The sequence below is a fragment of the Oryza brachyantha genome, chromosome 12, assembly GCF_000231095.2.
Source record: "Oryza brachyantha chromosome 12, ObraRS2, whole genome shotgun sequence".
NCBI classification, from domain to species: domain Eukaryota; kingdom Viridiplantae; phylum Streptophyta; class Magnoliopsida; order Poales; family Poaceae; genus Oryza; species Oryza brachyantha.
This window is the reverse complement of record NC_023174.2, coordinates 126,655-375,070: the sequence shown is the minus strand read 5'-3', so window position 1 is coordinate 375,070 and position 248,416 is coordinate 126,655. Positions and strand designations below refer to the sequence as shown.

Sequence of the window (248,416 nt, the reverse complement as noted above, 5' to 3'; positions counted from 1 at the left end):
CGCTCTCCTCGCCCTCGCTTCCGCACCCTCGCGCGCACCGCGTTCGTGCCGCACAACTGCCGCGCGTACTAGCCGCCGTGTCTCACCGCACAACCTTCTCCTCTACCTCGCCTCACCGCCGCACCACTATGGCCGCACGGCTGTCGCATCACCGTGCTGTCACCCCTCGTCGCGCCCCGGTAGCTGAGCTATGCCGCCGCGCCGCTGCCGCGCATGCTTCCCGCCGCTTGAGCCGCCGCTCTGCCACGCCGGCCAAATCTCGCAACCACGTGTTGCCGCCTATGCCGCGCCTCCGCTGTCGCCGTGGCCGCCGCCTCCTCGTGCGCCCACCGCGCCACGTCCAAGCCGTGTAGCCGCCGTGCCTGCTTGCCTTGCCGCCTCCCTCGCGCCACCTGCAACGGCCGCGCGGACCTGCCCGACCGCTTTTCCCATTGCCGCCCGCACTTCCCGTCGGCCGCAATCGCGCGCCGCCACCGTGCCCGCCTCCCTATAAGTTTCCCCCGGTCGCTGCTCACCCCCCTTCGGCCTGCAAGCTGCCGCCGCCCTCATGCGCCTCTCCCGCTCTTGCCCCTTGCACGCCGCGGTTGCCTAGCACCGTCGTGTCATCTCGCTCGGGTAGCCGCCTCGCATCGTCGTCGCTGCCATGAGCAGCCGTCGCCGGTGCTCCCCGTCTAATCTCAGCTCGAGCACCGACGCCACCGCCTCGGGACGTCGTCGATCGCCCTGCCGGCCCTCCTTCCTTGGCCACGCCTCCACCCCACTACCTCCCCTTCCTCTCCACCGCTCCACCGTTGGCCTTTGCTGCCGTCGTCGCCCGTGTGCCGTCGTCACCCCTCCTAGGCCGTTGCCGCCTCGGTGCCGCCTCTCCCTCCCTCGTGTCATCGTCGTCGCGCCGCCTCCCCTTTCCCCACCTCGCCGCATCGTCGCCGCCAGCGCGTCGCCATCGCTCAGTCGCCGCCGCCGTCCTCGGGCAACACTGTTGCCGCTTGTCACCGCCGCGTGCGCTCGTTGCCACCGCCGCTCGCCGCCCTCTGTCAGCTAGCCGTCGCCGGTTACTGCCGCTTCCGCCCACCACCGGCCGAGCTCTGCCTCCCCTCCTCTGCTCAGCCATGCCAAATCCTCCTCTCTCTCTGTTCTCTCTCTAACTGATGGGCCTCGCCAGTCAGCCCTCTCTCTCCTCTGACGGGTGGACCCCACCCGTCACTCTCTCCCTATCTCACCCAAGCGGTGGGTCCGGCTATCCCTCTCTCCCTCCCTTTCTTTCTCCTCGTGGAACCTGCTTGTCGGCTGTATCCCTCCCTCCCCGTGGGCCCTACTCCATTAGTCTCTCTCTAGTGGGCCCCTTGTTAGCCCTTTTCCCCCTCTTGTCTCACTTTCCAGTTGGACCCAGATGTCAGCACCCCCTCTCTCCTCGCTGATGTCATCACCTTTGATTAATTGTGCAATTAATGCAATAAGGTTTTCTGTTTAGTTTAAAAACACAGTTAATCTTCTAAAATTCATAACTAATTCATCTAGTCTCCGTTTTAGTCCATTCAAATTTCATTAAATCTAGAAAAGTGCCAAGAATCCATTAAATAGTTTTTTCTCTGTTTTAGTAGTTTTATAGTCTGTTTTGCTTGTTTTGCCTTGTTTGTCATAGGTTTTGACCCCGTCGCAGCGCCGATCGTTCTCGAAGTCCACGTAGAACTTTCTCGTGGGTCTGAGCAAGGCAAGTGGCACCCTTTTTTATCATATTGACCCGATGTTTATAAAATTCCCTACCTTACATTCAAACATGTATTGTTTTATGCAAATCTATTTATTTTATTTATCTATTGGGCAATTATCTTTATATCCGTTGATTCCCACTTATTATTGTTATCCCAGGTTTAATTTGACTAGAAATAGACTTAGGTAATTCTTAGCCCTGCTTAGTTCAACTAGCTCACCAATTATTACTTAATTACTATTAGACATTGATAGACTTTTAATGGTTGTGATCATGATGAATTCCCGATGTGGATTAAATACAACTAAAATATTGCTTATGGTGAGCTATGGGTGCATGGTTTTGAGAGTCGTGCCCCTGGCAATTAAGGACCGGTTCTCAAGAAACCCTGGAAGTCTTACCTATACTAACCACAAGATAGAGTGGGCAACGGTGAGACTCGAAGTCTAGCTTGTCCCTATTCGACGTACCCAGGCTAGGGTGGACGTGATGGAGTATGGATGAGAATCATGGTGTAACGATAGCCTATGCTTCTTTCGGATTCACCTAGGCACAAGAGGGGGCGAAACCTAAAGTCTGGTGTGATTGTCTAGGGAGGGTTAGGTGAAAGGTTTTATCATGGTTTCGTACTGAGGTATCATGGTGAAACGTTGGAGCATGGTAACGTGCTGTGGAGCCATGTCTTGTGGGTAAAGTTGTACACCTTTGATTAGAGTAAAACTATTCGAATAGCCGTGCCCACGGTTATGGGGCGAACTGACAGATTCGCTGGGATTAGTTGAACCTTTAATAACTTGACGAATCTGGAACTGGTTTGACCCTACGCAACGTGGGGTAACGTTGGCAGCGATTCGGGTCTGTCGCAACGTGGTTTAACGTTAGGCAGAGGGTTGACCCTGTTGCAGTGTGATGTAACGCTGGACAGTGGTTTGGGCCTGTTGCAACGTGGTGTAACGTGGAACAGTGAATGGTTATTTTCAAATATTTTACTTTACTGTTTTATTTCAGTCTACTTTTTTACTGTTTTGCTAAATTACTACAGCTTTGTGCAATTTAGCCTTAGCTTATCTTTGATACCCTATTGTATTAATTTATTTCTTCTCTCTTGGGTGTTACTTGATGAGTACGGTGGTTTGTATTCAACCTTGCTTAATTTTTCCCCGCCAGAGCAAGAGCCAGTGTGTGAGTCAGAAGTCGGAAAAAGGTTGTTCCCAAGGTTGAAGTGAGGTTCAATCCACCGTCGAAAATGCCTGTGGTGTGGAGCCGTCATCGCCAACTGAAGCTGAAGATTAGATGGTTTTAGTCTTGTTTCTTTTCCACTGCATTTCGATAGACAATTGTTTTTATTTGTCATAGTTTGTACTCGGGCTGATTACTGGACCGAGATTTAATACATGCTATTGTTCGGAAATTGGTGTAAATTTCTGGGCATGAAACCTCCGCTGCCTACTCATTCCGCCGCCGGTGCCCTCCCCTCCTCCGCCTGCCGCCCTCCGCCCCGGCCTCCTCTGCTTTGGCCGTCGGCCTGCATGCCGAACGCCGTAGTCCTCCCTATTGCTGTTGGAGCAGTCGTCTCCGACCGGCCCAGCTATCCCGGCCACACCACCTCCTCCCTGCCTCCTCCCCCACTGCCTCTGTGTGAAGGAGAAAGAGAGACAGAGAGGTTGCGAGAAAGAGAGAGAAGGAGAAAAGAAAGAAAAAAAAGAAAAAAAGGAAAGGGAGAGAGGGTGAGCGAGGTGGACCCCACTGGTGGTGAGGTCATCACTTCTTCCGATGCACACAATACGCCTCCGTTGGATATTCAAGGATGAATCACTAGAGCTCGCGACGACAATTAAATTTAGAGGTGAGCTAATTCCTATGTTCTTCTTTGTGTGATTTTGAGAATAGATTGCTACCAAATGATTGTATTATGATTAGGAATCAGGGAGAGGACACGGAGAGATTTAGAGGGAAGCTTGGAGGTATGGAGGAATATGAAGCACGTCCAAGTCAATGTGGAGTCCCAAACCAATTCGACTTCAACCACGGTTCGGAGTCCAGGACTAGTCTGCCCTAAAACAGACGCCCATGTCGCATACGTGCTTGAATTGGGGTGTTATTTATATGGATGGAAAGCTAAGAAGATAACCTTTCCAATGGATCTGGTCCCACGTCCAAATTCATTAGAGTCAATGGGAATCGACCGAACAAGTTGGCATCCAAAATTTATTCCAGTGCCGCATCACCGTTTTGGGGCCTTTTGGGCCATGTATCGAGTCTGAGTCCATTAGGGACGCGTCCGGGGGTCTTGCATGAATATAACCTTTATATATCAGTAGCCGTCGCCTAGGTTAGGGTTGGGTTTTGCTTAGATTAATTTTGTTAAGAACAGTTTCGCCGCTAAATCGGTTTGTAAGACCCCAACTCGTGGGCTTAATCATTCATCTGCAATTTGGTTGTTTTCTTTCTTGTTCTTGTTTGTGTTCTTCGATTCATAAACGGGGATTAGCCTTCTCGACGAGGCCATCTGTGTTTCGGCACGCTGGTAACCAGAGGAGACGTGGTGCTGCGATTGCGGGGCTCAAGAAGCCTGATCAACGTGTGTCGCGACTCCGCCCAAATCAGTTGGTAACCAAAGGTTTATCAGAACCTTTCGGAAGATCGGAACCCTAGTCCACATCAGTTGGTATCAGAGCTCTAGGTTCACCGTCAGGTTCGCTCAGTATCTTTACCCTAGTTTAAGTTTTTTTTGTTTTTTACTTTCTCCTAGACTCTACAAAAATAGCCAAGAAAAAATCGTCGATAGTCTTTCCTTAACCTAGACCGTGTCTAGCCTTTTGGATAATTTGATTTCAGAGTCTGTAGTGTTGAGTTTGTGTCCTAGTCGAGTTTGTGGTCGCAGGTTGTAGTGCCCTAAAATCACCATAAGTTTAAAACATTGTTTAATCCGAATTTCGAGAAATTTTAAAAGATCAAGGGAGCCTCCAACAATTAAAAATGACCAAGACTGAACTCAAATGGGCTTGTGGGTATTTTTAATAAGTTCCCCATGCCTCAAAGTATGTAAGTAATTTTTACTGGAATTTTCAGAGCACTCTAGCTAATTTTAATGCAAGAAAAACCATTAAAATAGTATACTAAAAAGAAAAATCAATTTAAATCTCTCTCCCTCAACTTGGGCTGAAAGTTGGCCCAAGTCCTCCCACCCCTCCCCTCTATGGGCCCTCTCTCCTAGCTGGCGGCCCAGCTCTCCCTTCCCCTTATTCTCTCCCTCTTGGGCCTTTTCCCGGCCCACTCCGCCGAGAAATCGTGACTTAAATCGCCGGTTTTCCTCACTCTTTATCTCGCCGGCGTTTTCATGGACACAGTGAAGAAGCTGCCGGCGTTTCACCTATCCTGCGACCTTCCACCTTCCGGGACCCTATAAAATGGAACCCCCTCGTCCTCCTCCTCTATTTGCTAGCCCTGGCCTGAGCTCTCGAGCTCTCCTCTGCCCTCCCACCATCTTCCTCCCTCCTCTCCCCGACGAACTTCGGCGGGCCTTTGCCGTTGCTCTGGACGGCTTCGGAGGACGCCGTCTGCACCGTTGACTTCGTGTGATCCAGGAGAACACCGACCAACCCTCCGTTCGCTGGAACAACAACTTCCCCCGAGAACCCGTCAAGCCACCAATCGTCGTCTTTTTCGTGGTAAGCCGACGATTTATCACCCATCATGGTTACTGTTGCAGCGACCATCCCTTTCTCTCTTTATCGATTACTTATTATCAAAAATAAAAAGTCTAAATTAACAAATTCGCAAATTGTTCACCCGAACAACATATAAAATGCAAATAGGTTTTCTTGGCTATTTGAACTTCGAATAGGATCTGTTAAAATCAGTAATACCCTCCAACGAATTAAAGAACCCATTTTTGTATTGTTTGGTTCTTAATTTTATTGTTGTCTTAGCCGTTTTTGCTTCCTTTTGTCGTTGGTTGTGTAGATTCCGCTGTTCCGGAAGACTCTCTCTTCGTAGCTGTGGAAGCAGAAGAATTTTGGAGCGACCAAGTCAAGTCAATCATCCCTTGAACATATTGATCCCAATATTGTGAAAATCTATGTTGTTTTAATCCTTATGCATTGCTTTATAAAATTATATAACGTTCACTGCTTTATTTAGTTATTATTCCTATAATCTTTGCTTTATGGCCAGTTTGATATTGTTTATCTATACCTTGTGAACCTTAGTAAAATTGTAAAATAACTAGTTTGACTCGCTATATGATGGACTCACTAGTTGCTTTTAGGTTGGCTTATCCATGCTTAGATTCAACATAGAATCACTCTTTTATATTTGAAATGTGGTAATAACTAAAATGTGGTTTAGATAATAAGATTATGGCTGGTATAGCCAGAACTTGATGGATCCCTATTCAAAATTCTAAAAATTGTTTTTGGGTGGGGCACGAGGTGCATGGTTATGTTAGAAGCACCTCGGCGAATAAAAGGACGGGTCTTCGGGCCTCTGTTGCGAAGCATATCAGTACAACCACATGTCTAATGGGTAAGGCCTGACCGGAATGGTAGATCATCTCAAAACATAGGCCACTGGTACGATGAGTCTGGGGCCAGGGTCGGCTGATTCTGACTCGGCGCAAGAGGGGGCATGTCTCGTCTCGGGGATTCGGCAATGGTTTAATTGTTGGGAACCGGCGGGCTGCGAAACCTCAGCGGGTCCTTTGTTTTGGGATGATATGCTTGAAAGGTCTTGTCACAACTTCTATCCAGGCATCGTGGTGGTGTTTGGCGCGTGGTAACGCATGTTGAATGTTATGTCTTGTGGGTAAAGTTGTACACCTCTGATCAGAGTTAAAAACTATTCGAATAGCCGCGTCCGCGGTCATGGCAAGCCTAGCAATGTACCCAAGTTAGATTTCTCTCTCTAAATAAAATGAATGGATGGAATTCTTGGTGTGGTAAACATGTGGTTTAACCTGGGACAGGTGGTTTAACCTGAGGTTTAAGGCCGGCAATGCGTGGTTTAGTGCAACCGTGGTAAAATTGCTTAGACATAAGTCCGGTTTTATAAATGGCTTTAAAATATTAAAATATTAGAAACTTAGCTTTGTGCAAAAATGTCAACCATACTATGCCTTTCCTTTGTTTCCCAATGCATTTATATCATTTTTCCGATTGACTTGTTGAGTACGGTGGTGTGTACTCACCCTTGCTCCAAAAATCCCTAGAAGTTGGACCAGAAGAAGGTGAAGGCTTTGGTTTCTAGTTCGCTCTGCCGTCAAGTGCCTGTGGCTGCCGTTGTTTAGTCTTTCGCTGTTTTATTTGTTTATCTTTGGTTGTAAGGGCCTAAGGTCGCCCATTTTAAGTACTCTATTTACGCTTCCGCAAAGTTTGGCTTGTAATAATCAACTATGTCTTTGTGTACCTCGCCTTTCCTGGGACGAGGATTAATGCACTAAGCGTTCTGGAAAAGGCGTGACACTGGTTTAGTTTCACGTTTTTTTATTCTAGATCTTTCTGTCGTGTTGCGCGAGTGCCTGCCTTGAGAGATCGAGTTCTACTCGGTTTTGGATTGCTAGCCGCCTGCAGTGTAAAGATAACGCGGACTAGCTCCAGCGGGGCATGGCTCCAGTCCACAGGCAACACTTCGACGACGGTCAGCTTAGTCCTGAGAGTCACCTGCATCGGATTCAACGTTTAGCTCTAAAGGAGAAAATTACGAAAGGCTGAGTACGAACCACCGTACTCAACAAGTAGCATGGAAAAAGAGTAATAAATGATGCAAAGGATCACAAGGAATAGAGTAAGGTTAGTTGCAATAAAGCAGCATTTAAATAAATAACGGAGATTTAATCACAAGGGTAATAATTAAGTAAGTAAATAAGTAAATAAATAACATTTGTAAAGTACCGACATTACTATTGAAAGTTACACCACGTCGCAATAGGCTCAACCACTACTAAATGTTACACCATGTTACAGTAGTCCCAAGTGAAAGCCAGTTTACTCAAGTCATTAAAGGTTGAACTAATCATAGTGAATCTGGCAGCTCGCCCTTAACCGTGGGCACGACTATTCGAATAGGTTTACTCTGATCAGAGGTGTATTACTGTACCCATAGGACATAGTCACACCACACTTGAACGGGCGCCGACATACCACCATCGCATACTGGATAGGAAACTATGATAGGACCCATCGCATAACCCTCCCTATTCAATCGCACAACACTTCAGGTTTCACTCCCCCTTTACACCAAGGCGGGCAGTCCCCTCTTGTGCCTAGGCGAATCCGGAAGCAGCATAGGCCATCGTTACACCAGGACTCCCATCCATACTCCATCATGCTCATCCTAGCCTGGGTACGTCGAATAGTTCGCAATTATACTCTAAATCTCACCGTTGCCCATTCTGGCTTATGGTTAGCACGGAAATAACTTTCAGGGTTTCCTGCGAACCGGTGCTTAATTATCATGGGTGCGACTCTCAAAACCATGCACCCACAACCTACCATTATCAATATTTTAACCCGAACCATGCATTAATTCATCATCAACTATTCAGAACTAATAATGATTAATGTGTGATCCCATCAGCTACTTGTTCTAAGCACGACTAAGCATTAACCTAGACCTAATCTCTACTCAATTTACCCAAAAAGTAAATACCATAAATACTTTAATTGGTAAAATGAATAAAGATAGATAAACAACGGCATAATAATAGGTAACCCGAAAAGTAAATACCATAAATACTTTAATTGAAACAATGCATGTTTGAATAAATAAAGCATGTATTCTGCAATAATAGGTTCAACATGATCAAACATGAATGCCACTTGCCTTGCTCTGCTCCCTGGGGTACTTCGGCGACGATTTCGAAGTAAATCGGCGCATCGACGTGCTCCGAATTTAAGCGACAAAACACAAAAATAAATAAAATAGGCACAAACTCTACTAAAACAGCACAAGAAAGTATTTTAATGGATTCTTGGCAATTTTATGAATTTAATGAAATTTTAATGGACTTAAACGGAAACCGGACGAATTAATTATGAAGTTTAGAAGTTTTCTGGGTTTTTAAAGTTAAACAGAAAGCATAAATCAATTATTGCGCAATAAAGCGAGCCTTGCTGATGTCAGTGGAGAGAGGAGGTGGCGGCTGGCAGGTGAGGGCCACCTGTCGGTGGGTGAGGGAGGGAAGGAGAGGCTGACCGGCGGGCCTCGAAGATAGAGGGGGAAGGAGGGGCGGCCGGCTAACGGGTAGGCCCCGCTTGTCAGCGTCCCAAAAACAGAGTGGAGGGGGTGGCGGCCTCGGCCGAGCATAGGAGGGAGGTGGCGCCGACCAAGCGGGCGGCGGAGGGCAGCGGCCGACGGTGACCGGCAACGAGCGGCACGGACTGGCGGGCGTCGGCGACCCGACGGGCAGCGGTGCGAGGACCGCAGATGGCGCTAGGAGCGGTGGCGCAAAAGGGAGTACGGCGGCGCACTGGCAACGGCAGGATCGCATCGGTGACAGCGAGGCGAGGGTAGCGACTGGCGGAGGGACGACGGCGATAGCAGAAGCGCTGGTATTTCTTCAGTGAGGAGGTCCACCTGTCAGGGAGAGCTGGAGGGATGAGGGATTGACAAGTGGAGACCACGGGAGGGGAGAGAGAGGGTCGATCGGCTGGGCTGACAGGCCAGGCCCACAGGTTAATGAGAGAGGGAGAGAGAGGGGAGGGCTTGACCGGCTGACCTCGAGGGGCCCGCGCGCAAAAAGAGGAAAACAGGGAAGGGAGAGAGGAGGCGTGGCCGGTGGTGTCCGGGGGAGGCCGGCGACAGTGGCGGAGACCGGCGCAACGGCGTCGGCGACGCACGACGGCGGGATCAGTGGCGCAGAGGCGACGGCAGCACCAACGTGACATCACGGAGGTGGTGCGGCACAGGGAGGCGATGGCGGCGCGCGGCGACCGAGACGGCGGCGGGAGACGATGGCGGGCGTCGACGGCGATGACACAACGGCCGCGTGGCAATAGTGAGGAAGGGTAGAGCTGCGGCGGTGGTGGGGGTGGCTCTCGGCGCTCGGTCGACAGTGTGGGTAGCCCAACAACGGTGTCAGAGGGGAGAGAGAGGAAGGGAGATTAGATGCGGGTGCTCGCCGACGGTGTTGAGGGTGGTGGCGACTCGGCGTGGCGGTGGGACACTGGATGATGGCTGATGGCGGACTCGGGTGTGGCGTCGGCTCGGGAAACGGGCGCGGCGGCATGCGACGGCGAAAGCTTTTTAGGGGGAGGTGGCTGGCTAGGGCGAGGCGGTCGTTAGGGACTCCGTGGCGCATGTGGCAACGACCGAGACGGCCCGGCGGAGAGAGGGGAGGAGCGCGCTGGAGGAAGGAGGGGAGACGGGCCGGGGCAGCTGGGCCAACCCAAGGGGAAAGAAGGGAGGGGAAGGAAAAAGAAGAAAGGAAAATGAAAGGGGAGAATTGGGCTGCGGCACAATTCGGAAAAGGAACAAACAAGAGAAAAACAGAGGAAAAAGCCTCACTTTTGCCGACTTTTAATTCACTTCTTAGAGCAAAATTTTAGACTTTGAAATTTGAGTTTAAATCCAGTTAACTCTTTGCTGACTTCGATTTAATTAAATTAATTCCTTTAGATGGGTTTTTCCTGAGTTATTTAAGCCAATTATTGCTTAACAATTTCTTTTACGAATTTAGGCATAGGACGGAAACTCCGGGTGTGACAGTCCCATTGGCCTTATAGACCCTATCGTGCTAATTCCTCCATTGTGATAGAGAAGTGGGGAATGCTCTAAAGGATTGATTCTAGTCCGATGTGTTCAGCTGAGCATTTTTGAAAGGAATACGTTTGGCTTCTAAGCATATCATATCGGTTGGGTATGTATTCCCTACGGGTCCGAGGAAATGAAAAGGGTCGTTGGGACAGGGTACGAAGATATGGAATATCTGGTTCTGGAGGAAAAGAGAGGAACGGGCTATCATAAAGGTATTACAGTAAAGATAGTAAACAAGCCGAGATGAATACTAAAATGGTCGTCTAATTGAATAAAAATAACCAGGAATCGGAAAAGGAACAGTACAACCCTAGGTAATCGAGAAGTAGAAAAAACAGAGTACACGCGAGCGAAAGCCATAATGCGGTGAAAGGGAGGGAAAGGAGAAAAGGATTACCTCATGGATCTCAAAGAGGACGTCATCCGCCGGTGGGGGACGCTTGGTGAAGCCATTGAACGGCAGGTGGTTGACCAGCGATGGAACCCTTGGTGCGAGGCGGAAACAGGCTCCGGCGATCACAGCGATCTGGAGGTGAGGTGGACGCAAGGGTTAATGCACAAGGGGTTGCAAGGGCTTGGAGAAGGAAGGAGAGAGCAAGAGTAAGAATGGCTAAGTCTAGAAAAGTGAAGGCTTATAGAGGAAGCCAACGGGAAGAAGACCGTGAGTGCCGTGCGCAGAAACAGAGGGGCCATTAGGACTATACTGCTGCAACAGGGATGAGCCGATGGTGGAAATCGGGTACAACAAAGTAAATTTCAGAACAATGAATTATTCCGAAATTGGGGAGCATGTGTTAACGCTAGATTTTGGCAAATTACCGTTGTAGATTAAAGACCGAATCGGACAGGGAAAGGCGAATCGGCTGTAGAAAAGAAGTTGAAGACGACACGGATGCAGCTAATAGAGTTTGGATCGGACAAGACTTGGAGTCCAATTGGGTCCGGAAGCTTAGAGATAGATTCGGTATTAATCAAGAGTCTGAGTCCGTGTAAATTATTTAGGTTTTCTATCTTAGAGTTTGTTTAGTATTTTATATCTAATTAAAGTCTGAGTGTAATAGGTTAGTTACTAATCCTGGGATATAAATAGGTGATCCCGCGGCTTTGTAAATCATCAATGAAATCATCTATTAAATTCGGCACATCGCCAACTTTCTCGACTGCGTGAGCTTTCGGCGTGAGGTTCATCGGCTTCGCAACGTAAGTTCATGTTCGTCAAACCCATCAGTCGGCTAGAATAAGACTGTCTCGATTAAGTTCGATCTCCTGCCTAGCTGATCGGCGGTTTGAGTTTTATTATTTCTTTAATCTAATGGTGGTTTAGAGTAGTGATAGTTCTCAATCAAGTCCTCGCGAATTCCTTTATTCGATCTGTCAACATGAATTTGTCCAACTCGATTTTGTCTCAGTTTGGTCTGATCAATCTAGTTGGCTAAGTTTGTATTGTCAGATTGGGTTGAGTGCTCATGAGGGCTTATCGTTGGAGTTCCAGCTAGCATTATCTCAAGCAATCTATTGGTTCATTCATTAAGTTCACAGATCTTCATGTTTTCTATAATTGTATCATGCTTGATTACATGTTGTCTTGGTTAGGTTCGATCTATGTATGTCTGGTTCGATCCGGTTATATAGGCTTATCCGATCGGCTGAGATTAATTAGTGGGTTGATGGATTACGCTGGTTTGATATCCAATTACTCGTATGCTGCAATATTTTATTGATTTTATGCATGTTTACGTTTAGATTTGAATTGTCTTGGTTAAGTCCGATCTTCTAGGTCTAGCGCGAGTATGCATGCGATTAAATATTATTGTTTTGTATTAGTAATTGATATAGCAATTTAGTTTACATTAAATTCCATGTTTAATCTCCTATCGGCTGCTGAATCTACGTGTGATAAGCACCAGATTGGTCCGATCGGCTAATTAATCTTGAGACTGTCTTGGTTAAGTCCGATCTCTTGAGATTAACTGGTCAATTGGGCTATTCGGTGGTTATCCTATCTCTAATCCAGCCGATTGAGCATATTTCTGTTCATCATCATAAAATTCATGTAAAGCCGATCGTCTAGTTCACCGGCTAGGGTCCTAAGACGGTATCGGCTATCTGGCCGATAACGATTTTGGGTTTAACTGTTTTCCATGTTATATCTTGTCAGTTACAGTATCAAATTGATTGGCACGCCTAGCATTCTAAGAATTAGGTTTTGTACTGGAGTGGTCTTAGAGCAACTTCCATGCCTTCGTGTGTGATGCGTTGTTGTTTTCAGCATCAACAAGTAGGCAACGGTGGAATCCATAGCTTAACTTCTATATCCGACGCATCCAAGAAAGGGTAAGCATGATGGAGTATGGATGTGTCATGCAACGACCTTTACCTAGGCACAAGAGGAGATTGTCCGACTTGGTGTAAAGAGGGGGTGAAACTTAAAGTGTGACGTCGCTTGGATAGAGAGGGTTAGGTGAAAGGTTCTATCATGGTTTCCATTCCACTGTATCATGGTGATACGTCGGTGTCGGTGCACAGTCACGTGTGTGAGACCATGTCTTATGGATAAATTTATGCACCTCTAGTCGGAGTAAAACTATTCAAATAGTCGTGCTCACGGTTATGGGGCGAACTACCAGACTCATCGGGATTAGTCTTACCTTTAATAATTTGATTACCGTGAAACTGGTATAGCTCACATGGTGGTTTTATGGGCCTATCTGCAACATGATGTAACGTTGGACAGTGGTGATGTTTTTAAATATTTACTTTATTTTATTTCATTACTCCTTTGCTAAATAAATGTTGTTTTATGCAAAAGTAACATTAGTCTACCATTGTTATCCAAGTACGTTCATATTTTCTCCTTTTCGAAGAGTGTTACTTATTGAGTACGGTGGTTTGTACTCAGTCTTACTTTTACACCGCCTTTCCTCAGAGTCAAAGGTGTCTAACAGACGAAGTCTTGAGGAGTGAGGTTCGTCCGCTGTTACCTGTGGAGTAGAGCCAACGTCCCGAAGCTTTAGTTTACATAGTTTAGTTTGTTCTTTTCTTTTCCACTGCATAATCGTTAGTTAATTGTGTCCTAAAGCTTTAGTTTAGATAGTTTAGTTTGTTCTTTTCGTTTTCGCTCCATAATCGCTAGTCAATTGTTTTTAATTGTATTTAACTTTGTCATAGTACGTATTCGGGGTAATTCATGTACCGAGATCTAATACATATTATTTTTCAGAAATTGGTATAATTTTATAGGCGTGACAAGTTGGCAAAGTCTCAGATTACGACGCAACCGACACCATTAGATCGGAATAATTCTAGAAGTTAAGAATGGGTCTCGAATTTTATTTGGAGGTCAAAGGATCAGAGAACCCGTTTGAACTAGATAATAGATAATTTTGGATTTATTTTGATAAAAAAAGAAAATACCATTTATTTTCTTTCCTTTCTTTTTTTTCTTCTTTTTCCATTGTTTTCTTTCCCTCTCATTTTCTTCAATTCTCTTCTCTTCTCTTAGTTTCTTTTTCCTCTTCTCTTTCCCTTTCTTCTTTCTTCCTTCTGCCTTCCTTCGTTCTCTTCCTGTCCAGCGGCCAGTGGGCGATGCCGGCGGCATGGGAGGCGACGGTACGTGTAGGGGAGGGGAGGCCAACTACGGGACGGGGAGACCGAGGGGGTCCCGTTCCCCTTAGTGGCGGCGGCGGCGGCTCCGGCGAGCTCCGGTGAGGGAGGCGGCCGGAGAAGGTTCAGGGAGGGGCGGCGACCGTCGTGGCGCCGGCGCCTGGGCGTGGCGAGGCGCAAGGCAGCGGGGCGCCGTCGACTGGCAGCGGCCGAGCAAAGCAAGACCAGAGCAGCGTCGCGGGAGACGGCGCCGGCGAAATTCCGGCGATGGTTTCGACGGGAAAGAGAGGAGAAACAAGCGCAAGGATGCCAAGGTCCCATTTTTACCTTCAATTTGGGAGATGGAGCAGCGGGGCGACGAAATTCGCGGAGGCGGTGTCGGCGGCTTGGGCCGGCGGCTTTCCAGCTCGGCGACAATGATTCCGGCGACGACTGAAGCTTCGGCCTTAGGGAAAAGGAAGTGGAAGCTGAGGTATCCCACTTATCTATGGATGACAGCTGCAGATGGGGTGCAGAGAGAGAGTTGGGAGGGAGAGATGGCGGCCGGCGGTGGTGAGCAAAGTGAGAGGAGCTAGCAGTGTTCGACTTTGGCTTGCTTCTGCTATCTTTCGTGCGAGGCGGTGGCAACTGGCAAGATGTCAACGCAGCGAGAGGAAGCTTGGCCGATCGACGCGTGGATATTGGCGTGGCTCAAGCAGCTCCGTGGCCACGGCGCGGTCGCCAACGATGACGGCTTCGGCGCCTATGTGAGAGATAAAACGATCGAGAGAGATCGGAGAGAGAGACGAGAGAACAGCTGGCCTGGGCTGAGCCGGCTTGGACCAGAGAGAAATGGGTCGGATGGGTTTCAGCCCAGAAAAAAAATAGAGATGACTTTAGGAATTTCTGAGATAGATTTAAATAAGCGAATGCAACCGCAATTCACCCAGGATCCGGCGGAATTTTTCTGAACAACCAACTCAGAAATATATATTTGAGATGTGTTTGAGATATTTTAGATTCTTTTGGATAGAAGATGAATAGGAAGATTTCGGAATTTGGGAAGGAGAAGTTTGAGATTCAATATGAAAACTTTAGATAGAAATCAGATGAAACAAAATTAAATAAATGAGACTGGAATTTCCAGATATCGTTATGACTTTGAATAGGAATATTTATGAACACTGGAATTTTGTGGCAAGAACTTACTAAAAGATAATTGCAAAAGAAAGTAAATTGATGACGATCGGATAGATTTAGATAGAGTGCGATGGCTTTAAGGTCTCCAACATGACGAAAACATAGAACGACAACCTAGAATATTTTCAGAAAAATTTTACCCTAAAATATTTCTAGTATGTTATAATATTTAAAGGTGATATGGGGTAAAACACTATATGGCACCAAATAAAATGGGTTGTAGGCGTTGACTTATAACCCACACGGAAAACAAGAAACAACATTACTTTATGATTAATCATGAAGATTGTATTTGATTGATTTTTTTTTATAAAAAAAGTTATAAACAGGGTGTTTGCCAAAAGTAACCATCATGTTCAACATTTTAGAAATTTGTGTGGCTGATGTATCGAAGGCCTCGTGATGTCATGTCTAAGAAAGAGCGTTCCCATGATCCCTTTCTTCATCGCGAAAAATTCCTGATCCCATCAACTTGAACACGAAAAAATCGTAACCCTAAATTAACGTGTGCATATGTTTTCTGTGCAACATCCATGAGATTCACTGCCAAGAACTCTTGGCGGCTTATGCAACGGCGGCTTATGGTTGCATTATGGGCATTGACAAGCAGTCAGATAAATGAGCAAACGAAGATGCTGATTCAACTTTAATTACCCAGATCCATCCATAACATTATTACGAAATGTCCATAAATCATTAATACATACACATCGTCAGACTTTCTAGCCTTACATATCATAAGATTTTCTAGCTTTACATAAATTCATCAATTGATGAATACATATAATTTATATATACGTCTATATTCATTAGCATCCATATAATCTAGACAAGAATAGAAAATCTTACATTATGAAATAAAAAGTCTTATATTATGAAACAGAGGGGTAACAAATTAGCAATTTTCATAAGAGAACCAATTACGTTGTGACATGAATGATGAGGCAAATCACATCAATATGAGGATCAATGCTGCTCTCAAGTTTCTCATACAGAACAAGATTCTCAACAAATTCGTTTATTTATCGTATAGCAGTATAATCATCCTGTAAATCTTTTTCTCTAATTTTGCTAGCAGTTCACATCGATTGACATATGAATCCGAAGTACATCGTCCCCTTAAATCTGCGTGATATTATGATGTGAATTAATCGAAACACGGGATTCAGAATCCACGGTGTTGGGCCAGCATGCACGGCAGCAACTAGCAAGCCCACCAGCCATACCAAATCCATTCATGCAAATTGAAATGATCTAGCAGATACTAATTATTATAACTAATTCAGCAAAAACTTGAAGTACTAATACATAAAAGTTGTGCCCTATAGGAAATTTTAAAACATATATTCGCATAATAATCAACCACTAGATAGATCATACATACCACGATATTCTACTTTCAAAGGCAGGCAAATATTTAGCCTGTTGATCACTTGCCGGATCATTTAGGCCTGGCATGCTAAGAAATAAATAGCGTTCCATTATATCTTATACCTTAAAATAACACTGCAATCAAGGTTTTCACCTAAAAAGTGTTGACATAACAACCATGCAACACATCTCCTAGCAGAACACGATACAGCCATCTCATGTAGGCTCCCAGTATCATTGATCTTTGTTAGACCTGCACAAAAATTAAAGCAACATTTTGGATGTAGGGGTACTATGACCAAAACACATTCTAGAAGCTTATAGAAAAATGTGTCAACAAGCATACCACCAAAGATTCTGTACTCAAGTGCGCTTAAACACCTTCTGGGAAATTGAAGCAGCAGTACAAAGCATCCTTCTGGATTCACTTGATAATGGGGTCCATCCCATTGAACCAACATTTCCTATTGGTTTGTTTGGGGTAGATGGGTGGTATATAGTCTTGCTCCCTTCTTTGTTCGCTTCGGCACTTGGCGAGTCCATCCAGCTTGGCTTAGAGGACAGAATTTTATTCACCTCCAACCGTCGAGACAAAACCGATTTCCAGTATGGGAAGAACATATTTCTCACATCTTTTACGCCCAATCCTTTAGGTGGTTGCTTGCCCAGAATCTGTTTACGTGAGAAAATTAGCATCTGAACGCTTAAACAAAAATTAGAAAGAAACTCATATTTTAGTAGTGAGTATTCCTTCTGTTGTTAGCCACCAAGGCAACAATTGATGGTTATGCATTATGTCATCAAATATTTCCAGATCTTGTTAATCAATTGGGTAGTAGGAATAAATTTGGAGGAACAATATTGTTTTCATGCAAATTTATCAGTATGAATTAGACAACAAATAAATTTAATTACATATCTCATTACCCTTTTACTAACTTCACATTTATCAGAAGACGACTTCTCCGCTTCAATAGTTTCCCCAGAGCCCACTGCAATCAGTAATAAAATTGGTCATGAGTCAACTTGTCAAACGCAAAGCATAGTCCTGAGGCTGGTGTAAAGAGCCAGGTTGCACCCCTTTTGCACTGGATGGAGGTCATAGGCTTTCTGCAATGTTACAAAGTTGTGCATTCACCACAGCAAATGACTTTGTAATGGGTGGAAACATAAGAAAGTTGCACAGCTAATTTTCCTTTCTAGTTTTATTTTAATAAGAAATAGGATCAACCAAAATGAAACATACCTCTTTGTGAATCTGTCTTACCAATTGGCATTCCCCCATGATGTTGGTAGCTTCAAAACACAAAAGATAATTCCACACACCAATTATATGCACAAAAACATGAACTGAATATATTTAAAACCAATAGATGTCAAACCATTCAAGTTTTCCAGTGTCAATGCTTTCCCCAGAATGAGCAAAGCCATTGCTTTGTAGAATTGATAAAACATGTTGAACAATGCCGTCATGTGGCACCTACATTTTCACCGGTAAATATGTTAAAACGAATCATTACAAAGTGTTCAAGGACATTATTTCAAAGTGTATTCAGATATCGACACTTGCAGGTGGTGGGAGTTGCAAGCCACATAACAACCTTCAATAACATCATCTCTCGATACAAACAGTATGACACAGCTGGGAGTCAACTATAGTGTTTTAAGTATTACATTTACACAAATACTAAGCGGCCAAGAGTATCAAGTAAGTCATTGATTTGGCATGCTGCCAACTTACTGTAGTCAACCAACTCTATTCTTACAATCTTGGATTTATTTGCCATCCTTGCTCACCACAAAAAAAGGCAACACCAAATAGCCCATTAGGTCCTTAGGGCATTGTCGATAACATCTCATTGGTCTAGACAACAAACAACCAAGTTACCCAACTTATACTTTCTGTCTGGAACCAATGACACATTACATGACAACACTACAGTATAACAACAGAAGAAAATTAGAACAGATCCTATACAAAATAATAAGTGGTATGGCAGCACTAGCCAGCAAACGTGTAGAAAGCAGAATATTGGCAGTTGAGAGTTATTTTGGGTACCACTGCACCTGCTACAAACCAGATCCCTGTTTTGGAATTGAAAGTAACAGTCTAGGCTATATAGATGTTATGTGATAATAAGTTCTAGATTATTGTGGTGTCACAATGTTATGTTCTACACTGTGGGATATAGTTGCATGAAATTGCGGTTTCATTGAAATGAATCCCAGCAGAGAGTTTCACTTTTCCTACTACTACCTCGTCACTAAATAAGTGCACTCCTAGCTTTAACTTGTCCCAAAATAAGTATATTTCTAGAGTTCAGTTTTCTCTCGAAACCACCATGATTCAAATTTCTTCCCATGTTACACCCAACACCATCCTACCTGCAACTACCATCTCATTTAATTGTGGGCATCTAAGCCATTTATTTCTATATTAACTGTCTCCTTTAATTACTACTCTCTCCGTTTCATAATATAAGATGTTTAACTTTTTTGCTTATAATGTTTGATCATTTGTCTTATTCAAAACGTTATGGAAATATTATTTATTTTGCTTGTGACTTATTTTATTATCAAAAGAACTTTAAGTACGACTTATCATTTTTATGTTTGTACTAAATTTTTGAATAGGACGAATGGTCTAAGTTAAACGTTACAACCAAAAAAGTCAAACATCTTATGTTACAAAACAGAGGCAGTAGAAATGAACTTACTTAGGGATGGAGATAGTACAAATCAAAGTAGTAAAGACAAGAAAAAAAAAGTTGCCTAATGACAAACGAATCTTGAGTAGCACCAAGAACCAAGGCCTTGTCTCTGCTAAGCTTGATGTGAAAAGGTGGAGGCTTAACGCTTAAGCTACTATTCTCCTATGACAAACCAGATGAACATGTATCATCACTGCAAACAAAGTTGTGGCATGATGGTATACCATGATTGCTCAGGTTAATCTTTCTGTCAAGCATCCACTTTTTAATGGCATATATGGGTGCTGTAATATGGCAGGGTCTTCAAAATAAGGGCAAGTAAAGTCGAACAGAAAAGATTAGAACTCACTCTGCATGTGAGTTGAGACATGGAATGAAAAAGGATCACAATCAGCTATATTTTAATTGGCACAGGTTGATTAATTAGCAACGTTTTTTTGACACACCAGCATTCTCACTTATTTTTAACATGCATATAGAATACAAGTAAATACAAAAGAAAATAACAATTCGGCATGTTTTTTATGTTTACATGAACATGCCAGGTGAGGAATAAAAGACATAAGTGAGGAAGAAAAAAACTGGTCAGCACCAACTAAAACTGCCATGATGCAGGTCTTCTGGTTCTGTTATTTGTGTCATTATCAGAAGTGTTCAACTTTTTGAACCATTCATTTTTTAGAGCTTAATTGAATTTAATTAAAATATTGAATTAAGACTCATTAGAGAACAATATGAGTATCCCTAGTCATCATCATGGTTAGAGAAAGACTATATCAACTTCCACTCAGACATATATACTAACTAGAGCAGCATATCCAATATTATGTCTCGACTCCAATGGGGCTACCAACAAACCACATCACCCTTACCACTATCATCTCTACCCTTTTTCAGGTTACCCCGATATGACCTATGCACTATTCCCTTCATTAGCCTCATGATCTCTCAAACAACTAATCAACTATGCAACTTCTTGCTCATCTTACCCTTTATGTTAGCCCCCAACTTAAATAAAAAATAGATCAGGGTTCACATTCCCATCCAAGCCATCCATGCCGCGGGACGCAGACCCACGATTACCGCGTACACCGTCAAAACCACGACAAATTCAAAAATTTGAATTCAAATGGTGTGGTAACCGCTCGGTTTCTGGTCAAAACCGCACGGTTTCAACCAAAAAACCACGGATAGTTCAATCTGTGAGATGTCAAATGAAAAAAAAAACTTTAAACAATTTGAAAAAATAAAGGAAAAATAGGAAAATATTTTGTGACTACATTTGTGACATTTAGGACATGTTATAGGGAAAACAAGAAAATTTTGACATGACCTTCTCTAAATTCTTGACATTGCAACATACATACACCTTCATATCACCATTCATCAAATAATTCACATCAATAACAAGTAACAACAACTTCATTTTGAGTGTTGCGTCACAACTATACCTACTACCCATTATTACAAACAAAACTATTACGTATGTACTAACATGCACATATAATTTTTCTCCATACATGCGTTCTCTATATCCGTTGTTGTATATTTGTATTTTAAAATTATGTATAACATGTGTCTAGTGCAAATTAATAATGACTCAACAACAAGATATTCTTAACCATCTTACGAAATATTATTTGCAATATGCTATTTTTTATTTTTTTCCCCAGAATTCTCGGTTACGATTTTTAATTACGCCGGAAATACACTTTTTTATGAATTTCTTTGACAAAACTATACTATATATCAACCTCTACAACATATACTTTTTTGGTTAAATTCCCTTTTTTTAAAAAAATTCCCCTCAAATTTAAAGTCGAAACCGCGGTCATACCGTTACCGCCCCTCGACAGAGGGCCCGGTTACCGCCGGGGAAACCGCGGTAACTGGAACCCTAGTCATGATTAAAATTGCTGAATATGTATAGTTACAAAACTCGAGCTCAATTTCCAAGCTAAAAAACTTGCTTTGCTAAACTTACATGGGTTCCCACTTTAAATGTAACCCAATCCAAGGGAGGGTGCTATTATATTATTATTCTCAAACCAAACTTAAGAACAATTGGTTTTCTTATAAAATTTATATGTTCCAGATCCCAAAAGATAAATTTGGTACCTTCAAGGGACCCCTATGCTCTTATATATTATATTGTTCATGTAATTATCTATTCATGGTCTTTTAAGGTGTTAAATCACACAAAATTTTAGTCATGGGGCATATAGTGGAGGCATCCTGCGTGCTGCAAACCTTTTCCACTTTGTCAGGCATTGCAGTTGACAGGTACTTGTTATTCCCTCCTCTCTGCGCCGTTTCTTGCGCTATACTCCACTCTGCTACTTTGGAAGGCCCGTCTTCCCTCATCTCTGCTCTGTTTCTTGCGCTTTGCTTTGCCTCTATGGAAAGGATACACCTCCTTTTTGCCCTTCTTGCATTCTGTTGCTGAGAATGAAGAGGGCATCTCACCTCCTCTTTGCTCTTCTTCTTTGGAAAGTGGGAACAAATGGTACAGGGGCTCAAGAATTGGTAAGCACGTGTGTAATACAAAAGCTGGCGACATTGTATAGATTCAGATATAAGGCATCACCTTGACTTGTGCCTTAAACAATAGGCGTATAAAAGGTGGTGGGCCACCTTGCTTCACATTACAAACTGTGTCTACTCCTGTGTTTCCATATATGAGGGCATCTCACCTCCTCTTTGCTCTTCTTTGGAAAGTGGGAACAAGTGGTACAGGGGCTCAAGAATTGGTAAGCATGTGTGTAATACAAAAGTTGGCGACATTGTATAGATTTAGATATAAGGCATCACCTTGACTTGTGCCTTAAACAATAGGCATATAAAAGTGGTGGGCCACCTTGCTTCACATTACAAACTGCGTCTACTCCTGTGTTTCCATATATTTTTGACTCATACATTAGACTTGAAACTAGCAGTATACTATTACTTTGTTGGGCCAACGTTCTGCCTCTTGGGTTTACATGAAAATGAGGACTAAAATATGTCATCAACTGCACGGGTCCAGTTCCTTTTCACTCCTTTTTATGTGGGTATGTGACTAGTAGGTGATACATTGCAGGAGGCGCTAACTTTTTTCATAGCACCAAAAAGGGGAAAAAAATGACACAACCACAGCTTCCTAAAACGCAGGTAATTTGAGCATTCACTAGTAGATCAAAATGATGGAAGCAAGCATCACACAAATTTAAAGAGCATGAAATTGGAAAATCAAAACAATCAGATATCACAAACAATGGGGAAATGTTTCATCAATTACCTGTGAGTGAGTTTGAATGTATCCCTCAAGAGCTATACCAGCTTTGTCAACAATACGAACAAGTGCATGTGCTGTAAGAAGGGCTTCCTTCCTGTCTTTGAGTCTCTTAAGTGCCTTGCCATTCTTTCCCTGCTTAACCATAGTTAACCCCTCAAGATGTATGGTGTCAAGAGCATCATCAATGCAGCTTTTAAGAATATCAAAGCCGTTCAGAGAGGCCTCGCCACTGCTTTTGTTAAGGCGCCCACGGAGCTGCTTTTGAGCAGCCAGCAGCAAAATTGCTGTGTGGACATGCATCTCCTCATGGATGTAACCGCATACCTCTTCAACAATGTTGTCTGTATGTTTGGCAATTAATCTAGTTGTGTCCAAGAACATTTTCTGCATGAGAGTGGCAGCTGAAATTAGTTATATATTGGTCGTAGATAGCTAGTATTTGAAATAAGCTAATTAAATGGTCTGATAATAATATAGTATGAAAGAAAGATAGTAGTAGTAACCATCTCAGGAAGGCAGAGGAGGAGGATGAGGCGGATGATATTGTCTCCATCAGTCCAGTGGTCCTCCAGATACTTGTGCATGGTGGCATTCTCAACAGCAACATGAAGAGGGAGGAGGCCCTCGATGACTCTGCTGCCCTTGGTGCGGATGTTGGCGGAGGCGCCATAGCGGAAGAGGAGCTTGACCATGGCGACATTGAAATTCTCTGCAGCCACGTGTAGGGGCGAGAAGCCATAGCGGTGGAGGATATTGGGGTCAGCGTGGCGGCCACGCAATGGAGGGGTGCCCTCCAGCGCCACCCGGGCACAACGCAGCGCGTTGAAGGAGGCCATGTTGGTGAGGAGATCAGGGTAAAGGAGATTCCTGATGCCCATGAAACGTGAACATAAATTATAGACTTGGTAGAAGTGCTTGACGTTATCCTTGAGCAATACTGGAAGTAGTTTCGGCTGTGCAACGCATACGAACCCCTCTAACTTTTCCTGCAATAGCAATCCATCGATCGACCGGCCGCATATATAATAATTATAATAATAAAAATAAAAATATTTTCATCCATGGATGGAAGAAGAAGAAGCAAATCGATGAATGTGTGTTACGTACCTTGAGCTTTTTCTCGAAATATGCTCTATGTTCAGGATGCTTTGGCAGGACATTATTGATAGGATCGCTGTTAACGATGTCATCAATCCTCTGCTTGAGTGTCCATGACCCGTAATCCTCAGCTTCGGCTTCGGCTTCGGCTTCACCCGGGGTTCCATGCTCCATCGTCATCGTGGAGCTAGAGTACGAGATGCGGATTGCGGAAACCTAAATCGATCCCCTTCCCCAGGAAAGGAAAGGATACGCACGACTCGAGGGCTCGCCGCTCCTGGAGAGGACAGGGTACGGTCGCGCGGGGGCTGATGGAGAAAGGTAGATCGGTATTCGAGGCTAGCAGAGCAGAGGCGGCGGCGGCGGCGGCGGCGGCATTCGTCGGAGGCGGAGGCTAGGGTTGGAAGCAGTGGGAGCCTTGGATGGAGTACGACGGCAAGATTGTTGTAATCGTGGAAATCAATGATTATTAACGGGCTAAATGGGCCTCTACCTTTTCATGTTCCTTCTACTTCTATGCGGAATGAAAAAGTCCTTTCTACCTCCCTCATCTGTAGAGTATACCATGTCTGATTTTTCTTCTCTCCCTGAAAAAAATTGTATGCAGCCTCCCTCTCACCCCGCCACTGGGACAGATATAATAAGGATTAATTAGATCTGTGTCATTATAAATTTGCTAGTTTTAAAATATGACATTACTATTCGACTAATTGGAAGATGTCGTCGTAATTTCATAACTATGCGACGGCGACCCCGACGGGTGACGAGCCGACTTCGGCGGCGATGGACGCGGCTCAGGAGGCGACGGCGACCCCGGCGGACAACGAGCCGACTTTGGCGGCGACGGACGCGGTTCTAGGAGGCGACGGCGTCCCCGGCGGCATCTCGGCGTCTCACTCCTCCCTCTCACCTTTTCTCCCACTTTCTGACCACACTCTGACAAGGCACCGCATGCCCTCTGTAGTCCGCGTGCATTCTCGCGGAGAGACGGTCTATGAATAGCTGTCGTGTGTGCACCGACGTGGTGCACTAGGGCTCCTCGCCACATCGGGGCACTGTGCATGGCCTTATGCACCTTCCTTTGTTTCCGAGGAACAAACTTTTGTTCTATGTTTGCGTGTTTCTGGAGATAAGCATGCTACTAGTTAAACAAACAAATATAGATAGATAGAGCTTAATGTGATAATAAACAAATAGATAGAGCTTAATGTGATAATATCTTATTATCTTGTAAGCCCTTCTTCTCCCCTTTACAAACAGTCTCCCAAGTATCATTCTATCAATTAAGAAGTAGCACTTGTGGAAGCAAGAACAAGGGTAACTTGAAACGCTGGATGGCTGCTCTTCTGAGAGAAATGTTGAATGAAGAACAATGAATGCTGTCTCATTTTGTTTTTTGAGGATTTCATTGATGATCCAACCACAAGACCATGCCTCTGGTACTTGTTGCAAAATAATAAAACATAAGTTGAGGTATGAATAGGAAAAATTCAGATGCATGACTATATAACACAGTCCATGGCACGGCCCAGCAGCTTCGGAATTGGAATTGGGATGGATGATGCCGGCAATGGCATGCGAGAAAACCCAACGCCTCCACGCCACCGCCGACTCCTTTCCTTTTGGGCTTCAGTGAAGGTGTTTGTCTGACTCTTCACTTATGGTGCAGCCCAAGTTCCGCCTTATAGTTCAGGCCGAGAAAGTTAAGATTGATGACCTCATGGCTGCTCCTCTTAGGGTGTGTTTGGTTGGAGGGATTTCAAGGGTTGGGATGGAGCCAATCCGGTTTTATCCTTGTTTGGTTTGGGAGCCTGATGGAGTGGGTTGGACCTAGGAGAAAATATACCACAAAAATTCGGGGTGGGATGATCCGTGAAAATCTGTCGGACCGCGCCAACCCATCCGCAGCCACGGGCGCGCGCACGTGAAGGGAGCCGAGGAAAAATCACCGGCCAGGAAAAATCAACGTTGCACCTCTTCTGTTCGGTGTGCACATCGCCCCTCACCTCTTTTGCCTTGTCGCACAGCACAGGGAGAGAGGCTCCGACGGCGACAGGAAATCCGGCGCCGGCGTGAGCTGCACCTCCCCTCCGCTGCTAGGTTCTCCCCTCCCCTCGTTGCCTCCCTCTCTATCTCCTCCTGCCACCATCTCATTGTCTCCTCCCCTCTTTGCCTCCCTCTCTGTCTCCTCCCATGCCTCCATCTCTTCTCTGTCTCTCTTCCTTAATCTTGCTCCTAATGATGCAGGTGAGGAAGGAAGGGAAGAAGGTCAGCGACTGTAACTTTTATTCTTGATTCCTGCATTGTCAAGGTAAACCCTAGCCATGAATATTTCAGATCTATGCTATTTTTAATTTCTCATGAGGTGAATGGACCTAGATGACATGAAAACTAGTTGAGAATCTATTTGTTCTTTATTTATTAGGCAATGTGTTCACAGATCTAGCAAATTAATTTGTGATGATGCCAACTAATTTTAGATGAGATGTTTGTGCTTGAGATGATGGTAGCAATTGTTTATTTTATTTTGTTGTTGTATTGTAGATGGATAAGAGGATGAAGCTTTTAATTTATACAGCAGCTGCAAATATGTTGTTGTCTATGATGGCCATAATAATTAGGTCTAGAAAAAGAAAGAGAGTGGTAAGGAGAGAAGGTATTAAATATGGCCCGATGGATGAAAGGGATAGGATAAGAATTGAGTACCTAGACACAAGAATTTGGGGAAATAATATATTATGTGTTGACATGCTGAGACTTAGAAGAGATTCTTTCTTTAGGTTTTGTAAGCTTTTTAGAGATCGTGCCTTGCTTGAAGATACCATCCACATGTCTATTGAGGAACAAGTAGCTATGTTTCTACATAGAGTAGGACACAACGTTAGAAATAGGGTAGTTGGTGCTAATTTTGCAAGATCTGGAGAAACAGTTAGTCGGTATTTCAATAAAGTACTTCATGTTGTTGGTGAGCTACGAGGTGAATTAATCAAGGCCCCATCATTGGACACCCCACCTAAAATAGCAGGCAACCACAGATGGGATCCTTATTTTAAGGTGTGAGATTCATCCTATGTCTATGTTTAATTTGTTATTTGTTTAAGCCTATATGATTCCTACTCTTATGCGATATTGAATATAAAATAGGATTGTATTGGAGCTATTGATGGCACACATGTTAGAGCATCTGTATTGAAGAATATGGAGTTGTCTTTTCGTGGTAGAAAAAAACATGCAACACAAAATGTAATGGCAGCCGTAGATTTTGATCTTCGGTTCACATATGTCTTGGCTGGTTGGGAGGGGACAGCACACGATGCTGTAGTTTTAAATGATGCATTGGAACGAGAAAATGGCCTTCGTGTTCCACAAGGTAATAGATTGATTTAGTGCATCAATTTTCTATTAGTCAACTATTGATATTTAGAAATATGACAAACTCTACATCATATGATAGGAAAATTCTACCTAGTTGATGCTGGATATGGAGCTAAACCAGGATCTTTGCCGCCTTTTCGTGGTGTCCGGTACCATTTAAATGAGTGGGGCAATAATCCAGTGCAAAATGAGAAGGAGTTGTTTAACCTTAGGCATTCTTCCCTCCGTGTTACAATTGAGCGTGCATTTGGGTCATTGAAGAGAAGATTCAAAATTGTTGATGATGCCACTCCATTTTTCCCTTACCAAACTCAAGTAGATATTGTTGTAGCTTACTGCATTATTCATAATTGGGTCATAAATGATGGAATAGATGAGTTTGTACTCGGTCCAAATGAAGTGATAAATGAAAATGACGACACATCAAGTGGTGTGCCAAGGGATCATGCAGAGATGGTTCACTTCAGGCAGGGGCTTGCTGATTAGATGTGGGCGGACCGCCAAAACCATGTTGCACATTAATAAAATAACTTTAGTATGTGTTCAATTTTACTTCTATGGACCACCTGTATCTTTAATATTTGTATCTCATCTGTAAGACATTGTAGCATTAGTATTTGTGTCTCATTTGTATGGACAAAAGTTGTATTTCATTTGTATGGTGGACATATGGTGTGGTGAACTCATATTTGTGGACATATGGTGTTGTGAACTCATATTTGTGCTGATTTTAATTTTTAATATACATATGGTGTGCTGAAATTGATTTGTATGGACATGGTGTGTTGATTTCATTATAAGGAGATATGGTGTGCTGATTTCATTATGTTGGAGCTGTGCTGATTTTAATTTTTAATGTACACATGGTGTGCTGCAATTGATTTGTATGGACATGGTATGCTGATTTTTTTTTTATTTTGCTATGCAGGTAGGACATGGAACTAAACAAAGGAAAGGTAGGGACCAATCATGCATCATGGACATCAGCTATGTCCAGTTTCATGCTATCTCATTTAGCCAACATAGTGGCTAGTGGCACAAGGACCTTAGCTGGTTTTAAACAAGTTCATCTCAGAGGATGTGCTAGAGCTCTCAATGAGAAGTTCATGACTGATCTAACGAGTGATCAGATTTCAAATCATTTGAAGACATGGAGAAAAAAGTTCCAAAAAATAAATAAACTAAGGGAAGTAAGTGGTGCCATTTGGGATGAAGATAATTTCATCATATCCCTAGATGACAACCACTACAATGATCATGTGCAGGTATGCTTTGCCAACTTGCTGAAATTATTTGCACCAATTTGTATTCCATCCATTCATAATGTAGTTCTTATATGTCACGGTAGGTTCACAAAGGTGACGCAGAATTTTTTAACAAACCTCTTGTCAACTATGGTGAGATGCTTACCATCTTTGGGAGCACCATAGCTACTGAAAAATATACAAGGGACTCTAGCTCAGTTCTAGGTACAGATGATGTTGCTACTGAAATTCATGATGTGGATGATGGTACTGGAACAATGGATCATGATGAGAGATCTTCTGCAAGTAAGCCAAAGAAAGCCAAGACATGTGTCCATGATGACGAGGGGCTGATTGGAGCATTTGAAAGAGTTGGTGACAAGCTTGCCGCCGCTATAGCTAAGGCCGGTACCCCTGACAATGACATTCCTGCTGATTTGTTTCAAAACTTGAATAGTATTCTAGGTTTTGAGCGAATCCACATCTCTCACTACTATGCTTACTTGGTGGCTAACCCTCACATTGCTAGAGCTTTCAACAATCTTCCATTCGAGAACAAGTTGGACATGGTTACTATGTATGTTACCGAGAAGTTTCCTGGCTCCATGTAAGGTTGTGTATGGGTTAAGAATTATTTTGCTATGGACTAAGGTGTCATTATGTGTAAGGCATAAATTGACAATTACGTGTAACCCATGGATTACTACCTATATGTAGAACATGAATTTGTTATCCTCATAGGTAAGACTTGTATTATCCTTATATTATTTAGAATGTGGATTGATTGGCTTGTCAATGTTTAAAAAATGCTATTCATGTGTGAAGTATTGATGTATTATCTATTTGCAAGAATTTTCATCATCTTGTAATGTTATGATTAATGCATGTGTATAATTGTTCTCAGTTTCTAAACTGAATTTGTAACTTCACATATTTGATGTGAAGAGGTAATCTCACCTTTGCATATGAGGAGGTTACTGGCTCCAACCCTCCAACCAAACAGAAAAATATAATCATTCCAACCCAAAAAACAGGGATGGCTCCAACCCATTCTAACCCATCCCCAAACCAAACACACCCTTAAAGACATTGAAAATTTGAAAAAATAGGGAGCCGATCTGATCAACAGATGCATGCATGAATAAATATTCCTAGCCTTCCCTAAATATAGCAGCTACCTGAAGCGAAAGCTAAAAAAAAAGAAGAAGAAAAGATGCATCTCATCTTTCTTTCCTAGCTTTCCTTAAATCATGCATCATCTCAGCTGTTCTGCAGAAAAACAACACGCCCTACATGCTTAACAAGGAATATAGCAGCTAGCTGAAGCAAAGTAAATGCAGACATTTGCTAGCTTGCTAGGCTAAAAATGGAAGCAACAACATGTCAGTAAAGACAAGAACGAAAATAAATTAATCCATGACTGATAATGCATGGGAGGATTGGTATGTGGTCTGAGAGGAACAAAGATGAGCCAGTTGTTTCTGAATTTAAGCACCTAAATAGAACAAGCACCTTGTTCAACACAGTGACTTAATCATAGTAAGACCAGTTCAAATTACTTAAAAGGTCCAATTTTATACAGGTAAAAACTACTTTGATTTTGAAATTACTCATCTGCTGAAATAAACATCACCGTTGATCACTTACAGGATCATTTAGGCCTGGCATACTAAGAAATAAATGACGTTACATTATATCTTATACCTTAATATGACACTGCAATCAAGGTTTTTTCAACTAAAAAGTGTTCACATATATAACAACCATGCAACACAGCTTCTAGCAGAACACGATACAACCGTCTCATGTAAGCTCTCAGTTTCATTGATCTTTCTTAGACCTGCACAAATATTAAAGCAACATTGAGAATGTAGGGGTACTATGACCAAAAGACATTCTAAAAGCTTATAGAAAAATGTGTCAGCAAGCATACCACCAAAGATTCTGTACTCAAGTGCGCTTAAACACCTTCTGGGACATTGAACCAGCAGTACAAAGCATCCTTCTGGATTCACTTGATAATGGGGTCCGTCCCATTGAACCAAGATGTCCTATTGATTTGTTTGGGGTACATGGGTGGTATATACTCTTGGTCCCTTCAGCACTTTGCATCCAGCTTGGTCGACATGATAAAATCTTCTTCACATCCAACCGACGGGACAAAACCGATTTCCAGTATGGGAAGAACATATTTCTCACATCTTTTATGCCCAATCTCTTAGGTGGTTGCTTGCCCAGGATCTGTTTATGTCAGAAAATTAGCATCTGTTTATGTCAGAAAATTAGCATCTGAACGATTAAACAAAAATTAGAAAGGCATTCATACTGTAGTAGTGAGTATTCATCCTGCTGTTAATCACCAAGGCAACAATTGATGGTTATGCATTATGTTATCAAATATTTCCATATAGAGTAATTTTTACAGTCCTTGAGAAGGTATCTAAAGATACCAAAATTTTAGTACCTCCTTGTATCTTCTCAAGGCATGTAAAATTGATCTTCCATATATAGTTAATAAATTGGGTAGTAAGAATAGAATTGGAGGAACAATGCTGTTTTCATGCTAATTTCATCGGTATGAATTAGACAAAAAATAAATTTAATTACATATCTCATTGCCCTTTTACTAACTTCGCATTTATCAGAAGACGACTTCTCCGCTTCAATAGTTTCCCCATAGCCCACTGCAATCAGTAATGAAATTGGTCATGAGTCAACTTGTGAAGTGCAAAGCATAGTCCTGAGGCTGGTGTAAACAGCCAGGTTGCACCCCTTTTGCACTAGATGCAGGTCATAGGCTTTCTGCAATGTTACAAAGTTGTGCATTCACCACAGCAAACGACAATGTAATGGGTGGAAACATAATAAAGTTGCATAGCTAATTTTCCTTTCTAGTTTTATTTTAATAAGAAATAGGATCAACCAAAATGAAACACGCCTCTCTATGAATCTGTCTTACCAATTGGCATTCCCCCATGATGTTGGTAGATTCAAAACACAAAAGATAAATTAACACATCAACTATATGCCCAAAAGCATGAACTGAATATATATATTTAAAGCCAATAGATGTCAAACCATTCAAGTTTTCCAGTGTCAATGCTTTCCCCATAATGAGCAATGCCATTGCTTTTTAGAATTGATAAAACATGTTCAACAATGTCGTCATGTGGCACCTACATTTCACCGATAAAATTGTTAAAATGAATCATTACAAAATGTTCAAGGACATTATTCCAAAGCGTATTCAGATATCTACACTTGCAGGTGGTGGTAGTTGCAAGCCACATAATAACCTTCAATAACATCATCTGTAGTGTTTTAAGTATTACATTTACACAAATGCTAAGCGGCCAAGAGTATCAAGCCAGTAGTCATTGATTTGGCATGCTGGCAACTTACTTTAGTCAACTAACTCTATTCTTACAATCTTGGATTTATTTCCCATCCTTGCTCACCACAAAAAAGGCAACACCGAAGAGCCCACTAGGTCCTTATGGCATTGTCAATAACATCTCATTGGTCTAGATGAACGAACAACTATGTCCCAACTTATACTTTCTGTTTGGAACCAGTGACACATTAAATGACAATAGTACTATAGTATAACAGCAGAAGAAAATTAGAACAAATCTTATACAATATAATCACTCCTTTTTATGTGGATATGTGACTAGTAGTTGATACATTGCAGCAGGTGCTCCAACTTTTTTCATATCACCAGAAAGAAAAAAAAAAATCTGACACAGCCACAACTTTCTAAAACATGGGAAATTCGAGCATTCACTGGTAGATCAAGATGATGGAAGCAAGCATCACACAAATTTAAAGAGCATGAAATTGGAAAATCAAAACAAGCAGGTATCAGAAAACAATGGGGGAAATATTTCATGAATTACCTGTGAGTGAGTTTGAATGTATCCCTCAAGAGCTATACCAGCAATACGAACAAGTGCATGTGCTGTAAGAAGGGCTTCCTTCCTGTCTTTGAGTCTCTTAAGTGCCTTGCCTTTCTTTCCCTGTTTAACCATAGTTAACCCCTCAAAATGTATGGTGTCAAGAGCATCATCAATGCGGCTTTTAAGAATATCAAAGCCATTCAGAGAGGCCTTGCCACTGGTTTTTTTGAGGCGCCCACGGAGCTGCTTTTAGCAAAATTGCTGTGTGGACATGCATCTCTTCATGGATGTAACCGCATACCTCATCGACAATGTTGTCTGTATGTTTGGCAATTAATCTAATTGTGTCCAAGAACATTTTCTGCATGAGAGTGGCATGCAGCTGAAATTAGTTAATTATATATTGATCCTGGATAGCTAGTATTTAAAATAATAAGCTAATTAAATGGTCTGATAATATAGGAGTACGAAAGAAAGAAGATAGTAGTAACCATCTCAGGAAGGCAGAGCAGGAGGATGAGACGGATGATACTGTCCCCATCAGCCCAGTGGTCCTCCAGATACTTGTGCATGGTCGCATTCTCAACAACAACATGAAGAGGGAGGAGGCCCTCGATGACTCTGCTGCCCTTGGTGCGGATGTTGGCGGAGGTGCCATAGCGGAAGAGGAGCTTGACCATGGCCACATTGAAGTTCTCGGCAGCCATGTGGAGGGGCGAGAAGCCAAAGCGGTGGAGGATGTTGGGGTCAGCGTGGCGGCCACGCAATTGAGAGGTGCCCTCCAATGCCACCCTGGCACAACGCAGCGCGTTGAAGGAGGCCATGTTGGTGAGGAGATCAGGGTAAAGGAGATCCCTGATGCGCATGAAACGTGAACATAAATTATAGACTTGGTAGAAGTGCTTGACGTTATCCTTGAGCAATACTGGAAGTAGTTTCGGCTGTGCAACGCATATGAACCCCTCTAACTTTTCCTGCATATATATATTCTCATTCATGGTCATGGATCAAAGAAGAAGAAGAAGTAAATGGATGAATGTGTTGTGTTACGTACATTGAGCTTTTTCTGGAAATACGCTCTATGTTCAGGATGCTTTGGCAGAATATTATTGATAGGATCGCTGTGAACGATATCATCAATCCTCTGCTTGAGTGTCCATGACTCGTACTCTTCATCTTCGGCTTCCGCTTCACTGGGGGTACTTCCATGTTCCATCATCATTTAGAGGACCGGAAACCCTAGATCGATCCCTTGCCACGGAGGGAAAGGAAAGGGACTTGAGGCTTGCCGCTGCTGACGGAGAAAGGTAGATCGATCGGTATTCGTGGAGGCGTCGGCGACAGGAGGGGTGGGGTTGGAAGCATGCAAGATCGTCATTGTTAATTAATGGGCTAAATGGGCCTTTAGCTTATCATGTTGCTAATGAATGAACAAGTCCTTTGCACCTCCCTCAACTGTATATGTCTGCTTTTCTTCTCTCTACAGAATCATGTACGGAAGCAGTTTTTTAGCACACGGGTGTATATACACCCGTTGCTTGTATGTCATCTAAATAGTCATCAAAAAATATGAAAAAATTTGATAAAATAGTTTAATACGAGTTATATCACTCCACCAACATGCAAGTTTAAATTCAACTTCTACAGACTAAAAGACACCAACACAAGATAAAAGAACCCTTAATTACTTAATTCTATTCGAGAATCTCCATCCGAAGTTGGTAAAAAGGTGCATAATCATCGACTCTAGTTTACGACATGCATCATTTATTAGCTTGATATCATCATCATGCCTTTGCAGTTGGGCCCAATCCCGAAGCCAATATGTTGCCCTGAAAAGTAACTGCAAATAAGATTTTGATGGTGTTTTATCAAAAATCATATCATTTCTGCTAAGCCAAAGAGCCCAACATATGGCAGAAGCCCCTACAAGAATAATTTTCTTAACTTTTTTATTGACACCCACCATCCAATTCCCAAACATATGAGAGATACTTTGTGGTGGGTATAATCCAAATGAGAATTGAATTGATCTACAAAGAAATCTAGTAAAATGATAATCTAGGAAAAGGTGGTAAATTGTTTCTTTTTTCATACAAAAACAACATCTTAAATTACCAATCCAGTTCCTCTTAGCCAAATTGTCTTTTGTTAAAGCAAGTCCTTTAAGAAGATACCACATAAAAATCTTAATCTTAAGGGGCATCTTAAGCTTCCAAATAATCTTATTCCTCTCTATGTACCCATTATTAATTAAGGCTAAATACATTGATCTAACAGAAAAATGACTATTTTGATGAAAGTTCCATCTAAATATGTCATCCTCCTCTGTTAAATTAATATGCAGAATTGAAGCACACAGATTATGCCAGTTGACCAAATTTTGACCAACTAAAGCTCTTCTGAAAGAAACATTAAGTGGAACCGAACTCATAACACTTGCAATTGATGAGTTTTTCCTTCTCACTATAGAATACAATGACGGATATTTGTCCTTTAAAGAAGAATTTCCTAACCACTTATCCTCCTAGAATCTAACTTGCTCACCATTATTAATTAACTAGGAACCCATATTTAGAAAGGAATTCTTAACCTTCATTAGGCGAGACCAAAAATGTGAATCCCCTTGTTTTCTCTCGACCTGGGTTATTGATTTACAACTAAGATATTTCCTCTTCAACATATCTTGCCACATGCCTTGTTCATTTATTAATTTGAACAACCATTTGCTTAATAAACATTGGTTTTGGATTTCTAAATTATGAACACCAAGTCCACCCTGATCTTTTGGTTGACATATAATGTCCCATCTTGTCAGCCTATATTTCTCTTTATGTTCATCACCTTGCCAAAAGAAACGAGATCTATAATAATCAATTTTCTAAAGAACCCCTTTAGGAATCTCAAAAAAAGATATCATAAACATAACCAAGCTTGACAACACAGAATTAATCAAAACCAATCTCCCTCCAAGAGACATGTGTTTACCTTTCCAACTACTAAGTTTTTTTCTCAATTCTTTGCTCAATTGTTAACCAATCTTTATTAGTAAGCTTTCTATAATGCATAGGGATACCCAAGTATCTAACTGGAAATTGTCCTATTTTACATCCAAAAATATTTGAATATTGCTCATAACATTCTTTTGCCTGACCAAAGCAAAATAATTCACTCTTGTGAAAATTTATCTTAAGTCCAGATAATTGTTCAAACGCGGTTAATAACAATTTCATATTCTTTGCTTTATCTAAATCATAGTCAAGAAAAATAATAGTATTATCAGCATATTGTAAAATAGATAAACCATCATCCACCAATTGTGGAATAGCTCCAGAAATCTGACCATCAACTTTTGCTCTCTTAATTAATATAGCTAGCATATCAACAACTATATTAAAAAGAATGGGAGATAACGGGCCCCCTTGCCTTAAACCCTTATAAGTTTGAAAATTTGCCCGCACTTGATCATTTACTTTAATACCGACATGTCCCCCTTGAATGAAAGAGGAAATCCAATCACACCATTTTCACGAAAAACCTTTCATTCTCAAAGTTTGTTGGACAAAAGACCACTTAACTTTATCATAGGCTTTTTCAAAATCGATCTTAAAAATTACTCCATTCATTTTTTTCCGATGTAATTCATGAATTGTTTCATGGAGGATAACAACCCCTTCCATAATATTTCTCCTAGGTATAAAAGCTGTTTGTGTAGGACTGATAACTTTCTGAGCTACTACAGCAATTCTATTTGTAGCAACTTTAGTAAATATTTTAAAACTAACATTAAGTAAGCAGATAGGCCTATATTGTTGAATCTTAGTAGCCTCCTTGCACTTAGGTAATAAAATAATAGTACCAAAGTTGAGCGAATAGAGATTTAGGCTTCCACTGTGAAAATCCTTGAATAAGTCTATCAAATCAGATTTAATAACATTCCAGAACACTTGATAGAACTCAGCAGGAAAGCCATCTGGACCTGGGGCTTTATTGTGTTCCATTTGAAAAATTGCATCTTTAATTTCCTTTTCCGTAAATTCATCTACTACAGCATTATTTTCTAATTAAGACACTTGGGGGATATCACTTATCTGACTTTCATCTAAAGTTAAAGAAGAACCTTCAGGAGGACCAAAAAGACCTTTATAATAAGTGGTAATATGCGCCTTTAAATCCGCATCACCATTTATAACCCGATCGCCATCCTGTAATTGATAAATTCTTGTTTTTCTGTGTTTTCCATTTGCTACCAAACGAAAATATTTGGTATTTGAGTCACCTTCCAAAATATCTTTAGTCTTAGCACGCTGATACCATTTAATTTCCTCTTCTCTTAGCAAGCATGCTAGTCTATTCCTTAGATATTGTCTAGTATCAAGCTCTTCCTGATTCAATAAAATTGTTTCAGCTTTTTTATCAAGTAAATCAAGGTTATCTAGTAGTGCCTTCTTCTCTTTTTTATAAGTACCACTAGTTTGTTTAGCCCATCCTCTTAAATGTTGTCGCAATCTCCGAATCTTTGTTTGCCATCGCTCTAATGGAGTATTTCCTTCATTCACACTAGACCAAATTCCTTTAACCATGTCCACAAAGCCATTACAAAGCAGCCAACCTAACTCAAATTTGAAGTGTTGTTGACTATTACACATCGAGGACGAATTTGTGTTTAAAAGTAAAGAAGTATGATCCGAAATATCTCTATTTAGAGCAAACACCGAGGATAGAGGGAATTTCTGTTCCCACTCCGTCGACATTAGTACTCTATCTAATTTCTCATAAGTTGGAATTGTTAAATTATTTGCCCAAGTATATTTCCTTCCAGACATTGGAAGTTCTCTAAGACTCAGACCATCTATGATTGCATTAAAAAGAAAAGGCCATCTATCATCATAACTGTCATTATTCTTTTCATCAGGACTGCGTAAAATATTAAAGTCTCCACCAATAATAATTGGTAAGGTTTCATGACTGCACATATGAACTAATTCAGCTAGAAATTGTTCCTTAAAATCATTTTGCGCCGGTCCATACACCAATGGTCAGTGATCAGTTTTCTATGTGTGTCCATCTTCATGCATGGTTTCGTATCAGTAGAATTGTCTTGAGGTTTTCTTCTCTAGCATGGATGGTAAGAAACTGGTGAAGAATTTTAAGAGAGTTTTAATTTGCAAAGTTAGTTTTTGAATAAAGTGTCAATTAATACCATTTATGCGAGCCACAAATTTTCCCATACGAAAAGTAAACTTCTCCTGCGTTACTCTTGGTTTCTGCATTAACAAATTTTCCAATGTTATTCAAACTATTATTACCATTATCGTAATGAATCCTCAAAACATTATTTTTCTCCCAGAACTGGCTAACTCTGCCAACTTGCCCGGCATGAGACGTGTAGTTATGTACTTGTGTTAACCATACTCTAATAGAGCGAAATCGATGCACCTTGATGCCATATTCATAATTAGCAGTGCAAAATGACTTGTCGATTCATGAAGGCAAAATAATGGGGTGTTTTTTTTAACAATAATTAGTATGCTCTGTTCGTCCGTGACTCCTGATGCTCCTGTTTTATCACTTGAATTAAGTGTTATAACAGCTCAGGACTGACAGCTTACTAAAAAAGATTTAACATCTGTAGCTTCCTAGCATGTAGTTTATCCATCCTCTTTTGGGCATTTAACAGTTCCTTTTGGTGAGTGTGTGATGCAGATAAAAAAATGTACTTCATTGGCAAAACATATATTGTATTTTGATTGTCAAAAAAAAATATCATCTACATGAAATCCAATGATCGAATCAGTCGTACCTCCCCTTTCTTTCCACGCCAACGCAAAGTAATCGTGCATCTCCTACCCACTCAGACCATTTCCTTCTAGTCTTGCACACACCCAGTGACACTTCTTCGTCTCCCCATCTTCTCGACTCTCCAAGCTTCATTCCACCTCAATCACGACATTGTGCCCCGTCTAGTCATCGTCGCTTGCTTGCCTACGAAACCAGCGCCATGATGGCGGGGAACGGAACCAGAGGTGCACCTAGGAGGGAATAGAGGTGCATCGCTACTAGCATGGTGCCATGTCCCTGCATCCATCATAACACGAGACATTAGTCATATGAAATAACCAGATGTGGGGATCCGGTGTACTCTACGTATCTGTATAGGAATGATGGTTCTGAATTATAAAGAAAGTTGTAAATATAGATATCAGACTATAACCAACTAGGTATATGGCAAGGATTAGGACTCTAATTCCTAGTTTGCATAACTAGTTGAATATGAGTCGGTTTAGGCTTAGTTTTATCAGATTACGTCTCTATCTCTTGTAACCATGTCCTCGATATATAAGAGAAGGCATGGGTCCCTCAAGGTACACAGTCTAACAGATCATTACTAAGTCTGTTCTAGGATGATTTTAGATAATCAATCTACATCCAAGCAATAGTATGGTAATATCTCATCTTGAGAACTCAAACTTGGGTAACCACTTGTCTTCTGCACACCATCATACTTTTGGTCTCATGTGTCATCCCCATATTTATTGCCAATACAAAATATCGACAATTGGTGCACCAGGTAGGGGCAGCGTTGAGATCAATCTTGATGAGCACGATGGCCACATCTCTAGCATTGTTGGCACCTCTTTGTCTTCTATAGAAGGTCATAGGTTCGTCATCAACTTCTTCGTCTCCATGTGGTGATCTCATCAACACCACAACCGCGTCGATCATTGTCGTCGAGTAGTGACCTCATCACCACGCTGGCCACATCTGTCACGCCCTGAGTTTTACCCTAGCCAAAAAATAATTAAATAATGTACTAAAAATAATTTGTTAATTAAAGTTCAGGAGAAACTTGGTGTAATAAATTAATTTAATTAATTGGAAGCTTTTCGGAATGTTCTAAAATGTCCCGAAAGCATTTTAAATCATTAACAGGATTTATATTTGAATTGCAGTCAATAAAATTTGGTCTAATAAACTTAATAAAAATCGGCAAAATTAGGGGCAATTTCTTTTTTTTTTCCTCCTTCCTTTTCCTTTTCTTTTTCCCTTCTCCCTTTTTTCCCTTTTTCCCTTTTCTTTTTCTCTTTTCCTTTTTCTCTCCCTTGGCCGAACTCCTCCTCCTCCCTGGATTGTACGATCATTTCCTCCTCCTCTCCAAGCTATGCAGCCCCATCTCTGTCTCCACCATAAAAATCAATTCCAATTAATTAGGACTCTAAATCTTATCCCCTTGAAACCTTATCTATTCCCTTTTAATAGGAGATGGGTAACAAGATCTATTTCTAGCTTCCCCCTATAAATACCCCCCTACACCCTTGCCTCTTTTCCCCGTCTCCCTCTCCCGTGCTCCTCCAGCCGCCTCCAGCCGCCCCTCTCCTAGCAGCAAGCCACCGGCAGCGCTGCTGTTCCTATTCGCAGCAGCCGTTCGTCGGGTTTTCTCCACCGAATCTCAGGTTCGCATCTATTTTATTCTTGCGAATCAATCTAAATTAATCTACCGTTTAATTGTTTAGGTTTCCTAGCAGAACAGCGAGGAACAGCAGCAATCTGTCGTTGACCTCTCCACCAAATCTCAGGTTCGTATACGTTTTACTCATGCAAATCAATCTATCATTAATCTACTGTGTAATTGCTTAGGTTTTCCAATCTATTTGCTAGCGTGAGATTGATCTACAGTGCAAAGTCTAATTTCGTACACATAGATTGATTTTACGTTAAAGTCGTCTAATTCTAGTTTAGTGAGTCGTTAAATCTCAATTTAACGGGTCGTTAACTTCTGTCGTTGTTCCGCTAACAGTTCACGGTTTCACGTATCGGATCTAATTTGTTGTACGAATCTCTAATTCGTGCATGATTTGGTTCTGTTGTGTGAATGCGTGTACTATCTGCAATTTCCCGAGTCGTGTCCCAACCGGCGCTCAAAGTCCGCATCACCTTCCTCGGCCAACTCCTCATTTTCCCTCTTCTCTCGGCCCAACAGCGTCGGCCCACTTCTCCCTTCCGGCCTGCTCTCCCTCCTCTCCTCCCTTCCCTCCCGCTGGGCCGGCCCATAGGCCGTAGCCCACTAGCGCCCCGAAGTCCAGCTCACCTCCCCGTCTCCTGGCCGCCGACAGGTGGGGCCCACCTGTCGGAGGCGTCTCCCTCCTCTGTCCGCCCGCTCGCACGCGCGACAGCCACGCGCGCGTCGGCCTCGCCACCGCTGTTGCCGTGAGCCGCTGGCCGCTGCCCTTCGTATCCCCCCTGCCTTCCCGCGCGACCGCTTCCCATCGTCGGGCGCCGTCGTTGCCGTGGCCGTTGCCGCTGCGTCGCGCGCCACGCCCTTGCACCCGCGCTTCGGCACCGCACGCGCTCGTCGCTGTCGCGCCGCGTCCGCTCGTCGCCGTTGTCGCGCCGTGACTTGGCCACCGAGCTGTGTGCCACTCACGTGCGCCGAACCGCCTCGCCACCGCGTCAGCGCCATCACGCTGCTGCTCTCCCTCGGCGCGCCTTGCCGTTGCTGCGCCTCGCCGTGCACCGCGCCGTCGCGTCATGGATGCCACTCTGCTCCCTCTCAGTCGTGCCGCACGTCGGTCTCGACGTCGTCACGGCCGTGTGCTGCCGGCCGCCGCCTTCACCGTCCTCCCCGGCTTCCTCGCGTCGCGCCCTTGCCTCCTGCTCACGTCGCCTTGTCGTGCGCCCGAGCTATCGCTCACAGTGCGCGGTGCTGCCGCATACGCGCGCGCGTGCCGCTCGCGTCGCCGCACCCACCTACCGCTTTTCCCGCCAGCGCCGCGCAACCACCGCGCGTGCCACGCCGCCGCTACCAACCACCTCTCCGCCCTACGCGGCGGCCGCCCCTATAAATTCCTTCCCTGGCCGCTCTGCCGCCCCCTTCGCTCCCTCTCGCGCTCGCCTCTCACCGCCACGCTTCACCGCCGTCGGGACCACGCCGCCGATCGCCATGGCCGAACGCCGCCTTCGCCGTGCGCCACCGCCGGCCATCACTACCGCCTCTCACCGTCCCACCACCCCGGTGAGCATCTCCTTCCTCCTCTCTCCCTTCCTATGTTTTCGCCGTGCGTCACCGAGGGCGTGCGTGCGCCGTGCATCCCTGTCGCCATCTGGCCACGCCACCGCCACTCTCGATCTCACCGTCGCCGAGCCCGCGCCATCACCCAAGCCACTCGGCCGATGCCATTGCCTCTTCCTCCTTCCCCGTCCTCTCTTCTTCCAGGCTCGTGCTCGCGCGTCGACGTCGTTGGTCCTCCTCGCCGCCGTGCGCCACCCAGGGCCGTTGCCGTCGCCGGTTGCCACCGGTTGCGCCACGCCCTCACGTGCGCAGCTTCCCCCGCCACGCCGCGCCACCGGCCTCTCCACGTCACACCGTCGGCCGCACCCCTTGCTGCCTCACCTTGCCTCTGCTGGCCGCGCGTGCCAGCCGCCACCATAAAATCCTCCCCCGGCCGTCTTTGCCGCCGAGCGATCTCCGCCGCCGAGCCGGTGCCGCCACCGTGCCCTCGCGCGCTCTGACTGTCGTGTCCATCGGCCGTCACCCTCACCTCGCCATCGCCGACGCTGGAGCACCGTTGCCCTCTCATCGCGTCGTCGTCGTTGTCCTCCCTAAGCCACCGCCGTTCCCCCTTCGGTGCTGCCGCTCTCAGCACCATCACCGCTCTCGCTCACCGCCAGCCGTCACCGCGTGTGCCACCACCTCGCCGACACGCCCCCACCTTCACCTCCACCGGTGAGCAACTCCTCTCCCCTCTCGTCCTCTCTATCCTTTTCGCCGCCGCCGCCGGGCTCCCCATACCGTCGGCAGGCGCCAAGGGCCGCGCGCAGCCGGGTCACCGCCCGACGTCCCCGTCGCCACGCCGTCGTGGTGCCGCTCCTGCCTTCCCGCGCGATCTCCTCTCGTTCTCGCATGCCGCCGCCGTCGCCCTCCTCTCCGCGTCACCCACCGAACGCCACTCTCTGTGCCGCCCCTCGCCGGTCCACGTCACCCGCCAGTCGCCGCTCTCCGTGTTGTCCCCGGACGCCGCCCTCCGCCTTGCTCGCTCGCTAGCCGTCGTGCTATACACCCGCTCGGCCATGCGCGGTCTTGCGCCGCTGGCCTTCGGCCGCGCGCCGCTCGTCGTCGGTCCTTGTCCCCGTCGTCGGCCTTCGCCGCCGTCCGCCACCACAGCATCGCCGCCTCCCCGCCGCCCGAGCCCACGCGCCGCTCGGCTCGGCCAAGCAGTCCCCTCCCTCTCCTCTGCTTTGACTCACTGACCGGTGGGGTCCGCTTGTCAGCAAGCCCCCACCGACAGCTCGGCCCACGTGTCATCCCCTCAATCTCTCCTCTCTCCCACTAACAAATGGGCCCCAGCCGTCAGCCTCCTCTCACTCCTGTGCTGACGTCATCCCTCCAAATAATTGCGTAATAAATCAATAAGGTTTTTCTGTTTAGTTTAAAAACACAGATAATCCTCTAAAATTCATAAGTAATTCATCTAGTCTCCGTTTAGGTCCATTCAAGTTTCATTAAATCCAGAAAAATGCCAAGAATCCACTAAAAATAGTTTCTTTCTCTGTTTCAGTAGTTTTATAGTCTGTTTTTGCTTGTTTTGCCTTGTTTGTCGTAGGTTTTTCCCCCGTTGCAGCGTCGTTCGTTCTCGAAGTCGTCGCAGAAGTTCCTCGTGGGTCTAAGCAAGGCAAGTGGCACCCTTCTTTGATCATATTGATCCCAAGATTATAAAATCCCCCGCTTTACATTCAAACATCCATTGTATTCAAATGTATTTACTTTATTTATCTATTGGGCATTTACCTTTATACTCGTTGATCCCCATTTATTATTATTGTCATCCCAGGGTTAATTTGACTAGAATTAGGATTAGACGATGCTTAGCCATGCTTAGTTCAACTAGCTCACCAATTATTATTTAATTAAATGTTAGACTCTGATAGACCTTTAATGGTTGTGATCATTATTAATCTCCCGATGTGGATTAATGACAACTAAAATATTGCTTATGGTGGGCTGTGGGTGCATGATTTTGAGAGTCGTGCCCATGGCAATTAAGGACCGGTTCTCAGGAAATCCTGAAAGTCTTACACGTACTAACCACAAGCCAGAATGGGCAACGGTGAGACTCGTAATCTAGCTTGTCCCTATTCGACGTACCAAGGCAAGGATGAGCGTGATGGAGTATGGACGGGCAATCGTGGTGTAACGAAAACCTCTGCTGCTTCCGGATTCACCAAGGCACAAGAGGGGACTGCCCGACTTGGTGTAAAGGAGGGGGTGAAACCTGAAGTACGGTGCGATTGTCTAGGGAGGGTTAGGTGAAAGGTCTTATCATGGCTTCCGTACTGAGGTATCGTGGTGATACGTTGGGGCATGGTAACATGCTTGGGAGCCATGTCTTGTGGGTAAAGTTATACACCTCTGTAGAGTAAAACTATTCGAATAGACGTGCCCGCGGTTATTGGGCGAACTGACAGATTCACTGGGATTAGTTGAACCCCTTTTATAATTGGATTAATCTTGGAACTGGTTTGACCCTGCGCAACGTGGTGTAACGTTGGCAGTGGTTTGGGTCTGTCGCAACGTGGTTTAACGTTGGACAGAGGGTTGACCCTGTCGCTACGTGGTGTAACGTTCGACAACGGTTTGGCCCTGTTGCAACGTGGTGTAACGTTGGACAGTGGATGATTATTTTAAATGTTACTTTACTTTTATTTCAGTCTATTTTATTTACTGTTTTGCTAAATTACTGCAGCTTTGTGCAATTTAACCTTAGTCTATCTTTGATACCCTATTGCATTCATTATTCTCCTCTCTTGGGTGTTACTTGTTGAGTACGGTGGTTTGTACTCAGCCTTGCTTAATTTTTCCCCCACCAGAGCAAGTGCCAGAGTTTTGAGTCAGAAGGTTGTTCCCAAGGTTGAAGTGAGGTTCAGTCTGCCGTCGAGAATGCCTGTGGTGTGGAGCCGTCTTCACCAGCTGAAGCTGAAGATTAGATGGTTTAGTTTGTTTCCTTTTCCGCTGCATTTCGATAGATAATTGTTTTTATTTGTTTTTAAGTCATGGAACTGTGTATTAATTTGTCATAGTGTGTACTCGGGCTGATTCCTGGACCGAGATTAATGCATGCTATTGTTCAGAAATTTGGTGTAAATTTCTGGGCGTGGCAACATCCATCACTATCACCGCCAAGATCATTGCCACCGAGTGGTCATCTCACCACGTCGGTCATCTCCATCGACACCCGTCGAGTGGTGATCTCATCACTACGCCGGTCACATTCTCCTTCACCACCAAGATTGTCGTCCTCAAGCGGCGATCCCATCATCATGCCGACCACATCAATCATTGTCGTCGATTGGTGACCTCATCACCACGCTGGCCACATCCATCATCGCCGCTAGGTGGTGATCTCGCCTTCGCCGCCAAGATCATTGTCACCGAGTGTTGATTTACTCACCACGTTGGCCATATCCATCGTCGTCCGTCGGGTGGTGAACTCATCACCATGCCTACCGTATTCTCCAAGATTGTTGTCTGCATCCTCTGTCATCATAGAGGGGTGATCTTGTCACCACGCCAACCACATCCTCTGTCGCCGCCCAATGGTGATCCCATAACCACACCAACCACGTCTACCTTCGTCACTAAGGTTACCATCGTCGAGTGGTGACTCCTTCACCAAGCCGACCACGTCTAGCTTTGTCGTCGAAATTATCATCGTCGGGTGGCGATCTCCTCACCACGGCTAGCTACAACCATCATCGCCACTGGCTTGTGATCTTTTCACTATGTCAGCTGCATCCCTCACCGCTATCAAGTGGTGAACTCGTCCTCACACATAAAAGAATTCACCATTGCTGAGTGGCGACCTCATCATCACATTGACGGCCTTAGCTGCCAACAAGTGATGATTTTGTCCTAGTCACGTCTTTCATCATCGTTGAGTGGGCATGATGTCCCTACGTCAGCCACCTTCACCGTCGCTGAGGGTCTATCTTGTCGCCATGTAAGCCGTATCCATTACTGGACTTCTACTATCATAAAGACAGTTGCCTTCGTTGTTGTCAAGTGGGCTTTCACCGACGCAGTTGGACTTTCACCATCCCACAGTCCTGCTATCGTTCGACATCCATAGTCGCACAGTAAACCGCCTTCACCACCGGCAAACAGAAATCTCATCACCATGTTGGTGACTTCATTACCATGCCAACCGCATTCACCGTCGCCATTAAACTTCATCATCGTCCCACCGGCCACCTTCATCGCCACCGAGCAGTGACTTCATTGCGACGCTGGCCGTACTCTTCATCCCCAGGTGGCAACCTTGTCACCATGATGTATTCGCCGCTGAGTGGTGACCTGCCATGTCAGCCCCATCCATCGTTGTCACCGAGTGTTGGCCTCCCAGACAAGCCAGCTTCCATCACTAAGTGGGAACATCGTCCCCAGCTGGTCACTTTCACTGTCATCGAGTGCTAATCTCGTCCCCATGCCGACCATTGGTGTGATCGCCAGGATGGCCGCTTCCTTATGCTAATTGTTTTGTACTGAAGCATCTTTCACTGTCATCGAGTACTTATCCATGGAGGCTGGTTCATTCGTCCTATTCTGATTTAGGACCAAGAGCATCGGCCATCGACGTCACCATCGCGTGGTGACCTCGTGCGCACATTGGTCGTTGTCGTCGCCGCCAAGTGGTGACTTAGGGAATATCAAAAAGCTAAGTCTTTTTTTTGTTCTTACCCGAGTAATATTTTATTTTTCCTCTGCCTCACTGCCTCAACTGATTCTCCATTAAGTAGTGTGTCGGAGGCTGCACCTGCTATATCATGCTTTTTGCAAATATTTTTGACTTTTTACATTGGTAACTTGTAAACTATCTGAGTGGAACAAACTCCGACTGTGAAACTTAGCTCCACGTGGAGTGTATAAACATAGGATTAACCACTCGAAAAACTACTGGTTAGACACGTGAGAAGTTGAATTTTTCTTATCTTGATTGCTTGCAAATACATCCGAGTAGAAACGGTATCGAGTCATGAAACTCTATTCACTGGCTCAACCTGAGTGCTACGCTATGCTCTGCGTTGGTCCATGGCACTTGGGGGCTTGCTAGGATGAGTGTATAACACAAAGTGCTAAGTACTACTCAGAGGAAATCAAAAGCATAGAGATAAGTTGGTTTTTGCTTTTAATGATTGCAAAAGTACTTGAGTAACATATATTCTAATTCGTGAAACTCAACTCCATGTCAAACGAGTGTTTAAACACAACGAATCTACTATTTGAGGAAATTAAAATCAAAAAGAGGAGAAATACACTTGTATAGCCTACAACATACTAGGATTTTTTTTAAGTCACTAGGATTTTTTTTAAGTCTTTGTCAGTTTGGTTATGAGTTTTTGAGAGGGAATGGTACCAAATTGTGAGGCCCTATTTACCGTATCGAACCGGGCAATACGTTACGCTCTGTGCTGGCTAAATTACTAAGGAGTTGTCAGGATGGATGTATAACACAAGGTGCTAAATAATAATCAAGGCTTAATAGTTGAGCAATGACAAAAGACATAAAATTGCTTAACTAGCTTAATAAGTTATATCACCTAGATTTTTCCCAATCAAATATATTTTGCATTAGATACTATTTATCCTTTGTGTTTAGAACCATTGAGTAACCGGGATTCAACACCATGAGCTTATCTCCTCCATGTAAAGTTGGAAGCAGCCAGTATATTCCACGGAAACTCCATGTGCTTAAAAATGCACCTACTGGTGTGGTCCACTTTGACTAAGTGTAAATGTGTCCCTTTGGGTTCAGCGAGTCGTTGCTTTTGCATGGTGATGGTGCAATTTATACCATGTCTAAGAGAACATTGAGACTTTTATGCTTAGTCTAATGGTGACATAAAGCTCGTGATTTCTCAAAATTGGCATACCAACGGCATGGCCCTCAAAATGTGTCGGTGGCTCCGAAAATGTAGGTGCTAGTTCGACATATCCTAGGCATTTAAAATGTTGTTAAGCATGTTCCCAAAGCAGTGATTCCAGATTACTTTGGATTCGATTATTCATTCTTCTACTAATTGTGCTTTAAAGAAACATTATCTACTCTTGGGCAGAACAGTTTTCATGTGTTCGAGATATTATAGCATTTTCATCTCCAAGCCAATTGGGTTCAAATCGCTCAAGAGAGAGCAACCCAAGCTGGCACCACTTGGGTTTGTACGTGCTTGGGTCTTTTAATAAAGTTTGTTGCTTAAAAGCTTATTTTCATTCTTGAGATGACTGGTCTATGTAGTGCACCAGCTTCAGCGTGTCGACGAGCTCGTGTCCCGCTGAGTCAGTGTCACTGTTGCGCATCAACTCAAGGTAAAAAACCTCGCTGGTCCACTCCTCCTTGACAATTGATGCCACTGACTGAGGAAGGTTCATGTTGTTGGTATAATATCATTAGATAATAATATGTGATACAAATAATCATATAAACTTAATATTTGCAGATAAATAAGGGAGTGACATTTGTTATAAATATGATGATTATACTATATTATAAACATTAAATTACTATTTACAGATAAATAAGGGGATGACATTTGTTATAAATCTAATGATTATAACAAATTATAAATAGTCTTCAAGTGATCTCACATATCTTTAACTTTATAAATATATAGAAAAATATGTCAACATTGTTGGAGAGCTCTAGAAATAGTAAATATTTATGATAACTAATAAAAGCATCATGAAGACAGATTTTATTATGTATTTAATAAAACTAATGTGATATGGTAGATGTTAGTGTTTTTAGTAAATTTTGTTAAACTTAGTAAAGTTTAATTTAGGAAAAATGTAAGTGATTTATAATATAAAATAGAGAGAATAAAATATGTTTTAATTTCAATTTCTATTTATAAGTAAAATAATAGATAAATAAAATATTGAAATAATTTTATTATACTAATAATAACATTATATTTTTTGTTTTATTAAACAACTAATTTTCAAACTCCCAATTATAAAATTCTAGATCACCCATGGATGCTCATATGATTAGATTTGGTCATTGTGTCGGTGTGCTTACAATGTTTACAAAGTGAAATGTGATGCCTCTTATTACCGATAAGATGAGAAACCTAATGCTGAAAAAAACTATAATAAATCATTATTATTAGAATAATATTTTTTAATTATACACGATATTTACACAATATCTATCTCGTCATCTTCTTATTGGTACTTCTCTCTTCCTTCCCCTCACTGCATCTGTCTCATAGATTTAGTTACATGGTCGTCGCCGAGACAGAGAGAAGTGAAGCTGATGGCAGCAACGATTCTAGCGGGAACACGCTGCCAAACACTGAGTTATTTTTTGTCAACAATATTGCATTGAACACTTATTTCTTATATTATTAAACATCGAATGTCATGAAGATATAATAAGCTGTGATGAGTTGTTTCTCAATGTTAAGTGTGTTTCAGATACAACGGTTATTTACATACTGACAGTCATGTTGCTCAGCCAACTGAGACTCAGACGTGCAAACATACTCTCAAGCATTTGTTCGAGATCTCGGTATAGTATAAGTCCTGAGCTGATGCAAGTTGGTGATAATGATAACTACACGTCACTCGGTGTTAATCCAGAACATCTGAACAAGTTACCATCATGGATAAAGAACCGTCCAGTTCATCAAATGCATGATATCATGAAGCAAGTGAAAAATGATTCTGTTGAATTCAAAAAGGTTTCTTCAGAAAGTGTGCTCAAGAAAACATTTGAAGAAGAGATAAATCCTTTTTTTGCTCTCGATTATTATCGTCTAGATGACATACCTGATGGTGAGAAAAAGGACTATGTTAAATCATTATTGTCAGAACAGATAATTTCAAATGTAGACGGTATTGCCACGGTAGCATCAGTGATTTGGAAATATGGATGGCCATTAGAATACCAAATCATCATAGATTTGCCATGCAACAACTCTGAACAAGGCGCTGCACTATTTTGTTCTTATGTTCGAGGGAGAGATCTTGACATTGACAAGCTTAATGTGGTCACCGATAATGAAAAAAACTATAGCATCATGGTTGGGAAAGAAATATTTATTAAAGTAAAAGTTCGGAAACCTGCATGTCATTTCTGTAGCAATTGTAGGTGGGTGCCTAGAGAGATGATCAGTCATGTGAACGACATTGCCAAGCGTGCATTTCTATTTGAATTTGATACAATGGAAGCGGAAATCACCTCACTTTTAGGGCATGCACTTTCTGCGCATCAGCCAGTCCTGAGATAAGACACGACGCTGACTGGGTAATACTTCACATCAATCGGTGCATCTTGGAATTAATTTGAGAAGATTATGTGTTTTTTAGCTTAATGTGTTTCTTGTTAATGTGTACGCCTTTGTCCCATAATATAAGTGATTTTGAATATGCATGTGCATTACCAAAATCACTTTTATTTTGGAACTTCAGCGTCGACATGGTCAAGCTCCTCTTCCGGTACGATGCGTCGGCGAATATCTGCACTATTGAGTTGTATTAAGGGGTTAGACTGGAAAGCATACTTTACGTGATTCCTCCGCTCCCCATTATCCTCTCCTACCTGCCTTTCTCACACCCATCAAAGAGATGCTCGCTTGTCAAGCTACGTGCTTTCTTTCCTTTCAAAACTCTATGTATTCATTTGCTTTTATACTAAGCCTACTCAGGAAAGGATTGTAGATAGATCCTCCGACCATAGGTCTATTGAATAAAAAAACATTATTTTTTATCCCGGAGCTGCTTTTATTTTCTCTACGAAGAGAGTGGCTAGCTAGCTTCTTTGTGAACTTCGAGTGACTGTAAGGTCACCTCCAACAATAGAGATAGCATACTATCTCTGGGTATTCTAAGAGATAACTTTTTCAATAGTCTAGCTTTTAGCAAATAGCTCATAATGCAAATAACCCTACAATTCATTCTCACTTGATATTAAAATATATGCAAGAGACTCTTGATTAAGAGATAGTTTTTATCTCTTTTCTATAAAAAAAATTATATAGTATATTTTATAGAAAACTATTGGAGGTGGTCTAACTACTCTTACCGACCGTTACTTACACAAGAGGCATGAAAACTTTTCACTCAAAATTGATAAGCGATTATTAAACCCTTTGTTGTAACCTTCTATTGCACCCTTAGGTTCTTTTTCCAATAATGCTAAAAACCAGCGGAATTCATCTATTCTTGTTGTTTGGTTAAGGAATCCAGTAAGACAATGTGGTATTTCTATTGATATTCTGATAGAGCGATTCAGTTCTGTTGCAAATAATATTACTTATTTGCCTATACGAGGAAAGAAGGCTGCAAAAACAACATAGACGAATAATGTCTACCACTTGCTAATACTGCTACTACTAAGCTTTCAAATAAATCAAAGAATTCATAAAATGAAACGTAGGAGTATCTCTGTTTCCTCTGTTCTCTAGCTGCTCTGTTTCTAGTGTTCTCAAGCTTTGATTTCTTCTTCGAATTCTGCTCAAGAACCCAGCAGCTGCTTACTACTCATTGCCTACAGCCACATGGCCCGCGCCACCTTCCTCGCTAGGCCCGGCGCCGCCCTCCGCCCCCGGCCTGATCTGCTCGAGCTGCCGGAGCACCTCCCGTGCATCAGGTCTCACCGTCGGTGACTGGTCGACGCAGTGCAGCGCCAGCTTCAGCGTGTCCACGAGCTCGTCTCCCGCTGGGCCGGTGTCGCCGTCGCGCATCAGCTCGAGGTCGAACACCTCGCTGGTCCACTCCTCCTTGACAATGGACGCCACCCACTGAGGCAGGTCCATGCCGTTGGTGGCTTCGGCGGGGGACTTGCCGGTGAGGAGCTCGAGGATGATGACGCCGAGGCTGTACACGTCGGTCTTGGCGCTGGCCTTCTTGAGCTTGGACAGCTCGGGGGCGCGGTAGCCGAGGGCGCCGGCGGCGGCGAGGACGTTGGAGTTGGCGGCAGCCGTCATGAGGCGAGACAGGCCGAAGTCGGCGATCCTGGGATTGGTGTGGTCGTCGAGGAGGACGTTGCTGGCGGTGAGGTTGCCGTGGACGATGGTCATGTCGTCGTGGAGGAAGGCCAGGCCACGGGCTGTGCCCTTGGCGATTGTCATCCTACTCTCCCAGTCGATCGGAGTGTTTGGCGCGCGAGCTGCAACATCATTTATGCCATCACAAAATGTTATTTTGTCACTATCAGGTATGCAGATTTTCAGCTCACGAAGATGTAACCCAAGAATTGCAGTGTGAGTGTTGAGCAAATTTGTTAGTAATGCAGAGCTAGAAAAGCTTGATACTGTTACTACAGAACTGCTGTTGAAAAAGAAGCATGCCATTTAGTGAACTGAACGAAATGTTAGTTTGTTTTAGTTAACTGGCACTCTTTTACTGAACTTTGTCTGACAATGAAGACATGAAATGCTCAATCTCTAAATTGGCAAGGGATGTTCATTCTTATGGTTAAATCAAATGCACAACTGTGCAAAATTTTCAGTATACACCAAATCTACTTGATGAAAGAGCTAAATCAATATTAGAATTGTCAGAATCTGCAAGTGTTCAGGCTAATCCTTCAGTGAAATATTCAGAGCAAGTTTCAGTTGAAAGCAGAATGTTGTAAGCACAATGCCAGGCAGAAGCAAGCTGAAGATGCATTAATTAGTATGATGCAAATTAATAGTGTAAGTAGCAGCTGAGTTACTGACCATGGAGGAACTGGGAGAGGCTGCCATTGGGCATGAAATCGAGCACAAGAAGCTTCTCGCCCTTGGGGCCGAGGTAGTAGGCTCTGAGCGGCAGCAGGTTGGGGTGGCGGATCTTGCCGAGCACCGCCGCCTCGGCCTCGAAGTCCTTGTGGCCCTTGGTGATCTTCTCCCTCAGCCGCTTCACCGCCACCAGGCTCCCGTCCTCCAGCGTCGCCTTGTACACCGTCCCGTACGTGCTCTTTCCCATTATCTCCGCCGTCGCGCACAGCAGGTCGTCCGCCGTGAACGCCATCGGCCCGTCGAAGTGCACCAGCTTCCCTCCCACCTCGCCTCCGGACTCCACCTCCGCCGCCCCCGACCCTGGCTTCTCGCCTCGCCCGCCCGTCGCCGCTCCGGCACCACCTGCTGCCTTGCTCGCCGTCTGCTTCCCGCCGCTCCGTGATCCGGACCCCTTCTTCGTCAAGAAGCAGAGCAGCAGGCAGCAGAGCGCCAGCAAGACAAGGATGCCGACGACGATTCCGGCGATGATCAGCGCGAGCTCCTTGGTGGTGAACTTCCGGTGGCGCCCCGAGGCCTCCACCTGCGTTGGTGATGCCGGTGCGGACGGCGCCGGAGACGGAGACGCCGGGCAGGGCACCGAAGCAGAGTAGCCGCAGAGCTGTATGTTTCCGGCGAAGGCGGAAGGCCCAAACTTTTGCGCGAGCGAGGCCGGCACTTCGCCCGAGAGGTTGTTGTTGGAGACATTGAAGGCTTGGAGAGTGGAGGTGAGGTTGGACAGGCTCGCCGGGATCACGCCAGAGAGGGCGTTGCCGGAGAGGTCGAGAGTCTTGAGGTCGGGCAGTGACCCAACCTTCTCAGGGATGGTGCCGTTGAGCCTGTTGCCGGCGAGGTCGACCACCTGCAGCTTCTGTAGTCCGGCGAGCGACTCCGGTATGGGGCCGTCGAGCGAGTTGTGCGAGAGGTCGAGGACGGTGAGGTGGTAGCTCCCGGTGATGGTTTCCTTAAGCGAGGACGAGGAGGGCGCCCTGGAGCCAGCGAAGGCGTCGGGGATGTGTCCGGACAGCTTGTTGTGGGAGAGTGCGAGGAAGACAAGCGACGGCGAACCCGCGACCTCGGGTGGGATGTCGCCAGAGATGGAGTTGTGGCTGAGGTTGAGGCGCATGAGCTTGGTGGAGTTGGCGAGGGAGGAGGGGATGGCGCCGGTGAGGAGGTTGTTGCTGGCGTCGAAGGCCTGGAGCGCGACGCAGTTGCCTATGGAGGGCGGAACGGCGCCGGAGAAGCGATTGTTGAAGAGGTAGACGCCGCGGAGGTCGGGGAGGAAGCCGAGGGAGGTGGGGATGGGGCCGGCGATGGCGTTGTCGTGGAGGCTGAGTCGCCTTAGCTGGGTGAGCTGGCCGATGCGTTCGGATAGCGTGCCGGCGAGGCCGCGCCAGGGGAGGGTGATGGCGACGACCTTGCCCTGGACGCACTTGATGCCGGCCCATGCGCCGGAGCAGGCGCCGAGGCCGGTGTCGTTCCAGGAGCGGAGGAAGCCGTAGGGGTCGGAGAGGTCGTGCTTGATGGCCTGGAGGCCCTGGTAGTCGGCCTGGCTGATGACGACGCCGTCGCCCGCGGCGTGGACGTGGTGGCGGTGGGGCGCCGCAGCGGCAAGCGAGGGGAGGAGGAGTAGGAAGCAATGCAGGAGGCGGATGAGCATGGCGGCAGGAGGAGGAGGGGGAGCATGTGGTCCTTGCATTCGATTGGAGTAGCGAAGGGAGGAAGCGCGCGCCGGCTGATCGGAGAAGACGGAGGGAAGTCTAGAGGGAGGAAGGGTATCCTTAGCAGAGGCGGCAACGGCTAGTGACACGGGACTGGACTGACCGAGAGAGCGCCATGAAGAAATTATGCGATGGCGTGGGCCCCACCACTATCTCAACGGCTACTTCTTTTTTTTTTTTCCCTCGTGTTTTGTTGTTTTTCAGGAGGGAGGGAGGGAGAGAAGCCAAAGCAACGGGCGGGATGTACTGTCTGGCCTCAATCAGATAGATTATTTAGAGCAGGTCTGCTTGTGTTGGGCCTACTACTCCGACCTTACCTTAGGGCCCACTAAAATAAGCTTCCACAACATAAAACTCATCTGGAATTTCGATTTGCTCCTGTTATGTACGACCGTTTAGACTGACGTGCACAAAATAAAATGGGAGAATCATGTCGAATGTTGATTATTACATGGTCTTATTGCTTGATTCTTCGTTTTATATTATAAGACTTTATCAATTTATCTATATTTATATATTAATGTATATGTTTTTTATACGTGTCTAAATTTATTAGCATATAATTAAATCTGGACAAAAAAAATCTTATAGCGTGAAACATGTGGAATATATTGCTTATGTGATTACCAAGTGACAAATCAACGGATGACAAAGGTGATCAGGATCAACCACATATAAGTTATGCCACATGGTTATTTGATAGTGCAGTGGCAGTGAAATCCAGCATCAAAGACAAGAGTGGCTGCGCTGGAGAAATCCACCAAACTTGGTGAAAAAAGACAACAACATTGCTACAGAGCAGTGTCAGGACCCGAGTGATTCAGTCCGAATGGCAAAAAATTGAACTTTGGCTAATTAGCTACCCAAATGGGACATGAATTGATAAATTGCGGGAAAACAAAGGAACAGTAGAACAAGAAAGTGTGTCACAGGGAAGAGTAAAGTAGATTAGGGTTCAAATGTTCGATACAATTCACACCCAACCTTCAGTTTATATAGAGTTCGCTCATACATCTAAACAAAATAGATGACGAGAATTGAGTGGCTACTATTGTGTGTCTTGGCTGCTTCAGGACCATTGGATCTTCATTACTCTTCCTGGAAGCAATATCATGTAATCTGCACCGTCTGATAATTGTTGTAGCTTCTTTCATCTTCAGATCAATATATTCAGGTTGTGACAGAGGGAGGAATGACCAGCAATTGCGGTTAAGGGAGGCAGACTTGAGCATGGCTGAACGACGCTAGTTCGAGGGGTGATAGGCGGTGGCAGGATAAAGAACACTACCAACAATGATGGGCAATTGGACCGAGGAAGTTTTAAGTCTCCACTACTGGCTCTAGGCTCATGGAGCGCACTCTAAAACAAGAGAGACTATTGTAGGTTTTATGTGAAGAGGGCTTGAAGCTTCATATATAGAAGTTAAAGAAGAGGATTGTTCTACCATGGATCCACTACCAATAAGGGGTTAGCTGTTATGGTGTGAACGGATATTAACTTCACTTGAGCCATCTTAAAAACTGAGACATACTAACAGATTTAGGCGACTTAATGAATTGACAATCATCCCTTGTAATGCATTTATTTCTGCCTAGCTTGTTCGTTTAAGCTTTTAAGCCGATTTTTCGCTTATAAATCAACGGTTTCTAAGTTTCAAGTTTAATGGTGGGTCATATCTCTATTTCAAGTAAATAAAAAATGCTACTCCCTCCATTTCATAATGTAAGATGTTTGACTTTTTTGCTTACAATGTTTAATCATTTGTCTTATTCAAAAAATTATGGAAACATCAGTTATTTTGCTTGTGACTTAATTTATTATCAAAAAGAACTTTAAGCTCGACTTATCATTTTTTTATATTTGTACTAAATTTTTGAATAAGACAAATGATCAAACATTGTAAACCAAAAAAAATCAAACATCTTACATTATGAAACAAAGATAGTACTTAACATAGCTTGTGACTTTAAAAAGGTAAATAAAAAGTTGAACATTTGTTTAAGCTTATGTTTTCTAGCTAATAAGCCTCCAAAAAAGGACCATATGCCTTGGCTTATAAGCCACATGCAAAACAACAAAGAACATTACTTTATGATTAATCAGATTAATCAAGTACGTAGTATTAGCTATTATAAATGTGAAAAATATATCTTTGTATTCATCGTATGAATCACCAACTTGAACATGAAAAATTTGTACTCCTAAATTAATGTGTGTATATGTTTTCTGTGCAGCATCCATGAGATTCACTGCCAGGAGCTCTTGGCAATTTATGGTTGCATTATGGGCATTGACAAGCAGTGAGATAAAATGCTCGAACGAAAATGCTGATTCAACTTTACTTACCCACATCCATCCATAACATCATTACGAAATTTCAATGAATCATCAATACATAACAAATTTGCGATTTCCATAAGAGAACCAATTACGTTGTGACATGAATGATGAGGCAAATCACATCAAAATCAGGATCAATGACGATCTCAAGTTTCTCATACATCAAATGCAAAAGGGAACAACTAGATTCTCAACAAATTCGTTTATGTATAGTATAGCAGTATCAATATCATTCTCCTCTTATAATTGTTTGCTCTAATATTCCTGACAATTCACATTGATCGCCATATGAATATGAATACATGATAGTCCGGTGGAAAAGTAATAATAAAAGAAAGAAAGAAAAATGGTTGTATGACCTTTTAATGCGGATATGATCAGACGTGGCCTCCGGTGGCGTTGGAGATGAAGGAGAGCAGGTTGACGGAGGCGCCGCCGTTGGCCTGGTCGGGCTCGTCGAGGAAGAGGTCCTCGGGCACGCGGAAGGCGCCGTGCGCGCAGACGAGGGCGGCGCCGAGGGTGAGCGCGGAGAAGATGAGGTATCCGACGGAGGTGAGGAAGACGACGAAGGTGGAGGCGACGATGAGGCCTCCGAGGGTCTCCCTGTCGGAGAAGGTGCGGCCGAACGCGGCGAGCGGGGGCGCGTCGGCGGGGCGGAGCAGATAGAGGAAGCACCAGGCGGCGAGGAGGGCGAGGAGCGCGGCGAGGGAGAAGGGGTGGGCGAGGAGGTAGGCGGCGAGGGAGAGGGCGACGATGGCGGCGTAGTTGACGCGGAAGTAGGCGAGGTTCTTGCGGAGGCGGGCGGTGGCGTCGGAGAGGGAGTCCGGGCGGGAGAGGGCGGTGCGGTCGACGAGCTCCGGCCAGGGGCGCGCCCCGGAGAGCGCGCGCTTGACGGAGTCGAGGAGGCGGGAGAGGAAGGCCCGCGTGGCGGCCGGGTTGGCGTCGGCGGAGGAGACGGAGGTGGGTGCTGGGGTTGCCGTGGTTTCGGCGGGGAGGACGGTGGTGGGGAGAAGGGGAGGGGCGGCGGCAGCCATGGCTGGATCCGGAGATCTGGTGGCTCGGCTCCGAGGGCGGGGAGGTGGACGATGATTTCTCAACGAAACAAATCCAAGGTTAGGAGGGACGCCACCCCACCGACGGCCTACGCGACAAGTCAACAATCAGCATCACTTTTACCATTTTGCCCTCTTTTTCTCACTTTTCCTACATTACTGTCTATTGGAGTATTATGTTTGTTTTACGTTATCTATGATATTCCCGGTCATCCCCATGTTCAAAGGGATTCTAATATTTGTCACCGCATTTCATTAATCCTCTCTAAGTATAGCCAAGACAGAGGGAGTACTAAATTATCATGGTCATGCTTACCAAACCCATAGAAAAGCTTTCCATATGGAAGTTTCTTAAAATATTCTTCATAATGCAATTTTCTATGTATTTAACTCATTCATTTGTGCTCCAAAAAAACGTCATAAAATCAAAAAATCTACAATTTACTAGCTACAGTAATGGCTGAATACTAGGCCCTCCTCGTTTTCACTTATGTTTATACTTATAAATCAATATTTGAATTATCAACTTAAATTTAAAATGGATTTTAGGTTTTCATCCTAGTTTGTTTTTTATTCTTTGCTTTTAGATAGACAAGGACACAAAAAAAATTTACCCACGAATTATTTTTTAATCATTATTAAACAGTTTCACTTATTATACTTATTAATAGCAAATTGATGAGGCTACAAAGGTATTGGATTATGTTGAGATTGTTATAGAAAGGTGCAATAAATCATTTTTTTCAATTGTGCATATAGCATGAGCTATGGAAGGATGTGATAGTAAGGCGAAATGCCAATGCATCAAGCAGAATGGAGCAGAGATTGGCTACACTATGTTAAGGAGAGAAGAGGCAAAAGAGAGTTCAAGATTAATTAGGTAGCAAGCCAGGTACTTGGGCCAATACAAGACAAACTGACTAGGCACCAGAAAAGTTTGATGCTTAAGAACCAAACCTAACAGACTATGACCCTTGCTATGCAAGTACCAACCCACACTTTAGCACCAGAAACCACAAAATGAAACCCCTTGTGGTTCCTGCTAACCTAGGACGAAAAATCTGCCGTGAAAAATAAACAACATTGGGCCAACATGCCCTCTAACGCGTTAAACTGCTGTGGTCAAGGATCGCAGCAGGGCCTCTCTTGGATAATTCTGTGAGCTAAAAAACCAACCTTACGTTAGCCCAAATACTTACCACAAACATAATACAGGGACAACCTTAATAGTCAAACACACATTGCTCTAAAGCATGCCAAATTGCATTCACAAGCATATCTCCAGGTTCACATCAGACTTGCAGGCATTAGACTGATACATGTGACAACATTGTCCTCGGATAGGCAATGAACAAAATATTACCAATTTTTAGGCTTCATGCATCTTCAACGCATACGACCTACCTAAAAGGTGGTGCCCTTCCATCCGAAGTCCGAGCACTACAGAAAAAAATTATAAAGGGAAGGGATTTATCAGCACTCAAAATTACCATTGAAGAGTATATGTACTGTGCCAAGGATATTGTCATTTGTCAAATACAGAAAAGACCTAACTGCAAAAGTCAATATAATGTTATTCAACAAAAAACAGATGGCCATTTACACTTATCTATTCTTGATGCAAAGCATGCAAACATTGAGCATGTTCTTGTGCGGGATGGGCCTAACAAACAGCAAAGATGCTATGAGAAAATATGACTATGTTAATCTAGACCCATGAATGAACAGTCAATAAGAAAGGGGTAGCTTACCTTGGAATCGTAGAACTTGAGGTAGAAACGGGACATGGGAATGGACAGCTTTGACTCCAGGATAGAGGCAATGCCAGCACTCAGCTTCTTGTTGACATCAGGGTTCAGCCCTCCAATGGAAACCAGCTCACCATAAGCTGCAGGCTCCTGTGTACCTCCAAATGCCATAGGCACTGAACCCTTAAGAATAACCATCACATACTGTGGGAGGAATAAGCATTAAGAATTCTAATTAGTATCTCAACAACAAGATGCAAAATAGCGTATTGAACTTAATTCTCAATTTTACATAAGACAAGTCTGACAATGTGCAGTCTTACATCATCTTGAACTCTACATAGCAACATGGTGTGACTAAAAGAGCTTTATTGTGGGGTGGGCATTATAATTCATAGATTATAATGAGATAACTCATGTCATGTCCTAAGTAAAAAAATTCTAGTTCACTAACAGCAAATCAGCCATTCTGATATCACATTTGGTTCCAGTAAAAACAAATCTAGCTATGTCTGGTACACTAGCAACAACTAGAGCTATTTCTGATAAATTAAATATCACTCCAACAATAAATCTCTAGTGTCGGTAGCTTCCAGAAGAATACTTATTTAGAAGAAGGACATGAAATCAAACTATTCTTGGAAAAGGTAAAAATCTGAGTAAGTGGTTATAGATACCACTAAAATACAAGAATGTAAATTTGAACTGAATGTACATGACCCTTATTGCAGGAAAGCTAGATTAGTTCGGCTTCAGCTAATTTACTTTTGCCAAGATTGCTCATCCATTTCAATTTGCAACACATGATGACCAAACCAAACAAACCAGGAAAAAAAGACCCCCTTTGATGTTACTATATTAGGATTCTGCACAAAAGATCTTTTTTCTTTGCTGAACCAGATAGAAAAATCCAAAAGGCGACGATTTGATGCGGAAAAAGAATAAGCAATCTAGGAATTGTGGCAGTCTAGGCATAATCGAAATAAAACTGCTAGGTTTTCATGCAATTGATGGTTTCCTACTGACAAGAACAAGAAAGTTTGTGAAGGAATTCCAAGACCCTCTCCCAGTCGCCCACTCGAACTACCTCCTATCAGAGTTGGTTGTATTCCCACAGTCCCATATTCACATGTGAACATCACCAAACTTGATACTAGTTTAGAGTTGAACATTTCCAGATAAAATTCCCCAAATCGTAACAGATACACGGCCAAAGATCGATTGTCAGCTAAACCTAATCCCCCTCGAGCAGAAGCAGGTTGAATCAGCAGACAAGAGAGTGATAATCCCCTGAGGTGCCAGATTAAAAGGTAGAACTAGATGCAAGCCAAGAACGGAGCACGTCTACAAGGACAGAGAAAATCCCTATGGAGAAACAAGCCTAAACCTAGCTAGTAGCTAGGGCGGGTAGAGAAGATGAGGGATAGACAGCGTACAGCCTCAGGCTTGCCGATGATGGTGGCGACGGTCTTGGAGGCGTCGGCGAGGACGGCGGAGGTGTCGACCCCATCCAGGTTCACGTTCGTGGACACGTTGAGGCAAGGCATCTTCTTCCTCCTCCTGGTCCTGCCTCTGCCGCCGCTACGCTCTACGCCTCTCTCTACCTCTCTACTCTGCTTGAGTGGTCCAACACAAGAAAGAGAAGACACGGCATTTTTGCTTGGAGATTATTGGGCCTTCAGCTGCAGTAGCACAGCTGACGGCAGGGGCATCAAAAGCTGCCTGGGCTAAGTGAAGCCTAGCAAAATCCAAAGAATTTTTTTATTTATATTTTTATTAAAAATTAACAAATAGTTTTTATTTAAAATAATTATAAAACTAAACCCTCAACAACGTGGATGATATATATAAAGAGGATTGCTAGCGGACGGTACTAAACCCTCAACAACATGGATGATATATATAAAGAGGATTGCTAGCGGACGGTATTCCGTCTTATCGGAATACATAAACAAAAAAAAAAGACTCGTGTCCGAGAGTCCGTCTTTGTTTACCTCCACGCGTCTACCTACCTCCGCACGTCATCGCGCGGTACACCACCACTTGCACTCTCGCTGCCGCGTAGCTGGTACCAGATGATACCACTAGTATGATACCAATTGGTATCAACTGGTATAATAGCGACGTGCAGCAAGGGCAACTCGAGAGATGCAGAGTAACACATGATACCAGATGTTACCAGGTAGTACCATATGGTCTCCTGACCGTGGTTTCGGTAAGAAGGAGAAGAACGGCAAGGAACCACGGCGATGCGACGACGTGTCAGCGACCGCAAGGCTTGAGGCCGACGATCGTGGTGTGCTGGCATAAGGAAGGTTGGTGGCGACGACGACGTTGTGCGGCGGCACGGACGCGAGGACGGTCAAGGCGCAGGGTGCGAGACGGCTGGTGGTGGTGTGCAATCGACATGGCAGCGACGATAACATTGTGGGACACAGGTAGCTGTCTGATGTAACTAGCCCGCGAGAGAAATATGGAGGAGAGAGAGAAAGAGGGTTGTCTGAGGCATGCGTGGTTTTTTAATGATCCCATCATAACGGAATGTCGTAAGGTAGATTTTCTTTGATATATAAAACACCCTCTAGCGAAGCAATATATCCGACGTGGTAAACATCCATCAATAACCGTCAGACTATGCTTATCCCATTTATGACCAGCCCCCTTAACACCCACCTACTCGATGTTATGAAGACCATCTGCAAAATATTCTCGCTCATGATTGAGGAGAGAGGGGAAGCGACTTTGTAGGCGGCTCACTGAGAGCGAATAAAACACCCACTAGTAGGGTGTTAATTGTTAAGGGGACTGCTTGCAAAATGGGTAGTCCTCTCTCTTTTAAATTGCCATGTTTTGAAATTTTTCAAATAAAAATCTATTTTTGTTAATTTTAATAAAGATATATAAATTAAAGAAATTCAAATCTAGAGGGCGTAACATCATTCCGACAAAAAATCAAAAGGGAGCAAGAATTCCACCAAATGCCTCATTTAAATTGCATGGATGGCTCTGAATGTGTTTGTATGCATCAGCTTTCAGCTTTCTTCTATACAGGGTATCTGTTCTATAAACAGTACTGTACAAGTTGAATCAATTTCCTATAGCAGTCCAAACAAACAGGGGTACAATACTATCTATCTAGAGCCAGAAACAAGTATTATATATGTACATCTAACCAAATCACTACAAGAGTACCCTGTCTGTCACCTCCTAATGAAAAAAAAAATTCTTTCACTGGATTGACCAGCAGTTATCTGTCTTTCTGCTTAATGTTACTGTGGGAGGTTAATCGAATATCTGAGTATACACCATCACTATCCTTTAACTTTATTCAGTTTCAGACCAGATTATTTTCCATGGTCCACCTTTGCTCCCTACCCTGAAAAGCACAAAATCACTCACGTCACCACTTTGGTTTTATAACGAAACTGACCTACTCCCAAAGTAATGATCCATTACTACCTCCAGAACCCAGCAATTGCTCGCAAACTCATAAATAAAGTAAGACCAGCCCAGACGCCACCAAGACCAAACTTAGGAGCGACCACAAGCATTACTGCTGATGAGACAGCCCCCGCCAATAACTGAAACAGCAAATATATTAGTATGGCTTGGGTGTTGCAGCTATAACAGGTAGCAATACGATGGGAATGGGACAGGATAACGCTAGAACTCTGAACTGTAGAGTATGCCGCGAAACTGAAGTCAGAAACACCATAGTAGAGCCCATCAGCCACAAAAGCAACAGCATTTATCGGTTGAGAAATAGTGACAAACTGCAAAAAAATCATCAGTCGTTACTATAAAATCGTTGCATATTACTTGAGAAATTAAGTGCCGACTTCTCGGAATGGTCATTACCCAGACTCCAGTTCGGGCAACGTCTAATACTGCCGGATCATCTGTAAACAGCATGGACAAATATCCAAACCCAAGGAATAAGGCTGTAGCAAGTGTCACGCCAGTTACACCTCCAACCTGCATTAAAAATAGTATGAAGGTCCAAGCAAGCGAAAAGTAGAGGATAAATGTCATGCATTTGATAACATAATATTTCAATTTCGTCTTACCTGCAGAACTCTGTATAGGACAACTCGGGCTTTCTTATAGTTTCCTTTTGCATATTCATTCGCGAGTAGAGCCTGTGTTATGTATAAACACTTTACAGGCAAACATAAACATTAGAGGATAGAAACTAAAGGCCTGGTCCTGTAAATGTACACACCTGACCAGCAAGAGCGAGTGCATCATTGAGCAGAGAAATTGTTAACCACACTTGCAAACATATCTCATAGCCAGCCATTGGAACAGGCCCTTCCCTGGCAGCCAGGGATGTTGACACTGTGAATGTCAGGACTACTGCTATGGTTCTTGCAATTAGCAGTGCACCTAGAGAATCATGCTTATTAAACTGGTTTTTCAATAGAGGTATAGTACAACAAAACGAAACTTGTTTGATAAAGCAAGTATGAAATGGGGCTGGAGCTTGTAGATACTTTTCGTCTGTTCATTTAGAACAACGTTTTCTTACAAGAAAACAAAAACCACCATTTGTAAAGTATTTGTAAATGAATGTGGGGAATATTGGCCAACCAGATTTTAGGTAACGGATGATGTCTCCAGCAATGACATTCCATGAGAACAGAACTATTCTGCTATTTAGCTTCCAGAGGAGGATGAACGCTGTCAAATACCTAAATCCATGCAAGTAATTATGAAAAAAAATGAGAGAAGTGAAGAGACTCTAAATCAAGAAAAAGGTAATATTGTTGTTTAAAAAAATCTCGACATACTCAGAAGTCACTGTTGCCAATGCAGCGCCACTTACGCCTAGACCAAGTGGAAAAATAAATATGGCATCCAGCAATGCATTCACTAGGTTACCAGCAACTGTATGCATCAGAGTAATAGTTTCTTATCATTTGAAGTCAAATAAATTTCTTGTATTAAATAAGAAGCCAAACATAGTAACAATAAATATATGTAACTATACTTGAATAACCACAGAAGATCATATGCATCAGACAAGATTTCAGAACACATGCTCAGAAATTTAAATTATTTTCAACTTAATAGCTAGCACAAAACTTATAAACAACTAAAAGATGCACATCAGAATTAATTTTCAGTCCATCTGCATTATCAATCAAATTGCATCATGAAAATTTATACATGGACTGAAACAACAAGTGCTGAATTCAAACAACAGATTGAAAGTGACTATGCAAGTCCAAATGCAGAATGGAAGAATTGTAAGGCACCCTAATCCCAATTATTTCATCCAGAAGAGTTTTCATACATTGTCTTACCCACAGCAAACAACGGTGTCTTTGTATCCATGAATCCACGAAAAGTACCCTGTACTGCAAGTGCTACTATGACTGGTGGTGCACCATATGCCCTTAAAATAAGAAATTGTTCTGCTGGTATACGCATCGGTGAATCCTGTGTAGGTTGTACAGAGAACTTATGTTGAAGCCAGAGTGTTAAGAACTTAGATGTGTAATAAAGAATTATTTAGAATAATTCCAAGGTTACATAGCCTTAAGCGTGAAATGGATAAACCAACGGACAGCAGATGTTACAGAAAAAACGTGGTCCCCCAAATTTGTTTAGAGGGCTGATGCCTAAAAGCACTATTTTTTAGGGTATTCTTTTTCAAGGGCCTGTTAGGTAAATATTTTGTGATCTGTAATATGCTGGTGTTAATAAATAAGTAATACAAAATAGTCAATCTTAGGATACAACATTATCCAAATATTGGTATAGTCTCATACTCTCATTCTAATTTCTTAAAAATGTAAATTGTAGTTTGGTTTCATATTCACACATTAATCAAAGACCGCTGCCTGATCCCTTAGTATCAGCTGAACCCTTGAATAATAAAGCACATAAAACAGGTGTGAAAACGTTTTTGAAGCATAAGTTATATGCATCAAGATGAATACTCAAGACAGGAAACACAAAATGTGGCACCTGATTCACCTAGCTATCAGTTGTACACAGGATTTAGACTCTAGATATCAACAACCATGATACACCGTAAAGAACACCCACAACTAGCACCATGTTTCAGAGAATAGATGAATCCCAGATATCTGAATGTGGAGATAAATTAGTCTTACGTACAACAGTTATACCGACAATGTCCATTAGTGTCCCAGACCCAAGGATCAGTGTCACCGTTTCCATCAATCCGATGCCAACAGCTAGAGCCAATGATGTAGAGACAGCTGGAAGAAACTTCCTTTGTTCACCTGCCTTTTCTTGTGGGCTCGAAAACTCATCTTCTATGTGAGGACTAAACACTAATCAGTGTTGTGCAAACAAGAGGGAATTATTTTAATTTTTAAAAAGCAAATAAGGTCTACAAATTGTTTACTTTGTATTGAGCTATTATAATTGGCATCCACTGCCTGCTGCTCGGCAACAAAGGATGTGGTGACGTTGAGCAATGGCACATTGAGCAGCTTGGATACCAAATTGAAGATAGAAATGGATGCTCCAACGGCAGCAAGTTCAGCCGAGCCTGTTGAATGAGTTGAAACCCGTCAAGTTTTGTGCTCAACATGTTCTTTAAGTAAGTTGAACAGATCTCAAATTTCAACCATAGTTCTATAGGAAACAAGTTCCTTCACAATACACTATTACAAAGAAACATATACAAGCAATAGTACTTCTCTTCTAAGTTGAGAATTGAAATCATTACAGCATGTAAAGATTGATTTCACAGACAGGATAATTTCATATGTTCCCCTATTTATCAAGAGTTCCAACCCGGTTTGCCTATTTCATTGTGAAGAACTGACACAAGAAACTGAGGTAACTCCAAAATGGAGCATATTCTCTGGTGCCATAAATGTAGATAGAATGGATGAAAAGTAAGGAAGGAAGCAAGGTCCTTACCGACATGACCAACGAAGGCGGTATCGATGAGCGCCGTAATGGGGTCGGCGGCGAGGGCGAGCACAGCAGGCAAGGCGATGGTGAGGATATCCATTCCAATGTCATCAAGCGTGAACCACCCGCGCATCTTCTCTCGTCCATTGTTCCTATCGGCCTTGGCGTCCGGTGAAGTCTCCCTCTGGAGCCGCTCCTCGGGCGGCTTCGTCCGGCGGCACCGCGCGGGAGGAGCAGCAGTGCGGCGGTGAGGGCGGGAGGAGATACCGCTGAGCGCTGGAGAAGGGGTGAGGAAAAGCGACCTGATCGGCGGCGAGGTCGCCACCATGGCGGTGGCGTCGCGAGGCGAGAGCGTGTGGTGTGGACCGGTGCGAGTGCCACAACGAGCAGCGATATTTTCTGGTGTCGGGCCGGGCCGGGCCGGGCCTGTGGTGGGCCGTAACCTCAAACTCCCAACCCATCATCCGTTCCAGCCTCCCAACTCCCATGGGAAAATCCTAGCCCGTTCCCCGCCGCCGCCGGGTCCCTTCCCTTCACCGTCGCCGCCGCCGGCCTGCCACCTCGCCCCGGCATCGTACGGCAAGGCCGCGCCACCCCGCCCCGTCCGTGACCTGCGACGTCCGTGCCTGAGCAAAGCTAGTGTCCCCCTGGCCGAGCCTCACGCCGGGTTGACCCTTCCTCGCCTCACCTCCCTTCGACCTCGCGCCGCCTTCACCGACCTAACGCGGCGTCTCCCCTGGCCGAGCCGAGCCTGCGCCACCTCACGCCGATCGTCCCTTGCCTTCCTCCGACGCCGGCGCCCCTGGCCACGCCAAGCCGGGGCTAGAAGAGAGTGCAGACCGGAAGGTCATAGTCTCGTAGAGCCCATACAGGTGAAAATAAATTCTCAATTCCTCGGCTTCTTCTTCTTCTTATTCATTTCTCGATCATGAAATCATGTGTTGCCATCTCCTTCTGTGAGACGGACACCACGGAGCTTTTATTTTATTTTATTTTTGAAGAATTACTCTAGATTTGAAAGTATTTGGAACCATTGGTTGTTAATTCTTCTAGTACCAACGGCTAATGTCTAGATTATTCTGTTCACTAATTCTTCTAGTAGCAACCGTTAGCGTCTTAGAGTATTTTCTTCAATTAAATGTTATGTCACCACGATGAAATAAGTGAAGAATAAGCAAAGGAATAGCATGGGGAGCAGTATTTGAATGATGACAGAGCTAAACTAAGTCTTTGTGATTTTTGTAAAAATAAAGACGTTCCTAGTATGGACATTCTGTTTTCAATGATGTGATTATAAACATTTGGCCTTCCACTGTTCATATATTATGTGGCCTCCTTGCAGCACAAATAGTTTTACCCAGCAGTGCCTAGTAGATTGGGAAAACAAATTCGTCGCATGTTGTAATATATAAGACCCTATTGGCTTCCCCTCACCCCTGTACTTCTGCACAATCTATATATAAATATAGTTTTGATTTATCGATACTAAAATGTTCAAGCTAGCAGAATAACATCCGTAGTTTTCCTTACAAATTGTGTTAATTCTGGATACCCATCCCAAAAAATGACTGATTCTTCATGGTTCACTCATTTGATTGACTGGCCTTTTTGGATGTGACAGCTTGCAAGAGCAGAAGAGGGTCCGACAGTAAACAAGATCTGTGCATTTGCATTGCATTGCGGCCAGAAGGGAGGATATGAAGTTCCTGGGTTGGTACCTCAAGATCGCAGCCGGCGGCGCGACCATAGGCGCTGCCATGGAGCTCTTCATGATCCACACTGGCTTCTGTGTGTCCCTGCTCCATCCCCTGCTAACAGAAGGATTTTTTTTTTTGTTCCTTGTGTTCATGCTTCATACTAATGTCAATTCGTATTTTCTGTTTGGTTCTGTGCTACAGATGAGAAGGTAACTGTGTTGGAGTCAGAAAAAAGAGCATGGGAAAGCAGCCCAGAGGCTCAAGCTATGAGAGAAGCCTTGAATCCATGGCGGAAGCATGATGAACAAGAGAAAAGACAGTCCTAGACTCATGGGCCATCCTTAGTTCTATAAACTGCATTGCCACCCTTCATTTATAGCCCTTCATGAGGTAATTTGGACGTGGCATTTTCATAGTAGGTTAAACAGTATTATCACCTTTCAAATTGCTGGATGGTGCTTCTACAAATGCTTTCAAAGAGTACCCCCTTATGTCTTGTTTGTTTATATCAACACCCATACATGCAGATGGCTGTCTGATGTCCCATAATAATAATGAAATTATAGTCTTGGGAGGTCGAATAAGGCTATTTTGTTGTGCTACACCGTTACTACCTTTTTAATGTGTTTGCTAAATTGCTTTACTGAAGTATGTTTTTGTGATTAAAGATTGCTGGGTTGCCTTGCCCTGTTACATTTATGCATTTCTTGCTAGATTTGATTCTGTCATTGAACCAGCTAGTTTTCTTGTTTCTGATTTTAGGCACTAACCTAACATGTCAGGCAGAGGCATCCAATTTCACAACTGCATCATACACAAAGTTCTAAATGCTAAGACTAAACCTTGAGAAATGCTCTTGATTATTTGAGTTATGTTAGAAACAATCATTCAAAACTAATTTCATGGCATCTTGGATGTCAACATCAATGCCCTGTAAATGGAACTTCATCCTTCACTTTTGCTTCTCAGAAGATGCTAGTCTGCTTCTTTCTCTCTGATGATTTTTTCTTTACATGTATGTTACCTAGTATCTACTAGCCCAGTTCACCTAGAACTCAATCAAAACCTGTACAAACTAGCCATGATTTCATAGCAGTGAGGAACAGATCAAGGAGTTCTGTCATCTCGAAACCTGGCTAAGGTGTTTACAACTTGCTGACCAGCAGCAGAAGTGTAGGCTGTTCTTGTTCTGAAGAATAGGATTATGCTTGAAACCAACCCCAGCAATGTGATACAGCCCCACACGAAGAATGTGGTTGAATAGCAATTTGCCCCCATGCACACCACCATAGTGTCAATCATTCCATTGCGGTTGTCTATTACTGACATCTTTAGGCCACTTGCATCATATACTAAGGCAGCAATCTGACCGTAGAGAAGTGATCCTAGAGGGATGTTGGTGATGAGGATGTTATGGTTCATGCCAATGCTGTTTGGTCCAAAGAGCTCAGATGTTACTGACACTGCTGCAGCAAAGATGAAACCTGAGCTTAGGCCAATTACTGCTGTTCCTGCTACCAGAGTGTTTATATCGTGCAATTTCCACATTAGGAAGAACGCCATTGGCATGGGAACCAATGCAGCTGCAAGCCACCCTGTCCGAGCAAATGAAACCTTTCTGCATGAAAAATTGCATATATAATTAGTTTATTGGCCAGCTGGTGAGGGTTAGGATACATACAAGTATATAGAACAAGACAGAGGGACCTGTGAAGAAAGTCTGGGAGTGCAGACAGAAGCCGGCCAAAGAAGGAGCAGGAGGAGTAGACAGCAAGAAGCATGCTGAGCTGAGATTGCCTGTGAAATGATTGTGCAATTTGCCCCAGGTTGTTGCTGTACACTAGCCCAACAGTGGCACCACAAAAGTAGGCTGCGTAGTATAACCAGAAGTCAACACATTGGATGAGCTTCTTTGCACTGTGCTCCTCACAAAGAACTAACATGCGTCCCTTCTCCAGTATTACCCCCAAGCAACAATCCTGCATCTGGTGTTCCACTGTCTTCTGCATCATGTCATTGGACTCTGTATGATGATCATTATTGAGCAGAAGTGGTCTTTGTGGATCATCATGGTTGAGTGTAACCGCAGGATCAGGGGTATGTGTGCCCATGTGAAAGCAACTGGAGGATGCAGGGATCATGAGAGGGACAGCGAGGAGGAAGATGGCACCTGTAAGGACTGCCCATGCAGTGGAGTTTTTTGTGGTGAAAGAGCCAAAGATCATTAGATATACACCAGTGATGAACGCAAGGATGTAGAGACCAAGAAAGACATGTTTGTCGTGCTTGGGCACAATGTGGAGGTGGCCGTCATGTGGGTGGCAGAGCAGGATTGCTGGCAGCGCAACAAGAGATGTGACAAGAGGAACGATGGCATTGAGAAGGAGGTACACAGATGGGGAAAAGGGGGATAGGGCATTGGCAAAGAGGGTGTAGAATGCAGCACTTAGCCCATTGAAGCTTATGGAGAGGGAGAGGGCCAATGGGCGATTGCTCGAGGAGAAACGGCGTATACAGAGCACAAAGCATACTGTGTTGAACCAGCAGATACTGCAACCTGCTACCAGGCAGACCAAGAACACCTGCAATGTAATACATGATTTCAAATTAGGCAATCAGTTGGTTACCTCAGTTTACTAAGCCCAAGCATTTAAAAACATTATTCATGCATCGCTGGTATAATACATTGATGGAAGTTAAAGGAAAAGATGCCTACCAGTGAATTCATTATGCACTAATTATCAGTTAATACATCTTGGTTTTATGTATGGAAGATTTATCTTCATATTTGGCAGCAATCCTCTGTTTGCTAGACCTTTTATGCTTCTATGACCCATGTGTCCTAGCCAATTCTGCCATATTAATAGATTGCCCTATCTGTGTACCTGTATGTGGCTGAAGGGATAAGGAAGCTGTTGTATTACCTAAGGTCCCCAGCTGTTATCCACTTGACCATATAGCTTGGAAATCAAAGAAGTCTAAAGCGTTCTGGGAGTTATGAATTATACTAGTATGCAAAGTACTGTACAACAAAGTGATATTCATGATTTGCTGCTTCGAATAGCGTGTGGAAGCATGTGTTATGTACAGTTGCAGAATAACTGTAACATCGATCGTTGGTTTGGTTATAATTCTCTGATCTAATTGGTATTTTTTGTTCATCAGGATGTTATGTTTCCTCATCTATAAAAAGGATCTTTTGCTTCCTACTGCTATTGAAGGATCTGCCCAGGGAACAATATGTGAAGCTGTAGCAGGTTGATGGTGCTGTTTTCAGTGCTGAAAATGCAATGCAATAGGCGTGTGATGTTGCAGTTGTCCTCGCATTTATGGCTGACGCGCGAGCAATGCTTTTGTGTGTTAGGACCTTTGTTCTAGGCTGATGTCGCTTCTGTTTTAGAGGGATTGCCTTCGGTTTGGCGGTTGGGAGGACCATGCTTTCTTAAGGCATGTTTGGTTTCAGAAAAGAAAACGTTGGCCAGTCGGAGAATTTCTACCAGGTGTAAGTCACTGACCTTTGTCTAGGCAGGCTGTTTTAGCTTCAGAAAATAAATGGGCAGGCTATTTTAATTTCACACCATCATCTTTCGCTTATACTTATACTTATAGGCCAATATTTGAATTTTCAATCTTAAATTTGGAGTTGATTTTGGGGTTTTTATCATAGTTTATTTTTCAGCTTTAGCTTTTAGATCACTAAAAACACATGTATAAAAATTTTATTCTTAAATTATTTTTCATTGTAAATATACTGTTTCGCTTGTTTCTCTAGCCAGGGCAGCCCATAAAAGAACCAAGGTAGCTTATGTCTGCGAGCTATGCAGTCTAAGAAGATTTGCTACAACAATTCAAGTATATGGTGGTAATGCAACTTGTGAACTCACTGGTTGATTAGTTATAGGCTTTAAAACCATGAATCCGTTCATACTATTTGGTTACTGTAACAGATAAAAAGGACCTACTGCTTCTTTCTTGGCACCGTTTATCACCTAGCAGCATGTCAGCAAGAAACCAAAAGAAGGGGATATAGTGTATTGATGATCCTTTTGTAGGAAGAGTGGTAGCTGGCTCATCTGCTAGTCAAAGCTGGATTGAAGCTGAAACTATTTTTTTTATAGTTAAATCTGAAACTGATAGTTGGGCAAGAAGGCATTAATGCAAGGTGCCAATAATGCAGCAGTGATGTAATGTACATGACACTGGCATGGCTATTTTGATGGTAAGTTTTTAAATGTAATGAAGGACAGAGCTATCTGGATGTTGTGCTAGAAAGGGAAGCATAGCATGTTAGTTGAAGGAATGAATTTTAGCGTTAGGGAGTCTGGTCAGACTGTGAATGATATTCACTATTCAGTAGGAGTAAGCAAGCACATGCACAGAGAGGAAACACGAAAGTTAGCTATTTATATTTTTGTACCATTTTGAGGTGAGACTTGACAGCCCTTGTTTGTTTGTTCTTTCTTTGATCGTGTGTAACATTTATTTTTGGCTCTTCATATTTTGAAAGTGGAATTTCTGAAAATAAAGGAGGATAGAGGAATTAAATAAGACATCTTTCATTGTTGTCTGCAGGTTGGAATATGTACTGGATACACTATGGTTTAATTAGTTTATCTTTTGAAAAAGAAAGTAATGGAATCTGCTTATTACTTGAGAACCTCGTGGTTGATGCATGTGCCGGTTTTGTTGGTTAGTATAGTTGTTAAATAATACTGAAACGGAATATATCTACAGGTTAATTATTAGCAGATGATAGTGTAGGCTGGTAAGATGGAGAATAACATGTCGCGTGCATATAATAATATTGACTTTCTGTATAGTGTGTGCAATACACATTTTATTGAGAAAATGGTAATGGATTGATTGGAGGTTAGAGCGCACAGACGATTCCAAAGAAGCGTAGGCCAAGTAAAAACGAGAGGCTGCGACGCAACATAGCATCGATTTTGAATGGGACTTAGAATTGTGTCCATGAATGTGATATGTAATTGCAACTTATTTGTGGCCTCTACTCTACTGCAGGTAGTAACGTCATCACTATTACTCTACTTTTACTACCATAAACATATAAACAAATATGATATATCGCTGCTGGCATGGCCAATATACATCCACGTAATCAGTATTTATTAGGTAGCTAGCTTAATTGCTGTAGATCCATGACTAATATGGATTTCTAGTATGCATATATCCGTGTGTATATATATATATATATATACAGAGATATGAAGCCTCTATCCTAATATCAGATGTAGCTACTCTCTTCATGTCTAGGTGCCGAATCTATACTTTCTGTTGGCTGGGAGCAGAAATAGTCATGAAAGTGTAAAATTTTATGGTTCTTGTAAAGATACTATGAGATACCAATATTTCAGTGTAAAATTTTGATATCTCTTATTACCTACTCAGAACTATAAAATTGCTCGATATATATATATATATATATATATATATATATATATATATAAATTAGATCCTACTACCAGGTATAGCTACTCCCTGCACGTCCACGATGAAAAACATTTTCATAACTGTTTCTGCTCTCACCTAACAAAAAGTATGGACACTATTAAATCTCATGTGAATGATATAACTACATATATATAGAGTTTGTATTTTATGTTGGAAGAGAGAAGAAATATGTATAGAGGTGTTTCTGCACCTTAGACGTGAAGAGAGTAGCTACCTGATAGTAGGATAGAGGCTTCCTATATATATATATATATATATATATATATAGCTAGGGGTAATATAATGGAAGAAGAACAAGTGTAATAATTAAGGCAATTAAGCTACTCTAAATCAATATACAGTCGAAAACAAAAGTAAATAGGAAGAGAGAGAGAGAGGGAGACGTACGAGAGGGTAGGGGAGTTGCAGGTGGTCGAGGATGATGGCGTACTGGAGGGCGTAGGCGGCGAGGCCGAGCGTGGCGGAGAGCAGGAGCACACCGGGGAGCGGGAGGTAGACGACGGCGAGGCCGGAGGACCAGCCGAGCGCCTTGCCGAGGTCGGAGGCGGTGGCCAGGTAGTTGAGCGCCTCCTGCGAGATCCCCAGCGACGCCTTGAGCGCCGACGAGTAGGCCGAGAAATCGAAGTTGGTCCCTGTCACCGCCTGTATCCACACCGTCGCCACCAGCACCGCCCACCGCCCGCCGTCTCCTGTTCGACCACCCCTCCTCCTGTTCGAGGCCTCCATGGCTTGCTGCCTTTTCTTGGTTAATTCCCTCTGGCTAGCAAATTAAGCTTCTTGATTGCTTCTCCTCCGCGCGCTCCTATATATATCCACCCATTTATGCAGCAGGCCGATTCGCCGCCTAGCTGTCGTCTCACTATATAGCTTCTCTCTCCATCTCAATATAAACGAGACAAACATGTTTCATTCACTCCATCATCTCCTTAATTAATTTACCACCTACCTAGCTAGCTATACATACATATACCTAAATAAATTAGTAACTCTTCTGTGTATTTTAATATTAATATTATACTATCAATAAAACTAATCTTAGTCAAGGGTTTTTTACTTTATTAATTAATTGATTAGCAGTATTTTATAATTTTATTTTTTGACAATAATTAACACAATAAAAAGGATGATATTAACTCAGTCGTCCGATAAAAATATATCAACGGTGTGAATTAAATTCTACTACTAATAAAATGCACTAGAGTCAGCCGCACATAATTTATATACATACACGCGCAGCGAGATTGAGACTATATCACTCACGAGCATATACTTTCCTTTTAATCACTTTGTGCTTTCTCTGTTCTAAAATATAACCACTACGGATACAGGATACTTATGCTTCCTAGAAGACATCCATTTGTGTCTTTTTACTTTCTATTTAAGTCAATCGACATGCTTTTCTAAAAAAAATTCACTTAGATAATTCAGCCTAACCGATCATCAACACTGATCAAGAATTTTACTACATATTATTCAGTTATTTATTGGTTTTGCACGTACGTTATTTTAACTATTAAATGGTCTATTTTTAAAAAAAATCAACATCTAATAATATTTATAGAGTAGATTTCCAATTTTCTAATGATTAATATAATCATTTATATTATTAAATATCTATAAAAATAGATAATCTTTTATTTTTTATCGGAAAGAACACATATTACCAGACAAGCAATAATAGATTGATTGTAAAATTTATGGTTCTTGGAAAAATACCCTAAGATATTTAGAATTAGTGTAAAATTTTGTTACTTCCAAAACTTAGTATTAAAAGGTAACCAAAGTTTTACTCTAAAAATATGATATGTTCCACTATCTTTTAAAAATGATGGAATTGTCCTAGATTGACTAATTGATTTAATTTGAGGTTCGCGCTAGCTAGGAAACTAGAGATTAGATATATGATTTCATCTTTTATGCACATATAAATTAGATTTTAAGATTATAGTAGCGTCTACTTGAAATTATATCTGTACGTGTTGTCATGTAGTACGTGTACATGAACATGTGAACAAATCAAGAAAACCAGAGTTGAAATTAAAAAAACCTTGTAGTGCATATGGTGGCGGCGGTCTGTTTCAGTGGATCGATCAATCGTATTCGTTTATCAGCTGGATGATCGAATCAGGACCATGCTTTTTTACATTGGCTCCATCGATCGTTTGTTTTGTATCTGCAATATACATGCATGTGTCTGAAGACAGACAAGGGGAATCCGATGGAATGCAATATGTACATCAGCACATGGACTACTCTGGATCGATGCCCTTCATTTTTCTTTCACGTGCAACTCAAACATTAAACCAAAAGCAACCAAATACATATATGTATGTAAGTAAATTAAATAACTCCCAATGGGCACATTATCACCGTCGGACAAACAAATGTTATACTCTCACCGTTCCTAAATGTTTGATGCTGGTATACTTTTTTATACATGTTTTACTATCCGTCTTATTCAATATTTCACAAACATATGTACCTTTTACGTCTTTTCTTTTCTCTAGTTTCTTTTTTGGCCTTTCCCATCGCTCCATGCACAAACATATGTACCCCCATTTACTTCCTTATTAATTTAATATAGACAAACTCTTGTCATGTACTCGATTTTTTTTTTCAATTACATGGGTATATATTTGAAAATACGTTCATTTTTTAATACATATGCCCTATACAACATAGATTCAATATTTCAATATGTGTTATTATGTTTAAATTTGATCTATAAAAGCTTAGAAAGATAAAAAGCACTAAAATATTGCACGTATGTTCGTAGCCATGTGTGTTTTTTCTTTAAATTATATAGGGCGAAGTTAACTTGTATGTACTAGATTCATAATTAATTATTGGCGTATATTGTCATCTTTTTAAGGAAAAAAAGTCTTAACCATTTACATAACATGGAAAAAACAATTGGAAAAAAAACTGCCTCCTGCAACAATAAATAGTTTAATTTGCTACTCAAATACTAACAATGTCTTAATTAATATCCAGCAGATAAAAAATGTTATCGACATCACCCTCCTAATTAATTGTACAACTAGATACATGCGCCTCTTTCCCTCCAGTGTTTCTACCCCAACCCATTCTGTCCCCCTTCTCCCCTTTCCAATCTACACTCGTTGTACTAGCTTCCTTCTGCCGTCTCCCCGAATCCAAACTCTACTACTTAATTTGTCACCGCTGGTGACGCAAATCCCACAACGTCGGACATCGAGCACGCACAGCCATCACCATCACCATCACCATCGCCACTCGCTAGCCTCCTCCTGCCCTCCCAGCTCAAATTTGTGTCATTTACCCTCCTCCACGTATCTTACTCCCTCTAACACCGTCTCTTCCTTTTCTCGGACGAGCTGCTGCTCACCAGATTGACCCTATCGTCGTTGGCCGTCAATCTCAACTCTTTCCCTCTCTCCCCAGTCTACCCTACCCAAACTTCACATGCCACCCTGTTCTGCCTTGTTCGGCCATGCCAACATGCCAATGGATGGGTCGACTGCGGGGCCCAGCTTGAGCAGGCTTTGAGCTCCTCCCTCCCAAGCCAAAGTTTGGTTTAGCACCCTCCCAGTTCGAAAGGCTTTGCTCCAATGAACCCAAGACCACTACTCCAAAGGAAAGTCTACTTTACTTCCTAGGTACAGTAACCCTCAACCCATATTATCTAGTGACACCTTGCCAACAAAGAAGTCTAAATTCCCTCCTTCAGCCAGAGGCCCATAATACAACTATCACTCGTAACACTAAAGTCTAATACGCATCCCTCCCTCACTAGATCCCACAGTCATAAAATTTAAAATTCTTTTCCTGAAATTCTTTTATTCATTCCCAATAATCTAGGAAATAGTTTAATCCTCATAAATTCATAAATTTTTATTCTTAGCTCCAATAATAAATCCCGTTCAAGTCTCCATTTTTCTGTGAATTTGAGATTTACTTAATGACACTTAATTTATAATAATATATTTTGTTTTTAGGATATTTTTTTTTCTGTTTTTCTCTATTTGTGCATAGTCAACGTCAACGAAAATTAGTTTGGACGTGGTTTTCTCGAAGATATGAGGCAAGTCACCCTTGATCAAGGTGTACCCATATTTTAATTAAAATTTATTTTGATTGTGTGCCATGTATGACTAGGAACGTAGTATTCTGCCATGTATGACAAAATAACCATCAAAATCAAGGGTGAAGATTTTTTCCGACTGCACTACTATCACTTCAGTTGCTTTTGGTCGACTGTAGCACCAATTCACAAATATTCTTTTATGCTGCACAACCATAGAAAAGTAAGTGACTTTCAGTAGAGGCAAATAAATTCATCTTCTTCCTCTTCATTTCTGCGATTATGTTCTTCCTTTTCTCTTTACATGTAATTATATAAATGTTAAAAAAATGATGGGGGCCATGCTAGGCACCCACAAGTTAACAGAGAAAATTTTTGGCCAAATTAAGAATACATTATTATACATATATCATTTGTGCATGAGGTATGCGTACAAGAACTCGTTCCAGACATCAGGAACTCCAGGGAGGCACCAATGCATGCAATCCGCGTAGATGCTCGGGTTTTCAATCTGTTGTTTCGTCAGAGGAACGTACTGTCTCCTGAATATCGTGGGATGAGCGTCCTTGCGGTAGTCAGACAGCTGGGTGATGTTCAGTATCTGAACATGTATGCCCTTTGGCTCCAGTGTCCCAAAGATTTCTTTCGCCTTGTCCATCATGCTGTAATCTGTTGTTGCGCCCTTGTATCCTTCTGTCTCAATCGGTTCCGTTTCGTTTAGACACTTGTTGTTGTCATCTCCTCCCCAGTCGCTAGCCCTGAAAAAGGAAATCCATTTTTGTTGCAGCATTTTCTTGTCAGAATGCAATGCACTTATGCACTTGACTGTTATTTTCAGTATCTAAGCATAATCCAGACTGGAACTTGAGAAGAGCTGATGAATTGGTTGGTTTTCAGAATATTTTGTATGCATCACTCTCACCAGGTGTGAGCCGGTGAGGAGCCGGCAAAGAAGATTCTAGTCTTGTTCTTGTTGATGTTCGTCCCCAGCCATTCAGTTAGCTTCTTGAGAGCTATCTCGAAACCATCAGCCATTTCCACCTGATCTAACGTTGCATCTCCATCCTCAAATGACCCATACCTAAATTATTGATTATTGCACAAGGAAGACAACAACTTACTTACCGTCACCCCAAAAATCACAGTTGCATTTTTGGAAGAGAGAAAAGGGAACTTCTTTTTCTGACTGGGAAAGTAAGTAGTAAGAAATAATAGGGTCCGGATCCTCTGCAGTAATGCAGAGGATTACTGTTTATGTGAGAGGCACGGTGAATTAATGTCATGAATAGTGCGTAAATACTGTAGCAACAGTAATTCCAAACACCGTTTGCTGTTGTAGCAATGGCTGTAGAGATAAATCTCGATCATACATTTTGACGATCGAGAGATGTACCAAATGCAAATTACCGTAGCACCTCTGTACTTTGTACTCAAATGCAGAGGATCCCATTCCGAAATAATATACTTACATGATCTTCATCGTCATATCGGCCTTCTGCTTCCTCCACCAAAGGTAAGAGTTGAAGACGATAACGTCAGCATCCCTCCAAACGCTAGCGTGCTTCTCAATCCTGTCTGCCCTTATGATCCGGTACTCCACTCTGTGAATGATGGGGTTGTCGCTGTTGGACTCCAGTAGCAGTGGCGACCAGTAGAAATCTATCGTTGCATTGTACTCCTGAAGAAACGAAAAGGTGTTCAGAGTGTTTCTGATTTCTGAAGGAAGAAGATGAGAGATTTGTGAGGCTTACAAATGCTTTGAAGGAAATGAGGGAGCCATTGTAAACGCGCATCTTGCGGCCATCAGGGATGGATGCCTCCACCAGGCACACCATCGACACCCATTGATTCCTGTTTACCGAATCGCCCACGAACACCATTCTCTTGTTTCTGAGCTTTTCAAGAAGCTTTGTGGCATTGAATCTGTTTCAACAGATAAAGATTGCGACACCATGTCAGAAAAAGAAGAGCTTTCGATAAGCATTGGTTCTCTCATAACTGTATCTTCCGTTGTCTTAAAAAATAACTGATTTTCTCTGTCCACTAGTTTAGTCCTCAAAACTAACTGTTTCCGAAAGAACTCAAAACTAACCAAATTTTCTATGTGCTTTCAAGTTGGCCTCTGGGTTACAAGAGTAATCAGAGAAATACTGCAATCTGAAAATGGAAAAGGTTGTTTTTTCCCCCGCAGGAACAGATCAAGTGAACCTTTTTGCGTGCTGATTTCACAAACTGAAACTTTTGTTACCTTGGGTAGTTCAAGTTAAACAAAATTCCATGAGTAACACTGAAACAATTGGTAGTCGTACTGCAGTTTCAGACTTGCTGCAGTGTCAAATTAAAGAAAACTGAATTGATGTAGAATGGAAATGAGATAGCAGCAGTACCTTGGAAGGTTGCATCCGTGAGGCTGCCATCTCCAGTGCTGGTACTTGGTGTCATTCCGGCCATACTTGTCGCAAGCGACCTCGTCGAAGATGAAGGAGCACTTGAGCCCGGAGTAGAGCGGCCGGGAGGAGTTGTCGTACACCCACCGCCCCAACGACCAGTTGCACTCCTCCTCCTCCTCGCCGTCGCCGGCGTCCCTCGCCTCGTCCAGGAGCTCAGATGTCCATTGCACCTGCGCCTGCTGGCCCTGCCTCCTCAGCGACGCCCGATCTACTGATTTCTGCTCATCCACTGATGCTGCAGGAGCTGGTTTCTTCAGCTGGACTTCTTGGTGCTGGTGCTGCTCGACGGCCAGCTGCACCTGAGCTTCGTCCTGGCCTGATCGGTCGAAGAGGAGGGAGACGGTGCTGGCGACGATGAAGAAGGCGACGAGGGAGGTGAGGATGCTTCTCAGCCCCAGTGGAGACTGCAGCACCGTCATCTTGCTGCCTGCACCTGCCGCCTGCTTGTGGCCGCTGGCCTCAGTTAGTGGCTTCATTATTCTGTCCTCCTTCACCACACTTCTCTTGTGCACCTCCCTGAGATGAGAGAAGAGAGCAGTCCACATGGCTAACTGCTAAAATGGCCCTGGCAGCACCTGCAGCTGTGTGAGTACCTCTCAAGCAACACTGACCCTTGGGCTAACCTTGAAGCCTGAAAGGAACTTAAATGGGTAGTAGAACTGAAATGCTGATCTTGTGTTTGGAATGTGGTGGTGGTGAAACTTATTGATCTGAAACCTTCCTTCCTTCATCATCACCACATGCACCCACTCCCATCATTCCTAGCAAAGCATGAGCAGGTTAGCTTTTTAGTACTGAGACTGAAATGGCTCTCTGTCAATATGATTGTTCTACTAGATGTACTGTGCCCTGTATTTGTGAAATCATCTACAGAGTAGGCTCCCTTAATTTTAGGCTGCTTAATTATTGTGTTAAAACTGTAGCTCGTTTAGTTAACAAAAAACAAATAGAGAAAAAGGTGATGCTCCTAGGAGGTAGAGAGTGCTCCTTTCTGGTGACCGACAGCTCTCTATCAGTCCACCACAGTCACACCAACCATGCATGTATAACTAAAATATTCAGCGTGTGCCAATTGCAAAAATGATGAGATTCAATTCGCATCTTAAGCCATAAAAAGGCGACGGTGAGCATTCAGAAAAGAAATCGCTTTCCTTATCAAACATGCATTAACGATAGCATTAAGTCACTAAGCAAAGAAATTGCACTCATATTTTTATCTGTGCACTGTTAGTGTTAGCTACAGTGGTTTCAGTACGTCTGAGTCAGCTTGCGATGCAGCTATGTTTTTGGTCCCAAGACTCCCAACGTCGACTTGTGTACACAAGTGCATGCAGATGGCCACTAATAATTAGGCCTTGTATAGTTTTCAAAAAAATTTTCTAAAACACCACATCAAATTTTTGGACACCTAAATAAAACATTAAACATAGATGAACAAAAAACTAATTGCACAGTTATGGAAGAAATCTTAAGATAAATCTTTTGAGCCTAATTAGTCCATGATTAACCATAAGTGCTACAGTAACCAACATGTGATAATGATGGATTAATTAGGCTCAAAAGATTCGTCTCGCGGTTTCTAGGCTAGCCGTAAAATTTGTTTTTTCATTCGTGTCTGAAAGTCCCTTCCAATATCCGGTCAAACATTTGACATGACGCTTCTCCCCAAAATTTTCTCAATCTAAACACCACCTTAATCTTTCTTAACAAACTGAGATGGATTGATGTCGGTGTGTGTGAAAACTGCACGCGGTTTCTGAACAATAAAAGTTATGAATTTGATTGCACAAACGCACTAGAAGATCAATGCATGGTTGATATCCATTATCCAAAAGGAAAAAAAAAAGAGTGATATGCTACCTCCGTCTCTAAATGTTTGACGTCATTGACTTTTTATAAATGTTTGACTATTCGTCTTATTCAAATTATTTTTGTTAAATATGTAAAGCTACATATATGCATAAAAGTATATTTAACAATAAATAAAATTACGGCATTGGTGAATTGTCTGATTTTTTTAGCTATTTGAAGGTATCATATCAATTACTGAATTAATCACTGCAGATGAAAATTTTACTTCAAAAAGGTTACACGAGGAACTTCTATAAAAAAAATACAAAACATTTCGTTTAGAAGCTTAGTAAGCTTATCCATGAAAAATCCAAAGTCCTTTTTTTTTGATACCACAAAAACCTTGTTAGATTGGAACGCAGCCTTACTTTCAAACGGACAATAATCAGTTATATGGTCCACCCATGCAGCGTCTTTTATTCACCTTGTAATATTTCTTTTCTAGCGAACGTACGGTCAGATCAATAATGCGCTGGATAGGACACATTGTGATTAGTATTTAATATCATGCATGCAGCTACCTAGCTATCGAGTGGTAATTAATTAAATGGCACATGATAAATCAGCACATTCTTTTGCATCAATTTGGTTTGGTACTGAATATTCAAATGTCCCCCAGTTCACTTCTTTCGGCATAGCATGAAATGAGTGCTGCCAAAGACCAAATAGAAAGTGTTAAGTGAAAAATTCTGTGATGAGTCATGAGATTTGCTTTGCATGTGTTGGTAGCCTGTCCTAACAAGTGGGGTCTAATAGGAATGCTTGGCTGTTGAGAATTTCAGACATGTACAGTACGGCCATGGTTTCAATCAGATAGCAGCCTGTTGCCGTTTTCTGTTCAAAACTCATTCTGACAGATACGTAGTATCATCGTCCGTTTCAAAATATAAGTTTTTCTGATATTTAAAGCTGATCTCAAAATATAAGAGTCATATTTTTCACTTGTGTTTATACTTGTAAACCAAAATTTATTATTTTTTTAAATTTAGAGTTGATTTTGAGATTTTTTTTCATCATAGCTTATTTTCCACCCTTTGTTTTTAAATCACTAAAAACAAAACACGTATATAAAAATTTTATTAACAAAAAGATTTTTCGTTTTTACAAATATATCATTTGACGCTTGTTTTTTTCACCAAAAAACATAAAGATGGACCGTACTATCTACTGTATTACTTGTCCTTATCTCATTCAAAATTCCTCTCATTTTACTGGAAGTACTATCTCCCACTCTATTCATTTTTTATTTTTTTATTCTCAACATTAATATTTACTAAATAACTTAGAAATATTTATATTTTGCTACAGGTGTATTAGTAGCTATGAAAACTGAAAGGCATGAATGATGTACATCGTTTGCATATTTAGCAAAAGCTGAGGAACCTCAATCCACAAGACTGAAAGAATGGTACTAGTACATCAGCTGGTACTACAATAATTACTGCTTGGTAGTACATCAGTTGTTGAGCTAGCTGATCTTAGAAGGTTAGTAAGATCGAGGTGGTCGATGTGCAGTAGCAGCAGTTGGGATCTGGTCGTACCTATGCTGCTCGGCCCCTCATATATGAACGAGATGAAATATGGATGGCTTCCTTTCCTGCTAGCTGAGAAGGCACGCATCATTAGCTAGTTGCAGAGTTTGCATTATTGAATTGATGCTGGCTACTACTCCTACTAACAAATGCATTGAATAATGTCAGCATAAATTAAAAGAGTAATGAAGTTTGATTGATTGATTTTGAACCATTAGCTACCATATGCAAATTGGGGAGTAAAGTAACCAAGTGATCATAATTAAGAAAGATTATATATATGTTCCCAGTTTAATTGCCGACAGAGCGTAGCTAGCTCTGTCTATTTTCTCCGTCCCATGCGCCTGCTTATGTATGCATCCCGGTCCATATATATATGGAGCGATATATGAAGTGAAAGTTACCATGCATATCCAAATAAAATTCACTGTATAGTGATATAAGATCTTCAGGGGCCTCAGGAACACAGGTAATCTAAATCTGCTGCACCCAAGTGGTCCACATATCAGCTTTTAAGATTCAGATTCATCGGAATTAACCTGTGCACAAGACAAATGTTCTAAACACACGACAAAGTAATTTCATCCATTGTGAACATGCCCTCGTCTTTTTGTGTCATTAAAATAATCATTAAAAGTATTAACAGATAAATCAATATATATGAGCATACCCAGGTTAGGATGAAAGAATAATTTAATATGATGGTCGATAGCAAGGGCGGAGTCAAAAAATTCATAAGCTTAGGGCTTAACGATTGAGTATATACTTTTGGATAAATTTTAACTAAAATTAGAGACGAAGCTAGAGCAAAATAAAAGAGGGTGCCAGTCATTTATTTTTTAGTGCTTTAAAGTAGATTTAAACTACTACTGATATCTGAATTTGAATCGAAGGAATACATATATGGTGAAAATTGATAAACTCTAGCTAATTTTTTTTCAAATACATACATGCAGCTCTGCCTGTGACTAGAACTTAATACTATTTTTCAAATAGACGTAGGGCTTAAACCCAAGCTGTCCCACACGTCTAGCTAGTTCCACCCCTGGTCAATAACTGTTTTTTAAGAAATGGGCATATATCTTATTGATATGAAAAAAAACATTACCTATTCACACTAAACACATAGTACTATTGATTTGTATGCTAGCACAAGAAGTCCAAAGAGAGCACAAATGAGAGGGCCTACGCCTGCAGCTGCATCTGCATGCACCTACACCATTGGCTCTAATATATGTACTACTAAGGACTGACGGCGAAGGGGCCCATGCTGTCTGGCTGATTGACCCCATTCATTTCATTTCTAATCCTAGATCGATACCTCAACTAACCCTCCCCTCTTGTCTGTCAATGTTATTAAATTATCTATTAACCCCTTTTGGGTATTTTTAATATTTAAGGACAACACTGGAATAATCCTCCTGGGCTTCCCTGATGGGCCAAATTAGAAGGAAACACATATAGTATTATTTTTATATATCGGTCGTACGTAGATTGCATGCATGCATATGCCTTTTGATTAAAGTCTTCAGTCTCAAGGCACAACTACACTAGTAGTACTGTCGCACGCCATTTAATTTGATTTAGCGGACAGGTTTCACACCTCTTGCACAACCCAACGATTAAAAACATTTGGGCAGTGTTAACACCAAAATTTGGTAAATTTCTGTATAGGATTCGGATAAGCAAAGGTGTTATTGCCGATAGATATTTTATCCGGAAGAGTCCGAATTCAAGAAGGAATCGTGAAGACCAAGACTTGGCGGCGTAAATTTATCTATTAATTAGAGTTAGGATTTTATTTTATCTCTAAGAGATTAGAGTCCGATCGGGACTTGTGTGTGTTTTATCTAGTACGAGTTAGAGATAGAGTCCGCATAGGACTAGTTTGTTATTTCTTTTTATCAATTAGGAGTTGTATGTCGTGTTCAACACGGCCTAGCCTCAACCCCAGGGTATAAATATGAATGTCCGGGGTCGTTGTTTTCCATCTACATCAATCAATAGATCAACTACTCTCGGCGCATCGCCACCCTCCTAACCAAGGTTTCAACTCCGGCGGAACTTGGCACCTGACGTGGGGCTGCATCGTCTCGATCTCCGACGGAGGGGTAATCCTACGTTCCGCCGGGACACGGTAATCGTGCGGCTAGATTAGAACTGTCTCGGTTCGGTCTGATCTTCTAATCTAGCTGCACGATTGCAAGTTATCGTATCAATTTCAACTTAGATCACTTTCGTGTTTTGAGTTGATCTGGTCGACCACTTTGAGCGATCTATGTTGGTTTGATATTCGCTATTTGACATATTCAATCAAGTACTGTCTCGGTTAGGTCCGACCTAGTAGATTACGTTTGTCAGATAGTTTATATCAGATCGATATATTTTGCTCACTGTTTTATCGAAGTACCAGCCGATAAGTTACCAGTCATCGGCTCATTGGCTTGATAGCAATCTAGATTTGTTTAGTATATATCCTGACATTGCTAGGTTTAATCTTGAACTATCTCGGTTGAGTCCGATCTTCTATGATTATTCTTAGTAATCTGGGGTAGGTATTTTATAGATCTTGGTTGTTTGTCCGCCGTCTATAGCCGATGATTTTTGCCGATCTACATGCTTATCATATTTACATTAATAGAGCAGCCGATTGTTTTACTGCATTATTTCTATACCAATCGGCTTGATTTAGTTAGATCGGCAGTTATTTATGTTGCAGCAGCTTATGAGAGTTACATGCAAGTTGGTTTTAGCCGATCGTAACACATGATTCATTGTTTATTCCAACTAATTTATCGGTTTATTTATTAACCTTATCGATCTTCATGTTTGCTATAATCATATTGTGCTCGACTGCATGCATACTGTCTTGGTTAAGTCCAATCTCTGTATGTCTGGTTCGATCTGGTTATAGGGGCTCGTCCGATTGACTGAGAGTTGATAGGTAACTTGGCGGGTTACGTTAGTTTAATATTTATTTCAAGTTTATTTAAATTGGTGTTTCTAGCCGATCCATGCTTTTTACAGCCGATCGTTCATCCTATCGGCTAACCATTGCAGCATCAATATTCGGTCGGCTGGATATTTTGTTACCTATCGGCTCGATAGCCGATCGACTTGTTTTACTGTTTATCTTGTCAGTTGCAGGATCAAACTGACTGGCACGCCCGCTTATCATTCTAAGAATTTAGGTCCTGCACTAGAGCTGTCTAAGACTGACTCTCAGACCTTCGTGTGTGACACGTCAGATCACATTTTTGACATCAACAATCAAGTACGATAGTTTAGATGGCAGTTATCTATTTAACATATTTAGGTCGTGTCCGATACTTGGCTTAGTTATCCGACATGAAAAACGTATTAATAGATTAGTATATTATTAGTTAGTTATTAATTAGGAAAATGTAAACTAGATTATTATATTTTTAAAGCAACTTTCGTATAGAATTTTTTTTGTAAAAAATATACCGTTTAGCAGTTAGTGAAACATGCACGTAAAAAAAGAGAAAAAAAGAGAATCTAAGTTAATAATAGAGGAAAAAGAACGCGACCTTAATATACATAGATAGCTAAATAAACAAACTATATAGTAGATTGTCTATTTCATATTCAATTTGTTATATTTTATGTTCTGTATTTGTTCCATGCACATCCATGTTTGAAATTTTTCTATAAGACATGTACGTTGCAAGTAGCCTTAGAATATGTATCCAAGCGGTCGATAAATAAAAAGACAATGACCAAGCTTTTGTTGTGTGTTAATGATGACACGTAAAATGATTAATCACATGTCCTTAACAGTTCAGCCACGGTCTTTGAAAATAAAGCACGCATGATAATTTGTGGGCAATTAATTAGATATTGTTCCAACAATGACTGGGTTCTCCTATCCATAGAAGCTGCGAGGGAGAACATTTAATCCCCACACGGTAATGAAAACACCATCAAAATTCACAACTTTCCAGAGCGCAGGGCGCTGCATATATATGCATGCTTAATTACCACCTAGAATATATGTGTACTTGTAAGGTGTACTAACGCCAACTTCATGCACATGTGTCCTCCAAAAATTGACGGATGTGATCAATGACAAGTTTAGCTGCAAGATTGGCATGGATATGAATTAACAACGACAAAACAAAGTTATTCCTTAATAAGTATAATTGATTAGGCTCCTTGCAGTGAAACCTGCTCACTAGATCTACTCCGACCTTCCATTCCAATTTCCAAGTACGCCTTAGCCTAGCTTGCATTGGATGCTTGTTTTCCGAGATTTAATTTAAATTAATTAAAGACCTAGCTCGATCGACTTTATCTCTTTAGACATGTACTACGTCCAACTTGTACTCGAAAAGAAATGGAAATTATTAGTCCTGGGAAACCTGCACAGGCAACAGTAAGTAAGAATCCCAATTCTGCCGGGCTGGGCTGGGCTGGGCTGGGCTGAAATTAAGAAGAGTTGGCAACTTCAGGGCTGTATGAATGCTAGGCCCATGTCGATCTGTCGATGCTTTCTTGCATCTCTCTGTAGTTTGCTTCAATGATTTGGGCCAACCAACCAAGACACTATGAATAAAAAGAGGTCATCAGATCAGGGATTGTTCCACGATCACTGATTGACGTTGGTAAAATGACAGAAACTGTCTGGTTATTGTGGTAGCACCATATATAGATATAGCAAACCACACTTAGTGTAATCCAAGATGCTTAGATGTTGCACCCTCCAGTTTGATAGTTATTGTCGTTTTAGATAATAACATGGTCTTCTAAATTGATATTTAACATTCGGATATAAAAAATACATAAATGACTTTTACTAGAATACTTTTTATAAATCATCTATACAGATTTCTCCTAGTATTATCAAACTAAATGTTTTAAAAGTTATTAATAGTCAAAGTTTTAAAAGTTTGATAATCTTTTGTCCAAAATGGTAAGAATTATCCAACTAAAGAGAGTATATGCTAGTAATCTTACATCCTTCTTTTACTTGCAAATTACATGTTCTCTAATATGCACATTTGCACCGATATTATTATGTTGTCTGGGTATTTATAAAAACTATTAAAATATAATTTTTTGAGGGAAAATGTTCCTAAAGTATTTTAGTTTGTAATATGTCCTCTCTTTTAAAAAATGCTATATTTTTTGGATGGAGAGAGTGATATTTTTGCAAGTATTAATACTTTAAAATTTGAAGATTTAACTAGGAAGTTATCTTTTTTGTAAAGGAGGATCCGCTAGTAATATCATTTTCGCATGAACTTGTACATACATGAGATACAGAATTGAGGGGGCTACAAGTGATCCTTTAATTTGTTTGTCCTAGATTGAGACTAGAGCACAAAGCCAATCATGGGCAAGTTTATAAAACAAGATGCATGGTAAAGAGGACTTTTGATCTCCATGTGTCATTAATAACAAAACCATCAAAGAACTGATGGAAACACCCTTTGGTTTTGTCCGCTTTGGTCCCTTGATGACGCGAGGCACCCGGTGCCATTTGTTTTGTAATATCAACCCAACGCATATTCTGATGCCTGTCCTGGGCATTTAACATTAACATTATATATTGTTTGGACAGGACAAATTGGGTATCAGTGAAGTCGATCCAGGTAAGCAACAAATATACACATATTAGATCAGAAAGGACACATGTCCAGTGCAGAGAACTTAGGAATCTAGTAGGTCATGTAAGGCCTCCCCATTGGTTAGATGTATCATTAGCTCTACTGCTACTTAATTGAGTTCGGGGGTGGTTTGAGATGCTTAATTCGTGTACTTATGTGCACGTATTATCTGGAACCTACTGTGTACAGACCACGTGTAGAGCCAAATTAACATGTCCCACTCCCACACCACTGACCCATAATTAGCAAACAACAATATCTCTGAAAGCAAAAAAGGTGTGTCTGAAACTTGTCGTGGAGTGCATGTGAGCTGAATCCTGAATGAATACGGTTCTTCATGAAGTGAACAGGTGCTTCAGAAAGCCTTTTGATCAGAAATGGAGAGATGAGGTAGGCTAATTTCACCAAATTGTTCTTCTTCATTAACTTTCCCATCCTTTCGGAAATTACAGAAGAGAAGACAATACTTATATATATCATAGAAATCTAAGTAGAGAGATTTACTAGCAGTCGTAAACAAGAGTCATATCGTTAGGTCCACATGGACTCTTTCTTGAGGAATGCGTCCTGCAGCATCAGCTGGGGAAGAGCATTTTGCAGGATGCAATGCTCATGTTGATCATGATCTTGCTGCAGCTGGTGCTGCAGCTGCTGCTGCTGCTGAAGCTGCAGTTGCAGCGCGGCGGTGTGGGCGTGGGCGAGGGCGAGCTGCTTCTGGAGGTGGGAGACCTGGTGCTGGAGGAAGGAGATGGCGGCGACGCAGCCGTAGACGGGGTCCCTCATGCGGGCGTTGGCCTCGTAGACGAGGCTGCTGACGGCGTCCGCCCTCTGCGCCGGCGGCACCTCCTGCAGCATCTTGCTCACGTTGCTGGCGCCGAACACCCGGTGCACCATCGCGAACCTCTGCGCCTCCTCCGCTGGGAAGTAGGGCGCGAACACGCACTCCGACGTGCACCGCCGCCGCAGCAGCTTGCACGACGCGCACGGCGTCCCGCTCCCGGCCATGGCGTTAAGTGGAATAGTAGTTGAAGGCGATATGATGCAGAGGATCGAGAAGCTTTCAGAGGGGAGGCTGCACGCTGCCACAGCTTCTTCTTTTATAGCTCAGCAACAGCAACTAGCCTGCTAATCACGACAAACATAATACTAAACTAGTACTAAGCAAAATAGGAGTGTATACAATTCAGTATATATAGTGATTCTTCGATCATACTAACATGCTAATTAACGATGAAGTAATGCCCTGCTGGATGCATGGATTACATGCATCCACCCATATCATTGGTTCTCAGACTTGCTTTTGTCTCTACTTAGCAGCTACTAATCAAGATTAATTAGCAGCTCAACTCATTAAAGTCTGGCCATAAGGTATCGAAAGTCTACATACGCGTTTTCATTCTTTTGTTCAATGTGAATTGCAGACATCGATCACTTCACTTCACAGCAACTCGATTAACAACCAAAACCAATTGTTTTGACTAGGAGCTTTTTTACGATCCTTAAAAAAGTATCTCAAGGTACCGTCATTTTTAGTGTAAAAAGTATGGTATCTTAAGGTATCAAAAATTTATACTAAAATTCTTAATATCTTGAGGGACTTTTTAAGAATGATAAAAAAGCCCTTTGACTAATCTACCAAACCACATGCACCGCTAACATTATTTCCTATGCGATCGGCAGACTAGTTGAAATCTGGCTAGCTAGACAGCTGGTAATCAAGTTAATTCGTACTATAGTAGCGTTAGCCATTATCGTATAGCACACCACTGCACTAGTATATGTTATGTAAATAGTAAAGTACAATTTGTTTGACCTTTGGTATACTTGACAGTTACTGCTAGCTCATACGCACATTCAGGTTCAGAGTTGACCTTGAGATGAAACACTTCCATGTTACCTACATAATTTAATGGGATGGATCAGTATTCAGCATGCAAATCCACGTGAAAAAGTCTTATATAGCACAAATAACTAATATCAGCAGTAAAATAAAATTAACTCCAAGTTTCTTCAAGACTCTAGCGTCTAGCAATTAGACTGGACATAACATAGTAGCTAGATATAAAATTTTCCGTTAATCCAAGTATCATAGAGTAATAGAACATGAGAAAACGACGAACAGTAGTACACCTATTTGTTTATCCCATACACGCATGTTAGCAGTCAACACGAGGAAACCAAATGACACGTATTCACGCTGGAAGAGGCTATCCAACAAGGACGAGATTAGGACTTTGTCGTGCATCGCAATAGACAACATCCATCAAACTGAGGATGTCTTAAGATGAGCATTATTCATGGACAGCATACATTATTAGGTTGTGGGTACAGACAAAGCTACTAGTATCTGTCATTGCTAAATGAGAATGGGTTTCAATCAGGTGGTGACATGTACTGCAGACACCCATGCCCCCCCCCCTATGCTTAATTATGAATTTATGATAGATGCAGGGTCCATTACGCCCCCCTTATATTGTAATTTTGCACAGATTATGTTTCCAGTGTAGATGACAGAACAAATTGGTCTGGAGCAATATATGCTAGGAAACAATAATACTATTGTTGGACCTGTCAACGCAAAGACACAAAATCCTACCTCTGGTGCGTTCATTTTCCCTGGCTTGTGTGAGTTGGTGTAGTAGAGCACGCATTCTGCCTTCGTTTGTTGCAAAATGTTGTTGAAATAGGGTACGTGGATCAGTTTTCTCAGGGCCGATATTGCTATGCGTGCGTCCACATGGCATTGTTGTCAAAAACCCTAAAGGACGGGTTATGGCCCTCAACACTTGAGGCGGTGCCGACAGCCAAATAAGTTGCCGACAATTAATGTGTTCCCAAGTCCGGGAAAGTAAAACCCGTTGCACGCCAACTCTTCAACTTTATTTCAGTCAAAATAAAACCCCTTACATGCATGTGCTTGGTTAGATCGCTAGACTGACCGAGTGATCACCCACATGACAGATTAGCCTTTCGCTTACATCTTGTCCTAAACGCCACTAGAGGATTTTGCATTTAACTCAATTCCTATTTTCTAGGGTACTGCACATGGAACAGACATTTTGTTTCTTCAACACGACGACTTGTTCCCATGAAAGACGCTCACAATCGGATATACTAGCATACTACGATCAAAGATACTACCATCTGGATTCTGGACCACAAATCAATATTAGTTTCATGTTGTGTGAACTATAGTTAAGATCAAGTCACACATTCTCATGTGCTCTGGACCAGGATCCAGTCTGAAAGATTTGGATATATCCATCTACGACACTGTCACATGTCAGGTGCCTTTCAAGTGCATGGTATTCCAACGTACAGATGATTACCTCTCAATACCTACCTTCTAGATTTTCATGTGCTTCCAATAGATGTCGTTGCTATTCCATTATAAAATAAATATAAGTGTATCCCATGTCTTGTGATATCACTTCGTGCTGTGCATAATAAACATTTCTAGGAATGAACATCAAGAAGTTATTCAATAGATCATCTCAAAAGAAAATAAAAATACTTCAAGCAGTCAACACTGGATTTTAATCCCTATGATCCTAATGCAGAGGTGTAAAACATAGCATATTGCTCTGTATATCACAACATTCAGAGTATGAAAACAGCAGCTTACTTTCCCAGGGAAACAGCAGAAGAGGCAACTGACATGCTCATTGTTTCAGGATCCCAAATACCCATCCACGATATCAGCATCGGTATTCCCAGTGCACGAAAATTCTTACCTAATTGAATGAAGAATCAAAGCAAACACATTACATTCAAGCATATTAAGTATTACTGCACATAGTTAGCTGCATTGCATCAGCCCAAATAAGCCGTGGTAAATAAGAACAGCTTATACTTAATATTGGAATCAACAAAATCTTTTACAGTGAATAAGCAACAGGAATTCCTATGCAATAATGTAATGCAACGTAGGCAGATATCACTACCCCGTTTCGATGAGACTGATTAATAAATAAATTTCTGACCAGGAGGAGTTATATTCTACTCAGTGCTTTCAATTTTCGCAAAGCAACGCTCTAGAAGTAAAGATGCTTTGGTTTTATTTTAAAGGAGTAAGAAGTTGCGACTGACTTGGTCAGAGGCATAATATCAATTAAACTACTTGAAAGTGACAAAAAGGTAACTGAAAGGAGTTTTACATGGTACAACACATGTATGATGCTGCTTACCAAAGAAGATGAGAATGAGTTAAGTGCATATGCTACCAAGTATCAACATAACCCTCACATATAGATTCTACATAACCTACATCGCTATCTGCTGATCTTTCAAACAGGAAGTTCAAAGTGATCTTGTTCTGTACTAATCAAAGCACATTCATCATTGAAATCTGATAAGGAGAGATACATGTCAGTATGGCTGTATTTAAGGAATAAAGCAAGTGGATAGAAGGATGGAGATATGTTGAGCTATAGAAGAGTAGCGAGCAAATAACTGTAAGAGATTGGATGAAGTCTGTATCGGATGAAAGTGCTGCAGATGCACAACTAGGTACTAAGTACTAAACTGAGAAGTTCAAAGGTACTATTAGCAAACAAGTAAGTAAATTCAAGGCATGAGATTCACCTTTTATTGCATCATCAGATTGTATGAAAGCTCATGCCACTCTTATCAGTCTATGGAAGACGCCACACCAAGATTGCTTCAGGACTCTTCCAGATTCCTCTTCCGGCTATGATGTAGTTTCTGTATGTTCCTGGTTCTGATACCTAGCCTAAACATCGAACTTCCTGGAACCTTTATTTTTCCCAACTGTAAATTGCTCTTTTCATTAAACTCTGAAGCTTTCTTTTTCATGTATTCAGCTGATTGTGTCTGAACTGTCATAGTACAAGCAGCAGTATTGGAAATAATAAGTTCCAAAGCTTGAAAGATCTAATAGAAGATATAGTTCCCTGACTTGTGCTATGATCAAGGAATGCTTTGTCAATCCAACAGAATGACGGACACAATAAAAATAAACACATAGTCAAGTCTAACACCATCTACTGTCTTATAGACGATGTTTAACAAAAACAGCTAAACTAGCCAGATGTTCCTTAAATTAAAAAGAAAATTAAAACATAGTCATACTCAGCTTACGGTAATCCTTATTCTATAGAGAAATGTCATGATATTCCATTTAGCGACATTTATCCAATCTTGTCATTTACTGTACTAGTTTACTGGCCACATTGGAGTAAGATCACAGTTTCCCAAGATTTGGTTTGCATTTTGATGTCAATTGCATCACTTAACATATGAGGTTATACAGGAGTCTCTAGAGAGACAATAAAGGAGGCAGTTAGAGCACAAAGAGTAGAATCTAAACTTCATTCTAACCAGCCAACACAATAACATGTAATTTACATTATTTAATGGTATTACAAAACGCACCAGAACGCGGTGCAGATAATGACTGGGTGAAGTTTTGTAGCCCACTTATACCATTGATCTTGCCATTGTTCACAATAGAATTGGTTGAGTCCAAGTATCTTGGGTGGCTTGGATCAATATTCACAAGAGCATTTGCAAAAGCCTAAAAAGTGGTATACGGTAGAATAAGGGATCTACACAAAAAAAATTGAGCGGTGCACTCCAACAAAATTAATTATATACAGCTGAGTAGATTCACATTCACCCATTGGCATGGTTATCAGCTAACCTAACTGCTAAGGGAGGAAGAGAAGGAAATGCATTCCCGTATGGGAGTGTCGTTCTAAAGAGAAATCTATATTTATTTGTATTAAGTTTGCACGGAAGATAGTAGCAGTATGAACAGCAGGCAGCCATCAAACACCATCCATCACATTGTTCAGAATCAGAACACGCTCCAAGATGTGAGGCCTTTGAATAAGTGGACAAGTCTAAATTTTGGTACTAAATTATCTTTTGGTGAGTTAATTCTGGTCTTCTAGATGCTGTAGCATGTGACCAAGGCAACGTACTAGGAGGTATCATCTGTTTTGTTTAGATGCTGACTAATAAAAAGAATTAAGTTGAGATACAGTAGAACCGAAATCAAAGTACCTTGGAAGCAATGGTGTAAAAGCCATTATCGAGACAGTCCTTGGCAAAAGTTAGCCATTCTTGATTGGATACTTGCAGATGAAGGTCATGGGAGTATGTGGCTTCTCTCAGAAGCAGAGCCTCATATATCATAGCGAGGCAGCTCTAGTAATCAACATAAGCAGAATTAGTGAGGTAGTGACAGAGAAGAAGTCGCGGCACAGCTAGGTTATTGAATAAGGGCATCATCGTGACTGATGGATGTTATGTGGTAATCTAGTTTGTGCCAAACATGATGTGATTCGCATTGGAAAAAACAGGGTTACATCCAGAAGTGAGCAACACGGTTACAATCTGAATCGAAATCAATACCTAGTAGATTACTCTAGTAGATTGTTGTATTTGCATATGATTAATGGCACATCCTCGTTGGTGGAGAGAGCGATGAGCGCGCACCTCGACATCCCCGGCGAGGGCGAAGGCGCGCGCGAAGAAGTCGGCGATGGAGAGCCTAGTGGTACCCAGGTCGGGAACGGAGAATGCCTGGGAAGCGCTCTCGTTCAGCAGAATGCGGGCGGAGGAGCGAGCGTGGAGCAGCGCGGGGACGTCGGCGCCGGCAGAAAGCGCGGCGTCGAGCAGGCGGAGCTCCTGGTCCCCAAAGCTGCGGCGCGGGGAGAGTGAAGCAGGGCAAGTGAGTGTAGAGGAAGGAGAAGGGAAAGGGTGCGTGCCTGCGGTTGGAGAGGGCGGAGGCGAAGAGGGAGAGGAGGGAGGCGGCGGCGGCCATTGGGTTCGCTTCTCCGGCCGCCTCCGCCTCTGCCTCGGCGAAGGCGAAGACAAATGGAATTTTAGCTGGGCTGGGCTTGTATTTGAAGGAGGGCAGGCCCACCATATGCCTTCAGAGAGAAGAAGGCCCATTTTATTTATGTAATGAGTTGAACAAAAGAAAATCACTTTTCAGATGACCTGACCTACCTTGCTTATTAAGCTATAGCATTTTCTTTTTGGCAAAACTGGTTTTGTAGCACCGGATAATCCTGGTTTTAGCTTTTTATTATTGATTGAAAGCACTGGCTCACTTTACTAGCACCGGAAGATTGCATCCATTAGTGTATATCAGGGTTTGCAATATCACATTTAGGCAGTGATACGTCGATAGTTAACGGTAATAGTGATTATCACCTAAAAGATGCATAAATCTAGATTTTAAATTTTTGAATGAAAATGCTACGGTTATGGAAGGGAGATTGTGCGGTAACCAATAATAATCATGTTATTCCTAGCTATAATCATGGTAGCTTTCACAATATCGATAATCACGATATAATTGTGATGGCACGTTCAATACTTCAATGCGAGCAGTTAAGGGTTGAATGTGAAAACTGTGCGGTGTGTCTCAGTTATTGCGATATATCACCATAATTTTTTAGATTATTTTTACAAGAAAATCGAAATCCTGTGAGATTTTCCAAGTGCGACTTACCAGAAAATAGCGCCTCAATAGTTCACGTAATTATTACAATAGCGTGAAGCCTGGTCTATATAACATTTCGTCGGCTTGCTGTTAATCTACACATGCGTTGGATTGCATCCATCGGTTCTCTATTTGCCTATCGCTGCCCTCGAGCTCCCTCTCCTCACTTAAAAGGCAGTGATTCAATCTTTGCTTATACTTATATTATAAGCCAAAATTTAAAATTTTAACCTTAAATTTAGAGTTGATTTAGTTTTTTCACTAAAATTTATTTTTTTTAATATTACTTTTAGATCGCTAAGAATAAATAAATACATATATATATATATATTATTTATTTACAAATATGTTGTTTAGCTTTTTCTATGAAAAAACCAAACAATAACTTCGATGCTAACAAACTGAGAACCGAAAGCCTCGTATGTTTGCTTTTAATTTGCTTATATGTAAAATTTAAAGTTTAAAACTTACATTTAGAGTTGATTTTAAAATATTTTAATGGTAGTTTTTTTGGTTTTTACTTCTAGATCTCTAAGAACACATATATTAAAGTTTTACATATATATTATTTTTAATTATGAATAAGCCATTTCATTTATGTTTATACAAACTAAAAGATGTGGGGATGGGGATCATTGGATACTACATAATCAATTTCACCTCTTTTTTTAATGAAATACAGTACAAATACTGACAAAATCATTATGAACAGGTAGGCCAATTATAACTAGAAAAATAACTAGCAGTAAATTGCACTAGAATTTATACCATGTGAACAGTTTTGACCATAATGATCTTAACTAGCGGAGGCAGAAATGACAATTGGTTACGCTAGCTCGTTCTAGCAGATGAACAAACGTCTGATCAATGGACCAACTTCCAGATACCACGAATGGAAAAAGATGTATTTTTTGTGAGGAAAAAAAGAAGAGCCAAGCAAACAAGTGGATGGCATTGGCATAGTATGCGTGGAGGAAGAGAAATAGAGATGGACGTTTCTGCAAATGTCCATGCTGAATGAATAGGACAGATGAGGAGAAAATAAAAGATGATAAATAAAAATACATTGCGCAAAATAATTGTGATGGACAATCTGGTCCACGCCGCGCGTGAGGCCTCCACACGCCCCCACCCCCACCCCACATACGTGATACGTGGTATGCATTGTACTCGAACTCGATCTCCACATCGCGCATACATTGGCCTCACTCTTATCTTCTCCCACCAACAACAAAAAAAATAAAAAAACAAAACAAAATCATAATAGCTCCGCCAAAGATAAACTCTAGACAAGATAGTAGATTTAATCCTCAAAAGATTTTATTAGAAACTCCTAAAAACTAACAGCGATATATAATCCCTTCTCACTCGTCTGAACTCTCAACGGAGAGGAGGGAATCGACAAAATTATGGTAGGCAATGGTACAAGAGCACATGGCTTCAAATTTTACGAGACCAAATTAGTGCTATCATATAAGCAATTTTCTAGTCGGTAGGAAATATTGTTTTTATAAGGTAAAATATATGTACTGTATTGATGAAGATGTGTACATCAACAAAAATTTACTTTAGAATATAAAAGCTACCATGATCGTGGAGGATAGTCTGGTTCAAAGTGGACGTGAGGTCTCCACGCTATGCCTGAACAAACTTCCAAATCACTCGGGACTTTTTTATGCGATGTCGCCATCAGAATCTTCACTGGCCATACTGTTCACACCATTCATGTATAGTATTGTCTATCGCCTTCTATGTTGACCAATAGGAGCATGCATGTTATTTGGACGAAAATTTTGTACCATAAATAATCATAATCAATTTGGAAAGAAAACGATACACACAAAAACTTGATACTATAACTAATCACAATCAATTACCGAGACATTATCCCAGATTTAGGAGGACATTAGTAATCCATATAGACGCCACTCATATTATTGAAGACATACGTCGTGAACCTTCTCTCTTTAGGTGAAAACTCAGTGATGGTGACATTTTAAATGTTAAAAACTTCTTTTAAGGCATCATGTTGGATGGATTGGTACCGATATTATCATGATTGGATTCAATGATAATAGTGATGACTAGATTGGACAGATAACTATTCTTTGATATTATCTTATGTTTTAGTTTGAAGCCAGTTGAATTCAAATATCTGGTTTAGTCACCTGAAGAATAAAGGACAGATTGATTACTCCACCACTGCAAAACAGGAGCAGATGAAACAAGAGAAAGAGAGTGCTTAAGGTGTGGGCTGGATCAAGCAGCAGCCCAAAATAAAATATCCTGCCCAGCCACGAGCCCGCCACGCGCTCCCTCGCCCTCTCCCCATCCCCGCCCTCCACGTGTCGCCCATCCGTCGCCTCCACGCGCCTATATCTATACCTTTCTATCTCTTCCCACCTCCACCACCGCACAATCAATCAGTTGGCCGAGCTCTCCGGAAACGCCACACGCCCCCCTCCTCCTCTCCACTTGACTCGCCGTCGTCATGCTTCATCTTCCTAGGGTTGCCGCCTCCTCTCCGCCCGCCGCCGCCGCCGCCGCCGTGCCGCCCACCCAGATCGCCGGCGCGCCCGCTTTTGTCAGCCTTCCTGTGCCGCGTGTTGCTGGAGCTGCGCCGGTGTGCAGGGCGGCGGGGAAGGGGAAGGAGGTGCTCAGCGGCGTGCTGTTCCAGCCGTTCGAGGAGCTCAAGGGGGAGCTCGCCCTCGTCCCGCAGGCCAAGGACCTGTCTCTTGCTAGGCAAAAGTTCGTCGACGAGTGCGAGGCCGCCATCAACGAGCAGATCAAGTCTGTGCCCCTCCTCCTCCTCCTCCTCCTCCTCCTCCTCACTCTGCCTTTGTTTTCCATTTTTTTTATACGTAACAAATTTGTCTCTGTCCCTCGTTCATTTTCTGGTTCTAGCTAGTGGTTTGAATTCGTAAATGGATGGATTTTCATCCCATGATTATGATTTCTCGTTCCCTGCTGCGTCCTTTTCTGCTGAATAGAATAGTGCAGATTTTCCCAAACATTTCCCTTCTATTTAAGGACCAACGGAGTAGAAATTTTTATCCGCCACAAATTATGTAAGTCGGAGAAAATACGCTGTGCCTAGCTAAATTTAGAATTCATTCACCCGTCCAGTTCTAATTAAGAGTATATTCCGAATTGGAATAAAATCCTAAAGGGTTCATCTTTTTGCAGTGTGGAATACAATGCGTCGTACGCGTACCACTCCCTCTTCGCCTACTTCGACCGTGACAACGTTGCTCTCAAGGGCTTCGCCAAGTAAGCCACCACCAGCCTCCTTTACCCATCAGCAACTAAAGCACTGTGTGGGAAAATTATCACTTATGATGTCCTCGAATTTTGCTCCTTCAGATTCTTCAAGGAATCCAGCGATGAGGAGAGGGAGCACGCTGAGAAGCTCATGAAGTACCAGGTAACATACTTATATATTAACTCTTCTGCCCCCACCTCAATCGGCACACCGGCAAACATTTTTGTTCTAGCACTATTATTATATACCCATGAGCCTAATGCTGCGGTGCTCTTTTCTTGTCAGAACATGCGTGGAGGAAGGGTGAGGCTCCAGTCCATTGTCACGCCCTTAACAGAGTTCGACCATCCTGAGAAAGGCGATGCATTGTATGGTGAGTTGCTTTGCTATATGTGTTCTTTCATATCATGATATGTGTTCTGTACTTCTGTTACATGGGTGCCACATCTGCAAAGCTTATTGTCTTTGAGTAGTGTCTGATTATTATGTATGTCAAAATTGTGTGGTGGGATCCTTAAGAAAAAGTGTCTGGGAGGAGCATGCCTTCTTTTTTCTGAAAAGAAGGGAAGTTTCTGTTGAATGAGTGAATTTGCCATCAAGATTCAACTGGAATAATCTCATTTGCCATCAAGATTCAACAGGGATATATTCCTCTTTTCAAAAAGTTTCCCTGTTGAATCCTTATGTCAAACTAGTTGAATGCTCGTGCTTTGCTATGGTAAAAGAAAATGTGTTATGATACTGCCTAAAATAAATAAAAATATATTTTCTATGAAATGTGTTACCCATCCTTTTTCTATGGGAAATCTTTACCTTAATCTGATTTCATATGTGGCTGTCCATATAAATTTGATTCTTTTTAATATTAAGAAGTTCAAGGGCTAATTTGCACACTGCCACCACCACTTGTTTTAAAAAAGAGCAGATAATTCGCAATATTTTTTTTTCATTTTGCAAAAGCTGTCTTTTAAACAATTTGGACTTCACTGAAAAGATTCTCTAAAAGCTCCAAATGGAGGAAACATCCTTGTTTATTTTGTTGATGCTTATGTATCCGGAAAGAAGCATTGGCTGTTTGTTGCTGGTTATACACTCATACCTGTAGCTACTTAGTGTTTCCTATGTTTTAACCTCTGGCTCACCTGTGATCTCAGCTATGGAGTTGGCCTTGGCGCTTGAAAAGCTGGTCAATGAGAAGTTGCACAACCTGCACAGTGTAAGCTGTTCTTCTTTTATGCAGTGATGCTGAATATGGATTTAGAATGTTTTTAGACAAGTATATGTGTTACAATTTTGAACCCTACGTTAAGAAAGAAAATATGGTGAAAGTTCTAAATGTGTTGTTGTAAATCAACAGGTAGCAACAAGGTGCAACGATCCCCAGCTAACTGACTTCGTTGAGAGTGAATTCCTTGAGGAGCAGGTATACCTCAATATTGAATTATCCCTTCAGACCCCAAATTATTCAATTGTTATGCTTCAGTAAATTATATTTCGGTGAAAATATGTCGCTTGCTCTTAAAGGTTGAAGCCATCAAGAAGATATCTGAGTACGTAGCCCAGCTCAGAAGAGTGGGACAGGGGCATGGTTAGTGTTTTTATCAGAAAATACTTGATTTGATGTAGCATCATCCTGTTGATCCGTGGTTTGACTACGTAACTTGTCTTGCAGGGGTGTGGCACTTTGATCAGAAGCTGCTTGAGGAAGAAGCTTGAATTGAGGAGACGGTGAAATTAGTAGGTTTCTTCCATCCATGGGGTCATGCTGCTAAAAGAAAGAAAAGAAGTTGGAAGTCGTCTGAGTATTAAGTTCGCAGTAGCATTGAAGTGAATGAATCGAAAATAGGTCATTCACTTTTCCTTGTGTTAGGTTATTAGTACAGCTTGAGAATCATGTGTGTGTCGCGTCCTACCGAAAAGCAAAATACATGGCTGCAGCGCGATACCTGTGGGTATGATATTGTTGCTATTATGCATGGTGATGGTGTACTGTAGGGGTACATTACTACATTTACATGTTTGTTAGTTGAGAGATTTTGCTGGCAGCCAATAAGACAGAACAGCATAATAATCCCTTCGGTGGATATTTGATGTTTCATCGTGCTTTGTGATGTTATAAGCTATCCTATCTCCAAAATACCTCGTCTTTTCGCAAGTGACCGTGTTAGCGCTTTACTAGTGAGCGTTTTATCCACTGTCAGGGGCCATATGTAGAATCACCCCTTCGGGGATATTTTACGATTGATCCCTGACCTAGTTAAATCGTCCAGTAAATAGACATTTTTCTCGAGCACGTAAGAGATTTGCACGTCAATATATTAGATAAAAAAAAGTTTTGCACGTCAATATATTAGATGAAAAGAAGAGTTTTGATTACATGACGCAACAAGACCAAACCAACCTCATGCAGGAGGCAGCGGGAGAAGAATAAAAACACTACAGAGCAAAAACCACTATATAGGGATGCGCCGGTGCAGGAGAAGGGCAGCGCCACGCTAACCTCCCAAAAAGCCTCCGAAGGTCGCGATTCTAGCAGAGGACCACAACTGGTCCTCCACACGGATGAACTCTAGCCACAAGCGGGTAGAAGAGAGAATTGGTCCTCCACACGGATGAACTCTAGCACCAAGCGGGTAGAAGAGAGAATAGAGTCGAAAACCCTGTGGTTAGGCTCCCTCCAGAGCTACCAGGAGACCAGGAGGATTGAATCGAAACTGGTCTTCAGATGGTTTGGAAGTGAGGCTCTGCACAATGGCCATCAGTCTTGAAGATTACCTCCCCTTTGGGAAGAAAGGGATTCCTAGCCCGCGACCACCAACGTCTGGTACCAAACCTGTCTAGCAAATATTCAGTCTAGAAGAATGTGGTTTGTTGTTTCGGTATCCTAAGCACATAGGGGGCAAGCTGAATGGCTAGCGATACCGCGCCTATGGAACAGGTCGGCCATCCGGCAACACCATTGGAAGGCGAACCAAAGGAGGAATCTGCACTTAGCTGGTCCCTTTGCGTGCCAGAGCAGGTCCACACACGGGAAAGGCCGTTGACCGATGAACAAGGCCTTGTAGGCTGAACGCGCCGAGTAGTCTTGGTCGCTCGTCCAACACCAGCAGAGACGATCTTGCACCCGGGAGAAAGCTAGGCATGCTGCACCGCATCCCAAATAAGGAGGAACTGGCAGATGATCGGCATAGTGAGTGCCCCTAGATATTAGAGATCCATGTGTTATTGTCGAGGCCCGCATCAACTGTACGCTGGTTCCGGATACGGCGGAGCACCGCGAGCAGCAGTAGAGGCGCCATGGAGGCTATCGAGCGATCGTTGATCCACCGGTGCTCAGAGGGGCCTCGAGACCAGCGCAGTATGGGTGTCCCGAGTGTTGGAGCCACAATCATTGCAAGCGTATGGTGAAGCCTGCTGTTCTCAAGTTAGGGATGCCCAACCCCTCGAAACCTTTTGAGCGGCATACATTCGTCTAGGACACCCTACATTGTCCCTTGTGGACCGAGTCTAAGCCCGTCCAGAGGAAGGTGTGTCGCTTTTTGTTGATGGCTTTTACTGCCCAGCCGGGCAAGCCAATCACGACGACCACATGGACCGAGATAGAGGAGAGCACAGACTGAATGAGCACCGCGCGGCCAGCCAAGGAGAGCAGCCAACCCTTCCAAGGAGGCATGCAACGAGAGACCTTGTCAACCAAAGGCTACAAGGCCGCCCTAGGCAGCTTGCGAACAAAGAGAGAGGGGGATGCCTAGATAGGTGTAGGGGAAGTCAAAGATCGAGCATGGAAAGGAGGAGCGGATCAGCTCAAGATCACATGCCGAGTAACGGATCGGCATGATCGAGCACTTGCTAAAGTTGGTGCGAAGCCCGAAAGCTGAACCGAAGATGGAGAGGATGCCTCGGACGAACTCGAGATCCTGGCACACTGAGGAAAGGAACAGGACTAGGTCGTCCGCATAGAGAGAGGTCCAGCGCCGAATAGCTCGAACGTCTAGAGTTGCCACCTACTAGTAGTGCCAATAAATAGACATCAGAGGGTTGCCACCTGCTAGTAATATAACCAATAGGCATTTCTACGTCGCATATATCATCCAACCAGTAGACGATATATATTGTCCAACTGATTATTGGGGTCTAGTTTTTATTTTTTTAAACAAACATCTTTTTTCGTTAATTTTAATACAAGAATATATATAAATAAATTCTAATTTTCTGCCCTGTATTGCGGATATGGGCCTACGAATCATTATTGGACCTAGATGGATGGAATCAGATACCAGATGATGACCGGCACGTCAAGGAAAGCACTCACTCTATGCGGCTGGGCTGGGCCCCACTTACTGCCATCGTCTTCCTCCCTCCCTCCCTTCCTTGCTTGCTCACAAAAGGAGAAGAAAAGAGAAGAGAAGAGAAGGATTAGAAGAAGAAGAATTTACAGTTTAGCCCTCCCCTCCAAGAAAACCCTAGCTAGCTATCGGAAGAGAAGCGAAGAAGAAGATCAGGTAGAGTCTCCGAATCCTCCTCCTCTCCCCACTTCCTTCTTCTCCGTCTCACGCACACACACCTGCACCCGCTCTCTCGCTGTAGAGGTCTCGACCTGGATCTGACGCGCCACCTCTCGCCGCCGGCTGCCTTCAGCCTTCTCCTCCTTCTTGGCCTCCTCGGCGGCGCCCTACACTATATGCTTACCCGCAAGCGGGAGGAGCTCGCCGACGAGGTCGACGACTTGCAGAAGAAGACCCGCGCCGACGCCAAGGACAACCACGACATGACCACCGGGAGAACGCCCGAGATCGATGAGGACCTCCATAGCCGCCAGCTCGCTGTCTATGGCCGCGAGACCATGAAGCGCCTCTTCGCTTCCAACGTCCTCGTCTCTGGCCTCAACGGACTCGGCGCCGAGATCGGTATGCCTGACTCCCCAACCCCACATCTCATTATTTCTTTCTTTCTTTCTTTCCGTAAAAATCCACCTTATTTACTGCTACATTTTCTGTACTGATTTGCAAAATGGCCAACATGTAGTGAATTGCATGATATTTTCTGTCCCCCTAGACTACTCGATCTTATCCACTATAGATAACTATCAATATCACTTCGTAAACAAGTTTCGCTACTGATTATTGTTAAATGTTACTCCGTATCTTAATGTGTGTGAAGGTCTCATATGCTGGGTTACTGCCCCAGTTCTGCTAGTTCTATATCAGATCAATTATAAACCAAATTGATGCTCTTGGCCTTGTGGGATTGTTCAGTCCATTCTTTAGACCATCGAGTTTGAACTTTTCCCTCGTGTGCTGTTTTTTTTTTAACCTCTTTATCCCCTTTAGGAGCTTCATTCTTAAAGCAAAGCTGTGTTAGGTCTGGCCAATCTCCTGCGCTATGGCCTATGCCTTAAGCTAAAATGCTCTAGACTCTCTATGTAATGTTTAGCAGCATAGCAAGTAGTGTCTACCGTGTGAATTAGAAGAGTTCTAATTGAGGATTATTACTTAATAGTTCAGTTCTTTGGATTTTCCTGTTTCCCACTTTTAGATGCAGTCGATTTACTTAATGCCAATTTATTCCTGCAGCAAAGAACCTTGTCCTTGCGGGAGTCAAGTCTGTAACCTTGCATGATGATGATAAAGTGGACCTATGGGACTTATCAAGCAACTTCTTCCTATCAGAAAATGATGTTGGTCAAAACCGGGCTCAAGCTTGTATTCAGAAGCTACAAGAGCTCAATAATGCTGTTATTATCTCTACTATAACTGGTGACTTGACTAAAGAGCAGCTTTCTAATTTTCAGGTATGTGAGGATGCAGTTGATCTGCATTCTCCTTCCTTGCCATTTGTTTGTTCTACTTCTGTATCTTTCATTTTGAGTAGTTGTTTTGTATCTTTCATTTTGAGTAGTTGTTTTGCTCCATGTGAGCTGCAAGTTTGTGACAACAGGCTGTGCATCTTGTTATTTGGTCTAGTCTAGATTTTTTCTGCTATTCTTTATAGAAAGTTTGCTATCAAATAATCAAAGTATTTAGTTTCAAATTTCTTGATGTGTAGGATGAACTATACATATCTACCGCTACTAGCTTCCCCATATACATCTTCTGCCTGATATTTGCAATACCATTAATGTTGCTTGCTATCATTAGGCCCTCAGGATGCTGTAGTATTATTGCCTTCTTCCTTTAATTGTTTGATTTTTGTCAAAGGAACTCCTCTTACTGTCTTACGTTCATTGTTGAACTCTGAATTTGATATTCACAAGAACACATACAAGTTGAACTTAGTGGATCTGGCCTTATTAGTTAGTGCTATCCTTATACCCGTTTACACAATCCATTGAGCTTCATTAAATTTGTGCTAACTACTGATAAGAAAACTTAAGGTAAAGCTGCAGAACAGTCTCGCAGCATCTCAGTAAACCATGGAGACAATCATGATTTGTGGCATGTAGTCCTAAAAAGTGCATTTTGTGCAAAAGTTTTCTATATAGAAGTTCCTCATCTGGTATTTTTAGAGCAAACTTTCAACTTTGCAGTAGTTAAATCATTCCTTTATATGCTCAAATAGCTATCCCCAAATCAGATAATCCTGCAATCCTTCAATCTCAGCTATCTCAAACACCACTGTAATCCTCCATACTATCATGGCATGCAAAAAAGCCTGTTGTCTGTTCAGGGTAATATTTCAGAGTTGTCCTCCTGTTTGGAGCAGATGGCCATGTCTTGCATATTTTCATGCAATCCTTCTTTCTATTGCATATTTTTCTTATTCTTACAATAATCATTTTGATGTGCATATACAGGCTGTGGTCTTTACTGAAATCAGCTTAGAGAAAGCAGTTGAGTTTGACAGTTACTGCCACAACCATCAGCCACCAATTGCTTTCATTAAGTCAGAAATTCGTGGCCTTTTTGGCAGTGTCTTCTGTGACTTTGGTCCTGAGTTCACTGTATTGGATGTTGATGGAGAGGAGCCACATACAGGAATAGTAGCATCGATCAGCAATGACAACCCTGCGCTTGTTTCCTGTGTTGATGACGAGCGTCTGGAGTTCCAGGATGGTGATTTAGTTGTGTTCTCAGAAGTCCATGGAATGACTGAACTAAATGATGGGAAACCAAGAAAGATTAAGAATGCTAGGCCATATTCCTTTACTCTAGAAGAAGACACTAGCTCATATGGGACATATATTAGAGGTGGTATCGTTACTCAGGTCAAGCCACCAAAGGTTCTTAAATTCAAACCTTTGAAAGAGGCCATTAAGGAACCAGGGGAGTTTCTCATGAGCGATTTCTCCAAGTTAGACCGTCCACCACTTTTGCATTTGGCTTTTCAAGCTTTGGATAGGTTTAAGAGTGACCTGAAACGATTCCCTATTGCTGGGTCCACTGATGATGCACAAAGGCTGATAGATTTTGCTGTTAGCATTAATGAGACTCTGGGTGATAGCAAACTTGAAGAGCTTGACAAAAAGCTTCTGCACCATTTTGCAAGTGGTTCCAGGGCTGTTCTGAACCCTATGGCTGCAATGTTTGGTGGTATTGTAGGTCAGGAAGTTGTGAAAGCATGCTCAGGGAAATTCCATCCGCTTTACCAAGTTAGAATCTTTCACCTTCTTGATAACAACATGATTCTTTTTTTAAAAAAACTCTTGAGTCAATCTAAAAAAATTAATGTATTTTCTTGGTTTTGCAGTTCTTCTATTTTGATTCTGTTGAATCTCTCCCTGTTGAACCATTGGAGCCGGGCGAGTTGAAGCCAGAGAATACTAGATACGATGCACAAATCAGTGTTTTTGGATCTAAGCTTCAAAGGAAGCTTGAGCAGGCGAAAATATTTATGGTTGGTTCTGGGGCACTTGGATGTGAATTCTTGAAGAACCTTGCACTGATGGGCATTTCTTGCAGTGAGAATGGAAAGCTTACTGTGACAGATGATGATGTTATTGAAAAGAGCAACCTCAGTCGCCAGTTTCTCTTCCGTGACTGGAACATTGGGCAGCCTAAGTCCACAGTTGCTGCTACTGCTGCTATGGCAATCAATCCTAAGCTTCATGTTGAGGCCCTTCAGAACAGAGCAAGTCCTGAGACTGAAAACGTATTCAATGATGCCTTTTGGGAGGGCCTGGATGCTGTTGTCAATGCCCTGGACAATGTGACTGCAAGAATGTACATTGATTCCCGATGTGTATATTTCCAGAAGGCGCTTCTGGAATCTGGGACTCTAGGTGCTAAATGTAACACACAAATGGTCATTCCTCACCTAACAGAGAACTATGGGGCATCCAGAGATCCACCTGAAAAGCAGGCGCCGATGTGTACCGTACATTCATTTCCTCATAATATTGATCATTGCCTAACCTGGGCTAGGTCTGAGTTTGAGGGTTTACTTGAGAAGACCCCCACTGAAGTAAATGCTTTCCTGTCAAATCCTAGCGGATATTCAACTGCAGCAAGAACTGCTGGTGATGCACAAGCTAGGGATCAGCTTGAGCGTGTTATTGAATGCCTCGAGAGAGAGAAGTGTGAGACATTTCAAGATTGCATTACCTGGGCACGTCTTAAGTAAGCTTACACCTCTCTCTTGCACACCTATAGGTTATTAGGCCATAAGCTGTGTACACCTGCTTGCTTTTCATTATTGCTGTGTGCAAGAATCTTCCACAATTTGAAACTTGCACCTAAAGCTATGACATTTGATTGTTGTGTGCATTTTGCAGAACTATATATAAACAGTAATCTAATGTTTCTATTGATGGTGCATCATAGGTTTGAGGATTATTTCTCCAACCGTGTGAAGCAACTGACATTCACCTTCCCTGAAGATGCGATGACCAGCTCTGGTGCTCCTTTCTGGTCTGCTCCAAAACGGTTCCCACGACCGCTGGAATTCTCGACGTCTGATCCAAGTCAGCTTAACTTTATTGTGGCTGCTGCAATTTTAAGGGCAGAAACATTTGGAATACCAATACCTGACTGGACCAAAAGCCCAGCGAAGTTGGCTGAAGCTGTTGACAAGGTGATTGTTCCTGATTTCGAACCAAAACAAGGGGTTAAGATAGTTACAGATGAGAAGGCTACTAGCCTATCCTCTGCATCTGTTGATGATGCCGCTGTCATTGAGGAACTTGTTGCAAAGTTAGAAGCAATTTCCAAGACACTGCCCCCAGGATTCCACATGAAACCAATACAGTTTGAGAAGGTCAGTACATCATATCAATCTGCTCCCGAACTTTGATTTGTTTCCCTGAAAAGGTTCATCTGTGCTTATATTACCCTGTAGCTTTCATGCTAAATTTGTGAATTTTTTAGCTTTTCCTTGAGTGCCCAACCATCCATCTCTAGGATGAGCACAGCTATGATCCTAGAGTTGGTATATAAGCAGGTTTTTATGTATGGGCAGGATGATGACACCAATTACCATATGGACGTGATAGCTGGTTTTGCTAACATGCGGGCAAGGAACTATAGCATTCCTGAAGTGGACAAGCTGAAGGCCAAGTTTATAGCTGGCAGGATCATTCCTGCCATAGCCACCTCAACTGCGATGGCTACCGGACTTGTCTGCTTGGAACTGTACAAAGTACTCGCTGGTGGGCACAAGGTTGAAGACTACAGGAACACATTTGCAAACCTTGCCATCCCCCTATTCTCCATGGCCGAGCCGGTCCCACCCAAGACCATCAAGCACCAGGACATGGCCTGGACTGTCTGGGACCGCTGGACCATAACTGGCAACATCACGCTGAGGGAGCTCCTGGACTGGCTCAAGGAGAAGGGCCTCAATGCATACAGCATATCCTGCGGCACGTCGCTGCTGTACAACTCCATGTTCCCAAGGCACAAGGAGCGGCTGGACAAGAAGGTGGTGGATGTGGCGAGGGAGGTGGCCAAGGTGGAGGTGCCCCCATACCGTCGCCATCTTGACGTTGTGGTGGCCTGTGAGGACGACGATGACAACGACGTTGACATCCCACTGGTATCAATTTACTTCCGGTGAACCCCGTTGACCTGTGTTTGGTCGTATCAGAGAAACAATGTATAAGTTGGTTGCACCGGTGCCTGTAAACCAAGTGGGGTTTAAGCCACATTACTGATTTTCTTTGCTACCTTCTTCATAGAGCTCCTTGAGATGCCATTCCCACAAGAAAAAATACTATAATTCACATTTCGAACAGGCATGGATACAGCATCTAAATCCTTGAAAAAGACTTTTTCCCATAAGCAAGAAAAAAGAACTTACTATCTTTGGGATCTGATACTACACCGCTGCTTAATCCCTTAGTGGATCGGCTCTATTACATAAGCGGATTCCTAAATTTTACCCCATATCATGGGATAAGTAAGCAGTTTTTTTTAGTTGTATCGACAGTTATGAGTTTGATTGAGTTTCCCCTACTTAACCAAACAAGTTCCAATTCCGTTATTTCAACTACACCAAAAGAATATAGATTGTCCCAAAGATGCAAAATTGTTTTCTTTTTTCTTTTTATTCTAACTCGAAAAAAAGAGGAAGAGGAAAAAATTGCAATGGATTTAAAACTAGAACTCAAATTCGAATTCGTATATACAATTCGTATAATTATGATTGTTGAAGCCCAAAATTCAAGTGTCTTGGCTCTTTTCACGCTTTCTCACAAACGGATTAAGAAATATATTGCATTATTTGTTCAAGTTTGGATAAACCATTGCTTCGTCTGGTGTCTACAATACATTTGATTGATATAGTACTAATTTCATTTTTACCAGATCGAAAATTTTGATGTTGAAAAGGGAAATTTATAGATCCAATGTCACATTCCGTAAAAATTTATGATACATGTATAGGATGCACTCAATGTGTACGAGCTTGTCCAACAGATGTATTAGAAATGATACCTTGGGATGGATGTAAAGCCAAGCAAATTGCTCGGCACCGTATTGATAATTGATGCATGAGCCTAGCATGTCATGTTTGCGATGGAACATCAAGGTGTCTGTTTTGTTCAGTCGCATCTTGTGCACTTCTCTCGATGGGCATTATATGGCACCACCTAATAATTTACTTGTTAAATGTTATGACGGCCTGAATTCTTTTTTCCTTTTGATGATAAATCAACATAGGAAATACTAGTTGGGTGGTGATATTCATCCATTCTCTCTAAAAATCATCAATATACACAAAACTGGAGCACATGCTTAGAACGTGCAATCAACATGAGAATGTACGGCGTAGGTATGCTATGACCTAACAGTACCACATGGGTTCGTTGTCCTCTGAGCGTGACATTGTCCAACATCAACTTGTTTGTCTGCACTGCACTGCCTTGCCTGTTGAGAAAATTCGTTAGATGTAACTGCTTCTCCAATATACATACACTACGGCCTAGAATCTGCGACCTAGATGTAAATAACAAAAAATTATGACCAATATTCCATGGGGTATATAAATAGGGAACAGCAGCAAGAGAAGGACCTAGATGTAAATATCAAAAAATTTATAGGGGTGTTGCGAGAATCGAACTCGCGACCTCTCGCACCCGAAGCGAGAATCATACCACTAGACCAAACACCCTCTGACAGAAAAGGAGTCCAGTCCCATCATATGCTAGTTCAGAAATAATTTCAGGTTTTGTTTTGAGCGAACTAGTGATTACGGAACAAATGCAGAAATATATATACTCCACTGCTGTATCGATTATCATGGCCTGCTTTGCATGATTGAAGCCAGCACCAGCAGCCTACCCTGCGCGCATGAGATCATGAAAGGTACACATACCAACTTAATCTAGTTTTCCTATGAACACCAAGCTTGGTCTTCTATGTTTTTTTTCCAAAATATTGGATGGTACAAGCTGAAATCTTGCTTTAGAAACACAAGTGGAAATTGTAATCGAACGAGCGAGTAGGTAATTGCTAGTACCAACAGAGAATAGAGAACTAAAGAAATTAACATGTTTGCTACGTATGTTATTTTTTTTTATTTTCATGTCATTATACTTTAGTTTTGTCTCACGCATAATTTTGATCAATAAGGAAGGTAACATATAGTATCTGTTTGGTATGCGTTCAAGCGGTCACCGTCTCGATGTGTTGTGAAGATTTCTTTGTGCTTTCGTCAGTTGACTTGCTCTCTGTGATGATCGACTCATAAGCAAACATGCCAATAGAAGCACAACAAGTAGCTTTAACACTAAACACAATAAGATGGTTAATCTGCCTCAGTCACATCAAAGGTAGATGCCATGTCAATTCTCTGCTTTGGTTTTAAACTGTGTACTAAGTTGTGGAGCGTCTGCAATTTGTGAAGCTCTTATCTACTTCGCCCCCTCTCTCTCTTGTATCAATGAATATAACATATGTGGCAGGCTTGACCTACTCGCACGCCCTGTGCAAATGTTGAGAAATGTTCCAAGTGTGAAAGCGTCCACAATCTTTTGTTCGTGAGAATTGTTCCACATAAGAAAGTAGGAAGTTGGATGACATATCATTCAGAAAAGAAAAAACTTTGAATTGGCGAATTCTTGAAGAGTTGGACTTCCTAATCTTTTCGCTTATATTTATGCTTATAAGCTAAAATTTAAATTTGCAACCTTAAATTTGGAGTTGGTTTTGTGATTTTTTTCACCTAAGCTTATTTTCGGTCCTGATTTTTAGATCGTTAGTAATACGTATATAGATATTTTTACTCACAAATTATTTTTCGTTTATAAATATGCCGTTTGACTTTTTTTTTGTTATGAAACACCCAAACAAAAGTGTTTGCTTGGAGGTGATTATTTGGGTGTTTCATAAAAAAAAGCCAAACGGCGTATTTGCAAAAAAAAAATAATTTATTAAAATTTTATATAAGTATTTTTAGCAATTTAAAAGTCAGAACTGAAAAATAGGCTTTAGTAAAAAAAAACTAAATTAAATTTATAATTAAAAATTTAAATTTTAGCTTATAAGCATAAGCATAAAAAAAGATGGGAATCACTGGTTACTAGAGAAGCATGACATATGTATGGCCAAGATAGGAGAACACTGCCAAGTTGCCAAGCGAGTAGATAAGGTACGAACTGCCGGATAATTAAACCTATTCCCACATAAATGGATACAAGTAAACCATTAACAAAGTAGAACAAATGGTTAAGTGCCCAACTCTTTTTTTTGTTAGGAAAAAGGTTAAGTATCCAACTCAAAGGTTTATTTTCAGCACAGAGCACACCACAACCTTAAAACAAAACAAAAACAAAATCTGCCACATCTATCTGCACACCATACTGGTATTTGACACAGAGAGAGACATTCGGCTCCGATACACAAAAAACAGACAACGATGTTCCGCTTCTTTCGTTAACACAACCAAAAGGACTGGAAAACTTTACAGGTGAGGCCCTCGAACATCCTAGCTGCCTGCCTGCCTATCACTTTTCTTTGTCTCCAGAGACCAGTTCGATTCCTTGTTGGCTCTCCTCCTCTCTGGAAGCTCAAGACTTTGTGTGCTCCTCTAGGCTACCTTCTCTTCTCTCTTTCCAACTGCATACCGGCCAAGAGAAAATTCGAGGACAATGCCAAAGTGCAACTTACTACTCCTGTTATTGTAGTGTGGATTCCTCTCTTTACAGGTACCAATCCTTTGGCTTTTCTTTCTTGTCGATTCCCTTTGTAACTAAACTGCCTGTGCCTCTCCTGTACATTTTTTGCCCTTACAAAACAGATTTATGACAGTGTCCGGTTCTTTGCTTGCTCAGTTAATTGCTGGACTCTTTGCAAGCTCCTGCTTTACTCTATCGTTTCACTTATTTGACATTCCTCTCCATTTCTTTTTGTTCTTAATATCAAGCATAACATTACAGCTTTGATTGGAGAAACAGAGAGGAGATGCTTCTTTACTCGGTGATACCTTTCTTTAGGTGCTATGGAATCACTTGTGCTTTTACAATCCAAAAGATTTAAGCTTTCTGGAGTATAGCCCCACCACCACACTTGACAGGTAAAATTTTGAATCCTTCCCCTCCTTACAGTGTTCATTTGTAATCACCGTGCTGTTCTTACTTACTCTTAACAATCTGCAGAAGAAACAAAAGGTTCGAGCGCAGCCAAAAAATCGAGATTGTGGCAAATGGAGGCATGGACTATTAGAGTGCTCTACTTCGTACTGTTCTCCTTTCTTGTCTCTGCGAGATTTGGGTCCTCTGCTCCCTACAGTGAAGAAGGTGAGATGTTCTTTTGATTGCTAAAGATTGAATAGAAAGGGACCTTATAGAATGGTTGCTTCAAGTGGATTTGAATTTGAACCTGAATATATTTGAGTTTGTGCTTCAGGGAGAACTCTTCTGAGACACAGAGAGAGCGAGAGAGACAAACCGGCTGATTCATTGTCAATCTGGGGAGAAAGGAAGGTGATTGGCAGAGTGCTCCGCTTGTAAGTTATGCTTTAGCCAATCATTTTGATGGAGCTTTAGTCTTTCTGATGTGCTATGTAATCTGAAGCGCTATGATGATATTTTCAGATTACTCAAAGAGAACATGTTCTCCAGTGTAGCTGACAATAGGGGAGGTTTTGGACCTTGCCGAAAATGCTTAGCAAAGTGAGGGTTCTTTGTGCCTATCAAATGTTTAAAACAGTTATAAGTTACTCCCTAGACTATTTCACCAAGCACTTAACACCTCGAATTATTTTTCAGCTTACTTGACTCCTTATAACAACATTTCCCCCTTTTTTTCTGTTTCTATTTTAAACAAGTAGTTTTAAAGTCAAAATTTCTGCAATGATGATGACATTATACCTTATGTACATTAATTAAATCTCCGGTTTGTTTTTCTGACATGTAGGCTATCAATTGACCGTGCATATAACATTAATTTTTGATGATAAAACCCATAGAATGTTTTACTAATATAGGAGTAACAGAGAAGGCAACATGGGAATATAGAATATGTAGTTTAATTTGCATGTGTTAATTGTTTGCAATTCGATTTTCCAAGCACCATTTTTTCGTAACACAATCTATTCAATTTTTGTGTAGAACTGTTCACAATGCCAGACAACTTCTGCAATCAAGGGAACTGATTTCTAATAAAACACAAACACACTCCCAAAAGCAGTTGCCTCCCCCAGTTCAATTACCGGCACCAAAACTGCAACCTTGTTGGCTTATCTACGCATTGCCCATTGCTGGAGTCCTTTTCGTTGCAGCAGTAGCTACTGCCATATATCTACTCTTCTCCCGTAGAAAGAAGGACAACACTGTCATGCCATGGGCCACAGGGCTGAGTGGACAGCTAAAGAAGGCATTTGTAATAGGTCTGTCTGTTTGTTCCTGCCATCATCTTACCTAGACTAATTCATGGTTAAATGCACTTAACATTTCTATAGACATTTGTTTTCTGCAATTGTAAACTACAGAAGCCAAATCCATGCATCAAGCCACAGTGCCTGGTGCATCTTACTGATTTTCAGCAAGTATAATTTACCTTTTTGTGTGCAGGTGTGCCTTCTCTAGAGAGGACAGAGCTGGAGGCAGCATGTGAGGGTTTCATCAATGTGATCGACACTTTACCTGAATGCACATTGTACAAGGGTACTCTGTCAAGTGGGGTTGAAATAGCTGTTCTTTCGACTTCAGTTAACTCTGCCCAACTATGGTCTGCTCAATCTGAAGAGCAATTCAGGAACAAGGTACTCATATGTTGTACTTAATGAGCAAAGCATACATCTGCATGCTACATTGCTACTCCTTCTCCCAATGGAGAATTGCAGAGTATAGTAGTAAGTGTTCTTCTTTCAGATCTCGGTGTTGTCCAAAGTGAACCACAAGAACTTCATGAACCTGCTTGGTTACTGCGTATGCGAGGAGCCATTCACTAGGATGATGGTGTTCGAGTATGCACCGTGTGGCTCCCTCTTTGAACATCTTCACAGTAAGGCTCCTATATAATTCTTCAACCTCCAAATGCTATTGATTCATCTTATATTCTGCCAAAAAACCCCATCTTGATTAATCCGAAGAACAAACAAACTGTAATACATATAATGTGCTGTAGCTAGTGACTGGCAAATAATGTAGTAATCAAATTGGTTTTGCAGTCAGAGAAGCAGAACATCTGGACTGGCAAACACGACTACGAATCATCACGGGAGTAGCCTACTGCTTGGAGCACATGATCCAGCTAGATCCTCCTCCTCTTCTCCCAACAAGCTTGAGCTCCTCATCCATCTACCTTACCGAGGACTACGCAGCCAAGATCGCGGACATCGAATTCTGGAAGGATGACAGCAAGCAGGATGCAGCAGCAGCAGCAGCATTGCGAGAGATTAGTCAAGAAAGCGTAATCGTGTACAAGTTCGGGATACTGGTGCTGGAGGTGATCTCCGGGCGGCGGCCGATCTCGGAAGACGACCGGCTCCTGGTGCTATGGGCGTCGAGCTACCTGGACGGCAAGAGGCCGCTCAGCGCCATGGCAGACAGGACGCTGGTGAGGTCGTCGTCCGAGGCGCCGGAGGAAGACGTGGCGGCGCTGTGCGAGGTGGTGAGGCGGTGCGTGAGGCCGGAGGCGGGGAAGAGAGCGATAAGCATGGGCGAGGTGGCGAGGATGGTGAGAGGAGTGGGCGGATTGTCAGCGGAGCAGGCCGCCCCGCGGGAGAATCCCCTGTGGTGGGCCCAGCTCGAGATCGCCTCGGCCTCCTCCGAAACCGCCTGAAATTCCTCAAATCCTATGAAATTTCAGTGTTTTCTTTTGTCTTCTTTCTTGTATCATGGTAGGCATTCAGTCATAGCATGCAACAAGTTTTCATCTTTTCTTTTTCTCTCTGCAGAAATGAATGTGCAGGTTTGTAAGGGTAAAAAAAAATAAAAGAAGTTAGAGTAAAATTCATAAAACTACGTATACATTAACCAAATTATTATAAAACCACATTTTTAAGGTTATATATAACAAAACTACAAAGAACTTCAGCTTTTAGATTTCTATGATTATCTTTTTTAAGTTATAAGGGTAGTTGTTTTATGATACAATGATTTAAATATGTAATTTTGTAAAAAAAGTGATGTTAAATAGGTAGCTTTGTAGTAGTCTGATTTACGGTAGTTTTGTAAATTTTAGAGAATGTTTGGTTGACCTACTCTATTTGTCTAATGTTATCATAATATTGTAGCTAACTTTCCTAAGTTTTGGCTAACAAAAATAGAGTCACACTTTAGCTAATATGTGACAAGCTTGTCACACTTTATTATGTTATTGACTATATATTAAAAATAGAATTTTGTCATAAAACAAACACACACTTGACTTGGATCAAATTTAGCTAACTTAAGGTGTGACAAGATTAGACAAGTTATGGTAATTAACCAAACAACCCTAAAGATCTTGTGTGCACCTAAAGGTCATACAACTTACCAATATTAGTGCTATGTTAGTGAAGTCCTCTAGGTAGAGAATGACTTAATGTAAATATAATTTCACACCATGCACATTGGATTGTGGCACTTTGTTTCCTTCAAATGCATGTTAGGCATGGAATCGGATCATCCGCTATTGTATGCTAACACTAGAAAAAAAAGTACAGTGATATGTGAAGAATCTTAGCCGTTCGGTTTGAGATAAATGACATTGAGTCCTTATGCTACGATGACTTACTACAGTACAACGTAGTAAATTTATTGTTATTTTGTGTATAGTGATTCATTACAGTGTTGTGCAATAGTTAGGCAAGGCCAATGCTTAAAACCCTTGCACACCTTAAGGTGAGATCCATAAATGATTATTTATGTTTTTATTATGACATATCATACAATGCTTATGATATGTATATGTAGCAAGAATAAAATATAATTTAGCTAACAACCATTTTGAGTACGATGATAAAGGAGAGAGAAAGCATAGGAGTGAGAGAAAAATACTTGTTTATTTGTTATGGTTGGCCATAAGCATATAGTGCACTATAAGCTATGGCTAGTTTGCACAATGTATAAGGTATATTTTAAGAATACATTAATGGCTTAAGGTCATCTTTTTTACAATATTGTGGTTGCCCTGGTGGCCTGCTATTTTCTCACTGTGCTGCTGTACCATTGATTCTCGCTATCAAAAGATCCAACTCCCTTAGCCATTTCCTCAATCCTATTTGGATCACTCTCCTATAAAAAAACATTTGGATCTCTTCATTTTTGTCCATATTATGGCAAGCACTTGTATTGTTTTCTTTAAAAAAAAAGTGAAATTCTCTAATTGCAAACGTCGTTGGGGGCATGCTTTAGGAGTGAGTCGAGCAGTTCCTCTTGCATCCCACTTGGATCGCTCCTTCCTTTCCGATCCATTCCAATGGCGACCACCACACCCTCTTCTTCTGCTTCTGTCCCGCAAGACTACCACGACGACGACGATGACGAATTCGAAGACGACGACTATGAATTCGATGACGACCAAGAAACCTCCCCGTCCCCGTCCGACGGCGCCGACGAGGCTCGCCTCCAGTCTGTCCTGCGGCGCCTCACAGCGGATGAGGTCCGGATCCGGGTGCACGATGTGGAGATCCGGGGTTGCAGCCGCACGCGCCGCGCCGCAGTGGAGGCGGCGGTGGGCTCCGACCTGGCGCGTGCCGCCACCGTCAGAGACCTCGTGCGCGCTGCAGCAGCGGCCGGCGATCGGATCCGTCGCCTCGGCGCCTTCGACACTGTATCCATCACCCTCGACGCAGCTCCGCCGGGGCTCCCGGGTGGCGCAGCCGTTGTCGTCCTTGTTGACGTCGCCGAGGCCCGGGGCCGCGCTGCCGGCGAACTCGGCATCTTCGCCAACAGCGGGGTATGCGCATCCTACTAAAAATGTCTCCTTTTTTTCTTTTACAAAATCGAACATCCTTTTATGATTACTTACTTAGCTTGAGTTACTAATAAAGATGAGACTGCACGATATTGCTTCCAGTTAGGAACTTGAGTCTAACCTAGCTAATTTTAACCAAAAGTAGTGTCATGGAAAATAAGGAAATGCTGTACATGATTTTAAGCAGACAACAGGTGTTGATTTCTTATGCTGGTACCAGGACTTTGATGATGGAGATCTGTAGGAAAATTTATGACTGAATACGATTTGTTCTAATAGAATTCAATGTTTCAATGTTGCTTTTAGGTTGTTGTAGTTGCTTCAATTGCACTGATTCGGTTTCTTGGGTAGAAAACAACTAGTCCTCTGCAGTCTATATGTTTTTTCTACTGTATAGCTATTTTCCTTATTTTTTCTCCTTTCTATCAGTATTTCTTCAACAGATATTTAAGTATTTCCCCCCCTAGTTGTCCCCCCTTTGTCAAAGTTATGTTTCTGTTAACCTATCCAACATCCATGGAATAATATGAGTGAAAATCTAGCAAAGATTTTTCTCCATTCTTTACTAAACTCTGCATTTGTGCAGTTGGGCAACGAACGTTCATAACTATGAATCAGTTTCATAACCTACTTTGGTGGGAGAATAGGATGCATTGATGGCTAATATTTTCTGCGTTATTACAATTGCTTTTCAAATCTCCTTGTGTCATCTATATATTTCCTTTTGAATCTATCACAGGCTAGATCATGCTCAGTTCAAGGTTCAGTGAAGTTGAAGAACCTATTTGGATATTGTGAGACGTGGGATGCATCAGGTGATCTTGGCTTAGATCAGACATTGGACCTAAGTACCGGAGTGGCAATACCAAGAATCGGAGCAATACCTACTCCACTGGTAGCTCGAATGTCACTTCTCTCTGAGGACTGGTTGAAGTCATCACTCAAAGAACACATGATGGGTGTTTCTGTTGGTTTGCTCTCCACCACGAACCATATCCTCTCTTACAATCTGTCATGGCGTACTATTACTGGCCAGGCACTGATGTCATCCAATTCCATAAGTAGGCAGTTAGGGCATAGCCTTCTATCCTCTATTAAGTACACATACAAGTCTGACCAGAGAGATTCAAGCATACGACCGACACGTGGATATGCTTTTCTGTTTTCTTCTCAAGTTGGAGGCCTTGCACCAGACAGCAAAAATGTGCGTTACATTAGACAGGTATACTGGACAACTTTACCTTTCTGATCTATAATTGCCACTTCCTGGAAAGGGGAAATCACATGGTCAATTCGCATGGGATGCATCCTGTGCTCCGTAGTTTTTTGCCTGCTAAAAGCAGTTTATTTTTCTTACGTGATATAAATCATGTTGTTAGGATACCAAAAACTTTCGGAGCTAGTTAAATTCTCTGGTCAAGAATTCTGAATTTTTTACAGCATTGCCCTTTCTTTTCAGCCTCTGCTACTTCAGATTTCATAAACCAGCAACTTTGCCTTTAAATGACATAACTTGATCCTTCTCTGTTCTGTAATATCTAATATGATAGATATTATAATTTTTTTATGAAGTAGCTGGTCTGATCAAGCCTAAACTACTAACTAGCTGAAATAATATTGGTGATTTCTCACTGGCATTACTCACTCCTGCATATTGTATCAGGAACTTGATCTTCGAGTGGCTTTACCATTGGGTGTGTTGAATGGCGCCCTTAATGCTGGAGTGGCTGCAGGGGTGATCCACCCATTGGAAAGGGGATCGACGGGCTCTATATCCCCACTTCCAGAGCAGTTCTACTTGGGTGGCAATAGGTCTCTTATGTGCCGCTTGGGTGGACCATCATCACTATTAGGCTTCAAGAAAAGAGGGCTGGGGACTGACTTGCGAACAAGTGATCCCAAGAATTCTGAAAATCTTCCTTCCATTTCTCCTGAGCTAGGTACACTTAGAGGTGACATAGCGGTCACAGCCTTTGCTGATCTGTCATTTGATATACCTCTGAAGCCGCTCAGGGAGCTGGGAATCTATGGCCATGCATTTGTCTCAGCTGGAAATCTTGCCAAACTAGCAGAGCCTGATCTCAGGAAATTTCCTCTTGCTAATTTCCTTCAAACATTCAGGAGTTCTGCAGGATTTGGTGTAGTTATGCCAACCAGATTATTTCGCATAGAGGTTTGTATTTGACATCCCTCTGAACTAACTGATGAAATTAAATTATTTTTTTTCTCTTACTGAATGAATGCTTTTCCCTCTTGCTCAGGTGAATTACTGCCACATCCTAAAACAGTTTGATCATGACATGGGGAAGGCGGGGATACAGTTTAACTTTTCTTCACCCTAATTTCAATCTGCCACAAGATGTGATGTTTAACTTTTCCCTCCTGCTCAGCTGTATTTACACCCTCGTTATGATCCTTAGTTTTGTTTTTTTTCTTCCTCCACAATTATCTCTCTCCAGAAAAAGAGGCCCCCATAAACCGTGGGTGATGAATTGGACTATGACGTGATGTTGACACCTGTAAAGTCTCAAATCAAAATGGAAATGGAAGTCATGAGGAGCATTAGTTTGCAATGCTTTAAGTGACATTCACATGATAGTTCTGTTCAAGTATGGTCAATAGAAAAGACTGCCCAAGATACCATATGGTGCTGTGCATTGTTGGAATTCTGTTAAATAAAGTAAAAGTAACAACAGGTCTAATGTGAGTCCAAACAATGCAAGATTTTACACTGCAATTTCCTGGAAGAAACATCATACAGTGCACCCTGCGAATATATAACAGGAACTTGTTGATCATTTTCATCTATTCTGGAACAATTCTATGCCCTCAGCGTGGCAACAAAATTGCTTATCTCAGACACAAGAATATATGTGCAGGCATAAAAAGTGTCATAGGCTATATTGAATTTGATTCAGTAAATAATGTCGTGACCTCGTCGATCAGGCAGTTGGGGAGCTTCAATTGGAGACATTCTGAATTCTAAGAGGATGGTGACATGTCTAATCCTAGTCAGGTGCTGAAGGGTGAGGAGCAGCAGCGTTTTTCTGCAGGTGCAGGTGAGGTAACCAGCCACTTTGTTTGACAAACCACCCAATTCAGTTATTCGGCTATTCAACAGGTTGGTGAACTTGCCGGACTCATCTGACAAATGTCTCTGCTCCTTTCTTTTTCTTGTCTAGATTTCTCCTGTGCATGCAGCATTGGAACAACTGAACAGAGTTTATTTCCTCACCCCTTCCTGCTTGTAATCGCTCTAAATCTTGAGCTGACGATCGATTGCGGCACTCAGCAAAATCAGCTAGGTGGAAATTAGTTGGTGCAGTCTCATAGTACAAATTCAGAACGGAACGGCCTCGCAAATATATAAGCTCATGCTAGTACTGTTTCTGTTAGTCAACAAGGCCTAGCTACTTCGTAGTACGACTCCAGCTGATTTCTTATTGCTGTGATCATACAGTGAAATGCTATTTACTGTGGCAATTATACTTGACTGTTTTCCTATCTTCCAATTGGTTTCCGTGTTGCTTAGCATTCATGTTCTCTGATCAGGAAAGTGTTAGCAATGTTTTCTAGTCAAGCAAGTTAATTAGTCTTACCTCCCAAATGGTGGTTAGTTAATCTCTGAAATGGAATGATGATGAAAAAGGAAGGTGTTTAATGTAGATCGAAAAAGCTAGTTAGCAGCTCTCCTTTTCTTTGAAACCAAACGTACCAGCAGCTGGAAGAACTTGCATTGTACCTGTTGGAAACAATAATGAGAAAAGAGCAAATAATATGCATTGCTACAGTACTGATCCATGGCCTCTCCATCTATCTATTCTGTAATCATGCCAGCTGATCTTCATATATTAATTTTGAAACGGTCACATCAAACATACATATGTTGTATGTATATATACTTCATGAAGTTTTCAGAGAACAAGCATATGCAACCAGGCAACAATTCAATAATTATACCAGTTTCCCTTTTTTTTTTATATATATACCAAAGTACAGGCTAACTGGTCAAAAGGTAGAATAAATGGTGTACAAAATGTACCTAAAAGATAAAGTGCTACCGGTTTAATTACATTCATTCGACCAAAAGCTTAGTTAAGATGTCCACTGACTATGAGTAATTAATGATGGACCTCTGTATTTAACATCGATCTTCAGAAGTTGAGAGTACATGCACTTTAATTTTGTTGTCCATTAGGCTCAGGGATTGTCGTAGTACTCTGGTTCTGATTAAAATTCCAATTGTGCCTCTTATACAAGATTCTAATGCAAATTGCAATATTGGCACTAGAGTTAGCTTAGCTTTGATTGATTGTAGTAGCTTTGATTCTACAAAAGGGCATATGAAACAGGTATAGGTATTAACGACCTTTTGGCATACAATCTCTTTTTAAGCAAATATAAAGATTTTAACAAGCTTGGAATGGCACATAATTAAAAAAGAAAGCAACAGTAGAACACATCAGCAACAGAAATATACAATTTAGAGTATAATTAACTATACAGTATGAGATACTGGTGACGTTGTTATACATGAATTTAGAGTACATATGCAAGTAGCAAATACCAGCTGACAAGTGGACCAGGAACAAACCGGAATAGAAGAAAAAGATTGAAAAGACATTCAACTTTTTGCCAACCACTATGATACTCCCTTTCCTTTCCTCCGTCCGGGTCTAGATCCCCTAGAGTTGAAGCCAACTCGATCCACCTAGTGGATTTTGCTAAATCCTAACCATCCAGTTGCCTCTACGGCTGAGATCATGTAAATTCGTGATGGCGGGAGTATTATCATGGTTATGAAGGAAAAAGTTAAAAAGGTAAGTATTTTCCCTCCAAATCTACCTGATTAAGGGAGTGTATTATCACAGTTATGGAGCAAAAAGTTAAAAAGGTAAGTATTTTCCCTCCAAATCTGCCTGATTAAGGGAGTTAAATTGGCTTAATTAGCTGTGCCATGATCTCAGCCGTAGAGGCAACTTAGGATGGTTAGGAACTTAGGATTTAGCAAAATCCACTGGGTGGAGTTGGCTTCAACTCTAGGGGATCCGGACCCCCTCTGTCCACGTATATACTATGACTCATTCCATAAATTAATCTATGTTTGCATTCTGAGAAACTTTCAACGAGGCTTCCTGTGAAATTCCAGCCAATTCTTAAATTTTCATGTGGACTTTCTCTATTGCCGTGTCGATAATCTTAAATTTGTTTCCCACAAAATAAATAAATAAATAAAGAAAAAAATCTAAAAAATACTATTGACAAACATCTAAGTCTAAGAAATGTCATCGATGAGTACGAGTTCTACGAAATAACATCGTACAAATGACTTTGTCTGAAAAAGTACCATCGATGTTAGGGTTCCGTCCATTTCTATCATTAAATACACTGTTCATACTATAGCACTTAATGGAGAAATGCTGACGGAACCCTGACAGCGATAACATTTCTGAGATAAATTCGTTTATACGATGATATTGCTTAGAATTATGTATTTATCAATGACATTTGTTACGGTTTCTTAAGAACAAATGAAAATATTAATATTTCGAAACAAGCACATACTAAGAGCAGCAATCCCCAACCCCTGACCTCTTATAGTTTCATTCTTTAGATAATTAATGCTAATAGTTTCATTTGTTGCGGGTGCTTGAATAACTATCCAATTGTGAATAATGGTTTACTCAACCATGAGTTAGATACCATGATTTCTAGTCAGTAGAGATCAACCATCATGTGGCGGTGATAATATACCCGTCCTAAAAATACACTATACATCATCTCGGGATATAAATCTAAACCAATAATTAAAAATCCTTATACTTTAGAACCGATAGTGTATATCTATACTACTTTAAATGTCTCTAGTGGTGATGACAGTGAATCTACTACCACTCTGTTTTATACAGTTCTCTTGTAAATTAGCCCATTATATTTCCTGATATTATGAAATAATCCATATTTGGTTCAAACAAGTAATATTGTTATAGTTGATAAAAATCCTTAACATTTTATAATACATTTTTATAGCGAAGCGTAGGTATTTTGCTAGTATCACCAAAAAGATAGTAGTCTATCGCTAGTCATAAAGGAAAAAAAAAAGACGTAGCCTTGTGCTAGGTCTCATAAAATTTGCTGGTGATATTAAACACTGGTCCTACTATACGTACGTACGTACTTACAAATATGTACCTAATTGACTATCAGTAGACTTAAATTTTCCTTTTGTTTGTTTGAAATTATATATGGTAGCTAGCTAAGTTCTCCTTGATTCCTTTGTGCACTTTAATTGTCAGCAGTTAGCTATAGTAGTAGCATGCATGAGGCTTTATAGAAACTACTGAGTATGTAAAAACAATGAAAATAATTTAAGTATGTACACACATGCTGTATCAGGTTGGGGTACAATAACTGATGCATACATGTGTGTGTATATATATGTAGAAGTACTAAAAACTCGTGCATTCACATAGACAGTCACAGACAAATTGGCATCTAGTGCAAGGAGTCAAGCACCCGGACTTATTCATACTTGATCTGAAATTTGGCTTGGACTCTTTTCTCCATCTCTCCTTTTCACACCCTGCCTTTCATCAGTCCACTGCAACTTAATTCTACACTAGCTAGAGACAGAAAAGGAAGTTACAACTTACAAGAGTTATAGATCAGAGTGAGGAAAAATTCTACTAGTAAGACTCAGATGAGAAGCCTCTCTTTCCAAGACTTTTCGATCGGTGGCGACCAAGTTCCAACTAATTCCAAAACTAGCTATTTCTTGGAAGATTAATTGTCCCTGGTACTAGCTTAGCTAGCTACTGAAAAGTCCAGGATCTTAATTATATATTTACCTGCTTCTCTCCCTTTTAATTACCTAGCTAGCTTTAATTAATTACTAGCTTGTTAGTTACTACTACTAATATATATGTGCACATGCATGCTTAGCTCCATCCCTTCCAAAAAGCAAGCCATATATATGATATGCATATGGACAAATAATATATATGTGTGTGCGTAACATAGCTAGGTAGATAGATAGATAGAATTGAATGGTGACCTCAGTTCAGTTTGCAGCGCCAGATTTTGGCTTATTTCTCATAGTCATAGCTAGCTAGCTAGCCTCTTTTGACATCATGCAGATGCAGCAGCAACAAGAATCGCCGTTCATCATCAAGCTATAGAGATCCAGAGCTTAATTTCCTTTCTCTTTGCCGATCGATCGAGCTATGGAAACGGCAGGCAAGGAGGTGGGGTCGACGGGAGGTGGCGGTGGCGGTGCAGCGGCGGGCAACGACGGGAGTTCGACGAGCAGCAGTACGGTGGAGGAGGAAGGGGAGCGGCGCACCTCGTCGTCGTCGTCGGTGCGGGCCTACGTCCGGTCCAAGAACCCCCGCCTCCGCTGGACGCCGGAGCTTCATCTCTGCTTCGTCCGCGCCGTCGACAGGCTCGGCGGCCAAGATCGTAAGCCCGGCCGGACCCTAATCCTATATATCTCTAGTTTATATAGATTGCTACTACGGATCAATAGATAATTTCATCATCTTCTTCGTTTGGTCTGATCCTACGTACCTAAACATCAATCCATATGTAGTATCTATCGATTATTTAATTTACTCGGACTCTCGATATGGTCTAGCTTGATGTCAATTATTGATTGATTTGTATGTATGCACAGGTGCAACTCCTAAGCTCGTTCTTCAATTGATGAATGTTAGAGGGCTTAGCATAGCTCATGTCAAGAGCCATCTCCAGGTATATATTTATGATGTATCTACCTACAGGTAGTATCTTTAGCTAGGTCTAATACTATCTCTTAATTGCCTAAAACTAATCCATGTATGCTGCCTTTTCTTCCCTGCGATCGATCGATTTTCAGATGTATAGGAGCAAGAAGATCGACGAGTCTGGCCAGGGTACGCCAATCAATTCTTCATGATCAGATCTTAAATTTTAGTATATATAGATTAATTAATCCAGCTAGCATCTGCATGTATGATTAATAGATACATGATACATCTGTTGATTGATTTTGTGCATATAAACAGTGATAGGAGGAGGTTCATGGAGAGAAGAACACCAGTATATTCATCATGGGGGACAAGCGTACAGCGTTGGCCATCTTTCGTTGCCTGCTCTTCTTCATCATCGCCACATCACTGCTGGCTCCGGTACCAGACCCAGGTAGTTGTTGGATACATGCAACTCTTCTCTCTCTAGCTCACAAACAAATTCCCATTAAATTTCAGACGCCTTTAGTTAGTTTCTTGTCTGTCCGTCGTGTAGCACAGCTGCACAGTTGCATGAATAATTGAGCTCTCTCAGTCTCTCTCGATCGTTCTCTCCTCAAGTCCTATATAGTTAACTTGTTCTCACTGATTATTGACTGACTAATTATTGACGTCGATCACTAATAATGAACCACATATATTCGATGTTTTACACATGTAGGTTTGGCAATGCATGGTCCCCATGGAGATGTCATGCATCATACTGGCCTCGTGCAGGCCACCACCTGTTTGTTGGATCAAAACCCAATTACCCACCACCACCACCAGCTGAAGCTGATGAGGCATTCCATACTGCCAGCAGCCACCTTCCAGATTTTGTAGTCCAAGGCTCTTCAAACCATCAAAGACGAGTACTGAAAGAGATAATCTGCAATGAGGATGAAGGAGAAGGTCCTCATCTTAATCTCGATCTATCCCTCAATATTGTTAATGCTGGTCCGCGTCGGGAGAAGAGAAAGAGAGAATTCAGTTTGGGGAAGAAACATAATGAGGAAGATCATGATAATCATACTGGTATTATTGGTGGTGATCAAGAAGAAGAGAGTTGTGCTACTGGGCTCTCTCTTTCTTTGTTCTGATCGATCGATCTCCCTCTTCAAATTAAGATGTGAGATGATTAGTCAGTCCTACCAGCTGGCCTGCCTGGTGAACTGGTGATATATCGACTAGCTAGATCATGTCATCGTGGCTATTTGATAATTAAATTGAATTAGGGAAAAACCATGCAACAAGGACTAGTACTCTACATCTCACCATATGACTACACTGTGGTGATATCTTGTGGTACTTATCCTCTTATGCATGTATATATCTAGAGGAAGATAAACATTTATCCTATATTTCGGTTGTTCATCAACCTTCTTATATTTTGATTAATCTATACTAGTTGATCTCAGTCGATCTATCTGCTGATTCATTATAATAATTATGGTTTAGTTGTCCCCCTTAATTAATTAAAGAGCTAGTTTGCTTTTATTACCGAATCATGCGATTTTAATACATGATGATGTACATATTTAAGGAGTATCTGCTATATATATTTTATTTTGGTTTAATTATACTCAACATTATGCCTAAGAACATGATATCATGTTTGACAATGATCCACTTTAATTTTGGTTTTTTTTTTTACAAAGCATGCTATGTATTGAGATTTAAGGTTGATATATATAGGAATACGTATTGGTTATGGTTTTGACTATTTCAGAAAGCAGTACATTTAAGTTTGTTCATATCTTATATATATTTGTATTTTCCATGTAGATCTAGAGGAAGATGACATATTTATTTTTCGGTTGTTAATTATCCTTCATATTTTGATTAATTAATCAAGTGATCTCGGTTGATCTATCTGTTGATTCATTATCAAATAATTGTGGTTTTTACCTTTTATCCTAAAGAGTACATTTTAATTACTAAATCATGCAATTTAATGCATGATTGTTGTAAAAATTTAAAAGCAAATTGCCATTTGGGACATTTTTATTGCCAAAGTTTTACTAAAAATATTACCCTTAAAACAATGTTTTCACTTTTGAGTAATTTTATCATTGCTGATGTTTGGACCACCCCAAACAACTTCTTCTACACTCGTCAATGTCCTCAAGTATATATGCTTGTCGAAGGGGTGGCTTGACATGACTATATATATTCAAGAGAGCTTGGTGGTCTAAACTGTAAAAATAAGAAAATTACCCAATAGAAAGTGAAAAGATTGGTTTAAGGATCATTCAAAGCAGAACTTTGGCAAAAAAAAAAGTGGTCTAAATTGTAACTAAATATATACCGCTCCCTACTATGTGCTAATCTCTTTGTCCATGAATATAAGTATATATGTATCGTGTTTGAAATTTATCCATAGTTATGAACATTTCTAGAGTGGTACTTTCCTAATCCAACCATCACTAACGATTCCATGTATTTATCGATGCATTAGTGAGTGTTCTTTTTTTTTAAAAAAAAGGTAAACTCTTAGGGGCATCGAAGTAGTTTCACCTTAACCTTTTGGTCAGCTAAAACCCTTGAAATACTTATAGTTATGGATGGGTGAGTATCATTTAATTATTTAATTTAATTTTGTTTTAAATTCTACTCAACAGTATGCATATGTATGTCATCCTGATTAATAAAGCACGCATATCATGTTTGACAATGAACCAGTTTTTCAGTTTTGTAACAGAGCATGCTAAATATTAATTGAGATTTGGTGTCGATATAGGAAGGAATATCTTGGTCCAAGTACATGTACATGCACATGCATCTGCAGTTAACTATATACTATTTGACAGCGCATTGGTTCGGTATGCATGGGCCGGATTGACCGACTATTCGACAATGCAGTACATTCAAGTTTGCTCCTATCTTATCTCTGTATTTTTCTCTGTAAACTCTGACTTTGATCTCTAGCTATGCATGCGAGCGATTCAGAAATTATCTGTGACAGTTTCGTTCGCATATCTAGCTAGGACCCACGATTTTAATTCAGTTCAATTTATGCATGCAAGCAAGCTTGTCTGGTTTGGTCCGGTGTGTATATGACCCTTGAGTTGTACTCATCGAAAAACGTTGTTGCACTGGTTTGTCATGTTGCTTCTACGTGAAGACGCCGTTAGTTAATGTTGTTTGTTCCTGTGTGCAGCTTTATGCTTGTTAGCTACGCTTAGATTTTCTAATTTATTGTTAAATTTAACTCTTATCATTAATATAAAGTCAATAGGCAGGCAAACTGTCATGACAAAAATTTTTGGGAGAAGTGCCACGTCGGACGTTTGACCGGATATCGGAAGAGTTTTTGGACACGAATAAAAAAACAAAATTTCATAGCTCGTCTGGAAAACCATGAGACAAATTTTTTGAACCTAATTAAGCCAACATTAGCATATATTAGTTATTGTACCACTTATGGCTAATCATGAACTAATTAGGCTCAAAAGGTCTGTCTCACAATTTCCTTTGTAACTGTGTAATTAGTTTTTTCATCTATGTTTAATGCTCCATTTAGACGTCTAAAGATTTGATATGATGTTTTCGGTAAAACTTTTTGGGAACTAAACGAGATTGAACACACACACATAGAACAATAAATTGAATACTACGATATCATTCTATATAATTTTCAACGTTTAGAATTTTGAGAACTAACATACACGAAGAGAGGGGATCATGCCAAAGTGCATATTTACGAGTTTGCGAAGGAGTACAGTATAGATTTTTTTTAGATTTAAGTTTAACATAAATAATTTTAAGAGCAAAGTTCACATAGCAATACAATTTAGAACTATCATAAGTTCAGTTTAAAGTAACTATTATTATCGAGAAAAGAGTTCATGCATGAGTACAATTGACAAATAACATATCTAGTTAAAAATAAATAATTTTGAGAGGGCAGTTCATATATAGCTAGATAATATCATATTAATTGAAAATTTTCACACGTTAACCAATAGTAAGAAATAACCTGATCCTCCAATCCATATAAAACATCAAGGGTAAGTTCAGCGGGGGAGTTTGGGAACTCCTCTCATATGCCACGCAAAATGAAATAGTAGATTACCACTTTATGAATTAAGGATAAGCTTAAAAACTTCAAAAATAAATTAATATATTTTTTGAAACAACTTGTTTATAACTATATTTTAAAAACACACTCTTAGGCAGTCTGGAAAGCAGACGAGTGGAAAACGAGAGACAGGAAGTTGACAAATGGGTTGTCAAACTCATCCTAATTGATAAAATTAGATACTTAAACCTATACCGACGAGACATCAGTACTTGAGTCCAACTTGTAAGCAATTACAACAAAATAAAATATAAGAAGTCATAAAAACTTGTGTTGATAATAATGACATCGTCTTGTTTGAATCAGATTATAAGCTGCTACCTTAGTCCATAATACGATTATTTTTACACTTATTTATTTTAAAATAAATTCATTTCTGAACATCATTACATTGGAGTTTGTGAAAAAATAAATACATTTGGACTAGATAAAGTAGGGGACAGTTGTATTACAAATTGATAAGTAGAGGATATTATAGTCTTTTATTTTTGGTATTTGTTTGTGTAAGATGAATGAAAAATAAAGTTACTTTCGAATTTCGAATAAATGGTATAATATGCTCTCTTTAATTTGTGGAATCTTATTAGTAAGAAGATGTCAATAATAAAAATGGAGAGAAAAGAGAAAGACAAAAGTACCTTAAATTCTGTATAATTTTGATTTATCATATTAGTAAGAGAATACTAAAAGATCGCTCAAATTGCTGAATGCACATGTCAATTACTATATTAATTTGAAAATCGGACATAAGTTCAGTGTTTAAAACTATATTGCTGTCATAAATGGTTTTTTCACAACAAAACTCAAAGCATATGCTATTATGTGAGAAAAATATAACAATTATCGCACAGTCTGCTTAGGCACCACGATTGTTACTTCACACTAAAAGGTTCCTAAGAGCATCTCATAGAAGCCTAAAAATTACATCCCAAATATATTGTATTAGAGTTCTCCTTAAAAAAATAGTGGGCCTAAAAATCACTCTTCTCCTCCAATAAAGGCTAAAAAAATTAGATCCAATAATTTGTTAGTTGACCAAGTAAGCAAGGTAGGACCCATTAGTTGTTGAATCGGTCTCTTCTCCCTTCCCAGCTGCACGAGTGCCGTTCACTCCGTCTAGACGGCGTTGTCGCTTCACCTTATATCATTGTAGCCTAAATTACTCACATCTAATAAATCTTTTGATACTTTTCTATTTTATGGAAAAATGAAACATCAACACAATGCCATGCCATACGTGTCATCAATTAGAGAATATTCTACCCTTTTTTATTAATCTCTGTTATGCCCTAGCCTATAAGTGGAGGGGCGGCAACGACAGTATAGGGCACGGACGAGGATAAAAATGACGTGGATAAAAAAAATAATGCAGCGGACACTCTACACGTGAGAGAATTTTTAATTTTCTATCGAACAACTGACTCCGAACACTCCGAACACTGATTGGTTTCCCATATATGACTTATTTTTAGGCTAGGATTAGGAGAGAGGATATTTTAGGAATGGTGTTGGGTTTTTGTTGGACATCTTTTTTAAAAAAATACTTAAAAAACTATTTTAGGAACCTCTTTGGTATTGGATATGGTCTAATGAGTGGATAATGCATTAGAGATATTGAAAAGATGTTGAAGGTCTCGATGACTTAGGCCTGTTTATTTTCCAAAAAATTTTCACAAAAATATCACATAGAATCTTTGGACACCTAAATAAAGCATTAAATATACATGAACATTAAAAGTAATTACATAGTTATGTGAAAAATCGTGAAACGAATCTTTTAAGCCTAATTAGGACATGATTAGCCATAAGTGCTACTGTAACCAATATGTACTAATGACAGATTAATTAGACTCAAAAGATTCGTCTCACGGTTTTCAGCAGAATCTGAGTACGTTTAATACTTTAAATAGATGTCCAAAAACTTGATTTGATGTTTTATAAAAACTTTTTACAAACTAAACAAGACCTTATTACATAGGAATCCTTCGCATCCGGAAAGGACGGATGTGGACACGAATCCTTCACTCTATTGTTATTGTATACAGTACTTTACTAGTATGAAATTGAGGAGAAAATTAAGGAGAGAAGAGAAACGTGATGATTGGTATAGTAGTAGTAGTATTAGAGGCAAAAATGTCCCGATCCAATCTCGCAGTTCTGGCTACATCTGCACGGGTAAGAGCTAGAGCTAGCATGTGGACGGAGAGCCCACTGCTCCGAGACGCCGGCGCCGCCGTGCTCACCGGAGCCGCCTCCTTCGCTGTGCTCAGCTTCTGGGAGCTGGTCGCCAACCGCGCTCTCTTGGACCAGGTCAGCTACCTTCTTCTTCCTACTCTCATATATAACGCCAGCTCTCAGTTCATGTATGATTCTTCCAAATACTCTCTTAATTGGTGTGTTCGTGTGAGTTGTACGGACAAGCTAGCTATGGAACAGTACTGTGGTAGCTAGGCACCTACATCTCGTCTCTGCTGCTTGTTGACTAACTGCCTTTTGCTTCTATCTTCAGAAGCTTTGCAGGAAACTCGTGCACATCACTGTTGGCTTAGTATACTTCCTTATGTGGCCTTTCTTCAGGTAATTAATCGATCAATCCATACCAACAAATTGTAGCCATCTCCATTAATTCCAATTGTTTCCGCCTTCCTGACAACTCTTTCCGGTTGCAGCGCGGATGATGTTTATGCTCCTTTTCTTGCTTCCATTGTAATTGTACTCAACATCATAAAGGTGACCTTGATTGGACTTGGTATTGTCAAAGATGAGGGTGTGGTGAACTCCATGACCAGGAACGGGGACTGTAGGTACTCATCTGATTTTTTTCCCCCTTTGACGAGTGACGAAAAAAAAACAAGAAAGAATTGTCATTCTTACACATCACTGCAAAAAAAAAAAGTTCTTTTTGTGTAACATATATTCTCTTCCTTGCAAATTAGCATCATGATTATTCTGTTTCTGTAACTGATTAGGTAATGGAGTAACAGTTGTAATCCTTTTCCTTCTGTATCTAGGGAGCTTCTTAAAGGTCCACTGTATTATGCTTGTGCTATAACTCTCACTACTATAATTTTCTGGAGGACATCCCCCATTTCAATTGCTGTGATTTGCAACTTGTGTGCCGGAGATGGTATGGCGTTACTTTCATTTTGATTTCTGCTATTCAAAGTTTTATCCTGATACTGTTTTATCAATTTCGGACTGCTATTTTCATTCAGCAAGTAAAAAAGTTTCAGATGTTGACTGTTGAATTAAATGCATTGCTTATTTCAGGTGTAGCTGACATAGCTGGAAGGCGATTTGGGCATGCAAAGCTTCCTTACAACCCTGACAAATCTTACGCTGGATCAGTTGCAATGTTCTTAGCTGGTTTCCTTGCGTCAATCATGTAAGTAACAAACTATGTAAGAGCTATATATATTTCTACTGAAGCCTGGGGACATGTTAACCTGAAACCGGTGGAGTATGTATGTGTGTGCCAGGTACATGTGCGACTTCCATCTCTTCGGATTTGTGGAGGAGAGCTGGAGAATGGTGGTTGCCTTTGGAGTGATATCGCTTGCTGCTGCAATTGTGGAGTCACTTCCTATCAGCACACGCCTAGACGACAACTTGACTGTGCCAGTTACATCTGTTTTCGTTGGTGTCCTGATGTTGGGGCCAGAAACCTGTGTTGCATGAGCACTGACAGCAGCTACATTTCTGCACTTGTTCAGAATCAGATGGTCTTGGGCAGGTACTAGTGAGTAGCCGCCAACGCCAATCAGAGTTTAGCAGTAACTGACTGTTTGGAGGGGTGTCAAGTGCAGCGGATTGGTTTACATGTAAACATGGATGGACACAAACTGAAACTATCATAGCTATCTGACATTACTAAATCAAAATAGTTAAACAAATCTTGAGCTCAAAGAGGTTTATCTATGGGGGAGGATGTATACGTGGAGTAATGAGCAGAGTGCCCCAACTCTGGTTAAGCTTGACGGACTACAGATTGGGAGGACGCCTTCTCTGAAGCCAACCTCCAAGCACTCAGTTCGTCAGCTTCCGACCACTGTCGCCTGCTTCTGATTTGTGGCCAGCTAGCCCAGCATCAGTTTGCGTCGCTTCCGTTTTGAAAACTACTGGACTAAGCAGGATGGGTTTCAGCAAATTGTGCTCTCGGCCTGGGAACATCAACAACCATACAGCAGCGAAGATCCTTACGTCATCCTCTATGTGAAAATGGCAAGGTTAGCAAAGGCCCTCCTCGTCTCTGTTCTCCTTGGGCATCCGCATGAGTGGTGACAGCAGCCACATTTGTGCACTTGTTTAGAATCAGATTGTCTTAGCTGGTTGTTTTGCATGTAACATCGATGAAGGGAAACAAGCTGCAAGCATCATAGTCAGTATCTTGTAAACACATTGCATACTAAACAAAAGCTTTTATGGCATTAGTAAATCAAACTAGTTTAAGCAAAACTTGAGAGGAAAACCATACCAGAGAGCAGACTTCAGTCCAAAATCCAAACTGATTGTACGGTGGTTGTGTGCAAGCTATTAGCCTTTTCTTTTTCTCGAAACAGACTTCCATTCCATGGAGATTACAGGCCTGAAAACATGCACAATTATTTTCTCTAGGGGTGCAGCAGAGGAGAAACTCCAGATTCTTCAAAAATGCCAGAACGAAAAATCAGAACATTTTGTGAGTGCAGTAATGTGTTATTAGCTTATTGGAATTTTTTTACGGTACTCCAACTTTTTTTAGGCCATCCATTTTCATACGGATCCAACGATTGCTGTTGCTATTACCTCATAGGAGGTAATAGGCTTATTCGAGGAAATGAATTATATTCTCTCTTGCTATTTATATCATGCATGAATTAAATGAATGTATTTATGCCTACAATACACTTTGAACTTTACACTGTAATCAAGACCCATCAGAAAATTTCAAAATTGACTTTTTCTCAAGAGACGAACATGTTATTAGAACATAAATATTCAGAATATAGATGTATTTCATGTATCTATTTTTCAGACTATATATATAGTTAAGTCATTATATGATAAACTTTTATTTATGTTCAACGTTTTCAAATTTTTGGATTTGAAACCGTTGTTGCACATTTGTTCCATGTACGTTCTCACCAGTCCATGCATTCCAATATGGTAAAACACAACCAATTTGGAAGCACATTAAGAGTTACATGCACAGCAAGTTTAGAGAGGATAATTGGGCGCATCAATGCTTTCCTTTCTTTACTCTAATTTATGAATTGAGAGAAAAAAAATTTAATGCTAAAACAATTATAATAATCAAGGGCCAGGTCTACCCTCAACTCTTACCATCATGGAGGTAAGATGGAGTGCCCTAAAAGAGCTCCGTCAGGTCTTTGCTATCCAAATATCTCTATCAGACACTAGCTACCACCCATTTTTGTGCACAGGAAACAGCCTGCATACCATGCTAGCTATCAAGCCACAGGCCCACAAGCCTACTTGTGGATGACAAATTAAATTAAGATGCATGCTTTCTTCCTCGTGCAGTCAGCATATGTAAATTTTGTCAGCTATTAGTAAGAGCTAAACTGCTAGCACACATAAAACCGAACCTTGTCTACTATATGAGTCAATCTGTTTTCGCAAACAAGGAATAAACATATGGAGAGTGACAAAATTGCAAGCAAGAATTTGCAAGCCACATGTTCTGGTGGCTTTCACTCACCCTTGAAGGCAAGGAGCTCTCCTCCTCCAATATATATATCTATTATCTCTAGCCCAAGATACTTGGCTTGCCATTCTCATAGTCATAGCTTGCCAGTTTGTGATGAGAAGAGAGAGCACTGTATGTCATCGGCCCTCCTGCCTGGGATAGTGATGAGTGCAAGGAATCATGCTTGTCAGGTTAGGCGTTGTCGTTGTAGCCTCCGTCACAGCTTTAACACTTAAGAGAGCCAACAGTGGTAGCAAAGGTACTATACTTGCAGCTCTCTAGCACCAACACTTCCTTAATCTGCTCATCTAAATTTCTCACTGAAGCTCTTGATAAACTTCTGCAGATGGCCAATCAAGGAAAAGAAAGGATAAAACTCGCTACACTGAACATGTAAGTACATGTTTATTCTCTGCTAGCTTGAAACTTATAACTTTAACTTTTGTTTTCAATTGCTGTGGTTCAGGGGGAGAAAGAGGAAGAGAATGAAGAGGTTAAAGCAATCAGCGGGATAATCAATTCAGCTCATTCAGATGATGATGACATGCTCTCCGAGAGCGAGAGCCTCCTGTCAAGAGAGATCGACATCCCCCAACCAAGCGACAGGTTTGATGTCAAAGAACGCTCTCGATACAACAATGGTAACTCTGAGCTAGAAAGGCTTCATGGACATGTGCGTGATCTGGAGGAGAGGGAGGTGAAGCCTGAAGGCGAGCTGTTGGAGTATTATGGCCTCAAGGAACAGGAGACAGACGTTGTTGAGTTACACAAGCAGCTCAAGATGAAGACGGTGGAGATAGACATGCTCAGCGTCACCATCAAGTTGCTGCAAGAGGATAGGAAGAAGCTGAGGCATGCAAACGAAGACCTCACAAAGCAAGTGGAAGGCCTACAAACGAACAGGTTCAGTGAAGTAGAAGAGTTGGTTTACCTGCGTTGGGTTAATGCGTGTGTAAGATATGAGCTCCGCAACTACCAGACACCATCAGACAAAATTTCTGCTCGTGATCTCAACAAGACCCTGAGCCCAAAATCACGTGAGAGAGCCAAACTGCTAATGCTGGAATATGCAGGATCAGAACGAGGTCAAGGTGACACTGACTTAGAAAAAGCTTTTTCTGCACCTTCTTCACCAAGAAGAGAAGACTTGGACAATGTTTCAGTTGACAGTTCTTCCAGCGGATACAGCTTCTTTGGAAAAAGGCCCAATCTGATGCAAAAGCTCAAGAAGTGGGGAAGAGGGAAGGATGACAGGAGCAGTTTAGCATCATCGACACAGTCCCTTACTAGTGAGTCCCCAAAGAGTAACAGCCAGAAACCAAAGGAAGCTCTCATGCTCATAAATGCAGGAGATGATATGGGCATTACAACATTTGGAAAGAGGGAACAAGATCCAAGTGATATCATGGGTGAGGCAAATGTTGCATCCTCATTCCAGTTGATGTCAAAGACTGTAACAGGTTTTGCTGATGAGAAATATCCAGCTTATAAAGATAGGCACAAACTCGCCACAGAACGGGAGAAGACGATAAAAGAGAAGGCCGAGAAAGCTAGAGTACAAAGATATGGTGGTGTTAGTACCTCAGGTCCAAAAGCTGCACTCCCTCCAAAACTTGCTCAAATAAAGGAGAAGGCTCCTACAGCTAATGCTGAATCCAGTGGCCAATCTAGTGATAATCAGAACAACCCTCTAGTGGTGACGCAACCGAAACTCGCAAACATTGAGAAAAGAGCTCCAAGAGTTCCTCGGCCACCTCCTGCACCCTCAGCCACTGCCTCAGGAGCTGTCAACACCACAAGTGGTGTACCTCCACCACCAGGTGTACCTCCTCGGAACCTCGGTGGCCCACCTCCACCCCCTGGATCGCTACCTAGAAACCTTGCTGGTGGTGACAAGGTACACCATGCTCCAGAGGTTGTAGAGTTCTATCAAAGTCTCATGAAGCGTGAAGCCATGAAGGACACAACTTCTCTGGGATCAACGACATCAAGTGTTTCTGATGTGAGAAGCAACATGGTCGGAGAGATCGAGAACAGATCAGCATTCCTCTTAGCTGTAAGTATTTTCAACTGAAGCTACCTTTCATAAATATATACTGTCAAATTCTGGCAGCCCATTATTACTTCAGTTCGTTGTAGTTGGTAGTTTAAGCTTAATAACTAATGATCTTATTTTACAAAAAATGGAATGTTTCAGGTCAAAGCTGATGTGGAGACACAAGGAGAATTTGTCGAGTCTCTAGCAAATGAGGTCCGGGAAGCAAAGTTTGTAAATATCGACGACGTTGTTGCATTTGTAAATTGGCTCGATGAAGAACTATCCTTTTTGGTAAGCTACCTCACTGATTTTTTTTATACATCACATGACAACGTAATGAAGTACCACTGAGAAAGGGTTGATTGACATTAGGTCGATGAGCGGGCAGTACTAAAGCACTTCGATTGGCCAGAGAACAAAGCTGATGCACTAAGAGAAGCAGCCTTTGAGTATCAAGACCTGCTAAAGTTAGAACACAAGGTTTCTTCATTTACTGATGATCCAAAACTTCCATGTGAAGATGCTCTCAAGAAGATGTATTCCTTGCTTGAAAAGTAAGCATCTCCTCTAAACTAATATTCTCCCTAATTCCATGATTCCTCAGAGTGAACTAATAAATGTTGTCAAGTCCAAATATCTCTAAAAAGCATAAGCATTTGATGTTTAGTTGGACTAATAAGTGCCATACTTATGTCAGAGTGGAGCAGAGTGTGTATGCACTACTTCGCACTAGAGACATGGCCACATCACGATACAGGGAGTATGGAATACCAGTGGATTGGTTGTCTGATTCTGGAGTAGTTGGCAAGGTTAACATCTCTATCCTCTGTTTATTGCCACATTTTAGATCATGCAGCAAATCTAAAATCCAAATTTCATCTTGTATGTTGGAAATAGATCAAATTGGAATCTGTTCAGCTGGCAAAAAAGTATATGAAGAGGGTTGCCACAGAGCTTGATGCGTTGCTAGGTACTGAGAAAGAGCCCAACAGAGAGTTCTTGCTTCTTCAGGGTATCAGATTTGCTTTCCGAGTTCATCAGGTATACAATTCATCGGCCGTATATGCCATGGTGCTGATTAATCTGAATGGTGAAATGGAAATTCTCTAGTTGACAACTTATCCTTGTGTGTTGTACTACAGTTTGCTGGAGGCTTCGACGAGGAAAGCATGAAGACATTTGAAGAGTTAAGAAGCAAGATGTCCACACAGACATCTGCTCCACAAATTTCCAATGCATAGCTCTAACCATGTTGCTTTATAAAAAGCTGGGCTTTTAAGCCTTTTCTCTAAAAAAAAAACCATGTCGCTTTCCGAACTTCACTGGTTTCTTTGTTGAAAGGCAAGATTAATCAATTGAATAGCTAAAGAGTACTCTATCCGTTTCACGGCGTAAGACTTTACATATAGCCTAGATTTATATGTATGCTAATATATCTAGACAAATATAAATCATATACACTATATCTAGACAAGATTAAAAAATCTTATATGAGAAGGAGAGACTAGAAATACAAATGTAAATTCCAATATTCAGTACCTAAAGGATGACAAGTCTACAGGTTCAACTATATTAGTCAAAGTGTATTTCTTTGTATTTAAAGGTTGCAGGCTCATTTTTAGAAACTAAAGGAGTTACCAGTCAGCAAGACTGCTTATATACTACTGAAGAAGCTATTCTCGGCACTTAGGAGAAACCAGACAGCCTACAACCAAGTACTGCCCTAAATATTTCAGTAATTTTCATGCATGAAAAGAATCAACTTTCCACTCTGAAAAAACAATCTTTATTTTAAAAAGTAAAATTGAATCGTGAAAAAAAAACTATCTTTTTAGTGAGAACTCTATTGGGAGAAAAATAGTGACAATATTGAATGGACGAAGAAATGACTGAGAATATGAAAGGAAAGAAAATGAAAATCCCAATCTTGAATGGTAGAAGAAACAACTGAGAATCTGAAAGGAAAGAGTATGAAAAATCCGAATCTTTGAATGGTGGAGAAAAACTGAGAATCTGATAGGAAAAGAAAATGAAAATCCCAATCTTGAATGGTGGAATAAACAAGTGAGAATCTGAAAGGAAAAGAAAACGAAAATCCGAGATAAATAAGTTGAATCGAAATCTGGGAGAAAAGGACCTCATCGTTCGCTCAACCCCGGAGGAGGAGGCCGCTCGCTTGGAGCCGTCGGCGCCTCAGCCTCACTCCCTTCCCTTCACACCGTTGCCACTCCCACTGTCCCACGCTTGAGTCGATCTCTATTTTTTAGCGAATATTTCAACGGGAAAGATAATAGTAGTACTAGAGATTTTGCTAAACGAAACACCGAATGGACAAAAGGCAATACCTGCATACCGATGCTTAATTTGCCTGTTTCTCTACCGGGAATGCATATTATACTGATATACTTTCCGTACGAATTATAAGATTTTTTTTTTAGTTTTCGCTAAATCCATCTATAAACTAAGAAATATGTTATATCTATATTAATATCTATGTATATGAAAAACTAAAGCATATTATAATCTAAATCGGAGGTCATAGTATTTTCTATATCAAATGGCACAGGATAATGTCTCAAATGGCACAAGAACAAAAATGGTTGCCACATGGCACAAAACAAATATACAATGAGAATATGTATCTCCATCTATCTTTTCATAAGCCGAAACCACGCACTAGCAATTATCGTGGTTTTGGGGGCTATCTGCGTGGCATGGAGCAATTATCGTGTGGTAGGTAGCGCTTATGACCGTGGTTTTGATGGAAGCAATAATCGTGATATCTGGGATGATAATCAAAGCGGTTTTCGAAATATCAATAATAGTGCTTGTATGTGAAGACCGTGTCATATTTTGTGATTATCATGATATATGTCATTATCGCTATATAACCTCATAAATTTTGGGGGGTTTTCTTCCAAAATTTTTTAAAATGTTGAAATCTCATGATATTTTCCAAACTAAGATGTGGTTTATCTTTATTGTGTCTTGGTGGTAGGGTAGGATCGATTACCGTGATTATTATAAGAATAATTGCGATACTGTGAACCTGACCTCCACAGTGGTAAAGGAGAATGTTGATCTGAACACCGATTTCTTTGCCAAATAAGCCAGCAAACGTTGGTGTTTTCCCAAAAATCTTAGCAGACCTTTCTCCAATGATTTTTTTGTGTAATTAAAAATGTGAAGCGAGTCTATCTTATTGGTGAAATTAAATACTTGAAACTGAACGGAAACCTAGTTTTTTCTTCTTCTTTAAACGTTCTTTAAACGTAAATCAAAAATATTTTCTACCTTTATTTCTTTTTAATGTATTTTTATCAGGAATAATAATATGTCAATTGTTTAAAAAGTAAAAAATAAAATGGCCCATGCAGGTCTCGAACCTGCGACCTTCGCGTTATTAGCACGACGCTCTAACCAGCTGAGCTAATAGGCCCTTTTATTTGTAACTGCTGAGCCATGGTATCTATATAAAATGTTGGGCTGCCAATTGGACTAAGCTAATACGCCTTTTTGCTTCTTATTACTGAGCTATGATATATAAGGGCATGGGCTTCCAATTGGGCTGAGCTAGGCCTTTTGTAGCAACAGCCCCAAGTAGAGGGGGTCTCTCGCTTAACGTTGAGTTTATCTGATGTCCCTTAATCACAAAATCAAACACGTGTATTTCTAAATTTAGTAAACTGTTTAAAAAAATTCCTTGGTAGTATTAATATTTTTTCCGATTTTGCTGATATGGTATCCTATATGTTAGAGTTTTTTTTTTCTCTTTACTTATTTTCTTCCTTCCTCTCCTCTCTCTCTTCTTCCTCTTTTCTCTCCGTGACTCCGTGCATCCAGCTTGCGGTGCAGGCGGCAATGACCAGCGAGCTGGGCGCATATGGCGGGGTAGGCGGGGGCGGCAGGGTATCGAGCTAGGGTGCGCAAGGCGGTAGCATGGATGCAGATGGCGGGCGGCGGCCTGGGCGGGGAGCGCCGGCCCAACGGGCTAGGGATGGGCGGTAGCGGCCGACGAGCTGGGCACGAATAACGAACGGCGGACGGCAGCGGTCGGCGGTCACCATGCAAGCTAGGGCGCATAGAGGGTAGGTGGCCGGCGGTCGTCAAGTTGCACGCAGGGGACGGCCGACGGTCGTCGAGCGGAGGAGACAGACGAACGACAAATGCGACGAGTCGATTGAGCTTCCTGTTGTTGTTGCTCTCTCTAGCTTTCTTCGCGAATGGGCCACCCGCCATCCACACCCCAGCGCTGCCGACTGCACAGAAGAAGAGAGAGAGGAGATGAAGGTGGCATGGCCACAGATCTCGCTCGTCGACAGCGATGATGTGCTTGTGTAGACATGCAGACGGCACATGTTGGGGAGCTCTGCCATGGCACCGCCCTTGGTGAACAACCAAATAGGTCAACGAGCATGTAAACTTTGTCAGCGGAGAGAGTTAAAAGAAAAGAAGAGAAAAGAGAGAGGAGAGAGGAGAGTTTTTTTTTTTAATCCTATTTCACTGACCTTTAGGCCCCATAAATTTTGTAAGGTTTCTTTTACTGACTAAGATTCACGTAAATAAAACCACACATTCGTACTATTCAGGGGCCTATATTAGATTAGATATGCGAATTCAAGACCTAAATTCGGGTTTACGGACAATTTTGAAATTCGACGGCAGCAGGAGGGAGCTAAAGTGGACTTATTCTTTTTCCTAGCAACAACAATCCAGCCCATAACGGACAAGAACTACATGAAGCCCAGCCCAGCCCACCACATAAACCCTACAATACAAGACTAGTAGTAGATGTTGTTTCTTCTTCCATTCATTGATTGAACCAGCCGCGCCCTCTGCCGCCGCCGCCGCCGCCGAGAAGAAGCTGAGATGCCGAAATCCAAGCGCAACCGTCCTGGTAACTTCGTGCTCCCTCCTTCCTTCCTTCCTTCCTTCCTTGTCGCTGCTCATCACTTCCTAGAATGTGTACTTTGAGGATCTTGCTTAATTGCTCGCAAATACTCGTAAGCTACAGGCTTCTCTTCCCATGGCCAACGAGGAGGAGATCCAAAACCTTTGTCTCTTTCTTTGCTAGAGTTGTAGCTAGATTGCCACTGTTCTGCACAAACCACTCTTCTTTTGTAGGAGGAATTAGTATTAGTAGTAAGCAACGCCAAGCTTTTATTTAGTTTTTGTCCCTGTAATTTACGCCCTGGCCCTGCCCCTGATTCGATTCGAGCGCAGTAACCCTGTCCAAGACCAAGAAGAAGCCGGGATTAGAGCGCAAGGGCAAAGTGGTCGCCGATATCAAACAAGCTGTTGACAATTACTCTACTGCCTATGTCTTCACCTATGATAACATGAGGAATCAGAAGCTCAAGGACCTCAGAGAGCAGCTCAAGTCATCTAGCAGGTACCTACCTCCCTCTTGTTATTTTTGTTACTCTGACTATTACTGCCCAAATGATATGCTGCATACATTGGATTTCTTGCTGTGTGCAGCTTAAACATGGGTGCCACTCTTACATGCTCCTTCCTTTTATGTCAGGATATTCCTTGCTGGAAAGAAGGTCATGCAGATAGCGCTGGGGCGTTCACCTGCTGATGAAGCTAAAACAGGCCTCCATAAGCTTTCCAAGGTGAACTTTTTTCCTTTCTTAATCCTTGGCAGGTAATGCAATCCACAACCTCCCTACGAAATATTATGTCTTAATTGAAGTATGTTTTCTGTATTTAGTTCCTCCAAGGTGATTCTGGACTGCTCTTTACTAATCTTCCAAGAGATGATGTAGAGAGGTATAGTCTCCTTCTCTGATGGTTTATACTTTTACATGATGACTACCTTTGCTTTATATTAACACTTTTTTCCATATATTTCATTGCAGATTATTTCGAGAATTCAAAGAGCATGATTTCGCAAGGACAGGAAGTGCTGCGACAGAAACGGTATTCAAGTTACTTTTTCCTTTTTTTATTTCTATACCTGTTCATGGCTTGTGGTCTCAGTAAACATACTGCAAATACCATGGCACTGTGTTTATCCAGATTCATACTAAAGTTACAGTGACGATGGCAAGCCCCTTAGGCCGTGTTCGTTTGAGAGGGGGTAAATTAACTTACCCGGCACGGAAAACATAGTAATAGATTAGTATATGATTAATTAATTGTTAAAAATATAATGGATTAATATGATTTTTTAAAACAACTTTTCTATAGAAATTTTTTGCAAAAAATACACCGTTTAGCAGTTCGGGAAGCGCGCGTGCGAAAAACGAGGGGGATAAGTTAACTTAGAGGAGGCAACGAACGCGACCGTAGTGATTTTTGGAAAAATTTAAGTCAAAAGCATTTGACGATGTTAAGCTCTTTGGTTATAGCTGTGTTGTCTGCAAAATTCACGATGTCTAGAATAACTAGGCACCTTTCTTCTTCATACAACATGGTTTACTATATTTAAAACATGATGCTATGCCAGGTGGAGCTTAAGGAAGGTCCCTTGGAACAGTTCACACATGAAATGGAACCCTTTCTACGCAAGCAAGGACTGCCAGTTCGTCTGAACAAAGGTAGCAGTTTCCCAACAATTTTTGTGCGTGTGCTAGAACTTACCAAGCGAAATGGTTGTAAAGTTTGGTTTGGTTCATACAGGTACAGTAGAATTAGTTGCAGATCATGTAGTATGTGAAGAAGGGAAGCCCATTTCGCCCGAGGCAGCACAAATTCTGGTATGTACTACATATTTTGTTTGATGAGGCTATTAATAACCTACACAACTTATTGCAAAATCAGATTACATTTGTCATTATATCGTGACCAAGCTAATGGTATTATCTTTGTACTGCCCTAATTATTATGTGCTTTAAGATATACACGAGGTAAAACAAATTGGCTGTTCCGTTAACCTGAAAATGCATTTGCCAATCTTATGTCTGGTCTGTTCCATTGCATTAAAGCCCTCTTGAATTTCTTCATTGTAGAGGTTGCTTGGGATGCAGATGGCAACATTCCGACTGTACCTTGTCTGCCGTTGGTCCTCCGATGACTTTGAAGTTTACAAGGAGGGGTTGGCGCAACTGCGAACTGATGAAGCCGATGATTCTTCTTAAGCTCGTTGGGAGTGACGTGCTTGCTGTCTTGTCGTGCTGAGGCAGTTTTTGGAATTGTACGTGCGTATGGTATGGCGTCTGTGCCGTTGGATCGTTGATACGTTGGAAATCTGAAAAATGTAATCTGTTCGAGATCGAGCGGCGGCCCTGGTGCTTTCTATAAGCGAGTGGTGGTGTTGGTTCATTGGTACATTATTAACACGGTGGCATTAACAGCTAGCTTACTTGATCATTGGGTATTTAACTCTTGGGAAGAATTTTTAAACTTAGTATAGTTTGATCCCTCGCCAGAAGGAAAATATATATATATATATATATATATATATATATATATATATATATATATATTCTTTGGTTGGTTTGGGTGCGTAGCTGGGCTTATGTTAGTGTTTGTTCTGCAGGTTTGTTTGTTTCTTTCGTTTAATTCTTTGTAATGGAAAATGTCCAAAATGTTGTCTTTCCAGTTGGTGCCTGATCTGTGATGATAAAGAAACAGCCAAACATTATTCATATCATGATAACTCCAAGCCCTAAAACGGTCGCAAGGATCTTGTCCTTTGTTGACACATTAGTGAGCTATAAATTTTATACTCAAGGTGATTTGTGCTCGAGAGGGCTCATCTATGGCGTCCATCATCTTGGTGGCACTCAGGATGACAGAAGAGGAACTCTGTTCGCCGGAGATAATATTACGGTACTTTAAACCGTGATATCATTGAGGTTGGAAATTCATAATCTTTCTTTTCATAATTTTATATTTAAGCCATCGAGACATGTAGTTAGTATTCACATGTCCAAAACAAAAGTTTCAAAGGTTTCGACGAGAGTAATTGTCAAAGCTCAAACATTTAGTACAAACTTGTTCTAGTATTTCTTACAAGAGCTTCCAGACAGAAGCAAACGCATGTTCCTGGTCTAAGCTGTGAGCAACTTAACAAGCCCTGTTTTGGAACCCAATTACTGCTTCCTCCTCCAATTGTCTTCATTAAAGGAGGAGTCGTCCTTGAGAACGTCTGTGAGATTATCGTCCCTTTGGTGATCAAAATAAATGATGTCCGACTCCGACTCTAACAAGTCCTTTCCTTTACCAAGATTGGGTGGAACAGAAGCATACATACGAACGGCAGCATCAACATCATAGTCACGAAAGGCGTCATTACCATCATCGTCATTGGAGTGACTTCCAGTTGCACATGGACATGGTGGATGCAAAATCATGCTTGGCTGGGTCATCACAGAAGTAAGAGGACCTGTTCACGAAGCCAAAGCAATAGTAACATATTACATCAATTAATCCAGAGTGTTAGAATGCATGTAGATTATTGTTATCGAACTTGATTAAAGGCCGGGCTTGACAACAAGAGTTGAGGGACTGACCAAGATGTGCAGTGTAATCTATCTTGAACAGGGCAGCAGATGGGCTTTGAATTTGATTCATTAAATCGAGCAGGTTTTGAGTCCCAGAATTCGGCAAAGAAGAGTTTTCGCAGAGGGGCCTCATCACCATTTTTAGCACTGAAAAGTGCTATGCGTACGATAGCATAGCAGCATCTCCTCCAGTGCCGGGATTTGGGTTCTTGCACTCCACAGACGACATATATCAACCTTATACCTTGCTTCCTGCCTGCAATAACAAACACATTTTTAATTATCACGTACGCTCCGAGATCGAATCAATTACTCCTATATATATATATAGTATATGATAAGAAAGCAAAATGTTACTATAAGTTTGTGCTCTGAATTTACGTACGTACCCAACAACCCAAGGATGTTGTTTGCAATATGTGAGTAGCAATTCTTGAAGCTTGCTGCGAGCAAACTGTTAGAATCCTGGGATCTCTAGGTCAATTAATACCTCGCCATCTGATGATCGAGATCATTTGACTAGCTTGATGAATAATTTATTGGGAATATTGCTCCTTGCATGAAATTAAGGAAAGTGCGAGATAACAGCACATGTACAAGTACGGGTTGGTCTAGCTCGCTCAGCAACTACGTACTATATATACGGAGGGATTACACGGTGGCTTATTAATGGAGTGTTAATGAATAATTAATCAGACGATCGACGGCCATGCCAGTAGGAAAATTTTGAATAGGTGATTGTAAAATAGGAGAGGAGTGGTGTGAGATCGGATTTGGCTATAGAGGGGGGGTGAATATAGCTAAATCGTAACTATCCCCGCAAAGAACAAAATTCCAACTCGATCGCAAAACTCCAAAAATATCTCCGTGAAAATAGAAGGACAGGAATGGAGATATCAAAAATAAAACAGAGCAGGAAATATTGACAGAAATTTAAATGCGAAAAGCGTAAAATTTAAATGCGGTAAATAAAATTTCATTTCACAAGTAAACTTCAAATTTCACAAAGCTTGGTTCACAAGCTTAACAATAACAATTCATGAGAGTTATTGTCACATCTAGCCAACACAAGCTAGAGTAACAAACCACTCTCGAAAAACATTTTTCATTCCATTGCCAAGTTACTAACTCAAGCAACCATTTCACCCCTATTTATAGGGCTGATCCTCCATTGGAAAAAGACCAAAATACCCCCAAAACTTGGCGGCTACTCTAAGTCTTCACAGCCGTCGGACTGAGAATCAGCGCTCCAGAATGCACCACGTAGCTCGCCACATCTTGATCCGTTGAACCGTAGAAGATCTAGCCTCCAGCTGCCTCCAGCCCGCGCGCACGGGAGAGCAATCCTGCCACGCGTCGCCCTCCGTTTGGAACGCTCGCGAGCGCCGAAGCAGAATAGGCCGCGTGTCCCGTGCGGGAGAGCTCCTCCCACCTGAAGCCAAACACGCACGCACCTGCGGCCTGGGCCCGCTCGTCAGCGGTCGAGCACAACGCTCGCGGTCACACCACGCGCGTCCTGATGCCTCGCTAGGCCCGCCTGCCAGTGACGCTTCCTCCATGGACCAAACGGTCGACGCCGCTTCCTCCCGTGAGCAAAAACGCATGCGTGCACTCGCACTTCCGACTTCTCTGCCGATTGCTTGCCATCCGCCCAAAAGCTAGCTAGCACCGGTACATGCATGCATGTTGACCAGGCCATGCACGTTAGACCATGCAATCCAAGCCAGCCATGCCTTGCACCAACCAGCTAGCTAGCCTTCCATTCTTTGCACGTAGGTATGCATGCAGCCATATACACTTGTGCATGCATGCATCCATGTACATACTCCTTCTCCTTTTCTATTTTCTTCACGAATATCCAATGCGTCCACACGACGTTCGTTTTTGTGTATGCTCTTGTGTCCCACCTTGTCACCTGACGCCCTCGACCGTGCTAGACCCCAACTCCCCCTGAGTTTGATCCCGGTCTGTCGTTGACAAAGGTTGACCCCAAGCACCTACACACAAACAATCCGAACCATCGTTTTGTGGGTACAGATTTTGTGACCTGACCCTCGTTAGTCAATACACACGCTTCTCTCACACTTACCAATTTTCCATCACAATTAATCAAAACCACTCTTGGTTTCACAATCTCCCCCTTGATGGAAACATTGGCAACACTCAGGCAGAAAAATGATGTTTGAAATTTTAAAAGCGAAAGATTCGCAAAAAGTCAAACTTGGTCAAACGAGAACAAAACTCAAGAACCAAGTGACAAATACAGAGAAAAACACTTTTTTTTTTAATTTTCTCAAAGAAAGCATATATTTCTCCCCCTTTGACAATGAGGCCATCAAGGTAAAAAGAACATATGCATAGAGATGCAAGATGCACAAAGTAAATGTGTGAGCTTTGGAAGTTATCTAAAAACATCCAAACGAGGTGCATGGTCCACATAAGAGCAAGAAAGTGCCAATATCTAGCTATGTATGCGCAAAAGAAGTATGAATCATGACATATTGAAGCAAGAATGTATCACAAGCAACGGTAAAAGCTTTCAACTGAATTTAACAGCTTAGTGTGCAATGCAAATTCTAAAAGAGACTTAAGAAGAAACAATCGACCTCATAAGAATGTAATGAAGACTCCAACTCCACAAAAGGCCCATGCTTGACGTGCTAGGTCAAAGTCCATGAAGAATCAGCCATGTTTTTCAAGAAGAGCACATGTCATCATCAAAAAAAAATTTTTTTTTTCGCCATTCATCATCCTTTTTTTTGCCTTATCACACTTTTTGTTTTTAATAGCACAATCGCGATGGTACTTCTGATTTGGTCAATCAGAACAGCCAGCTGGAGTTCCCATTACAGGCAGTCTCCGTGCTATCTTCGGAACTACTCGCACGTAAACACACTCAGTAGTCCGGACAAGAGCAAAAGATGACATAGATAATATGAAAGATTCAAAACATGGACCATAGCAAAGCTTTCCGACAGCATGTACAGCTATTGCAAAGAAGGAGTAAAGCATGACATAAGTATGAGAAAGAAGCTTCAATTTAAGCAAACTCTTAGAACAAGCACTTGCACAAGATTTATGTTTAAGTGAAAATTCAAGTTAGGCAAGTTTCAACGCACTTGATTAAACATGGCAAGTTCATACAAGCTACTAGAGCACATCAAAGTTAGACAAGGGATCAAACTGGCACATATGTAAACCATGCACAACAAAGTGATGCGAAAGAGATAACATGCAAAGCTCACATGCAGGAAGACATGATAGAATGCAAAACAGATATTTGTAAACATGATGCACTATGTACAAATGTAGAGCAAAGCACAGAACTCCCCCTCAACTCAAGCCATAGGGATGAATTACCCCTAACTCAGCCCTCAAGAACTCAAACCGAGAACGATCAAGCGGCTTGGTCAAGATATCAGCAAGTTGCCTTTCTGATTCAACAAACTCTAGCACAATAGTACCTTTCTCGACATTATCTCGGAGAAAATGGTACCGAATTTCAATGTGCTTGGTCCTCGAATGTTGAACAGGATTTTTTGCAATGTTAATGGCACTAGTGTTATCACAAAGCAAAGGAACACTCGAGAAAGACAACCCGTAATCTCGTAAAGTTGAGATCATCCAAAGCGCTTGACTGCAAGCACTAGAAGCAGCCACATATTCAGCCTCAGCAGTAGATTGCGCAACAGATGATTGTTTACGAGACGACCAGGAAACCAAAGAAGTCCCCAAGAAATGGCAAGAACCAGAAGTGCTTTTTCGATCGATTTTGCAGCCAGCAAAGTCAGAATCAGAAAACGCTCGAATAGACAAGATAGAAGAACGAGAGTACCAGAGTCCATACTCGAGCGTCGACTTGATGTAGCGAAGAATGCGCTTGACGGCTTGTCGATGAGAAGTCCTTGGAGAAGCTTGGAATCGTGCACAAAGGCATACAGCAAAGTGTATGTCTGGTCTTGACGCGGTCAGGTAGAGGAGGGAGCCGATCATGCTTCGGTACTCACGCTGGTCAACTGCTTCCCCATCCTCATCTGGTCCAAGAGTAGCAGTTGTGGCCATGGGAGTGGCGATCGGCTTGCAGTCCGCCATGTCAAACTTCTTCAGGAGATCTTTAGAGTACTTGGTTTGGTGCACAAAGATGCCTTCCTCAGTTTGATTGATTTGAAGTCCAAGGAAGTAGGTCAGCTCACCCATCATGCTCATCTCAAACTCTCTGCTCATAGTTTCTGAAAACTTGGCCACAAGATGATGAGAAGAACCACCAAAAATGATGTCATCAACATATATCTGAACAAGAAGGAAATCAATGCCATCTCTGAGTGTAAAAAGAGTTTTGTCAACCTTTCCCATTTCAAAGCCATTGGAAAGCAAGAAATTTTTCAGCCTTTCGTACCAAGCACGTGGTGCTTGTTTCAAACCATACAAAGCTTTGTCAAGTTTAAAAACATGGTTAGGAAATTTTGGATTTTCAAAACCAGGGGGCTGTTTGACATAAACTTCTTCTTCAATAACACCATTTAAGAAAGCACTTTTGACATCCATTTGAAAAAGTTTGAAACCTTTAGAAGAAGCAAAAGCCAAAAGAATTCGGATAGCTTCTAACCTAGCAACTGGTGCGAAAGTTTCCTCAAAGTCCAAGCCTTCGACTTGAGAAAAACCTTGTGCAACCAGTCTGGCTTTGTTTCTAACTATGGTTCCATCTTCCCCTTGTTTGTTTTTGAAAACCCATTTTGTGCCTATGACATTGTGCCCTATGGGAGGTTCAACAAGACACCAAACATTGTTTCTCTCAAAATTTTCTAACTCCTCATGCATGGCATTGACCCAATTCTCATCAGTTAAAGCGTGACAGACATTTTTGGGCTCAAAAGAAGCAACAAAAGCAGAATTAGCAATTTCATAGGATCGATTTCTAGTTACCCTCTCATCCAGGCTTCCGATCATCATGTGAGGCGGATGTCGATTCTGGATATGCCGGGGAGCTGTTGGTCCTGAAGTGCCACCATTCATCTCCGTATGATCAACTGATGATGAAGATGTTGCAGGTGCGTCTGCTAGAGGTGTAGTGGTAGGAGCTCCATCATCTTGCTCAAGTGCCACCTCACGATCTGGAGGTGGGTGATGAAAATCATCGTCATCCTCATCGGACTCCTCTTCTATAAACAAAGTCTCTGAAACAATTGGAGTCCCTGAAATATCTGGTCTAGCACCAGGGCTAGCCTCATCAAAAGAAACCTCACAGGTCTCCACAATTTTGTTAGTTTCAAGAATGAGAACTTTATAAGCGCGTGAATGATCAGCATAGCCAAGAAACACACCATCAGAAGAACGAGAGTCAAACTTGTCCAAATTACCAGGCTTAAGAACAAAACACTTGCAACCAAAGACTCGAAAGTGAGAAACACTAGGTCGACGACCAAAACGCAGTTCATATGGAGTCTTGTGCAAGGAAGTTCTTAAGAAGACCCGATTTGAAATAAAGCAAGCAGCCGAAATTGCTTCGGTCCAAAACCTTCTTGGAGTAGAGTACTCATCGAGCATGGTACGCGCCATTTCCACAAGTGTGCGGTTCTTTCTCTCAACCACACCATTCTGTTGTGGAACATATGGCGACGAAAATTGATGCTCAATACCAGAAGAATCACAGAAGGTTTCAAAAGTATCATTCTTGAATTCCGACCCATTGTCACTGCGAATTGCTTTTAGGGCTCCAGGAAATTCAATGGCCAAGCGACGAGTAAGATCACGAAAGAAGCCAAAAGTTTTACTCTTTGATTCCAAGAAAAAGACCCAAGAGTATCTAGAGTAGTCATCCACAATGACAAGAACATACCACTTCCCACCCACTGACTGAACCCGAGCAGGACCAACTGTATCCATGTGAAGCAGCTGTCTGGGTCCATCTGTCATGACCCAAGTCACTGATGGATGTGAAGTAGCAGTCATTTTTCCATGACGACAGGGAGCACATACCAAATCCTTGGAAGCTTTCAGTTTTGGCAAACCACGAATCAAATCCATGCCACTCAAACGAGACAAGTGATCAAAACCAATGTGTCCAAGTCGTCGGTGCCAGAAAAATAGATCAGAAGAGCTAGATGCAATGAGACATCGAGAAGGACCAAAAGAGTGATCAAAATCAGCAAAATAAACTCGGCCGACTCGAGAAATCTCAAAGACACGAGACCCACAAGAATCCAGCACTTTAGAATCATTCTTTTTGAAACTGACTTCTAGATCAACATCACAGAGCTGAGAAACAGAAAGCAGATTGTATTTGAGTTTGCTTACCAAAGCCACATCATTCAGTGTGAATTTTTCATTTACTTTGATTGTTCCCTTGCCTATCACAGATCCATAGCTTGCATCCCCAAAAGTGATCGTCTCATCACCGGATGCGCGAGTGAGAGAAGTAAAACATTTGGCATCACCTGTCATGTGACGAGAACATCTAGAATCTACAAGCCAAGAGTTACTTCTCCCACCTTGAAGGACCTAATGCAAAGAAAAATCAGACCTCGAGAAATCAGTACTGGGGTTAGTGAGAAGGGACCTAGGAATCCAGTACTGATTCACTCGAGGGGTAGAGGCACTGTTAGAGTTCACCAAAATTTTACGCACATGCTGATCCCACCTGTTCTGCCCCAACCCCGCCAAGTCATGCCGAGGGTGCATATCTCGGCGAGGAAAACGAGATACACCACTTGAACGACAATGACAAGCGCACTCAAACCTCTTAGGGACTCTAGACTGACTATGCAGGGCTCTCAAAGTCCTAAGACGCTTTTGTCGCTCCTTCTTGGCCTTTCTAAAGCAGAACCCAACCAAATGACCAGACTTATTGCAAAAGGTGCATTCATATTTGGTTTTCTCTACAGACTTGTGTATCTTGGTAGGTATGGGATTTTTCTTGAGTTGTTCTAGCGTTGGCTCCTTAGGTTTAGACTCTGCTGATTCTAGAGAGATAGGCTTAAGTTCTTTTTCAACTTCTACAGACTTGGGTATACTAGAGCTAGAGCTATCTAAGAAGCCAGCTGACTTAAAAACAGTAGATTTTTTAGCTAACTCTATAACACCATCCTGAAAGCCAAGAATCTCATGTCCACCTATCCTCAAAGACTCAGCAAAATCATAACCTATACCTTGGTTGAACTTGCTCACCTTGGATTGGTCTAGGATCATATTGAGCTTTTTCTTTCCCTGGGCAAATTTTTCTAAAGATTGCTGCAAGTAGATTTTCTCTCTCTCTAGGATACCTAGGGACTCATCTTTCCTGACACACTCTTTCTTAGCAGCTACAAGATCATGCTCTAGAATGGCTACCTGCTCCTCCTTTTTAGCACATTCTTTCTTAACAGAACCAAGATCTTGTCTAAGAGAGATGCAAGAAGCACAAGAAGCATGAGACTCAACAGCACTCTTAATGTCTTTTAGCTCAGCTTCTAAAATAGCACAGTTTGAGCAACAAGTTTCAACAGAAGTTTTAGTTGTCATGAGCTCTAACAAATTGTTCCTAATCTTAAGTAAACCAAATTTCTTTTTAAGTTCATCATTCTCACTAGCAAGATTTTGACAAATTTCAAAATTCCTAGACTTATCATGATCAAGCATTTCTTTCACTTCTTTTAGCTCGATTTCAAGCAAACCAATATCGAGTTTCAATTCATAGCATTTTGAGCAAGCATTTTTAGCACTAGCAGTTATCCCAGCTCCTAAAGCACAAAAATCATTTCTAGACTTGAGAAGAGCAATTTCAGCAAGATAGGTTTTGCAAGAAGAACACTCATCATCTTCAGGTATCATGGATCGAAGCCTAGCAATTTCTACTAACATATCATCTTTTTCAGATTTTAGTTTCACAATTTTAGTACCACATAGCTTGTATTTTTCAATGAGAGTAGTCATCAACCTAGCCATTCTTTCTCTACTAATGCCATCCTCATCAAAGTCATCACTCGAATAATTCTCATCACAAGACAATTCATTCATATCATTTTCAGAATCATCGAGGGAGAGGGCATCATAGGGTCGTACCTTAGAATGCTTGGTTGAGTCATCCATGTTCTCAAGTGCCATGAGACACATGTCGATGAGGTAGTCGTCGGTGTAGCAGCACATGCCGGCGAGCTCCTTGTCCTTCTTGGCCTTGTCACGATCGTTGTCGGAGTCTGAGTCGACGTCGCTGAGCTGCACCTCCTCGAGTGCGGCAAGTACCTTGTGGATCACCTTCCGCAATCCTTCCTTCCGGCTCCCACGTGCTCGGCCCTCAGGCCGTTTGGACATATTCTCACCTTTCTTCTTCAGTTTTGGACAATTAGCACGAATGTGATTTGGTTCTCCACACTCAAAGCATGTAAATGATTTTGTGGATTTAACTCTTTTTCTCTCTCTCACATTGTTGTAAGCCCTAGTAAATTTCTTAGCAAAAAGAGCCAAATCATCTTCAGGAAATTTTTCAAACTGTTCATCAGAGATGGAGTGTAATGCAGCAAGGGAGATACCGCCACACACCAAAGCAGTTTCATTAGCACAAGCGCTAGAAGAGGGCTCAGCTACAAGTGCCATCGAGTGCTTTTGCCCTTTGCGATGGAAAATTTCCATCTCATGGGTTTTTAGCTTAGAGTAAAGCATTTCCACGGTGAGAGAACTCAAAGGTGCACTTTCTGTGATGGATGTAACTTTCATAGCCCAAAGTCCAAGATCGAGATTGTTGAGGAGGTGTCGAGCCTTTGCATTTTCTTCAAGCTCAAGACCGACTGACCTCATGTTTGAAATAATTTTCTCAAATCTCTTAAAGTACTCATCCCTAGATTCTCCAGGGTTCATCTCAAATCGCTGGTATTCCCTCTGGAATTGGTTTTGACGAACCAATTTAATCTCCTTGCTTCCTTCATGGAAGGAGCATAGATTTTTCCAGATTTCGTTAGCAGTCTTGAGGTGGTTCAATCTGCTGAACTCCCCAGACCCTAACCCAGCAAGAAGTGCATTTCGAGCTCGATAATTTGCCTCCCATTTTGCAACGGCGTCTGCCGTGAGACTTGAGGTATCCTCGGGTATTTGGTAGGCAGCGGTAACACTTTGCCATTCCTTCAAGCCTAACCCCTGGAGGTAAGATTCCATTCGAGCCTTCCATAACATAAAATCTGAGCCACCATCGAAAACGAACGGCTTCGTTGAGTACTTCTCCATAGCCTAAGTACAGTTCGTTGCCACGGTTAAGTTACAGCGAACTATAACCGAGCTCTGATACCAATTGTGAGATCGGATTTGGCTATAGAGGGGGGGTGAATATAGCTAAATCGTAACTATCCCCGCAAAGAACAAAATTCCAACTCGATCGCAAAACTCCAAAAATATCTCCGTGAAAATAGAAGGACAGGAATGGAGATATCAAAAATAAAACAGAGCAGGAAATATTGACAGGAATTTAAATGCGAAAAGCGTAAAATTTAAATGCGGTAAATACAATTTCATTTCACAAGTAAACTTCAAATTTCACAAAGCTTGGTTCACAAGCTTAACAATAACAATTCATGAGAGTTATTGTCACATCTAGCCAACACAAGCTAGAGTAACAAACCACTCTCGAAAAACATTTTTCATTCCATTGCCAAGTTACTAACTCAAGCAACCATTTCACCCCTATTTATAGGGCTGATCCTCCATTGGAAAAAGACCAAAATACCCCCAAAACTTGGCGGCTACTCTAAGTCTTCACAGCCGTCGGACTGAGAATCAGCGCTCCAGAATGCACCACGTAGCTCGCCACATCTTGATCCGTTGAACCGTAGAAGATCTAGCCTCCAGCTGCCTCCAGCCCGCGCGCACGGGAGAGCAATCCTGCCACGCGTCGCCCTCCGTTTGGAACGCTCGCGAGCGCCGAAGCAGAATAGGCCGCGTGTCCCGTGCGGGAGAGCTCCTCCCACCTGAAGCCAAACACGCACGCACCTGCGGCCTGGGCCCGCTCGTCAGCGGTCGAGCACAACGCTCGCGGTCACACCACGCGCGTCCTGATGCCTCGCTAGGCCCGCCTGCCAGTGACGCTTCCTCCATGGACCGAACGGTCGACGCCGCTTCCTCCCGTGAGCAAAAACGCATGCGTGCACTCGCACTTCCGACTTCTCTGCCGATTGCTTGCCATCCGCCCAAAAGCTAGCTAGCACCGGTACATGCATGCATGTTGACCAGGCCATGCACGTTAGACCATGCAATCCAAGCCAGCCATGCCTTGCACCAACCAGCTAGCTAGCCTTCCATTCTTTGCACGTAGGTATGCATGCAGCCATATACACTTGTGCATGCATGCATCCATGTACATACTCCTTCTCCTTTTCTATTTTCTTCGCGAATATCCAATGCGTCCACACGACGTTCGTTTTTGTGTATGCTCTTGTGTCCCACCTTGTCACCTGACGCCCTCGACCGTGCTAGACCCCAACTCCCCCTGAGTTTGATCCCGGTCTGTCGTTGACAAAGGTTGACCCCAAGCACCTGCACACAAACAATCCGAACCATCGTTTTGTGGGCACAGATTTTGTGACCTGACCCTCGTTAGTCAATACACACGCTTCTCTCACACTTACCAATTTTCCATCACAATTAATCAAAACCACTCTTGGTTTCACAAGTGGGCAGCGCGCAGGGAAGAGGAGAGGAGACGGCAGGCAGCTCACGCGGTTTAATGATGCATGCATGCGAGAGGGTAGAATGGTCCAGAACGGACTAGATAACTCAAAACGAGCCCACATTTGAAATTGATCATTTTGCCCGCAGGTCCTGTATTCTCAAATTCAGTAGCGTAGAGATTTAGACACGGCAATAATTAATAATGCATATGTGGTGCAATTACTAGGAAACTAAAACAAAATTGAGGTGGCATTTCGTTGTGGACGTGCTAGATGTGATCTATCATCAACGGCTCTGCTTGCTACCTCCTGCATCCATCCATGGACCATGCCTTCCTTCATTGCCTTGTGTATATATATATATATATACTCCATAATACATAGCGATCGATCAGACAAGATACCTGCAAGGCTCGTCTGGGCAGCCATGGCATCCACAGCGTCCTCGTCCTCGTCCGTCTTCTCGGCCTTCGACAAGGACGGCGACGGTAAGGTGTCCGCGGCCGAGCTGCGCGGCTGCATGGCGGCGGCTCTCGGCGAGGACGTCTCCGAGGAGGAGGCCGTGGCGATCCTTACAATGGCAGACACCGACGGCGACGGGCTGTTGGACCACAACGAGTTCCTGGGGCTTGTTGGCCAGCCGGAGGAAGAAGAGATGAGGATGAGGTGCCTGAGGGAGGCGTTCGACATGTACGCGGCGGAGGAGACGACGGTGATCACGCCGGCGAGCCTGCGGCGGACGCTGAGGCGGCTGGGGTGGCAGCATCAGCAGCTGAGGGTGGAGGACTGCAGGGCCATGATCTGCCGGTTCGACCTCGACGGCGACGGCGTCCTCTCCTTCGATGAGTTCAGGGTCATGATGCTCATGGCATAGACTGCATTTGTTCTTTCATTGTTGTCAATTAATTAAAAACTACTTACTTACTTACTGTCTGCGTATGTAAAGATTATCAAATGGGTTTCTCATTTGCGTGACCATATGTGATGAGAGAGAGTCCGTTTTCGTTCAATCCATTTCCAGAGGTCGATCGATTGATTCGCCCTACTACAAGTATACTGTTGGCATATATACATGTGACCTTGGCGAACAAACCAGCAGGTTTTCCATCCGTATACAAGTCAGACTTGTCGATTTATATCATAGCACAAGCTAAATACGAGTCGAGTCGTAGTATTATATATCATACGTCAATCTTGATGCGTATAAACACATATCAAATACGAATAGGCCTGGCAGCTTTTCAACTTGTTGCCTTTTCAGACGGTGGTTGCCTATGTTTTTCCCTGATTCTAGAATAAACGAATTAAAAGTCTTTCCTCGCAAACTTCGACGAAAGTTTCATCTTCTTTCCTCGCAGCTACAAATGCGACACCCTGCCTTCTCATTCATTATCAGGTGAAGACTGCAACAGTGCAATCCGGAAATCTCAGGCCTAGCTTAGTTTCCAAAATTTTTTTTTTCCAAAAACATCACATCGAATTTTTGGACACCTAAATAAAACATTAAATATAGATGAACAAAAAACTAATTGCACAGTTATAAAAGAAATCTCGAGACAAATCTTTTAAGCCTAATTAGTCCATAATTAACCATAAGTGCTACAGTAACCAACATATGTTAATAACGGATTAATTAGACTCAAAAGATTCGTCTCGCGATTTCTAGGCTAACCATGAAATTCGTTTTTTTCATTTATATCCAAAAAACCCTTCCGATATCCAGTCAAATCAAAATCCGGTCAAACATTTGATGTGACACTTCTCCCAAAAAAATTTTCAATCTAAACACCACTCAACTTGTGCACCGTGCAGCTCCACACTAACCAGGGGCTGCACTGTACATTTATTTACCATATATAAGAAAAGCCCATACATATACCATAAATATAATAATGCACAAGTCAATGGCAAGAGCAAAATATTCAAATACTCCGTGTTGTCCAACAAAAACATTCCAGGTACAAAATTCAAACAGCTGGACATGACATGAGAACGTAAACAAGTAACATACAGACAGATAATGGTGTTCCTGTTTATGGCTGCCAACGCCAACCACTGGTGACTACGGCAAAGTGTACATGCAAAATGTCTACAAGCTTTTATCACACAACCTATACAAATAATGGTACCGGCGTTGTAGCTCCCGCTCAACCTAACCATCATCCTCATCCTATCCCATGGTAATAACATATAATTAACTCGACCTGGCTAGATATTTCACTCGCCAAAATTGTCCTGGTACCAAAAGAATCAGTTGAAACAACCAATAACACATCTACAGCTTGAAAGATGCCTCCAGTATCACTTCTGTGTAAATTGAAATGCTTATCATCTAAACGAACTCTCTTCACAAGTGGATAACTCAGTAGCTTCCCATCGGTGGCATCCCGTATGCTGGCATAGGTCCAGGACCCATCGGAGGCATCCCCATTCCGCCCATCGGAGGCATGCCCATTCCACCCATTGGAGGTGGAGGAACGCCCATACCAGGTGGAGCAGGCAGGGCAAGAGGAAGCAGTTGGGCGTACATGTTCTGGCCAAAGAATACCGCTTGTCATGCTGGTTACGAAAGAATAACAGAATGATAACCAAAAGAAGAACAAATTATATTGATTACCTGCTGAGCAACAAGTTCCTTTTCTTCCTTCTCTTTAGCCTTTACTTCATTCTGTGACTCAATCCTGTCCTTTACTAACTCATCAACCTTGTTTGTGTACTCACGAATGAACTGCACACGAAGCAAGATTTTCTGTTAAGGCAAACTGTACAGAAGTGAACAGTACCAAACATATGAAATGAAAGATACCTGTAATAGATAGGGGAATGCAAAGTCCACCATGTTGTTCATCCATGCAAGCTCAAGAGCAACATCCGCGCGAATCAGGTCATAACAAATAAATAGGCAAGAAGCAAAACACTCTTTCTTTCCCTGCAATACACATATAAATGTTATTCATCAAAATGCAACAACACAGATCACTAATGCTTTTGCCTAAATAATACAAATCGGGTGAGCTTGCTGTTGCTGGTGTTCCATGCAATTGGAATATTCCTTATCTATTTTTAGATGCCATGCTGCCTATAGAAACTGGATTTCTGGATGCATATTGCCACACACACTCAACACAGCTAATTCTTAGAAATCTTAGAATAGGAAATTATGCCACTAAAACCAGCAATAGAAAGCATGACTTGCACATATCTAGAAAAGATGGAATCACAGATTCATGCAGCATGCTGCATACAAAATATTCTATTCACAAACAAAATAGAAAGAATGGATCTTAATCAAACCTGCTCAATGAAATACACAAGCAAGTCTTCTGACAGCTCGCGGTCACCAGATTGTGAGCATGTTTCCATGCAATCCTTGTACATGTTGTCTTTCTTTGATAGGGCAATAGACTGCTTCCATCTGCCAGCCTTCTTGTAAATGTAGGCAGCAATCCTCCTCATCTCAAGCAATTCATGCTTCTCAAGCTGAACAAGGCATTCCAGTCAATGGTTATTCAGGAAAAAAAAAGAAATAACCTAATGATACATGGTACATTCATCTACTGGTTTTACCTTCTGGGCAAGACCTATCTGATCAAAGCTATCATGCAGATCAACCGATTCACGGAGTCTCTCATAATCCTCCTCTTCAACATAAAGCTCATTCAAAGCTTCATTCACAGCAGAGACATTGTTGCTCTGAACTGCAACCATGTATGGTTTCACAAGATGCAACTGACCAGCCTGTACAAAGAACAATATAACAGTTTGATATTTTATTATGGAATGGAAGCTTTATAGATCAATAGAAAGCCCTGCCATAGCGACTAGAAGTTTTAAAATCAAGATACAAACCTTGCGCATAATGTCCACGACTCTTGTGTGATCCAAACGAAGCGCAAGCACATTGAGAAGGTCATTGATGAGATCAGGATGCTCTTGCAAATAGAAGTGCACTGCCTTGTAGTATAGCTCAACATTTGCAACTTTAACAGCAACATCCTTAAATTGCATATGATCCCATGCATCTGGAGAATGGTTCATAATAGTGGTGGCAGCATTGTCAAATTCATCATACTGAATGTATAGGTAGGTAAGCTCTTTCCAATGTTGCTGTTCATCACAAGCACGGATAAGCTTAGGGATGTTGAGACGGGTAGAGAAAAGTTTGATGTGTTCCATGAGCTTCTCAGGGCGATATCTAGCATAGAGGACTCCCAATTCTGTGAAGATGCCCATGTGTGCACGTTCCAGTCCTAGTCCACTTTCCATGAGAGAAATAAGTTCATTGAAACATCCTCTGTTCTGGTAGTATTCACTTACTTCCTCCAAGTCATCAACCTATAAAAAGGGCATCAGAAAAAACTAGATACAAAAAGAGTTGTAATGAAATATGTTTTAGCTCTAACAATGTTCCAGTAAATATACCTGAACAATAATATTGAGACCACATATTTGTGCTAGACGGAATTCCTCAGCATCAACACAAGCAAAGCAGACTTCCTTCCATGTTTTAGCACTGTTAGCCTTGCGTGCAGCATCCACAGCACCTTGGAACTGCTTCAGCTTAACAAGGGTGACAGCCAGCTTTGCCCAGTTTGAGATGAAGGCATAGATGATCTTTGCTGCTTCATATAGTTCTTCATCATACAGCCGATCACCAACATTTTGAAGATTGGCAACATTTGGCATAAGAATGAATTCTTCAATATCACTGAGCCTATCAGTCTTAGCATATGCAAAGATGAGTTCTCCATCAACTTTGGGCTCCCTTGCCTTCTGCCTTACCATAAGCAAGTACTTAACTAAATCATCATATACATTAGCTTCCTCGGCAGCACGGATGACGTCAAGGAAATGTGTTGCATCATCTGCACGAATGAAGGACTCAATTGCTTCACTAACCAAACCTTCACGCAACTGGGCCTTGGCAACCTGGGTCCAAACAGCATCTTCTTCAACACGGAATGCAAACTCTTCAGCTCTTTCTATGCTTCGGATATTATCCAAGAGAACATTGACAGCCTGCACATTTAAGTTAAACTTCCTGAAGATGGCAAATGCCTCCTCAAACAGCTGTGCTTCAACAGCTACTTCTCCAACAGCAGGCCCATCAAAGTTGTCCAGCCTGTTGACATAGTCCATGACCCTGGATGGGTCAGCCTTGATGGCTGTCAAGATGAGCAGGTTCTGCAGATTGAAGTTTCCACTGAATGCAGAATTCTGTAGGACAATCTTTTCAAGAAGCTCAATTAGTTCGTGAGGGAGGTCAGCTGTCATGAAAGCCTTAACAGCAGCAGACACTTGCTCAGGGCTCTTGCTTTCAGGCAATGCCGTAGAAACCACTTGGTCAATGAGTTGCCTTCTATATTCATTTTCAGGCTGTAGAACTTTATCCCACAGATCACCATCCATTCTTTCAACCACATACCTGGTAGTTCAAATCAATTTATTTCATATGTAAGCAATCACCAATAATGGAATTTAAAGATTCAGGACAAATAAAATTAAAAGATATGAAGATAAAAACAATTCGCATACCGAGCTTGCAACTTGAACAGTGAGTTTTTATTGGTGACATTAATAAGTTCATCATCGCACTGTCCACGTCTGTAAGCAACAACAGCAAGGGTAGGATCCCGCTTTTCACAGTATTTACCAACTACACGGGAGTCGTAAAATGGATTGGTCGTAAGGAAGTGCTCAGGATTGTTGTTGCTGTCAATGATGATTTTTCCAAGGGCATTGTGCACATGGACATCTTGGCTACCCTCGCTCACCAAGTGCTCCAGAAATTGTGTCAGCAGCCGTAGGCGGTTCCTGAATAAAATATAAAAGATGAGGTCAGCAGAAGGGAGGGAAAAGCATGTTTATGTGTGTACATGTCCCTAAGCTGACTGGGGAATACATAATAAGAGAAAGAATCAGACCTCTTCTCGCATTCATCAACAAGTGGCTCAACAGGAAGGAGAGAACGGACAGACAGAATCAAACCCTTAATGAAATCTTCTGGGCACTCATCATCAAGTAGTTGTCCAACAACTAACGGAGCGTTTCCAGGGTTCACCTACAAAATAGTATATAGGAAATAATCATTTAAATATCCCATGAGAATGGTGATACTCACATAACACTGAATTTCAAGAGTTGCATACTTTCTGTACATATCCTTCAATGTACCGAAGCATATTATTTGTATATAGATAGTGGGTCAAATCTGGAACAAATCCAAAGCGATCGCAGACATTAATCAGCGGGCGGGCATCAGGCAGCTTTGCTTCCATCAAAAAGTTCTTTGTCTTTTCCGCATCATAAAAGTTGGACTCTCTGGTTACACGTTCAACTTCTTTGATCTGTCCAGTCCTAGCAGCTGCTTCTATGTATTTGAAATGAATATCTGGATCCTCACTGTTGAATGTAAACAATGATATTAAGGTGTGCTATCTTAAGAATAAAGTTAGTTCAAATAAATCAACATCAGGAGTAACTACCTGGAACTCAAATAAGCTCCCAAGAAAAAGTAAAGGCCCTCGTAAGATTTGAATTGCTCAAACAGTTTTATGCAAGCGTCAACCCCTAGCTGCTCAGAGTATTCTTTGGCAGCCTGCAGATGCAACAAATGTTACGGTAATTATCAGTACCAACAATGAAAGAAATGCCCAAAAGAAAGAAGGTTAAAACTAAACACAGCCAGTACCTGTACAACAATTTGAAGATTTCCTCTTAGATTGACCAGCAGAAGGTCCTTCATGCACTCCAATGCCCATTCTCTTGAAAGGGTGCCAAAGAACTCGACAAGTGCCTGTTCAATGATGGTGTTAATGGACCAACCCAACCAGTAGTAGACAGACAACAAAGCACAACTTCAGAGAACAAACCTGTGGCTCAATGGCATGGGTATTCACCATGACACGCTTTATATCTGGTAATTCTGTGTAATGCTGCACCACAGTATAATGTTAATTAAACCGATAGGCAAAGAAAATAGGGCAACAAAAACAATGGAAGGGTACTGACCTGGAGAGCTCGCAAGTACAAGCCAGCCTTTTCACAAAGCTGAGCAACACGTGGGCGATCATAATGACTGAACATACCATTAGCAAGGATGGCATCAGCAACATTTGGGTAAGTCACCAAGTTGATCTCCAAAACCTACGATGAATTTAAACAGAAGCTACTGAATAACACAGCATGTAAAGGTCAAAGGGTAAACCTATCAGGAAGAAACTGCAAACCTTAGTTTGAAGAAAAGCATGTTCTGGCAAGTTTGGCTTTAAAACATCAAGCAGGAAAGCCGTTGCCTCACGTATCATGTTCCTCTGTTAACAAAAGGACATGTAAGGCAAGACAACTGAATTTCATGGTAAAAAGCAAAGGAACATTACAAACTCACTATGCATTGAAATGGAAAAAAAAGGATACCTGAAGGAAGAGATCAGTTATAGTATTGTAATCAACTGGACAGCCCCCCTCCATTTGTGACATCATGAGCGCAAAGTTGACAGCTCCCTGGTAAAAGGATATGCAGTATGAAATTAATTTTGCAAACACGCAAATCAGACATTACCACAACCAAGTATACATCATGGTGCTATTTAGCTTAACCAATATCATTACCTGTGGATCTGTACGTAAAATGGTCTGGAGGAGGAAGAGGTAATCAGGGGTGTATCCAACCTGGAAACAGAAAATGTATTAGGACACCAGTATACATCAAAGCAGAACTCTTAACAGCTGAAAATGATAATTCATCAACACTGAAGAAATATACCTGCTTTGAATATATAAGGATCTTGTCAAATTCCCTTCTTTCAGCAAAAGCAGCAACTACTTTAGGGGTTGCCCTAGCCTTTATGAATATTTTCAGAGCAAGATCATTGTCCACAGTCTACACCAAAGAGTACAGGTACTGGTTAATGCACAATCCTTGGAATCAAACAGGACAAAGTGCAAGACAAATGATAAAGGCATAATGGATATTTGCAGTCAACAGTATGACACCAATTTCACCTTGACAAGATCTCCTAGTTCTTCGCTACACTCCAGTTTGTCTTCAGCCAACCAGTTTTCCAAAAGATTCTTTTTGTTCTGATTGACAACAAGTCGAGATAGCTCAAGAGACTCGTAAGCATTGAGCTTCCCCCGAGTTAGCAATGTGCCAAAGTACTGCAAGAGTGGAGGTGTTTGCCCAGCTTGAACAGGAACACTCTGCATTTAAGGCATAGGGAAAAAAACATTAAGTCAAGCATAAGAGCCTATACATAAGATTAGTTGTATAGCCCCAACAAAAAGAAAGTAAATGAAAATAATAATGGTAATATGTTTGCTATAATTTTAGCATTTACACAATTAAACCTCTGGAAAGTAATAGTAAGTAGTTAACAGGTGTTTCCATTATGCAGTAAAATAAAAGGAACATGTTTTTTATTTACAAAACCAATGATTTCATCAATAAATCAGCACAGTAGTCAAATTGCTGAAACTGTTATTATAAGAGTCATAAGAATCTGTACTCTAGTGCCTGCATGGTAAAATGCTGCATAATCCAGCAATTCACATAATAGCTCGAACTATACGTAATGTGAAAAATAGCTGTAAAAAGGAGGTAAATAAGTATTGATAGCTCTGTAATCAAGAGCAGAAATGCACCTGAAATTTTGCAACAGTCTCAGGAGTTCGAAGAAGACCTTGGGGAGATTCTGCAGCCAACTCAGCTGCTTCCTTGTATTTCGTTTGCGCAAACAGTTCCTGAAACCTTTGCACAACCTGCAAAACAAAATATTAAACTCACTATCAAATCTTGCAGGAAAATATATGCCAATGATAATACAAGCATAGGTAACAAGCAAGTAAATTGCAATTGTACCAACATTATCCACAAAAGCATAGAGGTAATGGAACTTACTAGGTTCTCTGCCCCAGGAAGATTAGCTCTTTTGGCTAGATTTACAGCTAACTCAAGGTTATTTAACTGCATGAAACAAAATGTGCTAAGAAGGCATAATAGTATACGCATAAACCAATTAATTTAAGAGCAGGAAATCATACTTGACTGCTGACAAAAGGCACGATGGTTGCATCATTAACTGTGGCATGTAAAACCTGTCCTCTCCTATTGATGGCATAAAAGCCACCAGTTGTAGAAGACTCTGCTGTCAAGAATATAGGATCTGGGCTAATTCTATTTCTATAGACTGCTGCAGCTGTTTCCAAGTCATATACAAACAAAAGGCCAAGCTTTGTAATTACATAGATAAGGCCATACTTCTGAGATATCTGTACTCGACAAAAGATAAAATAAAAATTAGATCAATGTGTGATATCTAACAGGGTATACTTCCTTTGGAGTGCAAGACATTCACCTGCATGGCTACAGGAAAATCATCCTGAAAATCTGGGGGGAAAAAGAGATCGGCTTGCTTCTTGGAAAACCCTGGTTTCCCTGAAATAAATTATTGACAAGGAGTGAACAGAGGAATGAATTATCTACGAATATATATTCGCTGCTAATGGCATACAAGGAGAGAAATAGGGTGGAATATATATTCTGCTAATTTGCAGAAGAGCACTGGGTACACTAAATGGAATATGTATTTTTGATAAAAGGCATTCTGTTTATTTCAAGTTTACGTTGCTAGAAACTTGAATATAGAAACAACAAAAACAAATCTTGAAACTCCCAAACACAAACCTGGTTGGGCACCCAATTCAATAACATGCAACTTAGAAGTGATTTGCCCAGCATTAGTTGTCTTTGAGGCAAAGCAGATGAGAGTTGAAGGATTCTCATTGCCCACAACCTGTGGAGGGTAAAAAAGAGGAGAAATTGGCAAATGCTAGAACAACAAAAAAATATATCCAGCACAAATATAACTGGACAGTACCTTAAATGTTGCAAAGGATGCTGCATGGGCTTCAAGCGCTTGACTGCGCTGCTGCTCCACGGAAAAAAGTTGCATATTTCCTTTCACCAGTTGTGGCCTCTGATAGGTGAAAAGGATAGCATGTCAATGTTAGGTTGGCATAAAACAAAGCATCACATAATAAACTTTTAAGAACTGCTCTGGTAGTTTGGTGTAGCATATTTCTTACAACTTTGCGGAAATGCATGTGTACTCTTTTACACAATGCCCAGAACCACAAAGGCGCAGAATAAGCATTAGAAGGGAAGCACAATGGATTTTCATATGTACACCATGTTGAATTATAAAAACACCATTGCAGCCTGTTATAGTGGCACTTAGTAACAAGCATACCTCTGGAGCACCAGGTGCGATTCCAATAAGCACAAGCCACTTCTCAGATGGGTCACATCGATAGTTGATAATCTGATTGTTGGCCAAATTAGCTGTCCTATCGAACATCTTGGTTGGTTCAGAATCTCCTGTATTACAACAAATACATGAAACAATTGATTGATTTTTATGGATATGATCCAAATAGTGCAAAGCAGGAAATAATAATTGGACAAAAGTTCAGAACAGTACCCTCAATTGACCAATGATAGACTGATGTTTGTGTTACCAAACCCAGCAACTTTGGGGTGATCCATTTCCAAAACACAACCTGTGATTGTAAATAGAAAAAATATGTCAAGTAAGATTATAGGATACCACTTAAACAAAAATGCTCCCACATACTTTGGCAAAGCTTTGAAACTTTTACCTGCTCAGGCATCTGGTGGGACTTAATTTTTGTTTTAGCCTCAATATTGAAGATTTGCAGGTGGTCCTGTGTTGTTCCAGGTATTTGAGCTGCAAAGTCCAGCAACATAAAAGAAAAGGTTAAACTGGAAAAGTTGAAAAAGTAACAATACATCATTCTGTACTTCAATATACTTCTACATAATCAACTATTAAGCTAGCCAGACACCATGCTGTCAATGTATAAACTAGTTAAATGGTGAACGTCAGACAAACTCTAGTGATTGCAGAATTATAATAGTTTCTTGCTGGTTATGTATCCAGTTTGAAGCAACCTAACAGTCCACATGCAAAATCACGTATCGTGACCAAATCATCACAATGGCATTAAACACTATAATGAGTGAACAACTGCCTGGACAGGCCATATATTACAAACATCAACTGCAGGACCAGATGATCTGCAAGTCATAAATTTGATGGGAAGAACAGCATAGAATGAGCCTGCATATAAGAGATTTTCCATCTAAGCCCAACACAAGGTTCAAACTAAGCTTAACTTACAGCCTTATGAGAGACCACGTTGTGGCTATGGTTAGCAAATATCAGCAACAATAGAAATGGTAGTAGAATCCTAGCCACTAGCAAGGGCATGGAAACTCTGATCTCACTGGACAAACAGTAACTAGCTACTCCTATACACGATTACATAGTGTGATGCTGGTTTAGCACAGAGCAAGTATTGTTGAAGTTGTAAAAAAAAATGCACTGTCGATTGAAATGAATTGTTAATTTTCAGATAGCAGATCACAAAACTAATTTGCTCGTCCTTAAGAATGTGATTACTGGAAATTATACATGTGTGCAGAACTATTAGCATAGGCATTTGTGACAAATTGAGCACTAGGTTTGCAGGTATGGTAGGATCGGAAAAAAGAAAGTGAGATCCCAATGTAAAGTTGAATTAAGCAAGTGGTGGTGGCATAGTAGTAGAAAGAGAAGAGTAGATCGCAGGTGGTAGATCTGAGTGATACCTTTGAGGGCGAGGATGCGGGTGTTGGGGTTCATGAGGGCGGAGTCGGCGGTGATGGGCCTGCGGAGGGGCTGGTTGGGCATGGCCATGTCGATGATGACGACGCTGTTCTGCGGCGAGGTCTCGCGGACGCAGATGTACTTGTCGGACTCCATGGTGACGTGGGTGAAGGTGACGAACTGGGGCGCGATCCCCAGGCTGCTCAGCTGCAACCCAAGAGATCCATCATTACTTAGTTTGGTTCTTCTCTCTCTGTGTGTCAGTCTTAGGAGAAGGCGGGGGATCTCGCTCGGAGATGATGGTACGTACCGTGAGGGCCTCGCGCATGGCGATGGGGGCGTTGGCCGCCGCCATCGCGACCGACGACGGCAACGGCGTGAGATCCAAAGGGAAGGGAAGGGAGGGAGACGGCGGCGGCGGCGGCGGCGGCGGCGGCGGCGGCGACCGGGTGGATGGAGAGAGAGAGATCTGATCTGAAGAAGAAGAAGAAGGCGTTGGTTCCTCCTCCTGCCCGATTTTAGTGGGTGCTCTGCCTTGCTGCTGCCTTTGCCTCAACCTCAACTCACTCTGCCTTCCCTTTTCTTTATTACCCCTCCACCTTTCACTTATTTTCATTCTTATTCACAAAGCACCTACGCTCCACATTTATGTCACGTGTGTCCTTTCGTATAGCAGTGGATAATCGCTGAATAGCGGAATAATTTATAATAATTATTTTATGATACAAAGGAGTAAATTAACTGTTATAAGTTTAAATAAATTATTTAAAATATTATTATTTAAAATCGCATCGTTTATGACACTACATAACATTTGTTTTCATTCAACACAAACACATTCTTGCTAACATAAAGATGACAAGCTAACTAGATGGCATCATGTACATCATTGTTGCATCATATGTCTAGTTCAATTGCAAAATTGTAATGTGCAGGATGTCTCACTAAGTTTTGATAAATAAGTAAAGTATATGGCCGGTCCTTAAACTTATGGCGCAGTACCACTTAGGTCTATGAACTTAGAAAATATACGTCTAGGTCCATGAACTTGTTTTAATATATCATCCAGGTCTATGAACTTATTTTAATGTACCATCCAGGTCTATGAACTCGTTTTAATGTACCATCCAGGTCTATGATTTTAGACATTAAAACGAGTTCATGGATCTACACATGCATTTTTTAAATTTATAGACCTAAGTGGTACTGCGCCACATGCGCCACAAGTTTAAGAACCGGCCATGTATTTTACTCTTGATAAATCTGAAAGTCTAAAAACAGACTCGTGTGTTCTGCACAGGTAATGTAACAATCTAAACCATTGGAATATCATCTATGGGTGTTAAAATATATATGCCTTCTTACGGTGACCTCTTTAACATAGTAACTACACTGAGTGGGGTCCAAATTAATCACATCAAATTGTCATCACCTTAATATGATTATGAAAATCAATGGTCATGATAGATCAACGGAGTTTCAAGAACATAGGCATATAAGAGCGTCAAAATTCAAAAACAATGTTGTCATAAGTGTTGCTCGATAAAATGTAATTACTCTCTTAGTTGCATAGTAGATTTGGACATATCACTTGACAAAGAAAATAGTTATGTATGTAGCTCCATTAACATTATTGTTGCATTTCTAAGGGTTTGTTTGGTTAAAAGTTAACATTGTCACACATTCTTCACTAACTTAACTAAATTCAGTTTCACCATACTTTATGGTAAACAAAATAATAAATTAATATCGGACAAAGTTACATAAGAAAATAAAATGAATGACATATAGACCACCTGATTAAGAATTAGGCAAGTTAGAGTCGTGGAGAAATCAAAACTATTCACTATGGCCTTATGCCTTATGTGACTAAGCTTAGGTCTGGGCAAAGTTAGTTGCCAACTAATTAAACATGTCCTAATTTTACTATGGTATTATTTCCACCTATCAAAGTCTTGTATGAAGAGAAATATATTAGCGACAAACATAAAAAAAATTGGGAATGTTAATTTGTGTTTTGTATGCACTTCACACAAATTTCATTTGCATTAATATGGCAATTGGCAAGTGAAATTAATGCAAAAAATAAATAAAAGTTGAATAACTCATTTAATACATGAGATGTATTTTTTCACCATGGCCATTGGCCACTTATCAATTGTTTATCTTTCATATTAAAAAGATTACTTGGGTTTATGTTGTTCCCATACAAATGTTGTGACTAATTAATTACTATGTTATACATGGTACGTTCTAATGTGTAACTACATCTACCATTAGGGTCCCAATTTGGAAAAAAAATCAACATTCAAGGGTATTCTACTGCAAAAAATACTTAAATCGGACGAAACTTGGCTAGAATTCGATTGTATAGACTTGATCGTGGACCTAACATATCGGTTGGACTCTTCTTCTTGGTTAACACTTAGCACTAATGTACTACTACTACTGCTACTTAGCAGCAGCACTGCACTTAGATCTCGTGTAGAAGATGCTGAGCTGTTTGAAAGAAGCCCATGTGACGCAAGGTATGATCTGGAAAGAGATGCATGCATGCTATGAGGAACCACATATAGCTAGATAAATTAAGATGCATCTTGATCATAATTAATCTGGAATATAGGGAATAATGAGTACATGTGTTATAGTAAATTAACCACTAGTTGACCCCAAAGAAAGAAATGTTATCATCTGGTTATAATTAAGTAAATTCATTTGGATAAATAAGACAGACAGTTCTGAGAAGTCATTGATCTGAACCGTGGAAGTCACATGAAATCCTATGAAATGAAATAAACAAACGCTAGATCACAGAAATTTTGTTTCTCAGTCCTTACAGAGGTAGGACATGTCTCTATACTGTTCTCATGCACCGTTCGAAAGTGACTAAGCAACAGCTTAGTCAGCGCACGTAAAACGGAAAAGCCATTAGCACATGATTAATTGAATATTAGCTTTTGCAAATTTAAAAAAATAGGTTAATCTGATTTTTTTCAAACAACTTTTATATGAAACATTTTTATAAAAAATATACTATTTAGCAGTTTGGGAAACGTGCGCACGGGAAAAGAAGAAAAATTTACCGTCCTACGTCAGTTGCGAACGGTGCCTCAGGATTTTCTGTTGGACCGACGACAAAATGATTAATACGGGTGACGAAAAAATGATTAATACGGGTAACAAAAAAAGTGAGCTGTACAGATTCATATGGCCCAAAAATATTCAAGGACCAAAAATATCAGCAACAACACAAGTAGATAACAATATGATTTCAGATTAATCACTGCGCCCCCTGTATATGTATGTATGTCTTGGCAGCTAATTTTAGAGTCCAGAGTACAACTGCCTACAACAGTGCTGTTTGCTCAATTGGTTACCTCAAAAGTAATTTACAATTCAATTGAACATTTTAAATGCCACCAGTAAACAGTCCACTCCCATCCTTTTTCTCTCTACCTTGATTTTCATCAGACTAGCAACAAAATTGAATAGTAATGGTACATTTCCTATATATATGGCGGGGCAAAAAAAAATCATACCCCTGCTTCTCATTGGGGAGGGAGAGAGGGATGTGGGGATGATTTGGAGAGGATCCTGGTGTAGAGTATCTGGTTCCAGACGTCTGGTACCCCAGGAAGGCACCAATGGATGCAGTCGGAATACTTCTCTGGTTCCGCCTTCTGCTTTGGCGTCAACAGTTTACCCTGCCGGAAGGTATACAACCCTGTATGGGCGTCCTTCCTGTAATCTGACATCCTCGTGATGTCGATCAGTGTCACTGGAACTCTCTTCATGTTTTTAGCAACATTTGCTACCAGGTCGTACATCCGCATGTCGTGGTTGAGATCCAACGGCTCGGTGTAGTTGAGAACTGGAAGTGTTTCCTTGACGCATCTGACCCCATTTGGATTCCCCCACATCTCTGGGCTGTTTTCAAGATATCATCAAGAGGGGAATGAATGTTTCAGCAAAGCATCAAGAAATACATGTACCAATCATGTTAACCCATAAATCACAATCCCAGAGCATATATGATTAGTTCAATGCAAAGGTAAACAAAATGTAAATGCCCCAACATTAGCAACATAATTTACAAGCAATTATGGTCAAATCATTTGCAAATATATAGCTGTATAAATGAGGTGGAATAAAATCAAAGCCTAGAGCACCAAATGATGTCTGGTTTCTCTCAGGTTCGAAAGGATGTGGGGTCAGAATATCAGATAGAGATGAAAAATTACTATTGTTTGACACCGACACTAACTTCAACAACAAGGTGGTCTTAAAATGTCTTAGTAGTGGATCTGAACAGAGTGTGACTATGAAGGTCACTGCAGAGCATGTCCATATTAAATTCACAAAAGGTGATGACAGCATCAATGTTGAACCAATGGCCACCAGTACTGATCTTACTACTACTACAAACCTCATATTTTAACATCAAAGAACATATATGAGAGTTCCATGTGTTTTTTACTGAATTACAGTTTTACATAGAATCTACTACTACAACTTCTTTTTCTGCCTTGTCCAGGAAACATTGACATGGATTAATCTCTCTCTTTTTTTTTTGTAAATTCTCCTAGTAAAAGCATCAGGGTTTTGTTGAAGTATGCACTCCCCCAAATCGTTTGCCATGTGCCAACTACCAACCTAATTGGAAAGAACACAGACTAAACTTTCCAAAAATGACATGATAAATACCCAATACATGTATCAAACAAAGACTTATTTCAGAAGCAGAAAAAGGCCCATTTTTATAATGCATTATTAGCCTTGCAGATCATTATTCTTAACAGTAGAAAACTTTTTTTTCCCTAAAAAAGGCCAACAGTAGAAACTTCTATTTCAAGCAAAAGCCAATACTGATTTTTTTTTTAAATAGTGCGAATTGTCGATTTGTATGTTTGTATATGTGAGTATGTTAGTTATCCACACCATTGCAGTTTGCTGTGAGATTGCTGAACAGTTTCGTGGGGTGCATAACATTTTCGAACATTACGCCACTCCACGTTTGCTGAAAACTGTCTTGTCAAAATGGGCCAGATTCAATAGTATATGCAATTCGGAGAAAACAGCCTCTAGGCTATATTATACCTGTCCCAAATGTTCCATTTGAAATTTAAACTGCTTGTCCACATCCACAATAACAGGAGTATTTTTGTTTAAAGAGATAGTGAAAACTCACTAAAAGAATCACCAAAGGGTTCACTGCCAGGCTATATATCTATGTGAGGCAACTATATACCATAAGAGACCAACAAATTTCCTGGTGGGCCTGGCTCATATATATAGGAAGGAAAGGAACATCTGGTACAACAACAAAAGAAGAGCTGTTTCACATGGGGCCTGTGCATGTTGTGATGGAATGATGTGGCACCTTGTGCTTCACAAATAACAATCCAGAAAAAAAAAAAAGAGTGAGAGAGACTTTGAGAATCACACAGCACCAGAAATAATATTTGTGGGTCACTGGTTCCAAACGGATGTACTTCGAATTAGTTGGCTTGTTCTTTAAGATTTGGAAATAATATGGCATATGAAAAACGTGAGGAACGGAGTATGTTAGTCCAGTAAGTTCATAGCACGACGCATTCTGATTGCAGACATTGGTATGTTCTATGGCCTTGGCTATAGTACTTTCTACTAGTAGTATTATAGTACTAGTGTTATTGTCAGTAGAAGAATCCCAAGTGTTAGTAGAAAAAAATATTCTACTGCCAACAGTTGATGTGGTAGTATAAATAGATCTGATCCATTGAATTAGAAAAAAATAAATGATGTAGATTGATTCTACTACTGGTAGAGAGCATTGTAGAACATCTAACTTTCAATAGTACTAGGCCTTGTTTAGTTTGCAATTTTTTTTAAAAAAAACATCACATCAAAACTTTAAACACACATTTGAAGTATTAAACGTAGTCTAATTACAAAACAAATTTCAGATTCCACCTGGAAACCGCGAGACGGATCTTTTGAGTCTAATTAATCCATCATTAGCACATGTTGGTTACTGTAGCACCTATGGCTAATCACGTCCTAATTAGGCTCAAAAGATTCGTCTCACTATTTCCTCCATAATTGCGTAATTAGTTTTAATGTTTATATATATTTAATGCTTCATTTAGATGTCTAAAAATTCGATATGATGTTTTTGGGAAAAGTTTTTGGGAACTAAACACCCCCTAACTAGTAAGAGCACAATATCATACTTTCTGTCATCCTGATGCACATACAGGTTGGATCATTCCAAGATCTACTTACTACTCTACTGTGAACTATGGGAAATGAAGGATTTGACATGTTGACTATAAAACCCAGAAAGTTAGGCCAGTTTGTTCCTAGTGTATCACGGGCAAACCTAACAAACGAGTCCAACTGAGCTCGTTTTCTGGTGGAAAATGACATCGTGCCCTGCAGGCTGGAACAAGAGGAAGCTTGCTTCTCTAGAACGTAATTTGGACTCAACAAACAAACCACTTTATCAGGGCTAGGTAGGGTGTCCTATTGAGAACCGACAGTGGTCCACAACATTAAAGATTCAGTGGGTTACCAAACTAATTGATGTTCGTAAGGAACCGCCATTGCTTTTGAACCATGGAGATTAGAAAAGGAGAGAGAAATCAGGATATGCTGACCTGTTGTGAAGAGGAGAAATTGTCATGAAGAACACAGAAGTCTTGGCGGGATCAACATTCTGTTCCAGCCAGTCCGACCAAGTCTTGAACACCCGGCCATATACCTCGATCCTTGGCACCTCATCGTGCTCCGACCAATCATTTGAATCTGGCCTCCTGAAAGCAATAAAGGAAGAAATTTTAACATAAAAAATTCCAGCTTGAGTAAAAATCAGCTGAACTAGTAGGTGAGAGCAATGTGTGAATTTGGTGGGCAGATGAGGAGAGAGACCTGACTTTCATGTCGGCGGTGTTCATCCACCAGATGTAGGTGTTGAAGATGAGGTAATCGACGCCCTTCCAGTTCTTGGCGTGGGCCTCGATCCGGTCGGGGCGGATGATCCGGGTGTCGATGCTGTGGAAATTGGGGTTGTCGGAGTTGGACTCGACGAGGAAGGGCGCCCAGTAGAACTCGAGCGTGGCGCGGTACTCCTTGGCGTAGAAGATTCTGAAGGAGCCGCGCTTGACGATCTTCTTCCTCCCCTCGGAAAGGATGGGCTGCACCAGGCACACCAGCGACTCCCACTGGTTCCTGTTCAGCGAGTCCCCCACGAACATCAGCCGCTTCCCCCGCATCGCCTCCATGAACCGCCGCGCGTCGAACCTGCATCCATATGCAATGCTCAGAGTCAACCAAGAACGAACGAGCGAGCGATGCAGATCTGGAAGGTGACGAACGAATTGCTTACACGGGGAGCGAGCAGTTGTTGGGCTGCCATCGCCAGTACTGCCATAAGTCGTCGGGGCGGCCATTGGCGAGGCAGGTGACCTGCTTGGTGAGGAAGGTGCATTCCTTCTCCCTGTAGGCTGGGACGGAGGTGTTGTCGAAGACCCAGTGACCGCGGGAGAGCTCGCAGGTGGGCGGGGGGAGGAGGAGAGGGGGCAAGCCGGAGACGTTGTAGAATTCGGCATCGGGGTAGAGGTAGTCGTCGATGGAGAGCTCGGCGAGGGTGCGGACATCCTCGCCATACATGAAGAGGGCGAGGAGGAAGAAGGCGGCGACGAGGGTGGTGACCGGGGAGCGGCGCGGCGCGGTGAGGAGGGAGCGCGCGGAGGAGGCGAGGGAGTCGAGGCCGAGCGGGAGCTGGCGGGGCGGCTTGGCTAAGGAGGAGGCGGGGGGCGGGTGGGGGAGGAGGCGAGGTGGAGGAAGAGGAAGAGGAAGGGGGCGATTGGTCTGAGTTGGACATGGCGCCCCCTTCCTTGTTGGTTGGGATTCCTCTGTCCAGGTACTCCCACGAGACGAGTAGTATTTGAAGAGGAGGTGTTCGTCCGTCGGCTGTCCGTGTTGGTGTTGGTGTTGGTACCATCCAAGAAGACGAAGAGGGAGCGACCTACCTTTTCTTTTCAGATCTATACTGAAGTCAGCAGCAGTAAATGATCACTCCTTCGTCCATTAGTATATAAAAAATACGAGTTATTTTTACACGACCACCAATGTCAATCCGTTTAAATAAAAAATACAAGTTATTTTTACATAATGATGAATGTAAATCTATTTAAATGAGTTTGGTCAATTTTTACTAGCGTTAACTTCTTAAACAAAAATCAGGAAACCTCTTTTAATTCAAACTAGGGCAGACGTTAGGTTGCCTTGACATGGGTCTGAGAGACAACCTAAGAGCATCTCCAACAGCTTATTTAAATTTGGTCATTCATATCTTCATTTGGATGATCATCTAAAACACTTTCATCTTTTATATCATTTTGTACTTCAGCAGATCATTTATACATAGCACCCTCCATATCTATTCAGAGGATTGGAGAGAACATCTAAATACAGAGTTTCTCTCTCCTAATATGGATGATATCTACGGGCCCCTTTGAATCACATGAATGAAAAAACAGAAAAATAGGAAAAACATAGGATTTTGACAGGAATGTAGGTTTAAAACATAGGATTGTAAAAAATAGAAAAAACGTAGGAATGACCGTTTGATTAGACCGTAGGAAAAATGCAGGAATTTGAGAATAGATATAGACTCAAAGGATTTTTTCCATGAGATTGAACCTTTTGCTAAATTTTCTCTAAAACTTACATAGAAAGATGTATTCCATAGGAATTTCATATGATTTCATAGGATTCGTTCATTTGATTCAAAGGGCTTTATAGGAAAATTTCCTATAGGAGTGAAATCCTCTAAAATTCCTATGAAAATCCTTTGAATCAAAGGAGGCTTAAAAATAGATGATGGGATAGATGTTCTGCTGGAGCTCAATTTTTACTCTTCATCCTCTATTTGTAGGATGGAGGATAGGATGGATGAGCTGTTGGGGATGTCTAACCCCCCTCCTAAAGGGAACGTACCTAGGTCCTAAAATGTCGCGAGCCACTAGTGAAGGAGTCCCATATCACCGACACACCTTCTCACTAACTTAATTGTTTGGTATGTATTTATCTATATATCTATTTTTTTAATATTAAACTTAACATGGAATATATAGAAAGGAGAAATCATATGTTTGCATTCAGTCGTTGTTAGGTTTGCTAGCGTAGAGTGTAGACTTTATAATAAGAAGATAAATCGGCTACCAATTTATATCTTATCAACAACTCTGCTAAACACATATGTTTACACACCTTGTCGAGTTTTAAGATCCCGGCTACATTATTTGGGAATGTAAGGTCATCTGGTATCAAGGTATTCGTGATGATGGAAAGAGAGGAAAGGTGGGACAGAAAGTATAATGTTTACAGAAGTGCCTACCTATCAACCAACTAATCTTATCGAGAAGGTCAAAGTGGTAGTCAGTATTGGATTGTCTAGGTCTTAATCAATGCCCTCCCCTCCTAATAGTATTGGTTTTTATACCATGGGCAATATCCCTCTCCAGTTGAACTCAGGACACCCTTACAATATACAGGCAAGATTGTCCTATTCATACCTAGATTGGACTATGGAGAATCTTCCTTTCCTAGGATACCTTTTATCGTCACCTATATCTATATCCATATCCGATAGTTATTTTCGGTATGATCTTAACCATGTAATATTATCGATATATATTTTTGTGGTAGGAGGATATGACATATCTAATACTCTGACATGCTCATCCACCCTATGACATCTACGGTTGTCACTAGTTCTTATGCACAATCATTGGTTATCTCGAAACATAATTGCGTATACCATTTTTTTTCTGAAATGATTAAGGTAAAGATGAGAAATAGTCATAATTAGTTGAGATGAGAAAGTATGTGAACAAATTAAATAAGACATGGTTATGAATTGGTTAGGATGAGAAGGTAGGTAGAGAAGTAATTGTATTTTTAGATAAATTTAAATACTAGAAGTAATATGTTGAGATGGATTGAGCATAACAGTGTTACACAATATTATCCTGAAGATTTCATAATATTTTTCATCTCAATCAATTATTTACCAAGCGTTCAATAAATTGATACTTTTATTGGATCGAGGCTTTTCAACAAGTGAGAGTTTTACGATGTTTTTTTCCCATAGCTTCTTTGCATACTACACTTATGCTCATTTCTCTCGACTAGTAGTATCATTATTATGGTGATGAAACAAACATGATTATCGTGGTAATCGTGCTACTGGTGAGGGACGGTAAACGTAATCACATGGTTTGATTTTATCAAAAAAGCTATAAACAACGTGGTCTTGATGTTAAGTACATGTGATGTTAATTTTTATTTAGGAAGGGACCCGCGGATGCAAATTAATTAAAATGATTGTTTCTCATCTGAGAGTGCGTGACGCTGTGTGTTTTGCAACCACCTGCCCGAATTTCACTTCTTCCTTTCCTACCAGCCAATGGCAATTAATTAATAATAATATTCTTTCTTCACTACGATAGTACTACTACATGCATCATGATTCATTATTCATGCATGATGGATTTTTATTGTACTACACTTGCTTGCATGTCTGGTAATCAACTACCGTTTCTGGCTACCTATAAACATGGGATTAGGAATGCGATGGGATCACGGGATAACCCTGGCTACTTAGAGGTTTATTAGATAATTAATTAATTCGTGTATGGTTTAATTTTGCTATAGTATGTAGCAATACTTGACCATAAAAGAGCCAGCTCGATCAGTCAAGAGAGTCAAGCACAAAATACACACAAAAAAAAACCCATAGAATTCGCTTACCTATCTATCTATCTATTAAACTTATGGGTAGCCAGATCAATCTCATCATACTCCTTTCACTTCTCGTACGCCAGAGCAGTCACGTTTCTATTGATTACTATTTTAATCACATATAAGAGTATATAATTTTTCATGACTAACAATATATGCCATTTTCACATATTAAAGGGCAAGTTAAAGGCATGAGAATATGAGATGCCATTGTCACAGTAGGTAGGTAATGTGAAAGAGATGTTCCATCTGAGGGTTTAGCTTTAATAACTAATCAACATCCCAATCTGCTAATAGTAAGAGATCAAAAGGGCAGCTAGCAATGCTTTTTTTGCGGATGACATCTCGCTGACCCTTTTATTTTTCTCTCAGAATGCAGTGCAGCAGATGCTTTATTAGTTCTTGCGTTGTTCGTCCTCGACTACTAGCTACCGGTTGGATTGGACAACTAATTAACCATCCACTCTTTTGGCTGATCGATTAAGGGAGTGTTCGGATACTCCTAAACCCTAAACCCTCTCTGTTACGACGAATGTTTAGATATTAGTTAGAAATATTAAATAAAACTCATCTCATATTCTGGACTATTTCATGAGTAGACTTAGTCTATGATTAGCGAATGTGATGCTACAGTAAATATTTACTAATCATGGATTAATTAGGCTTAAAAATTTGTCTAATGAAATAGTTTTTATCTATGCAATTAGTTTTGTTATCGGTCTAAATTTAATACTCCTAATTGACGTCCACACATTCAATGTGACAAAGGACTAAAAAAAAGTCCTTGGATCCAAACAACCCCTAACATTAAACATGCGCGTAAAAATAACGCAGCCGCTATGTTCGCATTTGGTTCACATGCAACGACCAAGTTCACGTGCCAGATGAATGTGCATGTTTATGGCTGTGTTCATTTCAACTGAAATATACAAAATTATCTAATTTTTATAGTATTTATTCAATGCTATAAATAATAAAATTAACTACTATAAAATTAAAAATCTACTTTAAAAATATGAGTTGATGAACTTTTATATCAAAACTTTTTACTAACCATTTAGTAGTTCGGGAAACGTAAGTGCAGAAGCCGAGAAAAATTCTCAGACAAACTAATACATCTGACATGACTTCTGTATCCACATTTGATACTAGCATTATTCAAGATTTGTGTAAATATGTAAAAAAAATAAGGCATGCTTAGTAATAAATCAAATCATAATAAATAATAAATAATTATATATTTTTTTAAATAAGACGAATGGTCAAACGTAGACTCGAAAATCAACGATGTCAAATAAAAGAAACGGAGGAAGTCTATCCGAACAAACCACTTTACGCACCCTAAAAAATAAAAAATAAAACTGCATATCAAATTTCATCTGTCTCTCGACCATAACCATAGAACTGAGTATATAATATCCCATAGCTTCTAAACCAAAGCAAAACCAAGTACCTCATTGGTTTAGACAACTGATTCATTCTATATAGTGTCTATATGTCACTGTAGGTAGCAAATAGCAATGGTTTTATCCTAGGTGGTAACACTGTGATTGCTCTGTCAGTAAAAATATTTTAAAAAACTAGTGAGATCTACTTGCCGATCAAACTAAATAAAAAGTGGGACCCGTATGTCAACACCCTCCTCTCCCCCTCTCCCTCCCTTATCTCCTTCCCTCATCTCTTCCCCTCTCCTCTTGCCAGATCGACGATGGTCGATGAGAAGCGTATCCTCTTACGTAAAGTTAGAGGAACGTGTTTACTGACATGTGGGCCCCACCATCCTTGAACCCATATGTCAGTATAAGTCTCTTTGATTGTACATCAAAGGATATTGTTTTGGTCGATTGGCCTCATAGTCGTTGGGTGTTTCCATCTCCTCACACGTTGCTTGATGAGGTGGCGGCGAGCCAGCAAAGGTTGTCATCGGTGGGCGACACACTGACTGTATTGGAAGGGTGGCATCACGAAAGAGGACAAGAAGGGTGTGGTGGCAATCATGTGGCTGGAAGAGCACGAGGGATTAGAGAAGCTAGATCCATGTCGGCTAGGCTCGACTGTCTCCGGCCCCTCCCCTCACCATCTCTCCCTTTGCCACCGCTTGAGTATAGTAGGCTAGAGTGGCTAGATTGGGCACGGTAATAAAGGAGCGGTTGATGGAATCACTCCACTGAGTGAGCCTGTTATTGTTAGACTTCCACCTCCTCTATCGAGCCCCGTCCATATTGATTTGCAAGCATGAGCTCCACCACTATCACCGCCACATCAATTTGCAAGCATGAGCAAGCGGAATAACGGGGCACACCTCATGGATGGATGGACTGGGTTGGGAGAGGCGACGGTTGGTAAGGTCCTTGAGGCGTGGTTCCACCAAATGCTCTGTGAGTGGCGTGCCAAGCTCACGTCCCCTCTCCAGCTGATCTAACGAGAGTAAGAAGAGGGATTAGGGCCAGCGAGGTCAATTCTCATTTAGTTACTGAGTTGGTAGGCTCACCCACCTATATTGCCATATAAGCACCATATAGCCTCCACGTCAGATTAAGCCTAGATCAACAAGCCACATATGCATCATAGGATAAAACCACGTTCTAAACTACCGAGAGACTAGATTTGTTCTGGTTTTGATAATTTAAGGGCGTCCTTTGTGATTAAGCGACGCGAAGGAAACTCGTCCTATAGTTAAGGGACCCCATGTGGACTGTTTGGTTATATTCCGTGGGCCTTTGCTCGTTGAGAATAACATGGTGGCCCATCCATGCGTGACTTTTGTGATGCCTCAAACCTCGATTCCAACTTCTGATCAGCTACATGGAAAGCATTAAGCCATTCTCAACCCGTAACATTAGATATAGTTGTCATAAACTCCCCATCATCAAGAAACAACCTATAACACTAGATATAGTTTTCATAAACTCCACATCATCAAGAAACTAGTACTACACACTACCCTTCCAATGCAAACACCACTATTCCATACTTTAATTTAATATTACTTATCTCACATGATATCTTGGATGTTGTGTAGAAACCATGTCTTATGCAAGACATGGTTTCATTCTCTTTTCTTATTTATTCACTTACCACATCATTTTGGTGACAACTTATTTAATATTATGGACACCATCTTAGTCATTGGATTAGAAATAGCCAAATCTTGCAAGTCGCCACCTTTGACTTGGTTGTGTGGAACGTGATTTTTTTTTCACTGCTTCTGCAATACCATGAAGCGAAATTCCCAAAGGCAATTTATGGGTCATCGCCAGAGAAGTATCTATGGGTTTGATCAAAACCCAATTTTATTACGAAGCAGGCAAGATCCATCCATCCCAACCTGCCTGACGGCGGGCGGCAAATAAAGACATGCCCTAGCAGAGTAGCAGTAGCAGTAAAGAGGAGCAAACTAGAATGACAGTAGCAACTTCATTGTAAAATCTGCAAAGTAGCAGATTGCAGCTACACCAACCATATAGTTATTATGACTTCATATGAGCGCGTCAAACGTGCTCAACCAAGCAGACTCGATTTCAGAACTTGGGAACTCACATAGTTGCAGAAAACTGACAATAGACAACAGCCAGTATACGACCACAAGGCATCATGCATGCCTTCTTAAGTTCGACAACTTCTTGACACATTACTATCATCATGATGTGACTCAAAATAATCTCTTCGTCTTAAACCCTTCCACCATAGGATGAGGCTGGCCCACGCCCATCAATTTCTTCTCGGTCTGGAACAGGAGAGGAATAGTCAAATAATAACATTAGTACGAGAAGTTAACAAAAATGGGGGTAATCGTTTGGTGATAGAGTCAAATGATATATTTATAAATAAAAAATAATTTATAAACAAATTTTTTATATACATGTTCTTTGGCTGTCTAAAAGATAAGGCTAAAAAAATAAACTATGATGAAAAAACCCTAAAATCTGTTCCAAATTTAAGGTTGAAAATTCAAATTTTAGCGTATAAGTATAAGCAAAAGCGAAAATAGGGGCCCGAATAAGCAATGACCAAATAAATAATCTGCATACATACAGCTGCTTTTCAAGTGATCCTGCGTAGGTAGAGCAAATCAGACTTGTTGCAGCTGCGGCGTCCTTCCCTCGGCCAGCACAGTCATGTCATTGGCTGATTGCTAATCAGAGTCTTCATACAATCCCTCATCGTCAGAAAGCTCATCAAAGGACCGGATATCTAGCTGGTAACGCAAGATACCACCAATGCCACCAAATCCTCTACAAAACTGTGACCCCTCTTGAGATTTATTAGTAACAAACTCAAGCGAGCAACCAAACTTCTTGTACTCATTAGCAAACCATTCCAGGAGAGACATTTTTTCCTGAACTTCCAACTCTGCATTAGTAGCTGGGTCACGGAAATTGCTCTGGTCAGCTTCCTGCTCTTTGTTCAAATGCTTGATCACAGTTTCACCAGATACACTGTTCTTAAGCACATATCTGTTAGTTTCCAGATTCTCCCACACTATCAAGGTCTCAACAGCACCCATTTCAAGAGCTTTAAGAGTGTCGTCAACGCCAAAGACATATTTCCCAGTGTCTTGACTGATCTCTTCAAAATATTTGCCAATCAACTTCTTCTCCTGTATGAACTTGACATTTGCTAGAATCTCAGCTGACAATTCAATAGCTTGGTTGAAACCATTCTCGCCACCATAAGAAACATCGACCACATTAAGTATCTTGGCTTGCAGTCGCTGATCGAACATGTCTGACTGACTCAGCTCTGTCTTAAAATCAGCAGAACCAGCAAGAATTAGACCAGAAACGTTAGGCTGACTTGTAGCAGGATTAATGAAGAACTGGGTAGCAAGCTCAGCTGTTTTCCGGACATAATTATGGCGTTTCTCCATCCGAAGACGAGCAAAACGCAAAGCAGATTGTCCTCCTCTACCATGCTTCTTTGGGAGATCAACAGTGAATTTGTGAAGCACCTCACGTGTATTGCCACTTAGTGTGCCAAAAAGAGTACCATTACCATCCATAACAATGAAACCAAACTTGTCATCAGATTCCAAGAGCTCATTCAAAGCCTCAGTGTGGAACTTGTTATCACAAAGATACAGTGATACATTGATAGGCTTGAATGGTTCAAAATCAATAGTAACTTTCTTCTCCTTCCCATCTTCAGTAACAATGGTTCCAGTGTAGAGAACTAATCCATTTGGAGGAACTTTGTTATAGAGCTTCAGCCTCTGCTGAGCTGAGGTAATGGCAGCCAAAACAGACTGACGATTAACTCTACTCTTGATGTTCGAGGCTGTACCATATTCATCACCCAACATCTTGGCCACTCGCGCGACCTGGTCACGTGGAGGCATAATGAGAGAGATCATGCTTGTGCCATTTCCTCTAGCTGACTCAAGAGCCTTGATTAGCTTCTTAATCTTCCAGATCTCAATGTTCCTATCAGTTTCATGGCTGTCAGACATCTTGGCAGAGCTTGGGTGACTGGTTCACCTGTACGGTGCCAAAACATAAAGATATAAGAGATTTGAAGGGGACATTAGACACACTGTTCCCTTAAAGAAAAACTTGTAACAGAATAGGTAGCACAACAGAACCAAAACAAGTCATATTATTAGAAGTTGACTAGAGGTGTTATGTATACTCAACTTTCTTGTTAGCACAAGGTCAATTCATGACAACCAATTGGAAACGCTACCTGCTGTTTGTACTAAATTAAGAAATATGAAACTAATTTCTTCGACAAAAACAACCACCTTTTACACACCGAATACCCTCCACCACAAGTTTTCAGCATCAAACAACTACTGAACAACCACAACACTCAGTACACAAGGTTTAATGTTGCTCAAAGGGTGGAAAAATTTGGTTCGGATTAGGAAAAGGTAGGCTATGAAATGTGAAAATGGTTTTCATTTGCATATAGTCGAATGATTTTTGCAGCCAACGTGAAACAGTCATAAATACATAAGATGTCATCACTAGGCTAAAGGTACTTGATAAAAGACATTTTATTTGGGGTAAAAGGTGAAATAAAATGAAGCATCCAGTTAACGGCACAATAAATGAAGGACCTGCATAACCATCATAACCATGTAAAATTTTCAAAATTGGAATGTCCAGCAGATAAAAATAATACATCCAGGATAGAATGTAAACCATATTCCAGAAACAGAATTTAGCTTAAAAAATCAACAAACCAAAATAGAGAGTACATTCATAAAACAAATAAGAGAAAATCTAAAAAATACCATTGACAAACGTCCAAGTCTAAAAAATACCATTGACGAACGCGAGTTCTAAGAAATGCCATCGTACAAATGAATTTGTCTAAAAAATACCATCGCCGTTAGGGTTCCGTCCATTTCCGCCGTTAAAAACACTGTTCATACTATAGCACTTAACGGAAAAAAGTTAATGGAACCCTAACGGCGATGGCATTTCTTAGACAAATTCGTTTGTACGATGACATTTCTTAGAACTCACACTCGTCGATAGCATTTCTTAAAATTAAGTGTTTGTCAATGACATTTGTTAGATTTTCTCAACAAACAAAGGGGTGCAATTAGTACTGGTCAACTAGATATCAACTTGGAAAATCACACAACAATGAAATATGGAATATAATCAGTCAACAAAGTTAAAACAACTCATCATACATGTATCTATCTTGTATCAACAATGTAATCAAAAGTTAGCTAGAAGGATTCTCTTGTAGTTAAAGCAAAGATCATAAGACCAAACATGTATCTGACAACCGAAACTAAATTAGCATACGAAGTGCACTTGAGGCTAACATTTTAGGATCAAATGGCATAAGATTATAGAGGTTGCAGTGCCATTGGCCTGGTAACTGGTCTGTCTTTATAAACTAAAAAAAAAGGACATCCATGCTTAGGCGGCTAGCTCATTGCAAAAGAAATCTTCTTAGCTGGTCAGAAAGTTGCCATGTTCATCGAGTAGGACTCCAGTTGTGGGAATCTTTCTTGTTCATTTTTTACTAGCAGCCTAGCACATACAATTTCAGTTACCAACTTAGTTCCCAGCGTATTAATGTAGCAATCTACAGAGTTGAGAATGTAAAAATCTTTTAAAATCAAGTAAGTTGAGAAATAATTAGGAGGGAAATCTCAAGTATAGGCCGCTGCACAGAGTTTGGTCAGTAGAATTTCCAGTTGAACTAAAACGATACATCAGCAGGGAAAAGGAAACTATTATAGGTCAATGAAACATATAGGAGCAGAATGCAACAAAGAAGAGAGCACATACATAATATGTAAGTTCCAAAGCAATAGTTATACTCGTTTAGAACTCGTATGACAGCACAGCAGAAGCAGGAAAGCTCATGTAATATGATGATAATAATTCCAATTCCTCTCTAAACAGCAAGTAATCAGAAGAAGCCCAATAATTAAAGTGAAAAAATTGAAAATGAGATAACATCCGAGGGGCGGATCTAATATAACGTAGGACATAGGGCGGAGTTGAGTTACTTTGGGGGGGAGCAAACAGACTATCCCAGCTGTTATTAGTATTGAGGGCAAATTCCTTCCAGATCTCATCTACCAGAGAAGCTAGCTAGGGTTAAACGCGAATTGGAGCAAGAAGAGCGTGGGTAGAGAGAGAGAGAGAGAGAGAGAGAGAGGGATGGGGTGAATGCTCACCAGACAGACAGGATGCGGCGGCTCAAGCAGCTGCTTGTGGTCGGTGGAGATCGGCGCGGCGGCGGCGGCGGCGGCGGGAGGGCGGGCGGGCGGGCGAGGAAGAGGGACGAGATCGACGGCGCACCACCACACGCAATCCCTATTCCCTTTCTTGGGCACAATTACGCTGGGATACCTGGGAATTTTGCTATTTCTCCCCTTTCTTTCCTATGGAGTATTTTCTTTTGTCTTTTTCTAAATGATCTAATCAATCCAGCGGTTAATATTTTATGTACGAGTATACTACGAGGGAAGGAAAGAGTATTGAATCCAGACTTAGACAATATAAAGCCACATTAACTAAAGCCACTCGAAGATACAATCATCGACTACCACATATATTTTGATGTGATTAGTTGGTACGATGAGTATACACTATGGCTGGGCTTTTGATTTATTAAGTTTCTTCGGTTCGTTTTTTAGATTTTTTTAAGTTCAATTTCTGTAAAATACAAACCAAAATACCTCACATAGAACAACAAAACAAGAAAAGAAAACCGATAAAAGTCGGCCTGGTTTATATGGTTTTTAATTTTTATCCAAGAAAACTAACTTGCAGATCATGGAGTAATGGGCCTCCTCGTCAACATGCCCAGGACATCTTCACCCACTTGATTTGATACATAGGCCATAATACGCATAGGCCATGAGCATGTGTTGTTGTTGATCTGCGTAGCTAGTTTTGGGCTCTGTCACCTCTCAGCTACACGTGGGCCTACTACTTTTGCTTGAGGTTGTGAGGCCACCTCCAAAGTCCAAGACACACACATGAGGTGGCATCCAACATACTGCCTACAACGCTTGATTGTGGTTGAAGGGTAGTTTAATTTTTTCGATGACTTGGTTTTTATAAGATGGCAACCAATGTATAGATCAAATATCAAACTTCGACAAAATGAAAACCAAGCTTTGGGGTACTTGGTGTCTCATAGTAGGCCTTGCTCTAGCTGGACTAGGATGAGTCAAGTAGGTCTGACCCAAGTGACTTACTTGTAATCCAAGAAAACAATAATTCTATGATAAAATACAAATCACGAAGATCCTGGATATCTTTTATAGATATAATAGGAGGATTTAGTTACAACCGACTAAATAGTCTTCCTTAAAGTCCTTTCCCTCGTTCTACATAACAAATGACATGGGTCCTGACTAGGTATGCCATCAAATTCATGGAAAAAGGATGGGCGACACCACACAAACACGTCACAAATGGCAAAACCATGTAGACATAGCAAAACCATCTACAAACATGAGTAGGGTATTATCTCACCTTGAGGGCATGGACATGTATAAATCCATGTCTCTATGTCACCAATGTTCTTTAGATCCAACACCTAGCCTTATAACTACTATTGTCGATATAGAGAATCAACACAAGCTAACAACCAATGAACCATTTTTATATGATTTTTGTTTGGTTCAGTTTCCTTCATTTTCGGTAAAAAATAACTACCTATTGTAGACATTGCTTAGATATTTGTACCTGGTGTGATTAGAGGCTATTGCCAATATAGTGGCCTGAACCACTATAACGTCTCCTGAATACCGTAGTCAAGACCAAATGGAGCATTTTTAGGAGTAATTTTATAATTAGGATACACAAAGTGTATGGTAATTAGTGTACGTACCAATCCTATGGTTAGGCTTCATACATGTGTATGACTTAGGCCACGTTTTTCAACACTAATAAGTTAACTTATCACCCTCGTTTTCTACGCGCACGCTTCCTGAATTGCTAAACGATGTATTTTTTGCAAAAATTTTCTATATAGAAAAGTTGTTTTAAGAAATCATATTAATCTATTTTATATTTTTTAATAATTAATTAATTATGTACTAATCTATTACTACGTTTTCCGTGCCAGGGTAAGTTATCTTACCCTGTCCCAACGAACGCGGCCTTAGGCCTTGTTTAGTTCCCAAAAAGTTTCTCCAAAAACATCACATCAAATCTTTGAATATCTAACTAAAGCATTAAACATAGATGAACCAAAAAACTAATTGCACAGTTATGGAAGAAATCGCGAGACGAATTTTTTAAGACTAATTAGTGCATAGTTAGCCATAAGTGCTACAGTAATAAATATGTGCTAATGACGGCATAATTAGGCTCCAAAGATTCGTCTCGCGGTTTCCAGGCGAGTTGTGAAATTCGTTTTTTCATTCGTGTCCGAAAACCCCTTCCGAATATCTGGTTAAACGTCCGATATGACATTTCAGCCAAAAATTTTTGCCATCTAAACACCCCCTAGACATCTAACAAGAAAAAGACACTCATAATAAATATATACATGCACTATTATTACCTTTGGCGCTTTATATACTTGTTACTTTGACCATATATGTTTGAATTTTGACCATTAATAACTTCCGAATTTTTAAGTATATATTGATATCTATCGTGCATATTAATAATACGGCTAACTGCTAATCACAGTCAATTAATTAAAGAAAATGAGAAAAAGTTAGGTTTTCAGCTTTTACACGTGAACCGATGATGACAGGCCAGGCCTACTACAGGCAACACGGATAGTAGGCATGTAACATAGGAAAAAAAAGAAATAACACTCGTAAACGTAAATATTACTTTAATTTTTTATTTAACATAGTTAACTTTTGAGGTAAATTTGACCATTTGTTTTATTTGAAAAAATACATAAATATTAATTATTTTGTTGTGAGTTAATTTATCATTAGCATTAATTTATGTATGATTTATAATTTTGTATATAAAGAAATTAAATAAGATAGATGAGGATTTAAAAGTTAATAACGTTAAATAAAGAAACGAAACCAGTGTATGGATGCGAACGTAGACTATTCTGCAATCAATCACAACCAATCAATCAATTAAGGTAAAGAGAAGAAGAAAGTTAAAGTGGATTAGCGATCGAACGTAGAACATTCGTTGATATACGTGCTGCCTCGACCTCACGTTCCAAACGTGCCCACGCATGAATTGATGCAAAGTCGTCGTACGTTTAATTCAATTCAGACGATCGATTAATTAATGAGGGGCCGTGTAGTACGTACCGGCCAATTAAAATTATTGAGTGCATGTGCGTGTAGTGCACATATACGTACCTTGCTGGCGATCAACATATATTGTGTACTCTCCATATTATATCCATCTAGATACTTTATCACGTTATTACTTACTTCAATTCTATTCTATTGACATTTTCAAGTTTGTTAGGTCTGCCTGATCGAGATATGATGGGTTTATATATGGTGGTTTTTCCATGTCACTTCCTATCGCAGATATATCATATATGTAGACCTCAACAAATTAAATGTCCAGTCAAAATTTTCTCACTTGCGTAAACCATATGGATGTCAAGATTTAATCATCTTTCCTCCGTCCTAAAATAATGACTATTTTAACCAAAAAATTTTGTCACAAAATAAGTGATTGCTTTGAAACTTAGAAAAAAATAAATAGGGGCATTAACAATTGTTGCACCGGTCCGAAAGAGACATCAGCAAACCTTCCAATCACCAAAAGGGTTAATAAAGGAACATGCTGGGAAAGGGCATGTAGCATAGTGGTCGTAGACCTGAGTAATAGGAGCATGAATTTTAGATTAGCTACTTGAGTAGTTAAGTCTCCTACTTGGATTAAGTTAAAATGGCTGGATATATCCAGTGGATATAGAGACATGGTGAAGAAGCTCTTGAAGAAATTTAAATGCCTATGGTAGTGTACTCGTGATCATTGTGCTTGTCCAACTAGTTAGGAGGTGATTGCCAAATGACATATTTACAAACAAAAATTAATTTATAAATATAATTTTTATATTCATGTTCTTAACGATTTAAAAGCCAAGACTGAAAAATAAGATATGATAAAAAAACTCAAAATCAACTCTAAATTAATGTTAAAACTTTAAAATTTGGCTTATAAAGATAAATGGGAGCGAAAAATAAAGGTGCCAGTGTGGATGTGGAGCATCATTAATTCAACCTACTATTATGTGCTAGTTGAATAATTTGTATATCTACTATCTTAGACTTGGTGTTTCATTAATTCAGCTTGTTGATACATATTTTTTTTATTTTTTAAACATTTAATAAATAATTTTATAACTAAATCTTGGAGAAAAAATATTTTCATCATATGAATCTTTTAGCCACACCACCAATATTGGTGTCGCAAAACAACACTACCACGCCAGTGTCGGTGGCATGGAAGCCTGTCATGCCAACCAACTTGCGTGACAGCATTGTCTTGCCACGTCACCAACACCGGTGTGATTAAAATGTTCATACCGTATTTTTTTAAGGTTTAGTAATAAAATTATCTATTAATTTTTTTAAAAAAGTCGTTGACAGACCGATCCCATCTGATTGATATTTACCACATATACTGATATACATATGTAGCAGGATCAGCCACACAACAAACACCATCAGACCCATGGTCACATCAAGGGACCAATGCTGCATCTTTTTGTTCTTTTATGTTTAGAAGTTAAAATTTAAAATTTTAATCGTAAATTTAAAATTGATTTTGTAGTTTTTTCATCATTATTTATTTATTAGTCTTTACTTTTATATCATTAAGGAGACGTATTTCATTCGCAAATAAACGTTTGTAAATATGTTGTTTACAATGAGGGGCCTAGTTTGTCACTTGTTCTCCTTCCTCTCCCCATTCTAAAATTGCCTTTACTTCAACATCCACTGATAATAATATCCTTATACTTGTTTCAATCGGCCATACAGAGATTTATATTCTTTATGGAAAGAATATATACGCAATTGCACAGTACTGTGATGGTATGAAAAGTGTATGAGGTGGTAACAGAAATGTACGTATTCGCTGGCCGTCTCCAACGATCGTTTGGCACGAGACGAGAGGACAGATCGAAACGGGACAGGCAAATAACGACGTCCTCACCTGCGTGCAATATATATAGCGCGGTGAGGGATATTAAGTTTTTTGTCAGATGCACATCACATGAACTGACCGTGGTGGTCCATCCAGGGTTACACACACTCACACACCCACACACTGGTTGCACAATAAATATTAGTCTTAACTTTGTACGTGGTCCGTGACCAGTAACAACAACAAGAATGAGATGAGGCAGTACTTAGATCTGGCTCACGTGCCTAGCTTGCTTTAATTTGCTGCTAATTTTATTCAGCACAAATCCGGAATGCGAATCGGATCACAGTTAGAATTTCATATTCCTTATCACGTGATTTGATTCATAACACATATGCTATTTAAGTTGTGAGCAGGCAGGTTCATTTGAATAAGCTAGGCGTATAGTACAGGCATCTACGTACCCAGCTATATATATATATATATATCTTGAATCTTGACTGGAAGGAAGAATATATAAGAGATCGAAGTGTGCATGGCTCTGATGGATGTTCGTGCAATTTGTTTGAGAAATAGTACTGGGGCGGGGCGGGCGGCAGCTGGTTCGGGACACGCATGCAGCATGCAAGGAAGAAACTACGGTTTTACAGTATGAGTTCCATTGCTGTGCACCGGGCGGGCAGCTAGCAGAAACTGAAAGGAAAAAAGGACAGAAACTGAAGTGCATGCGTGCAGAGCTAGCGGCTGCGGCAAGCAGAAGCAGCCATCTATTCAGCCCCAATTAAGGAGAGGAGTGTCTCCAGCACCACATGATTCCGTTGCTCTTGATCACCATGGCGTGCGTGTGTTGGGTCCTATTCCGGCCGGTAGGCACCAATTAGCTGACAAGGATAACTACTTTGACGACATGCATTGTTAAATTCCAATTCCGAGCGCCTTGTAGCTGTAGTTGTAGGCAGCAAGCAGCCCTTTTCTTCATCATCGTGTTCTTGAATTCTACAAAAAAAAATATTAGAAAGCAAACTCTGAATTTGTGAAGAGGCAGGGAAACATGGGCCTAAGCCATAACAGGCAGTGCATCGAAACTAATACTGCTTTTTACTCTGAAATTGCAGCCCCCATTTGTGAAGGAAACAAAAGTCATCGATCCAATTAAATAAGAAGAGAGTCGTTGGAGAGGGTACCGACAGCCAATGGCTTATAATTCTGAATCTGAAGCAGTCATGCAAACAGCATTTCCAATAGTCCAGTTGTGCAATTCAAGTACTTGGGCCTATGAGCTGAATAAAAAAAAAAATACATACATAGAAACGAAACGAAGAAAGTTGTCCAATGGTACAGACATTGAAACAACCATATAATTCATAAATATCTATAATTACATATGATAAGAGAGAAATGATCACCTAGCTGGTTAACTTGAAGTGAATTCAGTAGGATTGTTTGTGCGTGAATATAAGCTGCAAACAAAATCACAATCGGTAACAAGAGTGTGATTGATGTAGAAAGGCGGCATCGAATCTAATATATTAGTCATGTACAGCTAAGAGGAGGACGAGGAGGGAGCAGAGAGAAATTTTTTTATTAAATAAAATATTTTTAGCAAGTAATTTTATTACTAAACTATCGGACAATTTCTTTTCTAAAACTAAAACTTTTAGCCACGCCAATGCTGGTGACGTGCCATGGTATGACAAGCCGTTTTGTCACGCCAATAACATTGCCGTGACCAAAACGTTCATGTGCAAAAATATATTTTCTCGAAAGTTTAGTAATAAAACCATTTGTTAAAAATGTTTAAAAAATTCGAGCAGCGATGGATGAATGCCGCTCCTAGCAGCTGTACCTGTAAGGGCGTGCACTATGCAAGCCACACCCTTAGAAAAAAAGATAGGTGCTACGTAGGATGGAGCTACACACCCCACGATGCATGGAGCTTCGAGTGTGTCCCACCTTTTATTTTTTATATTTTTCTTACCCTCTCTCTCCCCCTCTACCGGCTCTCTCCCTCCCTCCCCTCTCTCCCGGCGGCGGCGCGGCAGGCGGGCGAGGGGCGGACCCCGGGAGCGCGGCGGGCGGGTGGGCAGGCGGCGCGTCGGGTGGGTGACGGACCCCGGCGGCGGCCGCGTCCTCACGGCGACGTGGTGGATCTGGGGAGCTGTCACACCCGGAGTTTTGTCCCAAGCCTAAAATCGTAAAAAGAAATCCGTAAATAACAATCGGCTTAATTAACTCAGGAAAAATCCCTCTAAAAGAACTTAATTTAATTAAATCGAGGTTCGCAAATCAATTAACTGATTTAAACTCAAATTGCAGAAGTATAAAACTTGGCCAAACAAATTAATTTAAAACTCGGCAAAACTGGGGCTTTCCTTTTTCCCTCCTTTTTCCTTTCTTTTTCCCTTCCTTCTTAAATTGGGCCGAAGTCCAATTTTCCTCCCCTTCCTTTTCTTTTTCCTTTTTCTTTTTCCTCTCCTCCCTCCCGGGCTGGCCCGGCCAAGCCGGCCCACCTCTCCCTCCAGGCCGGCCCAGCCGACCGACCGCCCCCTCTCCCGCGCGCGCGCCTCCTTTCCCCCCTAGGCCGCCGCTCGGCCCAGCGCGCCACGCCCTTCGCCCGCGAAGTCCGCCGCCGCCTCCCTCCGCCTTTGCACCGCTGACAGGCGGGGCCCACCTGTCAGCGACCACGCCCGCGCCTGCGCCCGCGCCGGGCCGGCCGAGTCCGAGCCCGGGCCGTGCCGCCGCTGCGTCGCAACCGCCGCGCCGCAACCGCCGCCGCCAAGTCCTCGCCGCGCCCGACTCGGTCTCCAACCACCGCCCCGCCATAGCCGTCCTCCCCGCGCTATAAATCCCCACCGCCGTCGCGCCGCCGCTCACCTTTTCCCTCTCCGCCCGAAGCTCTCGCCGCCGCCGCGCTGTCCTCCTCCGCCGCCGATCGATCTCGCGTCTCGCCGTCAGTCGCCACCGCGGAGCGCCGTCACCACCTCCGCCCCGCCGTCGCCGACTAGTTGCCGCCCCTGTCGTCGCCAGTGGGCATCCCCAGCGCCCGCGCATCCTCTCGCCACCCGGTCGCCGCCGCACCCGATCTCACCACCCCAACCCCCGATCCCATCGCTCGGTCGTCGCCGTCGCGTCGTCGGACGTCACCACCTGTCCCGCCTCCTCGCCGACTCACCCGCATCGTCGCCGCCACCGGTGAGCGTCTCCTCCCTCCTCCTCTCTCCCTTTTCCTTCCCGGCCGACCGCCACCGGGCCGCACGCCGTCGCCGGACGTGTGCGGTGCTCATCGTCGCCGCCCGTCGCTGTCGTCGTCGCCTTCGCGACGTCGTCGTCAAGCCGCCGCCACCCGCGCCCGTACGCGCCCGTGCTCGTCGCCCGGTCGTCGTCACCGCGCCAGTCCGTCGCCGCCGCTTTGCCCGGCTGCACCGCCGTCTCGGTCGTGCACCGCGCGCCGTCGTCGGACGCCGGTCGGCGCCGTCGCCGTCGTGCCGCGCGCCGTCGTTGTGCGCCGCCGCTGTTGCCGCTCGCCGGCTACCGCCGTCGGCCGAGCTGATCTCCCCGCTCCCCTGTTCTCTCTCTCTGACCGACGGGCCCCACCTGTCGGCCACCCCTCCTCCTTCTTTCCCCTATCCCCCTCTCACTGCCAGGCAGGCCCGGGTCGTCAGCCGTCGCCGCGCCCCTCCTCCCTCTCTCCTCCTGTGGGGCCCAGCTGTCAGCCTCTCCTCTCCCCTCTCTCCCACCGACAGGTGGCCCCCACCCGTCAGCGCCTCCTCTCTCCTCGCTGACGTCAGCAGCCCCATTAATTTCGCAATAATTGATTTAGGACTTTTCTGTTTAGTTAAAAAACCCAGAAAACTTCTAACATTCATAAGTAATTCATCTAGTCTCCGTTTAGGTCCATTCAAATTTCATTAAATTCATAAAATTGTCAAGAATCCATTAAAAATACTTTCTTTTGCTGTTTCAGTAGAGTTTGTGCTTGTTTTATTTATTTTTGTGCTTTGTCGCTTAGATTCGGACCCCGCCGAAGAGCCGGTTTACTTCGAGATCGTCGCCGAAGTTCCTCAGGGGCCAGAGCAAGGCAGGTGGCACTCATCTTTGACCATATTGAACCCATTATTGCAAATTCTCTGCTTTGTTTATTCAAATATGCATTGTTTAATTAAAGTATTTACTGTATTTATTTTTGGGTAAACTTTATTATTATGTCATTGATTATCCAACTTTATTAATTGCTAGACCAGGGGTAACTTGATTAGATTTAGGCCTAGGTTAATGCTTAGCCGTGCTTAGAACAAGTAGCTCATGGGATCACATTTAATCATGCTTAGTTCTGAATAGCCGTAATATTGATTCATTACCCGGTTCGGGTTAATGTCAACTAAAATATTGATAATGGTGGGCGGTGGGTGCATGGTTTTGAGAGTCGCACCCATGGCAATTAAGGACCGGTTCACAGGAAACCCTGGAAGTAATTAAGTGCTAACCACATACCGAAATGGGTAAGGTGGGATTTGAAGCATGGCTTCGAACTATTTGACGTACCGAGACAAGGGTAGGCGTGATGGAGTATGGACGGGCAATCGTGGTGTAACGGAAGCCTCTGCTGCTTCCGGATCTACCAAGGCACAAGAGGGGACTGCCCGACTTGGTGTAAAGGAGGGGGTGAAACGTGAAGTACGGTGCGATTAAATAGGGAGGGTTATGTGACGGGTCCTATCACGGTCTCCTCTCCGGTATACTATGGTGGTATGTCGGCGCACGTTCAAGTGTAGTGGAGTCGTGTCTTGTGGGTACAGTATAGCACCTCTGATCAGAGTATAATCTATTCGAATAGCCGTGCCCACGGTTACGGGCGAACTCCCAACTTCACTGTGATTAGTGAACCTTTAATAATTTGAGTAAACTGGTTTTCACTCAGGACTACTGCAACGTGGTGTAACGTTGAGTAGTGGTTGGGCCTGTTGCAACGTGGTGTAACGTTGGACAGTGTTGTGGTATTTTACAACTGTTATTTACTTATCCTTTACTGTATTCAATTATCTTTATTCATTTTAATCTCTGTTATTTGTTTAACTGCTGCTTTATTGCAACTAACCCTAGCCTGCCCTTGATAATCCCTATGCATCATTTGTTACCCTCTTTTCCGTGTTACTTGTTGAGTACGGTGGTTTGTACTCAGCTTGCTTAACTTCCCTCTTCAGAGTTAGAAGTTGAGTCTGGTGGAGAAGACTCTCAGGAGTGAGCTGGTCTACCGTCGAAGCTTTGCCTATGGACTGGAGCCGTACCCGCTGGAGCTAGTCTACCTTTTGTTCCGCTGCATTTTCGTTAGATTAAGTGTTATTTTCAGTTGTTTCTAAGAACGATGGTTATGTAATCAACATTGTCTTTTTGTGTACCTTGGCTGGTCCTGGACAGGGATTTAATACACAATTAAGTTCAGAAATTCGTGTGAGAAATTTCTGGGCGTGACAGGAGCGACGGCGCGTCGGGCGATGGCAGCTCGTCGGGTGGCATCGGGGCGAGGACGGCAGATCTCGGCGGCCGTCGTGCCCTGCGGTGGATCTACGAGGCGGGCAGCGCGTCGGGGGCTCGTTGGAGCCAGGCGCGGCGGCGCTTGCGTTCACGGGCGGGGGCGTTGGTGCGTTGGGTGGTGGCGGATCTCGGCAGTCGCTGTACCCCCGTGGCGGATCTACGAGGCGGCGCACCAAGGGCTCGTCGGAGCGCATCGCGGCGGCGCGACGGCGTTCGCGTTCACCGGCGGAGGTAGCGAATCTCACGTTCATGGGTGGCGCTCGGATCTGTGCTCTCTCTCCTTCGTTTTCTAGCTTCTCTCTCCTCTTTCTCTCACTATCTGTTGAAGCCTCCATCTCTTCTACAAGAGGCATGCAGCCCTATGGGGGTGCAGTGTATACTGAGCTGGTGAGCTCGCTCCGACGTGGGGGGCTTGAGTCACTCGCCACGTTGGAGCATAATGCATGCTCAAAGGTGGGGAACGGATGGTTTGGTAAGGGCGGCGCTAGCTGGGTGTATATGTATACAGTATGCAGTAGGGTTTTCGTGGGTGACGCGGAAACATCTGGACCGTTAGATTTGATGGTGTGTGACCTCCACCCTCCTCAAGTCCCTCTATAAATAGAGAGAGAGAGAGAGGGAGAGGGGCAGGAGCCCAAACCCAAAGGAAGCGGAACGCCGCACACTCCTTTTCTTTCTCTTCCGTCGTCGTCTCTTTCCTTTTTCATCTGCTGATTCCCTCCCTTCCCTGTGCGAGCTCAGAAATTACAAATCAGATCTCTACCGGAAACGATAATGGCGGTATCAGCAGCAAGAGGAGGAGGGTGGCAGGAGGCCGACTGCAAGGCCTCCGAAGACAGCGTTCATCGTTTGTTCGACGCCGCCAAGCCGCCACCCTTCCGCATCGGCGACGTCCGCGCCGCCATCCCTTCGCACTGCTGGCGCAAGAGCCCCCTCCGCTCCCTCTCCTACGTCGCCCGCGACCTCCTCATCGTCACCGCCCTCTTCTTCTCAGCCGCCTCCCGCATCACCACCGCTCTACCATGGGCATGGCCGCTCTACTGGGCCGCGCAGGGCACCATGTTCTGGGCGCTCTTCGTCCTCGGCCACGATTGGTATTCTTCTTCTTCTTCTTCTTCTTCTTCTTCTTTCTCTACTATTATTATTCTCTATCAAATTCGTACTAATTAATAGCAAATACATTACCGATGCCTTCATTCCTTTTTTTTTTCACTCTACTTGGATCGTGCTGATGTGTGGATGGACGGACAATGAATGATTTACAGTGGGCACGGCAGCTTCTCAGACAGCGCGATGCTCAACAGCCTGGTCGGACATCTGCTTCACTCCTTCATCCTCGTCCCCTACCATGGCTGGTTCGTACCTACCCTTCTTCTTCTTCCACAATACTAGGAGACCATCTCCCCTCCTTCCCGATTCACCACCATTCCCAAAGCTACATATATAATCAACATGTCATGCAAAAGCAACCATCACCAAAGTTAAATCCATATCCTTGCTCTCAAACCAATTAGTTAGGCAACGAAAAAACAAAGCTTGTGCTTTACGACATGGCAACAAATAAAAAATTAAGATGCAATTGAAAGCACATATTCGGGTCAGCGTCAGTCTCCTGTGGAACTAGCCTGTCAGACTCTCTCTCTTCCCATGATATGTGCAATTTAAATTTGCCAATTTCATTTAGCTTACTATCATGCACTAGTTGAATAACCTCTCATTCTGGTATCTTGGACTTGGAGCATCACTGATTCAGCTTGTTCATAAGCCGATCCAATCTGATTGATATTTTCAACATTTACATATGCAGGAGGATCAGCCACAGAACCCACCATCAAAACCATGGTCACATCGAGAGGGACGAATCCTGGCACCCGGTTTGTCACTGCTTCCCTTCCTCTTGTCAATCTAAAATTGCCTACACTTTTACATCCACTCATAATAATATTCTTATCCTTGTTTGAATAGGCCATACAAAAATTTACAATTTTTTTTTTAAAAAGAAGATACAAAACTGTACTTGCTTTGCATAATACTATCATGGTCTCAAAACTGTATGACGTTCACAAATATATGTATACGTTAGCGTCTCCAACTGGAGCAAAAAAGATCGTTTGGCACGACAGGACAGGAACAGGACAACCAAAAGACATTACGCGACATCCTCACCTGCGTGCATTATCATATAGTACGGGTTTCAGTTTTTTTTCTGTCAGCTGCACATGACCTTGTAGGGAGATCCACACTTGTGGCAAAAATCAGTCTTAACTTTGTGGTCCGTGAATAGTAATACCAACAAGAGTGAGCCAGTAGATCTGGCTCACGTCCCTTTGCGGCTAATTTTATTCACCGCAAATCCAAGATGCGAATCGGATCACAGTTTGATCCTAGCATAGCGTCAGAATTTCATATTCATCATCACGTGATTTGATTCATAACACATATGCTAATTAAGTTGTAGGTTCATTTGAATAATGCCAGCTAGCACAGGCATCTGCTCAGCTATCTTGAGTGTTGACTGAAAAAGGATAAATGACAAAAGCCTCCATGTTTCTGAACAGACAGATAGCCGCCTGAAAATGCATACGTACTCTATGATTTTCTTCAATTTTGATGGATGTTCCTGCAATTTGTTTGAGCAGATCACTGAGAAATTGTACCGGCAGCTGGAGACACGCACCAAGAAGCTACGCTTTACACTACCATTTCCATTGCTTGCTTTCCCTGTCTACCTCGTAAGTCTGTCACCAGGCAGCTCAACTGAATCTGTATTCCTGAAAACAAAACAGACAGAAACTGAAGTGAATCATGTTGCATGCGTGCAGTGGTACAGAAGCCCGGGCAAGAGCGGCTCACACTTCCTGCCAAGCAGCGATCTGTTCAGCCCCAAGGAGAGGAGTGACGTGATCGTCTCCACCACTTGCTGGTGCATCATGATTTCATTGCTCGTCGCCATGGCGTGCGTGTTCGGCCCTGTTCCGGTGCTCAAGCTTTATGGGGTACCATACGTTGTAAGAATCTCCATCCATCCATCTCATACCTGATTAATCACTATTCACTGGTTTTACTTGTAAGGAACTCTAACGGATAGCTAACTGAAACTGTGCTGACAGCTAGATAGCTGCTGATACGTGTTGTCTGCATTTGAAATTAGGTATTTGTCATGTGGCTTGATTTGGTTACCTATCTGCACCACCACGGTCAGCATGATCTCCCCTGGTATCGTGGTGAGGTACGTCTTTTTTGCTGTATTAACTGAACTTCTTTTTCATTGCGAAATGCGACTGACATTTTTTGCTTACAAACACGGAAAAAATAGGGCTAAACACATATAGCAATGACCGTTGTTTGCAGGAATGGAGCTACCTCCGTGGTGGGCTGACAACAGTTGATCGGGACTACGGTTGGATCAACAACATCCACCATGACATTGGCACCCATGTCGTCCACCACCTCTTTCCTCAAATCCCTCATTATCACCTCGTAGAAGCAGTAAGTATACTACTATGCTGAATTGCTGATAAATATATGTATGTACTGTTACCAAGTTCATAGAGTACTGAAACTATTACCTCCTGATGAACAAAAATAAAAACAGACCAAGGCAGCAAGACCAGTGCTGGGCAGATACTACAGAGAGCCAGAGAAGTCAGGTCCGCTGCCACTTCACCTGTTTGGCGTTCTGCTGAGGAGCTTGAGAGTTGATCACTTTGTCAGCGATGTTGGGGATGTTGTTTACTACCAAACTGACCACACCTTGCACGGCACTGGCTGGGCCGAAGATGCTAAGCACAAGTGAAAAACATGAAAATTATTTGAGTTAATTACTGTTTAGTAAGCGAACAATGGATTGTTTTCCGGTTAGATATATAGCATATCCACCATAGCATGGACTGCTGAAAGAAACAAAGAAATAATAAGCAGCATGGGCTACTTACCTGCTCAAGAGCATGCAGCCCTTCAGCAGACAGGATTCATTGATCTGATGGATCACCACATTCAGATCACTATACAAGTATTGTGCGATTGTTGTTGTAGCTAGTGGCTCTTTCAGTTTTGATAAGCTCTGAAAAGTGTCAAAATTATACCCAGTGGTGTACATCCAATTTTCTCCCGTGTAACCCATTGAGTTTGCCAGCCAACTGATTGGTCTGGGGTCTGTATGTACCATTGAGCAAACAATTCTGAGCCAAATTCTGTAACTTAATTTGTCCAAACTGAAAAAACATAATGGAGTTTATTTTCCTGATCTAAGCTGTATTACTATTGGGATTTCACACCTTAGGCTGATATTTCTTTCATACTGACTACTGATGCATCAGTCAGATTGCGCGACGAATCTTCTGCATTAGAGTGGAATGCATCCATTGAATTCAAGCTCACTAGCAAGTATGCCATGTAACTTTCCTTGGACCATTTATTTAACAACTATAAGGTCTCCATAATGTTCTGAAACAAAAACGGACCCCTCCACATTTTTTTTATTTGGCGCTATTAACTTTTAACTTTTAGGTCTATATTGATCATTCGTCTTATGAAAAAATACATAATTATTACTTATTTTGTTATGATTTGATTTATTATTATATGAACTTTAAGCATGACTTATGCGTGTTTAGATAAAAAATTCCAAGACGATATATTCAAAAGTCAACCGCGGTAAATGAAGAAAAAAAGAGAGCATGTACTAACAAATGACTCCTGCCAAGGTTAAGAGGAGACCATAGGTACATATGCGAGTTGGCCAAAGAGCAGAGCTTAAAGCAACCTTGCAGAATGAACCACAAGTTCACCTAGCACCATGATGTGTCCATGTATATATAGAGTAGAGCAATCAAATATTAACAATCCACAGTAGTTACAACCAATATACATTCCGGTGCCGATATATCTGGAAAAGGCCCTGGGGGAGATAAAACAATATGACAGTACTGGCAATGGCTAATTAGAACCCACGGCAACACATAACCTAGACTAGAGCTTATTTAGCCAACAAATAATGCTATACTATTGTGGACTACAGATAATTACAGCGATCACTATACAGATATATCATCAACAATCTAGAATTATTCTTGACGGGAGCAAAACTCCTAAACCGTCTCCTTTCCCCGGTACTGTGTCATCACAAGCCACTAGTCTAAGGGTAGAGCTACTCACATGCTTACACTTGAGCTTCAACTCGTCAAGGCTCCTGGTGAAAACCTGCCCCAGCCAGATCTGCACAGGGCTCTTGTCCTCTGATTTCCATGCTGCGGCAATTATCTGCTCCATTGCTCCAACATCAATCTCCAGCCTGCACTCAGGACCCAAATTTTTGCCGAGTATGTTGCTAAACTCCTGCAACATGTCATCAGCAAGTTTGTCAAAGTCAAACGGTTTAAAATTGATTGATCCATCAACCCAATGCAAAAGGGCATCAATGGATTTTTCTGTGTTGCCATATGAATTTTCGTTGCTACTGCTGTCATCATTGGCATCGTGGGGTTCATCCTCATCAACAGGGAGGTTCAAGTCGAACGGTACACACGATGTTCTGTGCAGCCGCTTTGAACTGCTCGGTGATTCTTGCACCTTTTCCTGGTCATCAGAACTGCTGAGCTTTCTCTTGCTGATTGAACCAGAGTACAAAGATGCTTGAATTTTGGTGAGAGAATGCCTTGGGGAAACCACCACCTTACCATTAAGGCCTCCACTGGTGATTGCCCTACCTGGTTCTACCAGGATCTTCAGTCCATGTCCACAAGCTGTCAGAATCTTTTCTTCAGAAAATGAAAGGCCCTCTTCAACCCCATGTTTGCTGCCCTGAATCATGCTTCTTGACAACACCACAATCGAGTCATTAATGTCAACCACCTTGCCTCGCATGTCTTTAAATTTGCCAGACTCAATGGCATCAGACAGACTATCCTGAACAAGGATGTCAGCTCTATCGATATTGTCAAGGAAGAGAACAGATCGCCGCTTCTTGCTCAGCTGCTCCACAATGCAGTCTGTCCCGGTCTTCCCTCTGAAGCCGGAGTCACCCCAATCCTGAAGGTTTAGGTCCAGATAAATCAAGTTCTCTTTGCTGCCATGCATTGTTTCTGCAAGTGCCATAGCAGCTCTCTTCTTGGCCATGCTATCAGAACCATGAAAACACAACCAGATGTCCTTCCTGCTAGGACCACGGCGTGACTCTGTTAACCGGCACCGCACAATGGATTGACAAATAGCACTCAAGGCTTCCTCCTGCCTTCCAACTTCCTTGAACAGGCGTTCGACAAGTAGCTTGTAATTGCTCAGATCAGAACATTGTGCAGCAAGGGGTGAAGGTTTCTGCCATTGCCCAAAAGCAGATAAGCCTCCTGAAGCTACTGAGTATAATGCACCAGGTGATGTTTTCCCAACATTTCTGGAAGTCCAGGCGCAAGAGTTAGGTTGAACAGAGAGCTGTGGATGCTTCAGATTTAAATCATCCACCTTTTTGGGCACCAGATGGGAATCCTCTATATGTTTACAGAAGGTGGAACCTGAACCCTTTGAATTAGACTCTCGAGGCATGCCTAAAACTAAGTCAGTTGCCACAGGTGCAGCAAATGACGGTGAGGCATCATCATCTGGATTGTCAGGAGTTGACAGACTGCCATGTCGCGCAGTGCTGTCTTGAAGGTTTTCGTCACTCTTTGACTGCCGGGCTTGAAGATTCAATACAAGATCTTCATTTCTTTTATTGGAGACAGATGGAGATGAAATAGGCCTTGCAGTTGAGCTTGTATGCACAGCAGGCACTGCACAAGGTTTAACAACATCCTTTTGAATCCCAAATGCCTCAGAACCTTTGCTTGGATTTTCTGATCTTTCCTTGTCAGAGGTAACACCAATATAACGTGGAAATGGTTTGTAAGGATCTCTGTTGATCCTCTGGTGGTCTTGGTGGAGCCGCATGCAGTACTCGTTCCACTTCTTCCGTAGATTCAATATTTTTGAATTCAGTACCATCCGATCATCTCTAACCTGCACTGAAAAAAAACTGTGCATCTTTTATACCATTGACCCAAAATTATTTATTATCAACAAGCAGTGCTTGCTGCATTCAGTGCTTAACATAAATGTTCCAAAAGGCATAAGTAGCTTCACACCTTGACTGGATCAAATCCATTGTTAGAACCCATCATGCTTCCATTCTGCAGCAGGGAGGGGAGAACTCCCTGGGGATGGTCTTCAGCTGTAATGCCACTTGCTCTAATGATAGTTGCAACTTCTTGCTCATATTTATCATTGCACTGTTGACAGCACAGCGATTGCGGGCATGAATTTGCTGTGATGCTGCTTGTTTCATACTTATCACAGACAAAGCCTCCAAAAGGAACAAAGGATTCCATCAGTCTGCAATACAAGTTTGAAACTATGAGGTCAAGTCCATGTATAATACATATCTTTGATTAATATCAGAGTTTTATGGATATGCCACTTTGTCAGAATATCAGTAATGTGACAGAATTTCAGAAGAGCGCTTCTAAACCTTTGTGAGATATTCCGTCCATCAGAGGGAAAAAATTGGTGAGATACTGAGATATATTTATAAACATCACCGCTAGTAGTTTGAATAAAAAATTACATGAATAGGAGGACTACAGACAAAAGGCATATGAGAAGAAAATCCCATTAAATATCCTAAAGGAACAAACAAGCTGAGAAATCAGTAAACACCATAGGTAGTGACGAACAGCATAGCATCTAAAAGGACGCTGGTCTGAAAGACTCTGATGACAACACAACTAGCTAGTAGCAACCCACTTCTGAGAAGAGAAAAATATCCAGCAACTCTTACTGAAATTAGCAGAACTGAGTCGGCCATAAATTAACAAGAACATAACAATAACAAGGAACTTAGAGCTTAACCCAACCATCAGATTCAACAAACAACAAAAAGATGGTACATCATGGACCTTGTAAAAACATTATTTTTTTATTTAAAAAAAAGCAGTGGGGAAAAACAGACAACATATTGTAGCTTTTCTAAATACATGTGCTGCTTCTAATTACAGTAGTACATTCAACCAATTGCATGAGTTGAAAAAAGAATGTTCATACTACAATAGGCAAACACGCAAATCAACATTTAAAAATGTTAAATTAGTAAAGAACATAAGCAAATCATACTAGTACACCTAACCAGATACTATCGAAGAAACATTCTGACAATAAATAAAGCACGGCAGCCAGCAAATGGATGGTAATAAAATGTGGTTATGTATAAACAATTCAAGGAAGATGGATACTACAAAAGTAAAGAGAAGAGGAAAGGCTTGACCTTGGTGCAGGTTTGGAGAAGGCAGCAGCGACAGTGGTGGTTGCCGGAGGCATGACTCCAGTAGCTGCAGCAGGGCCGGCGGCGGCCTGCAGCGCCGTGATGGGCAGCAGCTGGAGGTCCCAGTCCTTGTCGACCAGGGGGAATTTGGAGAGGAAGGCGAGGTAGGTCTCATACGTTGCCGACCACCCAATCACCCAGACGCGTCCCACCTTGGTGTGCGTCTCCAGCACTCGCGTCACCTCCGCCACCACCCGCCGCCCCTTCTCCTGCAGCTCCGCCTCACCCTCGTCGGGGACCAGCTGCTTGAGGTCTCCGATGCTTATGATGAGTCCTGTGGTGGCGCTGGCCATTGCCGCCGCCACGCCGATGTCTGACTTGTCGATTGTGTTGGGCTCTACATGGATGATACGATACGGGGAGGCGGTGGCGAAGTCATCGGCGGCGGAGGCAGCTCCCACGCCGACGAGCATGGGGTTGCGGCCGCGGGAGAGGATCTCGGCGATGCGTCGGCAGTTCTCCTCCCCCGCGCCGGCGAGGTTACTGGCCGGCGAGGGCACGTCGGCGTCGTCCGCCGCGGCGAAGCTGCAGAGGAAGAGAGGCGGCGGGCGGGCGCGCGTGGGGAGGCGGCCGAGCAGCGGCATGGGCGGGGCCGGGCGGAGGATGGCGAGCTTGATGTCCCCGCTGCGGAATCCGGCCTCGGAGAAGACGCGGCTGACGACGGGATCGTCGAGGATGGCGAGGACGAGGTGGGAGAGGTCGACCTTGACGGTGGCGGGGGTCTGGGCCTGGTGGTAGAAGTGGAAGGTGTCCGGGTTGCGGCGCTGGTTGGCCTGGGAACGCTTGATGGCGGCCATGAGGGAGTTGGAGACGGGAGGGTCGTCGGGTGAGGAGGAGGAGGAGGAGGAGGAGGAGGAGGAGGAGGAGGAGGGGAGCCTGTCGAGGGAGACGGCGAAGCAGAGGTCGAGGGCCTTGAGCTGGACGCGGGGGGAGTAGGCGGCGCTGCGGGCGCGGGCGAGGGCGTCGCGGAGGAGAGTCGGGGCGGTGGGGGCGAGGAGGGCGGAGATGAGGTGGAGGGAGGTGGTCTGGGCATGGGCGCGGCGGCGGGCGGAGAGGACGGCGGCGTCGAGGGCGGTGACGGCGGGCGGCGAGAGGCACTGGCGGGCGGCGGGCACCGGAGTGGGCATGGCCGGCGACCGAGGGAAGGGAGTGGACTGGATTGTGATTAGTTTTTACGGAGCATGGGTACCCAAGTGTAAAACTCCGAGGGGTGAAATGCGAATAACGGAAAGCGCAGGGGCCAACTCAGCCTCCGGAGGAGCAGCTTTTCGCGGATGGAGCCGAACCCCCTTCTCTTCTGGTTTGTGCTGTGCTGTGTCTGGAAGGAAATAATTGAGATTGAGAGAAAGGGAGGGAGGGGAGGTTAGAGTGTCTGTCTTTTAATATACTCCTCCTCCTCTCCTTCACTACCCACAGCTCTCTCTGCCTCCTGCAACATACATATATTCCTTTTTCCTTGAAAGAGAAAACAGAAACAAATATTTGACAAAAAGCAGATGATGATAATAAAATAGATGAGCAAAAGGAATAGGTAGATAGATATGCTGATGCTCCTCTCCTCTGCAACAGGAAAAGGCAGCAGCGTAATCTCATTCTCATCTCTTCTTTTGAGGGGGGGATGTGGTGAGGGCCCATCAAAATTGAGCTTCACTTCAGGGAGTGCCCGAGTTTGGTGAATGCTAGTGCACACACACACATGTCACATGATGCACAACACAAGTGGAAGTGGATGTGGAGATTCTTCTGCTGCTGCTCAAGATCACCGCTACTGTGGCCTGGCCTGTGTACCACTGAATGAACGGATGATTGTTCTTTCCCGAAAGATCCATCCCAGTAACAGTAGAAAGAAAGGCCAACCATGTCCTTTTCTTTACCACCAATGATATTCTTCACACTTCACAGCCATGGGCAATCAACCATCAAATGATGCACTAACCTTCTCATCCCCCCCCCCCCCAGATTTATTTCTAACCTCTCACTCTTTTACTTGGTGCTTTTCTTTCAATATTTAAACATATGTTACCCTCTCTTTCAATATATACGAAACTTACGCTCTCGTCTTTTCACTTTTATTTATGCTTATAAACCAAAGTTTTAAATTTACAACTTTATCTTTGGAGTAGATTTGGTGTTTTTTCGTCGTAAATTATTTATGAGTCTTTGACTTTTAGATCATTAAAAACACGTATATAAAAGTTATATTTATAAATTATTTTTTATTTATAGATATGTCAACCCACCCACCCTAAAAAAAAAACTATTGTATTAACAACCTTACAGTAGAGCTTCGGTACTGATTGAAAAGCTGTCAGTGCAGTATTTTTCGCGCTAAAGATATGTTCCACATTCCTTTCTTCTTTGTTCCGACAACAGCACATCACATTTGTTTGTGCTATTTTAATCAAAAGTTTGCCTTTTTTAAAACTTTGGCACGATGGTGATAGCCCTCGTTGACCCATTCCATTTACTCTTAGAGCCTCACATACCCACTCACCCCTATTTTCTTTTAACTGTAATCTTTACTAAATATCTTAGCAATACTTATTTCATTTCAGGACGGGGTAGTATAAATATATTCCCTGGATGTGCTACGTGAATTCATGTATATCATTTATTTATTCCTCACAATGCGGAGTTTCTTAGTATTTGTTTTACGAACACAAATTTTCTCATATAAGTCAGAATTCCGGCGGAATTAGAAAGGCATAATAGGGCTGCGTTCGGTTGTAGGTAAGTTATCCATAATAAAAACATAATAATAGATTAATATATGATTAATTAATTATTAGTTATAAAAATTATAAAATAGATACATATAATTTTTTAAGCAACTTTCCTATAGGAAAATTTTTGCAAAGAACACACCGTTTAGTTCGGGAAACAGACATATAAAAAACAAAGAAATCTAGGTTAGTAATAGGGGGAGAAAAACGCGGCCTATGAACCTATTAGTAGATTTTTTTTTTCATGAGTTACTCGTGAGTGCATAGAGCAATAAGGCAAGGTTGTGAAGAGAGGAAGGGGCAGGGTAGATCCGGGCAGGAGGCGAGTGGGTGGGGAGGGGAGAGTCCACTTGGCTTGCAGCACTACTGCTACTATGCATCATGTGGGCTGTGGCCCCAGCAACAAGTGACACTCTCAGGTATGTATGTTGGATTCTCTATGCATACAATGGACCACGTTTCTCCATGGCTAAATTAATTAACGACGTATATATATATATATATATATATATGATCATTTAAGTATTGAATGCTCTCTCGTTCTTGTTTTCTTGCCTCAGAAAAGACAGGCTGTTGCCCGGCTGATACCTGTTCCATGACTTTGGGCAAACCACATCCAACTCCAAACTCAACCTTGTTCTTTCAAAAAATAAGAAAAATAACATTGAAATGTAAGACTACTTTTTCTAAGTCCTAAAAAAATTATCAACCATTTTTGATTTTTTTTAGAACTTAACTTTAGAATTTAATTAGAGGTAGGTTTGATTGCTTTCTAGTATTTTTCAATTTAGATTTTGTTTTGCTAAAGGTAGAAATATTATCTTCAGTTTATAAGCTACAACAATAAAAATGACCTCATAACATGATTTTTTTTTTGTTGTAACCAAGCTCACCTTAAAAGTTTCAACATGTGTTTGGTTTATGGTCAAGTAGGGATAGGATGTAGCCATCCATGTCTGGAGGGATATAGTCATCTATTTTTTTGGGTTGGTAAGTAGGATTAGCCAACTTTTTATTTGGTTGAAGGGATAAGGAGTGGATATGTTGAGCCAGTTTTTTTTTTTTGGTACGATGGATAATTGTTACTATCATCAAATCAGTCACAGTAACAATTTTTCTCTCTTTAAAAGCAATTTGAGTTTATCAATTTTAATAGCATATAACAAAAGGAGAACAAAATGATTGAATTAAAAAAATTATATAGTAAATGAAAGAAAAAAATAAAAAAATTCCCAGTAACGCTCCCAGTTCGTCGTCGTCTTCGATCCATCAGCATCAAGCTCTCGCTGCCCCTGCTCTCTCATTGCTCGCCGCCCTCGCTCGACGCAGGTCGCCGACCCTGCTCCCACGCCTGCGCCGTCCCAGCTCGAGGGCGGCCGCTGCTCCTGCTCCCGCGCCAGCCGCCGCCCTCGGCCCCGCCCCGCCCCAGCCCAAGCACGCACGCCGCTCCCGCTCCCGCGCCCGGCCGCCGCTCCTGCTCTCGACGGCGGCAACGGCTCCCACGCCGGTCGCCGCCACAGCTCTCGCGGCCGCTCGACGTTGGCGCCCTCCCCGGCTTGCTCGATGCCGGCCGCATCCCTGGCTCGCTCGACGCGTCTGCATCACTCGCTCCATCTGGTCTCGCACAGCCGCACAGGGAGGTGATGCGGGAGGAGGTGACGCGAAGGAAACCGGTGCTCGCTCGGTCCGGGCGGGCGGCTGTGTCCGTGCAAACTCTCCATCTAGCATCTAAACATCTGAATATTCTCTATTGAGCCACCATATCCTCCTTTCGCCCGGCATCCAAATACATCTAAGTTAAATCATATCCACCCATATTCTTCTATCCAAACACATCCTAAGTGACTCCTTGTTTTAGATCTTAACCAGAATAACGACAATCCATGTATATATAAACCATATACGTCGATCGGTGAATAAATCTAAATCAAACAAAAAAATCTATACATATAAAATAGAGAATGTTAAAAGAATTATATCAATAATATAGAATGCATATAGAAACCTGACGAATATAAGTAATAGGATCGTATAGAGTGATGGGTTAGCCGGAATAAAGGTATGTGTTGCATCATGAGTGCTTTCTATTGGCGTTGACCCACATATATACGTACACAAATATACAGTACAGTGCGCGACACATAAAATTGGCTGCTGCTCGATCGACACGAGTCGAGTGTAGTGTAGGTGAAGGTGAAGGACACCCCAACCAAAAACTAAAAAAAAGAGGAGAGAAATTAATTAGTTTTAGACCTTGTTTGATACCCAGCTACTTTTTTTTAGTCCATATCACATCGAATGTTTATATACTAATTAGAAGTATCAAATATAGACTATTAATAAAACTTTCGTCATATTTTGGACTATTTTACGAGACGAATCTATTGAGTCTAATTAGTCTATGATTAAAGAATGTAATGCTATAGTAAACATTTGCTAATCGTGGCTTAATTAGGCTTAAAAAATTTGTCTACTAAAATAGCCTTTATTTATGTAATTAATTTTATTATCAGTTATATTTAATACTCCTAATTAACGTCTAAACATCCGATGTAAAAAGAGAAAAAAAATCATGGATGGAAACAGCCCCCTTAGTCACGGGTGGGAAAAGAAAGTTACTACTTTTGAGTCAGCTGTCAAAGGGACCTTTTCACGGACAAGCATCTTTTGTCTTTTTCGTTCCAAGTCCAAACCGAATAATCATATTCCTGCTCACTAGCTTAACACTAAATCTTCCTGGGCCCCACCACCATCAAGTTTAGTGTAGCACCTACAAACATATGGAGCACTCCCTTCAATTTTTTTTCTTTGGCGAAGTTGGTTTTAAGATCTAACCATTCATTACTAAATATCTTTAAACATACTTGTAATTTTATATACATATTTAAAAAAAACTTAAATAAGAAGCAACGAAATGAAAAGAAATAAACTGGGGAGGGGAGTAGTTCATTAACCGGCCAGACACCTACGCTGCACGATCACGATCGATGGTATCTTTCAGTTTCCCCCTCTCCAATAAGCAGTTTTACTTTCCACACTGTACTCTCGTGCAAATTTGTAGTTTGAGATGAAAACAGTCTCCAAGATGTTTAAAGCATTTTCGTTTACTATAGGGGCTTTTCTTTTTCTTATTAAACCCGCATAAAACAATAATGATTCATGTACTACTCGAAACAGTGAAAAATATTAGAAATGAAATTACCAAAATAAAACCTCAAAACTAACGTATCACAATAGACAACCAAGTTACAATCATCACATTATAATATCAATATAATAAACATATATTCCTTGAGATTTAAAAATGTAACTATGTATTTTGAATAATCATACGATACTATAGTGTCAGTGCAGAGACATATAAGTGTTATGGATAAGTTTTCCTATATTGTCCTAGATTGTCAGTATTATATGGTAATTTCTTCATGAAATCCTGCATAAAAGTAGCATACTCCTAAAACAGTCGGGAGAAATTGAAATATAATATAAAATTAAAACGGTGACATGTAAGATGTGAAAATTTTTATATGAGATGGATGTGAATTATATTGGTAGCAACATATTATGCCATGTATGCCAAGCAATATCCTGCACTTTATACTGTATATATATATATATATATATATATATATATATATATATATATATATATATATATATATATATATATCTCTTTATCTATACAAATATGTATGACTTAATTTAGTTTATGTATATTGAATCATGTTGTCAATTTTATAACTATTATCGATTTGCTAAGATAAATTTACCAAATTATATACGATAATTTTTTAAGACAGACATACGCTTAGCTAAAATTCTATAATCGGCAGTGGTACTTCTCTCTAGTCCCTGGCTGTCACGATTCATGATGACCAGACCACTAACAGCACACATCCATTATCCAACGTTCATCCATGGAATTCGTTCCTACTATACTAGAACCCTATCCCACCCTTTTCTTCCTCCACTTATATCCTTTCATCTGGAAAATGACAGCCACCTTGTGATCTTCTTTATTTTTTTTAAAAAAATAAATTAATCTAATTTATTCTCTTGCTTAGTTTATAGATAGTTTTGTTGTCTTTTTGTTGTAACAAATTAATTGGAACAAAATATCAACGAAGAGGGTATATTAAGTTATTCGATACGCAACTTTCGTGGTAAAAAGCTATTCTGCTGCCATGTGATAGACCCACTTTCACATCAACAAACAAAGTATCGTAATTCTATTTATGATCGAATTTGAGAGAGTGAAAGTCATATTTGCTTATATATACTCAAGTTATTATGATATTGGGTTGGGAGAACATCAACACAAAGAGCAGAGCAAAGGGAAGATGGATGAAATGTGAATGATTGGGCAAAAGAAGAGACGACTGGCCACCACAGGCGTCACATCCACATCTTTATACTCCAAAAGCCATAGATGTTGACATGCATTTGGCCATATCGTTCCCGCATCACACGATTACCTCTTTTTATTACCAAAATAAAATCAATGAATAATTAGCAGTAATTTTACCAAGGTTATAATTAATAGCAAAATTCCTTAATTTTGTCATTCCAAAATCCAGCTACATACTATTACATCCTTCAGAAATAAAATACTAGTGTTCAGTTTACAAAAGAGCCTTTATATCACAACACAATGAGACCTATATATTTGGCTATAAAGAAAATGCAATTTTAAAGACATAGAGAATAAAAACAAAATAATATTCACATGGTTTGACAAGGGAGTTCGGTATACTCCATAATAGGTGAATTTATTAAATTTTTTACATATTTGATCATTTGTCTTATTAAAAAATTACATAATTATCATTTATTTATTTTGTTGTGTTTAGATTTATTACTAAATATATTTAATTATAACTTATATTTTATTAACATAAATTTTTAAATAAAACGAATAATCACACGTGTGTCAAAAAATTATTCTATTAAAAATATAAAGGAATATATAGCAAATAAATACCAAAACTAAAAATCGTGGCGTTGGATGGTGGTGTCTGTACGCACTACTGGTTTGGCTGGCTTTTCGTGGTTTGATAGGATCCTTCGTCCGCTCCGCCACGTCGCATTTCATATATCAATTAATCATTAGGATTTTTTCTTTCAGAAATATTCTAAATTAATACTATGTCTGGGTGTTTTTTTCTATGGCGCATGATTAGAAGGTATTTTTAGACAGTCTTGATTTATTATATACTTTTTTTGTTTTTTTATTTGATACTATTAACTTTTGCATGTATGTTTGACCGTTTATCTTATTCAAAAATTTTATATATATATGCAAAATTATAAGTCTAGGCTAAAGTGTATTTAGTAATAAATTAATTAAAAAATATTTAATAATTATATAAACTTTTAAAATAAGATTAATAGTTAAACGTAAATCCAAAAGTTAATGGGATCAAATAACAAATACAGAGAGCATACTGTCAATCAAGATGTATATAACTGAATTATATGCCGCATAGTCTATAATAGAGATGAAGCTCACTGTATTAATTTAAAGAAAGACTGAAAGAACATATATATATATATATATATATATATATATATATATATATATATATATATATATATATATATATATATATATATATATATATAGCACACTGTTGCATGCCAAATAAGTTAATATTATCTCTGTTTCATATTATAATATATTGTATTGGTCTTCACTATATTCCTACAAATACTAATAAACATGTACATATATAAAATATATTCATTGATCCACCGATAAATTTAGTTAGTACTAAAATATCTTTTAACATATAACATAACCGAGAGAGTAATTAGCTACAACGAAGCCCGTCTCCGATGGATGGCATCTGCATGATTTAGTCAACCTCCAGCATTCTAAAGAGGTTCTATGCTCACTAATATATATTTTTCTCTCTTTTTGAGGCAAATGCTTTCACTCCTTGAGGCCAGTGAGGGTGAGATGGACATATCCTCTTCCCCATTCCACTTCTATTCATGAAAAAAAATTATTATTCCATATTTTTTATTTCTGCATGACTAATTAAATACACCTGCTTTGCTACGGATAAATATGAATTATACGTATGTTAGTATTGTTCAGAACTTATATTTTGAAGATAAAAATAGAACTAACATATAAGACTATTTTAAAATATTTTATATACTTAAAGAAATAGTTGGTAAGAGCATCTCAGCAGCTCATATAAATTTGTTCATCTATATCTTTATTTGGATGATAATCTAAAATAGTTTTATCTTTCATATCTCCTTTTACTTTCGCAAATCATCAATATATTACAATGTGGAGGATGTAGAGAACATCCAAATACTGACTATTTTTCTCCTAATATAGATGGCATATAAAAATAAATGTTATTTTTACCCTTTAACCTCTATTTTTAGGATAAAGGATGAGATTAATGTACCGTTAGGATGCTCTAAAATAATATATAATATAATTAATGGAGGATAAATTCACCGTCACCATTATTACCTTCTTTCAGAGTATAGATATAGATTGTTGTTATGCAGGGCTAGGGTGGATAACGGACCATGTTGGTCCAGCTCGTTAACAAGCTCTCTATATAAATCATATAAATCATGTTTATAATTTCAAAATTTTACATTAACATAACAATAAACACTAATTAATAAATAACTCAGTAAATATAAATAATTTAGATATTAAAAAACCAAGAAATACTAAATATGTTTACGAGTGATCTCTTGTATCGACGAACTAATAAATAACTCACGGGCTAAAAGTTTAGCTCAGCTCTTAAAGCCGGTTTCATCCCAGGTTGGTACATACTCCATCCGTCCCATAAAAAAACTAACTTTTCGGTGTTTGTGTCAAGCATTTGACCATTCGTCTTATTTGAAAATTTTCAAGAAATTTTTAAAAAATTAATCACACATAAAATATTATTCATGTTTTATCATCTAATAAAAAATAAATTATTAATCGTAAATTTTTTTAATAAGACAAAGAGTTAAATATTGCATATAAAAACTAAAAAAAAGTTGATTTGTTTTGACACAGAGCGAGTATTGATCGGATCATCAGAACCATGAGCTTTCAGTTCTTTTTCCTACCCCTTCTGTACAGAGGGGCATATATATATGGATAGCCTTGTGTTATGTTTAGATTAGATCAAAACGCATGCCATCCACGAGGCAGCAAAAGCCAAGTAGCAACAGTAACAGTAGGAGGCCAAACTAATTAATTAAGCCAGATACGATCCGATCCATTATATTTGAGTTGATTGATAGATAGATGGATAGATAGATACTGTAAAAGAACTTTGGCATGCATGCATATCTTATAGTATATGATTTGCTCCAACAGTAGGTAGGATATATTTATTTACTGGACAACAGTTTAGAATATAGTGATAGAGATATATATATGCTCCAGAATTAATTCGGTCAATATGTAGCAATTTAACGCGGATAGCTTTATTCTCCAGATTGGATAAAGTATCTATATATACACTGGCCAACAGTCCATGCGTTACAACAGACAAAGGATTTTCTTAATAATTAGCCAAGAGTTTTAGATGGTACTTGAATCAAAATAGCGAGAGTCAACGCATCGATAAAAATTATCGAGTTGACCGTATCCCAGGCTTCTTTCCTATTCAAAGTTCTAATATATAAATTGGAAGTTGGTTTTTGAGAGCACTCATATGGTACACTATATCTCATAAACCAACATATCTCTCGTAGGTCTTTTTTTAAGTAGATATATATGGGTTTACATATACATGTATATACGTATATTCTATACAATATTCTAGTGTAGTATAGCTAAAACAAGACCCTCCCATCATACCCCACCACCACCCATCTCCTGCTTCACGCATCTTTCTTTGAATATTAGTGGTAGTAAAATCTTTAGTATGGGAGAAATCATCCCTAAATATCTCATTGCACCATTTAATTATCTAGTAGCAGTAGTAAAAATCTTTACTGGAAGAAAAATTAGCCTAAATCTATGTCTATATTAATACTTTTGTGTCTAGATCAATACCTCGTGAGTTACTTATTTATTAAGAGTGTCAAGTAATTTATTTGCTAGGAGAGAGATACGGTGGGAGAAACAATATGTGCTGGAGAAAGGCAGATGGAACATAAAAAATAGAGAAGAACACACTTGTGAGGAGCATGCTCTGTTAAAAAACATGTGTGACGTGCTTTAACGCGTCTGTGTGTATATATATTTATATATCTAATTTATATATATATATATATATATATGTACATATATAGTTTTCTTTAAAGCTAAAAGATTAAAGTCCTCTTCAGGGGTAGTACCAAAAACCTCATAGGCAAGGTTGCTGGCTTCCTATAGAAAATCACTTTCACACGTAATTAGGTTAAGGCGGCCACCTAGAAAAGTCATTTTTTTTCCATAGGCGGGCATGTAAAGACATCTATATGTGAAAAAAAATTGGACCAAAAAGTATAAAAATCTCCAACATCACGACCCAAAATCACATCTAAATCACGCTCAAATCCCCAATCAGTCCTAAATCCCCAGTCCCCATGCTATCGTCTTGGTAATGGTAGAGCCATCACCATCACCCTCACGGTTGCTAAGCCGAGTCGTGGATGTGGTCTGCATTGGTTCACTCTGCTCTTCTCAAGGCTGTTAGTAGTGGGGCCTGACTCCGTTGTATTTTATTGGTAGTAAAATTTAATATATATCATTGATCTATTTTTATCGGACAACTGTGATTAAATTATACTAATAATATTATTAGGTATAGTAGAAATTTGAAGGAGTAATATCGTCCTTTTTATGTAATCTTTATTAAAAAATTAAAATTACAAAATACTACTAATCAAGTAAAAAATATTTTTTTCTACTGATAGTATAATACAACCAGTAAAATACCACGGAGAACTGTCCTTTCAGAATATATAGCCTTATTGCGTGTTTCGCGCTAGGGCCTCAAATTCTCTTATAGACGCCCCGATTAACTGTCCTGCTGAATGACAAGATGAGCATCGGCCGTGAAGAGTGTGTGAGCAGCTGCATGAAAATGTTGCTAAGGCCTGTTTAGTTCCAAAATTTTTTTCCAAAAACATCACATCGAATTTTTGGACACCTAAATAAAACATTAAACATAGATGAATAAAAAAACTAATTACACAGTTATAGAAGAAATCTTGAGATGAATCTTTTGAGTCTAATTAGCCCATGATTAGTCATAAGTGCTACAGTAAACAACATGTTCTAATGACGGATTAATTAGGCTCAAAAATTCGTCTCGCGGTTTCTAGGCTTGCTGTAAATTCGTTTTTTCATTCGTGGCCAAAAACCCCTTCCAACATCCGGTCAAATATTTGACGTGACACTCCTCCTAAAAATTTTCTCAATCTAAACACCACCTAAATCGACGGACAGCAGCACCGTGCATGAGTCCTGTTGCAATTACAAATGGAAGTGAACTCCAGCCGGCCGGCCGGCCACCAATTGAACTTTAATTATTAATTCCACCACAATAAAATTAAATTAACCTTTGAAGCTTCTTTTTTTCAAGATTCTTCAGAGCAGAAAGATGAGTATGTCATTATATATTGTACGTAGGTTTGGAAAGCTGGCTATATGCCTATATCTATATCTATATTCTGTACTCATAAGAGACTATTCACTCAGTGGAGTGAAGTGTACCAGAGGTCCCTAAATTTATGTGTATGTGTCATCTAGGTTCCTAAACTCTTAAAATATATTTTTGGATCCCCGAACTTGTCCGGGAGTGTCGTATAGGTCCAAACGGGTTCCGACCCGCTCCATCTGCTGACGTGGCATGCCATGGTGGCACCCACGAGAAGGGAGAGAAAAGAATAAGGAGAGAGATACTAACATATAGGACCCACATGACCCCATCAACACGTAGGCGCCACCGTGACATGGCACGTCAGCGGATGGAGCGGGTCAGAGCCCGTGTAGACCTATATGACACCCCCGGACAAATTCGGGGACCCAAAAATACATTTTAAGAGTTTAGGGACCTAGATGACACATACACACAAGTTTAGAAACCACCGGTGCACTTCACTCTATTTAGTGGTTATTCTAACAACATCATATATATATATATATATATATATATATATATATATATATATATATATATATAAGAGGTTAACACGTGGGGCCACGTGCATTATATAGATTGTTCATTCCTAGACCAAGCTATAAAAAGAAAAAAAAAAAGAGCGACTATATTTAACCTCACTACGGCAAATTAATTGGGCGCCCGGTGCCAAATTTTTGGGATATGATCGAGTGACGGGTATTCGCGGACTGGCACTAATACTTTACAAGTTATCTGGCAGTGCCTGTTTTTCTTTTGCTGTGCATGTGCATGGTATTTAGCTAATAGCTCAATTAATAATATTAGTATATATTGCCACGTAGAAAATATATATCGTTTATATATGTGCATGGTTAGCTAGCTAGCTGCTGTGCATACTAAAGATCGATAAGAAGATCAGAACTTAGCTCAAGTCTGAATTAAGAAGCTAGAAAATGTATGCATATATGCATGCACTGCGGTTCGTGGTTGATGAATCGAATGACTTGAGTTATATATACATGCACCAACAATAGGTTTTTGCATTGGTAGGAGGCACCAATACAATATATATGCATGGGAGCAGTAATTGACAATTTGTACATGCTTTAACCTTTTAGTGCAAAGTTGCATTGCCATATATGTATCATTCATGTCATTTCATAGGTGGTAAAGCCACTTGCAGGATCGATATTCATCCACCACTTTTAAGACTTGCTTAAAGAGCTAGCTGGAAAATAGTGACCGCCAAAAGAGAAAGGAAATGACCGCATTGTATAGTAATAGTAGTACTCCCATGCATTGCATGATGATCTACTATATATCTATGATGTGATGAGAACCATAAAAGTAGATTTCACAAGACAAGACCATTACTGTCTGTAACCAGCATTGTTTTATAAAATTGTTGGAAAATTAAAAAAAATCCCAATAAAAGGTGTATGGGCTGGGCATGACAGTGAAGTGTGTTGATGGGCCAGGTGTGGCCCATGAGGGCCTGATTCTGCTTGCCTCTCTCTCTTGAGATCACTCGGAGTGTAGTGTGGAGACGAGAGACTAGTGCCCTCGCCGCCACGCTCGCCCAACCATGGCGCCACACCCCGCCGCCGATGACCCGCTGCTCGCCGATTGCAAGGTCACCCTCCTCTCTCTCTCTCTCTCGTGCGATGACTGGATGGATCTCGATTTCTTGCCTGCTTCTTCTTTACATAGCCTTGTTGTAGATTGTGCTCCCCTTCCACGTTTTGTTTAGGGTTGAATCAAGAGTTTTCTCCCTTTTCATGCTGCACTACCACTACCTTTTGTTACATTTCCTGTTTGGCAACTCCTTGCTTTATTTCTTATTAAAAGGTTGCTCCCAAATCTATTATCAATCTTTTTTCTTTCACTTGTTCCATTGCCCACAGCTATCCTTTTGGTGGATAGGCTTTATATGTTTCTGATTCCATATACCTTATGTCTCCTTTTTATGTTGCTCATAATTATATGCCATATTTCAGTTCAAGTTGAATCACTTCAGAATAAAAGAGCTAAAGGATGTCCTGCATCAGCTTGGACTTCCCAAGCAAGGAAGGAAGCAGGTTCCTTCAATTATCTTTTTCATTATACCCAAATAGTTCCTTGTTATTCCTTTATTAACATCAACCGCCCATGTTTTGATTCTCCATTTTATTGTGGGGAAAATCTGAGTTTTCATGGTATCCGTGTCAATAACACAAACATATTTTGAAATTAATCAACTTGTACGTGCCTTCTAGTACTGCATATATGGGATTTTATTTACTTATGGACCATTTGGGTCTTGTGCTTTTGCCTCATTTACAGGAACTACTGGACAAAATTATTGCAGTATTATCTGACCAACAAGATCAACGTACATTGCATTGTTGCTTTTCAAACTTTGATTTTTTGTACTAGTGTCTATTCTTAGAGGGTGCTAAGGAGTCATTTTCATTTTTTTTTGCAGACGCCAAAATGAACGGCTTTATGATTGGAAAAGAAACTGTGGCTAAAATTGTTGATGCCACTTTTACGTGAGTTTACACTTCTTAAGCTTGATGTGTTTAATCTGATTTGCTCTTACAAGGCATTGTGAACTTTGCGTACTATTTCCAGAAAGATGCATGGCTCCACAGATGCTGTCGCAACCTCTAGAAACCAGACTGACTCAGGACACATTGTAAAGCCTAAAAGGAAGTCAGATCATTCTTCTACTCAGTTGGATGTCAATGTTCGTTGCCCTTGTGGTTATTCTCTGCCCATTGATTCCATGACTAAGGTATTGTTTAGAACTTCATATTACAATTACAAGTATGGTCTTGTAATTATCTGGTTGCCCTTTCCATCAGCCAATCCAATAAACTTCTAAAATTGTTCTTGATTGCATTGATCGTATGCTGAATTACCAAAGCAAATTGAATTGTTTATGTGCTGAAACTTGTTTTTGGTTGCTATTCACTTATTCATTGCGAGGGCTATTATTTATTTTATAAAGAAAGCCTGTAGACTTAGCTGGAGCCATAACATATAATTTTGTCATGTACTTTTATTATGTAAGACAGTAGCGTCCTACCAAATGAACCACTTAAGTGTTGTTAGTTCCTGTTGTTTACTTCTGTTTGAGGTTATGACCCAAAATTTCCTCTCCCCTTTTCAGTGTGAAGGTACACAATACAATACACCGCAACACGTTGGTTGTGTTAGCAAAACCTACAGATAGTGTTCCTCCAGATTTACCACCCTACTTTTATTGTGATATGTGCCGAATCGACCGAGCAGACCCGTAAGTTGTGCTAAGACTTTCTTGTAGTAGCAACTAATTCTTACTAAGACACCCAATTATGTTGTGATCACATACTTAATTTGTTTTGTTTTGTTTTGCTTCCTTGTGCCATAAATCATATGGCATATCAAGATCTACATGGTGGTTCAAACTTCTACAACATACGATTTTTTTTAGTTGTTCTGTGGTATCAATTATCTATGGAACTATTTTTTTTACTGAGCAAAACCATTTTTCTGTGAATTTTGAAACACTTATATGGTTTCTCTTTATTCCTGTTAAGCGCATTTTCTTATTTGGTCCTAATATATGGTATATTATCTGATATGGTTTCCTTCTGTATTTCATAACTTGCAGTTTCTGGGTTACCATTAATCATAGTGTACTTCCTGTCACAATTGCTCCCTCTAAAATAGCACCAGACGGGTGAGTTATCCATTATTATATGTAATTATGTATGTCACCAAAACACATTATTTAATGGTTCATAAAATGTTGGTAGTATGGCATGTAGAATAGAAGGGTTGATCATGGGGCAGGGGGACATGATGGGTCCAACATTGTTCTCCACTTATTTTTTTCCCCTCCTTTTTGTTTGTGATTCATGCTTATGTCTAGGTCATATGATGTACAATATTTTGACAAGACATTTCTGCTGTCAAGGGTTAATTGGGAGATGCTTCAGAAAGATGAATATGATCTCCAGGTTAAGTCATTTGTTTTTCCCACTATATTATTATTTTTTTTATTCAGGATGCCCATTCCTAATCATTTTGAGCCATAATTTATTAAGATATGCAGAAATACTACCTTTGCAAAGATATGCTTCTAAACTATGGTCCTTGCAAAAATAAACTACTGTTGTTGTGCTTCCTTATTAATTTTGTGCTAGAGAAAATTTGACTACTATGTCTCCAATTTTGGCCTTGAGTTTCCTTTGCATTTATTTCCATGCAGGTTTGGTGTATCCTTCTTAATGACAACATACCTTTCAGGATGCATTGGCCTTTGCATTCTAATATGCAAGTTAATGGTATATATTTGGGCTTACTGTATGTAATAACACATATTCTATAATAGGGTTCACAGAAAATGGTTTATTCAGTTAAAGAATCAAAACAACAAATTCACTACACTAGTTTGTTCGGATAAGTCATACTAGGCAATGTATCTTTTGGAACATTATTATTTATGCCCCTTTGTTATCAGTAATTTTCTTGCAACTTGTTGATTTTTTTGGAACAATGTGTTTTCTTTTATGCCTGAACTTGGTTGAAGGGCCTCATAGCCTCGTGTAGTCTTGTCTAATCAATGTTTGATGTGTGAATATCATGAGCTTATCTTTTTGCATAACATTTTTGTTTGTAAGCTTTAGGTGGCACAAATGACTGGTTGCCTATTTACCCAAGCCAAGATAGATGGATGGTGATTGCTGATTCATCAAAAACCAATTTTCATCTTCAGTTCGTATTTTGTTTCATTACTAGTTGATTTGGTCCATTTTTTTGCTTTACATTGGGTGATTTATGCATGCACATCTTTCTGCATGTGCTCCCTTCATGCACTTGCATATTCCTTTATTTCAGCAATTTAGGAATATACTACTTTGCAAGTTTGCATCCTATTAGATATATCTGTGGGTCTGTGCCAAGTGCTCAAACATCCTCAATTTGAGCTATTCATGTTGGCATTTCTTTTCTTTTCTTCAGGTATTCATATTAGGGTTGTCAACAGGCAACCCACACAACAATTAGGGGTGAATGGTAGAGATGATGGTCCAGTAGCAAGTATCTTATTCTCATAAAACATGATATTCTCTTATTCACAATGATTCATCTGAAATATTTTATACATCATCTCTGTCGGCTAACTATTCTGTTTGGACATTTATATTTTTTGCTGTGTATATTTTTTTTGTATACAGTTAACAACGTATGTGAGAGAGGGATCTAATAAGATTGTTCTATCTAGAAGTGACCCTCGCACGTTCTGTTTGGGAGTCAGGATTGCGAAGAGGAGATCTATAGAACAGGTAATTACTTGTAAGGCATTTGCACTGCCATTTTTAATCAAAATATTATTCAGAAATTTATTTTGGCAGTCAAAGATTGTTCTGGATCAACAAACCCTTGGGATATCTCTTGGTCATTTGATCCTGATACGTCCCTTTTTCACAACAAATGCTTAATGTGTTTTACTTCATTTCTTTTTTCCTTTTTACCTCTGAATGCCTAGCCATGTATGTATCTCCAAAAGGAACTCCATTACTTCAATGTAAGGCCTCAGGAGGATATCTATTTTTTGTGATGAAGAATCCTAAGAATACTTAAAAACATATGTATCTTGTTGGATCAGGCCAGAAACTGGTTGGTTCTCTCAGCATCTACAAGTTGATACTTGGGAACCATCCAACATAACATCACCTAAAATTTAGGAACAATGCTTTTATTTGTTGGATGTCCTCTAAATTTTGATAGTGGACAGGTCCTATCTTTTGTGCCAAAGGAAGAAGATGGTGAGAACTTTGATAATGCCCTTGCTCGTGTGCGGCGCTGTGTTGGTGGTGGAACTGAGGCAGATACTGCTGATAATGACAGTGAAATTGAAGTTGTAGCTGATTCTGTCTCTGTAGATCTCCGATGCCCAGTAAGTTATATGACTATTATTGAGAAGATCATTAATGATATTCCTCTCATCCATGCATTTGTTGTCTGAAGTAATTTTGTATTTTGCATCCCTGACATCATAAGTCTAAAATTATTCTTCTTATCATCTGTATGATTTTATTATAAGTTTTAACCTAGCTGTTTTGTGATCATATCTGCTATGATGTTTGATTCATAGAGTATGTCTGACACTCCTCCACACAAAGTTAGCTATTAAGTATCCTCATGAAAAAGCTATTTTATTTTGGTAGATTACTGGTTCAAGGATCAAGACAGCTGGTCGGTTCAAACCCTATGTTCACATGGGTTGTTTTGATTTAGAAGCTTTTGTGGAACTTAATCAACGTTCAAGAAAGGTTCGATTGTCTTTCTCACATCAGTTAGCATGTTTCTCTCCTTTTCTCATCCAACCAAACTATGTTTTCTTGTCTGCAGTGGCAATGCCCAATTTGCCTGAAAAATTACTCCCTAGACAACATTATCATTGATCCTTACTTCAATCGCATCACCTCTTTGGTGAGTTTATGGTGGAAATGAATTTCATGTTCTTATCTATATCATTCTAGCATGCATCATCTGTTGATTTGTTGTATTTTGTCATCTAGATCCAAAGTTATGGAGATGATGTATTAGAAATTGATGTCAAGCCTGATGGTTCCTGGCGAGTGAATGGTCTTAAGCAGTGGCATTTATCGGATGGCACACTCTGTATGCCCACAGATATAGGTTCTAAGCCCGACGTAGGATTTGTAAAGCTTGAGATTAAAGAAGAACCGTTATCGGAAAATACAGGTTGTCTTAAGTTGGGAGTTAGAAGAAACAACTATGGCAAGTGGGAAATTAACAGGAGAGGGGATTCTAGCTGGATGCCACCTTCTGACAATGGCCAGAATGGATATTTTGAAAGTAAAAACTATGTTGTTTTGGCAAGCAACACTAATGATGAGAACAAGAAAGATGGAATCAATAATCAAGAGCCGCGACAATTTGATCAACTTACCAGCAACGTCCATGATCTTGATTCTTCTCCCATGGATGCACATTTTCCTCCAACACCAATAGAGCAGGATATAATAGTTCTGAGTGACTCAGATGATGATAATGTTATGGTGTTGTCACCGGTGGTCAATGCGTAGTGCAAAATTACATTGGCAACTGTCAACCTTTGCATAAGCCAATTTCAGGGGTTAACTTGGGTGTAACAGCAGCAGCAAACTTGCTGGAATGTGGGTGTGATGTTGCATTACAAGATTGTAGGTCAAGTGAAAAAGATGGCAACCACGATAAAACATACCGTGATGGCCACTCTGAGGGTTGGACGGATCTTAGCATCAATAGCAATCAAGGCTGTTTAACCAATGGCAAAACTGCTTCTCAGAAAAGGACAATTTGTGGAGATGAGATGACAGATTTAGATGGTATGACCGAATTCACCATCTACTTATTTATGAGTTCTTTTGTTTCTCCCTCAATTACAAATAGATAAGAAATTGCGATGTGATATAAAAATGTTGTCTTGACTTTGTCACTTATGTTTTAAAGATATACCAAACTTTGCAAATATAGAACTCATTAGTATACAAGTATATTGGCTTTTGATTCATCTCTGGCATTTATAGTTTTTGCACAAGCTTGCATCTTGTCTTTTGTTGGAAAATATACAACAGTCAGATTTCGTATGTGCTACAGGTTCAGTTGTCAGGAGCAGGAATGATGGGTTGAGTGGAGAGATTCCATCTCTTGGGAAAGAGAAGGATCATTCAGTTAGGCCAAAGTTGATAGTAACAATTGACTCAGATTCTGATTAGCAACTTATGCTATTTGATATATGATCCCTGCTGTGGCCCCTGATCCACCATCAGGATGGATGTTTGGCGGCAAGAATTAAGCAAGGTGGGTTTTTCCTTTGCTAAATTGGAGGTGCCATTGACACATAGATAGAGGGAGGTAGTTTGGTAGGTCCATTTGCATATCAGAATGGAACCAGAGTGGCAGTAGTTGATGTACATATATATGGTTTCTTCCGTTGGTTGGTTATGAAGTGAGTTGCCATCTCTGGTGATGTTTACTTAACGTTGATAGTGCTTAGTTATGTCAAATAAGCATGACCAGAGGCATTACAAATTTTCTTCCCTAATTTGGTTAAGGTATAGCTATGAATGTAGAAATGGTCAGGTGATGAATACTGTTGTGGTCAATATGTTCTGGACATGATCGATGAACTGCAAGTGCAGGTGTTCTAGCTAGCTTATTTACTTCTACCTCTATTGTTTTATAATGTAAAACTTTCTAACCTTACCTAAATTAAAATGGATGCTAATGAATAAATTGTATGCATTAATTAATGGATGAATCCAAGCAAGGGTAGAAAGTTTTACAATATGAAGCGGAGAGTAGTAATTAAGGGTGCAATCAAAATATTATTTTTGCAAATAGATGAAAAAAAATAATCATCTTTGACATAGGCCGCGTTCGGGGTAAGGGGGATAAGTTAACTTATCTGCGCGAAAAACATAGTAATAGATTAGTATATGATTAATTAATCATTAATTATTAAAAAAATATAAAATAGATTAATATGATTTTTTTAAAATAATTTTCCTATAGAAAATTTTTGCAAAAATTACACCGTTTAGCAATTCGGTAAGTGTGCGCGCGGAAAACGAGGGAGATAAAGTTAACTTAGAGGGGGGCGAACGTGGCCATAAGATTAGTTGGAACATGTCTCAAATATAATGCAAGAAGCAATCCTACCTAAGAGATGAAAGATGATTGGACCATGAGGAGCCATCAACAAACTCAACAACGATAGTGGGCTCAATCAGCTGATGGGTAAAGTCGAAGGCTATATCGGCTGGGAATTGGGAATTCGATACATATAAACTCAAATAATTAAATAAATAATGACTTCTTTGCTACGATTGGTGAAACTAATTTACATGTAATCCTTATAACCTGATGCACTAAACCACACATTAACACAACATCACTACCCAATTGATGCGTAAGAGCATATTTCTATCAATTTTTCTGATGCTGACATGATTGTCAAAGAAGTCCGACAAGCATATTCCATACTGAGTTGTTCGTAAAAGCGATCGAGTTTATAAATTAGCCCATGAGCATTTTATTGATGTTAAACTTTCGTCTCATTCCTAATTTCACTAGTCAATCAGAGGTTTTAAAGACCCTCGAATATCATTATTGGCAATCTCCATTCTAACCAAACAAGAGATAATAACTATAAATCTAACTCCCATAACCCTTCCCACGGTCCCACCATTAACTCCCTGCTCTAAACTCTCATTCCCCTTCCCCATTCTAGCCAAACATGCCATTTGAGTCTAAAATTAGAGTATCTCTAAGAGAATGATCAAATGACTCTATATCAAATTATTTAAAATTTAGTTTCCAAAAAACTACTCAAATGACTTGTCATATCATCTGAATAGCTAAACTTGCTCTCTCAACGGCCAAATCTTCCAAGCTTGTCTTATACCGAGTTAGATGACTAGCCATGAATTTCATCTAGATGTGCCCACACTTTCTAGAAAAATATAGATAATAGATATGAGAGGGATGTCGAAGATATTGGAGTTTTCAAAATTTATACAGTGGTAACTCGCCGTTAGGATTTAGAGGGCAAGGATGAAGAGCATTTAGAGTGCATACCAATATGGAGATGAAATCTTTTCGCTAAATTGTGATTTAGATAGATAATTTTTAAGCATGCTATTGAATATGCGTAGAGTAAAAGGAGGAGGCAATGTACTGTATGACTGACTGACCAGTGGGCCCCTTGTTACTGGTAGCTGTGGAGCGGAGGCAGATAGATCGAGCGAGAGCGAGAGCGAGGCGAGATCCATTACTAGACTAGTCGTCGTCGTCTCCTCAACGCATCGGATCGCATCCATGGCTCGCTCCTCCTCGCAGTCCCAGTCCTCCGTCGGCGCCGCCGCCGCCTCCGCCCGCCCGTCCACCGTCGGCCCCCGCGGCACGCCCGCTGCGGCCGCCGGCATGCGCCGCCGCCGCGCCTCCACCACCGGCGGCTCCGGGGGCTTCTCCGGCGCCGGCGGTAGCAACATGCTGCGCTTCTACACCGACGAGGCGCCGGGCCTGCGCCTCTCCCCCACCATGGTGCTCGTCATGTCGCTCTGCTTCATAGGCTTCGTCACCGCCCTCCACGTCTTCGGCAAGCTCTACCGCTCCCGCACCGCCGCCTCCGCTTCCGCCTCCGCCTAATCCATCCTTTCCCCTCAGATCAGATCGGATCAGGATCACATGATATTGTTGTTTTTTTGTACGAACGAAGACAACCTAGCTAGTAATAGGTTCTATGGATTGATGGATGGATCCTTGCTGAGTTCTTTGCTACATCTCCCAGCGAATTATACTCTAGTGCAGGTTTATGGTGCCCTTACTGTTTTCTCCTACCTTGTTTCAAACAATTGTGGCTAATTAATTACTTGGGCTTGTTTCAAACAATTGCTGCATCTTCTTCTTCAGGATGCCTCTCAATACTTCAATTGCCACACCTCATCTGTTTCTACTACTACATCTATTACTTGCTGTATCTCTATGCTACTACTAGTTTGCATCATTTAATTGGGTAATTGAGTGTTCCTGTCTACTGATTAGCTTCATATTAACTTTAGCTTAGGCTTTGCTCTGGCACTAGAATTCTTCTCTATGTAGTCACTGTAATCTTTATCTCGCAAGTTTACTTCTTTTCAATGGTTTTTGTGATGATTTACAACTTGTAGCTAGGCTGGTGCTCTTTCATCTAGTGCCTGCATCCTGATAGTATCAACATGTATATGGTCTAATTACAAGTTAAAACTGAGTAGACCAGGTATTCCTTGTCACCTGGCCGTAAACCTGAGCTTATAGCTTATATTAATGGGTCTTTTAGAGAATGTTGCTGAAGGATTTTGCGCTCCACGTATTTTTGGTTGAGCATACACAATGCTTTGTGTAGGAGCTATTAGTACCTAATCTGTCATACAATAATTATCTGCACTGTATTTTTTCTTTACAACAATAGTTGATCTACATGCATCATGGTATCTAATTGTTGCCTTAGTTATTCACATGTTGTTATCAATTTTAACGCATGTTTGGATAGAGTACTTTTCCCTTAATCCTTACGGTTTCATTCCTATTTTAGCTAATCTGTGAAGCGATTCGCCATACAAATATCCCCTGAGGTGGTGGGGGGGGGGGGGTGATTGAAATGATGTGGTTTTGGTTTTTATTAACCTCTAAAAATTCCTACAATTACCCCCTCATACTTTTTTAATGTGGTCCTTGACATTTTAATGAGGCTATCATTAAGTGCTTAAAGTTGCTTTCTCAAACTGTAGTGACTTGCCTACTGGTCTATGATGCTTGGCTTGTTTTATTGAATTTTTCAATCTGTTATTGGTATCAGCTCAAAGTTACAGCTGAGCTCTTCCAGATTATGTAATTGATTAGTAATTTGTGGCGATTAATTTTTTTCAACTGTTTTTGTGATGATTTGCATCTTGTAGCCAGGCTGTTGCTGTTTCATCTAGAAATTGCATGGTGTAACAACAAGCTAAAACTGAGCTGACTAAGGTGATGTTTGGGACAGGGACTTATTTTTAGTCCCTTGTCCCATCGAATGTTTGGATGCTTATTATAAATAGTAAATATAGACTATTAATAAAACTCATCCATAATCTTGGAATAATTCGCGAGACGAATCTATTGAACCTAATTAATCCATGATTAGCCTATGTGATATTACCGTAAACATGCTCTAATTATGGATTAATTAGGCTTACAAAATTCGTCTCACGGATTACCACTCATTTATGAAATTAGGTTTTTTATTAGTCTATGTTTAATACTTTAAATTAGTGTCCAAATATTCGATGTGACATGGGACTAAAAAGTTTAGCCCCATCTAAACAACCCCTAAGTATTCCTTGTCACATGAACGTAAACTGAGCTAATAGCTTATGTGAATGAATCTCTTAGGGGTGTTTGTTTCTAGGACTAAAGTTTAGTCTCTAGTCACATCGGATATTTAGACACTTATTATAAATAGTAAACTTAGACTCTTAATAAAACTTATCCATAATCTTGGACTAATTCACGAGACGAATCTAATAAGGCTAATTAATCCATAATTAACCTATGCGATGCTACAGTAAACATTTGCTGCTCAAAAAATTCGTCTCGCGGATTAGCTCTTATTTATGAAATTAGTTTTTTTTATTCGTATATGTTTAATACTTCAAATTAGTGTTCAAACATCCAATGTGACATGGGGCTAAAAAGACAACCCCTTATAGGATGTTGGTGATTTGTGCTCCACAAATTTTTGGTTGAGGCTTCACGATGTCACCTGAGGAAACTATCAACAACTAATCTGTGATGCTATAATTGTGTGCACTGCATTTGTTTGCCTTGGAATAATAGTTACACCCTCGCTTTTCGCTTTGTTTTATGTTTACAAGGCAAATTTAAATAGTTAGCCTTAAATTTAAAATTGATTTTGAGTTTTTTCATCAAAGTTTATTTTTCAGTCTTTCCTTTTAGATCGCTAAAACAACATGTATATATATTCACAAATTATTTTTTGTTTATAAATATGCCAAACACATACATAAAGTATTTTTTTACTAGGATAAGGCCATTTAGTTGGTCAAATATCTCGTTTTTTTAATTGCACCACCCAACTTCAAAACTGCTTAACAAATCACCTTTAACAATCGAAACCGTTTTAATTAACTTCTATAATTAGAGTGATTTTTAAGTACATGGGGTTTAGATCGATCCAACACAAATTTGATGGAAAGACTTAGGTCCCATAAAGTAGGCAAGTCTCAATATGGAAAAGGCCACACATATCGTAGTTTTGCATCCATGTACGCCACCCAAGCCCTTGAAACTAACGGATTTTTTTGGATACAAGAGCTTAGGAAGGTGGAGATTTACTAAGAGCATCCCAACAGGTTTCTCCATCTAGTTCTCCATGTCAAAATTTGGGCATATTTGAGATAGCTGATGATAGTTTAACTTATCCCAGAATTTTCAACTCCCAAACTGTCTAGATTCTCATTTATATCTTGAGCATTTATAATTATAAAATCCAGAAAATGACCGAAAGTCAAAAGATGGAAAGCCTGGGTTTTCTAGATTGTGAGAAGCTCGCTTTTTACATATTACTTCTTAGAATGTTAAGCTTTTCTAAACTGAATGTTTAGTAAACATAGCAAAAACGTTGCTCCAACAGGCCCTCCATTTGGATTGTTATGCCATTTGACTAGCCAAATTCCCAAATTCACTTAGGGTTGTTTAGATGGGGCTAAACTTTTTAGCCCCATGTCACATCGGATGTTTTGGACACTAATTTGAAATATTAACGTAGACTAATAAAAAAAACTAATGTTGGCGAGACAAAGCCCCACCAAATTCAGTCTCTCACCTTCCCGTCATCTAGCGGTTGGGCCATCCCACTTGTTCGAGTGATGTTTCTTTCCTCTTTGCTCTGTCTCGCCTATTGGATTGCCGCTTCATCCGATTCACCTCAACACCACTGAGCTTCTAACTCTAGGCGCACATCGCCCTACCACTGGTGCCTACAACTTCATTGACTCACCCTCCATTAGATGTCTCCTTCCCAAGCCTTGTTGCCATCGACATAATCTCTATTTGGCAATTCTGCCCTAATCTTCTCCTTGTTGAGCCGAAAACCTTGAGAATGTCAAAAAGGGGAGAGGGAGAGGAGCAACTTAACCTCATCAACGACGTTGAAGGATGTATTAAACGATACTAGGATGAAGGGGTAGGCAATGATGTTATGGCAGAGGGAGGTTAGCATAGCCAAATCGACACGACCAACATTGGCCTTCAAATACCAAGCCTAGGGCTATCATGGTGTGTCACGACGCTCATATCAACTTCTCTACGATGATGTTAGTACACGCACGTTGCTCTGTCTCATCGGTGTTAACCATAGTAAAGCATTGGGTAGGAGGGGAAAATAGAAAGAGAATAAGAGTGTTGCCGATACATAAGATTTAGAAATTTTCGATAGGTCGTTGTAGCGCACACGAAATATGAAGATTTTTTTTAGGGCCGGCTTGCTAAACAGGTAAATGAAGAGTAAAATTTAACCGGACTATTAGTAGCCATTTAAGTTTTTGTCACTGCTATATTAGTGGCGTTTAATAATTCATTACTCTTATGTATGTGTATTGTATAGGTTTGATACATACAGCTATGATTTCTTAAATGTTATTTTTAGGATCCTTATTTATTCCGACGAGTTTGAAGGTTTTACCCGAATATTTACTTTATTTGTTTAGACGATGCGGCCGGGCTCGCCGCTTCTCAGCCTCTTCCTCTTCTCCAGAATGTATAGTGAGATGTTGGTGGTGGCTATGGCTATGGCTTGCTGCTGCTCACCGGAGACGGAGAGAATTCACTCCACCAAAGCTTACTCAGGCAACCCTGAGGCTTAAGCATGTCACCTGAGCACCCTCTCCTCGCCGCCGCCCGCCACCGCCTCCGCCTCCGCCTCCCCTTCCCCTTCCCTGGATCCAATCCCAATCCCAATCCCAAGCAGCAGCAGCAGCGCAAGCCCGACTGCCTCCTCCACCTCCATGTCGTTGTCACCAATTTCCTCCACAAGCCCCTCTCTGGAGACCTCCTCTGCATTGCCTTCGACGCCTTAGCCCATAACCTACGCCTGCTGGACCACAAAGCCAAGGAATTCCAACCGCATCTCCACCAATTAGAGTCAGCAATCCGTGGGAAGAAGGCCGATTTCGATGGCTTCCTCTCCAATTTGGGTTTCGCCAAGGTTGGGGGCCATGGCATCACCGGCACCGGCACCGGCACCCCACCTCCAGCCTCCGTCTCCGACGACGACGACCAACCTCAAGATATTGTGACTGCTAATGATGATACTCCACCACTGCCACACAGATTACCTGTTCGCCTGCTCAACATCCCCTTGTCCAACGTCGAGCGGCTGCGCTCCACACTTTCCACGGTTTCACTCACCGAGCTGATTGAGCTACTTCCCCAGCTGGTTGGCAGGTCAACCACATCACCCGATGCCCATCCTGATAAAAAGAAGCTCTTCTCTGTGCACGACTTCTTCAGATATGCTGAATTTGAAGGTACCCAACCCACTACTTTAGACTTGTCATTCAGATTTCAGAATATGGATAACACAAATTTCCCAATGCCTCGGTACTGTACAATCATCTATACATAACTTGAGCTCCACATTCGCTTGCTGCTGTGTTACTACGACTGCCATCAATATCACTGAAATATTATTTCTGATATGGTTGCTTTGTTCTTCTATTGGAAATGAATAATGGTAACTCTTGCATATTGTTATCTTAACTTTCTCCTTTCGGCTTGCCTTCTGCAGGAAAGCGATTCTTTGAGGAGTTGGACAGAGATTGCGATGGTCAAGTCACTCTAGAAGACCTTGAAATTGCAATGAGAAAGAGGCGATTGCCGAGGAGGTATGCTCGGGAATTTTTACGGCGCACCAGAAGTAACTTGTTTTCAAAATCAATTGGGTGGAAACAATTTCTATCCTTGATGGAGCAGAAGGAGCCAACAATACTGCGTGCATACACAACACTGTGTTTGAGCAAGTCTGGGACACTTCACAAAAATCAAATCCTTGCATCTTTAAAAAGTGCAGGCCTTCCAGCCAATGAAGATAATGCTGCTGCCATGCTGCGGTACTTAAATGCAGATTCAGAACAATCCATCTCATATAGCCATTTTCGCAATTTCATGCTCCTGCTTCCTTCAGAGCGCCTTGAAGATGACCCTCGGTATGTTTGATATATCGTGTGGGAACAAATTTGCATCTTGAAACATTACATAGTAATCCTGCATGAAAGTTGGACATCTGATCAGGCATGGAAATAATATATTGTTTTTGGTTATCTTCTCTTGGCATTTGATACTAATCTTTCCACTTAACTCATTTCTTCAATTGCAAATGCGTTTAGGAACATTTGGTTTGAAGCTGCTACTTTGGTTGCTGTCCCACCACCTGTAGAGATATCGACAGGAAGTGTTCTGAAGTCTGCGTTAGCTGGAGGTCTTGCTAGTGCACTTTCTACCTCCATGATGCATCCCATTGATTCAATGAAGGTACAGAAACATGTTACTTTTATCCTTTTAGTGTGAACAACTTAATATGTGATTGCTTACCGTAGCATTGATTCAACTATGCCTTGATAGCATTTCTTAGAATAGGATGTCTTAATGATAAGAGTGATTGATGTCAAAGACCAACATACTAAATTGCACGATAATTATGGCAAGCACCTTCTACTACTAGCAAGCTCCATGGCAGTGGCTGGTATGCAATCAAATAGAAATACATATTGCACACTGGCCCTGGTGGGACCTTTATACTTGCAATATGTCATTTTGAGTTCATTCTCCATGAATAACATCATATTGAGTTTATTCGACAAAGCATTACCTACAGTGAACATAATGGCTAGATTTTACATTAGAGTCAATTAATCTTTATCTTTCTGGATGAGAAATCGTGCAGTTCCATGGGCACTTCTAATTCAAGCTTTTTCGTTTTCTGTACTGTATCAGACACGTGTACAAGCATCTTCACTTTCATTTCCAGATCTCATATCAACACTTCCACAAATAGGGATCCGAGGACTTTATCGGGGCTCTATCCCTGCAATTCTTGGACAGTTTTCAAGGTCACTGTTATTTCAGAGTTTTAGGGGCAAATTTGTATATGGACTGCATATTAACATCCTGTCACTTGCAGCCATGGTTTGAGAACAGGGATATTTGAGGCAAGCAAGCTTGTCTTGAAAAGTGTTGCTCCAACACTTCCAGATATTCAGGTATACTTCCCTATTCCTTGTGTGAAATTTGGATGTGCCACATTGACGCGTATATCTGGAATTCCCAACCCTCTGCTTATTAAACATGTAACCTGCCTCGAGCCCTCTGCTAATTAAACATGTTGATATGGCTTTTGACCAAACTAAGCTTATCAAGTAAGACCTGATTATTCTCACACAACTCAGAGCTAAGCCTATTTGCTGTGAAAATTGTCTGCCTGAATAAACCTGTTTAAAATTTGAGCAGGTACTATATTGGCAAAAAAAAAAAAAAAAGGATCATATGATGTTCCTTTTGCAGGTTCAATCACTCTCTTCCTTCTGCAGCACCATCCTTGGAACAGCAGTCCGTATTCCTTGTGAGGTTCTCAAGCAGCGTTTGCAGGCTGGAATCTTCAATAATGTAGGGGAAGCCATTGTTGGCACCATGCAAAAAGATGGTCCAAAGGGCTTCTTTCGTGGGACTGGGGCCACTCTTTGCCGAGAGGTTCCTTTCTATGTTGCCGGAATGTGCCTTTATGCAGAAGCTAAAAAGGTACTGTGAATTTTCTTCGTATTTTCTTTTACCATACCTTAAAATTGGCATTCTTCCATCCATATTTTTTTGACTGAAAGGCCTGCAGTGAGCTGCCTTTGTTCGATATTTAAAGCTTACTATCAAATCAGCAGATTTGAATGTCATGAATTTGAATTGACTGCAAAATGGAAGCACAATGGGGTTTTTCTTCTATTCATCTCTCTATAAACTAATGCCCTTGTACTTAATTATTTTACTTGTGTTATTTTCCTCAAAGGTGCCCAGAGTAGGCTGTTTTGTTTTCTTCTGGTTTTTATTTTTTTGTCAGTTCACTATTTTCCTTAGATGTTTAATTTTGCACGCATTAGGCATCAAAACATAGTTAAGTCAGTTGTTAAATATTTTCTTTTAATAGACTTTGGTTTGGAATATATAGTTTATGCTGCAGTCCCATTATATTTATAACTATGCCATGTGCCTTGATGAATCTAACGATCATGCCCATTATTGCAGGCGGCACAACATGTCTTGAACAGAGACTTAGAACCATGGGAAACTGTTGCAGTGGGAGCGTTTTCTGGAGGACTTGCAGCGGTTGTCACCACTCCCTTTGATGTGATGAAGACTCGAATGATGACTGCTCCACCAGGCACACCAGTCACCATGCAGTTGATAGTCTTCTCCATCCTTCGAAACGAGGGTCCTCTTGGGCTGTTCAAGGGTGCAATCCCTCGCTTCTTCTGGATTGCTCCTCTTGGAGCAATGAACTTTGCAGGCTACGAACTCGCCAAGAAAGCAATGATCCAAGCTGAGAGTGATTCCACAGACTCTCTACATGAGAAGAGAACCACATATGGCTGACATATCCAAATTCACCTGGTTATTCTATATGGTGTAAAGAAACGACAGAAGCCATGCAACAGAAATGTTTTTGCCCTTGTAGCCAAGAACTAGAACTAATTTTTGACATTGCCTTGTTGATACCTGTACCAAATACTAGGTTCTTATGTCCTTCACAGCGCAGAAGAATTATTTGTCGAAATTTCCATTTACATAGGCCTTTACACCACTGTATAGTAGATGACACAACTAGAGGAGCAGACATGCTGCACTTTCTTGCAGAGTTCATCTGTTAGTTATTCCTTCAACAATCTAAAGTTTTGGTGTCATGTTCTTTAATTTTCTTCGTGATTAATTAGATGGATTGCGATAATTTCATGATCCAAGCAATGTTGCCCTAGTTGTGTGAGATGTTAAAAATGCTACGAGAAGCACGTGCATGTCATATGACGTTAGCCTGGAAATTACACAGGTAGTAACTGATAAGTATTCAGACCTTGAACCTACAACAACGCCCAAAATTCAAATTGGGTTTCCCCGTCGCCGTCGCCACTCGCCGCCTCCTCCGCTCGAAGCCAGATCTGTATCCACGTTCTCCGCCCTTCTCCTCTCTCTCCCTCTCCCTTTCCCGTGCGAGCCGGCGGCGGTTTTGCGGGGTGGCGGCGTGGCTCTGCGCCGCGGCGGAGGGGCTCGGCGGCGGACAGGCTCGGGGCGGCTGCGGGACTGGGCTCTGCTCGGCGGCGGCGGTTCTGCTTGGCTTGGCACGCGGCACGGCAGCGGCCGCCGCTCGGCTCCGTTCCTGCTCCTCGCTCTGTCCACTTATCCAGTGAAGAAGAAGAACCGAGCATTCCTTCTCTAATGGCAGGTAGCTCCTCATTCCCGATCTTCTCGATTCAATGAATTACCTTGTGTGAATGAGAAATATTCATGTTTGCACTTTGTATTGACAGCAAATCTGAATCTGATTAGAACAATCTACTCTATTGAACTTGATATTTCTATTTTGCCAAGTAATGGTCATGATCCTCTAGTGATGAACTATTTAAATTGTCAAGTAATGGTTCTGTTCGTCTTGTGTAGAACTATGTATTGTTAAATTGTCAAGTATTCTCCACTTGTATTCACTTGTGATGTACTCATGTATTTGTATGAATCATGAACTATGAAATGCTGATGAGCTATGTCAATTTTTAGGCAAAGTTCTGTCATTTTTTTTTTCAATTTTTCTTAGTATTTTTACAAAACCACTAAATTACTTAGCTACTGCTATAGCCCACTATAGCCTATCTTAGCTGTTGGAGAGATGAACCGCTAAATGTCTTAGCCCGCTATTTTAGAACCTTGAAAACAATACTGGACTATCTGAGAAAGGCAATGTTGAAATTTGCAGTTGAGACTCATCTCTCTTTATTCAAATTCTCTCTCGCAAATACCTAGGGATCCAAACAGGACAAACTAAAACTTAGGCTCGCTTGATTGTGCATGGCCTCGCCGTGCCGCATCCCTGCTTCCAGTGAGCTCCCCCCTCTCCTCTCCGTGTTTGCTATCTAATGCAGTTCATTCCGGACATCCAATAACAAATTCTCTATGGCCAGGCAACAAACACAACATTATCTCTCAACATCAACACCACGTTTTGGATTGCCCAACCCCGCAGGAAGGCAATGCTGCGGATACCTCTAAAAGGAGGAAGAACAAACCTGCAGGGGGCTTCAATCTCAGGAAAAGCATTGCATGGAATCCTGCTTTCTTCACTGAACAAGGTACAACAATTCTTTCGCAACTACTCCATGCTTCTGGCAGCTGAAAAACCTCTATTCTTCTGGCAGGTGTTTTGGATAATACGGAGCTTTCTATGCTTACTGGCTCCCAAGTGAAGGCAACTAGGAGCCCTGCCTCTGGATTTTCTTCAACCTTTTCTCCATTGTCCAGACTAGAGAAATCTGGCAACACACCCGTGCTCAAGGAAGTCGCACAGAATTCTCGTGGAAAATTTCCTGCAAAATGTCTGAGCACAGAAAACAAAGGAAGGAAGCTGTTTGCTTCCTCGAAAGTTTCTGAGCAGGATGAACGAAAAGCACCTGCGGTCAGTTCATTGCATAGCACATGCTTTAGTTAACGTACTGCTATGGATAATCATGCAATTTTTGGCTCTCTTCTGCCCAACTGCAGGGAACACAAGATAAAAGGTCAGCAAAAAACATCCAAAAGTCCATACCTCGACCACCTGCTGGATATGCATATCCTTATGAAGATTCTAGCTTGTTGGATGTGTGCTATACTTTTCTTAACAAAAGCATGACCATTGTCTTGCAAATACTCTTATCCTTAGTTTCATTCTTATTAATTACAAGTGTTGTTAGTCTTAACTTAATTATACACAGAAAAAAGTGCCAAACTCAAGTGCTACGGCTCAAATATCAAGAATACCAAGGAAGTCTCAACCTTCTCCTTCTGTGGTCTCTAGAACAAGAAGTACCTCATCTGTGACTGATGTTCCCAAACCAACAAAAAAACCAGCTACAGGTAATCTTGCATATAGACATCTACGGCTATATGTAACTTAAGGTTTTCAGCATTTTTTAATGTTATTATTATTACTAACTAATTCAACACATCACTATTTTTCAGCTAAAAGTAAGTACACACATAAAGTAGAGGCCCCCCCACTTAAATCGGAGACTGAGAATCCATCTGTGGGTAAATCTTCAGGGCCTACCATAGGGAAGGACGCGGTGAGTGATAGCATCAATTACATTTTAATTGAGGGGAAACTCTTATTTGATGCACTGCCACTTTGATGGATACCAGTGGATATATCAGATCTTGCCCCTATGTATATTCTACTGTATGAATTTGAAAACCACAAGGGATGTTACATGCTTGTTTACTTGTACAGGTCCCTACGGTTACTACCACCTGTGAGGAAGCTAGTTGTTCCGGAAAATATAAAACTTTTTCACCAGTTTCACAAGATAAACCCTCCAATTCTGTTGTTGTCCCTGTACCAATGTCTGCTAAGCCATCAGCCCTTCGGATGCCTTCACCTTCAGTTGGATTTTTTGCTCAGGTAGTCTTCTATGCTCTTTCATACATGATGCAATGCTTCCATAAAAGTTGTATATGTGGAATATGAGGTGATGTGAGAATTGTTGTAAAAAGAAGAGATGGCCATCCTACCAGATGTATGCCTGAATTTGTAAAAATTGGGGAAATTCGGCTTTGTCCATCATACAAAATGGTTTTCTAGGTTTGAATCTGTCATTTGATTCTTTCCATTTTTTTTTCGGGGGGGGGGGGGGCATTCTTATATGTCCTGATAATTCTCTCCATGTGAAAACTTCAATACCTCATATTTTTGACTAATTATTTCAGGGAAAAACTTCTGCATCACATGGCAATACTGCTCAAAATCCAGAGAAGTGCTTTAGTGGAAATATTTCATCACTCAGGTATAAGCAGCCTGTGGATCTAAAAGGCAGATTCCATCTAACAAAGTGGCTGCCTTCCAATCGCTCTGTTTCTTCCAATATTCCTGCGCAACCTGCCACTAGTGACATCACTCCCAAAGTCTTAGCCTCTTCTTTTACTGGTTTTGAGAACACTGATGCTTGTTCTGTGAAGCAATCCTTGTCAGAAAGTATTATACCTTACTCAGTAAACTCTGGGAATACAAATATTCAAGAAATTGCAGACGATGGTTTTTTGTTGGCTGGAAATGGAGCGACTACACAACAGTTGAGCTCTGTAGACAATAATGGTGCCAGCAATGACATGCCCAATGAGTGCAATGTTGTGACATCTGTAGAACAGCATACTATCAAGGACGTTGAACCTATTGAGGGCACCAATAATCTTAACGTTATTTGCTGCTCAAGCATTGAGCTTGAGCCTGCTGAGGGTTCTTGTTTTCAAGTCGTTTGCTCCTTAAGCGAACCTACAGTTGGGAGTAAATTGACAACATCTTGCATTTCTTCTCCAGGGTGCACCCCAAATGATTTAAATTGTCAAGGCAAGTCTGATTGTGAAGCAACAGTTAACCTGGAAAATTCACTTTCTGGAGAGACACCTGGTACAGTTTGTTCATCAGAAGGCAACAATTGCACTCTAGCTACTAGTTCCTTGCGAGATTCCCATTCCTGCTATCAGCAGAATATGTTAGTTCAATCTATACACTGTACAGATCAGATGCCACAGTGTGATAGTTCTAGAGACCCAAAACCATCTTTAGCACACATCAAGTTAGACTCGAATGATTCTTTGTGTAGTGAAGTTCAGTTAACTTCTTCAGAAGGACCAAATATTGATATTGAAATGGAGCTTGACACAGATGATGCATTGGATGCAACGGTAGCTCCGCTGTTGCATGTAGGGGGTGAATTTGACATTGATTACAGGAGTGCAGAATGTTCACCTATGAACCTAGCAGTGCGCTCCCCTTATGTAGATCAAGAGGCACGATCTACCAATTTGATTGAAAAGGCAGATATTGAAGGTAGAACAGAATCACATCATTCTTCGACCAAGGAAAGACGGCCTTTGTCACCAGTAGAGCAAGATACTGATGACAAAATTGAGTTTGACACCAAGAAGATGTCTTCAGAGGGTGTATCAAATATAGAGTATGCCTGCATCGAATATTTAATGTGCAAAGTTAATCGTCTTCAATTACATATTGCATTGATAGTGCCATTATTATCTTCTTGCAGAATGAATAAGCCAGTGGGTAAATCAAGGACAAATACCATCAGTAAAGATCATCTAAAAAACTTGGTTCCGTTTACAGAAGAATGGCTTGCTGTCATGGAGGCTTTTGGAGAGGTCAATTCACTTGACACCATAGACATGTATCTTCAGTTACACACCTGCTTGCTATTGTTCTATTTGTATGGATCCAGTCTAGTGTTTTGTAAGAGAGGACACGCTCAGTTTACGTCCCTGAAGTTCAGCTCGCTATGTAAGTTTATGAGGCTTGCAACTGAGTTTGCTTATGTTTTGGCAGGAAGTTTTGGAACAGAAGAGTGGTGCTGTGCAAAATTCTCCTACCGACAAAGCTGCTCCAGAACCTAGTCCGTGGTCGCCGGTACGCCTTTCTGTAATGAAAAGTTGGGGAGGAAATTCATGCAAACATGCCTTATTATTATCATTCAGCGAGTGCATGTGCATCAGATCCAGTAACACAAAGATGTAGCCGGTGATTTTGGCATAGGATTAGTACTTGCCGTTAATATTTATAAGACTAAGGTTAATTAGGTTGACTGATGAAGACGCATCCCTCATGATTTCCTGCAGGTTAAACGGAAAGCTCAAGACGTCGGGCCATTTGACTGTACCAAGTACTCCAAAAGCGTCCGTACAAGTGACTCACCTTGACCGAGAGCAGTGTCTTGAGGTTAGAGAAGTTTCTTTCTTGCCTACAACTAGCACTAATTGTCCTTTTGTTCTACTAGTTAGTATGTACTGCTCCGTCAAAAAAAAAAATCAGATTTCTAAGTTTTTTCTACAGAGCGTTTGACCATCCGTCTTATTTGAAAAATTTATTAAAAAATTGAAAAAAATTAATCACCAACAAAGTACTATTCATGTTTTATCATGTAATAATAATAAAAATATAAATCATAAAAAGATTTCAAATAAGACGAAGAGTCAAAAATTTAATAAAAACACATGAATTGGTTTATTTCGGACCGAGGGTGTAATTGCCTAACCCTGTACCTGAGACATTCACTGCGCTTACTTGCGCAGCGCACATTCTGTAATCTGTACAAGGAACATTGTTCGGACCACGTTTCAGCCGAACGCTTGTCTTGCAAATAAATTAATAATAAAGGGAGCGGAGAGAAGCTCTCTGCTCCCTCAAAAGAAACCCTCTCTTGTCAGTTGAGCACCCCTTGCCTTTAGGCCTTCTCAGATCATTTCTTGAAACTCCATTCTTTTAGAGCACGGAAGTTGATTCTAATACTTGCTTAAATAAAAAAAATATGTCGTTTAGAACAAGAATTTTGTCAAACTGGTAAAATTCTGACACTATTTTTTTTCATCATGTAGAAAAATATGTTAAGATTTCGCACTAGTAGCATACAGTATATGCTGCCTAGGTGTCATGTTCCTGAAGGCGCCAGTCGGTGGCGTAGTAGGAGTTGGGGAGGCCGAGCCAGAACTTGAAGGCCTCGGCGGCGCGCTTCCTCTCCCGGCGGCGATCCTGCCTGGCCTGCGACGCGTGCTTGCTGGTGAACATGCGCGAGTGCAGCTCCACGTACATCCTCTTGTACTTGCCCTTGTTCGCCTCCAGCCCCATCTCCTCCATCCGCGCCACGATCTCCAGCGCCTTCCGGAACAGCGCCGCCCGCACGCACACGTCCGCCAGCGCCTCCAGCACCTCCCCGTCCACCTCCACCTCCTTCCTCTTCCTCTTTATCTCCTCCCACAGCAGCAGCGCCTCCCCCGGCCTCCGCGCCACCGCGATCCCCTTCGCCAGGCTGCCGTACGTCGCCACGTCCGCCTGCACTCCCCGCGCCCTCATCCTCTCCACCACCTTCTTCGCCGCCTCCACCTGGCCCTCCCGGCAGTACGCCTCCACCAGCATGTTCCACGCTGCCCGGTCCACCGCCACCCGCGGGTCCTTCTCCATTTCCTCGAACACCTTGTGCGCCACCTTCGGCTGCCCCGACGCCGCGAACGCCTTCATCAGCGTCGTGTAGCTCACCGCCGACGGCGCGATGCCCCTCCCCCGCATCTCGTTGAACAGCGCCACCGCGCCCGCGCTGTCGTCCGTCAGCACGCACCCGTCGATCAGTGTGTTGTACGTCACCACGTCGGGCTCGATGCCCGCCTCGGCCATGTCGACGGCGAGCAGCTCCCTTGCCCTGCCCACCTGCAGCTGCTGGCAGTAGCCCTTCATGAGGACGTTGTATGTCACGCGGCTGGCCGCCACCCCTGCTCGCTCCATCTCCTCCAGCACGGCGCGCGCCCGCTCTATGTCCCCGGCCGCCACCAGCGTCGATATCACCGTCGTGTACGTGACGTGGTCGGGGCGGCTGGCCGGCGCCGTCTCTCCCTCTCGCTGCATCGCGCGCATCATGGTCACCACGTCCTCCACGCGGCCGGCGTTCATGTACCCCTTCATGAGGGTGGTGTACACCCGCGAGTTGGGCGGGTACGCCTTGGGCAGCAGCGGCACCGCCGTCTCCTCTTCTTCTGACGGCTTGACGACGATGTCATCCAGAACAGAGCTCTGCATCTGCTGCTGCTCGGCGCTGATAATTTGGTGGTCTGCTTCAGCTGCGACCGCCCGGAACAGCAAGCAGATGTCGGTGCGGCGTTCGCGCATGGCCTGCACGATCCTCTCCGCTGTGGGGATGTCGCCGAAGCCGACGTAGGCGGCGACGAGGGAGTGGAACGTGGTTGCGCAGGGGGCAAGGCCGGAGGAGAGGATCCGCTCGAGCAGGCGCGCGACGAGGTCCTTGCGGCCGGCGCGCGCGCACATCTTGATGACGACGTTGTAGGTGAGCGCGTCGGGTGGCGCGCTCCATGTGGGCATCTGGTCGAACAGGTGGCGGAAGCGGGCGCAGTCTCCTGCGTCGGCGCAGGCGCTGAGTGCGGCGTTGAAGGCGGCGGTGTCGGGGAGAGAGGTGGTGCGGTCGTCGGGGGCTCGGCGGAGGTGGTGGAGGACGGCGTCGAAGAGGCGGAGCGCGCGGGCAGGGGGGAGGCGCGCGAGGGCGGCGGTGTAGGCGCGGCGGTCGGGGAGGAGGCCGCGGCGGAGCATTGAGATGAGGAGGGAGTAGGCGAGGTGGGGGTTGTTGGAGCGGGCGGCGGCGGAGGCGGCGAGGGAGAGGGAGTTGGCGTCGAGGAGGTGGAGGGCCCCGCGGGCGCGGAGGCGGTGGAGGAGGGTGGCTGCGCGGGACGATCCTTGGTAGGAGAGCTGGGCGAGGAGGCGGGAGGCGGAGACAGGGGAGTCCGGGAGGGAGGGGTTGGAGGCTAGGAGGTGGTAGGCGGCGTCGGTGTGTCCGGCGCGCAGGAGGGCGAGGAGCTTGTGGTCGTCGTTGGAGCATTGCGAGGATGAGGATGAGGATGCAGCAACAACGAATAGAGGAGGGGTGTTGGGGCCGGGGCCGGAGAGGAAGAAGAATTGGGGTCTGTACTGACAGCGTTGTAGCAACGAAGCACTAGTATTACTGGAGCTGCTACTGGTGATGGTGGTCATACTCTTCTTCTTCTTCTTCTTCGATCGATCGCCGGTGGACCGTGGGCGGCGGCGATGGAGGAGCAGAGCAAGAAGGAGAAGAAGATGACGCTGACGTGTCCAACTCTCGGCTACTGACTTCCCTAGTCCTCCTACCCCTAGTGTAGTGTAGATTGATTCGGCTCGGCCCGGCCCATCATACTACAGTTGAGATTGACCAAACCGAATTATAGGAACATGCATGTAACAACGCTCTGCCCATCATTAATAAAAGCGAAAATGCCTATGATCATTGCCTCCTTTTATTTCATTCATTCATTGGATTGTTGGATCATCTGCTTACCTTAGCTTCCAAGCCTATCTACGTCCTGTGTTGCCATCATCATTGTGACCATGATCGACATTGGAACTAACCTACGAGTACTATTCCTAAGGCCGTATTAGTACCAATTATAAATTTACACTCATATTGTCTTTCCTTAAACCTCATCATACTTTTATACATATACAATCGGACTACTACTCTTCCATTCTTTAACAAATTAAATTGCAGCTTTAAGATTTGGCAGCTCACTGCTTTATTTTTTAAAATTTTACATTATGTTCATCGCCCGTAGCGTATCTATGATTTTAAGTTTAAGTTATTCAACTTGTATAATTTTGTTTAAATACCATAAATGTACCATAACAAAAATAAAATACATGTTTAAAATTAATCAAAAAATCGCCATCACATATTATTAAGGGAGTTTTTCCCCTTTATTGGAGTTAATTTTTACCTATTTCACATACATATATGCCCTACGTTAGGTTTTGTTTGGGTGATCCCGGGCCTACCCTAGATCTGCCACCGTTTATATTGTATTAAAAGGCTACAAGCAATTATTTCATAAATTGCAAGTCAATTGATTGCAAATTGCAAAATAATAGCTTTCTTTTAAAAAAACAAATTACTTATAATACTACCATAAAGACATGATAACACTTCCTATAGTTCATGACAAAGTGTATAACCATTGTTTCTCCAATAACTTGTAACTGCATGTAGTCCTTGACCAGAAAACATGATATCCAAATCAGCGGTCGATCAACCGATCAAATTCTGGTCACATTACCACTAACGACTATTGTCAACCAAACAGAAGATAATGTCAGAGAGTAATTAGACCATAAAAAGGTCTTCGACTAGATCTTGTCATTGGCATAACCATTATAGTCGATCTAGCAAAGGCACCTCCAAAAAAATCATGACACTTAGGATGTCATCGTCACTATCCTAGACATCATGAAATGGATTTTCACCCTAAAAGTCGCCCTTGAGACACAAAGAATCATCTCTAATAAGGTGTGTGGCGTCCATAGACATCACCGATGTCAATTGGATGTTGTCGCAGTACCCGGATTTGGTTGTTGTGTAGCTCAAGATAGTAATGGGCCAAGGCCCTTGGGTCCTTTCATAACCCTATTCAACCTTTAAAAATTTTAGCTCAAAAATTTATAAAATTTTTGCTCATCCTATTTTAGACACACCCCTTAAATTTTATTAGCAAAACAGTTATACCCATTACCACCCCTACATGCACATAGATCTAGGCTATTGCCGGATATGGAGAGGTAAATGAAGACGAAAACCTAACCAAAAGGTGAACTTTGCCGCCATCTGCATCACCTTACATAATGTGAGATCCCCGTCATCCCAGCCACCAACCACTCCTACGCACCTGATCTAGCATTTCTATGGCGCCTAGTTGTGCCTGTCACCATCGTAGCCACAATAGGTTACTGACTACATCATCAATGGCTAGGAAGAACCCTTACTCTATCGATAAGCCTAGAGGATCCACCACTCCATCAAGGTGTCCTCCACCCACCACCCTGCCCTTATGCCATTGTCCCGACTACCTTCTGTGGCGCTCTGTTGTACCAACCTGGCCACAACTAACACCCATGCACAACCCTTCACCCCCACACCAGGTCCAAGCGCACTCCTCCTACAGATTATACATTTGCCCAATGTTATTGTCCTAACTCTCCACCTGGCACGAGGCTCACTCTCACGGCGACAAGGGTAGCGGAAAGATGGAACAGATAATAGTGGTGGTTAGGTTTTAATGCCGCCCAAGCCACCCACATGGAGGCACTACCCATCACCACGTCACATAGCAAACACACAGACTTATCTATTATTTATGCATTATCTCTTTTTTACGCACAAACAGATATGCATATGAATTATTGTTATTATAATTTTGTTGAAGCAGCTGCAACATAGATGACTAATAACTGTGTTGCATGCGTACATATACTTCCTCTTGTTTAATAATTTCTATTGTTTTGGATAACAACATGATTTCCAAAACCTATCTATGACTATAATTTTGTATTATAATATATAAATAAATACATACTTAATTTTATTAAATTACATTTTTAAGATTCATCTATATATATATATATATATTGTCCTAGTGTTCAAGGTAAATAGTTTAAAGTTATTAATAGTCATAAAAAAAATAAAAATTTAACGCTCGTCTTATTAACTATGGAACTAGAGTGGAGTGGAGCAACTAGGCTAGCATGCTCTTATTCCCCTTTTTCGTTATTTGGGAACTTGAATAATTGATAGTGTGGCAGCTGGGTTAGCATGCTCTCATATTCCCTTATTTGTTCTTTGGGAACTTTAATAATTGGTAGTTTGGTCAACCTCTTGGTGCGTGCAGTCGAGCTTTTTAGCTGCATCATCCATGCATCTGGGTCCTCTGGCTCTGGAAAAGGCTAAAATTAAGCAATCTTTCGTGCCCCGCCCGGTCTCACACTCTACCGCATGTCCGCATCCATGCATATACCTTTGCATTCTCTCGTATGGTTCAACCAAATTATAGCCTAATGCGAGCCTTTTGCTTTCATTGATTAGATGCAGCAACAAATCCTCTAGACACAGAAAATTGTAGAGTTACTGATGTTTTTAATTAAAATTTGAGTAAACATCATAAAGTCACATATATTATGGACTAAGTTTCACGAAATCATACGATTTTTGGTACATGGTACATAAACCACACATATTATGGTCACGGAGTTTATAAAATCACACTTTTAACCAATTATTCTTTATCCACTGTAGTTACGAGTAGTATAATTACAAGTAAAATTATGTCATATTTATACAAACTGTAGACACCTGGGATAAGTATTTTTTTTATTTTGTTATAGTACCAAGTTAAATTGGTTGATGATGTGGTTTAGTAAGTCTTGGACCTACGTGCCACGTGCTAGAACCCATGAGGTTACTTATAAATTTATAATGCTTTCTTCTGACTAGCCTTATGTATGGAAGTAAAAGTGAAAATTTATAATCCTTTCTTCCGACTAGCCTTATGCATGGAAGTAAAAGTGAAAATCCATCTCGTAAGGCAAAATTTATATCTTTAAAATAAACATTTATTTTTGGCTCTTTCTAGGCCCTGACTTTACGGAAACAAGGTACAATTTCTCATGAACAGGCTATGTTTATGGTTTAGTTATTGTGCTCCTTGAATCTTCACACATATTATAGAATCTTCACTCGAGTATATGTATTTTTTTGGCCCCAGTCTCAGTCATGAAATATTGAGCAAAAGGTTGGTTTTCATATGTTTGTGCCAAGATTAGTACTCATTAAATGAAATTTTGTGTGGTGAGTTTATATTGATGTGTTTTTAACCCAATATTAGTACTTGTGAAAGTTTGAGACAAAGATTAATGCTCAATTGTTTTTAGGCCAAAGTTTAAAAGTCATCTATGTTTTGTACCATGGTTAATAATCATGAATTTTGGAATATTCTTGGACCCAAGGGTGTTCTCCTTTTTTTTTTTTTACACTCATGTGTTTTTGCGCCAAGGACTAACACATGTATAGTCTGACCAAAGGCTAATAAGACCAAAGTTAATATCGATAAAATTTTAGACCCAAGGCATAGCTCATGTATATTGGTGTAAAAGTTAACATTCATGTATATTTTGGCCCAAGGTTTATAATTGAGCAACTTTGGGTTGTGGGCTATTAATCGTTTAATTTTTTTACTAGGGTGCATGCTTATGAAATTGTTTATCAAAGGTTAATATCCATGTGTTTTTCGGCACAAAATGAAACCATTAAATGTTTTAGCCAAAGTACATGAATTTGTTTTTTCATCGTAAGGTAAATCGATTAATTGCCTTTTTGTTAGGTTAATGATCATGGAATTTGGGCAAAAGTGTGTTTCGATATTCACATGTTTCTAAGCCTAGCTAGGTTAATTCTC

At 41.5% G+C, this 248,416-nt stretch overlaps 30 protein-coding genes, 2 non-coding genes and 2 pseudogenes across 39 annotated transcripts; 16 read left to right on the top strand and 18 right to left on the bottom strand.

Annotated features, from left to right (window-relative positions):
* Positions 1–16,579: 16,579 nt before the first annotated feature.
* LOC102720754 lies at positions 16,580–24,124 on the bottom strand. The gene is made up of 8 exons (XM_006663657.3): positions 23,711–24,124; positions 23,107–23,589; positions 22,607–22,987; positions 18,001–18,098; positions 17,865–17,914; positions 17,546–17,610; positions 16,965–17,290; positions 16,580–16,871 (listed from the first exon to the last, which is right to left on the bottom strand). Exons 1-7 carry the CDS (start codon positions 23,879–23,881, stop codon positions 16,982–16,984), a joined length of 1,557 nt encoding a protein of 518 aa, XP_006663720.2. The 5' UTR covers positions 23,882–24,124; the 3' UTR covers positions 16,580–16,871; positions 16,965–16,981.
* A 1,587-nt stretch (positions 24,125–25,711) lies between these two features.
* LOC102700199 (protein ALP1-like) lies at positions 25,712–29,141 on the top strand. 2 transcript variants are annotated; one of them, XM_015843037.2, is made up of 5 exons: positions 25,712–25,801; positions 25,949–26,012; positions 26,246–26,755; positions 26,846–27,071; positions 27,156–27,827. In XM_015843037.2, the coding sequence occupies exons 3-5, from the start codon at positions 26,246–26,248 to the stop codon at positions 27,560–27,562; spliced, it is 1,143 nt and encodes a 380-aa protein (XP_015698523.2). In that variant the 5' UTR covers positions 25,712–25,801; positions 25,949–26,012; the 3' UTR covers positions 27,563–27,827. The 2 variants fall into 2 exon arrangements, with proteins under 2 accessions (XP_015698523.2, XP_040385844.1); XM_040529910.1 differs by lacking the exons at positions 26,246–26,755; positions 26,846–27,071; positions 27,156–27,827 and adding exons at positions 28,005–28,341; positions 28,425–29,141.
* A 709-nt stretch (positions 29,142–29,850) lies between these two features.
* Positions 29,851–33,478, bottom strand: LOC102699917 (annotated as a pseudogene).
* A 16,969-nt stretch (positions 33,479–50,447) lies between these two features.
* LOC102703649 (probable leucine-rich repeat receptor-like protein kinase IMK3) lies at positions 50,448–53,744 on the bottom strand. The gene is made up of 2 exons (XM_040529498.1): positions 51,936–53,744; positions 50,448–51,382 (listed from the first exon to the last, which is right to left on the bottom strand). Exons 1-2 carry the CDS (start codon positions 53,668–53,670, stop codon positions 50,751–50,753), a joined length of 2,367 nt encoding a protein of 788 aa, XP_040385432.1. The 5' UTR covers positions 53,671–53,744; the 3' UTR covers positions 50,448–50,750.
* A 2,566-nt stretch (positions 53,745–56,310) lies between these two features.
* Positions 56,311–57,439, bottom strand: LOC102720473 (PRA1 family protein B2-like). Its single transcript, XM_006663656.3, has one exon. It carries the CDS (start codon positions 57,065–57,067, stop codon positions 56,411–56,413), a length of 657 nt encoding a protein of 218 aa, XP_006663719.2. The 5' UTR covers positions 57,068–57,439; the 3' UTR covers positions 56,311–56,410.
* Positions 57,440–58,326: 887 nt separating this feature from the next.
* LOC102720003 (macrophage migration inhibitory factor homolog) lies at positions 58,327–60,498 on the bottom strand. 2 transcript variants are annotated; one of them, XM_006663654.3, is made up of 4 exons: positions 60,270–60,498; positions 58,837–59,037; positions 58,689–58,748; positions 58,327–58,525 (listed from the first exon to the last, which is right to left on the bottom strand). In XM_006663654.3, exons 1-3 carry the CDS (start codon positions 60,378–60,380, stop codon positions 58,695–58,697), a joined length of 366 nt encoding a protein of 121 aa, XP_006663717.1. In that variant the 5' UTR covers positions 60,381–60,498; the 3' UTR covers positions 58,327–58,525; positions 58,689–58,694. The 2 variants fall into 2 exon arrangements, with proteins under 2 accessions (XP_006663717.1, XP_006663718.1); XM_006663655.2 differs by lacking the exon at positions 58,689–58,748 and having other exon boundaries at positions 58,366–58,525; positions 60,270–60,388.
* Positions 60,499–61,801: 1,303 nt separating this feature from the next.
* Positions 61,802–66,115, bottom strand: LOC102699643 (protein DETOXIFICATION 44, chloroplastic-like). 3 transcript variants are annotated; one of them, XR_005812926.1, is made up of 12 exons: positions 65,737–66,115; positions 65,213–65,359; positions 64,960–65,120; positions 64,140–64,275; positions 63,624–63,720; positions 63,424–63,524; positions 63,056–63,219; positions 62,901–62,972; positions 62,692–62,808; positions 62,504–62,606; positions 62,293–62,414; positions 61,802–62,209 (listed from the first exon to the last, which is right to left on the bottom strand). XR_005812926.1 is itself a non-coding variant. In XM_040529412.1 (12 exons), exons 1-12 carry the CDS (start codon positions 66,056–66,058, stop codon positions 62,158–62,160), a joined length of 1,587 nt encoding a protein of 528 aa, XP_040385346.1. In that variant the 5' UTR covers positions 66,059–66,115; the 3' UTR covers positions 61,802–62,157. The 3 variants fall into 3 exon arrangements, 2 of the variants coding, with proteins under 2 accessions (XP_040385346.1, XP_040385347.1); XM_040529412.1 differs by having other exon boundaries at positions 62,511–62,606; XM_040529413.1 differs by having other exon boundaries at positions 62,511–62,606; positions 64,960–65,117.
* LOC107305457 lies at positions 66,057–68,100 on the top strand. The gene is made up of 3 exons (XM_040529351.1): positions 66,057–66,602; positions 67,352–67,518; positions 67,629–68,100. The coding sequence occupies exons 1-3, from the start codon at positions 66,057–66,059 to the stop codon at positions 67,630–67,632; spliced, it is 717 nt and encodes a 238-aa protein (XP_040385285.1). The 3' UTR covers positions 67,633–68,100.
* Positions 68,101–68,272: 172 nt separating this feature from the next.
* On the bottom strand, positions 68,273–73,682 carry LOC121053222 (protein NUCLEAR FUSION DEFECTIVE 4-like). Its single transcript, XM_040529411.1, has 3 exons — positions 73,287–73,682; positions 69,135–70,009; positions 68,273–69,045 (listed from the first exon to the last, which is right to left on the bottom strand). The coding sequence occupies exons 1-3, from the start codon at positions 73,623–73,625 to the stop codon at positions 68,535–68,537; spliced, it is 1,725 nt and encodes a 574-aa protein (XP_040385345.1). The 5' UTR covers positions 73,626–73,682; the 3' UTR covers positions 68,273–68,534.
* Positions 73,683–77,339: 3,657 nt separating this feature from the next.
* LOC102719719 (protein trichome birefringence-like 34) lies at positions 77,340–80,151 on the bottom strand. Its single transcript, XM_006663653.3, has 5 exons — positions 79,350–80,151; positions 78,714–78,885; positions 78,432–78,640; positions 77,885–78,043; positions 77,340–77,720 (listed from the first exon to the last, which is right to left on the bottom strand). The coding sequence occupies exons 1-5, from the start codon at positions 79,955–79,957 to the stop codon at positions 77,372–77,374; spliced, it is 1,497 nt and encodes a 498-aa protein (XP_006663716.1). The 5' UTR covers positions 79,958–80,151; the 3' UTR covers positions 77,340–77,371.
* Positions 80,152–88,825: 8,674 nt separating this feature from the next.
* Positions 88,826–91,233, bottom strand: LOC102722917 (LOB domain-containing protein 12-like). Its single transcript, XM_015843097.2, has 2 exons — positions 91,022–91,233; positions 88,826–90,322 (listed from the first exon to the last, which is right to left on the bottom strand). The coding sequence occupies exon 2, from the start codon at positions 89,428–89,430 to the stop codon at positions 88,957–88,959; it is 474 nt and encodes a 157-aa protein (XP_015698583.1). The 5' UTR covers positions 89,431–90,322; positions 91,022–91,233; the 3' UTR covers positions 88,826–88,956.
* Positions 91,234–91,872: 639 nt separating this feature from the next.
* On the bottom strand, positions 91,873–95,320 carry LOC102722633. The gene is made up of 6 exons (XM_040529350.1): positions 95,160–95,320; positions 94,888–95,092; positions 94,453–94,596; positions 93,820–93,961; positions 93,010–93,263; positions 91,873–92,159 (listed from the first exon to the last, which is right to left on the bottom strand). Exons 1-5 carry the CDS (start codon positions 95,318–95,320, stop codon positions 93,088–93,090), a joined length of 828 nt encoding a protein of 275 aa, XP_040385284.1. The 3' UTR covers positions 91,873–92,159; positions 93,010–93,087.
* A 3,000-nt stretch (positions 95,321–98,320) lies between these two features.
* Positions 98,321–101,196, top strand: LOC102719439 (ferritin-1, chloroplastic-like). The gene is made up of 8 exons (XM_006663652.3): positions 98,321–98,692; positions 99,089–99,172; positions 99,266–99,326; positions 99,450–99,537; positions 100,319–100,380; positions 100,522–100,587; positions 100,689–100,752; positions 100,837–101,196. Exons 1-8 carry the CDS (start codon positions 98,394–98,396, stop codon positions 100,878–100,880), a joined length of 768 nt encoding a protein of 255 aa, XP_006663715.2. The 5' UTR covers positions 98,321–98,393; the 3' UTR covers positions 100,881–101,196.
* A 2,354-nt stretch (positions 101,197–103,550) lies between these two features.
* Positions 103,551–109,263, top strand: LOC102722353 (ubiquitin-activating enzyme E1 2). Of its 2 annotated transcripts, none has more exons than XM_040529270.1 (7): positions 103,551–103,666; positions 103,803–104,071; positions 104,738–104,955; positions 105,958–106,752; positions 106,851–107,719; positions 107,924–108,356; positions 108,558–109,263. In XM_040529270.1, exons 2-7 carry the CDS (start codon positions 103,846–103,848, stop codon positions 109,152–109,154), a joined length of 3,138 nt encoding a protein of 1,045 aa, XP_040385204.1. In that variant the 5' UTR covers positions 103,551–103,666; positions 103,803–103,845; the 3' UTR covers positions 109,155–109,263. The 2 variants fall into 2 exon arrangements, with proteins under 2 accessions (XP_040385204.1, XP_040385203.1); XM_040529269.1 differs by having other exon boundaries at positions 103,752–104,071.
* A 1,373-nt stretch (positions 109,264–110,636) lies between these two features.
* TRNAP-CGG lies at positions 110,637–110,708 on the bottom strand. Its single transcript has one exon. It is a non-coding gene; the product is annotated as a tRNA-Pro (tRNA).
* Positions 110,709–112,464: 1,756 nt separating this feature from the next.
* On the top strand, positions 112,465–116,030 carry LOC102718970 (protein MALE DISCOVERER 2-like). Of its 3 annotated transcripts, none has more exons than XM_015842695.2 (9): positions 112,465–112,743; positions 112,993–113,111; positions 113,194–113,334; positions 113,444–113,543; positions 113,632–113,709; positions 114,148–114,425; positions 114,610–114,800; positions 114,910–115,042; positions 115,209–116,030. In XM_015842695.2, exons 3-9 carry the CDS (start codon positions 113,241–113,243, stop codon positions 115,820–115,822), a joined length of 1,488 nt encoding a protein of 495 aa, XP_015698181.2. In that variant the 5' UTR covers positions 112,465–112,743; positions 112,993–113,111; positions 113,194–113,240; the 3' UTR covers positions 115,823–116,030. The 3 variants fall into 3 exon arrangements, with proteins under 3 accessions (XP_015698181.2, XP_006663713.2, XP_006663714.2); XM_006663650.3 differs by having other exon boundaries at positions 112,975–113,111; XM_006663651.3 differs by having other exon boundaries at positions 112,962–113,111.
* Positions 116,031–117,343: 1,313 nt separating this feature from the next.
* On the top strand, positions 117,344–120,635 carry LOC102718694 (SAM50-like protein SPAC17C9.06). Its single transcript, XM_006663649.3, has 4 exons — positions 117,344–117,922; positions 118,680–119,162; positions 119,604–120,113; positions 120,202–120,635. Exons 1-4 carry the CDS (start codon positions 117,443–117,445, stop codon positions 120,280–120,282), a joined length of 1,554 nt encoding a protein of 517 aa, XP_006663712.2. The 5' UTR covers positions 117,344–117,442; the 3' UTR covers positions 120,283–120,635.
* A 4,052-nt stretch (positions 120,636–124,687) lies between these two features.
* Positions 124,688–127,164, top strand: LOC102718409 (transcription activator GLK2-like). Its single transcript, XM_006663648.3, has 5 exons — positions 124,688–125,398; positions 125,613–125,689; positions 125,814–125,850; positions 125,983–126,118; positions 126,386–127,164. The coding sequence occupies exons 1-5, from the start codon at positions 125,164–125,166 to the stop codon at positions 126,801–126,803; spliced, it is 903 nt and encodes a 300-aa protein (XP_006663711.2). The 5' UTR covers positions 124,688–125,163; the 3' UTR covers positions 126,804–127,164.
* Positions 127,165–131,867: 4,703 nt separating this feature from the next.
* On the top strand, positions 131,868–133,975 carry LOC102718128 (annotated as a pseudogene).
* A 1,477-nt stretch (positions 133,976–135,452) lies between these two features.
* LOC102701231 (protein CHUP1, chloroplastic-like) lies at positions 135,453–139,126 on the top strand. Its single transcript, XM_040529244.1, has 8 exons — positions 135,453–135,732; positions 135,820–135,866; positions 135,940–137,529; positions 137,671–137,802; positions 137,884–138,065; positions 138,209–138,320; positions 138,409–138,552; positions 138,654–139,126. The coding sequence occupies exons 1-8, from the start codon at positions 135,654–135,656 to the stop codon at positions 138,750–138,752; spliced, it is 2,385 nt and encodes a 794-aa protein (XP_040385178.1). The 5' UTR covers positions 135,453–135,653; the 3' UTR covers positions 138,753–139,126.
* Positions 139,127–140,876: 1,750 nt separating this feature from the next.
* Positions 140,877–140,950, bottom strand: TRNAI-AAU. Its single transcript has one exon. It is a non-coding gene; the product is annotated as a tRNA-Ile (tRNA).
* A 1,382-nt stretch (positions 140,951–142,332) lies between these two features.
* Positions 142,333–144,732, top strand: LOC102717298 (mRNA turnover protein 4 homolog). Its single transcript, XM_006663646.3, has 8 exons — positions 142,333–142,408; positions 142,735–142,903; positions 143,039–143,129; positions 143,228–143,286; positions 143,376–143,436; positions 143,966–144,056; positions 144,139–144,215; positions 144,468–144,732. Exons 1-8 carry the CDS (start codon positions 142,381–142,383, stop codon positions 144,594–144,596), a joined length of 705 nt encoding a protein of 234 aa, XP_006663709.1. The 5' UTR covers positions 142,333–142,380; the 3' UTR covers positions 144,597–144,732.
* A 632-nt stretch (positions 144,733–145,364) lies between these two features.
* LOC107305430 lies at positions 145,365–146,179 on the bottom strand. The gene is made up of 2 exons (XM_015843116.1): positions 145,974–146,179; positions 145,365–145,846 (listed from the first exon to the last, which is right to left on the bottom strand). The coding sequence occupies exons 1-2, from the start codon at positions 146,101–146,103 to the stop codon at positions 145,554–145,556; spliced, it is 423 nt and encodes a 140-aa protein (XP_015698602.1). The 5' UTR covers positions 146,104–146,179; the 3' UTR covers positions 145,365–145,553.
* Positions 146,180–156,991: 10,812 nt separating this feature from the next.
* On the top strand, positions 156,992–157,672 carry LOC102721790 (probable calcium-binding protein CML25/26). The gene has a single exon (XM_006664205.2). The coding sequence runs from the start codon at positions 157,020–157,022 to the stop codon at positions 157,464–157,466; it is 447 nt and encodes a 148-aa protein (XP_006664268.1). The 5' UTR covers positions 156,992–157,019; the 3' UTR covers positions 157,467–157,672.
* An 825-nt stretch (positions 157,673–158,497) lies between these two features.
* Positions 158,498–168,808, bottom strand: LOC102716461 (clathrin heavy chain 1). The gene is made up of 30 exons (XM_040529650.1): positions 168,572–168,808; positions 168,264–168,468; positions 167,252–167,340; positions 167,074–167,152; positions 166,843–166,970; positions 166,471–166,569; positions 166,278–166,386; positions 165,949–166,028; positions 165,635–165,862; positions 165,492–165,557; positions 165,236–165,352; positions 164,597–164,794; positions 164,358–164,474; positions 164,204–164,263; positions 164,009–164,095; positions 163,822–163,905; positions 163,604–163,738; positions 163,465–163,527; positions 163,284–163,388; positions 163,078–163,190; positions 162,742–162,994; positions 162,517–162,653; positions 162,128–162,406; positions 161,015–162,017; positions 160,442–160,927; positions 160,160–160,330; positions 159,887–160,072; positions 159,399–159,521; positions 159,210–159,320; positions 158,498–159,125 (listed from the first exon to the last, which is right to left on the bottom strand). Exons 1-30 carry the CDS (start codon positions 168,614–168,616, stop codon positions 158,955–158,957), a joined length of 5,127 nt encoding a protein of 1,708 aa, XP_040385584.1. The 5' UTR covers positions 168,617–168,808; the 3' UTR covers positions 158,498–158,954.
* A 2,722-nt stretch (positions 168,809–171,530) lies between these two features.
* LOC102707348 (protein trichome birefringence-like 28) lies at positions 171,531–182,303 on the bottom strand. Its single transcript, XM_040529349.1, has 5 exons — positions 182,267–182,303; positions 175,628–176,156; positions 175,171–175,542; positions 174,900–175,055; positions 171,531–172,188 (listed from the first exon to the last, which is right to left on the bottom strand). Exons 1-5 carry the CDS (start codon positions 182,301–182,303, stop codon positions 171,810–171,812), a joined length of 1,473 nt encoding a protein of 490 aa, XP_040385283.1. The 3' UTR covers positions 171,531–171,809.
* A 141-nt stretch (positions 182,304–182,444) lies between these two features.
* On the bottom strand, positions 182,445–186,787 carry LOC102716176 (eukaryotic peptide chain release factor subunit 1-3-like). Its single transcript, XM_040529309.1, has 3 exons — positions 186,698–186,787; positions 183,085–184,526; positions 182,445–182,776 (listed from the first exon to the last, which is right to left on the bottom strand). The coding sequence occupies exon 2, from the start codon at positions 184,496–184,498 to the stop codon at positions 183,185–183,187; it is 1,314 nt and encodes a 437-aa protein (XP_040385243.1). The 5' UTR covers positions 184,499–184,526; positions 186,698–186,787; the 3' UTR covers positions 182,445–182,776; positions 183,085–183,184.
* A 10,953-nt stretch (positions 186,788–197,740) lies between these two features.
* Positions 197,741–201,350, top strand: LOC102707070 (fatty acid desaturase DES3-like). Its single transcript, XM_006663080.3, has 8 exons — positions 197,741–198,193; positions 198,365–198,454; positions 198,907–198,973; positions 199,739–199,831; positions 199,922–200,107; positions 200,251–200,328; positions 200,451–200,588; positions 200,695–201,350. The coding sequence occupies exons 1-8, from the start codon at positions 197,874–197,876 to the stop codon at positions 200,893–200,895; spliced, it is 1,173 nt and encodes a 390-aa protein (XP_006663143.1). The 5' UTR covers positions 197,741–197,873; the 3' UTR covers positions 200,896–201,350.
* A 518-nt stretch (positions 201,351–201,868) lies between these two features.
* LOC102706792 (protein DWARF 53-like) lies at positions 201,869–206,832 on the bottom strand. Its single transcript, XM_015842565.2, has 3 exons — positions 205,393–206,832; positions 204,218–204,464; positions 201,869–204,092 (listed from the first exon to the last, which is right to left on the bottom strand). The coding sequence occupies exons 1-3, from the start codon at positions 206,574–206,576 to the stop codon at positions 202,152–202,154; spliced, it is 3,372 nt and encodes a 1,123-aa protein (XP_015698051.2). The 5' UTR covers positions 206,577–206,832; the 3' UTR covers positions 201,869–202,151.
* Positions 206,833–219,277: 12,445 nt separating this feature from the next.
* Positions 219,278–226,008, top strand: LOC102715057 (E3 SUMO-protein ligase SIZ2-like). The gene is given in 18 exon segments (XM_040529194.1): positions 219,278–219,392; positions 219,757–219,837; positions 220,082–220,130; positions 220,224–220,290; positions 220,373–220,535; positions 220,914–220,957; positions 220,959–221,039; positions 221,397–221,465; positions 221,658–221,745; positions 221,997–222,072; positions 222,749–222,822; positions 222,964–223,071; positions 223,524–223,685; positions 223,957–224,061; positions 224,141–224,221; positions 224,311–224,832; positions 224,835–225,123; positions 225,395–226,008. Coding segments are annotated over 18 exon segments (2,226 nt in total). The 5' UTR covers positions 219,278–219,344; the 3' UTR covers positions 225,514–226,008.
* Positions 226,009–227,507: 1,499 nt separating this feature from the next.
* Positions 227,508–228,200, top strand: LOC121056008 (protein transport protein Sec61 subunit beta-like). Its single transcript, XM_040529645.1, has one exon. The coding sequence runs from the start codon at positions 227,618–227,620 to the stop codon at positions 227,945–227,947; it is 330 nt and encodes a 109-aa protein (XP_040385579.1). The 5' UTR covers positions 227,508–227,617; the 3' UTR covers positions 227,948–228,200.
* A 3,866-nt stretch (positions 228,201–232,066) lies between these two features.
* Positions 232,067–236,325, top strand: LOC102706510 (calcium-dependent mitochondrial ATP-magnesium/phosphate carrier protein 1-like). The gene is made up of 7 exons (XM_015842049.2): positions 232,067–232,863; positions 233,124–233,541; positions 233,722–233,866; positions 234,329–234,444; positions 234,516–234,594; positions 234,896–235,129; positions 235,625–236,325. Exons 1-7 carry the CDS (start codon positions 232,203–232,205, stop codon positions 235,970–235,972), a joined length of 2,001 nt encoding a protein of 666 aa, XP_015697535.2. The 5' UTR covers positions 232,067–232,202; the 3' UTR covers positions 235,973–236,325.
* A 430-nt stretch (positions 236,326–236,755) lies between these two features.
* Positions 236,756–241,448, top strand: LOC102700956 (endochitinase A-like). The gene is made up of 11 exons (XM_040529787.1): positions 236,756–236,816; positions 237,547–237,714; positions 237,781–238,037; positions 238,124–238,191; positions 238,332–238,477; positions 238,583–238,686; positions 238,851–239,021; positions 239,327–240,573; positions 240,661–240,772; positions 240,954–241,034; positions 241,244–241,448. Exons 1-11 carry the CDS (start codon positions 236,810–236,812, stop codon positions 241,322–241,324), a joined length of 2,442 nt encoding a protein of 813 aa, XP_040385721.1. The 5' UTR covers positions 236,756–236,809; the 3' UTR covers positions 241,325–241,448.
* A 186-nt stretch (positions 241,449–241,634) lies between these two features.
* On the bottom strand, positions 241,635–244,390 carry LOC102705955 (pentatricopeptide repeat-containing protein At3g09650, chloroplastic-like). The gene has a single exon (XM_006663076.3). It carries the CDS (start codon positions 244,152–244,154, stop codon positions 242,046–242,048), a length of 2,109 nt encoding a protein of 702 aa, XP_006663139.2. The 5' UTR covers positions 244,155–244,390; the 3' UTR covers positions 241,635–242,045.
* Positions 244,391–248,416: the final 4,026 nt, after the last annotated feature.

Bases quoted from the DNA above. Each gene is read 5' to 3' on its own strand.
- LOC102720754 (XM_006663657.3), bottom strand. From the start codon at position 23,881: ATGACGATGGAGCATGGAACCCCGGGTGAAGCCGAAGCCGAAGCCGAA. The intron at 23,590-23,710 runs GTACGTAACACA...TTGCTATTGCAG, and splicing joins ATTTCGAGAAAAAGCTCAAG to GAAAAGTTAGAGGGGTTCGT. The intron at 17,291-17,545 runs GTAATGAGATAT...TCACGTAAACAG, and splicing joins AATGTGAAGTTAGTAAAAGG to ATTCTGGGCAAGCAACCACC.
- LOC102700199 (XM_015843037.2), top strand. From the start codon at position 26,246: ATGGATAAGAGGATGAAGCTTTTAATTTATACAGCAGCTGCAAATATG. The intron at 26,756-26,845 runs GTGTGAGATTCA...AATATAAAATAG, and splicing joins GATGGGATCCTTATTTTAAG to GATTGTATTGGAGCTATTGA. The intron at 27,072-27,155 runs GTAATAGATTGA...ATCATATGATAG, and splicing joins TGGCCTTCGTGTTCCACAAG to GAAAATTCTACCTAGTTGAT.
- LOC102703649 (XM_040529498.1), bottom strand. From the start codon at position 53,670: ATGCAAGGACCACATGCTCCCCCTCCTCCTCCTGCCGCCATGCTCATC. The intron at 51,383-51,935 runs GTCAGTAACTCA...ATGATGTTGCAG, and splicing joins CCTCTCCCAGTTCCTCCATG to CTCGCGCGCCAAACACTCCG.
- LOC102720473 (XM_006663656.3), bottom strand. From the start codon at position 57,067: ATGGCTGCCGCCGCCCCTCCCCTTCTCCCCACCACCGTCCTCCCCGCC.
- LOC102720003 (XM_006663654.3), bottom strand. From the start codon at position 60,380: ATGCCTTGCCTCAACGTGTCCACGAACGTGAACCTGGATGGGGTCGAC. The intron at 59,038-60,269 runs GTACGCTGTCTA...TTCCTCCCACAG, and splicing joins TCATCGGCAAGCCTGAGGCT to TATGTGATGGTTATTCTTAA. The intron at 58,749-58,836 runs GTAAGCTACCCC...GCTGTTTGTTAG, and splicing joins TCAAGTTCTACGATTCCAAG to GCCCATCCCGCACAAGAACA.
- LOC107305457 (XM_040529351.1), top strand. From the start codon at position 66,057: ATGGCGGTGGCGTCGCGAGGCGAGAGCGTGTGGTGTGGACCGGTGCGA. The intron at 66,603-67,351 runs GTGAAAATAAAT...TGGATGTGACAG, and splicing joins GTCTCGTAGAGCCCATACAG to CTTGCAAGAGCAGAAGAGGG.
- LOC102699643 (XM_040529412.1), bottom strand. From the start codon at position 66,058: ATGGTGGCGACCTCGCCGCCGATCAGGTCGCTTTTCCTCACCCCTTCT. The intron at 65,360-65,736 runs GTAAGGACCTTG...CTCATTCAACAG, and splicing joins CGCCTTCGTTGGTCATGTCG to GCTCGGCTGAACTTGCTGCC. The intron at 63,220-63,423 runs GTTGGCCAATAT...ATGATTCTCTAG, and splicing joins CATCCGTTACCTAAAATCTG to GTGCACTGCTAATTGCAAGA.
- LOC121053222 (XM_040529411.1), bottom strand. From the start codon at position 73,625: ATGGAGGCCTCGAACAGGAGGAGGGGTGGTCGAACAGGAGACGGCGGG. The intron at 70,010-73,286 runs GTACGTCTCCCT...ATTACATTGCAG, and splicing joins TGCAACTCCCCTACCCTCTC to GTGTTCTTGGTCTGCCTGGT. The intron at 69,046-69,134 runs GTCCCTCTGTCT...TTTTTCATGCAG, and splicing joins CTCCCAGACTTTCTTCACAG to AAAGGTTTCATTTGCTCGGA.
- LOC102719719 (XM_006663653.3), bottom strand. From the start codon at position 79,957: ATGTGGACTGCTCTCTTCTCTCATCTCAGGGAGGTGCACAAGAGAAGT. The intron at 78,641-78,713 runs GTAAGCCTCACA...TCGTTTCTTCAG, and splicing joins TCATTTCCTTCAAAGCATTT to GAGTACAATGCAACGATAGA. The intron at 77,721-77,884 runs GTGAGAGTGATG...TTCCTTTTTCAG, and splicing joins TCCTCACCGGCTCACACCTG to GGCTAGCGACTGGGGAGGAG.
- LOC102722917 (XM_015843097.2), bottom strand. From the start codon at position 89,430: ATGGCCGGGAGCGGGACGCCGTGCGCGTCGTGCAAGCTGCTGCGGCGG.
- LOC102722633 (XM_040529350.1), bottom strand. From the start codon at position 95,320: ATGGTGGGCCTGCCCTCCTTCAAATACAAGCCCAGCCCAGCTAAAATT. The intron at 94,597-94,887 runs GTGCGCGCTCAT...GTTGATTACTAG, and splicing joins CCCTCGCCGGGGATGTCGAG to AGCTGCCTCGCTATGATATA. The intron at 93,264-93,819 runs GTGCGTTTTGTA...GTACTATGACAG, and splicing joins ATTATCTGCACCGCGTTCTG to TTCAGACACAATCAGCTGAA.
- LOC102719439 (XM_006663652.3), top strand. From the start codon at position 98,394: ATGCTTCATCTTCCTAGGGTTGCCGCCTCCTCTCCGCCCGCCGCCGCC. The intron at 100,588-100,688 runs GTATACCTCAAT...TTGCTCTTAAAG, and splicing joins GTGAATTCCTTGAGGAGCAG to GTTGAAGCCATCAAGAAGAT. The intron at 100,753-100,836 runs GTTAGTGTTTTT...CTTGTCTTGCAG, and splicing joins AAGAGTGGGACAGGGGCATG to GGGTGTGGCACTTTGATCAG.
- LOC102722353 (XM_040529270.1), top strand. From the start codon at position 103,846: ATGCTTACCCGCAAGCGGGAGGAGCTCGCCGACGAGGTCGACGACTTG. The intron at 106,753-106,850 runs GTTAGAATCTTT...TTGGTTTTGCAG, and splicing joins AATTCCATCCGCTTTACCAA to TTCTTCTATTTTGATTCTGT. The intron at 107,720-107,923 runs GTAAGCTTACAC...GGTGCATCATAG, and splicing joins ATTACCTGGGCACGTCTTAA to GTTTGAGGATTATTTCTCCA.
- LOC102718970 (XM_015842695.2), top strand. From the start codon at position 113,241: ATGGAGGCATGGACTATTAGAGTGCTCTACTTCGTACTGTTCTCCTTT. The intron at 114,426-114,609 runs GTCTGTCTGTTT...TTTTGTGTGCAG, and splicing joins AAAGAAGGCATTTGTAATAG to GTGTGCCTTCTCTAGAGAGG. The intron at 115,043-115,208 runs GTAAGGCTCCTA...TTGGTTTTGCAG, and splicing joins CCTCTTTGAACATCTTCACA to TCAGAGAAGCAGAACATCTG.
- LOC102718694 (XM_006663649.3), top strand. From the start codon at position 117,443: ATGGCGACCACCACACCCTCTTCTTCTGCTTCTGTCCCGCAAGACTAC. The intron at 117,923-118,679 runs GTATGCGCATCC...AATCTATCACAG, and splicing joins GCATCTTCGCCAACAGCGGG to GCTAGATCATGCTCAGTTCA. The intron at 119,163-119,603 runs GTATACTGGACA...ATATTGTATCAG, and splicing joins ATGTGCGTTACATTAGACAG to GAACTTGATCTTCGAGTGGC.
- LOC102718409 (XM_006663648.3), top strand. From the start codon at position 125,164: ATGGAAACGGCAGGCAAGGAGGTGGGGTCGACGGGAGGTGGCGGTGGC. The intron at 125,690-125,813 runs GTATATATTTAT...ATCGATTTTCAG, and splicing joins ATGTCAAGAGCCATCTCCAG to ATGTATAGGAGCAAGAAGAT. The intron at 125,851-125,982 runs GTACGCCAATCA...GCATATAAACAG, and splicing joins GATCGACGAGTCTGGCCAGG to TGATAGGAGGAGGTTCATGG.
- LOC102701231 (XM_040529244.1), top strand. From the start codon at position 135,654: ATGCTTGTCAGGTTAGGCGTTGTCGTTGTAGCCTCCGTCACAGCTTTA. The intron at 137,530-137,670 runs GTAAGTATTTTC...GGAATGTTTCAG, and splicing joins GATCAGCATTCCTCTTAGCT to GTCAAAGCTGATGTGGAGAC. The intron at 137,803-137,883 runs GTAAGCTACCTC...GATTGACATTAG, and splicing joins ATGAAGAACTATCCTTTTTG to GTCGATGAGCGGGCAGTACT.
- LOC102717298 (XM_006663646.3), top strand. From the start codon at position 142,381: ATGCCGAAATCCAAGCGCAACCGTCCTG. The intron at 142,904-143,038 runs GTACCTACCTCC...CTTTTATGTCAG, and splicing joins CAGCTCAAGTCATCTAGCAG to GATATTCCTTGCTGGAAAGA. The intron at 143,437-143,965 runs GTATTCAAGTTA...ATGCTATGCCAG, and splicing joins GAAGTGCTGCGACAGAAACG to GTGGAGCTTAAGGAAGGTCC.
- LOC107305430 (XM_015843116.1), bottom strand. From the start codon at position 146,103: ATGGTGATGAGGCCCCTCTGCGAAAACTCTTCTTTGCCGAATTCTGGG. The intron at 145,847-145,973 runs GTCAGTCCCTCA...CTTCGTGAACAG, and splicing joins AGATTACACTGCACATCTTG to GTCCTCTTACTTCTGTGATG.
- LOC102721790 (XM_006664205.2), top strand. From the start codon at position 157,020: ATGGCATCCACAGCGTCCTCGTCCTCGTCCGTCTTCTCGGCCTTCGAC.
- LOC102716461 (XM_040529650.1), bottom strand. From the start codon at position 168,616: ATGGCGGCGGCCAACGCCCCCATCGCCATGCGCGAGGCCCTCACG. The intron at 167,153-167,251 runs GTAAAAGTTTCA...TTACAATCACAG, and splicing joins CCCACCAGATGCCTGAGCAG to GTTGTGTTTTGGAAATGGAT. The intron at 159,522-159,886 runs GTTTGATTAAGA...TGTGTATTGCAG, and splicing joins TTGTGTATTTCATTGAGCAG to GGAAAGAAAGAGTGTTTTGC.
- LOC102707348 (XM_040529349.1), bottom strand. From the start codon at position 182,303: ATGACCCATAAATTGCCTTTGGGAATTTCGCTTCATG. The intron at 176,157-182,266 runs GTATTGCAGAAG...GTACCTGGACAG, and splicing joins TTTGGGAATTTCGCTTCATG to AGGAATCCCAACCAACAAGG. The intron at 172,189-174,899 runs GTCAGCATATCC...TCTTGAAAACAG, and splicing joins ATTTCTCCTCTTCACAACAG to CCCAGAGATGTGGGGGAATC.
- LOC102716176 (XM_040529309.1), bottom strand. From the start codon at position 184,498: ATGTCTGACAGCCATGAAACTGATAGGAACATTGAGATCTGGAAGATT.
- LOC102707070 (XM_006663080.3), top strand. From the start codon at position 197,874: ATGGCGGTATCAGCAGCAAGAGGAGGAGGGTGGCAGGAGGCCGACTGC. The intron at 198,455-198,906 runs GTTCGTACCTAC...TTACATATGCAG, and splicing joins CTCGTCCCCTACCATGGCTG to GAGGATCAGCCACAGAACCC. The intron at 200,108-200,250 runs GTAAGAATCTCC...ATTTGAAATTAG, and splicing joins TTTATGGGGTACCATACGTT to GTATTTGTCATGTGGCTTGA.
- LOC102706792 (XM_015842565.2), bottom strand. From the start codon at position 206,576: ATGCCCACTCCGGTGCCCGCCGCCCGCCAGTGCCTCTCGCCGCCCGCC. The intron at 204,465-205,392 runs GTCAAGCCTTTC...CTTGTATTGCAG, and splicing joins TTCTCCAAACCTGCACCAAG to ACTGATGGAATCCTTTGTTC. The intron at 204,093-204,217 runs GTGTGAAGCTAC...TTTTCAGTGCAG, and splicing joins ATGGATTTGATCCAGTCAAG to GTTAGAGATGATCGGATGGT.
- LOC121056008 (XM_040529645.1), top strand. From the start codon at position 227,618: ATGGCTCGCTCCTCCTCGCAGTCCCAGTCCTCCGTCGGCGCCGCCGCC.
- LOC102706510 (XM_015842049.2), top strand. From the start codon at position 232,203: ATGTCACCTGAGCACCCTCTCCTCGCCGCCGCCCGCCACCGCCTCCGC. The intron at 232,864-233,123 runs GTACCCAACCCA...TGCCTTCTGCAG, and splicing joins CAGATATGCTGAATTTGAAG to GAAAGCGATTCTTTGAGGAG. The intron at 233,542-233,721 runs GTATGTTTGATA...AAATGCGTTTAG, and splicing joins CGCCTTGAAGATGACCCTCG to GAACATTTGGTTTGAAGCTG.
- LOC102700956 (XM_040529787.1), top strand. The intron at 238,038-238,123 runs GTCAGTTCATTG...GCCCAACTGCAG, and splicing joins ATGAACGAAAAGCACCTGCG to GGAACACAAGATAAAAGGTC. The intron at 238,687-238,850 runs GTGAGTGATAGC...TTACTTGTACAG, and splicing joins CTACCATAGGGAAGGACGCG to GTCCCTACGGTTACTACCAC.
- LOC102705955 (XM_006663076.3), bottom strand. From the start codon at position 244,154: ATGACCACCATCACCAGTAGCAGCTCCAGTAATACTAGTGCTTCGTTG.